At 45.7% G+C, this 262,290-nt stretch overlaps 2 protein-coding genes and 1 long non-coding RNA gene across 6 annotated transcripts; 1 reads left to right on the top strand and 2 right to left on the bottom strand.

Moving 5' to 3' along the window:
- Positions 1–30,083: 30,083 nt before the first annotated feature.
- Positions 30,084–36,972, bottom strand: LOC309529538 (serine protease 55-like). The gene is made up of 5 exons (XM_082217856.1): positions 36,771–36,972; positions 36,328–36,523; positions 33,893–34,134; positions 32,283–32,425; positions 30,084–30,512 (listed from the first exon to the last, which is right to left on the bottom strand). The coding sequence occupies exons 1-5, from the start codon at positions 36,823–36,825 to the stop codon at positions 30,105–30,107; spliced, it is 1,044 nt and encodes a 347-aa protein (XP_082073982.1). The 5' UTR covers positions 36,826–36,972; the 3' UTR covers positions 30,084–30,104.
- Positions 36,973–39,237: 2,265 nt separating this feature from the next.
- Positions 39,238–40,769, top strand: LOC309529660. The gene is made up of 2 exons (XR_014218262.1): positions 39,238–40,148; positions 40,281–40,769. It is a non-coding gene; the product is annotated as an uncharacterized lncRNA (long non-coding RNA).
- A 150-nt stretch (positions 40,770–40,919) lies between these two features.
- On the bottom strand, positions 40,920–257,631 carry MSRA (methionine sulfoxide reductase A). 4 transcript variants are annotated; one of them, XM_082217946.1, is made up of 6 exons: positions 257,401–257,626; positions 181,010–181,078; positions 163,223–163,342; positions 123,786–123,890; positions 112,539–112,645; positions 40,920–41,295 (listed from the first exon to the last, which is right to left on the bottom strand). In XM_082217946.1, exons 1-6 carry the CDS (start codon positions 257,603–257,605, stop codon positions 41,137–41,139), a joined length of 765 nt encoding a protein of 254 aa, XP_082074072.1. In that variant the 5' UTR covers positions 257,606–257,626; the 3' UTR covers positions 40,920–41,136. The 4 variants fall into 4 exon arrangements, with proteins under 4 accessions (XP_082074072.1, XP_082074075.1, XP_082074074.1 ...); XM_082217949.1 differs by lacking the exon at positions 257,401–257,626 and adding an exon at positions 246,727–246,935; XM_082217948.1 differs by lacking the exon at positions 123,786–123,890 and having other exon boundaries at positions 257,401–257,631.
- Between the last annotated feature and the right edge of the window lie 4,659 nt (positions 257,632–262,290).

The following is a 262,290-nucleotide window of genomic DNA, read 5'->3' as shown; positions in this document are numbered from 1 at the left end:
CACAAGGACACTGCAGACCCTACAGCCCCAAAAGTCTGGAGTAGGAAGGCAGGTGTTGTTGCTTTCAGGAGTCTGGGAGTCCTGGAAATGAGAATCTGCATCCAGGCGTCGCTGAGCCGAGGTAGGGATTTATTTCACGGGTCTGCCCCAGCACAGAGGGTGTGTCCATGCAGTGCCGGATTTATGTATAAGCTAAACAAGCTATAGCTTAGGGCCCCACTCTCTTGGGGGTCCCCAACAAAATTAAAGGGGGGGAACTGGATGCACATTTCCAATATATAAAATAAAAAAATAAAAAATAAAACCTACATAGAGCAACAGTGTTTTACAATGTGTAAGCTCCTATGATGTAAGGAATGGACCCCGCCTGCTAGCCTGCTCCCTAAAATATCACTGGTTTGCTCATTTCTATATATAGGGTGCCTACATTCTGCATAGGGACGCGGGTGGCGCAGTGGGTTAAACCACAGAGCCTAGGACTTGCCTATCAGAAGGTTGGCAGTTCGAATCTGCGTGATGGGGTGAGCTTCTGTTGCTCGGTCCCAGCTCCTGCCAACCTAGCAGTTCGAAAGCACGTCAAAGTGCAAGTAGATAAATAGGCACCTCTCCGGCGGGAAGGTAAACGCCGTTTCCGTGCGCTGCTCTGGTTCACCAGAAGCGGCTTAGTCATGCCGGCCACATGACCCGGAAGCTGTATGCCAGCTCCCTTAGCCAATAAAGCAAGATGAGCGCCGCAACCCCAGAGTCGGTCACGACTGGACCCAATGGTCTGGGGTCCCTTTACCTTTACATTCTGCATGGACTGGTTGCATGTGCAAATGGCTTTAGAGACCTATGAGGTCCACAAATGACCATATAGGATATATTCAACACAAAGAACAATGACAATTTGTTGTTGACAAAGGACAGCTGGACATATAAAGGGCCCCATTACCTTCAGTAGCTGAGGGCCTCATCAAACCTAAATCCGGCCCTGTGTCCATGCAAAAGGCAAGACCGTAGCACAATGCGCAGCTGAGAAGCCCGTTGTTAAACAGGCTCCTAAATAGCTTCTTGGAAGAGAAAATCACCACGGCCACAGCCGTCCCCGTCAATTCTGCAGTCGTGTTTGCAAAGCCAGCTTAAAGTCATTGCATCATGTTCCATCCCATAGGTGCAAAGAGCAGAGTGAAAGGGGGAGGTTAATCCACACCTCCTCTTAACGAACTTCCACGGCTGTGTTCTTATCACTGGCGGAATTAATTACATTGTCAGCCTCCTGTGGCAGCCGACCAACTGCAGAAGCAGTTTGTGGATCTAATCTGATCAGCCTCACCTTCGGATGACATTAACCACCTGGAGGAAAAGAGTGTGGATTCAGGCAGGTACCCAGAAGGTCTGTAGCCCAGGTATTGCGATGAATGGATAGAGCCCTTTCTCAGGACCAAACTAGAACAAGGGTGTTATTCCAAAAACAGAAGGAGGGCTGGGGCAGAAATTCAGTCCAGCTCATGCGTAAACGTGAACTTTCCTACCTTTGAATTTTGTAGTCCTCTGGATTTCGAAAGCACAGTTCTCCAGCCATGTAAGCTGCATGCATTTGGTTAAAAAAAAAAATTACAAAAATGCTTAATATTAGAGGAGATAGCTTTGCAAAAATGTGTCTATCAGGCAGTGCTGAGGCAGTGTTTTGTAGTGGTTAGAGGCAAGGTACAAATCCCCACTTGGCCATTTGGACAGTCCCTGCCTCTCAGCCTAACTTACCTCACAGGGTTGTTGCGCAGATAAAGTGGGGTGGGGGAGAACCATTGTATATCACTGAGAGCTCCATGGTGGGATATAAATGCAATCAATCAATCAATCAATGTACCTATGGAGTGCCGCCTTTGCGCTGATCCCTGACCTCTTTGAGGCTTTTCCCCGAGGGGAGGACAAGAGACTGACTGGCCGCGTCAGTCCCTTCTCCCTCCTTGTAGAAAAGCTCGCAGGAGCCGTGCGCTCCTTAAAGGGTGTGCAGCTCCTGTGGGCTTTTGCGGGAGGTGGGGGAATTCCGCAAAAGCAGGGAGAAGGTCTGGGAGAAGCACACAGGCTGTGCGCAGCCTGTCCTCTGCTCCCAGAGCTGGGGGGGTGTCATATTTTTTCCCTTGATTTCCCCCTCTGAAAACTAGGTGCGCCCTATGGTCAGGTGCACCCTATGGAGCGAAAAATACGGTATATCAGAAGAAATTTGCAATGCGATGCTGATGAATTTTCATGAGTAGGGTTTTTTTTGGGGGGGGGGGATCAGCATCCAAACTGATGTGGAAATGTGGACAAATGAACTTAAGGGTGGAAAAATGAAGAACCAAAACAGGCTGATTCGCCTCCTCCAACGACAACCGAATCTTTGCTCAAAGCTGACAGGGGAAGGAGTAGCCTCAGGAGAAATGGGGGCTGCCACTCTTGAGTCCCCTGCCTCACTCTGCCTAATGGTAGGGCCAGTCCTGCTTCATATGACCCAAAGGTGAAGCTGTTAGTTTTATAGATCCATAAAAGCAGAGACATCACCTTGCCAACAAAGGTCCGTATAGTTAAAGCCATGGTTTCCCCAGTCATGATGTATGGAAGTGAGAGCTGGACCATCAAGAAGGCTGATCTGAGAACCAAAGTACCACTGTATCGCCAATATGGTCAATGCACCCTTAAAGTCAACGGCATACTTCATGGAAAACAACATTCCCAAATGAGCGGGACCGGTTCCAGGGAGAGAAAAGTCTCTGCGCTCCTAATTTGAGGCCTTGCTAATTGAGTCCCAAGAGGGGACTGAGAGCAACCGCTGAACTGGAACTTTAGCTGTGGTTCCCCAGAGATGACAGTGGCTTCCTTCTGGGTTCATCACATTCAGCTTCAGGAAAAAAAGCACTCCTTTTTCCCCAGGTGAAATAGAAAGCGCTTTCTCTCTTACCTTTGCTTCATCTGGAAAGGTTCAGATAAGTTTTGGTTGGCATTCTCTTCTCTCCCTGTTTGGGTGAACTTACAGCCTACACCAGCCTACAAAATTGAAATGATGATGATGATGATATATTATTATTATTATTATTATTATTATTATTATTATTATTATTATTTCTACCCAGCCCAACTGGCTGGGTTTCCCCAGCCACTCTGCACGGCTTCCAGCAAAAGATTAGAAATACAGTAGTACCTCGGGTTAAGTACTTAATTAGTTCCAGAGGTCCGTTCTTAATCTGAAATTGTTCTTAACCTGAAGCACCACTTTAGCTAATGGGGCCTCACACTGCTGCCATGCCACTGCTGCGCGATTTCTGTACTCATCCTAAAGCAAAGTTCTTAACCCGAGGTACTATTTCTGGGTTAGCGGAGTCTGTAACCTGAAGCGTCTGTAACCCAAAGGTACCACTGTACATTAAAACATCAAAATAAATAAACATTCCATCCAGTAGCACCTTAGAGACTAACTAAGTTTGTTATTGGTATCAGCTTTCATGTGCATGCACACTTCTTCACCTGAAAGCTCATACCAATAACAAACTTAGTTGGTCTCTAAGGTGCTACGACAGACCAACACGGCTATCTACCTGTAATTAAAACATCAGTCATTAAAAACTACCCTAAACAGGGCTGCCTTCAGATGCCTTCTAAAAGTCAGATAGTTGTTTATTTCATTGACATCTAATGGGAGGGCGTTCCACAGGGAGGGTGCCACCATCAAGAAGGCCCTCTGCCTGGTTCCCTGTAACTTGGCTTCTCGCAGTGAGGGAACCGCCAGAAGGCCCTCAGTGCTGGACCTCAGTGTCTGGGTAGAACGATGGGGGTGGAGATGCTCCTTCAGTTGTACTGGACCGAGGCCATTTGGGGCTTTCAAGGTCAGCACCAACACTTTGAATTGTGCTTGGAAACTTACTGGGAGCCAATGTAGGTCTTTCAGTACCAGTGTTATGCGGTCTCAGCTTTGCAGGACCATTCCAGGGAATAGCTGAGATGCAGCCTGGGCAGTTGGCATCAAGTCCCAAGGCGACGGCGGTTCCCTGAGATGAGCAATACGGAGCGGTACTATTCACGGCAGCAGACGCAACGAAGGGAGGCAGCAGGAGGCGAGCAGAGAGAGACCAGGGATCAGCTCTAATGGGAAGGCTTCACTTTGATATATGGGGCCGGGATGGTTATTAATAGCATGCCGGGGTTTACCTTTAAAAACTTACGGTGGATTATTTATTATGTCACTGCTCTGAGTCTATGATCTATAGATGGGGCAGGAATATTTGCTCGGAATTTCTTCCGGAGACAGGGTGGTGGCGGTTCCTACGGGGAGAACGAGAGTCTTTAATTAAGGACTTAATCCATAATTGCTTGCGCCCAGGCCTTCACGAGTTGCAGCCTGCAAAGGATATACTTGTGAGTAGGGATGCAAGAGGAAACCAGTTCGGTTCAAGCTCAGACACACTTCCCAAAACAAAGCGCAGCGACTCGTACGGATTTTGCAGTGCATTAATCCAACCAAAGCACATGTCCCAAAAGTGCGCATTTTAAGGGGGGGTAGTTTGCACAGAAATGCATTCTGTTAAGGGAAATTGGTTGCAGAAATTAGGCAAAACTGTGTACAAAGATATGTATACAAAGGTGTTGTCCAGCACCTTCATAAGAAAGTTTTCAGTGAACACTGAAAACGCACCTCTTTAATCTAGTCCAACTTCCAATGCAGGAATCACACCTGAGATGTGTCTACCTGGATTTCAAAGGCCAAATTGACATCTGGGGGGATTTCTGAAAGGCGACGCTTTGTCTTGGATCAGGCATAGGCAAACTCAGCCCTCCAGATGTTTCGGGACTACAACTCCCATCATCCCTAGCTACCAGGACCAGTGGTCAGGGATGATGGGAGTTGTAGTCCCAAAACAACTGAAGGGCTGAGTTTGCCTATGCCTGTCCTGGAACTTAGAGAAGTCAATCAAAAAATCATGGTTTTTTTGGTGATTCAACAACTTTGGGGGTTTTACTTTTTGGAATATGGCAACCCTATGTGTGTTTTCAGAATCCCCCTATTCCTGTGACAGGAATCTCTTTCCACTGTTTTTAATTCTGAATTTTAAATTGTTGTACCTTGCCCTGGGACTCACTGAAGGAAGACAGGTAGTAATGCACGCTGATTTGCTTTTTTATGGTTTGGGAAAACCATAGCTTTAACTATACGGACCTTTGTTGGCAAGGTGATGTCTCTGCTTTTTAAGATGCTGTCTAGGTTTGTCATTGCTTTTCTCCCAAGAAGCAGGCGTCTTTTAATTTCGTGACTGCTGTCATACATTCCCAGTAGTGATGTATGGAAGCGAAAGCTGGACCATAAAGAAGGCTCATCGCCAAAGAATTGATGCTTTTGAATTATGGTGCTGGAGGAGACTCTTGAGAGTCCCATGGACTGCAAGACGATCAAACCTCTCCATTCTGAAGGAAATCAGCCCTGAGTGCTCACTGGAAGGACAGATCCTGAAGCTGAGGCTCCAATACCTTGGCCACTTCATGAGAAGAAAAAAATCCCTGGAAAAGACCCTGATGTTGGGAAAGATGGAGGGCACAAGGAGAAGGGGACGACAGAGGACGAGATGGTTAGACAGTGTTCTCGAAGCTACCAGCATGAGTTTGACCAAACTGCGGGAGGCAGTGGAAGACAGGAGGGCCTGGCGTGCTCTGGTCCAGGGGGTCACGAAGAGTCGGACACGACTAAACGACTAAACAACAACGATGGTCATCATGTTGCCTAGACATTGTTGAGCTCCTTTACCTGCAATCCCTGCATCGCAGGGGGTTGGACTACAGGACCCTTGGGTGTCCCTTACAACTCTTCTGCGATTCCAGTCCTAGAATCATAGAGTTGGAAGAGACCACAAGGGCCATCGAGTCCAACCCCCTGCCAAGCAGGAAACACCATCAGAGCACTCCTGACATATGGTTGTCAAGCCTCTGCTTAAAGACCTCCAAAGTAGGAGACTCCACCACACTCCTTGGCAGCAAATTCCACTGTCGAACAGCTCTTACTGTCAGAAAGTTCTTCCTAATGTTTAGGTGGAATCTTCTTTCTTGTAGTTTGGATCCATTGCTCCGTGTCCGCTTCTCCGGAGCAGCAGAAAACAACCTTTCTCCCTCCTCTATGTGACATCCTTTTCTATATTTGAACATGGCTATCATATCACCCCTTAACCTCCTCTTCTCCAGGCTAAACATGCCCAGCTCCCTTAGCCGTTCCTCATAAGGCATCGTTTCCAGGCCTTTGACCATTTTGGTTGCCCTCCTCTGGACACGTTCCAGAGCAGAATACAGTGGCACTATTACTTCCCTTGATCCAGATGCTATACTCCTGCTGCAGTCTCAGCGATGCCTGTGCAAGCTTAAAGCCAATAAGCTACATCTCAGCGCAGGCTTTTCCTGGTCAATAGCCCCAAGCGGAAACCACCCCGGCGTCATTTTTCACTCTCTGCAGCTGAAGGATCGGCTTGGGATGATATAATGTTCCCCATAACCTGTCCGTCCGGAGAGACTCCCGGCTCACTCAATACCCTGTCAGCGTGACAGGCCTTCTGCGGTGAAAGGGGCCTTGATGGATCATTCCCTGGCTAGATTTCATATATCTTTGGGCTTCCAAAGGGGGCTTGACAAACATAATTGGTGTCACTCGGCTCGGCTCAGCCCAGCACCAAATGCTGACAAAACAGTTTGTAACAAGGAGCTCAGCCAAGTCAGTCTCAATCACTCGAAGGAGAAGGATGAAATCTCGTGCCTCGGCTCCATGGTTTGTTCTCAGCCCATTGATTTGAAGGACATATGTGAGTCATTTTGGACTCACAGCTGTCCATGGAGGCACAGGTCAATTCTGTGTCCAGGGCAGCTGTCTACCAGCTCCATCTGGTACGCAGGCTGAAACCCTATCTGCCCGCAGACTGTCTGGCGAGAGTTGTGCATGCTCTAGTTAACTCTCGCTTGGACTACTGCAATGCACTCTACGTGGGGCTACCTTTGAAGGTGACCTGCAACTAATCCAGAATGCGGCAGCTAGACTGGTGACTGGGGGCAGCCGCCGAGACCACATAACGCCGGTCCTGAGAGATCTGCATTGGCTCCCAGTATGTTTCCGAGCACAATTCAAAGTGTTGGTGTTGACCTTGAAAGCCCTAAACGGCCTCGGCCCAGTATACCTGAAGGAGCGTCTCCACCCCCCATCATTCAGCCAGGACACTGAGGTCCAGCTCTGAGGGCCTTCTGGTGGTTTCCTCTCTGCGAGAAGCCAAGTTACAGGGAACCAGGCAGAGGGCCTTCTCGGTAGTGGCGCCTGCCCTGTGGAACGCCCTCCCATCAGATGTCAAAGAGAACAACAACTACCAGACTTTTAGAAGACATCTGAAGGCAGCCCTCTTTAGGCAAGCTTTTAATGTTTGATGTCTTATGGTATTTTAAGCCGTTGGAAGCCTCCCAGAGTGGCTGGGGAAGCCCAGCCAGATGGGCAGGGTATAAATAATATATTATTATTATTATTATTATTATTATTATTATTATTATTACATGCTGAACCCTGGGACAGGATGGCAAACAGCTAAATGGCACCTCCACATCTTCAAGAAGTCTACTTTATGTTTTAATGTATTATATATTTTGATCTTAGCTGCCCTGAGCCTGGCTCTGGCCGGGGAGGGTGGGATATAAATAAAATTTATTTTTATTATTATTGCTACTACTATTACCCATGAAACACCAAATATAATTTATGTGTTACATTTATATCCGCCCCCCTTTCCTCCAAGAAGCTGAAGGGGGTGTACATAGAATCATAGAATCATAGAGTTGGAAGAGACCACAAGGGCCATTGAGTCCAACCCCCTGCCAAGCAGGAAACACCATCAGAGCACTCCTGACATATGGTTGTCAAGCCTCTGCTTAAAGACCTCCAAAGTTGGAGACTCCACCACACTCCTTGGCAGCAAATTCCACTGTCAAACAGCTCTTACTGTCAGGAAGTTCTTCCTAATGTTTAGGTGGAATCTTCTTTCTTGTAGTTTGGATCCATTGCTCCGTGTCCGCTTCTCTGGAGCAGCAGAAAACAACCTTTCTCCCTCCTCTATGTGACATCCTTTTATATATTTGAACATGGCTATCATATCACCCCTTAACCTCCTCTTCTCCAGGCTAAACATGCCCAGCTCCCTTAGCCGTTTCTCATAAGGCATCGTTTCCAGGCCTTTGACCATTTTGGTTGCCCTCCTCTGGACATGTTCCAGTTTGTCAGTGTCCTTCTTGAACTGTGGTTTCTTCATGTTTCTTTCCCTTCCTAATTTAATCCTCACAACCACCCTCTGAGGTAGGCAAGGCTGAGAGACAGGGATTGGGCCAATGTCACCCAGGGAGTTTCACAAGCAAGTGAGGATTTGACCCCTGCTCTCCCAGGTCCTAGTATGACACTCTATGACATCACACTGGCAAGATGGAGAGAGAGAGAGAGAGAGAGAGAGAGAGAGAGAATAAATCTGTCTTATTTTCAAGGTTTGAGATTTTGCTTTGAAAAGCCTGCCTCAGAAAAACGCAATTTGACACCAACATTCAACTTTGCGCCGCTCCTCTCGAAGGCGGTGTTTCCTGGTAGGTTAAATGAATGAACGGACAAAGAACAGAATTTACTACACGCTTCTGCATGTCACCTGCCAGCAAACTGTCAAATGTCAATTGCTACTGCGTGCCAATCCACCTGACTGAGTCATACTACGAATTACCTTCCAGAAAGTGCGAAATATTGACTGTTACATGTCAAACGCTGCTTGCTTCTGCAAGTTAGTTGTCAGGTACTCTCTGTTATTGACTGTTTCATGGCAAACACTGCCAAATATTGCCAGGTATAGCGAGAGTGCTGTAGTGCAAAGTGTGTTAATGGCTACCAAGAAATTATCCAGGGTCAACGGCGATCCTGCCTTGCAGGGGGTTAGACTAGATGACCTTTGAGGTTCCCTCCAACTCTGGGATTCTATTCTCAAGCAACAATTACCATTTTTTTTTCTGTGTATAAGACACCCCCAGGTATAAGATGGCCCCTATTTTTTGAACCAAAAATTAAGAAATCAATTTCTTAATATTTCCATTTTTGACTAATTTTTTTCTTAGCAAAGAACATCCATCGTCTTATACACGGAAAACTATGGTACCCACAAATGCACTTTTTAAAATGAGAGTGTAATATTTTAAGGCTTTCTCAGGCGCTTTCCCAGCCTTGGAAGACCTGGTGTGAGGGATTTAGACAGAGTGCAATTCTTCATAACCTTAAATTTTAAATAATATAATCAGGGGTTTGTTTTGTTTTGTTTGTATATATATAAAATCAGTATATAATCTCAGTATATTATGGTGAGCATTTAAGGTCCCCAACCCTAATCTGTGGGTTGCCATCTATTTGAATTTTATTCTGATCCGGTTTTAGGATGTATTTTAATTGATTGCCTGATTTTATGTTAATGTGTTATACATTTGATGTTAGCTGCTCTGAGCCCGGTTTTGGCCGGGTATAAATTATTATTATTATTAGCAGAGGAGAAAGCTGGGAACAGCATTTTGAGGCGAAGTTTCTTTTTAAGCTCTCCTCAACACCCAACTTTCTAGTAAGTCTGTTGAAAAACTGGGGGGGGGGGCAGAGAGACGACGACACGGGTTCTGTCCCAGGAGCTTCCAGCATCTAATTGTTAACCCCCCTTCCCCCCCACTTTGTTGCATTGTTTGTGTTATCAGCAATTCACATGCACCACGCTGCCTCACAGGAAAATATTTCTGCACCTGGCATTCAGCATGTATCCTGTCTGAAAAGGCTCCCATTCAACAATTCACTCCCTACCTGGGGAGGAAATCTAGGGAGAGCACACAATTGATGGAAGATACGGCAGCCAGGCATTGAAATAACATAGGAAAAAAATGTGTTACCCTCAGGTTCCCTCAAGTCCCCTGGGAAAGAGGCAATGGTTCTGCGATAGAGGAGAAACTTCTTTGTCTGCAGAAATGTTCAGGTTCAGAGGATGTGTGGCTGAAGGAACTTTATTGGTAGGGCTAAGAGAGTGTCTCCATTGAGATCGCCCCCTTTTGGGGGGGTGTAATGCATAGACTGTAAGGGACACGGGTGGCGCTGTGGGTTAAACCACAGAGCCTAGGACTTGCCGATCAAAAGGTTGGCGGTTCAAATCCCCGTGACGGGGTGAGCTCCCATTGCTCGGTCCCTGCTCCTGCCAACCTAGCAGTTCGAAATCACGTCAAAGTGCAAGTAGATTAATAGGTACCACTCCGGTGGGAAGGTAAATGACGTTTCCATGTGCTGCTCTGGTTCGCCAGAAGCAGCTTAGTCATGCTGGCCACATGATCTGGAAGCTGTACGCCGGCTCCCTTGGCCAGTAAAGCGAGATGAGCGCCGCAACCCCAGAGTCATCCATTACTGGACCTAATGGTCAGGAGTCCCTTTACCTTTACCTAATGCATAGACTGGTGTACAGTATTTATACCAACAGAAATATCCTTTTTTTTAAGTCTTCAAGTTCAAGTCTGCTGTATACAAGTCACTTAAAAAGGCACAGTTTTGTTTACAATACTTATAAAAAAAACAGTTTAAGCAAAGTTATTGAATCACCATTCAGTACAGCACAAAGCCCCCACTTTTACTTGTTAATACATTTTTTAAAAAAAACTCCACACGCTATATAAAAAGTCATACCTACTCACAAAACACTCCAAGACTTCCAGACACGTTATAGAACTAGTAACATAAATATGCGAGACAATTAAGAGTCAAACATAATGATGTAATGCAGACATTCCTTTTATTTATATTTTAAGGACAGCCTTTTCCAAGCTGGTCCCCACCAGATCAAGAAAAGTTGCCAGTGTTTCGGATGTTTTAGTTCAGCGATTCTCAACCTGTGGGTCCCCAAATGTTGTTGGACTACAACTCCCATCACCCCTGACCACTGATCATGCTGGCTAAGAATGATGGGAGTTGTTGTCCAACAACATTTGGGGACGATGTCAGCATCGCCCTAGAGCCCAGTGCACCAACTGGACTCATGCACCTCAACTCCGACTGGGCTAGGCGAGCTGGGAAGCACCGCCAGAGACCTCCTTTCTCACAGGAACAGGTCACAGTGCTGTGGACTCACAGCTTAGAGCTGGGAGCACCGGATTCACTGTCTCAATAATTCAGTCGTTGCGCAGCAGAGTTTTGCAGAGTCTTGCAGAGTATAAACCACTCGGAGAGCAGCTCTGTAGAATATCCTCCTTTTATTCTGTAACTACAACTATGATACAAAACTATATACAGAGCTGAATATTCTAAGCATAAATCAATGCTACACTGAGAGTCTGCAGCTGCTCTTAGCAGCAATCTTATCTCTAGGATCTCCAACACTCTCACTCTCTCCGATACACTGACTGACTGTCTCTCTCTCTCACACACAGATATGTTGCTGGGCAGAATAAGTAGATAGGCAGGACACACCTCCTCCTCTCTGGAGAGTCAGCAGAGACCATCAGGAGATGATCAGGAGATTCTTGGGTATGGGAGGGGTGAAATCTCCTCAGACCCACAGGTTGAGAAACACTGTTTTGCTTTATTATCTAGAAGCCAGAGTTAGAGGAGATCACCATCTTCAACTATCTCAAGCGTTGTCCCGTGGAATAATAATAATAATAATTTATTATGTATACCCCGCTCATCTGGCTGAGTTTCCCCAGCCATTCTGGAAGATGGAGCAAGATGCCTTTTGCGGTCCTTTCCAACCCCACAATTCTATTATTATTCTATTATTATTATTATTATTATTATTATTATTATTATTTATTAAATTTGTATACCGTCCTATAACCACGGATCTCAGGGTGGTTTAGGAAACCGGTGACCCAGAGGCAACATGATAGAAGTTTCTTACATTGTGCATGTCTTGGAATCACAGAATCACAAAAATGTAGAGTTGGGAAGGGACCCATTTGCAATGCAGGAATCTCAGCTAGATCATACATGACCTGAAGCGGCGTCTCCACCTCCATCATTCAGCCCTGAGGTCCAGCTCCGAGGGCCTTCTGGTGGTTCCCTTCCAGTGAGGTTGCAAGGAACCAGGCAGAGGGCCTTCTCAGTAGTGGCTCCCACCCTGTGGAACGCCCTCCCATCAGATGTCAAGGAAATAAACAAACACCTGACATTTAGAAGACATCTGAAGGCAGCCTTGCACCAGGAAATTTTCAATGTGTAATATTTTACCATTTTTAATGTGCTGTAAGCCGCCCAGAGTGACTGAGGAAACCCGGCCAGATGGGCAGGGAATAAATAATAATATGTTGTTGTTGTTGTTGTTGTTGCTGCTGCTGCTGTTATGGCCATCCAACGTCAGCTTAAAGGTGGATAGAAAAAAGCTTTTCTCCCTTTTTCGTAACACTAGAACTGGTGGACATCCTGGAAGATTCAGGACAGATGAGAGGAAGTCCTTTAAAAGAGGACTGGGCTTTAAGAAAGACATCAGATCTAAGATAAATTAAGGACTAGTCAAATTAGGATAAAAGTGTGTATTGGCAACAAGCAATATGTAATTCACCTTGCCAACAAAGGTCCGTATATTAAAAGCTATGGTTTTCCCAGTAGTGATGTATGGAAGTGAAAGTTGGACCATAAAGAAGGCTGCTTGCCAAAGAATTGATGCTTTTGAATTCTGGTGCTGGAGGAGACTCTTGAGAGTCCCATGGACTGCAAGAAGATCCAAACTCTCCATTCTGAAGGAAATCAGCCCTGAGTGCTCACTGGAAGGACAGATCCTGAAGCTGAGGCTCCAAGACTTTGGCCACCTCATGAGAAGAGAAGACTCCCTGGAAAAAACCCTGATGTTGGGAAAGATTGATGGCACAAGGAGAAGGGGACGACAGAGGACGAGATGGTGGGACAGTGTTCTCGAAGCTACCAGCATGAGTTTGACCAAACTGCGGGAGGCAGTGGAAGCCAAGAGTGCCTGGCATGCTCTGGTCCATGGGGTCACGAAGAGTCAGACACAACTAAACAACAACAACAATAATATGTAATTGAAGTAAGGAATAGACAGGAGGTGGGGTCTATAGTTCAAAGACCAATATTGGCTTTATTGTTTTGTAAGTAATATTGTGTTCATTTTCATTTGTATTTCTTCTCGGTGTATCAACAAAAAACCAAATAATTTTTTTTAACGAGGATTGGGCAAATTCATGGCTACTGGCAACAATGGTTGGGCTCTCTCTTCACAGCCAGAGGCAGCGATACTACTGAATATCAGTTGTGCTCGAATCCTGCTTCTGGGTTTCCCAGGGTTGCCTGTGAAGAATTCGAGTTGAGATGGACGGCAGCAGGGAGAGAAACTGAAATCGATTCTCTCGCCCATAGTTGCAGTCCGTAACACCTGAAGAGTACCAGGTTTGCTGGGGGTGGAAGTGATACTTTTCTGGTTTCCTCCTTTGCTATTCATCCAGGTTGGTTGGTTTATTTTTTTAAAGGCAGTAGGGGCCTGATGCCCCCTGGCGGAAGTTCCCAATAAAGCAACACAACAAGGGCTGCTTCTAGATTGTAGTCTTCTGCTCTTCTGCGATAAGCTGAATGGCAGAACTGCAACGGACTTTGCAGAGTTTCGTGGATGTAGCGGTTCCTGGTGTGTACATGCCTCTTGGGCTCTATCCGGTTTAAAGGTCGGCACCAACACTTTGAATTGTGCTCAGAAACGTTGAAGAATGGAGGACGAAGTTAATGGACTATGCAGAATTAGATAAACTAACAGGAAGGATTCGAAACCGGTGAGACCAGAAATTCACGGAAGACTGGAGTAAATTTACGGACTATTTGAAAGGTAATTGCGACGTTTGTAGGGTTGCAAGAAGTTTTGTGAGGAGCATTATTAGAAGTATTGTAGAAATGGAGAAAGGGGAGGAAGATTTCTTAAGAGACGTAAAGGCAATATAAAGTTAAGAAATGCATAAGAAGTGGTTAAAACAGTGGATCATCAGAGGTGCTGATGGAAGTCTAAAAAGATTGTATAAGTGATAAGTTTTGTGGTGCATTTTATAATTTATATGCTAAATTCAATAAAAATTATTATATTTTTTTAAAAAAATAGAAAGGAAGAGACTGTGCAGATTCGCCTTAGTGGCATTTGATGGTGATTTGCCAGCCTTTGGGGTTCAGCAGGGATGCCGAGAGACCTGGCAGAATGTGTATAAGTAGCATCATCTCACCTACTCCGTTTCCGATTTCTGGTGTGGGACCCGTTGCGCACAATAGAGTTCCTTCGATTGGCAGGAGAGAGGAGGCCGTTTCCTGTTATGAAAACACAGCCAAGAGCCTGACACTCGGGGTGGCGGAATCTGGGAGTTGGTGCAATAAACAATGCCGATTGAGACCTGCAACAGAAAACACAATAGCACGTCCCCTATCAATGAGAAGCCAGGGGCGTGACCCCAAGCGCATGGACCCTCGGCCACAACTAATAAATAATAATACATTTTTATTTATACCCCGCCCTTCCCAGTTCAGGAAGCTGGGCTCAGGGCGGCTAACAACAAATTTAAAACACTTAATTGATGCTACAAAAAACCCCAGCATAAAATACGGTATAAAGCGTAAATAACAATAAAATAAAAAATCAATTTAGGGGGGAAATCCATCCAATAAACATTAGATGATCACCAGGGCTAGCTGCCTAAATTAGTCCCACTTGGGCCAGCGAGGAGACCAGGGGAGAATTAGCTGTGGGATCCCAGAGCGGGGAATCTTCATAAAAAGGGGAGAGGGAGGGAAGAGAGGGGAATAAAAGTTCAGGCTAAGTTCAGATTGAAAGCCAGGCAGAATAGTTCTGTTTTACAGGCCCTGCGGAAGGAGGTTAAATCCTGCAGGGCCCTGGTCTCATGGGACAGAGCATTCCACCAGGTCGGAGCCATCACTGAGAAGGCCCTGGCCCTTGTGGAGGATAGTCTGCCTGGGGCCTCTAAACTATGGTTATTCATGGACCTTAAGGTCCTCTGCGGGGGCAGACCAGGAGAGGCAGTCCTGTAAATACAAGGGCCCTAAGCTTAAACTGATTTATAGGTAGGAACCAAATGCGATTCAATGTACACAAATCCAAAATGATGCACCAAAGGGAAATAATAATAAGAATCTAAAATTCACATATACACTCAAAGGGGGCTGAGAGTCCTTGGGATCAAAGTGGGTGGCTCAGTAAAGAGTCACCCAGTGGGTGCCACCTGTGAAAAAGGTGAATCATAGAATCATAGAGTTGGAAGAGACCACAAGGGCCATCGAGTCCAACCCCCTGCCAAGCAGGAAACACCATCAGAGCACTCCTGACATATGGTTGTCAAGCCTCTGCTTAAAGACCTCCAAAGTAGGAGACTCCACCACACTCCTTGGCAGCAAATTCCACTGTCAAACAGCTCTTACTGTCAGGAAGTTCTTCCTAATGTTTAGGTGGAATCTTCTTTCTTGGAGTTTGGATCCATTGCTCCGTGTCCGCTTCTCTGGAGTAGCAGAAAACAACCTTTCTCCCTCCTCTATGTGACATCCTTTTATATATTTGAACATGGCTATCATATCACCCCTTAACCTCCTCTTCTCCAGGCTAAACATGCCCAGCTCCCTTAGCCGTTCCTCATAAGGCAACGTTTCCAGGCCTTTGACCATTTGTCATGCAATGTCATGCAATGAATCGTTAGGAAGGGGCAACAGAGCACATCCATGTTCTTTTGTTAAATTCCAGGCGGACCTATTGGGGAAATATTAGCCAGTCGTTTTAGAGGACCATTAGCAAGCAAGCAGTCTCAATAAGGATGGCAGGCCTGCAACTATAATCTTGATCCCAGGAGAGGCAGAGAAGTTCCCTGAGTTCTATGGGTATAGTAGGGCGGTATACAAATTTAAATAATAATAACTCTAATCCTAGGTTACTTATGGTAGATGTTGTCAGCATGCAGAGGGCTGGGAGGCCAGCTGGCAAGCCCCAGCTGTGCTGTCTCCATCCATTGGCCCATGCTCCGACATAAATCAGCGACCCGGACTTCAAAAGCCAGGGCACGCTATTAGCAGAGTGTACTGCGCACACAGAATAGGCCTGAGGCTTGTGAAGTCAATCTACAGCTACAGATTTATTAAACATAAATCAGAACTAGTTATCCCCTGCTTGGACTACTGCAATGCGCTCTACGTAGGGCTACCTTTGAAGGTGACCCGGAAACTGCAATTAATTCAGAATGCGGCACATAGACTGGTGACTGGGAGTGGCCACCGGGACCACATAACACCGGTCTTGAGAGATCTGAATTGGCTCCCAGTGTGTTTCCGAGCACAATTCAAAGTGTTGGTGTTGACCTTTAAAAGCCCTAAATGGCCTCGGTCCAGTATACCTGAAGGAGAGTCTCCACCCCCATCGTTCAGCCCGGACACTGAGATCCAGCTCCAAGGGCCTTCTGGTGGTTCCCTTATTGCGAGAAGTGAGGTTACAGGGAACCAGGCAGAGGGTCTTCTTGGTAGTGGCGCCCTCCCTGTGGAACGCCCTCCCTTCAGATGTGAAGGAAATAAGTAACTATCTTATCTTTAAAAGACATCTGAAGGTAGCCCTGTTTAGGGAAGTTTTTAATATTTAAATGCTGTATTGTTTTTAACACTTGATTGGGAGCCGCCCAGAGTGGCTGGGGAAACTCAGCCAGATGGGCGGGGTATAAATAAATTATTATTATTATTATTATTATTATTATTATTATTATTATTATTGAACAAACAAACATGTCGTCTCTCTCTCATGTCGTCTCACGGAAGTTCCCAGCAAGCTGTGCTGGAATGTAAACAGACATGTGACACACAACAATCTCATGCCTGTTCCTTAAGGTGGAATGGAAATGTCAACAGATACAACCCAGAATTGGGGTCACGCCTTCCGTGTGCAGCAACATCTGGCTAGCACTTGGGACCAGATGAGCATCTTGATACAAATAGTTCTAGCCACTTTGCTTACGTGCATCTTCCTTGCTAGATCTGGATTCGTTAACCCCTAAATGGCTCAGCCGGTAGAGCATGAGACGCTTCATCTCAAGGTCGCAAGTTCAAGCCCCGCACTGGGTGAAAGATTCCTGCATTGCAAGGAATGCAGGACGACGTGAACTTTGTGGTGCCTTCCAACTTGATGATTCAGTGAAAATGCGTCAAGGAAATATGAAGTCCTGCATTGCAGCAGTTTGGACTAGATGACGCTTTGTGTCCCTTCCAACTCTACAATTCTATGAAGTCCTATATAAAGTTTCATGGGGGAAGGCACTATCTTCCCCTCCCCCTGTATGTAGGTTTTATTCTATTTGTTTTTTTATCTTCTATTTTGAAAAAGTACATCCAGGTTTTTTTCCTTTAAATTTTTTTGGGGGGGCCTAAGAGAGTGGGGCCCTAAGCTAGAGCTTATTTATTCTTTTTCCCAAATACTTTTTATTCAGATTTAAGAATACCAACACCAACCAACAAAAACATCAAAACTTATTACATATATCCTACTTTATGCTCTATAGAGCCATTGACTTCCGTCCTTCCCTTCCGCAAGTTTTCTTATTCCAATCTTTAATTCACAGTTTCATTGGTTAGAAATTACACCGTGACATAAGATTTAATTCAATCCTGCCAACATTTTCATATTTCTACAGTTCTCACTTATATAAACCATAAATTTACTCCAGTATTTTGGTACTTCGTCTCCTCTTGGTTGCGAATTCTGTGTGTTAATTTTTACCATTTCAGCGTATTCAACCAGCTTTATCTGCCATTCCCTTATATACCTGTATGCAACAACAGCAGCTAGAGTTTTGATAGCCCAAAAGTGGAAGTTACAGGAGATTCCGACTGTAATTGGGGAAAGCACTATCAAAGGCCACTAGCTATGATGACTCCATGGCTGGAAGCAATGATGATTCTGAATATCGGTTTTTGGAAACCACAGGAGGGGAGGGGATTTTTTTGTAATCAGGTCTGGTTTGCAGGCTTCTCACTGTAAGAACAAGAATTTGGACGATTTGAGCCACTACTCTCATCCAGCAGGCTCGTCTTACGATCTTAAAAATACTTAGCACATGTGCCTGGGTGGTCACCGAAGAATTGATGCTTTTGAATTCTGGTGCGCTAGGAGACTCTTGAGAGTCCCATGGACTGCAAGAAGATCAAACCGATCCATTCTGAAGGAAATCAGCCCTGAGTGCTCACTGGAAGGACAGATCCTGAAGCTGAGGCTCCAAGACTTTGGCCACCTCATGAGAAGAGAAGACTCCCTGGAAAAGACCCTGATGTTGGGAAAGATGGAGGGCACAAGGAGAAGGGGACGACAGAGGACGAGATGGTGGGACAGTGTTCTCGAAGCTACCAGCATGAGTTGGACCCAACTGCGGGAGGCAGTGGAAGACAGGAGTGCCTGGCATGCTCTGGTCCAGGGGGTCACGAAGAGGCGGACACAACTAAACGACTAAACAACAACAACAACATCTTAATTGAGATCTTCCAATTTATTTAAATTTTAAGGACAGCCTTTCCCACCCTGGCACCCTGCAGATCAAGGGGATGGATCAACGTCCCTATGAAGAAAAGCTGCAGTGTTTGGGATGTTTTAGTATATTATCTAGAACAGGCATAGGCAAACTCAGCTCTCCAGATGTTTTGGGAAGACAACTCCCATCATCCCTGACCCACTGGTCCTCTTAGCTAGGGATCATGGGAGTTGTAGTCCCAAAACAGCTGGAGGGCCGAGTTTGCCTATGCCTGATCTAGAAGCCAAGCCTGATGAGGAATGGTCGAAGGAGCTGGGGATGTTTAGCCTGGGAAAGAGCAGAGTGAGAGGAGATAGCCATCTTCAACTATAGTGGTACCTTGGGTTATAGACGCTTCAGGTTACAGACTCCACTAGCCCAGAAATAGCACCTCAGGTTAAGAACTTTGCTTCAGGATGAGAACAGAAATTGTGCGGCGGCAGCGGGAGGCCCCATTAGCTAAAGTGGTACCTCAGATTAAGAACCGTTTCAGGTTAAGAATGGACCTCCAGAACGAATTAAGTTCTTAACCCGAGGTACCACTGTATCTCAAGGGCTGTCACGTGGAAGATGGAGCGAGCTTGTTTTCTCCTGCTCCAATAGGACCCGAACCAATGGCTTCAAGTTACAACAAAGGAGGTTCTGGCTAAACATAAGGAAGAACTTTCTGATGGTAAGAGCTGTTCGACTGTGGACTGGACTCTCCCAGAGGCTGGTGGACTCTCCTTCCTTGGAGGTTTTCAAACAGAGGTTGGAGGGCCAGCTTGTCAGGTATTCTCTAGCTGTGATTCCTGCACTGTAGGGAGGGATGGACTAGATGAACTTTGGGGGTACCCTTCCAACTCTGCAATTCTCCGATCCTATGACTCTGTGACCTAGTTCCCCACAACCATCTACAGTCCATGTTCAGGAGGAACATGTGTTCTTCTGCCACCATGCATGCCTTCAGCACGGGAAACACCGGTGGATCCCGGTTGTCACGTAAGGCGTGGAAGGGCATCCGCTGCGTTTTAATAAAACAGCGCTCGCTTCTTCAGAAGGGAAGCTGGGTTTGCCAAGCGCATTCAGAGAAAAAGAAAAGAGCAACCACAACAACAACTCGGGGAATCGTCCCACGCAACTGCAACATCACCCATTCAAGAATAATTGCCATGATAATGATTCACCGGGGAATCTGGCGGCCGTCAGAACAACAACCTTTGGTGGAAGGTCTGGAAGCCTGGGTGGCTTTCCCTGGCATCAGACTGACATGGAAGCAGCCTGCGTTTTTTCGCCATGAATGAGCGCAGAAGGACCCGTGAGGGGAAGAGGAAACCCCAATGTAGTTCTGAATAGACCTGTGAAGAGGGATAATAAAAGTTGTCCTGGATTTCCTCTCTCAGCAGGTGTTTCCTTCGGTCCTCCTATTCATTCATACTTTGGGTAGCCAGAGGCTGCCAAGATTATCATTATTATTATTCTTGTAGGAATGCCCCACCACATTTTACTGGCCTGCGTGAGAGAGAAAGCCAATTTACTCACTCAGTTCTCCAACTGTGGCTCTCCCACCAGTGCCAAATTAATAGCCACAGAACTTTACGTATTCCCTTTTCCCCCCAAAAAATCTTTTATTTGTTTTATGACACAAATAAAAAACACAAACAGAAAAGACAAACAATATGAACAAATTCTTGTCATATCCTTATTTTCTAAACATTAAGTTGACTTCCCCAAGTCCCACCTATCTGATTTTTATTTTACTTCATCTTTAGCAGTTTAGATATATCCTAATTTCAAACCATCTTTTTTTTAATCATACTGAAAAATACCTTCACATTTTATCACTTAAAAATAATACTATTTTAAAATACCCTATCTTCTGCTTCTAACCCTACAGCCTATATCCACTTCCAAAGCTATTCTAGGGTTTAAATATTAACATATTTTTTTTTCAAATATTCCTTAAACTTATTCCACAATCTCTTCTCTCTGGTCTCGGAGTCTCCCGGTCAGTTCGGCAAGTTCCATATAGTCCATCATCTTCATCTGCCATTCTTCGATAGTTGGTAAATCTTGTTTCTTCCAATTCTTTGCTAACAATATTCTCGCAGCTGTTGCGGCATACAGAAAAAAAGTAACATCCTTTTTGGGGATTTGACCCCGCGAACTGTATGTATTCCCGGGACACCTAACATTCAAACATTGGCACACACTCCACCAATGTATCAGCTCCCCCCAATGTACTCCCCCCCCCATGCACCAGTAGTAGAGGCAAAGCATCACAGTCATGGCTAGTAGCCTGTCGCAAATTCTTCACGGAGCTTTAGCAGAAATGCTCAGAGTTCCAGGTTCTTCGGTGCAGTATATTTATTGTGAGCTATATATATACAAGATAGAAACATAGAATCATAGAATAGAATCATAGAATCATAGAGTTGGAAGAGACCACAAGGGCCATCGAGTCCAACCCCCTGCCAAGCAGGAAACACCATCAGAGCACTCCTGGCATATGGTTGTCAAGCCTCTGCTTAAAGACCTCCAAAGTAGAAGACTCCACCACACTCCTTGGCAGCAAATTCCACTGTCAAACAGCTCTTACTGTCAGGAAGTTCTTCCTAATGTTTAGGTGGAATCTTCTTTCTTGTAGTTTGGATCCATTGCTCCGTGTCCGCTTCTCTGGAGCAGCAGAAAACAACCTTTCTCCCTCCTCTATGTGACATCCTTTTATATATTTGAACATGGCTATCATATCACCCCTTAACCTCCTCTTCTCCAGGCTAAACATGCCCAGCTCCCTTAGCCGTTCCTCATAAGGCATCGTTTCCAGGCCTTGGACCATTTTGGTTGCCCTCCTCTGGACACGTTCCAGTTTGTCAGTGTCCTTCTTGAACACGGGTGGCACTGTGGGTTAAACCACAGAGCCTAGGACTTGCCGATCAGAAGGTCGGCAGTTCGAATCCCCGCAACGGGGTGAGCTCCTGTTGCTCAGTCCCTGCTCCTGCCAACCTAGCAGTTCAAAAGCACATCAAAGTGCAAGTAGATAAATAGGTACTGCTCCGGCGGGAAGGTAAATGGCGTTTCCGTGCCCTGCTCTGGTTTGCCAGAAGCGGCTTAGTCATGCTGGCCACATGACCCAGAAGCTGTACGCCAGCTCCCTCGGCCAGTAAAGCGAGATGAGTGCCGCAACCCCAGAGTCGGTCACGACTGGACCTAATTGTCAGGGGTCCCTTTACCTTTACCTTTATATATATACAAATATCTACATGCTATAATACACGCGCAGTTCATACAGTTAAACAGAGTACCAGGCTGCACCTTAAGGCACATAGGAAGACCTCTAACTCTCTCTCTCTGACCACACTCCTCTACACCACCCACTTACTGCTGGTTTCCCCTTCAAACCGATGACAGCCAATCAACTGACAGCACATTACTGCTGAGTCTTTCTGACCCAGAAAGTATTGCAGGCTGATTGCAACAGCTAGCAACCTCAAGCCTGCAGACTTACTATCTCACACAGCAGTCTGTGAACCCAACATGGCCATCCATAGCCCTCTCCTCCATGGATTCCTCTTCTATAGCCATGCAAGTTAGGAGCCATCACTGTTTCCTGTGGCAGCGAGTTCCGTAGTTTAACTCTGCACAAAGGACTTCCTCTTGTCCTGGATATTCCAACATTCAGCTTCATTGGAGACAATCATTGTAGACTGCAATGAACCAGTGACCCAGCTCAGGGTTCTGCAACCAAAAGCAAAATGTCTTCTCCCTTGAAAAGCCAAAGTCCAAGTGGGAGAATCCCTGGCTCCTATCTCCGCTGCCCTCCCTAACCCCCAAATCCACCCCGATTCCCCATCCATGGGAGTAGCGGCCTAGAGAGAGGCTTCCCCACTTTCTTCTGACCCTGTGTTGACTTGGATATCTGCAGGGCAGATATGGGAGACCGTAGGAGCTCTGTGGGCTCCTTAAACTCCCAATAACCAAGGGTGTCTTTTCCTGCGACCCTCTAAATCAGCAGTTCTCAACCTGAGGGTCCCCAGATGTTGTTGGACTACAACTCCCATCATCCCTGAGGTCTGGCCTTGCTAGCTAGGGGTGATGGGAGTTGTAGTCCAACAACATCTGGGGACCCACAGGTTGAGAAAGGCTGCTCTAAATGCTGTTAAGACTACAGCTCCCATTATTCCTGTCCTTTGGCGTGCCGATGGGAGTTGGAGTCCAAGGACAACTCTTCTACTGTCTATCAATTGCATCTTTTGTTGTTGTTTAGTTGTTTAGTCGTGTCCGACTCTTCGTGACCCCATGGACCAGAGCACACCAGGCACTCCTGTCTTCCACTGCCTCCCGCAGTTTAGTCAAACTCATGCTGGTAGCTTCGAGAACACTGTCCAACCATCTCGTCCTCTGTCGTCCCCTTCTCCTTGTGCCCTCCATCTTTCCCAGCATCAGGGTCTTTTCCAGGGAGTCTACTCTTCTCATGAGGTGGCCAAAGTCTTGGAGCCTGAGCTTCAGGGCTGATTTCCTTCAGAATGGATCGGTTTGATCTTCTTGCAGTCCATGGGACTCTCAAGAGTCTCCTCCAGCACCAGAATTCAAAAGCATCAATTCTTCGGCGATCAGCCTTCTTTATGGTCCAGCTCTCACTTCCATACATCACTACTGGGACAACCATAGCTTTCACTATACGGGCCTTTGTTGGCAAGATGATGTCTCTGCTTTTTAAGATGCTGTCTAGGTTTGTCATTGCTTTTCTCCCAAGAAGCAGGCGTCTTTTAATTTCCTGGCTGCTGTCACCATCTGCAGTGATCATGGAGCCCAAGAAAGTAAAATCTCTCACTGTCTCCATTTCATCTATATCCCACTTTTTCTCAAAGAAGTGCTAGGCAGGACCCATGGTTTTCCTGCCCTCCTCATTTCACCCTCACACTGATCCAGCAAGGTAGGTTAGGTTGAGAGATGGCGCCTGGTCAGTAGTGAGCTTCGTGGCTGAGAGAGCATTTGAACCCTAGTCCTAGTCCAGCACCACTGAACGACATTGGCCATCGCCACATAATTATTAGTGTGGGGTTTTTTTATCTTAGTTTGCTTGGCAAGAGAGGGAAAGGACCTTAGCTTGGTGGTAGTACAGCTGATTTGCATGCAGAAGGTCCCAAGTTCCACTCCCAATGTCATCTCTAGGTAGGGCTGGAAAAGACTCTGCTTGAAAATCCTGGAAAAGCACTGTCAATCTGTGTTAAAAAAAGGTATAGGACCTCTGGACGGTTAAGTCCAGCCATAGGCAACTATGGGGTTGTGGCACTCATCTCGCTTTCAGGCCGAGGGAGCCGGTGTTTGTCCACAGGCAGCTTTCCAGGTCATGTGGCCAGCAGGACTATACCGCTTCTGGGTCAACGGGACATGGTGATGGCAGCCAGAGTGCATGGAAATGCCATTTACCTTCCTGCCACAGCAGTACAGTGGTACCTCGAGTTAAGAACTTAATTCGTTCTGGAGGTCTGTTCTTAACCTGAAATGGTTCTTAACCTGAAGCACCACTTTAGCTAATGGGGCCTCCCACTGATGCCGTGCCACCGGAGCACGATTTCTGTTCTCATCCTGAAGCAAAGTTCTTAACCCGAGGTACTATTTCTGGGTTAGCGGAGTCTGTAACTTGAAGCGCCTGTAACCTGAAGTGTCTGTAACCCGAGGTACCACTGCACCTATTTATCTACTTTCATTTTGACATGCTTTCGAACTGCTAGGTTGGCAGGAGTTGAGACAGAGCAACAGGAGCTCACCCCGTCGCGGGGATTCGAACCGCCAACCTTCCGATCGGCAAGGCTCAGTGGTTTAGACCACAGCTACAGAGCTAGGTGGACCAATGATGTTATTGAATATAAGGCAGCTTCTTAGGTTTGAGGGAGAACATGAACAAATATGAGAATGACCGGGGTGTCTATGCAGATGTTACCGAGGCAAGGTGCGATTCCCACACTGAAGAGGAAATGCTGAGCCTTTTCTGGAAGCCCTGAAATCCGTCTGAGGAAGTGGCAGCGAGTCGGATTCTCAGAGGCAGAGGGAGATGAAGGTAAAAGGGGGGTCTGGAAGGCATCTATTCTTAGAGAAAAGGCGTGGGGGGAGGCAGAACGGCAGCAGGGGTTGAGAAGGGGGGTTTATTATTGTGAGTCTTTGTTTACTCCCAGAACTGAATGAATCAAATGACCTTGTTGATTGTCAAAAAGTCTGAATGGAGAGCAAGGTGTGAAGGGGGGGGGAAGAGCATTCTGTTATTATTGTTCATTCACAACTTTTTCCCCTTTTATTTCCTCTCCTGCATATTATTGCCGAAAACAAAACAAGAAAAAAGGTGAGGAAGACTGAACTTCCCCCATCTTCTCAGATCCATTTATGTGAGTTTCCGAGTAGAGATGTGAAGGTCGGGGTGGGGTGGGGGAATAAATTCACTTTTGTTCGCACTCTAATGAGAAATGATCCAGTTCACTATGCAGAATTAGAAAAGCTAACAGGAAGGACCTGAGATCGGCGAGACCAGAAGTTTACCAAAGACTGGACTAAATTTACTGAGTATCTGAAAAGTATTTGCGATGATCAAATTACGTTTGTAGGACTACAAGAAGCTCTGTGAGGAGTAATTTAAGAAATATTGTAAAAATGGAAAGGAAGAAATGATTTGTTAGAAAATGTAAAGGCAATATTAAGTTAAGAATTGCAGGAGAAATAATTAAGACGGAAGGCTATCAGAGATGCTGAAGGAAGTCCAAATAAGGATATATGTAAAATAATTTGTGTGGTATGTCTAAAATTTTTGTATGTTAAAATTAATAAAAAATATTATATATATAAAAAAGAGAAATGATCCAGTTCAGTTTTTGAAGCAGTGGACAAACAGAAACGTGACTCTCCTTCAAAATTCGCACTTCCCTGAATTTTGTGGTGCCGTTCTCCAGCCCAAGGACGCACGTGAAAATTTGTAAATAAGGAGAAAGTGTGCATTAAGATGCCTAAATGAAACCAAAAGGTGTTGTATTAGGGGAAATTGCATCACAAAAACACGTGTATTGGCCTAAACTGCCTACAAAAATATTAGAATGAATTTGTTATCTGCTTGGGGAAATCCTTTGGACTCATTCACGCAAGCTCTTTATGTGGTTCCTGCCTCACCCCGCTGATTTGAGGCCATGGGGCAGTCTTCCAGTTGAGAGCCAGTGTGGTTTAGTGGTTAAGAGCGGTAGACTCGTAATCTGGTGAACCGGGTTCACGTCTCCGCTCCTCCACATGCTGGGTGACACTTCTTTGAAGTCTCTCAACCCCACTCACTTCACAGAGTGTTTGTTGTGGGGGAGGAAGGAAAAGGGGAATGTTATCCGCTTTGAGACTCCTTCGGGTAGTGATAAAGTGGGATATCAAATCCGAACTCCTCCCCTTCTTCTTCTTCTTCTTCCAGCAGAGGTTCAGCAGGCACCCTCACGTTTGACTTTCAGGGGTCCCTTAAACACTTTTCAATGCCAACAAACCTATGCAGTTCTTGAGCACACAGTTTTGATGATTGTTCTATATTGTCTGCTAAGGGTGGCACTGTGGTCTAAACCAATGAGCCCCTTTGGCTTACCAATTGGAAGGTTGGTGGTTCGAATCCCCGTGATGGGGTGAGCTCCCTTTTCTATGTCCCAGCTTCTGCCAACCTAGCAGTTCGAAAGCATGGCAGTGCAAGTAGATAACTAGGTGGCAGGAAGGTAAACGGCGTTCCTGTGTGCTCTGGTTTTTGTCATGGTGTCCAGTTGCGCCAGAAGCAGCTTAGTTATGTTGGCCACATGACCCGGAAAGCTGCCTGTGGACAAACACCAGCTTCCTCGGCCTGAAAGTGAGATGAGTGCTGCAACCCCCATAGTTGCCTTTGACTGGACTTAACCGCCCAGGGGTCCTTTACCTTACCTTTATACAGTGGGTGCTTGGGTTGCGAACGTGATCCATGCAGGATGCACATTCGCAACCTGCAGTGTTCGCAACCCGCAGCAGCGTGTCTGCACATGCGTGGGTTGCAATCTGGCGCTTCTGCACATGTGCAAAGCGCAATTTCGCGCTTCTGCGCATGCATGACCCCTGAAACCCGGAAGTAACCCATTCCAGTACTTCTGGGTTTCGGCGGGTCCCTACCCCAAAAAATGCAACCTGAAGCGTCTGTAACCCGAGGTATGACTGTATAAAGGTACAGCACCCTGGTTTTGCAAGAGGGCGGTCTAGAAATACTTTGATAACTCTAATCAATATGAACATAAAGTCTTCTCTTGCTTTGCAAAGAAAGGAACCTCGTCCCCTGGCATCTCCCACTGCCATACCAGGCGCTAGGAAGAACGGCAAACTCCCACGGGGCAGCACAGAAAGGCACTTATGCGCTTGCATGGGCTGGCATGACCAGCTAGGGAAAGACTCTCAGAAACCAAGTCTCGCCTCTCCACAAATGTTCCTTCCCCAAAAAGAGTTTGCCCAGAAAGCTCCTAAAAGACGGCATCAGTTCTGAAGCGAGCAGAGGAGTGTTTGCTCATTGCTAGGCAGAACACAAGATATTCCAGAGGAGGAGGAAACCTAGTGGGTGGGGAAGGCAATGCTGCCATCTAGGGGCTTTGCTAAGGAACTACTCCATTCTTTGAACGGACGGTGCGGTCTGCAGCTGGAGACTCGGCCCCTGGAGCTGAGTTGGGCCTCCTTCAGCCTCTTCCAAGGAACTATTTGCCTTGGCTAATTGCTTGGCTCCCCCTCTAACCCCCCTGCCCTCCCTCTCCCATGCTCCCCACTGATGTGCTGCTTGCCAAAAGGAATGTAGCATCCATTGAAAGATCCATGGGGATAAGTACTGTATTTTTCTGTGTATAACATGCCTCCATGTATAAGACACCCCCTATTTATATATAAAAGGATGTCATATAGAGGTGGGAGAAAGGTTGTTTTCTGCTGCTCCAGAGAAGCGGACACGGAGCAATGGATCCAAACTACAAGAAAGAAGATTCCACCTAAACATTAGGAAGAACTTCCTGACAGTAAGAGCTGTTCGACAGTGGAATTTGCTGCCAAGGAGTGTGGTGGAGTCTCCTGCTTTGGAGGTCTTTAAGCAGAGGCTTGACAACCATATGTCAGGAGTGCTCTGATGGTGTTTCCTGCTTGGCAGGGGGTTGGACTCGATGGCCCTTGTGGTCTCTTCCAACTCTATTATTCTATTCTATGATTCTATTTGGGAGGATTCCTAATTGAGAAAATGGGGGGAGATTGTATCTGTGTACAAGACGACCCACAATTCTGAACATAATTTTAAAATTAAAAAAACCTAGTCTTATACATGGAAAAGTACGGTAAAAGGTAAAGGTAAAGGTACCCCTGACCATTAGGTCCAGTCGTGGCTGACTCTGGCTGACTCATGTGGCTAACATGACTAAGCCGCTTCTGGCGAACCAGAGCAGCACACGGAAACGCCGTTTACCTTCCCTCCAGAGAGGTACCTATTTATCTACTTGCACTTTGACGTGCTTTTGAATTGCTAGGTGGGCTTAGTCATGCTGGCCACATGACCCGGAAGCTGTATGCCAGCTCCCTCGGCCAGTAAAGCAAGATGAGCGCCACAACCCCAGAGTCAGCCATGACTGGACCTAATGGTCAGGGGTCCCTTTACCTTTAAAACTGTGTGGAAGTGCATGCCTTTGCAAAGTGTTATTTTAAACAACAACTAGTATTTATTTTTTTTGTGTACTGATTTTTTAAATGTAATTGTTGTAGTTTTAAAATTACAAGGGAAGGCATAAAATTACAGAAGGGGGGAAAAGAAAGGGATGAGAAGGCCCTGGAAGCTTATGGACTGCAAGAATTTAAAATAAAGAAATATAATTGGGGCCTCCACATTGACTCTGACTTTGACCATGATTTGAAAGATCCATGCCTTGTGGAAATTCTTCAGCAGTTGTATGTAAGAGACTATGGATGGATTGTGATAGAACTCTTTCGAGATTCGTTGACCGACATAAAGGATTACCAACAAGACCGGCGGAGAGGGACTGTGAGAGATGGGAGAGCCTCGGACGTGAGGAACCCAGGCTAAGAACTGACATTTTGGACATACATTGGGAAGGGACGCAAATCGGGGATGGGAGGGAGGGAAGGATGTAATTTTAACAACACTCAAGATAATGGAAATTAATTAATATGACTGATATGAAAGACAAAATGGGAAATCGATGGAAGGGAACTGAGATCCAACTTAGAACAATCGTTTTCCTTTTTAAAAGGGCTATTGAGATGATTAAGATTTTGAGAAACAACAATTTGCTGATATAACTTTGGGAATAGGGATGCAAGGGAGGGGGTGGGGGGAAGTCAGGGACCAGGATTATGAAAATAAGTTGTTTTCTTGAAACTTTATATCTTTTTTGTTTTTGTGTCTTTTTTGTCTGTTTGTTTTTCTGTATGTTTGTTTGTTTGTATATAAAAAATGTGAAAACCCAATAAAAATTTTTTTAAAAAAAAAGAAAGAAAAGAAAGGGATGAGAGAAGATACCAAAAAAAAAGCAGTATCAGAGCAGACATGGAGAAAGATTACACTTGTTGAGGTTTAACGAATACTTCTACATATTTGGAAAAGAAAATATCACAGTAATTACCAATATGTGGAATGCAGAATGGGTTAAACAAAAACGTTAATCCTAATCTTTGGTGATGTTTTTATCTACCTCATTGTAATTTTGCATGCTGAATGCTGCCTTGGTGTATTTTGGGTAAGCATTTCTGTTTTATCTAAGAAATAAATGGTCGGTACTATTGATTTGAATGCCTAATACATGCCAGGAGCTGCACAGAGATAAAGAAAGTTTCTCTCCCCCACAGCCAGTAAACAGCCTTAAAAAAAGACACACACACAAACACAGAGGGTGAGGAAAGTGGCAGGAAGAGGGGGAAACTTTCCACAAGGCAGGGAATGAAAAGATAAAGGTGCAAAGGAATGATTCCCACCTTCCGCTGAGAACTTCTCAGCAGCCTCTTTGCAAACAGATTTGCGAGCATACAGAGAGGCAAAACCCATTAATAACAGCACTATCAGTGATGCAAACGATCCTTCTGCAACCGGCTTCCTTCCAGATGTTGTGGATGACCCCTCCCATCATGATGTCATGGAGACTGAGATTGACAGGTGAGTGATGCTGCCCATCTGTCAAAAGGGGACACCCACACACTCCTGTAGCATCCTGACCCGGAGTAGCATATCTGGTGGTGCAGGTCTGAGAGAGGAGGGCCAGAGGCAAATTCTGGATTGCCAGGGGTGGGCCAGAGGTGGTCTGTGGCCTACAGCAGCAGTTGATGTATGTACACAGCATCTTCTGTTGCAGCGCAGCCTCTCTCTGGCTGCAGTGCGCAGTGTAACCACAAGATGTCCCTCTGTACTGCAAAACGTGCAACTACTTGCAAGAAGTCAGCCCTGGGGGAACGTGCAGGAAGCATGCTCATTTGACGGCCCTCAGGTTTCGTTTTTCGGAGCTTTATTTATTTTACGCGTGAAGAAAGCGAGCGAGAACTCTTGCAACAGAGAGAGAGCGTTTGCAAAGCAGATTTTATTACAATAAACGGAAAAGTATCGACATCAGAACAGAAGCAACGGCACAGGGGGCGGAAAGGAAGGGAGAGTCAGCCAAACCGGGAACGGGGACTTCGGGATGAGTTATGACAACGTCCACCCCTTCGGGGATTGATGGATTTTCTTCCTCAGCCGTCACCTCTTCTATCTGAGCCAAACCGGGAGGAGGGATTTCAGAATCGGCCACAACAACGTCCACTCCTTCGGCGATAAATGGTTTCCCTTCCTCGGCCGTTACCTCTTCTATCCAGTTGAGGTAGCTGAAAACAACAGTGTAGACAGCGGGGCTGCCCTTTCCTTCGCAGGCCTCACCCTGACTGCCTAGTCCAACCGCAAACCATCTCCTGCCTTCTCCGGAAGTGCAAACCAAAGGAGCCCCGCTGTCATCCTGGGAGAGGTCAGAAGGACACAAGAGAAAGAGGTCAACATCCTCATAGAATTGTGGCGTCAGAAGAGACCCCATGGTTCATGTAGTCCAACCCCCGCAACGTAGGAATTGCAACGAATGAATCCTTTGCAGATGGCTACCCAAACTCTTGTTTACAAACCTTCAAGGTCGCCTATTGCACTGCTGAACAGATCCTACTGCCAGAAAGTTATTCCTAAGGTTTAGTTGGAATCTTCATTCCTGCAATTCGAAAGCACTGTTTTCGGGCCCTACTTTCTGGAGAAGCAGAAAGGAAGCTGCCATCTTTGCACTATTCTTTGCAGTGAGGGGTTGTTACACACCTGTTAGGTATCCCAAATCTCTCAAGGTCCAGAGGCAAACTTTCCTCTCCATAAGCCCCAAAATTCACACAAAAGCCACTTGATGGGCAGCCAAAACACCAGAAAACAGTGCGCAAATGTTGGGAGTTTTCCACAACCCTTCATCATCAGCCTAGGTGTTCAATGACTACACATCAAATGACTTTAAGCATCAAAAGCTTCTCCAAAGTTTAGTGACAATTGGGTTGGTCTAATCATGGAATGGTCCTAACGTGAATTGTGGATTTTCAGTTTTATCGGATAACTCAGACACTTTAGGGGTTTTTTTGTTACTAAAAACTTCAATGGAGACATTTTCTGAGCCCGTGTTTCAACCAAAACAAAGGCACATTCTTCTCCGTTTACCCCAATCTCCATTCATGCCTTTTCTTTCCTTATCTACACTGTGTTGAACATTGGGTGCCCCTCAAGGCAAGAGTCCTCTGCTCTTGAAGCTTCAAAGCCCCCGAGACGTCGAAGGCGCACCATAGATAATAAATAGCAATCATGTGGTTTATAAATACCCCACATTAATTCCTCACCCTCCCTTGTTCCCTTTCCCTTCTGCATTTTCCATACAGTTTCAACCAGTGCTATTTTTCTAGAAAAAGCGATGCTGGAACTCACAAAAAACACCTCCCTCGTTCTCTTACACAGTGGTACCTCGGGTTAAGTACTTAATTCATTCTGGAGGTCTGTTCTTAACCTGAAGCACCACTTTGGCTAATGGGGCCTCCTGCTGCCGCCACGCGATTTCTATTTCTGGGTTAGTGGAAGTACTATTTCTGGGTTAGCGGGTAACCTGAAGCATATGTAACCTGAAGCGTGTGTAACCCGAGGTACCACTGTAATGGCGATGGTGCCCACCTGAGAGGTGTTGGAACTAAGTTCCAGCGAGTTCCAGCTGGGGGGGGGGAGCCCTGGTTTCAACCTTCTGCAAAACCTCCTCTTGAGTAAAGAATATGCATCTCTTCCTAAAGAGTTTCCGCCTCCAGCCACAAGCTCACTCCTCTGAACACACAGTGTGTATCAGTGGAGGCAGAAAAGCTGGACAAGAAAATGAGGAGGGGGAAGGAGAGGGAATAATAAGAGAGGGAAGGAGAAAAGGGAAAAGGGAGGGCGAGGAACAAACATAATCAAAAGGAGGGATAAAGGAACATGAAGACATCTCTCTTCCCCTTTTTGGAACTCAGAACAAGACTGGAGGACGCGGCTTGTATATCCCTGTAGGTGACCAGGACTTCCCCTACTTGTAAGCTTGCTAAAATAAGTCTTCCCCATCTCTCCGGAGGCTGTGCAGAGAAACATTAGCAGCCCCCAGGAAGCCCGGGGAAGAGATCGAAGATCATTACCGCATCCATCCTGCCTCCCCAGCCTGCGGCACAGCAGTACAGGGCCAGCTTCATTATACCTTGCAGCTCTCCTTCCCTCCTTCGTCAGAGACGGCGCACAGCATGCCCTCCGTCAGCCCCTGTACGCTCTTGGAACAGGTCTCCCCGCTGACCAGAGACATTTCCGTTTTCTTTAGCACTCTGGTCGGTGTGTTATCGTCGCCTGCAGGCACAGAGGAAAGAGGGGGAGGCAGCGCCATTCAGAAATGACAGGAGGAAGAGAGAGGGGTGAATGGGACGGCGGGGGCTTCGCTTAGGCCTCGCCACTCTGTGCAGCGCAGAGACTTGTGCTGCTCTGGAATTGAGAACAGGAGAGCCTGCGTTTCTCAAAGCGCAAGAGGGGCCTCGGATGCTGGTGGCATGGCATCAGGGCAGAGGGGTTGCCCTGCTGGCCAGGGCAAGGGCAAGGGCAAAAGATCTGGGCAATTCAGAGGCCAAATCTATAGCCTGCCAGCTACAAAGGCTGGTGTTTCCACTTGCTCTAGATCATTTTGTGCTGGTTCCTCCCAGTGAGATCTCGTGGAGAGGTCTCTGTCACAAGCCACTGAGTTCCCAGTTCAATAATAACAATAATAATTTATTACTTATACCCCGCTCATCTGGCCGGGCCTCCCCAGCCACTCTGGGCAGCTTCCAACAAAATATTAAAATACAGTAATGCATCAAACACTAAAAGCTTCCCTAAACAGGACTGCCTTCAGGTGTCTTCTAAAAGTCTGGTAGTTGTTGTTCTCTTTGACATCTGATGGGAGGGCGTTCCACAGGGCAGGTGCCACTACCAAGAAGGCCCTCTGCCTGGTTCCCTGTAACTGCGCCACTACCAAGAAGGCCCTCTGCCTGGTTCCCTGTAACTTGGCTTCTCGCAGTGAGGGAACCGCCAGAAGGCCCTTGGAGCTGGACCTCAGTGTCCGGGCAGAACAATGGGGGTGGAGACGCTCCTTCAGATATACTGGACCGAGGGCTTTAAAGGTCAGCACCAACACTTTGAATTGTGCTTGGAAACATACTGGGAGCCAATGTAAGTTTTTCAAGACTGGTGTTATGTGGTCTCGGCAGCCATTCCCAGTCAGCAGTCTAGCTGCTGCAATCAAGCTCAGAGTCCAACAGTTTTGGTTTCTCTCCATTTTTCATTCCTAAAATCTCCCTAAACCTTAAGTTCAGTTATCTGTATCTTCCTATCAGTTTGGGGAGGAAAACCCTTTAAAGTTCTCACGAGAATTAATCAGCACCTTAGTACAAATTTCTTGTTTCTATGCAATTTTGTCACACGCACACATTTTTACAAAGCAACTCTCCCTAACATAATGTGTTTTTCTGTATTATTTTACACCAGTACTTGAGTTTTCATGTACACGTTACACGAGCCTATGAATTTTCTGCATGATACTTGGCTGGAGAACTGCACTGCAAAATTCAAATGCGAATTTCAAAGGGGACAGCTGTGTTTGGGTTCGCATGTGGTTTCGGAAACTGTGGATTTGATAGTTTCACCTTGAAGTGCAGACTGAGCCAATGGATACCTGCACATTCACACACCCCATCTGCTCCGACTTACAGCAGCGAGTGTATGTGTGTGTGGCAAACTCAGGGGAGTATTTTTGACTGAGCCCTGGACTAGAAAATGCAATACCCGGCATTGTGGATCTCCAAGTTGCAGCCCAACAGTCTTGCCACACTCCAAGGTCCTGCAGCAAGGGCAGGCAAATGGGAGTCCTCTCTTCACCGAACTCTACTGGAGAGGCCAGCAGAAGCAAAGCAACGTCGTTGTTCAGGTTTGTACAGTCAAAGTCCTCGTGGATGAGCACCCTGTCCAACTTCATTCTCTCCAATTCATGCCCATTCAAAGCAACCACCACATGGAGATCTGAAGGACTTGGGGACAAAGGAAACAGAGGCAGAGCATCAACAAAGATCAAACAATGAGCCCCAGGGCTGTGTCCCAATGAACCATTGACTTGAATTAGCATAAAACAGCTTAGAAAGGGTGGGGAAGGCTTGCGGGGCAACATTTGTGTGCTGGGATCCATGCGCTCTCCCCCCAACCCCCCACCATTCCCAAGACGAAGCAAAACAAATGAGAGGCAAAGCCTCAGGTACTCAGAAAGTTGAACATGCAGCAAAACATTGCCGTGGGAAACATTCTTGTACAGGTTTCCTGAAAGCCAGCTCTGCCCTTTTTTCAGTACACTCCATTCCATTCTCTCTTTGCCCAGTTTTCCATTCCACCCACCCAACAGTTGGGCAGCGCTGTCCAATGGGCATGCTTAGTAGTCATTAAGCATTAAGCCATTTGAACTGGGCAAAACTGGGCAAAAACAAACAAGATGAATTTTAACAGGGATAAATGTAAAGCATTGCACTTGGGCAAAAAAATGAGAGGCACAAATACAAGATGGGTGACACCTGGCTTGAGAGCAGTACATGTGAAAAGGATCTAGGAGTCTTGGTTGACCACAAACTTGACATGAGCCAACAGTGTGACGCGGCAGCTAAAAAAGCCAATGCAATTCTGGGCTGCATCAATAGGAGTATAGCATCTAGATCAAGGGAAGTAATAGTGCCACTGTATTCTGCTCTGGTCAGACCTCACCTGGAGTACTGTGTCCAGTTCTGGGCACCACAATTCAAGAAGGACACTGACAAACTGGAACGTGTCCAGAGGAAGGCAACCAAAATGGTCAAAGGCCTGGAAACGATGCCTTATGAGGAACGGCTAAGGGAGCTGGGCATGTTTAGCCTGGAGGAGGTTAAGGGGTGATATGATAGCCATGTTCAAATATATAAAAGGATGTCACATAGAGGAAGGAGAAAGGTTGTTTTCTGCTGCTCCAGAGAAGCGGACACGGAGCAATGGATCCAAACTACAAGAAAGAAGATTCCACCTAAACATTAGGAAGAACTTCCTGACAGTAAGAGCTGTTCGACGGTGGAATTTGCTGCCAAGGAGTGTGGTGGAGTCTCCTCCTTTGGAGGTCTTTAAGCAGAGGCTTGACAACCATATGTCAGGAGTGCTCTGATGGTGTTTCCTGCTTGGCAGGGGGTTGGACTTGATGGCCCTTGTGGTCTCTTCCAACTCTATCATTCTATGATTCTATGATTCTATGACCTCCCTCTCCTTAGGTATTCTTTTTTCTAGCACATTCATACCTTGGATATGGAACGCCTTGGCTCCCAAACAAATCAGCTCCCAAATGATTGAAACCCAGAAGTGAGTGTTCCGGTTTCCGAACGTTTTGGTGAGCAGCCAATCGGATGCCGCGCTTTGGTTTCCGAATGTTTTGGAAGTCGAACGGACTTCTGGAACCGATTCCGTTCAACTTCCAAGGTATGACTGTACACACACACACACACACACACACACACACACACACACGGCTGCTCCTCTTACTCCTTGCCAAAGCACCCCTGGGCCACCCACTCGCCTGTCTGGGATGCTCACCCGCTCACCTGGTCCATGTGCTGCCTTGACTTGTCTGTCTTCCATTCTCTCGTCTGCTTCCTTCCTCTTCGCCCTCCGAGTGTCTCTTTGCACCTTGTCAAAACCACCCCTTCCCCACAGGCCATGTCAAACGTCTACGGCTTGCCTGGAATGCTTGCTCACCTGGGTGGGCTGCCTTCCTGCCACCTTCCTGCCTCCTTCCCTGGTTCTCATCTCCAGTTCCCTCCTCCTTGCCTGTTGTAATGGCTTAACAGCTCTGAGACCCAAGCTTGCCATCAGAGTGTAGTTCATAGCACCACCTGTCTGCAGCCAGGTGAACTGCAGCATGACGACATTCTTACATTTTCATTATATATATGTGTGTGTATTTGAACGTGAGCCTGCTGATCCCTCCCTGTTGTGTATGGATGGTGCTTAGGATCCATACTCAAAGGAGGCGTTCGCGATTAATATATAGCATTATTATTTGAAGATTGCTCCAAAGAGTGTTTGGAGAGTGAGCTTCCTCAGGGACAAAGGTTATTTATGGATCATACTCTTAATTCATCCATTAAAATAACAGAGGGAATTTTGTTTTTTTTTTAAGACAACTTGCTATCTACTTAAAGGCAATCCTCAGTACTCACAGTTCCTCCGTGTAGCAGTGAGCAGCAGACAGGACCCACCAACTGCTCAGAATCACACCTCCACAGAAATGCAGCTCATTTGACTGGATGCTGGCCTGCCAGGGAAGTATCTCGGAGGCAGCCGTTGTTCCTGATCCTGAGATGGCTTTGAATTCAGGCCACAGGCCACAATGCACAGGGGGCAAGGCCTGTAGCTCTGTCAAGAGATAGCAGAATTATTTTATTCCCTGCAAGATTTGTGCCCATATGGCAGACTAGGGAAAGTGAGCCCGGGCTTGGCTGGAAGCGTGTTTCATGGCCATGGGCCTTGCAGTACGATGACTTGTGTTTCAAACCCGTTTTCTTTCCCCCCCTGGTTCCTGCGGACAGCACCAAGACTGGGGGCTTTTTGCCACCTAGGTACCAGGAATAAACGAAGTACCGCGGAAACAGAATCCGCCTACCTGTATGGGAGATTCTCGTGAAGGATGCTAGCAACAGGAGAAGGCGCTGTAGCATTTCAGCCTCGTTCTAAAGAGGCCCTCTGTCTTCATGTTCAGACCAGAAGCTACAAGCAGCAATCCCATCATTCCTCATTGTACGGGACATAAGCAATCTGTTTGCCTAGAAGTGACATCACTCACAGCTCCTCCCATGTTGCCAGTCCCCATGTGATGTCACCCACCAGCCTGTTCCCTTGCGGTGATGTCATAATGGAATGCTGGGTCCGGCAGTGAGTTGGAAGGCCGGCAGTCTGCGGATGTCTAGCCTCTGTTAAATTCCCCAGGGGGACATCTGAATACGGAAAGGAGGAAGCGTCACAAGGGAGCCAATGTCAAGATTTGGCAATCCCAAGGAAGAAAAGGGAAGTGGCTTTTCAAATGAGCTTTGTGTGTGTGTGTGTGTGTGTGTGTGTGTGTGTGTGTACACACACACACACATACACCACACACAAATAACCACCAGTCTCCGGGCATGTACTACCCAAAAACTTTACACCAGGTAGCATAATCCCCACCGCTGCTATTTTAGAAATTAAATTGTCGTATTTTTTGCTCTATAAGACTCACTTTTTCCCTCCTAAAAAGTAAGGGGAAATGTGTGTGCGTCTTACGGAGCGAAGGCAGGCTGCGCAGCTATCCCAGAAGCCAGAACAGCAAGAGGGATTGCTGCTTTCACTGCACAGCGATCCCTCTTGCTGTTCTGGCTTCTGAGATTCAGAATATTTTTCTTCTTGTTTTCCTCCTCCAAAAACTAGGTGCGTCTTGTGGTCTGGTGCGTCTTATAGAGCGAAAAATACGGTATATTAATGTAAAAAACCCCACCAGGAATCTAGTGACAAATGCATCTGCTCTGTGAGTTTTTTTGTATGCATTTTGGGTTGAAAATCTGCTTTCAATGTATAGGGCAGTTGGGGCCCAATATGGCAGCTCCTCTAGCTATGTCAGGTCGCAGTGTCGTAATCCAGGTTACAAATAACCAGGAACTTTTTATGTGGTGGGTTGCAGAAATGCCTTAAAAAACCATGGAGATAATGGGCAGGTGTGTCTTGCATCCACGCGCAGCACTTACGAACATAAGAGACCGAGCGAAACCTCTTTCCAAATGGCAGCAGCCCAGCATAGCGATACATATAGCCCCAAACAGCTGAAGGGGGGCATTTGTTTTCCGGAAGGAGGAAAACCGCTCCAGACACTTGCTGAGCTCAAGGCCCGTGGTATCCGATTTGCTAATAAATCCAATCTCTTTGTGCAAAAAGCACGGCGGCTTCAAGGTTGCAATTTCTTACTGCTCCTTGAAAATGGGCCTTCCTGTGCCAGAGGCCCTCACCCAGTAGCGGGAGAAAAAATAACACTCTCCCGCCGCCCGGCCAATACTAACCAAAGAGGTGAAGGCAGCCACGAGTAAAGAATCAGCTGCAGCACTATTATACTCTATTCCCCTTTTCACCCCTGCGCCTGGGAAATTAGATAGGGCCAGTTTCCTTGACAGTGAATAACAGAACAATTCGGAGGTATAACGCTTCCACACAATGTGCTCTGTTACTATAGGAACCATGCCTTCTAAGGATGAGGGGGGCAGCTGGGGAAGGAGGGCAGAATCACATGTTAGACCCTAACCAAGGGCAAACATTGAAAAGGATGGGTGGCGATGGGGAATGTTGCTCACCACCAAGGCAGTTTGGCCCCACGACTGTGGGTGCCATGCAGTGCATGGCCTTGGCACCGAAATTTGTGGGTGCCCGGCCCCTCCATGGGGAATTTCATGGGTGCCCCAGGGAGTTGGCGCCTACGCCACATGACCCATTCCCACCACCCAACTGCAGGGCGGAAGGAGAATGCCCTGAAGCAGTCGTGGGACAGTGGCTTTGAGCACGTGGCCATTGAAACGATCCAACCCACATTTGTTTGCCACGGCAGAGCAGATGGAAGGGGGCTGAACGGTGGTGCAAGGGTTGATTAGATGGTTGGTGTTCCAGCGGCGGGCAACTCTGCAGAAATCTCAGTTATGGAGGGACTTGATCTGTAGCTTTACAGAGGGGAGTGGTAAATGAAACTGAGTCTCCAAGCTCAGGTCGGCAGCCTCACTGTATACAGTGGTGCCCCGCAAGACGAATGCCTCGCAAGACGGAAAACTCGCTAGACGAAAGAGTTTTCCGTTTTGGAGGTGCTTCGCAAAACGAATTTCCTATGGGCTTGCTTCGCAAGACGACAATGTCTTGCGAGTTCCTGCTGGTTTTCCCCCTCCCCCCTTTTTCTAAGCCGCTAAGCCGCTTATCAGCTGATCCGATCAGCAGATAAGCCGCTAAAAGTGCTAATAGCGCTAATCCGCTAATCCGTCAATGGGCTTGCTTCGCAAGACGAAAAAACCGCTAGACGACGAGAATCACAGAACGGATTCTTTTCGTCTTGCGAGGCACCACTGTAGAGCCAAAAAGCAACTCCAAGGCTTGTGGACTCGAGATAACAGCACAAAACATCTTTTTTCCTTATCAACCTGAAGCTCTTTATTGCATTACATTTGATACAGTCTCCTTACCGATCCAGACCACCCCCTGGGTCAAGGGAAGCCAGGTTTCTTCAGCTTTCCCCACGTCGCAGCTGCTCTCGCAAATAAGAAACAACTGCATTCTTTACAACTGAGTGAAGGACTGGGGAGAGAATCACAGGAGTCCTTTTGGGGGGATAGGGGTGGGAATTGCATGCCATAGACATCTGGGGCAGTAACAGAAGGGTACCCATGGGCCGAGGATCTTATAAAACTGCACATCTGATGCTACGGAAATCAAACCTTGCGGCTCCTCCTTCAGTCAAGAGACTTCCCCACAGTCCAAGCTCTCCATTTTCACACTTATTTCCAGCAAATTCCCCGCCCCGAGAGGATAGCAGAAGCTTTAGATGCCACAGCTGCAAAAGCATCTCAGTTGTGCCCAGGTAGCTCGCCTCCCGAAATGCCTTCCGACAGAATTAACTTCTGCAAGAGCACACATAAAAGATCTGTGGCTGCCTGAACCCACAGAATTAAGGCATTAGCTGAACACAGATTGATATAAGCGAGCTCTGGCACCAGTTTCAAAACGAATTCACACCATTAGGATTCCATCGTGGGGGGAGAAGAAGGGCCATTCTTGTCATCCCCACCCTCTCTCGTCACATTCTCGCCCCTAAACTGCTGCATGAATCGGCGTTGGGAGATGTGAAGACTGCTTTCCTCACGCTGGGGTGTCATGCTGGTGATACAGAACTCTACAAGACTGGCTTCTAAATCCTGTGGGGGTGGGGGGAGTCTGCAGAGCTTGCTCGCTTCAAACCTTCAGCCCTGGTGCATGGAGGATGGTGGAGGTTAGAATCATAGAATCACAGAGTTGGAAGAGACCACTAGGGCCATTGAGTCCAACCCCCTGCCAAGCAGGAAACACCATCAGAGCACTCCTGACATATGGTTGTCAAGCCTCTGCTTAAAGACCTCCAAAGGTTGGGTGACAGGGAAACAACAGAAGGTGGGGGCAACCAGAATATCCCCGCCAACCCTGCAAAATATTCTAACCCCATGAACGGGGCTTGAACAACTGAACGGGGGCTTTGCAAGTATGAGCAAAGAAGCTAGAGGGGTGTGCAGATGTTTTGCTCTTTCTCTGTTGCCTGCTTCTCAAAAGATTTTCACACACACACACACACACACACCATCTTGTTTTTCTATCTCTTCTCTCTCCTGCATGGGAACACACAGCCTTGCCTTCCACACCCCCTTCAGATTCCAGGGCTAATGTTGGCCCACAGCGTGAAACACTCAGTCCATCCCTGGGTTCCATTGCAGAGACTACGCCCACCTAGGTGCTTGTGTTGGGATTCCGAGCCATGTAGATTCCGCAAAAATACACATTACAGGCCTTCCTGGACTGCACCACTTCAGAATGTAGATTGGGGGAGTGCGTTTTTGAACGCTCCCTTTTCTTTTTCTTTTTTTTAAAAACCCAAACGCTTTGTGCATAGAAAACTAATATTCCAGGCTATGGCAGTACATCAGTTGAGGCATCCGATGAGCTGATTTTTACTTACATGGAGGAGCATGAAACAAAAATGATTTTCCCCGTCTGCATCCTGAAGTGGTGGAGTCCAACAAGGACTCCAGGCGTGTGGCTCTGCTAAATGTATAGCTCAGCTCTCAGCCTTTCCTTGCAAGCAGGTGCCTTTGATTTCACGGCATTCACTCGTGGGGAGAGCACCCCGAAGACTGCAGCCCAACGGTAGAAAGGATTCAGAGCGTGTCCCTTTGCGCCCGACATCTTGCTTTAAGGTGCTGAGGTGGTTGCAGGAGGAAAGATTGCTTTTAGACGCCGATGGGGCAGGAAACCCCAGTGCCTCCAAGTCCGCAGTAGCCATTAGGGTGCTTGCTCAGGTATTGCTGGTGATATTCTTCCGCGTAATAGAACTCTGGAGCCTCGCGGATCTCAGTGGTGATCGTGCCAAAGCCATTCTCCGTCAACACCTGCAAGAGGGAGGAAAAGGAGGGAGAATCCCATTAGGAATTGTTTGCACTGAGGTAAGAAATTCATTTGCGTGATCCACCAGCCAACAATCAGAGGCTAGAGCGCGATTCTATAGCTTGGGGGTCTCCACACACACAGTTGCACATGTGAAAACTCCCCCGGGACTCTGCAAACCTGATAGTTCAGGGCTGCAAATTCCAGAGAAGTCTCTGCATGAACTATATCAGGGGTGGCCAACTCCCAAGAGACTGCGATCTACTCACAGACTTAAAAACTGGCAGTGATCTAGTCCCTTTTTGGGGGTTCAGGTCAAAGTTGTTGAGCTCTGTTTAGGAAGGAGGAAGGCCCATTTTGGGGGGGCGTTCGGGTCAAAGTTGTTGAGGAGGTAAAATGTTGAGCTCTTTTTAGGGGAGTCACAGTTGTTCAGCATCTTTGGGGAGAGAGCCAATGATCTACCAGTGATCTACCGCAGACGTCCAGTGATCTACCAGTAGATCACGATCTACCTGTTGGACATGCCTGAACTATATGCGTGGAGGCCCCCTCCTCTATATGTGGGCGTCAGGAGAGGAGTCCACAATGCCAGGGTGGGCTCTACCCAGGGAGGACATAAGAACATAAGCAGGATCAGGCCAGTGGTCCATGTATTCCAGCATCCTTTTCTCACGGTGGCCAACCGGATGCTCCAGTTCCACGAGAGTTCCTTCCTTATTGTTGACTTCCTTCCATTTCTGGGTGCGTGTTTAAAGAACCTCTTCTCTTAGTTGCATGGAGGAGGCGAAAGTGGGGTTTTTTTTTACCCCAGCTTTCAGAGAACAAATTGGAAGCAAATTGGTGTGTGTGAAATTACTTTCACTTGCTTTCCAGAATGGTAGCCATCTAGGTCTACTGTACTACAGAAAATGGGGGTGGGGGCATTCACTACATACCAGAGACTTGTTACAATCAGGTGATTGCAAAAAACGGATTGTTTTGATCCAATTCCTCCAGGCAACGACTGCCTATTTCCGCTGCTACGGGGGATCCCATCTAACCCCTTTATCTTGCCAAAGTTTTGGGTTGAAATAAATGGTTCTTACATAGTGCAATCTCAGCCAAGAAGGAAACGGAATGAGTGGGAGGATTTTTGTAGAGCCAATTTCTCAGAAATGGGGAGCAGCTAATTCTCCATTAGGTGATATCTGTAATATCTGATATTACCTGATATCTGTAATCACCTGGGAGAGACATATCCAGCCAGCCATATCCATCTTGGAACTGAGTCCATAAGCTGACCTCGTAGAAGACAGCACACAGCCCAATTTTGGGTCTTTCTGTTGTCGGGTTTCCCCCCAGTTTTCTTCTTGTTCCCCATCACCCCCTGCTATGCATAGCATTCCACCTGATTTCGAGTCCTGAGAACTCGAAAGCTTGCCACAATTTTGCAATGTTTTCAGCTGACCTTAATAATGGCATTGCCTAGCTGTGGATTTGAGGAGTTTCCCCTTCTCCATGGACCGACAGATCTACCTTTGCTTTTTACGTGCGGACAATTTGAATGTAGGAGAAAGCCTGTCGGTTTCCTTGAACTCTGTTTACTTATGCATCTCTTCAGTTTATATCCTGCCCTTCTTCCCAAAGGAGCCCGGGGGGGATGTGACCAAGAGAGCCAGTTTGCTTTAGTGGCTGGCGTGTCACACTAGGACAACCGGAGAGGACAGTTCAAATCCGCACTCAGGCACGGAGTTCAGTGGGTGACCTTGGGCCAGTCTCTGCCTCTCAGCCTAAGCTACCTCTCTGGGCTGTTGTGAAGATGAAACAAAGAGCAGGGTGAACTACAACACACAAATAAATAGTTAAATCCTGAGTCTTCGCAGTTAGGAAAGCAGGCATGTCTCCAGGGGGAGGAAAAGGAAGGGGGGGGAATGTATTTCCCTAACTGCGGAAAAGGTGTTTGGAAGAATCCAATTCCACAGAGTTGGACTGTTGTTGTTTTGGCTGCTGGCACCATACCGTGGGGAGTCTAAGATGCTGCGAAAAAGAGAAGAAAAGGAAGGCTTTCTTGTTTACATCCGAAGTCTGAAAGTGGTGTGCTGTGAATAAACAAAGGATGCTCCCCCAAAATGCTGTGTCAGCGAAAGGCCCTCCCAGCAAAACAGCTCTGCGGAACATGCCTCTGAGCCAAAGGCGTACAGCAGCAGCTCCACTTTGGCCTTTCTGTGCTCCCTTTCGTTTATCCAGAGTGCCCTGTTTCTGGATGCCTTTAAATGGCATCCTGATCCTCATACATACACCCATCCGTGCCCTTCTGAAGGCAGAGCGACTAAAGTGGAGTTTGCATGCAGCTGGAATTCTGAGCAAAGTCAAACCGTCATCCTGCGGGTTGGGGACAGCAGAAATCAGGTCACCTTTCTTCATTCCTGGGAACATAAGATCTGAGAACAGGACGCAACGGGAGGCGGCCCAGGCGCCAGTTCTGGCTGGCAGAGAAGCAACTTTCGACCTGTAACTCGCCCACGTTCTCCTAGCAGATAAAAGGAGCCTTCCAGACCCTGCCAGTCTCTTCGCGGCCCACGCACGCTTGCTGCAGGATCGGCGTCCGACCTTGCTTTTGCCACAAACCTGCTGGTGGCAGCTGATAAATCAGGGACAGGAGATCATACTCTGACCTCTGTGCCCTCCTTATATTGGCCTGCTGACGAAACCAGCTGCTAAAATCTCAGAAAGGGGTCTAGGGGTTAGGACAGGCTGTTCGGTCCTGCAGAGGAGACTTTTAAGTTATAAAAAAAGAGAATAATTTAAAGTGTCCTCTCTTTTTTCCAGCTCTGGGCACAACTCCTGCTCAGAGGCTCCCTTTCTGCCCTCCAAACAGGAACCGTGCTTTGCTTTTAACCCCTGCAGATCTGAATGTGAAATATTCACCCGTGAGGCTGACTGCTTTGATATCTGCCCATCGCAATGGACACCTAAGCTTCTGGCTGCACCCCTCTCCCCCAAATAGCCACTGGACTATGGAGGCCAACCAGTCTGTGAGCAAGACGCATTCACCACGATAAATTTATTGGGGCAAGATTGGAACGGCCCCGTTTCCCATCTCTGGTGGAAGTTGCGGAAGCTCCAATATGAAGGAGAAAGTTAATCTGTGTATGTGACTGAAGGTTTATCCACCTTCTGCCCTGCATACTTTCTAGGCAAAGATATGAACTTTCCCGATCCGTATCCAAGTGTTTGTTTGGTGGTTGTTTTTTGCCCTGCTGCTTTCCTTGAGGAAACCTGATCAATACCACTGAAATGGAGTAGGTTTTCTGTGAATTGCCTTTTGCTCCTAATCAGTGGCCAATAGTGGGTTGGGGGGGGGAGCAGCAAGGTAATCCCCCCCAATGCACTTGAACAAGAACCTGGAAAGACCAGACCTCTGCCTAGAAATGTGGAGCAAAGTTTAAGTGTGGATGAGCCCTGCGCTTTCCCTTAGGCATTATAGCAGCATGTACTTCACCCGATCCCATTTTCCTGAAACAGCCCCAATTGACTAATCCACTAGGAAGCCACTCACCCACTATCTTGCCCATAATTTGTCTGCTGAAAGAAATCAGGGAAGGCTTCTTTGAAATGGCATAAAAGCACATATGCTTAGGAATATTAAGTGTTAGGAAGGCAGGAAACTGCCTTGTCTATGTCAGACCAAAGGCCCAGCTGACTCTGTATTGCCTTCAGCAGCCTTCTTCAACCTAGTTGTTTGGGGACTACAGCTTCCCTAACTGGCACAGCCAATAGTCAGGGAGGGAGGGAGCTAGAGACCAAACTATCTGGAGGCCACCTGTTTGGTTAAGACGGGTCTACACTGACTGACTGGGACTCTCCCAGGTATTACGCCTGGGCAAGAGCGGTCCTATTTTTGTCCGCAAAACGCTGGAGATTTTGCAGGGGATGTTGTGTTCCAAGGAAGGCATAGTTCCAGGATCGGACACCTCTTGAAAACCTTCTTCTGTTTTACTGTGTGTTAGTCCTTGCAGCTATTGCTCTTCTCACCTTGGTAGCCGTATCTCTTCTGCAGGGCTAGCACCTCCCACGCCACATTCCCACCGTACCACTTTAACAGGCACGGCGTCCCCCGGCAAATCCCAGGACCTATAATTTGATAAAGGGTGCTGAGAGGTTTAGAGGAGACCTCTCACAAAGCTACAGCTCCCAGCACCCTTAACAAACCACGTTTCCCAGGATTTCTTTGGGGGCGGGGAGCTGTTAAAGTGTATGGGAGTGCTTTAAATGTATGGCAGAACCTCTCTCTCTGCCTTTTAAACAGGGTGTGGGCTTATAAATTACAGGCTCTGTCCCCCTGTTAGCGTTGATCTCCTCCCCGACTTCCATCCTATTGCTCTCTTTCCAGCCACGGCAGAAGTACCAGATGCGAGAGAGGGAAGAGGCAGGCGAGGGAGATGGAGGGAGGGAGAGTAACAAGGAATGCACCATGCCTTTCCAAGAGAACTTGGCGTTTGCAGCCCCTCTCCTTCCCTGCCAGCCATGGAACAGCAGTGACTTGGCAAGAGTTAAAGAGACAGATGTCAGTCTCATCTGGTTGCTTTGGCTCCAGTTGTTTGTTCAAAATGAACAGCGAAGCCAAGCAAGTGTGGGGGTCTTTTGTGCCCAGAGAGAAAGGAAGTGAGCAAGGCCCTTCTGGTCAGCGCCTGTGACTCTTGAAGCCCATGTTGGTTTACATGGCTTGAATGAACGTGACGAGGCTTGCGAGGCACAATTGGGAGAGAGGGAACCATCAGGCCAAAACTTCAACAACAGAGAGAAGGGTGTGCTTGACAGCCTCTGCGTTTTGTGGAATGTGCAGAGAGGAGCAACTGATCCTTTTAGCATATTCCAGAGCCATGGCATTGACTCATCTTGAGTGACCAGAAGACCAAAATAAGGCCTTCCATCATGGTCTGTGATGCAAGTACTGATGTCCCATTGGCTTCGCTCGAGCAAGTTCATGACTTTATTACATCATGAGGTTTGGTAGACAAAAGCCTGCTTCTGACGCATGAAATGGACAGAAAGGGGACTGGTTTATACAGACAGGTAAGTTACCGAGCAGGGACGCGGGTGGCGCTGTGGGCTAAAGCCTCAGCGCCTAGGGCTTGCCGATCGAAAGGTCGGCGGTTCGAATCCCCGCGGCGGGGTGCGCTCCCGCTGCTCGGTCCCAGCGCCTGCCCACCTAGCAGTTCGAAAGCACCCCCGGGGGCAAGTAGATAAATAGGTACCGCTTACCAGCGGGAAGGTAAACGGCGTTCCGTGTGCGGCTCTGGCTCGCCAGAGCAGCGTTGTCACGCTGGCCACGTGACCCGGAAGTGTCTGCGGACAGCGCTGGCCCCCAGCCAATAGATGTGAGATGGGCGCACAAACCCCAGAGTCTGTCAAGACTGGCCCGTTCGGGCAGGGGTACCTTTACCTTTACCTAAGTTACCGAGCAATAGACCAGGGTGGGGGGGGAAATTGGGAAAGCAAAACACAAAGAAAGAATGCTTAGGAACATGGCCTTATCTCCTACTGATTCCTTTAGCCTTCAAACAAGCCTTCAAACAAGCATGATCATAGGTCGGTGCCACCCAGCAGCAAGTGGATTTTTCAATCACTGAATCGTATGTATTTTGCATGTGCCTTTCATGTAAAAGACATACATTTTACATGAAATATGCACTTTTTGATGCATTTCAGTGCATTCACCTGTAAAGCACCTATTATGAGCACGTCCTCTGCGTACTTTGTGCACACTGAAAATGCACTGCAAAATCAGTGTAATTTGTGTAGTTCTGAGAGTTCAGGAGTGTTGGATTGGGCTGGACCACTGTGAAAAGCGGATGAAACGCATTCCTCCCCGATCCCTAATTGCTACAGAACCACCATCATGTAGACCTTACTGGCTGCCATTAAGTGCACTGTGCTTTATTTTGGGCACTAGTCTGTTATAAAAGAATTGCAACTGCATCATAGGGGCCTTGGCACAACCTCCTTGCTCCACAGTAATGAGGTTAGCATACGCCACTCTCTGTGCCACTGCAATGAGGCACATCTACAGAACCAGGAAGTTCGGATATACAAAGTTGTAACTGCACTTCATGGGTCCCTGTCATATTTGGTCAATTGTGCGACTCCTTCTCAGTGCGGAGCTTGACAAACAGAAATTTTGTACACTGGCTGACCAGGTGGAAAATGCATATTAGGCAGCATGGACATTTCAAAAAATGAATATTCTGTGCAGGCAGCTGATATGGTACAGTGGCTAGAGTGTTTAAGGCTAAGGCCAGTGAGACTTGGATTCAAATCCCCACTGGGTGGGTGAGTCTCTATACCTCATAGGGTTGTTGTGGGGACAAAACAGAAGTTGCCTTCAGCTCCTTGGAGGACAGGCAGCATATAAATGTAGTAAGCAAGTACAAGTGCCCTGTTTCGAAAAGCAGTTCAAAGTACAGGGGTACTTCGGGTTACAGATGCTTCAGGTTACAGACGCTTCAGATTACAGACTCCGCTAACCCAGAAATAGTACCTCGGGTTAAGAACTTTGCTTCAGGATGAGAACAGAAATCGCGCAGCAGCGGCGCGGTGGCAGCGGGAGGCCCCATTAGCTAAAGTGGTGCTTCAGGTTAAGAAAGTTTCAGGTTAAGAACGGACCTCCAGAACGAATTAGGTTCTTTACCCAAGGTACCACTGTATTAACCATTCAGTTGAAATTTGAGGGGAATCCAGACCCTAGCTAAATGCTCACAGATGCATGGCTCTTTAAACAGAGGTCTCACAGAACCCAGATGATTTCGGAACGGTTCCCTACTTAGCAATTGCCACTCGATCCCGAAAGTAACTGTTGAGAGCGGAAGGATCCGTTAGTCGCTGACCTTCTACGGCAAGTGAAGCTACATCAACAACAACAACAACAACAACAAAAAGGGGGAGCGCCGACTGTATGTGCCTCTTTGCATACGCACATCAATGCATGCGAGAAGAAGGGCCGCTTTGTAGAGAAACTTGCCAGCAAGCCTACTTTTGGTGCCATCTGCTCCGAAGAGAGTGAGCACCTGTTCGGAGCAGCTGCTGAACGCGGAAGGTAGGTAAGGGAGAAATCAGTTTCATTCTCGACTTGGCCTGCTGCAGGTAGCACATGGGCCTCACCAACGGGAATGCCAACTGTTCCCTTTTAAGCTTGTCCTAATTAGGAAGCGGGGAGCGTTCTGAAATCTCAAAACTGTTTGGTTAGATTATTACAGGAAGTTCCAAGAGAAGAGAGGGTGGCGAGCCTCCTCCCTCTCCCGAACGTCAGTTTCGGTTGCTCTTTTTATCAAGGACGCCAGCTTACTGCTGGGCAAGGGGTGGGGAAGAGTGGAAAGAGCATCCCAAACTCCCTTTCGCACCTTAACCCAGCCTTCATTGGCAAGGTCCCTATCAGTAGAGCATAAACAGCCCTCCAGCTTTCATCTGCAAGTGACTCTTTTGCATGTGATGCTTCTAGCAGACACTAAAAATACGGCCTCCCCATTTTAAACAGAACATTTCAGAACAAGGATTTAGACTGCAACGAGACCCGCGTAGGGGGGCCTGGGAAAGCGCCAAAGTTTCCGAGAAGAGAGAAAGTGTTCCCTCACCCCAAAATGTAACATGAGAAGAGCCCGGGTGCTGGATCAGGCCAAATGGGGGCACATCTAATCCAGCGTCTTGTTTCCTACCGTAACCAAAGAGATGTCCCAAATGGGAAGCCCACAAGCTGGGCATGAGGGCAACAGCCGCCTCAAGCTCTTCTCCCTCAGTGTTTAGAAGTGTGTTGTCTCTGATCCCGGAGAAGGCATATAGTCATTGGTGGCCTTATTCTCAATGAATTGGTCTAATCCAGGCATGCCCAAAGTCCATTCCGGCGGCCTAATGTGGCCCGCCAGTCAGTTTAATCCAGCCCCTGTGGCAGTTTATTTCCTGGGGTAAAATCCCAAAAAAACCTCATCAACCTCAATCCTAAAGAAAGGTCAACAACTTTGGTTGGCCCTCACAGCCCTTCACTTCATCAAATCTGGCTCTCTTTGAAAAAAGTTTGGACACCACTGTAATCGGTCCTTAAAAGACGATTAAGTTGGTGACCATCGCTACACCTTGTGGGAGTGAATTCTATAGTTCGACTTTGCTTTGTATGAAGAAGCACGTCCCTTTTCTCTGCCTTGAATCTCCCGACATCCAGTTGCTTCGGGGTTCTAGTAATACAAGAGGTTGAGAAATAACTGCCTCCCATCCACATCTTCACGCCACGCATGCATTCATGTAGCTCTATCATGGTCTGTCTTTCTCTCTATTTTATTAAACAAAAAACCTTTCCACATAAGGAAGCCTCCTGGCCATGCTTGCTACACTTCCCTGTACCTTCTCCTGTCTTGCAGTAGTCTTCTTAGTCTTTTTGAAATCACAGAACTGACCACTAGCCCCACCCTTCCCCCTCCGGCCGCTCACTCTGGATCCCTCCCAAGCAGATGAATGCGGCACCAAGGGGGTGAGCTCCTCTTCTGGGCCTGTCTGGCCTGTCACTCAGCAATGTGCAGGACTCTCCTCGATCGGGATGTCCGAGGGGGGGGGAGGGCCTGCAGGACTGGGACTGTCCTGCTGTTGGGTGGAGAGGACAACCTCTGACCCATCTCTCTCTCTGCGTCTGCACTCACACTGTGACTCTCAGCCTCTAGCCCTGTCCTGGAAGGTCCTCCTCCTGATCTCCTCCCGCCCCCGATCGCTCAGCCTATCTGCTTCTAACACCTCCTAGTTCATCACTTCCCCGGACTGCTTTTCAGTGTCCCAGCGCCACAGTCTAGGGTCCATGTTATCGTCTTCTGTGTCCTCCCTGGGAGGCTTTCGGGTGGGTGGCTCCCACACTCTTCCTCACCCAGCCAGTTCTTGACAGATGGACTGTGGGTTTGATTTGGCATAATCTTAAAAAGCAGAGACATCACCTTGCCAACAAAGGTCCGTATAGTTAAAGCTATGGTTTTCCCAGAAGTGATGTATGGAAGTAAGAGCTGGACCATCAAGAAGGCTGATGGCCGAAGAATTGGTGCTTTTGAATTCTGGTGCTGGAGGAGACTCTTGAGAGTCCCATGGACTGCAAGAAGATCAAACCTCTCCATTCTTAAGGAAATCAGCCCTGAGTGCTCACTGGAAGGACAGATCCTGAAGCTGAGGCTCCAATACTTTGGCCACCTCATGAGAAGAGAAGACTCATTGGAAAAGACCCTGATGTTGGGAAAGATGGAGGGCACAAGGAGAAGGGGACGACAGAGGACGAGATGGTGGGACAGTGTTCTCGAAGCTACCAGCATGAGTTTGACCAAACTGCGGGAGGCAGTGGAAGACAGGAGTGCCTGGCGTGCTCTGGTCCAGGGGGTCACGAAGAGTCGGACATGACTTAACAACAACAAAGCTTCCTGTGCTCCTAGCACTTAGCCTTGGGTCGATGGTGGGAATTTAAAGTAACAGTTCTTCTTATAAAAGGGGGGAAGTCAACATGGAGGTAATTCTGCCGCCCAGCAGGGGTCCCTTCAGTTTGCGTCATTAACCGAGCCTGCAAGTGCCATGGTTTGATCTACAAGGGCTTGGCTCTCTCTTCGCTGCTAATCTCGGTACCATGTAGAGCTCCCAAATGAATAATGTAGTGTTTGTGTTTTCCAAGCCAACTCCATTATCTCGCAAGGTACACCTGGCATATACGAGGCAGATTTCCCTTCATCGAAGTACGCAGGCAATGGCTTGAGCTTTTGAGATGGAGAGAGTTTTAAATCAGAGTTTAGATACTGACAGTCGTGCAAGCGTTTCCCATGGTCACCTTCACAACAAAGCCTGAGCCCAACATAACGCCAGGCCCGGGGTGTGTGTGTGTGGAGAACGGCTTGGAAATAAAAAGGAACCTTCTTTTTTGCTTTGCAGCAAGAACTAGAAAGATGACAGCATCTGGCAAGATGTCTGGAGCAGCCCATTGTGTCATCCTACTCAAGAGACGATGGCACAACCTACAAATTTGGCACTTCATTCATGGATTCCTTCCACTTTTCCATGACACGGCAGTAGGAGGAGGAGACGGCTACGGAAGCTGTGCTTGGTTCATCACTCGGTCTCCTCTGCCCCCTGATGGTAGGGAACATTGGGGAGCTGCCCCCCAAAAAAAATATTGGAGGGGGCCAAAAACACTCGGCCCCCTGGAGTTGGCGCCCCTGCAGCCATGTATAAAATTCTGCATAGCATGGAGGAAACGGATGTGGTGGCGTTTTTCTCCCTGTCTTGTAATACTCGAAGCACCCAATGGTGACCAGCCAATGAGGTGGAATGTTGGGAGATTCAGGAAAGGGAAGGAAAATACTTATCCATACAGCTCATAGGAATTTGTTCCCGCAAATGTAGTGGTGGCCAACAGCTTGGACAGCTTTAAAAGAGGATTAGACAAATTTATGGGGAGGGATTTATGGGGATGCGGGTGGCGCTGTGGGTTAAACCACAGAGCCTCGGGCTTGCCGATCAGAAGGTCGGCGGTTCAAATCCCCGTAACGGGGTGAGCACCCATTGCTCAGTCTCTGCTCCTGCCCACCTAGCAGTTCGAAAGCATGTCAAAGTGCAAATAGATACCACTCCGGCGGGAAGGTAAACGGCGTTTCCGTGCGCTGCTCTGGTTCGCCAGAAGCTGCTTAGTCATGCAGGGCACATGATCCGGAAGTTGTACGCTGGCTCCGTCAGCCTATAAAGCGAGATGAGCGCCGCAACCCCAGAGTCGGTCATGACTGGACCTAATGGTCAGGGGGTCTCTTTACCTTTACCTTAAGACTATTGATGGGGGAATAAGACTAACCACAATGGCTATGTTCTGCCACCGCTGTTGAGAGACAGCATACTTCTGAAAGCAGTTGTTGGGTATCAGAAGTGGAGATACCCAGGACTTGCTTCTGGGTTTCCCACAGGCGTCTGCTTGGCCACTGTGAAAACAGGATGCTGAACTAAACAGGTCTCCCTTGGCCTGATCCAGCAGGCTCTTATGCCTTTACGCTTATTTCTGGCGCAATGACAGATAAGCATCATTACACACACCCAATAACTGCAGTGATCAGGTGACTATTGCAACAGAAGAACAGTGAAATCCTACGTCTTTGTGTAGCAAACGAGTAGAGGAGCAAAGGCAGCTTTTTTCGTGTTTTTACAGCAAGGAAAAACCTCTGGTTTTGGATTTTTTTTCAAAGGGGGACACAATTCTTTTCAATTTTAGGTCTCCTCTTCATTGCTAAAGCTCCAGCTGAAGCAAACCGCAAGATCCTTCCCCCATCATGCTGTTAAGAGTTTAGGTTCTGCTGGCATCTCTTATCTCCGAGAGGAAGACAAGCAGGAAGGCGAATGCGCCGCAGCTGAGAACACGCAGATTTAGAAGCAGCAGGCCGGAGCAGATGGGAGAGCGATTACTGATGCCGAAAGTTATTGTCTTTTAAAAATCTTGGCATTTCAAACAACGGGGGCGGGGAGGGGGCAAGAATGACAAAGAGAATGGCATGGAAGTGGGTTTGGGTTTTTTGTTTTACTCATCCCACTACTTTTCAAACAGCCAGAAGCTGGGAAAGGGTTAACCTCCCCCTACATAAAAGGCCGCGGGTGGCGCTGTGGGTTAAACCACAGAGCCTTGGGCTTGCCGATCAGAAGGTCGGAGGTTCGAATCCCCACAACGGGGTGAGCTCCTGTTGCTCAGTCTCTGCTCCTGCCAACCTAGCAGTTCGAAAGCACGTCAAAGTGCAAGTAGATAAATAGGTACCGCTCCGGCGGGAAGGTAAACGGCATTTCCGTGCGCTGCTCTGGTTCACCAGAAGCGGCTTAGTCATGCTGGCCACATGACCTGGAAGCTGTACGCTGGCTCCCTCAGCCAGTAAAGCGAGATGAGCGCCGCAACCCCAGAGTCGTCCACGGCTGGACCCAATGGTTAGGGGTCCCTTTACCTTTACCTAAAAGGCAGTTCGCTGCCATATGACACCAGCCATGGCAGACTAAAGTTGAGGTGGTCTAACCTTCCTTCTCTGTGTTCATACATATCGTTTTGAAACCGATTCTCAGTTCACTGTACTGTTTCCAAAACTCTTTTACGAAATATATGCGGATTACCTTGAGACATGTATGTGAAATGTGATTAATAAATGTACAAATAATAATAAACAAGCAAAACAATAAAAAAGTGAGGCCAGTTTCCGAGGCTTTGATTAAGGTTTCGCAAAGAACAAGCTTGATACCCTATACTTCATATTCCTAAACTTATTGTGATAGATCAGGAAGTGAGTTACCTTGAAGGTTTTCTATAAAGCTTTATTCAGACATGAAGCCTCGAGACAAAACCTTGATAGGATTAAAAATAAATAAATAAAGGGGTTTCAGTGTCTCTCGCAGTAAACCCTAGTCTTTTGTCATGGTATCACTACTGACAAAGATCTTTCTGAGAAGGAAGAGTATAAAATTGCTGCAATTGCCACTTAACACACAACATACACAGAGCTAAGGCTCTGTAGTGTGTCAGTGCCTTTGGATGACATGAATAGCCCTATTGCAGAGATGCAACACTTGTCCCAAGGACAAACGGAATCAATGGTGGCAAAGGAGAGATAATTCCCACCCCCCAGTGCAATTTAACAAGATTCAGAATAGGGCATCTGAAAATGATAATTGCAGAAATGCCACCTGTCTGATGCAAGTCCTCGTGGACAGGAGTGACTAATCGTGGAGGCTGAAGTGTGTTTCGCTGTGTAATGGTGAATAGCGCTGCTAAGGCATTGTGCCGATGAATGGATGTCTCTATTAAGGCTGTGGAGACGGGGAAGTTCTCGCCGGGAGCTCAAGAAGAAAGCAAGAGGCAGAGGAAGAGGAAGGGGAAATTAGGCCAGGTGCAGAAACACTTCTGCTGGAAACGTCTGCAAGGTAAAGAGAAGTGCGGTTTATTTTTACAGCGGATCTCGAGTTCAATGAATCAGTGGAAGAAAATGTTATGAAGCTTCGGGACAATGGAGGCCTGCGCCTTTATGGAATGCGCCCCGAGGACAACGGCTACAAGTCATTAATGTCCCAAAGTTAATATGACCGCTGACTGTACTGGTCGTTGTATCCGACTCCTGTGAATATTGTAAGGTCAGCACAGGGGCCTACTTGCTCAACTTTCATGTCTTCCAACAGCCTGGAAATGATGAAAAGGGTTTCACCTGAGGTCCTCTCCTTAGGGCGTTTGTTTTCAACACGCAGGGAGTTTTTGTAACGGGGGCATTCAAATCCAAAACCCCGCAGTCTGAAGAGGGACAGTGCAGGAAGAATTCCAGCAAGTCATGTTGGTGGAAGAGGAGATGAGACCTCAGCCACTGGTTTGTGCCTCCCCTCAGAAATGGAAAAAGCAATGTGTCAAGCATCAAAGTGTTTTGTTACAATACCCAATGGTCAAAAACGCCTTAAGTTTAAAGGATGTGATGTGCAGAAGTAAGGTTGGTGTGAGAGGGGTGCCATTTCCCCACTGAGGGCATCAACGGGTCAAGAATGGCTGCTAACTCTCATATTTGTAGACTTGAATCTGCCGTTGGTCCAGCTAGCTCAGTGTTGTCTACACAAAATTGGAGTCGCTCTCCGAAGTCTCTGATTTGGCTCTTTCTCAGTCCTCCTTGGAGATGCCTGAGACTGAACCCAGGACCTCTTGCATGCAAACCACGTTTTCCACCGCCGAGCTACAAAGCCATCCTCCTCGGGACATAGAGCTTTATATATGAGACAGGTTGCCAACAAAGGTCCGTATAGTGAAAGCTATGGTTTTCCTAGTAGTGATGTATGGAAGTGAGAGCTGGACCATAAAGAAGGCTGATCGCCGAAGAACTGATGCTTTTGAATTATGGTGCTGGAGGAGACTCTTGAGAGTCCCATGGACTGCAAGATGATCAAACCTCTCCATTCTGAAGGAAATCAGCCCTGAGTGCTCACTGGAAGGACAGATCCTGAAGCTGAGGCTCCAAGACTTTGGCCACCTCATGAGAAGAGAAGACTCCCTGGAAAAGACCCTGATGCTGGGAAAGATGGAGGCACAAGGAGAAGGGGACGACAGAGGACGAGATGATGGGATAGTGTTCTCGAAGCTACCAGCATGAGTTTGACCAAACTGTGGGAGGCAGTGGAAGACAGGAGTGTCTGGCGTGCTTTGGTCCATGGGGCCACGAAGAGTCGGACAGGACTAAACAACTAAACAACAACAACATATGAGACAGGTCCCCTTAACAGTCCTTCATGGTACAAACTTAGGCCTGCTGGCTGATTTCAAGGCTGTTTACTCCAGTGGTTCTGGTTGCCCCTGAGCTCTCTCTCCTGCCCACTATAGGGAGAAAGCAACCATCAATCCTTCCACCCACCCTCCAGCTTCCACATCACACTTCCTCCTTGAAAGCCCAACCTGTGCGGCCACAAGAAGCGGCCACCATGCCTCCTGCAACTGCCAGTGTTGGTGCCCATTGGAGGCAACTCCGAGTGGCATTATCTTGGGATTTCCGGGTGATGTTGCCTGTCAGCCCCTGCCCACCCCCCTCCAGAATATGATTATAGTTCTGCCATATGCCAGCATGCAGAACACACAGAGGACATTTGAAAAAGGGGGGGTGGGAAATATACCCAAAGCCTTATGGCTACATGGGGGCTCTTTGGTGATGACAGGAAGGATGGCGAGGCAGGCTGAGAAGGAAGCAGAAAACCTGCCACAAAGACACGAGAAGACAAAGCAGTGGGTTACGGGGGGGCGGGGGCGGAGAGAAAGAGATGCACGAAGCACAACAGTGTGAACATTAGAAAAATACAGTGTATTTTCCCTCTGGGGAGGCAAACCGCACAAATCGGAACAAAACCAATGTGCTGTCATTTGAAACCTTTCCCCCGAGTTGTTCAAACACAAATACCGACAGTAATAATAATAATAATAATAATAATAATAATAATAATAATAATACAAAAAACCACCTCTGCACCAGCCTTTCCAACCTTGCACTGAACTTGGGGGTGTCGTGAAGCATTATTTACACTCCATCTATTTATCACTTCCTCCTCTTAAGCACCTGACCTTGTCAAAAAGCTTAAAGGTTATTTTTGTAAATTATAAATGAACAAGACTGCTCTACTTATCTGTCAGCACCTGGAAGGCCAGGTGAGGTCAATCCCGGTTCAGAATTTTGAATATGGTTCAGAGAAGAGAGAGGGGGGGGGGAGAAAGGCCTTGAGTATGCATTGCAATTCTCTGCTCCCTTCAGCCTGGCCTTAGTGTTGCTACATACTAAGTGATTTGTCATGTAGTCAGGTTTAAACAAGTTCCAATATGCCCAGAGCTAGTTGCATTTTTGATGTCTTTGCTGTGGAGTTTAGGTCAACCGTCTGGGCAGCAGAGTTTGCTTCAACATATGGATGTGCCGGACTTGCTTCGGTAATGGACTGGATGCGAGCCAATAAACTGAAGATCAATCCAGGTAAGAGTGAGGCACTGTTAGTGGGTAGCTCCCTCGACTGGATGGATGGGAGATGGCCTACTCTTGAGGAGGCTACACTCCTTCTGAAAGAGCAGGCACACACATGGCGAGTGGCTTCCGGATCCACTGCTGTTGCTTGAGGCTCAGGTGGCATCGGTTGGCGGCCCAGCTGTGCCCCTATCTGGATAGGGATAACCGAACTTCCGTCATCAGTGCTCCAGCAGTAACCTCAAGGTTAGATTACTGGAGCGGGCTATGCGTAGGGCTGCCTCTGAAGACGGTTTGGAAGATACAGCTGGCACAGAATTCAGCAGCCAGGTTGCTCACCAGGGCAAGATGGTTTGAGCATATGACGCCAATCTTGGCCTGACTGCACTGGCTGCCGTTTCGTTTCTGGGCCCGATTGAAAGTGCTGGCTTTGTATGGCTTTGGCTGAGATGACTGGCAGAATCCGAGACCAGGGGAAAGAGACGGCGGAAGAAGATTGGAAGAAATTTAAAATTTATCTTAAGAAATATTGTAAAATTAATGAGTGCTAAAATGTTGTGGTTGTAGAAAGTAAGTGGATTACAGCTGTAAAGATTAAGTAGAGGAAAAGAAAAGGAAACAATTAGATAAAATTAAGGGGGAGGATTTGCTGAAATAAATTTTGAAATTGGAATGCAGAAAGGGGAGGTATGAGGTTGGTGAAATAAGTTTTAAGAAAAAAAGGATTTGAAATTATACATGTTTGTTTTTGTGTTTGTATGTTTGTATTGTGTATTGTGTGTGTTTATATAAATTGTGAAAATCCAATAAAAATTTTATATATATAAAAAAAGAAAGTGCTGGCTTTGACTTATAAAGCCTTAAATGGCCCAGGACCACCATATTTCAAGGAATGCCTCTCCCCACATGAACCAACTCGGACCCTGCAATCATCTTCTGAGCCTCTCCCCATGAAGGCTTGCCCAGCACAACTGCTATATATCTTTAGCCACCAGATGAAAACATTCCTCTTCTCCCAAGCTAATTAAACAACCTATGACCTTTTAAGGATGAAGGTGGCGCTGTGGGTTAAACCACAGAGCCTAGGACTTCCCAATCAGAAGGTCGGCGGTTCGAATCCCCGCGGCGAGGTGAGCTCCCGTTGCTCTGTCCCTGCTCCTGCCAACCTAGCAGTTCGAAAGCACGTCAAAGTGCAAGTAGATAAATAGGTACCACTCCGGCGGGAAGGTAAACGGCATTTCCATGCGCTGCTCTGGTTCGCCAGAAGCGGTTTAGTCATGCTGGCCACATGACCCGGAAGCTGTACGCCGGCTCCCTTGGCCAGTAAAGCGAGATGAGCGCTGCAACCCCAGAGTCGGCCACCACTGGACCTAATGGTCAGGGTCCTTTACCTTTATAACCTTTTAAACTGGGGAGGGGGGTGAGTATTGGAAGTTGGGAAAAGTTTAAGTTGTTTGCCCTACAGCAGAGGCGGATTTAGGGCTATACGAGTGGTGCAGCCACACTGGGCACACAGTCAAGGAGGGCACCTTCTCAAAGTCCAAAAGGCACTTGCCCATCTTCCGGGAAAGAGAAAGGAGGGCTTTAGGACCCTGCCACAGCCTTGTGCCTCCTTCCTAGAGACCTGTTTAAGATTGGGGGCGGTCCCAGCAGAGTGACATATTACCAAGATCTGCCCCTGCCCTCAGCGCTGTCTGCCCTGCACCCCATTCACGAACACAGCGTCTTGGACGCACAACTTCCTTCCCCGCTTTTCAAACTCAGTTCCTTCTGTGTTGGGCGAAATCAAGAGCAGAAGATCAGGAATTCCCTTTTGTACCCCCCAACCTGAAGCTTGTAAATAAGTTTGGGGTAGCAATGCTTCAGACACATTTCCCCAACTGGCTCTGTAAATAATACTTTGCCAAGGTGGCATGTTAAATTGCATGGATGAATCTATAGATACGATAGATAGATAGATAGATAGATAGATAGATAGATAGATAGATGATAGATAGATGATAGACAGACAGATAGACAAACAGATGAATCTTATTCTTGTAAGAAGCACAGGAGATGCTACTTTTTAAAAAACCACAGTTAACAGAAATATGGGTTTCTATATTTGCTTGTTTTCTCATTGTTAGGGTGGTGGGGGCGGAACAGTATTTCTTTAAAGTCAGCAACATTGCCCTCATTTTTATCCTTATTATCGGCCAATGTTTCAATGGGCCTTTAGGATATGTGCAGCCTGCACAATGTTTTAAAAGGGAGTCTGCTGCACTGCACTTTGTGCATTTTACTGCACTGCAGCTGAAGTAAGAAGAAAAAAACAGGGTGAGTCAAAAATGGAAATTTGTCTTGCTGTGAATTTCTGTTTACTGGGGATGACGGATGATGTGCCTCATGAGGATGATGGAAGGAAGGAACAGGCAGGGTCTGTTAAAGAAGAAGAAGAGTTTGGATTTGATATCCCGCCTTTCACTCCCCTTCAGGAGTCTCAAAGCGGCTAACATTCTCCTTTCCCTTCCTCCCCCACAACAAACACTCTGTGAGGTGAGTGGGGCTGAGAGACTTCACAGAAGTGTGACTGGCCCAAGGTCACCCAGCAGCTGCATGTGGAGGAGCGGAGACGCGAACCCGGTTACCCAGATTACGAGACTACCGCTCTTAACCACTACACCACACTGGCTCTTAAAGCATTTTGCTGCCTCTCCATGGGAGAAACCATCCCTCTCACCAGGCCAACCAAGAGAGCAGGCAGCTCTTTGAGCCATTTCTCCTCGCTCTGCTGGTGAGCTGGGGTGTGTGGCTTATGGCTTGTGCTGCCAGTGGTGGTGGTGGTAGGGTTCCCTGTTTTTTCAACATGGGTGTGCTCTGTTGGTCAAGGGGCTGCCTGTTGTACCCTGGTGTGGTACTTTCTACCGTGCTCCTCTGTTCTGTATCTGTCTCTCCCCCCCCCCCCAATCTAATTCAGTCTCTCAACCATTAGGTTTTAGTCACTGATGGAGCTGAAGTTTCAAAGTAAGCGCAGGATCAAAGATTTGTCCGTTTTGCTGGTCGGTGTGGGAAGGGGGCAGAAAGCTGCCTGTTCCTTCCAGTCGGAGGCATCAGGCCTATGAGCAATGTCACCAATCACCCACATGTAAAGTAGTAGTAGTAGTAGTAATAATAATAATAATAGTAATAATAATAATAATTATTTAACCTTATCTTACCAAAAAATACTTTAGAGCTTAATGCTTAATGCTTAATACTCGATTATACATAACTCCTGATATCTTTTCTACTAGAGTCATATAGTTTCATTCCAACATTTTCCCTAATGTTCATTAATTTTAGACTAATTCCCTAGGGGGAAAAATTTTCTTTATAAATTTTCTTCCAATCTTCATCCAACGTCTCTTCTTCCTGGCCTTGGGTTGTGTCAGTCCTTACTGTCCATTCCATCTAGTCCATCAACCTGGTAATCTAATGTCCGAGGCCCTTAAGTCTCTTCCATGTCCCTTCTGCAGATCTTCTTCTTGTTGTTTATACTTGCACTTTTCCTTGTCTTTTGTTGGTCTCTTTCTTAGTTTCTTTCCTTTCTCGTTGGGGAGTAGGTCTCTGGGGGATTCCAACCCAAAATTATCTTCGTCTCCCTTCATCCAACCAGCCCATTCCCCAGAGTCCCACTCCCCACAGTCATCAATGTAGTCCAAAAAATATTTAAAAACATATTTTGAGGTCTTTCCAAAGTTAAGAACCTCCTCAGCTCCAGACTCCCCCTGGCCGACTCCAACTTCAATCTTCAAAGACAGCGGCTTATGCTCCTGTAGGGCCTCAGGTCTCTCCATTTGTATTATTTGAGGTGCAACCGCAACCTCCTCCATTATCTTCTGCACTTGCCCAATCAGTACAGGTTCCTGAGTTGGTCCCTGAATAGTTTCTGTATCAATATTCCCTGTTTGTCCACAGTTATTAACCACAACAGTTATCCAATCCATTTTCTCATTCATCAAATCCATCTTCTCATGCATCTGTTCCAGCAAGGCACTTGTCTTGCATAAAGCAAGCACCAAAACTTCCTCCCAGCTCATATTTAGTCAAGGTCAAAAAGGACTGGTCCCACGATCTTAATCTGACAGCTGTAGAGTCCTCAAGTAGACTGCAGCAACAGTTTAGCAAGCTCCCTCTAGAGGAGACAATTTTTATTTGTATCCATTTTTTTAAAGGCAAGTCCAACAAAGGAAAATTACTTTCATTTTTCAGATATTTTATTTCTTTAGAATGCAGAAGGCAACGTTGGAATCAATTTATTTCTCTTCTTTAGCTATCTGTCAAAGTATTCCATTCACAGTCAATGAACCACTCCAAGAATTTCTGGTAATTATAAATTAATTATAATTATAATTACCAGAAATTATAAAAGAAGGAAATTTAAACTTTTTAAACGACTTTCCAGGCTTTCGCTTACAAGGTTTTTGCGGAAGGCGGACTTCCTGTTTTGAACCTTCCCGCTTCGGTGCCAAATTAAGATATTTCTTGATCCAATTTTCCGTTTCTACTCACGGGTACTTGTTTTAAATCCAATTGTCCACAGGAAAAAGTCAGCGCTCTCCGGCAATGGCTGTGCGGCTTCACTCCGTGAAAGTAGCAATCAGTTCGCAGCACCGCGCCGCTCACCCCACTTCACTCCGGAGCCCCAAAATGGGGTTCCCGGTGCGTAGGGGGCGCTCCTGGTGCCCTGCCGAACCCCACGTTCCCAGGCTTCCTCCGCCTGGGATTTCTAGCGGGTCCCCACCTTCGCCACAGCAGGAAGACCCAGTTTCCACGGAGCCAGTTTCTCCGGTCGGAGGAACTCCGCCATTCGTCGATGGCGCTAACCCGGAAGTCCCCCGAGTGTGAATATGTAAATAAAATGTAGCCTGGCCTCTTGCCCCACAGTGGTGGCAATTCTCATTAGTGCAACCTTCTTCAACCTCAGCAGGCATAGCTAGGAGTTGGGGTTGGTGGGAGTGATGTCTGGGGACCCAAGGTTGAAGAACATGGCTGAAGAACTCTAATGTCAGCTGGCATTAGTGGAAAATGTAATGCTGGTGGTCAACAAAAGAGGTTCAAAGACTCTCTCAAGGCAAATCTAAACACTGACAACTGGGAAACACTGGCCTGCGAGAGCTCCAGTTGGAGAACAGCCTTTACCAAAGGTGTCATGGGCTTTGAAGACACTGGAACTCAGGACGCAAGGGAGAAATGTGCTAAGAGGAAGGCACGCTTGGCAAATCCACACCGTGATCAACTCATGCCCGGAAACCAATGTCCCCACTGTGGAAGGACATGTAGATTCAGAATTGGCCTCCACAGTCACTTAGAGACTCATTGTTAAAACTGTGTTTATGGAAGACAATCTTACTCGGCTACGAGCGATCGCCAAAGAAGAAGAAAGATGTAAATAAACGTAGTTTAGCCAAATGCTGCGCTACTGAGTCTGAACGCTGACTGCCTATACTCTGCTGATCCCTCTTAGGTATCAGTTGCTGTGATGTTCAGGCTGCAGAAAGAGTTTGAATTTCTCAAACAAATGACCAGGAGAGAGGGAACATGCCAGTCAGGTACGTGTCTCTGCCGGACCCCTACTCATGTGTAGGACCTCCTGACACCAACGGTCACCTGCTCCCCAAGGTTTCAGAGTTCAGACAGGAGCCATTGCCCGTTCTAACTGGACATGTTGGGGATTGAAGCTGGGGCCTTTCGTTATGGAAAGCAGATGAACTAACACTGAGCTCTGGTTCTTCCTCAGTGTTGATTTAAAAAAAATAATAATCAATGTGTCACAATCAATTAGTTTTACACCTTGAATATTTTCCTAATATTCAGAATTGGGGATATTGAGGGGGTTTAGTGGAAACGATTTTTGGTTGTATGCATATTAAAATTATGGGGGGATTCGCACCCCCCCAATGATCCTCTACTTGCAGCAGAATATCAGTTTGAGAATACAAAAAGTCAATTTTCCAACACAAGATGAGATGGATTCTGCTTTTCAAGGAAATGCAGTTTGGAAGCTTTTTTTTTTTTTAAACAAACTGAGCACATGCAAGACTCTACACAAATCATGACCAAATGAGTACAAAAAACTGAAGAGCTAGGTAATATCTGACCCAACAGACGAATGAGTCCATTCACCCTTCATCTCGAATGTTGACCTGACAGCCTGCCCCATCTTCCTCCCACAGATCAAGCTCAAGAGCACAGAACAGCCTTGACATGACATGACCCATCCTGATGGATGGATGGATGGATGGATGGATGGATGGATGGATGGATGAAGACTCGGTTTGCCTTCCTCAAATGCATGAACGACAGCAACGGCTCCACACACAGAAGGCTTTTAGAATTGCAAGGGCACTGGAGAGGTGAGGGTCTCCAGAGGCATCCCTTTCTCTTCTTCTCAGACGGATCAGCAGGAGAAGAGGAAACACAGCACCCCTCTGTTGTGTGTGCCAGCAGTGGGTACATGTGAGAAGAAGCTCAACCTCTCGCTTCTGAGAGCCACAAAGATGTGTGCTAAGAAAGGGGTGGAAATGAGACTTTTAACACCCATTTCATTCTCGGCTAGACAAGCCAAACACTGTTGCAATAGGATCTCAATGGCACATATGTTTGCCTTCTCCTTCTCCTTATGGACCGAACTTAAAGCAAAAGGAGTATTAATTGAATTACTGCAACCCTTACTTGGCCTCTGTTTATGGCCTTGCTACACAGAAATTACATTTAAAAGATAGGAAGCCTGTCAGTGTTGGAAAACAGACATTGCATGTAGATCCTACGATTTATATAATTTTTTTTCTGGCTGATATTGTTGTTTTTGATGGATTGATCAATGCTTGATCCATTCTATCAATTTTTGATTGTGTTGGATCCAGACTTAGTCGTGTTTAGAGTAAACCTGCTGTGGCTAACTCAGGTCTCAATGATTTCATTGGGTTTACTCAAAGGACAAATAAGTCTGGATCTGACTCACTGTATTTAAATGTTCAGTTTATTGCTTTGGGGGCATTTTGGCTGAAAAGTAGAATACGAAAACTACTGCTACTATTATTACAACTACAGTTATAATAATTGCAGGCTGGAGTGATATCCTTACACAGAGCCAGGAAGCAGAAACATCCATTTTAGGAGCTCTCCTGAAAGCAGACTAATCCCACAATGTGGAAATATGGTGCATGTACTGCTGTGCCAGTTATTCTGTGAAAAGACAATGGGGGAAGAATTGGTTCTGAATGTCCTTTCTCTTGCTGCAACAGAACTCCAAGGATCAGTCTGGGTGTCAGGACTTGGACTCAAATATGAACTTAGAGGTGAGATCAGCTTAGAGATGAGATCCAGATTTTATCTTTCTGCAGAAGGGCCTGTTTCTCCGCCCATTCATGTCAGAGTGGCTAAATGTGGTTAGTGATGAAGAGCTCCTATTCAGACACCCATGGAGTGCTGTGATTGCTGCTGTATGGTTGGGGCTTATTGCGTCTGGAGAAATACTTTGATCCACTTCCGCTGTGGGCCAACAAAAGGACCACAACTCAATGGCATTCAACTAAGTTTCGCTTGGAACACAGCCACTGAAATCAATGGACCTGACTTAGCCATGCTCATTAATTCCAGTGGGCCAACTCTGTGCAAAGCTTAGTTGAATATCACCCTTTGTGTCCACAAGGACCCCAGTTCAGTTCTCAGCATCACCAGTTTAAAGGATCAAGTCTTCCTTCTTCTTTGGTGATCACTCGAAGCCGAGGAAGATTGTCGTCCATAAACAGTTTTAACAATGAGTCCAGAAGAAGACGACGACGACGACTGTGGGGGCCAATTCTGGATCTACACGTCCTTCCTCAGTGGGGACATTGGTTCAGTTAGGGGGGAAAGGGAGACAGACTATGTTTAGGGCACCTTTTTAGGCCTCTCCCCGTTTTTGGGGTGAGCAGAGTCCTAAAAAGGGCTGCTCAGTCGTGGATACAGCTGCTGAGCTGCTCAACTGCCTCGTTCCTTGAGTCAGAACGACTGAATCTATATCCACTGCCGGTTCATGACCAGGGGCTTCCAGATTTCACGATCCTGCCACCGTTACCATTTGCCAATCGCCTTGGGGCTTTTGGGGTTTGGGTTTGGGATAGGTTTTTGGAAGATGCCTGTGCGTGAATTTGTTTTATGTGTGTAGATCAGTGCATGCTGGCCAACGCACAGTCTTCGCAGTAGGGCTCTGTTCCAACGGCATGACCAGTCACAACAACCAGTAGATTCTTATCTGCTGCAGCCTTCATCCACCTTCACAGCCATTGCAACATATCGCTTGTTATCACCTGCCTGTTCTGCCATTGAGGACTTCTTGGATCATTCTTTGTCTGGCTCCTTCCCTTTGACCTTACTGCCTTGGGTGACTCTGCTGGGAGTACGAGATTCCTGACGGCTTTGCTCGCAAGGGTCATAGGAACGTGCAAGCCCACTCACCATGACAAGGTGATGATCCAGTGAGTGAGAGAGGATCAGGTAGCAAGGAACAACGCCTGGAACATTGGAGAGCTGCTGCCAGAGAGTGGACAATACTGGGCTAGGTGAACAAATAGCCTGACCTGCTGTAAGGCAGAATCCCGTGTTCAGTGGCCCCTTTGAAACAACCCACCTCAGAATCATACTCCTTGAGAGCCAGTGTGGTGTAGTGGTTAAGAGCAGTGGACTCGTAATCTGGTGAACCGGGTTCGCATCCCCGCTCCTCCACATGCAGCTGCTGGGTGACCTTGGGCTAGTCACACTTCTCTGAAGTCTCTCAGCCTCACTCACCTCACAGAGTGTTTGTTGTGGCGCAGGAAGGGAAAGGAGATTGTCAGCTGCTTTGAGACTCCTTAGGGTAGTGATAAAGCGGGATATCAAATCCAAACTCTTCTTCTTCTTCTTCTTCTTCTGAGGGCCAGCAGCACTGGGGCGGCTACTTAACAACTTATCTGGAAGACTCAACCAAGGAGCAGGTTCAAGCAACTTGAACTTGCAGAATCAGTTTTTTGTAACAGCAATAAGTCTGCTTGATGAGCACTGGAATCAACCAGAGGATGTAACTAAACAGAGGGCACCAGGGGCGGGCGGAAACCTTACTTCAAGGCCCTGGAAGGTGCGACCATGCATAAGGAGAATGAAAGTGCTTACTCCTTCTTCCTCTTTATCTCATTCGGGTCCTCGTCTTATTTTCGTTTAATGTTACCGACCAAGCCACCAAAGACGATCCCAATCAGAGAATATGTGCCCAAACAAAACTGGCAGGATAAAAAAGGAAAAGAGAGATGCATTGGAGGCGAGCCAGAGGAAATCACATTCCCTTGTCAGAGAGAATATTAATAATGTAACAAATTCTCACCCAGCGCTCTCCAGCCTCATGATTTTTTGATGGAAAGATGCTACTAGGATGGTGTGAAGGGATTATGCGCTTCATGCGCCAGGCAGCATTGTGCGTCTCGGTCTGGGCAGTGGGGTGAGCGAAGGAGCTGAAAGCCAAGGCAACTTGACCTTCCCATCTGAGAGAACGGCTCTGGATGGCAGCCGAATGTGCCCACCCCCCTGCATTCAGCCAGCCGTGCATCTCCATGACACCCAAAGCAGCTCCAATAAATGTGCTTTCGGTGTGGGCATGTTGTTCTCTGAGTCACAGTTAGAGAAGTCAGACTCCGTTCTCTCACTGTGCTGTCAAGTAGGTTTGCTCTGTATCTAGGCCCCTGTCCTGAAAACATTTGGTTCTCGTTTTGCTTTAAAAACACTGCGGTTCTCAGCAGGTGCTAAATAGATGTGTTTTATATAGCAGTGCTATGCTGAATTATTAGCAGTGACAATTCTTTTGTTGCAGAAAGCCCAGGCGATTTGTGCATGATCTTCCTTCATACACTCCTTTGCAGAACCTAACTTCATTTGGATATTTTTTTTCTCTTTTTATTTTTCTTGCACCCCACCCTGCCAATGATTATTTCATTTTTATCCTACCCTTCCTCTAAGAACCTCAGGGTGGTTCCATGTTCCCTTCCCCTTCATCTTCACAACAAACCCATGGACACTGAACAGGCTGACAGACACAGTGACTGCCCCAAGGTCACGCAGTGAACTTCACTGAAGGATCGGGGTTTGACCCCAGGTCTCTGTCTGACACTCTAACCACTACACTCTTGGTTCTTTAGATCAGGTGTTCCCTCACCACAGATGGTCTCAAAGATCTGATGTTGAAGGCAAGGAGTAGATGAACATTAAGAGCTTGGCTTCCACGCAGGGGCTTAAACAGTTGTGACTTGGCCAGATGGAATGATCCCCCATCTCCTCACCCCACAAGCTTTTCAGGGGGCTCTTCCAGAGCCAATTTCAGGGGGCACAAGAGGACATGAGAGGGAAAAGTTCCACTGCAAAAGTGAAAGTCCTTGCACTGGGCTTCCACCGGTGAGGTTGGTTAGGTGAATCCCACCCTTAGAATCCAGCAGCTGAGTTGAGTTCCTTCAGCATAACCCTTGGATTCAGTTGTTTGTGTCTGTGGTCACAGCCTGAACACAGGAAGGAAGGAACATGGAAAGGTGCCTCACTCTGAGTCACGGCTTTGCTCCCTCCAGCTCAGAATGGTCTATGAAGAAGGGAAGAATGGAAAGCTGGAAAGGAAGGCTGGAGAAAGTTGAGGCAATTGTGTCCTAACATGCGGGGCGAAGGCAAAATGTCCATGTCTAAGTCTGACACGGGCGGCAAGAGCTTCTATCAGGCTCCCAGCTAATCAAAGCCAAGCTAGGAGGGAACCAAGGAGAGCAAGAGAAAACCTGCAGCACACCAGTGAAAGAGCACAGGATCTGCTTCTGAAGTGGTCCACACGCAATAGCAACTACCTTGCCACTGAGAGTTGGGATGGCTGTGATATAAAATGGAAATACAGGAGCGTCAAATGGGTGGTGCCTTTTTAATACGCTGTATTGGGTTGGCTACACTGTCAGAAGCTCTCTTGTAGAGCTGGAAGAAGGGTGGAAGATAGGCTACACAGGCTCAAGAGACACAGAGGCATTTTCAGTGCATAATACTACGATCAGCCTTCTAATTTAGGATAAGACATGACATAAATCTGAGTAAACTAATTAAGCAAGTAAAAAGGATGCTGTCTGGAGCCCTCCTGCGTGTTCTGAACTCCCAAGAACTTCACCAAGGCTCACAATACTGTGATCCAGTGGGTGCCTGGATTAAGTTCAGAGCGTAACCCATTCAAGCCCAAGCACATAAAAGCTCTACTGTTCTTAATCTTTTCACTGATATGCCAACATGTAACAGAAGCACAGACACCACACAAGGGGAACTTCAGTGGCTACATAGCTACGAGTTCTAATGCCGTCTGACACTGGAAGACCGCCCAAGGTCCCGGTGAAAAGCCAAAAGGATACTTGGCAAACCGACAAGGATTACAGGTGTCAAGAAGCACATTTAATGTCAAGTGACAGGATGTTTCTCAATGTACATGTAGCTTATTACTTCCCATGACCCGTGTCATAAAAAGAAATGTAAATTAACTCTGGAAAACTTTAATCAGCTGTGGCACCCACTATATACAGCAACAGTTGCAGACCATGGAATTTACCAGCTTTGAGCATACTTTTGCACACAGATGACAAATTTGAGCTTGGTTCCCTTCCTTCCTTCCTTCCTTCCTTCCTTCCTTCCTTCCTTCCTTCCTTCCAATTGGCCCATTCCAAGGGTTGTGTTTGGGGAAGGGTGGGTGAGGGGTAACAGTTTAGAAACACAATGCTGACAAAAAAACAACCAACCACATATATGCAAAATCTTACCCCTTTCGTAAGTGGCAAAAACATAGTTGAGCAATATGTTTCTTAGGACCAACCAAAATGCCACAAAATAGAGAACAGACATTCCCTCCATTTCCTAGATAATGCTACCCAACTTGGCTTTTAATGTTTTTTTTTAAAAAAAACTAAAACTGATCTCCAGCATTGCTAATATAAGAAAGCTGCCATGTTTCTCTCTATTTCTGTTTTTCCTGCCTAACAATGAACCTACACTAGCTTCACTTAAAGATGGGGACAGATCCAGGTAACTGCTGGAATGCATAGTTTTAAAAATAGGGGGTCAGCCATTCTTGAGTTTCTCCCAGCATTCCTACGTACAAGTGTTAGGTTCAAATTCCTGCTTGGTTGTGGACAACCTGAGAAGGCTTAGCAAGCCAACCACTCTCAGCTTCTGCTCTCCAGTTGTAAAATGGGAATCATGCCAACCCATCTCTCAGGTTGTAGTGAGGACAACCAGAGGGAACCTGGAAAGCACATTGTGCCTGTAAAAAGATATAAATTACAATACCAAAATTTATTACAAATATATTAAAAAATTGTCCTGTAGCACCTTACAGACCAACTAAGTTTGTTCTTGGTATGAGCTTTCGTGTGCATGCACACTTCTTCAGATACAGATATAATTCAGATACATTACATTTCTACAGCCCACCTTTGCTCAAAGGAAATCAGAGAACTGTAGGCCTGGAAAGGTCTCCAAGGGTCTCCAAGTCCAGCTCCCTGTGATGCATATATATGGTTTTTATTAGTAGTATGCCACCTTTGCATTACAAAAACATAAGAAAAAAATGAGTTGCCATAAGCAACAAATGAAAACATATCCATCAGCATACAAAAATCAAACAATTCCCACATGATTCATAATAAGGTGCGGCAACAGAAATACAAAAACGAAGCACCAATAACAGCAAAAATTAAGCATCTCCAAAACTAAATTAAATCCTGACCCCCCAATAAAAACTCCTAAATGATGCCCCACCCCAACTGTCTATAGGCATTGTGAGTGGCAGGTTTTGTAGTAGGAGTCCGTCAGGACCCCACCTTCCCAGGCCAGGTAGAAATCAGCTGGCAAAATAGGGAACGGGTCTTTTAGGAGTCACAGCAAAGATGGTTCTCCTACCCATTTTATCCACACAACGACCCTGAAAGGTAGGTTAAGAGACAAGAGACTGGACCAAGGTCAGTCAGTGAGCTTCACAGGTGGCTGGGGAGTTGAACCCTGATCTCCCAGGTCCTGGACCAACACAACCCTGGCTCAATAACCTCTGACTCCTTCTGCGCTTCTCTCACCTGATGTGGCTTGCCATTGCATGAAGATCACCTGGAAACTGTCGTGGGACAGGGTGGGCTTCGTATTTAATGGGATTTAGGAGCTGTGTGTGTGTGTGATCCCGTGTCCCTGAATCCAACGGCTTTCCACTGTCTTTCCCCACCCCACCCCATTCTATGATTCTATAAATACACGATCAGAGAGCAGAGAGGGGGAAATCAAACAAAGCAAAACCTTTTGGGTGCTCCAGAGTTCTCCCCCAGTGTTCCTCTGTGAGGCACATTTGGTATTCCCCCCCCTCCCCCTGCCCCCTTTAAATTCTGGCCGGCTTTCAATTCCGAAAACCTGATACAGAGAGTTACTTGGTATTCTGAAGGCGTTATTTTAAGAAGAAACAATGTAAATTGTGATTTGGATGGCAGATGGCTGGCAGTTCACTGCTTGGCAATGCAACATGTATGGTATGTTAGAAAGTCAGAGCAGCAGGTAGCGCAGCTCCATTTGAAACAACCACAGATGCTAGGAAAGGAGCGGGGGAGGGGCACAAGCTGGTCAGGAAATTAAGAACAGGAGTGAGACTCACAGGGGGAAAGGAAGACCATAATTAGCTGAAAGTTTCTTCCGCCAATCAGCACTTTCCCCCCTCCAAAGTGCACCATCAGAGAAGCAAAAGGGTCTGGATGAATCCAACTTGCTTTCACAGCGTTGGAGGGACCAAGCGTGCCATCTAGTCCAACCCCTTGCAATGCTGGAGTCACAGCTCAAGAACATCTGGCAGACGGACATCCAAGACCTGATTAAAAGACTCCAATGAAGGGGCATCCTATTCTACCCTACCCTACCCTATTCTCTTGAGAGTCCCATGGACTGCAAGAAGACCAAACATATCCATTCTGAAGGAAATCAGCCCTGAGTGCTCACTGGAAGGACAGATCCTGAAGCTGAGGCTCCAAGACTTTGGCCACCTCATGAGAAGAGACGACTCCCTGGAAAAGACCCTGATGTTGGGAAAGATGGCGGGTACAAGGAGAAGGGGACAACAGAGGACGAGATGGTGGGACAGTGTTCTTGAAGCTACCAACACGAGTTTGACCCAACTGCGGGAGGCAGTGGAAGACAGGAGTTCCTGGCGTGCTCTGGTCCATGGGGTCACAAAGAGACGGACATGACTGAACGACTAAACAACAACAACCCTATTCTAGAGTGTTGTCTACATTTCCGGTTTGGTACTAAAAGTCACAATAAATAGAAGAGGCGCCTACCACCTGGATGGTCCTTTCATTAAGGCACTGTGCAGCCAGGAGTCAGGCTCCTCCTGATGCTGTTAAAAGGCCTCTCAGCACTGCAAAATACTCTCCAACGCAATATAATGGTTGCCTCCCCACCTCCCTGAGGCTACATTGTGAAATCTAACCTCCAACATCATACTTTCACAAAAAGGAGGGTAAGAATGAAATCTGGCCTGCCTTTCTAAAGCAGGCAATCTCGAGCCTCTTTCACTGTTCCAGTCCGGAGAGTGAGGGACAATTTCTCGGCAAGGAAGCCTGAGCGAATGCCTGGGCAAGGTTTTCAGTGATGGGGGAAGTGGAAGCTTCAGCACCCTGGACAGTTCCTCAGTCAACTTCTGCCAAAAATTCTCTCTGCCAAATTAGACTCTGCAAAGTGGCAGAGAGAAAGACTACTTCGGAAACTTTTCTGCTCAAATTTGCCCCTCCTTAAAACTCTTATTCCAGCCATGGAAGAAACTAAGGCAGGTACATGACACAGAGCTGCTGATGCAAGCAATTTTGAGAGGAATTGCAGGAAGGGAAGCATGAATATAAGAAGGTATTAGACATTCCATTACCACCTAGCCCCAAAGCACTTCCACTCCCAATGGCCATTTTTATGTTTTAAAAATCAGGAAACTGTTACATAGGTCTGCTGCGAAATACAGTGGTACCTTGGTTCTCAAACTTAATCCGTTCTGGAAGTCTGTTCCAAAACCAAAGCGTTCCAAAACCAAGGCATGCTTTCCCATAGAAAGTAATGCAAAACGGATTAATCCGTTCCAGACTTTTAAAAACAACCCCTAAAACAGCAATTTAACATGAGTTTTACTATCAACGAGACCATTGATCCATAAAATGAAAGCAATAAACAATGTACTGCAGTCACACAATCAATCAAGGAATCAGTAGCTGAACTGGGTTCCACACAGCCGCAAAAACAAAACAAAAAGAGCCACAGAAACAAAAAACGCAAAATAATAGCAAAACTAGATAGACCTCAGCGTAACACTCAAACTGTCAGTGTAACACTCAAATCAGAAGCGTGGCACTCAAATCGTCAGCATAACACTCAAAATGGAGCATGTTCGGCTTCCAAAAAAGTTTGCAAACCGGAACACTTACTTCTGGGTTTGCAGTGTTTGGGTTCCAAGTTGTTTGAGTACCAAGGAGTTTGAGAACCAAGGTACCACTGTATCTAGTTCAATCCTGAGTCTCCTTGCTGGTCTTCTTCCAGTTCCTGTGGCTTTCCTTTTTCTGCCATTCTACTCTTCCCCAGTCCTCTGCCACACCCAACCCTGCCCAGAAACGTCTTCGTAGCATGAATACCTGTGCACCCAAGATGCCAGGGGCTTTCCCAGAGTCTCAGAGCCATTGGCCTGATGGAATCATCAAATCACAGATGACGAAGTCCCACACCTCCTCTGAATTTGTGGCCCCCTGACACTACTGTGCCCTTGTCCAAATGCCAGTCCCATGAACTCCTTATGAGTTTCGATATGAATGGATGAATAATGCTATCGTGACGATGTAAGTGATGAACATTCGAAGTGTGCTACACATAAATGCTTCCTTCTGCTGCTCTTGTTACTGCACTGCAAAAGCCCATGATCAAACTCTTGCAACGGATATAACTTTCTGATAAGCATCAAGGACAGATTTTGTTCCTTCAACATCAGCAGCACCAGCAGGAAGCCACTTATGCAGCTGACATATTTTAATAGCAATATTATATATATATCCATCCCATCTGCTGTTCCACATGAAAGCCACTCTATTACAAGTAAGTTTCATTGTAAGCAGGTATGGGTCACTCAGGTGTTCCTGAAATACAAGAATTTTGAGGACAGCCCATAGGCATGAACTTTATGAAGGTTAGATCACCTAGAAACAGACTCATAGGGATGCTATTAAGATACTGTTTCCCCTTCTAATCGAATCTGTTTGGATCTTTTAAAGAATGTGCCCGCAGGAATAGAAACCTATGTGGTATGGCGGGCAGTGTGCACTCAGACCCAGCCTAATGTGACAACAGCAAGTTAGTTCCCCAACTGTCTTTTGAACTTAACCCAGTGTTCCAACATAGTTCTTGCCTCAAATGCAGCAAAATGCATTTTAAAATATGCATTTTGAGAGCAAATACATTTAGAAACACACATTTAATGTGAATTTTCTTGAAGACTTAAAAACAAACAAACGTGGAAATAGGAGGGAACAGGCTAATGGGCAAACACATGTGAAAGCGAAATGGACTGGAAAGAGGTTCCTTTGTTCATCCATACTTGTGAAGTGTTAGAGGGGTACAATGGCTTGTTTTATGGCTCACTGCAAAACTACAATTCCCAGGATGTTCTGCATTTTCCCAGGAGGTTTCAGTACAGTATCTTGGGGCTGTGTTTCATTTGCTTCATGGCTGCTCTCCACAGTTACTGTAATGTTCTGCCGTTTTATCACAAGACTTAACAGCTAGATTTCACATCTGCTGCGAAGTGAGCAAAGGGGCAGGGGAGCCAGTTCACAATAGCAAACGAAAATGCAATTAAGAGAAATGGAGCAGAATCAAAAGCATTGTTGTGAAGAAAAACAAAATTGAAAGACCAGTATTAGCTTATCCGTGCTACAGATTAATTTTCAATAACGGAAGAATGAGTCAAAAACAATAGCCAAATTCAAACAGGAAGACTGGAGACCAGCAGAGAACATGCTGAGCTCCTATCAATAAGAATCAACCCCACCTCAGCTGTAATTCTCCTTTGTGGCCTTGGACAAGTCGCAAGCTCATGCCCTCATCTCTAAAACGGCAAAATATTAACAGCTCAAAGGGATGCCATTTTGCAAGACCGTTACAGAAAGCATTGTAATGCTACAAACTCCTCAAGAAGACAGGCAGATCAGCAGCTTGTGCTCATATCAGGGTTGTCCATCAAGTGTCCTGCTTCCACTAAGGCCTCCTGGTGCTTACAGGCATGGGTCTGGCCTCTGGCCTCACAGTGGTGGCAATTCCCACTAGTGGAACCTTCTTCAACCTCAGCAGGCATAGCTAAGAGTTGGGGTTGATGGGGGGACTTCCGGGGTTGGCGCGATCTGGAAATGGCGGATCCCCTCCGAGCTCCAGAGGGAATCGGCTCAGCGGAGGATGGGTCTTTGCCGTGCCGGCGATGCGGGGACCCTTAAAAACCGCAGGCGCGGAAGCCTGCGGACTGAAGACTCGGTGGGTGCCTTAAACGCCCCCCCTGATTCACGAAGAGCCTTTTTAAAGGCTGCGGAGAGGATACGGGGGGCGGCGTGGCGCTGAGAGTCGATCGCTACCTCCGCCGAGTGAAGCCGCGAGCCATGACTGGAGAGCGCTGACTTCCTTCCTTGAAATTCGGACTGAAAAATAACCCGTGAGTAAAACGGAATTGGACTTTTAGAAACTTTTCCTGTGAATTTGAGACGACCGGGGTGTGTGCTAAAAGGAAGTCCGCACCCCCCCTTTGCAGACGATTTAGAGCAACGACATAAGAACTAAGCTGGAGAGCCCACCCTATAAGGGGTGAGTTAAAAAAGAAAGTAACTTCCAAGATTTCGTAAAAAAGAAATTTTGAGCAGGAGAGTGGAGTTTTGGAAGTCTCCTTTTTTGTTGTTGTAAACAACCCCCCCCTCCCGGGCCCGGGAGCGTCCTGTTTCGGAGCTTGTGTAAGAGGAGCAGAGTTTGACAGCTGTCAAACGGGCAATTTAGAGTGGAAAAACCCTTATTAAAGATCCCTCTGGATCAAAATGAGTTACAATTGAATAAAATTGTTGGAAACAAAGTAATAACAATAAGTTTGAGGATTGTTGGAGAAAAGAACACTAAGTAACCAGATTCCCTCTAGGGGGAATTCTGTGAAACTACAATGGCTGTGGATGGAAAAATACTAGTGGAAATCGAAAGAATGTTTCAGCTGGTGGGAATCCTACAAGAGCAGACTTCAGCTATAAGTAAACAACTTATGACCTTGACTTCTGGAACAAGCAGTTCTGCTGAATGTAGTGAGGACCTGAATGAGAAAGAATCCACAGCTGAATCCGAAATGATATCTAAGGAAGTGGAAGAGACTAAACAAGAAAAAGAGAAAGTAAAGTTGGAAAGTACCAACCAGGAACTGACATCTGTGGAATATAAGCAAGGAGACTCTTGGATTAAGCTTACTACAAATCAGCGAAAGATGCAAAAGACGAAAGTGGAGGCCCCGGGAATTTATGAAGTGCAGGATTTTAAAATAAAGAAATATAATTGGGGCCTCCACACTGACTTTGACTTTGACCTTGACTATGATTTTGAAGATCCAGGCCTTGTGGAAATTCTTCAGCAGCTGTTTCTAAAAATACGTATGGGAAGAGATTATGGGTTGATTCTGACAGAACTTTTTCGAGACTTGATGACCGACATAAAAGACTACCAACAAGACCGGCGGAGAGGGACTGAAAGAGACTTGAGAGCCTCGGACGTGTGGGACCCAGGCTAAGAACTGACATTTTGGACATGTATTGGGAAGGGGCGCAAATCGGGGATGGGAGGGAGGGAAGGATGTAATTAACAACACTCAAGACTATGGGGTTTAGCTAATATGACTTTTATCTAAGACAAATTGGGAAATCGATGGAAGGGAACTGGGGTCCAACTTAGAAAAATTTATTTTGCTTTCTTTTTACAAAAGGACTAAAATTATGATGCATAAGAGGAGAAATGCCAATTTGCTGACATAATTTTGGGAATAGGGATGCAAGGGAGGGGGTGGGGGGAAGTCAGGGAGTAAGGTTAGGAAAATAAGATTTTCTGAAATTATACATGTTTTCTGTCTTTTTGGTCTGTCTTTGTGTTTGTATTTGTCTGTATAAAATGTGAAAAACCAATAAAAATTCTTATTAAAAAAAAAAGAGTTGGGGTTGATGGGAGTGAGGTCTGGGGACCCAAGGTTGAAGTACAAGGCTGAAGAACTCTAATGTCAGCTGGCACTAGTGGAAAATGTAATGTTGGTGGTCAACAAAAGAGGTTCAAAGACTCTCTCAAGGCAAATGTAAACACTGACAACTGGGAAACACTGGCCTGTGAGTGTTCCAGTTGGAGAACAACCTTTACCAAAGGTGTCATGGGCTTTGAAGACACTCAAACTCAAGATGAAAGGAAGAAACATGCTAAGAGGAAGGCACACTTGGCAAATCCACACCGTGATCAACTCCCGCCCGGAAACCAATGTCCCCACTGTGGAAGGATGTGTGGATCCAGAATTGGCCTCCAAAGTCACTTATGGACTCACTGTTAAATCTGTGTTTATGGAAGACAATCTTACTCGACTACGAGTGATCGCCAAAGAAAGTGGACGCCTTCACTGGCTAATACTGCTGGTCTCTATAGCTAAAGGTAAAGGTACCCCTGACCATTAGGTCCAGTTGTGGCCGACTCTGGGGTTACGGCGCTCATCTTGTTTATTGGCCGAGGGAGCTGGTGTACAGCTTCCGAGTCATGTGGCCAGCATGACTAAGCCGCTTCTGGCGAACCAGAGCAGTGCACGGAAACACTGTTTACCTTCCCGCCGGAGCGGTACCTGTTTATCTACTTGCACTTTGACGTGCTTTCGAACTGCTAGGTTGGCAGGAGAAGGGACTGAGCAACAGGAGCTCACCCCATCACAGGGACTTGAACCGCTGACCTTCTGATCGGCAAGTCACAGGCTCTGTGGTTTAACCCGCAGCGCCACCCGCGTCCCTATACCTATCATAAAATTCCCTTTGTTCGCTCAATATTTAGGGGTAATGGTTGGGAAAGGCTGATTATGCCTTGTTGACTAGTCAAAATACTTAATACTTCCAATCTATATCTGCTCAATATGTACGTACATCCAGAATTCAGGCAGTTGGATCCAGAGATTCCTTTCTCTGATTGAAGGAGACTCCTCTCCAATGGAGAAAATGAATCTTTAGATCCAACCCTAATAAAATTAAATGTTTGTGTGTGTTACAGGCAGTGTATGAGTGTTTTCTTGAGGTAAAAGTAATGTATTTGGGCAAAGCTACGCTCCCCTTTTTGCAGATGTTTAGATGCAGCCTATAAAAATAGCACCTGCATTACACAGGAAAAGAAGCTTATATTGACAAATCAATATGTTGTGTAAATATTTTTAAAAGATGAAGAAAGAGAAGATTGGCAGGCCCATGGTTTACCACAGGACATATGCCTTCAAGGGAAGTAATAAGATTAGAAAGTGAGGGCAAAAACAGATGGCTCAAACAGGCAAAGAATAGCTCATACCACCTAGGCAGAAAGTCTCATCTCAACATCAATCATGCTGAAAGAGGGCTTGCTCCTGAGAAAGTAGCTTATGGAATTCAGGGCATCTAAATGGATTTTTAAGGAATAAAGGCTTAATTGTTGTGCCTTCAGAACCTGAGTTGCAGGTGTAATATATCTTTGCAACGGCCATCACACCCTGGAGCTCACATCAGCGGCCTCTAGAATTATAAATACAAGCAACTGACACAGTGAGATATATGGTTAGGCTATAGGAGGACTGAAGTCACACATATTGCCCATTCCTTTTGCTTGGCAAATAGAAGGGGAAGAAATGGAGGCACTGAGAGATTCTACTTTCTTGGGCTCCATGATCACTGCGGATGGTGACAGCAGTCCCGAAATTAAAAGATGGCTGCTTCTTGGGAGAAAAGCAATGACAAACCTAGACAGCATCTTAAAAAGCAGAGACATCACCTTGCTGACAAAGGTCCGTATTGTTAAAGCTATGGTTTTCCCGGTAGTGATGTATGGAAGTGAGAACTGGGCCATAAAGACGGATGATCACCAAAGAATTGATGCTTTTGAATTCTGGTGCTGGAGGAGACTCTTGAGAGTCCCATGGACTGCAAGAAGATCAAACGTCTCCATTCTGAAGGAAATGAGCCCTGAGTGCTCACTGGAAGGACAGATCCTGAAGCTGAGGCTCCAATACTTGGGCCACCTCATGAGAAGAGAAGACTCCCTGGAAAAGACCCTGATGTTGGGACAGATGGAGGGCACAAGGAGAAGGGGACGACAGAGGACGAGGTGGTTGGACAGTGTTCTTGAAGCTACCAGCATGAGTTTGACCAAACTGCGGGAGGCAGTGGAAGACAGGAATGCCTGGCGTGCTCTGGTCCAGGGGGTCACAAAGAGTTGGAACATGACTAAACAACAACCTTCCCAGGGACTTTAAACAGGACTGGTTAAAGTCCAGGTAATTTCATAGACTAATTTCATAGTTGGAAGAGACCCCAAGGGTCATCTAGTCCAACCCCCCTACTCTGAACATGTATGCTGGGTCTTAGGAATGTGTTGCAGGTTTACTCAGAAGTCCTTTCAGCTAATGTGAAAATGTGATGTTTGTCCAAAGTGCACAGTGTTATTTGTATGCTGCAATTCTGCACAGGTGAAGAATGTGGTACAGAATTTAAACTTCTTGGGAACTTCAGCCACAAAATATTAAAAACACAATAAAACATCAGACATTAAAAACTTCCCTATTCAGGACTGCCTTCTGAAAGTTGTCTAGCAATTTATCTCCTTGACAACTTATGGGATGCCATTTCACAGGGTAGGCACCAGTACCGAGAAGGCCCTCCGCCTGGTTCCCTGTAACCTCACTTCTCGCATTCGAAGCTGGACCTCAATGTCTAGGCTGGACATCGGCGGTGGAGATGCTCCTTTAGGTACACAGGGTTGATGCCACCTAGGGGTTAAAGGTCAGCACAAACACTTTGAATTGTGTTCAAAAACGTACCAGGAGCCAATGTAGATCCTTTAGGACCAGTGATATAGTTCTGGCAGCCACTCCCAGTCACCAGTCTAGCTGCCACATTCTGGATTAGTTGTAGTTTCCAGGTCACTTTCAAAGGTAGCCCTATGTAGAGCACATTGCATTCTTGGCTTCTGTTGTGCCACCTGTCCTTCAGTGCTTCTCTTGTCTTTCTAAACTGCAAACCTGGAGGTTACAGTCTATGTTAGCAGCACAACGGAAGAGGAGAAGCACCACCACAATGGTGATGCTCAGATTAGCACAAGGTTACCATGCCTGTCATCATCATCATGCCCTGTTTATGATCACAGGTACAACATTGGACCACTGTTTGACCCAGGGTGGTCATTAACCCTTTTACATGCACTGCCTCCTTTGAACAGTTCCTGTTAATCTGAGGAGTTATTTCAAAGAGCTGCTGAACTGTTGGGATTTGCTTTCCCTTCACATAGTTTTGTTGACACAGTTTTGCCTGACTATCGTTTCGTTGCTAATGCCCTTCCCACACACACCTAGGAAACCAGCACTGTCGAAATGACTCTGCTCAGTGTGTTCTATATATGGATATTGGCATGGAAACAGCATTTTTGCTCCACGGAGCTGATCCACTTTTGCTTCTTATTCCCCACACCTATTAATTACAGTCTTCTGCTCATGACATCATGATTAGCTGCCATGGGAACAATGGTGGGGCTGTTTCTCCTAACGCCCGTTCCAAGGCAGGTACTCCTGACAGCTGCCAATGCCACCAGAGCTAACTGTAAGAGCAACGACAGTCCAGAATGAAAGACCTTTGGGTGACCACTTTACAAAGTTGAGTATTAGTCAAAACAAGCTGGAGCCTGAAGTATTCCAGCCAACCATGCCCTTGCTCACAATACTCCATTGCATTCTCCTTCCTTCCTGGTATACCACTGCCCACCCCACAAGTATGTCACTATTTTAATCATAGAATCATAGAGTTGGAAGAGACCACAAGGGCCAGCGAGTCCAACCCCCCGCCAAGCAGGAAACACCATCAGAGCACTCCTGACATATGGTTGTCAAGCCTCTGCTTAAAGACCTCCAAAGTAGGAGACTCCACCACACTCCTTGGCAGCAAATTCCACTGTCAAACAGCTCTTACTGTCAGGAACTTCTTCCTAATGTTTAGGTGGAATCTTCTTTCTTGTAGGTTGGATCCATTGCTCCGTGTCCGCTTCTCTGGAGCAGCAGAAAACAACCTTTCTCCCTCCTCTATGTGACATCCTTTTATATATTTGAACATGGCTATCATATCACCCCTTAACCTCCTCTTCTCCAGGCTAAACATGCCCAGCTCCCTTAGCCGTTCCTCATAAGGCATCGTTTCCCCCACACCTTAGGCCTTTTTTGTGCTTCTGCAAACTTTGAGGTTCTGCCCAAGTCTGATGATCCCTCCCTCTTGCGTACTGAAGGTGCTGCTTTGTCTAGAAGAGCACCAGCATTCACAGCTTGAACATCAGAAACATGAGGAACAACACCCGGAGAAACCAAAGCTGCAATCCTATTGTCCCTGGAGGATGTAAACAGATGACTGTGCCCTTACATGGAAGCAAGACCAATTGAAAGCAGTGGAGTGACTTCTGCAACAAACTCCAACTTGCATCGGCCACAGTCTGCATGGCCAATGGCCAGGGATGATGGGACTTGTAGTCCAATGACATCAAATTGGCTGGCCTTGATTTATAGAGCAAAGAACTATCTCTTCAAGCAATGGCTGGTTTCTAAAGTGCCCACACAGCATGCCAGGGCCTTTCCATGTCCCCCACATAATCACCCTGTTTCTCCCTGAAGCCCCCCTAAAGCTGCTCCTGAAGACCAAGATCCCTCTGGAAAAATATTCAATACCAGGAACTCATTAACCTTTCACATGGCTGCAGATTTTTTGCTTGCACACAGGGATCTTTATATGCACGCCAAGATGTATTTATTTTTTGGTGGATACTGTCAATTAAGTGTGTGTATGCAAAATAATAATAATAAAGGTTTTTAAAATAAACCAAGAAACAAATAATGCTCTTGTAGCTGAGGAGGAACAGCAGAACAAAGGCTGGGTGGATGGATCGCCTTTGATAATGGAAAGCACAAGAATCTTTTAAGTGTTATGGTAAATGGAAGAGGAAAAACAGACCAGTCAACTATCGCTTCTCGGCCTTTTGGCTAAGATCAAGTGTGTAGACCAGTCAACTGCTGACAAAACATTAAGGTCTGAAAAGACTTGGTAACAATCCAGGAGAGGTCTATTATTAGGCCCTCCTGCTCTTTCTGTTGCTGTCTTTGTACTAGTATATTTAAAAACCAAGAGGAATGTCGACAGAAGAGGCTTTAGTGGCTGCATTATATAAGATAAATGACTCATTGGATCAGCTTCACAGGGAAATGGACATGATAAATGCGAAAGTGGATGTTTCAATTACTAAAACTAACTTAAACACAGAAAGTATAAATAATAACAAAACAGAAACCACCCAGAAATTGATACAAGAACCTATTTTGATATGGCAAACTGTGGAGGAAGTCAGGGGAAAAGCTGTTGCTGCTGAAGGTAAAGTAAAGAGAAAGAGAGCCCCAGCCCTACAGAGGCAATTGGATGAACATAAGTTGACGCTTGCTAAGACTGAACTTAAAGAAAAACAGACGAATTTGAGGATTAGAGTTCACCTTTGGTGGACATGCCCAAGGATTAAGACACTCTGGGAGATGATTCATAACGAAATGAAAAAGGTATTTTAAATATACCCTTTTGAAGAAACCAGAGGCCTTTCTCCTAGGCATGGTCGGCCAATTGGTGTTAAAGAAGGATAGGATTTGTTTCATGTATGCAACAATAGCAGCAAGAATACTCATTGTGTACTGGAAGACACAAGATTTATCCATTCGGGAAGAATGGCAGGTGAAGTTGATGGACTATATGGAATTGGCGGAAACGACTGGCAGAAATCCGAGACCAGGGAGAAGAGTTGGTGGAAGAAGACTGGAAAAAGTTTAAGACTATTTATAGAAATACTGTAAAAATAATGAATGTTAGAAAAATGTTGGAATGAAGTTATATGGCTTTAGTAGAAATGCTATAAGGAATCAAGTATAAATAGATTAACAGTGTATTAAAGGGAAAATAAGGCTAGAATATGTTAAGATAATTATAGGATAGAAAACAGAGGAAGATGGAAAGGAATTGCTGAAATAATTAATAGAAGTGGAAAACGAAAAGGGAGGTGTGAGGAGGTCGTGGAAATAAGGGAATGAAAGATAAGACATTGAAATTGTTTTGTGTTTGAAATGGTTGGTGTTTTGCTTTGTTAGTTTTATGTTTTTCTTTTTTTCTTCTTTCTTTTTTGTCTTTCTGTTTTGTTGTGTTTAAACGGTTGAAAATTAATAAATATTATTTTTTTTAAAAAAAGAAAGCACAAGAGGAAAGCACTAAATCAGGGCACTGGACTGGCTGAGATGTTCTGCGATGGTGGTTTGGCCTTTGGCCGTGCTTCTCACAAAACATACTCTAAGCATCTAAGACAGCTTTCCCCAATGTGGTGCCCTCCAAATGCTTTGGGATACAACTCCCATTGGCACCAGCCAGTACAGCTACACTGCCTGTGGCTGACGGGGAATTGCTTTAGCTGCGATTCCTGCACTGCAGCGGATTGAGCTAGATGATCCTTTGGGTCCCTCCCAACTCCACAATTCTATGATCTGGAGGCCCCCACACTGGGGAGGGCTTTTCTAAGACAAGCAGAGCTTGTGCACAGAGTCTTTTCCTTCCACCAGCCTTCAATCCGAGACCATTTGAGATTTCTATATAGGCCCATAACAAGACATTTGAAAAACACAGCTCTTCTTCCTCCATTAGTTCACATTTTGGCTGGCCAGAGGCCTTTCTCCCTTTTCTGGTGCTTCCCTGGTTGCTTGCTCTGGATCCAGTTCTCTTGACAAACTTTTAAGTTACAGGAACCCTTTCTGGGTGCACAGGGAAGGAAAACACCAGTGTTTCCAGGCAGTTCCCACTCACCCCACAGGAGACGGTCCCAATACTTTCACGTGTCAAACAGTCAGGGAAAGGGACAGGTGAAATACCATATTTTTCGCTCTATAGGACGCACCTCGTTTTGTTTTATATATATAATTTTTATTAATTTCAACATATCAATTATTATACATTCCACAGAACTTCACATCTTATACAATCTTTTTGGACTTCCATCAGCACCTCTGATGATCCACCATTTTTATCATTTCTTCTGCATTTCTTAAATTACTATTGCCTTTAATTATCTTAACTCACAATCCACCTCTTTAACTATTTTTGCAATAATTCAAATAATTTACCACACAAAACTTCTTGCAAACCTACAAACGTAATCTGGTCATCACAATTACTTTTCAAATAGTCTGTACATTTACACCAGTCTTCTGTTAATCTCTGGTCCCGCAGGTTTTGAATTCTTCCGGTTAGTTTATAGGACACACCTTGTTTTAGAGGGGAAGAACAAGAAAAAAAATTCTCCCCCTCTCTGCTCAGCGCCCCTTCAGCGAAACGGCAGGAGAAACGGAGCCCCTTTCCATTTCTCCTCCCGCTTGGCTGAAGGGGCGCTGCGCGGCTCTCCCTCTCTGGTGAAGCCAGTAGAGTCTTGCTCTCCTGGCTTCAGCAAAAGGAACCTGAAGCCTGCGGAGCGCAGCAGAAACTCGCGCTGCGCTCCGAAGGGCTTCAGGCGGCTATCCCTGAAGCCTGGAGAGAGAGAGGGGTCGGTGCGCACCAACCCCTCTTGCTCTCCAGGCTTCAGCAAAAGCAACACGTAGCCTCCGGAGCGTGGAGGGAGCGCTCCCTCTGCCCTTCAGAGGCTTCGTGTTGCTATTGCTGAAGCCAAGGAGCCTGCATTCGCTCCAAAGGATGCACACACATTTCCCCTTAATTTTTGGAGGGGAAAACGTGCGTCCTATGGAGCGAAAAATACGGTACTTCAGGAGCGAAGCACCTCTCTAAAAATATCCAGGCTCTCAACAGAGAGGTGGCAGCAGCAGCAGCAGCAGCTCAGACATGTTACTAAGGAAAGTTAATTAAAAGAGGGAGGGAGATCTATGCATTCAACTGCTGCCCACCCCCACCTCCACGTCCCAAGCCCCAAACACAGGGCCTGGCACTTATTCTGATCCCTGGAGTTCGGCGCGTGTTTTGATTCACAGACTGCATCATGTTTGCACCAGATGGCCCAGAGTTAATGAACACAAACTCATCACTTTTGCTCACCAGGGAAATGTGCAACACAACCTGATTTGTACACGGTGGCTAAAAATATTTGCGTATTTTTAGGGAGTGTTTTACTGTTAGAGAACGCCACTTGAGGGAAGTGTTAAAAAGAACACGGCCTCCTTGACAAATATGCCTGCGCACGTTACAGACCCTGCTGGAGGAGAGCTGGGTTCCGATTCTTTCTCTCTTTTTTGAGGGTTTTTTTTTGGGGGGGACTCAGCATCTGACACAAGCAACGCTAGCACACTCACAAACCTCAAGGCCTATAAGCTAGCAGAGTGTGTTTGATTGCACATGCTTCTGTAGGAGAGATGACAGCAAGGTCTGCGTGGATTTCTCTAGAAGTAAACCTCTTAGAAGAGGAAATCTGCAGTGAAATTGTGGCATAGGGAGCCTCCACCGCACCCTCCTTTGCGCGCGCACACACACAGAGGGGAAGATTCAATTGATGCTGCTTTTGTGCAAGAGTCTGATGGCATGTCCACAGCGGGGTTTGCTGAGGCTCAGGTGTGCCAATTCAGCCCAATGGATTTCCTGCAAGCTACAGAGCAGACGCAATGAATCTTGCACGAATCCCCAGTAGCTCAGAAGACAAACTGGAGTCTCTCTCGCTCTGTGTGTGTGTGTGTGTGCGCTTCTCACTAAAGTGATGGACTGCCACAGCATGGAAAAAAGTTTTCTGTTGGCATTCATAATGACCGTGCAGACAATAAAGTTCCACTCAAGAGTTCACCACTTGATAGCCTGAAGACGCGGATCTCGAACCACATGCAGATGAATTTAATTGTGCAATTAGACTGGCATTGCAAGTCCAGGTTATCAAGTCTCAGGGAAGCTGGGCAGGGTGAATGGAGGCTTTGCTGAGATAACGGGAGCGTGGCAAGCTCCCTCCTGCAGGTAAGTCGGGGAGAGGCTCTCATCTCATCAGGGCAAATTCTTTGTAAAACTCCTCTAGATTCAATAGATTGCAAAAGCAGCCTTGCCGTTTCCTGCTATTCCCCCAAAATCCTGTAGTTCAGGTTTTGCATTATTGGCAGGAGTACGTGATAGAGGCTGCTATCAATGAAAATGCAGCAGAACTTGGGGGCTGAGAAGGAAAGTGGAAGCAGAGTTGTAGGCTATGCACGTTGTCCAGAGAAGCCACAGAACCATCAGTCGGCTGCTCTTACCTTTAAAATACAGGCACTGAGGAACAATGCAGCAAGGGCAGTGATTAAGAGAGTGAGGTGGGAGCCTCGGGTTCAATTCTCCCCTCAGCCATGAACTCATTGTGTGGCCTTGAGTAAGCCACTTGGCAGATGATCTACCTTTCCTCAGCCGACCTTACAGGATTGGTGCAAAAATCACAAAGATAGCATGCATTGGTCATTTTAGGAATTCTCTTCCCAGGGAAGAATTCAGCGCTGCACTATGCTGAAGTCCCTTAGCAGCGTACCAGATGCACTAGCAAAATGGCCTGCCCAAGAGAATGACAGGAAGCTGGCAACCCACGGCCATGTTGTTGTTGTTGTTGTTGTTGTTGTTGTTTAGTCGTTTAGTCGTGTCCGCCTCTTCGTGACCCCCTGGACCAGAGCACGCCAGGCCCTCCTGTCTTCCACTTCCTCCCGGAGTTTGGTCAAACTCATGCTGGTCGCTTCGAGAACACTGTCCCACCATCTCGTCCTCTGTCATCCCCTTCTTCTTGTGCCCTCCATCTTTCCCAACATCAGGGTCTTTTCCAGGGAGTCTATTCTTCTCATGAGGTGGCCAAAGGATTGGAGCCTCAGCTTCAGGATCTATCCTTCCAGTGAGCACTCAGGGCTGATTTCCTTCAGAATGGAGAGGTTTGATCTTCTTGCAGTCCATGGGACTCTCAAGAGTCTCCTCCAGCACCATCATTCAAAAGCATCAATTCTTCGGTGATCAGCCTTCTTTATGGTCCAGCTCTCACTTCCATACATCTCTACTGGGCCCTTATAATTGATAACGCTGTGTGCCACAGGCAGATTGCGGCAGTCCTAATACTTTCTGTTGCCCAACCAGTCGCGCAACCAGCTTCCGCTATTACAGCTGTTGTGTTAGGTTTCATATTGCACAATCATTATTCTTATTGTTGGCACAACAGCCCTTGTGCTGGTGGTCAGAGGATGCTGAAGCCGGGCCCTAGAATTTGGAATTTTAATGCCACCTGTTTTATAACTGGATTTATTAAGGGGAAACTTATGTGTACACCCTTGTGTTACCTGAATTGCATATGGGCTACCTGAACCACACACCTGCAGTGGAAAAAATATCATGCCACTCTTCCTGAATTTCAAAACATACACTTTCGCCACACTTAAGAGTTCACTCTTTTGCCACAAAGATCCCACTGAGCATAAAATCTGAAGTCTAGAAGGAATTCCCCCTGCCCTGCTCAGACTTTTCTGCTGCCTGTGTCACACAAAGTGGTTGATTATAGGACCAACAAGGTGGTGAGATGGTTTTGCCTTGGGGTAGGCAGCTGGGACTAGAACCTACCAGAGGAAACTGCTCAAAGGCTGGAACCCCCTGCAAACTTAAAGGTAAAGGGACCCCTGACCATTAGGTCCAGTCATGACCGACTCTGGGGTTGTGGCGCTCATCTCGCTTTATTGGCCGAGGGAGCCGGCATACAGCTTCCGGGTCATGTGGCCAGCATGACTAAGCCGCTTCTGGAGAACCAGAGCAGCGCACGGAAATGCCGTTTACCTTCCCGCCAGAGCGGTACTTATTTATCTACTTGCACTTTGACGTGCTTTCGAACTGCTAGGTTGGCAGGAGCTGGGACCGAGCAACGGGAGCTCACCCCATCGCGGGGATTCAAACCGCCAACTTTCTGATCGGCAAGTCCTAGGCTCTGTGGTTTAACCCGCAGCGCCACCTGCATCCTGCAAACTTACGAGGGGGGGAATCCCCCCTGAATAAAGTTGGAGGCTTACTTCTGTGTAGCAACTGCCCTGAACGTTATCCCCCAGCCAGGCGTGACCTTCGATTTGACTCTTGGCAAACGCAGCAGGAGAAGGCACTCTGTTCATATTCTGAGAGAAGAGATTAGTTGGAACTGGGCAGCTGGGCCCCGCAGCTGCCAAAATCGCACCAGCGAGTGGCCCGTGCCAAGCCAATATACTATAGGAAGAGCACATTCTTCCATTACCTCCATCAGGAGGGAAGCTTGCCAGGCGCGTATTGCTACGAAATGGCTTACTCCACGTACAATGCTGAATGCAAACACACAGCTTGGAATGCAGGGTTGCCATTCCAAGCTGCATTCCCAAGTGTGGCCTGAGCAGGGAAGGGGAGGGAGAAGGGGGGGGAGAGAGCGAAGGGCTCTGGTTATTACTGTAAGAGCCTGTGTGTGTGTGTGTGTGTGTGTGTGTGTGTGTCTGGCGAGGGAGACCCTGCCAGCTACTTCCACGTACGTTGCGAAATTACGATAGAGATATCAAGGGAATGCTGATAATAATAATAATTTAAAAAAAAAAAACTGCACAAAACCTCCAGCTAGAAACTCATTGTGCAGATTGGACCATTTCGGTTTACAATATTGGTATTAAAAGATGAAGCAAAGCTGTTCAAGCCAGATATGCCAGAGTTGTCCTCTAGAGGATGGAAGAGGGAAATTAACCCATATGTGAAGCGGGCTGGAGTCAAGAGGCATTCTTCCTGAAATAATGTTAACACTTTCTACTCCATTTCCCATTTTTTCAGCTGTGTAGCTGTTTTCAGAGGTGTCGTGAGACATTTTTGTTAGATTCACCTTGAATGGTGTGTGTGTGTGTGTGTGTGTGTGTGTGTGTGTGTAATGTTTGATGTGTCAGACAGGCCATTTTTATACATGTTCCCATGCATTTTTACTTCTCTGGGGCCTCACATCCACTCCCATTCTACCAAGATGAATTTGCTAACTGTGCGATAATACACTCTTAAAGTTGCACTGTATGCCACACACTTAGTTGGTTAACAAATTCTATCTGGCTTAGGAATGCTGAATGTATGGAAATGGGACTTGCACAAATGTAGGGTACCTAAATGTGAAAAGGGGTGCTTTCTGAAATGGGCAGAAACGTATACGACGATAAGAAGAGAGGAGAGCACAAAGAGGCACTGAAAATGCATTTCAAGTTTTGTGACTCTTCTTCCGGGTAAAGAAGGACTGATCAGTCTATTTCCATTTTAGATCAGTTCAACATCCACTCAACCACAGGTCCACACTGTCCACACACACCCCGCACCAGATTTTTTTAAAAATGAAAAATTTAAATTAAATTATATGCCTTTTGTATGCATTTTGTAAGCATTAATCCCATAAAATATGCCATTTTTGTAAGCCTTTCAAAGCATTTATCCTAAGATATAGATTTTTGCATGCTTTCCCCGGCAAAATATGTATGTTTGTGCAAATTTGTTTCCACCAAAAATACATCAGCAAACACACAGAGATGTGCATAATCTGAGTGACAGCTGTGTTCTGCAAATTAGGTCAGTTTGCCATAAAACCTGGTCTGAACAAATTTCTCCTCCATTCTACTTCGGAGCAACAGCAAAAATGAAGCAAATCCAAGCTGAGACAGTTGTCATGAAGGCTCTGTTATTTGATACTTATTATTTTTGTAGTCGAAATAATGTGATCTGTTTATACAGTGAAGATATTCTTCTCCCACAATCTGAACCAGGATTTCTCCCCCCCCCCTTTTTTTTGTGAACCAGGATTTCTAATTTAAAATTAGTACGTTTCATCTGTGGAAAGAGCTCACATTTGCCAAGTGCCAAATAATGTTTTTTGCAGTTCTTAGAGGCAGGTGTGTGAAGATACCATGCAACCTGCACATGTATGTAGTTTGGCTTCAGCTTAGGGTCAGCAAGGATAAAGAGAGAACTTAACAACAAGTCCCTGTTCGGGCAACATGCTAAGTCAAACCTTGCCTTAGCTCAGGGTGGAAGTAAGGAGGACCAGGGATGAGGCAAGAGGCTGTGAGCTCCTCTCCATTCACAGGGCCTCACTAACCCACAGAGTGGTTAACCAAGTTGTGTGAATCAGCCTATATGGCCGCTAATAACCTAAAACTAGCATTAGAAAATGGTATGATGGGGAAAACTAAACCTAGGCACACAACCAGCTGACCTGGCCTTGGTAACTGTGCCATTTGAACTATGAAGTTTTAATGAGTTGCTTTTCATTGATTTATACTTCATTCTGTGTCACACCACATTTGTCATATTGTACAGTGGTACCTCTGGTTGTGGACACGATCTGTTCCGGGGTGCCGTTCACACCCCGAAAAGTCCGCAACTAGAGCAGTGCTTCTGCACAAGCGCTTCTGCACATGTGTGAAGCGCGTAGAATGCTTCTGCGTGCCTACACGTGGTGAAACCCGTAAATATACACTTCCGGGTTTGCCAAGTTAGCAAGCCGAAAAGACGTAGCACAAACCGAACTCAGCATGAGATATGACTGTATCTGTCTCCGTTTTAGTTTTGTGATGCCCTCTGGTTTTTGCTGCATTGTGCATATCCCTCCATTATATTGTTCTATACTGTGATGGCCTATTGAACAGGTTGGTTTTTTAAAAAAGAGTTCACAATTGTCTTGACATCGATGTGCTGAGCGGGTCATGGATGAGTTCGACTTAATATGAGTGTCTCTGTAGCAGAGCCTCTAGACTTGACAAACAGATTGGGGCAATAAATTGTTGTCAGTGCACCTATGAGGCTTTCTCCCTACACGTTTTTGAGCTGATGCTCCTTTCGTTCCCCGAATATACGTAACAGCCAGACCAGTGGTAGCTGATGAACAGAACCTGCTCTCAGATCCCCCTCTCCAGGCCGTGAAACTTCCAAGTTGGCCTTGAGGGTATCACTCTCTCTTGCCCAAAGTTGCCCCTCAAAGCTGCGAGAACAAAACTGGATAGCCCTGGATGAGCCCCTTGGCAGAAGTAGGTATGGCTGTTCTCTTCCATTACATGCTACAAGGCATGCAGATAATTATAGGGACACATAAAGGTAAAGGGACCCCTGACCATTAGGTCCAGTCGTGGCCGACTCTGGGGTTGTGGCACTCATCTCGCTTTATTGGCCGAGGGAGCCGGCGTACAGCTTCCGGGTCATGTGGCCAGCAGGACTAAGCCGCTTCTGGCAAACCAGAGCGGCACACGGAAACACCGTTTACCTTCCCGCCAGAGCGGTACCTATTTATCTACTTGTACTTCGATGTGCTTTCGAACTGCTAGGTTGGCAGGAGCCAGGGACCGAGCAATGGGAGCTCACCCCGTCGCGGGGATTTGAACCGCTGACCTTCCCTTCTAGATCAAGGGAAGTAATAGTGCCACTGTATTCTGCTCTGGTCAGACCTCACCTGGAGTACTGTGTCCAGTTCTGGGCACCACAGTTCAAGAAGGACACTGACAAACTAGAACGTGTCCAGAGGAGGGCAACCAAAATGGTCAAAGGCCTGGAAACGATGCCTTATGAGGAACGGCTAAGGGAGCTGGGCATGTTTAGCCTGGAGAAGAGGAGGTTAAGGGGTGATATGATAGCCATGCTCAAATATATAAAAGGATGTCACATAGAGGAGGGAGAAAGGTTGTTTTCTGCTGCTCCAGAGAAGCGGATACGGAGCAATGGATCCAAACTACAAGAAAGAAGATTCCACCTAAACATTAGGAAGAACTTCCTGACAGTAAGAGCTGTTCGACAGTGGAATTTGCTGCCAAGGAGTGTGGTGGAGTCTCCTACTTTGGAGGTCTTTAAGCAGAGGCTTGACAACCATATGTCAGGAGTGCTCTGATGGTGTTTCCTGCTTGGCAGGGGGTTGGACTCGATGGCCCTTGTGGTCTCTTCCAACTCTATGATTCTATGAAGTCCTAGGCTCTGTGGTTTAACCCACAGCGCCACCTGTGTCCCATCTATCAACGATAGTCCATTTTAATCAGTTTCGTTTTCCATCAGTGCAAAGAGAGGACTGTCAGCGGCTACTAACCATGATGGCTGCCCTCTGTCTCCACAGTTGGGGGAAGCAATGCTTAACCACAGGAGGGGAGAGGACACTTCTGCTGGGGTCCTGGCTTGTGGGTTTCTGACGGACATCTGATTCGCCACTGTGAGAACAGGATGCTGGAGTAGATGGGCCCTTGGCCTGACCCAGCAGGCCCTTTTTATGCTCTTATCTAGGTTCCCTTTCAGGTCCTTTGCACCTCTCCCTGTACGGCTGGGCTCTCCAAAGATGTCTCTGCACTGCCCATTGCCGCCGCTGCACATACAGACCTCGGCTCTCCCTCCATCCCGCTTACCCTCCCAGCTCCTCGTTCACTGGGTCTTATTCTCTAGTCTCAATTTCCCCGTCTCCCTAATTTAGCTCTCTAGTTTAAAGTCTTATTAGTGTTGCATTAGAAGCACGAAGACTCACGCTGTCATAACAAAGAGACAGAGAGCTTGTAGGCCCACTTTGCAAAGGGATTAAGTGGGAAGCGAGGCACCTTGCCGCATACTAATGATGCTTAAATAATGCTACTCTAGCACCCTCGTGGCTGGGTTAACAGTATGCAGGCTTCACAATAACCAAGGAATGCAATTTGTGGGCTCGTTATGAGTTAAGATAATGGGAAAATGTACCATCCAGCCAAACAAGTTTGCCATAAACAATAGTGTGCTGGAGACGATAGCCCTTCTCTCCCTTTGTTTCGTTCCTATTTGTCTCCCCCTTCCCTCTCCCAATACCTTTATTTCTGTGATGGCATTAAGCGACCCCCATTTCATGTGCCTCTCTGATTCCAGTTAAAGAAACAATGCGGTAAGGATGTTTCACACCAATATTTTGAGAGCTTCTTTTCATTCTCCTGCAGATACAATGCCACATGTGGATTAATTATGATGTGTCAAGGTTAGCTGGTTTAAAATCTACACACACACACACACACACACACACACACACACCTTTTCTAAATCTGTGTTTGCAAAGAGAACCAGTAATTTCCTCTGCATTTCCTATTTGGAGTGTTTGTGTCTGTGATACTGTGTGGATGTGGTACCAGCAGTAATGTTCAAAATAAGGTAAGCACGCCAGTTTGGGGGAGAACCCGGCTTCTAGAACCAAGGCTACAGAATTTCCCCCTCTATGCCATTTTCTACCATCTACAAATCAAAATCAGTCACTTTAATCACAAGTGTGATGGTGAAATAAACACAACAGTGCTGAAAGCAAATTGGCAGATCCAGATTCAAAATTCCACCTCAGCCCTGGTCATGTCAATGAGCATGAACCACCTCGGAGGGTTGTTCTGTGGACCAAAACAATAAGGATGGAAAATAATGACTCCTGTGAAACCCTGGAAGGTTCCTGCCAGTCAGTGCAGACAGTACTGGCCTAGATGGACCAATTGTTGGACTCAGTATAAGGCAGCTTCCTATATTCCTAAGGTCCAGGTAGGTAGCCGTGTTGGTCTGACACAGTCAAAATAAATAAATAAATTGTTCAGTAGCACCTTAGAGACCAACGAAGTTTGTTCTAGGTATAAGCCAGGCCTGGCCAAACTTGGCCCTCCAGCTGTTTTGGGACTACAATTCCCATCATCCCTGACCACTGGTCCTGTTAACTAGGGATGGTGGGAGTCGTAGTCCCAAAACAGCTGGAGGGCCAAGTTTGGCCATGCCTGGTATAAACTTTCGTGTGCATGCATACTGAAGTATCTGAAGAAGGTATCTGAAGGTATTGTGCATGCACACAAAAGCTTATAGCCAGAACAAACTTAGTTGGTCTCTAAGATGCTACTGGACAAGTTTTTAATTTATATTCCTAAGGGTTGAGCAATGATTGACAGATGACACAGATGGAAGCATGGAACACACAGAAAAGTATCCCTTTTCACCATGAACCACACTCTGCATGTACTCATTCTGTGTGGAGCTCTTGGAGGAGCAGCGGGGCTGAGAATATATGCAGAGGCACCTGCCTACGGATCTTTGACACACTTCTTGCCTTCCTCTCCTGAAGGATAAACAAGAGAAGGAATAACAGATCTCGAGTTCGCCGTACACAGGCCTCCCAGCTCAGCATCACTTCAGAGCGCCTCAGAGGACTGAATGGTCCTCCACAAACAAAACAAAACAAAAATCCCTGCATATGAAACATACATGGACCCACAAAACCTGGAATGCTACAAAAATGGTGGGCAGGAAACCTTCTTCTTGACAGGCTGGATTTCTACAGGCAGGGAGTTTGGGACATGGCATCTCACTTCATTACGTGAACCCTCGTCAGCAGCCTGAAGAGGGGAAGCCCAGACACAGATCTGACATTTCTGCAAAAACTAGACCTTTGTGACACCAGCTTTCTCAGTGTTTAGGGGGGGGTGGAAGTCTCTGTTGGGGGCAAGGAAGCAAAAGCTGACAAAGTAGGTGCTGAGGACGATTACTTGGGTGTACAGGGCAAACAACTTTGTTGTTGTTAATTGTTCAGTCGTGTCCGACTCTTCGTGGCCCCCTGGACCAGAGCACGCCAGGCACTCCTGTCTTCCCCTGCCTCCAGAAGTTTGGTCAAACTCATGCTGGTAGCTTCGAGAACACTGTCCAACCATCTCGGCCTCTGTCATCCCCTTCTCCCTGTGCCCTCCATCTTTCCCAACATCAGGGTCTGTTCCAGGGAGTCTTCTCTTCTCATGAGGTGGCCAAAGTCTTGGAGCCTCAGCTTCAGGATCTGTCCTTCCAGTGAGCACTCAGGGCTGGTTTCCTTCAGAATGGAGAGGTTTGATCTTCTTGCAGTCCATGGGACTCTCAAGAGTCTCCTCCAGCACCAGAATTCAAAAGCATCCATTCTTCGGCGATCAGCCTTCTTTATGGTCCAGCTCTCAGGGCAAACAACTACCGCAAAGTAAAGAGTCGCTGCTGTTACAGTGGTGCCTCGCAAGACGAAAAGAATCCATTCTGTGATTCTCTTCGTCTAGCGGTTTTTTCGTCTTGCAAAGCAAGCCCATTGATGGATTAGCGGATTAGCGCTATTAGCGCTATTAGCGGCTTGTCTGCTGATCGGATCAGCTGATAAGCGGCTTAGCGGCTTAGAAAAAGGGGGGGGGGAAACCAGCAGGAACTCGCAAGACATTGTCGTCTTGCGAAGCAAGCCCATAGGAAATTTGTTTTGCGAAGCAACTCCAAAACGGAAAACTCTTTCGTCTAGTGAATTTTCCGTCTTGCGAGGCATTTGTCTTGCGGGGCACCACTGTACTAGAAACTGCACCTCTGCAATGGTCAAGCAGAGAGTGCAAACACTGAACAGTCCGAAAGACACACTGACTTTTTTTCAACTCCCAGTTCGATGATGGCAACAATCCGCTGGGCTGTTCTTCACGGGCTGAGCTCCACATGAGCTTCTGCTGCAGCAAGGCACTGTGGTCCACCTCCTGACTAGGGCCGATATTTGATAGTGACTGAAGGAGGAATTGCTTTCCTTGGTAAACACAGATGCAGTTCTTTGGCCCCCTTTAATTTTGCCGGTGATCAAACTGGCTAGGCGTCTTCAACCCTCTGATAAGAACCATCTGTCCCCTTAGGGATGACTAGGGGTGCTGAAGGACCATAAAGAAGGCTGGCTGCCGAAGAATTGATGCTTTTGAATTCTGGTGCTGGAGGAGGCTCTTGAGAGTGGACTGCAAGAAGATGAAACCTCTCCATTCTGAAGGAAATCAGCCCTGAGTGCTCACTGGAAGGACAGATCCTGAAGCTGAGGCTCCAAGACTTTGGCCACCTCATGAGAAGAGAAGACTCCCTGGAAAAGACCCTGATGTTGGGACAGATGGAGGGCACAAGGAGAAGGGGACAACAGAGGATGAGATGGTTGGACAGTGTTGTTGAAGCTACCGGCATGAGTTTGACCAAACTGCGGGAGGCAGTGGAAGACAGGAGGGCCTGGTGTGCTCTGGTCCAGGGGGTCACGAAGAGTCGGACACGACTAAACGACTAAACGACTAAACAACAACAAGGGGTGCTGAAAGCACGGGCTCATCTGTAAATCCAAGAGCTCCCTTGCATCTTCCATAAAGAAAATCTGTCAGTTTTTTTTTTTTTGTCCTTTAAGGACCTCAAAAAGACTTGATCCAAAAATGGCCAGGCCAAAATCATTAATGCCAACCGTACATGCGCTCTTGAGTTTAACCACTAGGAACACAGGGAGCACAGAAAGATTGCAAAGGTAGAACTCCATTTCCAGGAGTTTCCACCCCTTTGGCCCAAGACTATGCATTTTTAGGAATATTCTGAAGCCTCTTCCTATCAACAGGCAGGTCATAAACACTCCTAAATCATTTACAGGGCTGGGCTTCAAGTATCTGCATTGTATTTTTAATTGAACTGAGACTGCACATTTTATCAACCAAAAAAGCTATAGTTGAATTAAAGTGATGTACAGTAATATCACCAGCAGATGGCTGCAGCTACAGCTTTACTATATGTCTCTAGCAGTGGTGCAACACTATTATAGGGTACCGGAAGCAAATGTTCAAGGAATAACAGGAGCTGGATTTTTGCATAGGCCACAAGTTCTCCTTTTAAGTGACACAAGAAAGTATGTTAAAAACAACAACAACAACCCCAAAGCCAATCACACAAAAAGAGAGATTGTTTGGAATTTGTTAACTGCTGCCCAAATGATTATTGCAAAGAACTGGGAAAATAACAACAATCAATCTGCTGAGGAATGGTGTAAGAATTTGGAACACTTTACTAACAAGAAAGCTTACTGCTCTTACTCAGAGACATTTAAGCAGGCAATGGCCCACAAATGCATTCTGAGGTGCAGGGAATGGCAAGCATTCATAGCTTTTTGCAATGAATAAGATCCTGGAAAAAAGAATCTGATCATGTACATCATTTATACTCTATTATTTACATATTCAGAGAGAAATTGGGTGTTTTGCTATATACCTGTGAGAATGTAATAATAATAATAATAATAATAATAATAATAATAATAATAATAATAATAATAACAACAATAATTTATTATTTGTACCCCGCCCATCTGGCTGGGTTTCCCCAGCCACTCTGGGCGGCTTCCAACAAAGATGAAAAATGCACTAAAATGTCACATATTAAAAACTTCCCTCAACAGGGCTGCCTTCAGATGTCTTCTGAATGTCAGGTAGTTGTTTATCGCTTTGACATCTGAAGGGAGGGCGTTCCACAGGGCGGGCGCCACTACCGAGAAGGCCCTCTGCCTGGTTCCCTGTAACTTGGCCTCTCGCAGTGAGGGAACCGCCAGAAGGCCCTCGGAGCTGGACCTCAGTGTCCGGGCAGAATGATGGGGGTGGAGACGCTCCTTCACATATACTGGACCGAGGCCATTTAGGGCTTTAAAGGTCAGCACCAACACTTTGAATTGTGCTCAGAAACATACTGGGAGCCAATGTAGGTCTTTCAAGACCGGTGTTATATGGTCTCGGTGGCCGCTCCCAGTCACCAGTCTAGCTGCCGCATTCTGGATTAGTGGTAGTTTCTGGGTCACCTTCAAAGGTAGCCCCACGTAGAGTGCATTGCAATAGTCCAAGCGGGAGATAACCAGAGCATGCACCACTCTGGCGAGACAGTCTGCAGGCAGATAGGGTCTCAGCCTGCGTACCAGATGGAGCTGATAAATAGCTGCCCTGGATACAGATTTGACCTGTGCCTCCATGGACAGCTGTGAGTCCAAAATGACTCCCAGGCTGCGCACCTGGTCCTTCAGGGGCACAATTACCCCATTCAGGACCAGGGAATCCTCCACACCTACCCGCCTCCTGTCCCCCAAAAACAGTACTTCTGTCTTGTCAGGATTCAACCTCAATTGAACCTCTTTGTTATTAATTGCAATACTCAGCATATATCATTACAATTAAGAAACCAAGGTGATATTGCATGAAAGGAAAAACCAGAGATTTGTTTTCCGAAACAGCCATTTTTCATTAACCACTAAAAGGCTAGAATTTTAGGGAAATGTCGCAGAAGTTATGGAGTGGGAGCATGTGGGCAAATGGCTTTGATTTCAGTACACAGTTGTTCACTTTGGTAAATCTACAGAAAGCGGGAGCTGGGCATTGATTTTTCTAGCACTGACGAGGATTTAGCTGAAAAACCCAGTTACTGGGCAACTCTGGTTTATTCATAGCTGCCGCAGAAGAATAAAGGAGCCGCTTCTTATTTCATTTAAACAACAGTGACCAAGTATGTCTCTCGCTTACCCTGCTCATCAATCCGTTCTTGGAGACTTGCATCTTATGCTCTTCTTTTTATCCTTGAGTGTGAACATCATGGGGGTGTGGGAGGATAACATAAAAGCAAAGACACTGGCAGTGATCTGGGTGTTTGGGTGATGTGGGTGTCCAGCTGACTTCAAGCAAAAGTCGCTCCATTTACAATGATGTTCCAAGGCACCGTTAATGCTTTGATGGATCACACCAAAGAGAACTAAAATAATTCCTAGGCATCGGGCAGAGACTTTAACATGCAGGAGGGCAAGCGCTAGAAAGCCCAGGAAAGAGGACGAGGCAGACAATGGAGACATATAGCTTTAAAGAAACAAAAATTAAGATTTCTTTTTCAGCCTTGCTGGTGGAGAGATGTGGGGCAGGCTGTGCTTTTTCCTACGGACCATGTTTCAAATGCCTCCAAAGAGCTCCTTCGGAAATTTTCTCCACATGTGGTGGTTGTGTGACAAGGTGAAGACTTTTTGGGATAGTGTGTATAATGAGTTTAAAAAGATATTTAGGTACACCTTTTATAAAAAAGACTGGAGGCATTTTTGCTAGGTAGGAATGGTTGGAGAGGACATTAAAAAGGAAGATCAGAAATTCTTCCTGTATGCCACAACAGCAGGAAGACTACTCCTCACGCAGAGATGGAAACAACAGGGTATTCCAACAGTTGAAGAACGGCAACAGAAAGTATTGGAATATGTGGAAATAGGAATGCTAACTGGAAGAATCAGACAGCAGGACGACGAGAAATTCCAAAAAGAATGGTCCAAATTTATGGTATACTTAGAGAAAACTGTACATAAATAAAGACACCCACAGGACTGAGATAAAACTCATAACGTTTCTTGTTAATTCAGATAAGATATAGATTTAAAGGAGAATAATACTGTTAAGCTTTCTTGTGTTTAAGACATTTGAAAAAAATAATAAAAATGATTGGGGAAAACCAAAGCAAAGAGTTCCCTCGATCTGCCAGTGTTAGATGTGATTCTTCTCATTCCATTGCTGAGTACGTGGTTGGTCCTTGCAGCTCTGGGATTCCCTGAGCAACAAGGCCACGTCTGTAATGAGCAGAGAGCCTGTGGTTCGCGTTACGCTTGAACGTTGCAAATGAGAAGTTTCACGAGACGTTAAGGCACCTCTCGCAGCGGCCATTCGTGGGCACCCTACTCATGTCAACCGCCTCCCTGTCATTCCATGGGGGGGGGCAGCTAGCTACCAAACGCATCATCCGATTTGCCAGCACAAAATTCGCCAAAAACACTCTCCCCTCACGTTGTGTGGTGGCATTCAGAAAGGTTGGTTCTGCTCCTGGCAAGCAAGCAAGATGCCCTCATTTAACCAACAGCTGGAAGAAGCCATGAGCTTTTGGCGGGGCGGGGAGAAGCAGGTTTTGTTTAGTTGTGTCCAACTCTTCGTGGCCCCATAGGCCAGAGCACGCCAGGCACCTCTGTCATCCACTGCCTCCCGCAGTTTGGTCAAACTCATGCTGGTATCTTCGAGAACACTGTCCCACCATCTTGTCCTCTGTCGTCCCCTTCTCCTTGTGCCCTCCATCTTTCCCAATATCAGGGTCTTTTCCAGGGAGTCTTCTCTTCTCATGAGGTGGCCAAAGTACTGGAGCCTCAGCTTCAGGATCTGTCCTTCCAGTGAGCACTCAGGGCTGATTTCCTTCAGAATGGAGAGGTTTGATCTTCTTGCAGTCCATGGGACTCTCAAGAGTCTTCTCCAGCACTAGAATTCAAAAGCATCAATTCTTCGGCGATCAGCCTTCTTTATGGTCCAGCTCTCGCTTCCATACATCGGAGAAGCAGGTACCGTGATCATAAAGCAAAGTAGGCCCCGTCCACGTACAGAGGTCCTCTAAGGTAATTATGCTACAGCTGGGGCTCCATTTCCCTGGTGCACCTGGTCTGCAGCATACTTAGACTAATGCTTAATGCAGCTCTTATCATTTGTTGTGTGCTCAAGGGAAATGGGAGCTGAACTCCCAATCATTCATCATTCGAGAGAGTGCCTCATTAAACTAAACAATCCAATAAAAAACAAAGTCAGATAAGATATAGCTGAAGTTCTTCAGAATCAGTTTATCTCTTAGTAGATTTTATTGTGGAAAGGAGGATTGAGGACGGATTTGCTAGTCTCCCGGGGCCTGAATTTGGAAGGTGAGGAAAAATACACTGCAGAGAGAATCAAATGTATTATTTCAAGCTAGAAAAGTTGAATGCTTCGAGGGCTGTTTAAGATTGGCCTGGATATCATGGACCCAGGATTCTTCCAACTGACTTGATCAGAAGTAACTATGCGCATCTGCAGTGACAGGGAAGGGGTGCAGAATCTGACCCCTGAGCAAGGTATGCCAGTGACTAAAATGGCTAAGGTCTGATGTTTTCAAAAATGGTCTCTCCCCAGAAATTTTGGAAATACTTAACCAATTTAAAATGGCATTGACTTCTGATGAAGAAAGGGTTTCTGCCTGAGAGTGATCCCTGCTTGCACTCTCAGAAGAGGCCTTTTAAAAAAAATCCATCTAGAGGTTTGATATGGGGAGAGGTGGGGATGAACACATAGATGGGACAATGGTTTGGAAAGGAAGAAAGGAAGAAAGGAAGGAAGGAAGGAATCTTTGTAATGAGGTAATGTTTTTCAAAATTACGGGATATTTGTTTTCCTAGGGTCCTTGGTATGGAAAAATCTGTACATGAAAAATTACCCACACAAAAACCTAAACCATTAGGCATGTGATAATGTTCCTACTGCAGCAAAGCTCTTTGCAGTGCTTCATATTAGGATCATAAGACGAGCCCTGCTGGACCAGAATAAAAGGGCCAAACAGATCCCTATATTGAGATGTGCGTCAGCTCACACCTGCAGCAATTGGTGTTGTGGTCGTGGGACCAGGGCTGAGCTGGAGAGAAATAAGCCTCAGGTTTTCATAACGCTATTGCAAATATTAGCGTTGTCACGGGCATACGCACTGTTGCTCGACTAGAGCAGTTCCAAACTCACAGGCTGAATAAGTCAAATGTCCTGAAACAAGCCATCTAATTTTTTTTAAAAAAAGTCACATTAGCTAGGTGCTATATTTCTTGGAACTGCTAATACAGCTATGAATTGATAACATGACTCTGGGCATGCGCAAAGTGCTTTCCCCCTCCCTGCTTAGCAGAGCTGGAAAAAGCTGAAGCAGTTGCGCTCCTGCATGCTGGAAAACTAAGGCTGGTGCTTAGGAGTTCTAAACATTTATTTTTAAACAGAATGTGTGAGAGACGGAGGGAGGCAGAGAGAGAGAGGGGGGGGCATGGATCAAAGGAGAACCGAGTTTAAAATTAAATCTGGTCCAGGTGCAGAATAGCCCTCTCGGTCCCTCAATTGTCATAGCAATTCTGATGACAGCTGTGCTGTAAATGGAAGTTAATTATAATATCTGAGGCCTGTCATCTGCATTTCCGCCGTTTGAACTGGCAGGAGGAAAGGCCCCCACGTGCAACTGCGTCTGAATCCCATGCAGTTCAAAAGGAAACGCAGCGAGATGTTAAACAAAAGGAGCCCAGCGCTCTCGCACTTCCCAGCTTGACGACTGTCCTTTGGAGACACCCGCACTCGAGGGTCAAGATAATGGCCTTGACCGGCAGGGGACCAGGGCGGGCGGGGAGGGGAGGGGACTCTCGACAGGGCGAGCCGGGCAGGGTGCGCAGCTGGCCGTTCAAGTGACCTCTCGGGTGATGCCCTTCTTTGACATTGCTTGTTAATGCGTCCCGGGCGAAGGGTTGATGGGAAACAATGGCAGGCAGGCACCCTGCGCAGGCAACCCTTGACACGGCGGGCCTTTTCTTCCTCCTTTTGAGGATGCAGCCAATGGGCACGCTCCCCAGGCTGGCTGCCATGGCAACCACACTGCAGCTCGGTAGCACATTCGAGGCGTCACGTGAAAGAAGATGAATGTGCTGCACGGAAAGGGGGGGGGGCAGCAAGGAGGCGAGGAAGGAGGCCGAGAGGCAGATGATCGCGCTCAGAATTATACATTCCCACCCGGGGGAGCGAGTCCTTTTTAAAGTGCAAAGATGGGCCATTTCCATTGTTTAAAGGGTCCCAGGCCATCATCACTGTACACAAACACACCATATATATATATATATACACACACAAAAAAAAAACATATAACATATATACAGTGGTACCTAGGGTTACATACGCTTCAGGCTACAGACTCCGCTAACCCAGAAATAGTATCTCGGGTTAAGAACTTTGCTTCAGGATGGGAACAGAAATTGTGCAGTGGTGGCGCAGCGGCAGCAGGAGGCCCCATTATCTAAAGTGGTGCTTCAGGTTAAGAACAGTTTCAGGTTAAGAACAGACCTCCGGAACGAATTAAGTACGTAACCAGAGGTACCACTGTAACACACTATATATATATATATATATATTTGCTTTCGTAGATTTTCACGGGTACAGGAATGCAGGTTTTGGTGTCTTCGGGTGTCTTCCCGTGTAAGAGTCGGGGTGTCTGAGCTCTGTTCCAGTAACAAGAAGCCGAAAGCACCAGCCTGAAGATGACGAGTGAGACCTCATCGAAACGTCGCACAGACACCCCGACTCTTACACGGGAAGACACCCGAAGACACCAAAACCTGCATTCCTGTACCCGTGAAAATCTACGAAAGCAAATATATATATATATATATATATGTGTGTGTGTGTGTGTGTGTGTGTGTGTGTGTGTGTGTTAGGGTTGCCATATTTCAAAAAGGGGAAATCAGGACACAAAAGTTGAGGTTTTGGCCAAGTTTTTGTGGCCAAAGTTGTTGATCCCAGACGCTGTATATGTGTGTACACATGTACACACACACACATACTGCATTCTTCTCCATTACAGACCTGAAGCAATGAGTGTTGTTTTAAAACCAAATGCAACTCTGACCCAATGTTTTGGGAAGATGGGGAAGAAAGCCTTCCTGCATAGAGAATCTCTTTTCTCTCTCTAGCGATTTGCACAGGAAATTAATGATACATGAACCCCAAATTCATTGCACTGGAATCCCAAAGAATAGACCCCCTGAAATGCCAGAACAATTGAACAAATCTACTTTAACTACCCATCCAACAAAGTTATCACTCATTTATGAAGTGGTGATACTGGAGTTGTACCAGTCATCGCTGCTCAAATAAGAACAGCTGCTGTCTGCACACCGCAAATGTTAATCACTGCTGCCAGACCTCAGGCAGAGTGTCTATTTGCCCCAGGCCTGACTAGTGCTTAGTTCTGGGACCTGCAGTCTGGACAGGGCTCACACCTGGAACATGTAATATACTAATGAAGAAACAGGTCTCTTGACCATGTGTGTAGTCAGCCCAGTGGGCAAGGAGATGGGCCTTTCAGGGTGGAGTGTGTGGGTTTCAGGTAAGCTTCCATACTTTATACTTGTAAAACTAGGGCGCACCTAGTTTTTTTTTGGGGGGGGAATAAAGGGGAAAAAATTATTTTCCCCCCAGGCGCCCAAGCTTCCCCCGACCCCAGCCCCCAGAACAGGCTGCCATCCGCAAGCCTAGGGAGCCCGGCGTGACGTCGCGCTGGTCTCCCCAGGCTTGCAGAGAGCTGCCTGAAGCCCGGGGTGTACTCCGCTACACGCCCCAGGCTTCGGGATGCAGGCAGCTCTCCGCAAGCCTAGGGAGCCATGTGGGAACTCCCGCGGGCTCCCCAGGCTTGCAGATAGCTTCCTGAAGCCTGGAGAGTGAGAGGGGTCGGTGCGCACTGACCCCTCTCGCTCTCCAGGCTTCAGCGAAAGCCTGCATTCATCCCATAGGACGCACACACATTTCCCCTTCATTTTTGGAGGGGGGAAAATGCGTCCTATGGGGCGAAAAATACGGTACTTACATTCCATTCTTCAACTAAACCTATCTAGAGAAATGAGTAATCAGCTCATCACAATTAAGCCACTCTACCTGTCTTGAACAAACCAATAAATTGAAGAAACTAAGAAACAAACCTATATTTGCAAACCAGGTGTTAGATCCCACTAACACCGCAGAACACATTCCACATTTTTACATGCAGTACCATGAACATTTATATTCTGCTTTGCCCTCTGCATTACAAGCTTTGTATAATGCCAGTAATCCTTTCAACTCTGTAAGGGAAGTCAATATTATTGTGTCAGAACTCGGGTGGATAAAGGCTGAGGGTGAGCATTAATGGCTGGGTTCCAGCTGCCCAGGTGAGCTATGCTATCTGACATCTTTCGCTGTATCTTTAGCTGCAGACCCAACAATCACCATTCACGAAAGGCTAGTTAATTTGAGTTTCGAGGGAAATCCCTGAAGCTGAAGATCTGAGAGATTTTTGAAAAGCCTGTAAGTATTTTCCCAGTAGCCGTCTACAGAATATACTTATTTTTCACTACCAATCAGTCCCTGAGGTTTTAGTCAACTAAGTCAGTGGTTCCCAATCAGGGGTCCATGGACCCCTGGAGGTCCGTGGAATGCACCCAGAAGGTCCACAGCTCCATCCCTGCAGCTATACTTTTGTCATTTTCACATTGTAATATCACAAATGTTATGGTCTGTTCTAGTGCTGTGCGATTTTTCAATATACAGTCATGCCTTGGTTCTCAAATGGAATCTGTTCTGGAAGTCCATTCGACTTCCGAAAACGTTCGAAAACCAAGGCGTGGCTTCCGATTGGCTGCAGGAGCTTCCCGCACTCAATTGGAAGCCGCAGAAGCCATGTCGGACGTTCGGCTTCTAAAAAAAACTTTGCAAACCGGAAAACTTACTTCCAGGTTTGCAGCGTTCGGGAGCCAAAACGTTCGTGTCGCAAAGCGTTCGAGAACCAAAGTATGACTGTAGTGGTGATAACACTGCGAGAACTGTTTGCAGTTACATATGCTGCAATGTATCGCTCCCCGCGCGAGGGAAAACAGGGCAGTCGATTTCCAGGCACTGCCGATATTGCACAATGATCTCGGCCGATAACACTGTTTATCTGAGACCAGGGCAGCTGATCGCTCTGACTTCAAGGCATCGTGGCACTACTCTCCACAGGCACCGAAGCAGAGCAGGAAAGAAGAAGCCATAGTGGACATGCATTTTCGCTGGCTGTCCCGCTGACAGCAGCTCATGCGTTCCCCACCCCCACCCCTTCCCACTCAAGCCATGCGGCGGGAGTGACTCCACTTCCTCTCCTCCCCCCACCCATCCAATCTCTGTGACTGGTCCTTCCCTCACCCCCACGCCTGATCTCCAATTTCAGACATTGTGATATATCAGAATATTTCGGTGTTTAGCTGCTGATATATCACGATGTTGAAAACCAGACTATCATTCAGTCCTAGTCTATTTTTTTTTAGTAGAGTGGTACCTCAGGTTACATACGCTTCAGGTTACAGACGCTTCAGGTTACATACTCAGCTAACCCAGAAATAGTGCTTCAGGTTAAGAACTTTGTTTCAGGATGAGAACAGAAATCGTGCTCTGGCGGCGCGGCGGCAGCAGGAGGTCCCATTAGCTAAAGTGGTGCTTCAGGTTAAGAACAGTTTCAAAGTTAAGTACGGACCTCTGGAACAAATTAACTACTTAACCTGAGGTACCACTGTATGCCTAAAATCCTTTGCTTATTAGGGGCTACACCACATTTTGTTCAAGAATTTGCTTTGCAGAGATAACTACCACAGAGCTATCAAAATTTTCAGAAGACGAAAAACTATCTCCATATGCGACGGCGACGGCCAGAGCTTTGATAGCTCAAGGATGGAAACATCAAGATCTGCTGACTATCGAGGAATGGCAAACAAAGATGGTAGAGTATGCAGAATTAGCCAGGCTGACGGGACGAAATCGTGAGCAGGACGACCAGACGTTCCAAAAAGACTGGAAGAAATTTATAACTTACCTTGAGAAACACTGTTTATGTGTAAGAACACTGGCAGGTCTGAGATAAACCTTACAACGTATAATTGATGGAGCATTCTATATGAGATTATAGAAAGAACCATGTATCGATATGAACAGTATGCTGATATAAATCAATGTGTAAATATTATAGTGTGGAAACAAGAAAACCGGAAGAGGGGTAGAGGGAAGTGGTAATCCTGAGAGTTTTAGGTTACTAATATTTAAGAATGTATAAATATATAATATGAAAATCAATTTAAAAATTGCAAAACAAAAATTCAAAAGTAAAGGGGTCCATGGCTTGGCTATTGATAAGTACGAGGTCCTCGGTAATTAGCTAATTGGGAACCACTGAACTAACTGATTGATGGAAATAAATTCACAAAAACCTCCAGGCAACTGCTTTCTCCTCTTGAAAATAGAGAAGGAAGAGTGACTTGACCTCAATAGCCAAATAAACATCACTACTCATTGTTCAATTTATGCTTCTGCATTATAGTTAATACACCATGGCCAAAATGTTTTCAAACATTTATACATATGCCCTTCAGTCTCAGCCACTATTAATGTGACAAACGCAGTGCACAGGCCTCATCACCAACCCCTCTACAAGTTTAGTTCCCTGTGCTGGATTTGTGAGTAAAACTAATGGGCAGCTGAGCTTTTGTAAAAAGCGTACAGGTGTTTTCTACTCGGTTCCAGGGACCTTCCTGCTTTCCAATAGACAACAAATGGGGATACATTATAGGCCGTAAAATGGAAGCTGGGAGCATCAGACATGTGCATCAGATGGCAGGAGGGGTATGTGCTAGCCTGCAAAAATTGTGATAAAAGGTTTGGGAGGAGGCGTTGAAACATATGAAAGATTCCCACAGAAACTGAGGTACAGCAGTGGATCCATGTGGGCAACAGACAGAAACTGAGCATCCTAGACCCAAGCACACATCCAGTTTTTAACTAGGCTCCGTTTGGGGTAATTCCCAGTGCTGAGCTGCTTTTTGCAGAGCAAGGTTTAAAAAGCAATTTGTTGTTTTCTGCTGGGAATGGCCCTTGAAAAAGTATGGCGTGCCTGTGCTCTTCCTCTGCTGGTTCCTGTGGATCAAGGAGTATTGTCAGGATTCATTCTTGATCTTGCTTGAGTGTGCCAGTTTTGGTGGTGTTTGACTTTGGTACTCAGAACCAGCCCTACCCTACAGGACTCACAGCTTTCCAGCGGCCCTACATTTTTAAAGCATATCTGCTGGCAAGTTGATCTCCAGCTGTAATAAGGAACTCTGTGTTCCTGCCTTTTCTTGCTCTGGACTGTTTCCCTGGATTTGAGACCTGGCTGGACTTTGGATTTTTACTGGGATCCACTGGCCTGCCGCTCTGAACTGACTTCCTTTCTCAATTTTTGCTGCTTTGACCACGTTCTGCACTCCGTGGGGCCTTGATCCTGTAAGGAGCATTGGCTCTCACCAATACACAATAGCATGGATGTATGGAAGTGATATCTGGACCATAAAGAAGGCTGATCGCTGAAGAATTGATGCTTTTGAATTCTGGTGCTGGAGGAGACTCTTGAGAGTCCCATGGGCTGCAAGAAGATCAGACCTATTCATCCTTAAGGAACTCAGCCCTGAGTGCTCACTGGAAGGACAGATCCTGAAGCTGAGGCTCCAATACTTTGGCCACCTCATGAGAAGAGAAGACTCCCTGGAAAAGACCCTGATGTTGGGAAAGATGGAGGGCACAAGGAGAAGGGGACGACAGAGGATGAGATGGTTGGATAGTGTTCTCGAAGCTACCAGCATGAGTTTGACCAAACTGCGGGAGGCAGTGGAAGACAGGAGTGCCTGGCGTGCTCTGGTCCCGGGGGTCACAAAGAGTCGGACACGACTAAATGACTAAACAACAACAATACACAATAGCCTATGTAGGGGAAGGGAGCACATACCGATGTGGCTACTGAGAAAAAGGCAACTTCAGCCAGTATAGGAAGGCACAAATGTGAGCTGCTTCATTTGACTGCGCTGCAGTCATGTCTCAAGGCCACCAGAGGGCAATGAAATAAACCAGGTTCTCCCGTGGTCATAATTCTGAATTTCAACATCTTACAGCAGGCAAGTCAATTACAGCAGCTTTCCCCTTTGCTGCAATAAAATGCCATTGAATAATGTGGATGTTTATTTGCTGTGGCAGTTGATACTTAACACCAATTTGCACATTTGGAAGAGATAATGACAAGTTTGGAGGGGCGCGGGAGGGGGGAGAGATGATCACACAAGATATAATTAAACAATTGCAATAGTAAGAAATGATTACACCAATACAGAAACAGGGCAGGTGATGCCCGACAGTTGCACAGAGAGATAAATGGGCTGTTTAGCATGAGCAACAACTGCAGAGTCAAATATATTAATGCCATTAATGCAGATTTGAGGCAAATATGTTTTGGAGCACACCGTGCAAGTGTCCAGGGCCATGAAGTGCAACCCACAGATATTCCTGGCATACCACCACACATGCCAGAACCAGCTAAGGACCTAGCCTATCCGTGGCATCCTTTGGGCTAAGAGATTGTAGGGATCTGCACCCAATTGACATGTGCCTTCTGTGACTGGTCAGAGTAGAGGCAACAGAGCCTTGCTGAGAAACAGCCTGGACGGGGTCTGCTGCAATGGATCTTACAATTCTGTTGGTGGATGGAGCAGATCAGAAGGCTTTCTAGGGGTCAGAGATTACTTGAACTACCCTGGCCTACCAAAGGGACGGAGGAGAATTTTGTTTGATCTGCATGTTCAAGCAAACTAACCTAATTCACACCTTCCAGACTAACACACAGACTGGAATGTAATTGTCTTTGGATTTTGCTCTTCTCCAAATGTTATGATACAGATTTTAGCTCTAAAATGTACCCAAATGAATTAAAAGAAATACGCGCTTTATGATAAACTATGTTTAGAAATGAATGCATTGAACTAAAGTAGTCCTTAATCAAAATGTTGTGATAACATATATATTCAAGTAACGTCTAAATAAAAACTTGCATACGTAAAAAGAAAAGGAAAAAGCAGAATGAAAAAGCATGTGTGAAATCAACCGAGACCAGAAACAGACTGGTCCTTAGCCAATTTATGGATGCCTTTACTGCTTTCATTCTATTTTGCATGTCGTAAAGTTTATGATGAGGGACGCGGGTGGCGCTGTGGGTTAAACCACAGAGCCTCAGACTTGCCGATCAGAGGGTCAGCGGTTCGAATCCCCGCAACCGGGTGAGCTCCCGTTGGTCAGTCCCTGCTCCTGCCAACCTAGCAGTTCGAAAGCACGTCAAAGTGCAAGTAGATCAATAGGTACCGCTCCGGCGGGAAGGTAAACGGTGTTTCCGTGCGCTGCTCTGGTTCACCAGAAGCGGCTTAGTCATGCTGGCCACATGACCCGGAAGCTGTATACCGACTCCCTCGGCCAAGAAAGCGAGATGAGTGCCGCAGCCCCAGAGTCGGTCACAACTGGACCTAATGGTCAGGGGTCCCTTTACCTTTACCTTTAAAGTTTATGATATACTTTATGGAAGTGTGGCTTATGTACAGTATATTTCAATAAATAAAATTAAATAAGTTTCTTTAGAGGCTTCCTTGATGGTATGGCTCTGCAATTCTCTTCTTCAGCCAGAGCTGGACAGTGTCACAAAGTCTGAATTGCTGCCTGACACCCTTTGTGTCCCATGTTCAGAACCAGCTGCGGGTTTGAATCCAGGCATTGGCCTCTGCGGGAATATTTACGAGCTCCTCTAGCCCACCTTCCCAGCCAAAAACATCTAATACTGAGGAAAGCAGGTATAACATGCTGATCGGCAATTTACTTATCCCCACTGACTCAGTCCACAAGTCAGATAAGGAACACACAAAAGCAACTGCCCCAGATTTTCCAGGGCGCGCTTGTTGCACCACAGAAGGACAGTGAGAGAAATCCCCACCCCGGCACTCCTTATGACGTAAGCCCTAAGCAGCTGCTTAACACCCACATCTGCTAAAGCGGTCTCTAGTTCACAAAAGCTTATGCTATAATAATACTGGTTATCCTTTAATGTGTCACAAGCCTCTTGGTTCTTTTTCTGCTGCAACTGACTCTCTTTGCCTGGAAGTTGCTCGCTGAAAATTACAGCTAAACGACACTAAATTGCACCCTTCATTCACTGAGATTGCAGAAAGATTATTTAACATACTGTATATTAAATATCTAAGGCTGCAATTCCATATGTACTGAAGCCCCGATAGGGCTCATTTTTTCCAGAAGACACTGCACATTACCTAAATTAAGGACAATATTGTCCCAAGAACAGATAAACATGTTTCATTTAAACTTCCTATGAATAATTCCACTGACTTGATCTTTCAAGAAACATCTGTGCTGATAAGCAGGAAAAATGGTAAAGAAAGGGGAACCGCAGAATTAAAATGCAAGAATATTAGCATGGGAGGAAGCAACGGAACAGTCTGGAGTAAGGCGAAAAAGAGAACAACGAGGTATACATGGAGTAAGTAGTAAAATGAACCACTCCAGAAATAAAGAGACACTGAGAAAGAGTCTGGTGAGTATGTTTGGAACAGCATCACCTCTTTCAATTCATCGAAAACCTCTTCAGTCTCCTCCTTTAAGGAAGCCAAATATGCATGGGGTACAGTCTCTCTTGAGACTGTGTCATCTTGGGCTGAAAGTAGGGAGCGACTGTGTTGAATGTACCCGTATGCACAACCCCCACCTAAAACCTTTGCCTGTGGAAAGGTATCCTATCGGTAAGGAGGAAAGGGAAGCAAAGGGCTGGCTGGAGGCACAGAGACCCTCACAAATCAGGCTGCCATCCCTGATTAGAGGGCCAACGCTTGCGTGGTCGCGCGGTCACGTCCGACCTCCTATCAGTCAGACACAGGCCAGTACTTATCCATCCAAGTTGGCAGCCCAAAACAGACAGACAATGACAGGACTGCCAGCTCCAGGGTGAGCACACCAGGAGGGGAGCTGTGGACACTGAACCTCAGCTTGTGGGAGCAGTGAAGAGAGTCAAACCTGCCAGCTTAAAATCTGCTTAACCCTTCACAGGACACAGCTGACAATCTGTGCCAAGCAATCCTAAATCTATAGGTCTGGTACTGCACTGTCCTGTCCCCCTCGACCCATCCTCGCCCTCTCCGTTTGGCATTCACCATGGCAAATTTCTGGAGGTGAGGAAGGAAAGAGTTGTTCTTTCAACTTTCTCCAGGATTTAAATAAAATGACAGCACTTAGAGCAAGAAGGCCAGCGACATAGCTAGAACTACCCACAGCCCTCTGGGGAGGAAAGCTACACTGTAAACCCAAGTTTCGAAGGTTGCCAGCTGACAAAGAGAGCAAATCCAATATGTTTGGGGGTGAGAAGTCAGAGGTAAAGCATATGGTTGCAGGAGAAGGTCTCAGGTGTGCAAGGATGATGCTATTGCATGCTTTAGTATGTAAAGAAGTGGCCAACTTACCAATTGCCAGTCATTCTTAAGGGCTTTACACCTTAAGAAGAGCCCGCGGGATCAGGAAGGTCCGTATAGTTAAAGCCATGGTTTTCCCAGTGGTGATGTATGCAAGTGAGAGCTGGACCATAAAGAAGGCTGATCGCCGAAGAATGGATGCTTTTGAATTATGGTGCTGGAGGAGACTCTTGAGAGTCCCATGGACTGCAAGAAGATCAAACCTCTCCATTCTGAAGGAAATCAGCCCTGAGTGCTCACTGGAAGGACAGATCCTGAAGCTGAGGCTCCAAGACTTTGGCCACCTCAGGAGAAGAGAAGACTCCCTGGAAAAGACCCTGATGTTGGGAAAGATGGGGGGCACAAGGAGAAGGGGACGACAGAGGACGAGAAGGTTGGGCAGTGTTCTCGAAGCTACCAGCATGAGTTTGACCAAACTGCGGGAGGCAGTGGAGGACAGAAGTGCCTGGCGTGCTCTGGTCCATGGGGTCACGAAGAGTCGGACACGACTAAACGACTAAACAACAACAAGCGGAATCAGGCCAATGGCCTGATGTCACATAGAGGAGGGAGAAAGATTGTTTTCTGCTGCTCCAGAGAAGCGGACACGGAGCAATGGATCCAAACTACAAGAAAGAAGATTCCACCTAAACATTAGGAAGAACCTCCTGACAGTAAGAGCTGTTCGACAGTGGAATTTGCTGCCAAGGAGTGTGGTGGAGTCTCCTACTTTGGAGGTCTTTAAGCAGAGGCTTGACAACCATATGTCAGGAGTGCTCTGATGGTGTTTCCTGCTTGGCAGGGGGTTGGACTCGATGGCCCTTGTGGTCTCTTCCAACTCTATGATTCTATTATTCTATGGTTCTGCATCCTATTCTCGCAACAGCTAACCAGATGCCTATGGGACCGCCGAAAGCTGGATCTGAGCACAACAGCACAACCTTCCAAGATACCCCCAGACAAAAACTATGAAGACAACCTCCTGGTAATCAAGAGCTCCTTGATGTAAGTCCATGTCTGACTACAGAGCTGGGAACTGACATCCTGTTGAAGTATCTCTCTCTAGTGCATTGTTCAAACTCTTTCTAGGCTTCCTTAGAAGCTTATCAGGATTCCTCCGGGAAATGATCATTAATGAAGGCTTGGGTTGACATGGACCAATGGTAAAGCCCAAGAGGTTTGGCCAGTGCCCTGTGTAAACAGCAAGGGCACTGCTGAATGGGACTCTGAATCTGACATACGTTCCTTGAGAAATGCATAGACTCAGTGGCAAGCAAACAGATAAGGAAAGGGCTCCCTCAGGGGAGGAATATGAAAAGCATTGCTCTGGTGCTGAGTTCTTTTTGACTATGACTGCCAAAAGCATTAAGAAAAAAAAGGATAATGCCGGCAGATTTAAATGCAGAAGAAGAAGAAGCTGCAACAGTATAAACCAATGTCATGCAAACCCCAGATGTTCCAACAGGGAGAGATGGCAACATCAGCAAGGAGTTCACGGTTCGGAGTGATGAATTCTCTCTTCTGCTAGGTGCGACACCATGAAACAAGTATAGCGAAGCCAAAATGATCTCTCATGTGAGTGCAGTAATAGCCAGGCAGGAAACCCAACAGGGAGCTAGTCTCCAGGAAGGCTGGAAAACTCACGCTGGTACTTAGAACTCTGTGAAACTTTGCAGCAAAGCACAGCCTGATGGCTAAAAAGTTGATTATGGATTTCCGCCCCAAAGGCTGGGTGCTTGTGGGGGAGCTGAAGGTCCCCCTCACTGTTAAGTTTTTCTCAGCCTTACCTTTTGGTAATCTTCTTTGGATCTCAAAGCAGCCTCCATCTGTTCTGGGGAAAACGTGTAGATGGCAGACCGATACTGTGTGCCGAAATCATTCCCCTGCCTCATCCCTAAGATTAAAGGAGAAAAAGAAGACGAAGGTGTGGGTGGCTCAGTTCTATACCCCAGAGGGTGAAAATATAACCAATCAATCTAATGTTAATGTTGTCCTGCCATCGGTTTAGAAAAACAAGCCCTTTCCGTGTTGTACGCCCACAGTTGACATTTTTATCAAGTATTTCCCTCTTGCTTAACCAGAAGTGAATGCATATTATGGCTTGCTGACATCACTGGCAGCCAAGGACAGCTGTAAGGCATTAAGAGAAATCAAGAGAGTGATTGCAATATGTGCTGTCATTTAATTCACTGAAATCAAGAGGCTGCTTAAAAAAAACAAAATGGGAAGGGGGTATCATAAAATCACTCAAAGAACCCAACTGTAAAGAGGCCTTTAGAAACTCTCTAATGAGTGGGGAGTGCTTATCGGAGGAGGCGGTTCTGTACCCTTATAGGAGCTGGAAAGTTTCCCCTATAATCCTGCTCCACTTTAAATAGAAGGAGGTCCCTGTGCTGGCTCTGCGGCAATAGACGCCTAAGGCTCATTTGTCACTGGAGGGAAATGGGTTGAAGATTAAGAGAGGGCTGCATGCCACTGTGAGATGCTTGAGTGAAAGTGTGGATGCACACACCAAATTGATGGCATTATGCTGTGAGTTGGCGCACAGTCAGACAAGGTGGAGTGGCCACTGATAAAGGCAGTTCAGGGGTGGCAAGAGCCAAGCCGAAGTTGGCCCAGACCAACTTTCTGGCACTTCTGAAGCAGCCAGGTAGAGGCAGTGAGCATGAGACCATACTTTAAGGTGGCATAACAGGACAGACCACCTTTGCCTCTCGTACACAAGCCACCCCATGCGTGTTGCACCCATGGTTATCTAAATGACTCTGGGACTGCGCCACTGCTGCGCTGCGTTGTCAAACAGTTTGGACTTGCTTGTGAAATGGAATAGTTTGCCCACTGGACTGCAAAAAAGGCAGGCAATGCACGTTTCATGTAAGTACCCCATTTATTGCTGCTGTTTCGTATAAGTGCACCATTTATTTTCAAGAGAAAATAATAATAATAATAATAATAATAATAATAATAATAATAATAATAATAATAAAATAAAAATAATAATAATAATACCTTTATTGTCATTGTACAACCTGTGTACTGTACAATTAAATTAAACGAGCCTCACTTCCCCAACACTCAATCTCTTATCAAACACTCCACCTTGCAAGTCAAATTTGCTATGTTATTTTTCGTTCAACAGCCTAACAGCCCACGGATAGAAGCTATTTTTTAGCCTGTTGGTATGGCTGATTATACTTCTATATCTCCTGCCTGAGGGTAGAAGATTAAAGAGGTGCTGGCCGGGGTGTGAGTCATCCCTGAGAATTTTTCTCGCTCTCCTAAGGCATCGATCCCTTGCGATGTCATCCAGTGGACACAAGGGACAGCCCATGATATCATGTGCTGTATTCACCACCCTTCGTAGAGACTATCTGCCTGTGGCTGTCAGGCCAGCATACCACACTGTGATACAATATGAAAGGACACTTTCTATTGTGGACCGGTAAAAGGAGTTCCTCAGTTGTTGTTTAACATTATTCTTTCGCAAAACCCTGAGGAAATGTAGTCACTGTTGGGCCTTTCTGACCACCTGAGTTATGTTGATTTTTCTAAGGTAAACTCCTAGGAATTTAAAGGAGGAGACTCTCTCCACACAGCCCCCCCCCCGACATACAACAGGACGGTTCCCCTCTCTTCCTCCAGAAGTCCAACACCATCTCCTTTGTCTTACTAATATTTAGGTGCAAGTTATTCTCTAAGCACCATGCAGATACTTTTTGAACCTCCCCCCTGTACACTGTTTCATCTCTGCCTGCAATCAATGTGGCCTTTAAAAAAAACTTTTCTTCTTCTTCAAAGCAGCACTGGTGCTTACTATCAACTCCCCCTGGCAACTATTGCTTGTGGAAATCTCAATAAGCAACAAATGAGGCAAGAAATTCAATTTAGGAAACAATAGTGTAGAATGACCGATCCTGATAATCCTTTCTTTGTCAAGAAGAATGTCTACCCAGGCAAGCACTACGCTGCCTGTGTGAGATGTGTCACCTTAAAATTCCACCTGGAAGCCTTAACTCCCCCCAGTGATGCCTTAATCAGCAAATCTGGAGCAACCTTAGATTTGTATCACAGTCGCCAAAACGGAAGGTCTATTTACCATTTTTGGCCAGGCAGTCTGAAAGTCACATTTTTCAATAAACTTTTGGGTTCCTGAAATTCGTTCCGATTGTGCAGATAAAATATCACGGCTAGAATTCTGCAGGTTGTGTTGCTGGTGTGTGAAAACAGTCCAGATCCAAGGATCCCCAGGCAGGCACTTCCAGGTGGTGGAGACGTCAGGCACCATCCTGGCACCTGGGCATCTTCACTTGGTCGCAAGTGACTGATGGCCTGTTGCAAAATGCACTAGGCGCATTTCAAATGCTGCATATCACTACTGAAACTTCAGAACCAAATCCTCACCTACATAGAAAAGTTGTATCTGCTTCTAATATAAATCAAAAGTCAGGTGTCGCTTAACCATTCCCACATACCATATTTTTCGCTCCATAAGACACACCTTTTTCTTCCTAAAAAGTAAGGGGAAATGGCTGTGCGTCTTATGTAGCAAATGCGTGGTCCCTGGAGCTGAATTGCTCAGGGGCGAAAAGCAGATCATGCTCTTTTTTTGAAAGAGGGAAGTGGTTGTTGAAACAAAGCCACTGATCAGCAAGCGATCGGGAGCAAGATAAGGGACGCTAGAGATAAAGGAGGCCGCCTGGGAGGGGGGAGGTAAAGAACGAACTTGCAAGGAGAGGAGACAGGAAGACTAAAGCAATAAGGAGAAAAATTAGAAGAAAAGGAGCAAAAAACTGCTCCAGCTAAGGAAAAGACACTAATGCAAACGAGGGAAAGGAGTGTTGAAAGGAAGCAGCTGATCGGTAAGCAATCGGGGAGGGAGATAAGGGACACTAGTGATAAAGGAGGCTGCCCGGGAGTGGGGAGGTAAAAGCCCATGGATCCTCAGGATTTTTACATTGGGTCACTCCAAATTCACCAACAGATCACATAGCATGTCCATGGCTACAGCCTGCACCAAAAACATCATGCACCCACTGTTGCGTGGGGCCACAATGATGCAAAAACGTGGTTACAAAGCACGGATCCACATGGATTCTCAGGATTTTTGCATGGGCTACCCCAAACTCACCGTCAAATCACATGTCTGTGGCCACAGCATGAACCACAAAAATCATACATACGCTGTTTCGTTCAGAATTTCCCCCCCTTGTTTTCCTCCTCTAAAAACTAGGTGCGTCTTATGGTCGGGTGCGTCTTATGGAATGAAAAATACGGTATGTCTGAGCCCAGAAGGGTGGTGCATCTGATGGAAAAGCCCTGCTCCACTTCCCCACTGACCTCATTCTACATACGAAAGAAATGACAAGCTGGACCCACTGTGTTGATCTTGAGGGGTGGCTGGGTCTGTTAAGACTCGCTCCCGAAACTGCATGCAAAAACCTGGCAATTTAAAGCTTTTCTAGTAAGTACTAGCACAGGCATAGGCAAACTTGGCCCTTCAGATGTTTTGGGACTACAACTCCCATCATCCCTAGCTAACAGGACCAGTGGTCAGCAATGATGGGAGTTGTAGTCCCAAAACATCTAGAGGGCCAAGTTTGCCTATGCCTGTACTAGCACTTTAGAGTTGCGGACAGTCTATGAGAAGCCACCATGACGCTGCTCTACAATTGGCTGAATATGAATTAATGGTACAGTGGTACCTCGGGTTAAGTATTTAATTCATTCCGGAGGTCCGTACTTAACCTGAAACTGTTCTTAACCTGAAGCACCACTTTAGCTAATGGGGCCTCCCGCCGCCGCTGCACCGCCGGGGCACGATTTCTGTTCTCATCCTGAAGCAAAGTTCTTAACCTGAAGCACTATTTCTGGGTTAGCGGAGTATGTAACCTGAAGCGTATGTAACCTGAAGCGTATGTAACCCGAGGTACCACTGTATATATACTCGGCCAATAAAGTGAGATGAGCACCGCAACCCCAGAGTCGGCCACGACTGGACCTAATGGTCAGGGGTCCCTTTACCTTTATACTAATAGAGCCTAGTCTGCTATGGAAACTTGTTGCCATGCTGACCCTCAAGAAATGCAAAATAGTTTGAACCATGGGCATCTCTGAAACAAGGACCACCTCACCCAGCCAACACTAAGGATTTACTTGTTCTACTGATTTTAAGCATGGGTTTAATTCTCTCACCAGAACCAACAGAATTTAGAACTGATTGACTTAGACCCGGGTCATGCCAGTTACACAGAAAAAGGCCACTGCTCGGGGCTGGTGCATTTGCTTAAGCTGCAGAATATCTCAGGTTCAGTCCTCATCATCTCCAGGTAGGACTAAGTAGGTCCCTTCTGAAACCTTGGAGAGCCACTGCCATCAATAATCCAGAAAAGACAGAGTTAGATGGATCAAATGGTGTGACTCAGTGTGCTTCCTGTATTTCCGAGTTGCTGTGAGCTCTCCGTTAGGTAAGTTCTAAAGATTTTTTAAAAAGCAAACCATACCTTAAGCCAGAGGTAACAAGGGTCATGAGAAAAATGATGTCTGTCAGCTTTTCCACCCGAAGGCTAGGCAGGGTGGCAGGGAAAGGCACACACAGACATAACCACACTTGCCTCTGTGCAAGAGTTAGGATGGAAGAGCCACAGAGTAAAGCAAGGTTTTTGCTTACATACATTTTGCTCTGGTGAAGATTATAGTGGTCTTCAATGTGCATATGCATGTTAGTTGCCAAACCTGATGCACTAATTCTCAGCTGTGCATCGTGCAGGTAAAATTAACTGAAAGTGAAAGAAAAACTGTTCAGCTAAAACTGTCGGAAGTTGTGATCAGCTGAAAGAGAAGCTATGATGTGGAAAAGGCATCCAACAGGAAAGGTGAGCAGTATGTTATAGAAATGCTCCAGAGTAGCTGAAATATGGCACTGGAATTGAGATTATGTCGTGCTTCAAACTGGATGAAGAGCACACCAGAATGCAGACCATAATATGTTGCACAGCTGCCTAAGCCTCCTGTTCCAATGTAATGCAACAGTGTCATTGGGCCAGGAAGCAAAGGCGGCCTTGAATGCATCGAACAATGCCTACCATATCTAAGAAGCATTTTGTAGTCACAAAAAAACTCACCAGGTGTTGATAAGCTACAGATCAAGTAGAAGCCAAAATTAATCCTTGCAGCGGGATTAGCAACTAGATGAATAATCCAGGTTTTTGACCATGCTACTTTTCAAAGTGGAATCACCAGGTTTAATTCAGTTCTAGTGTAAACTTGGATTGCAATGGCATTTTGAGAGTCACACACATGGCACTCCTAATCTCCCTCTCATGAAAGGCAAGAACCTAATGGAACCATTTTCCGTTCCCCTCCATTCTCAAAGGATCCAAGTGGTAATGGAGACAAATTGCTACGCTCTGAAACGCTCTCTGGCATGGTGCAGTGAAACTGTAAAGGGCAGCTCATAGCTCTTACTTTGGTTGTAAAAATGTATCTTTGATTTACAGAGTTTTCTGCAGCTGTCACTTGTCTTCTGATATATCGATCCGCGATTTTCCTCTCCCCACAATCAATACCTGCTGAGTTAAGACTAATAAAACTCCCTTCCTGCAGCTCATCATATGATTATTTAGCAGAAGTCATTTGTACCGTGTCGCCCTGGCTTCATCTCATCACTCACTGTAACGATTCCTGCAAAAAGAGCTTGAGAGTCGCCAATGGGAAAGGGGAATTTTTGAAGAGAAGGTCACGGCATGTTAATGAGCTGGCATGGAGGCCGTCCCACTTGTTTGGCAAGGGGAGAAGCTCGACACCCGGAGGAGGAACTCGGCAGCTAAGTTCCCGGCTGCAACTGTCCTTGGTGAAGCTGTAGGCCACAAGGAAATCAGGGCCTCTGCTTTACCAAACTTAACTGCCCGTTTCAGGTTTCACAAAGGCATCAGCTGGAGGTGGAGCAGAGGTGAAGAGGCAATAACAGCCCCGTATGTTTAGTACCATGGGTAGGCAGACTAAGGCCCGGGGGGCCGGATCCGGCCCAATCGCCTCTCAATCCGGCCTGCAGGCAGTCCAGGAATCAGCGCGTTTTTACATGAGTGGAATGTGTGCTTTTATTTAAAATGCATCTCTGGGTTATTTGTGGGGCATAAGAATTCATTCATGGGACGAGGGTGGCGCTATGGGTTAAACCACAGAGCATAGGACTTGCAAACCAAAGGTCGGCGGTTCGAATCCCCACGACGGGATGAGCTCCCATTGCTCGGTCCCTGCTCCTGCCAATCTAGCAGTTCGAAATCTCATCAAAGTGCAAGTAGATAAATAGGTATCACTCCGGCGGGAAGGTAAACGGTGTTTCCGTGCGCTGCTCTGGTTCGCCAGAAGCAGCTTAGTCCTGCTGGCCACATGACCCGGAAGCCGTACGCCGGCTCCCTTGGCCAATAAAGCGAGATGAGCACCGCAACCCCAGAGTCGGACACAACTGGACTTAATGGTCAGGGGTCCCTTTACCTTTTAAGAATTTGATCATTTCCCCCCCCCTAAATATATATATATAGTCTAGCCCCCCACAAGGTCTGAGGGACAGCGGACTGGCCCCCTACTGAAAAAGTTTGCTGACCCCTGCTTGTACTATGGAGTCACTTGCCAGTTCAGGACCCCGAAGTGTGGCATATTCAAAGGGCAGTCAAACCAATGGTTCAATGTTTACTAAGATAGGCTCGTGACGGGAGTTGAAGCTCAAATAGTTTTCCTGTAAGTTTGCTTGAGAGAATTCTGTGAGATACTCTCAATGTGCTCTGCCAGGGGTGCTGCCATATATAGTTTCACCTGCCTGGGCACACTCTACTTTGCCTCTCTTCATCTCATCACCAAACCAGAAATCTGAGGACAATGTGCATCTCTGCTCCATTGCTCAGACACCACCTTAAGCTAGACTCCAGCATATCTTTGTAATGGAATCACCATTTTAAGCCTGCCTGAACAAAGCTCCCATAATATTCTAGTGGGAGAAGCTGGTAAAATGTGGGTTAGACAGTGTTTATGTGGATTTGTAGCTGGTTGACTCCCTCCTCATTTTTAACATGTCAAAATGAAATAGCAGGCTCATAGCATAATGCATAATGGTGGCCTAGGCCTCCTTTCACATTCTATATGGGTACAGCTGTTCTTCCACTCCTCTAAGAAGACACATCTGTTCATTAGAAAAAAACAATGTAATTTCTAGTGACTAATTTTAATTATTTGCAGATGATAGATTCCTTGTGCATCTATAAAAGGCTCAGGCTTCCCCGCTCTGTGACAAACGAACAGGCCCTTTAGGCGAAATGGGATGCAGTAATGAAAATCTGATACAAACTGAAAAAATGAGTGAATGGAGCAGGTTGGTTTCTTGAGAAAAAGAAAAGGGGATTCCTCATCAGGTGACTCAGAGATAGCCACCAGAGCAATACACTGGTTTTTTACAAGCTTGGCTTGCTGTGCAGCATGGTTTAATATTCAGTTGCTGCTGAGGTCTGATTACAGGATTCATAAGGTCCTTTTGAACGCTGTCAATGAGCTGTGAGTCACATATTCCACCACTGCCTCTCCCGCCATGCCACATCCATGGTGGAGGAGGACATGAAACCCCATGGAGACAGCATAGCTAACAGGAGTCAGAGTTGCATCCCATGCTGGAAGAAAAACATGCTGGGAGGCTCACCAAATGGAATACTCATTGAAGCTGAGCTACTCCACTAGCCAACCAGAGGGAAGGGAAAGGGCTGGGCAAGCTTGAAAAGTAGCAACAGACGGGGCAAACGGAGGAAAGTGGGGAATCTTGGATCATCCTCCTGAAAAGACTCAACTGGGTCTTGCTGAAGGGAGGAGGCACCCTCTAACTTTTCCCCCAACCTGCTACCTTCCAAATGTTTTCGACTGCATCTTCCAACAGTCCCAGCCAGCAAGGTACTTCAGTCTTTAACATCAGCAGTAACATCTAGACCATGGGAGCGTTTCAGCCCTGTTCTTGAGTTTGTTCAAAATCTAAAATAGCTTTATCTTGTACTCCTTTCTTTGAATTTGTGCCATTTAGGTTTTTAAACCTTTTTGTAAAAGCAGCGCTAGAATTTTCACAGTTGAGTCTTCAACCCCTTATTATTGTGCTATGTCGTCTTCAAGTTTGGCTTTGTTTAAAACTTGCTATTTAGGTTTTCAAACCTATTTTGTAAATTCAGTATTAGAAACTGTACTTTTGAGTCTTCAATCCTTTATTACTGCGCTTTGCTTTACCTAGATCGAGCTAGCATTATAATACATCAGAATTTTTGAGGTTCTACCCTTGTTTGAATTTTGGTCATTTAAGTTTATGATTTTTCTATTTCCTTCTGAGGAAACTGAATAGTCCAGTGAAACAAGGTTTGTAGCCGGCATCCCGTTAAGGCTTTGTTTTATTTTAGATTTTTCTAATTTTTTTCCCTTAAGCTTTTTGATTATTATTATTTACCTAGTTTTAGAGGAGGAGAACAAGAAAAAAAATATTCTCTCCCTCTCTGCGCAGCGCCTCTCCAGCAAACCGGGAGAAGAAACAGAAGGGACTCCGTTTCTCCTGCTGCTTTCATGAAGGGGCACTGCGCAACTTTCCCTCTCTTATGGAGTGAATGCAGGCTGCGCAGCTATCGCTGAAGCCAGGAGAGCGAGAGGGATTGGTGCGCACTGATCCCTCTCGCTCTCCTGGCTTCAGCGATAGCTGCGCAGCCTGCATTCACTCCATAAGACGCATACACATTTCCCCTTACTTTTTAGGAGGGGAAAAGTCCGTCTTACAGAGCGAAAAATACGGTACAGTGGTACCTCGGGTTACATACACTTCAGGTTACAGACTCTGCTAACCCAGAAATAGTGCTTCAGGTTAAGAACTTTGCTTTAGGATAAGAACAGAAATCGTGCTATGGCGGCGCGGCAGCAGCAGGAGGCCCCATTAGCTAAAGTGGTGCTTCAGGTTAAGAACAGTTTCAGGTTAGGAACTGACTTCCGGAACAAATTAAGTACTTAACCCAAGGTACCACTGTAGTTGATTTCCACAAGATAATATTTCTAGTCGATTACTTCTCGGATTTTCACGGTATTTCATTGTTTTGAGCAAGGTGTAGAAGGCTGCTCCAACCTACATATCACACCTTCCCTGCTGCTGTATTCTGAATGCTTTGGGGCGGGAGGAACGGCAAGAAGGAGCTGCTCTCAGCAGCGGTGGAGCGTATGCCCACTCTGCCCAGGGCGGGCGCACAGGCTGCGTCCCTGAGGGGGGTGGGGCACGGAGGGCACCCTTCCATGCACCACAGTTCAGAGTAGGAGAGGGGCGGGGAGGCTGCTGCCCATTCTTCTCCTGCTTTCCGCGGCCCAACCCGCCAGCGAAGGCGGGAGGAGTTGCTGCAGCCTGGCACACCTTGCGGCAGCCAAGGAGGGCTGCCCTCCGCTGCCGGGTCATAAGAGCTCCTGCCACCGGGTGCGAGGTGTGCCATGGCCAAGGAGGGTGGGTGGCAGGGCTGCCGCCCACTTACCTGACCTGGGGGCGAAGCTTCGCCAGGCACAAGCGCCGCAGCCAAGGTGCAGCTCCTTCTGGCACAAAGCCGGGCTCCGATGAAGGAGCCTGCTGTGGGGGTTCCTGCTTGTGCCCCCTCTCAAAATTGCACTCAGGGCCACGGCACCCCCACACTATGCCTCTGGCTCTCAGGCCCCTCTGCTCTCAGCGAGGAGCAAACTGGAGGATAACATCTGCCTCCTCTGAATGCCAGAAAGTGGTGAAAAGCAGGGTGAAGACAGTCGGAAACAGGACACCAATCCAGGTGAAACTTTGGTCTAATCCGGCAAGAGTCTGTATAAAAAGCGGGTGTCACTGAGCTCTTATGGGGGGGGTGAATGGGTGGAAGACGCCAAGGATCCACCCACCTCTCCCTTTGCTTTTGTGAGGTACCATCACCTCCAAGGTCACAAATCTGGAATGGAGGGACTCATGTTGGGAGCAGCATTTTAGAGCAAGTTATCAGTCAGCAATCCCTGGGCAGAAACTGCCCCCTTTCCTTATTTCTCTTCCTCCAGGAATGTACAGTGGTACCTCTGGATGCGAACAGGATCTGTTCCGGAACCCCGTTCGCATCCAGAAGCAAACGCAACCCGCGTCCGTGCGTCTGCGCATGTCGTGATTTGCCGCTTCCGCGCCTGCGTGTGACGTCATTTTGACCGTCTGCGCATGCACAAGCGGCGAAACCGGGAAGTAACGTGCTCTGTTACTTCCGGGTCGCCACAGCGCACAACCTGAAAATACTTATCCCAAAGCTACTTCAACCAGAGGTATGACTATACAGTCATACCTCATGTTACGTTTGCTTTAGGTTGTGCATTTCCAAGTTGCATCCTGCAGCAACCCGGAAGTAACGGAACAGGTTACTTCTGGGTTTCAGCTCCGGAACAGATCCCGTTTGCAACCAGAGGTACCACTGTACTGCTTTCAGCCTGTAAAAAACTTCCCAGGGAGGAGCTATCAAGCCAGAGTACCTGGCTAAGACAATTGTCTAACGCACTGCTGCTAATGGTCTACGATCAGCAAGCCCCGCAACCTCTCGCTCGTTTTTCTCTAATCGTAAGAGATACCTGTAATTCTGGAAAGATGAAAAAACCGCACCAAATTCACAGAGGATAAAGCTCTGTGCCTGAGTGAAATCATCAACTGCGAAGAGGCCTTTAATTTGAAAGACAAAAGATCGCATTAAGGAAGAAACTGTAATAATCAAAGGTGAAAGGAATGTCTATTGTCTTGTTCTCTGTTCTGTTCTCTCCTCTCTCTCTCTGTGGGAATTTTCGCAGGCAGGCATCTGTGGGGGGTTTGGGGGGGGGAAGGCTGCCTTGCGCGCTTCCTGCTCCTCATTCTTCCCCACCCCATCAATAAATGCCGGCAATCATACTCTCAAGCTGCGGTGTGATTTCAAGGTTCATCTCTTCCTAGCAGCTCGAACACTAATTATCCCAGCTGTAATTAGTAAGATAATTAAATACTGGCTCGCTCATCACTCTACCTTGTGTCGGGTCATGATTCTCCCAGAAGACCTTGAGCAGTTTCTCAAAGCTGATGGTTTCTGGCTGAAATACCACGCGCACAGCCTCGGTATGGCCAGTCCTCCCTTCAACGAAACGAAAAAGAAGAAGAAGCCAAAGTATTAATCACAAAAGGCCACCGCAAAAGAATGGGCATCTGCCTCGCCAACAAATTAAAATGGCAATATAAATATGTGGATAGGATAGGGGTTTCTAATTTGCTCGCAATTTTACCACATCACTTTTTCAGGTGGTTTGAGAGGAGCATTTGCAGTGCATTGCGATGGATTCCTTAAGCAGAGGCCTTGCAAGGCGATCCCAGAAAGGCCAGCTGGCACACGTTTCGCTGTAGCAGCCATGATGTTGGACCACAAAGAAAACTAAGCCAGAACCTCTGTTTTGTTCCACAGTTCATGGCGTGAGGAAGGCTAGGCTTATGTAGTGAGGCGTTCGCAAAGTAAAGGATTGAACTCTGATTAATAAGAATACACCCAAAGGCTTGAATCAGCAAGACTCTGGGAAGGGTGCCTATAATAATCTCTCTCTCCAGCCCCTGGCCCAGGTCGTTTTATTCACAAAAGAGCTTTTTACAAAGTGTTCGGAAGAACTAATCAGATTTCTTCTGAGCATTTCAACAAACCCCACGTGGGGACAAAGTTAAACTACAAACACTAGTTAAGCATGCATACTTTTGGGGTAAATGAATGAAAACTACAAAAGATTGCATTCAAGAACCCTGGAGGTCATAAACAATACACATGATAAGAAGGATGGCCAGGAGGACAGCGATCATTATCACCTTTATGTGAAACCTGTTTCCTGGCCCTAAGATTAACATCCTAAGATTAACATATCAGGAAAGCTACAGCAAAGAAACTGCCCACTGTCTTTGAGGACCCAGGACGCCTGCCTGTCTAAGTGGGTACGTGACTTGTGAAGAAAGAGAAATGGAACAGGGATGCAGAGGTGTGGATTGATCAAGAATCATATCAAAATAGTTTAAACCCAGTCAACACAATGCTTTCATTGCTGATACAGGTGGCTTACTCTATATTTGTTATAATTCATAGAATCATAGAATAGAATCATAGAATCATAGAATCATAGAGTTGGAATAGACCACAAGGGCCATCGAGTCCAACCCCCTGCCAAGCAGGAAACACCATCAGAGCACTCCTGACATATGGTTGTCAAGCCTCTGCTTAAAGACCTCCAAAGTAGGAGACTCCACCACACTCCTTGGCAGCAAATTCCACTGTCCAACAGCTTTGTCAGGAAGTTCTTCCTAATGTTTAGGTGGAATCTTCTTTCTTGTAGTTTGGATCCATTGCTCCGTGTCCGCTTTTCTGGAGCAGCAGAAAACAACCTTTCTCCCTCCTCTATGTGACATCCTTTTATATATTTGAACATGGCTATCATATCACCCCTTAACCTCCTCTTCTCCAGGCTAAACATGCCCAGCTCCCTTAGCCGTTCCTCATAAGGCATCGTTTCCAGGCCTTTGACCATTTTGGTTGCCCTCCTCTGGACACGTTCCAGTTTATCAGTGTCCTTCTTGAACTGTGGTGCCCAGAACTGGACACAGTACTCCAGGTGAGGTCTGACCAGAGCAGAATACAGTGGCACTATTACTTCCCTTGATCTAGATGCTATACTCCTATTGATGCAGCCCAGAATTGCATTGGCTTTTTTAGCTGCCGCGTCACACTGTTGGCTCATGTCAAGTTTGTGGTCAACCAAGACTCCTAGATCCTTTTCACATGTACTGCTCTCAAGCCAGGTGTCCCCCATCTTGTATTTGTGCCTCTCATTTTTTTTGCCCAAGTGCAATACTCATAGCAATCCCACCTGATCACTACAAGTAGCTTATCAAGTTTCATGCTCTCTTTCATTTGTGTGAAAAGTCACCTCCCATTTTCAGGAGGTGGGTTTGATATCCGTTGCAAACAAAAGTTGTGCTGCTTTGACACTTTTTTCTCCATGGCTGTTGCCAATTTCCATTTTCTTACTTGCTCTCACCATCCTCAAGTTCTTTGCTCTCACTGCTGTTAACCAGAAGTTGGCTCTGGCAACGCATGCAATTTTATTCATGGCATTGCATTGCTCTGATGTAGTGATACCCTACAGTGTGTGCCGTTAAATTATGGCACCAATGGTGCCTGCAAACGAATTCACAGCCAGAGGGCAAATGGGGGAAAATGAGGGCAGCAACAGGCAAAGAAGTGCTGAGAGGAAGCCACAGTCAGATAACCAAAGAGTACTGAATCAGCGGAAGGGCTTGGCAAGGTAAGTACCGTATTTTTCTGTCTATAAGACGCCCTCATGTATAAGACGCCCCCTATTTTTGGGAACTCTCATTTAAGAAAATGGGGGGAGATGTATCCATGTATAGGATACTCCTAATATTTTGACATTTTTTTGGGGGGGGGAACTAGTCTTATACACGGAAAAATACGGTAATTCTTTGGCAATTTGCTTGCCTACGCCAAACTTGACAATTTTAACGTGAATGTCAAAATTCAGGAATATTCAATGCAGCCTGACTAGCACCCAAGTGGTAATAAATTCATAAAGGCTGCAGCAGACAAAGAGCTCAGTTGTAGGGCCCAGGATTCGAAACTCCCATTGTTCCAGGCGTGTTTTGCGACAGGGAATTTCAATAATGCAAGCAGTTTCTGAGCTCTGGGTGCTGTACTGAGCCTAAGGTTTCAGATTAAAACTGCTACTGCTGGAAGAAAAGGAGGACCTTTTCCTGCCTCCCCACTTCCAGCCACTCTCTGAAGACTGGAGAAAAATATTATCATATTATCATAAGAATATGGGGAGGAGGACTAGATCATGTGAAAAACGAGCATAATATTTTAGCTGCACTTCATTCATTTTCAGCTTTGTATTCTTGTTATTTAAAAAGTGTGCCTAGACCTAGGTTTAAGGTGCCATTTAATTCCTAGCTTTCATATCTCAATTTCTAACACTGGTAGGGCCGTTATATTAGCTGTGCTGGAAGACCAGATCCATAGGGGTTCTCACTCTCTAAACTATCACCTGACATCAGCTACTATATTGGGCTGCAGAAAAGACTGAGAAGGGAAACAGGGATGCAAAGAGAGATAAAAATGGCAGTGGCTCGGGCTTTTGGGACCCCAGATCTAAACAACTGTGCCAATACAATGCATAGAGGAACTGCAATATTATTTCATGCACACACTTGCATAAACGCTTGGGTTCTGGTATGTAAGTTCTAACCCTGGGCTGCTAGTCGTTTCCATGTGAACCAAGCAGTTGCCATTTTACGCCTGGTAATAGCAGTTCTCAATTAAAACTATGTACAGTGCAAGGGGGGAAAGGCATGATTAATTACAAATTATTCCTGTAATGGAATTACTGCATAATCTACCCAGTGGATTTGGTTATCTCAATAACTCTCAAATTATTAATTGGGGATTATATCTGTTTTATGGTTAAGTTCAAACCCAGGATATGAACCGCTCTTCTGCTGCCAAGAACGCTGATACTCAGTATTCTGTGAATGAAATTTCAAATAACTTCCGTCCAGAAGACCAGAGAATCAGAGAATCGTAGAGTTGGAAGGGATCCCAACGGTCATCTAGTCCAACCCCCTGCAGTGCAGGAATCTCAACAAAAGCATCTAAACCTTAGAACAGGAGTTTGCTTATTTATTTTATATATTTTCAATAAATTTATACCCTTTATACATGAGATAATTTCTCATAAGGCAGAAAACAATAATATACAGTGAGGCAAACAAATAACAGTACAGTCATACCTCATGTTACGTTTGCTTCAGGTTGAGTGTTTTCAGGTTGCGTCCACGGCGACCCGGAAGTACTGGAAAGGGTTACTTCTGGGTTTCGCCACTTGCGCATGCGCAGACGCACAAAATAACATCACGCGCATGCGCAGAAGCGGTGAATCATGACCTGCACACGCGCAGACGCGGGTGGCATTCCTTTCAGGTTGTGAAAGGATCCGGAACAGATACCGTTCACAACCAGAGGTACCACTGTATTCTACAAAGCATTCCAATAAAACATAGCACAATACTCATAGGTAACATATCAGAAACCAACATTATCCCTACACAAAATGAAACATTGACTACTTGGTTTACCACAACCAGAAGCAAGTTCACCCTTAGCCTATGGTAGGTAAAGGTAATGGGATCGCTGACTGTTAGGTCCAGTCGTGGCCGACTCTGGGGTTGTGGTGCTCATCTTGCTTTATTGGCCAAGGGAGCCGGCGTATAGCTTCCGGGTCATGTGGCCAGCATGACTAAGCTGCTTCTGGTGAACCAGAGCAGCACACGGAAACGCCGTTTACCTTTCCGCCGGAGTGGTACCTATTTATCTACTTGCACTTTGATGTGCTTTCGAAATGCTAGGTTGGCAGGAGCTGGGACCAAGGAACGGGAGCTTACCCCGTCGCGGGGATTCAAACCGCTGACCTTCTAATCGGCAAGTCCTAGGCTCTGTGCTTTAACCCACGGCACCACCCGCGTCCCTTACTTATGCTAGTTTCACATTAAAACTACCTGTGGAAAACACAGCAGTAGTTTGGATTTGAAGAGTTTGGATTTGATATCCCGCTTTATCACTACCCAAAGGAGTCTCAAAGCGGCTAACAATCTCTTTTCCCTTCCTGCCCCACAACAAACACTCTGTGAGGTGAGTGGGGCTGAGAGACTTCAAAGAAGTGTGACTGGCCCAAGGTCACCCAGCAGCTGCAGGTGGAGGAGTGGGGAAGCGAACCCAGTTCACCAGATTACGAGTCCACCGCTCCTGACCACTACACCACACTGGCTTCAAGCATACCAGTTTCAAGCATACCAGAGGAAACAGAGGTAGAGATACTATTCCTAGATAAAAACAAAGGGGTAAAGGATCCTTTCCAGAGGCAGCATCCTTTAGATTTCAATAATAATAATAATAATAATAATAATAATAATAATAATAATAATAATATCCTGCCCATCTGGCTGGGTTTCCCCAGTGAAATAAAGCAGACCTGGACTTCTAAAGCAATCACAGAGCGTACTGTTAGAAACAGTAGATTACAGACAAATCCTAGAAGTCCAGATAAATGAGAGAATGCTTCTTACAGAACAACCAAAAGGGTTTTTTATTAAATGCTGCCTACAGAAGCTCAACCAATAAATAAAGATGGCCAAGGTTTATGAACACAATTAAACGATGATTTGCATCCCCTCTAATATTTTTGGGACGTAGGCATGACTTCCAGGAGTACTGTATGGCAAGAAGCGGGGAAAGGGCTCCTGCAAAACCTAATAACGATAAACTATGCTAGCACTAAGGCCACAATATTTTCAAAATCACCCTAGGAGGAGCCATGACAGTAACTTCCCTTCCCATGATAAGAGCAGCAATAAAATTGCAGATATTGTTGTGTACTCAAATACATACTAATGGACAATGCTAGACCTTCAAAATTTCTAAACTTTTAGGGCAGACCTAACCTGTCCGGATCAAATTGGGACATCCATCAATACAGGAAACAGCTGCTGATGTTGTTGTTGTTTAGTCGTTTAGTCGTGTCCGCCTCTTCATGACCCCCTGGACCAGAGCACGCCAGGCACTCCTGTCTTCCACTGCCTCCCGCAGTTTGGTCAAACTCATGCTGGTAGCTTCAAGATCACTGTCCCACCATCTCGTCCTCCGTCGTCCTCCTTCCCAACATCAGGGTCTTTTCCAGGGAGTCTTCTCTTCTCATGAGGTGGCCAAAGTATTGGAGCCTCAGCTTCAGGATCTGTCCTTCCAGTGAGCACTCAGGGCTGATTTCCCTAAGAGTGGATAGGTTTGATCTTCTTGCAGTCCATGGGACTCTCAAGAGTCTCCTCCAGCACCAGAATTCAGGAAGCAGCTGTAAACCATATTATTTGCCCATCCAACCCTGTACTGACTGACAGTAGCGCTGCACTGTCTTGGCAGGTCACGTCACCTGACCCTTTTAACTGGAGCTATGGGGGCAGAAAGTTCTGCATGCGAACTAGGTCCTTTACCATAGAGCTATGGTCTCCACCAGTGGATCTTCTTGCAGTCCATGGGACTCTCAAGAGTCTCCTCAATTCTTTGGCGATCAGCCTTCTTTATGGTCCAGCTCTCACTTCCATACATCACTACTGGGAGTACCATAGCTTTTACAATGCGGATCTTTGTTGGCAAGGTGATGTTCTTATCCTGAAGCAAAGTTCTTAACCTGAAGCACTAATACTAGGTTAGCGGAGGGTGTAACCTGAAGCGTATGTAACCTGAAGTGTATGTAACCCAAGGTACCACTGTATTCCAGCAGAAAAAAAGCCCTGGTCTCTCCTGCAAAATAGGTTTCTACACACACAACACAACAATACAATACAATACAATACAACACATAAACATAAACATCTAGACACTAGCACCATGATGTTCTGCTGTTCATTACAGTCCACATTATGCATGAGAAATTTGCTGGTGTGGATTTTTTTTACTATATGTTAGTCAATGTTTGTATCTTACTTATACGTGAATGTAAATCTGGATAATTACTACTCCGACTTCGGGGAAATTGCTCTGCGAAACAGAGATGAAGGTCTACTGAGGACCTATAGGGGCTATTAGAATGACACAACAAAAATAAATCTTGGGAGTCTTTGGGGGGAAAGCACAGTGGAAACATCTGTTCATCGCACAACAGGAAAAATGGGGAGGGAGAAGTAGGAAGGACATGGAGATATATTAAAACCATTGGAGAATGACAGGGGGAAAGGCACAGGAGCTTTTAATGGTGCCTTCAAATCTCAAACCTCCAAATTCAGCACTCATTTCTGTCCTTTTATTGCTAATTGCAATTGGGGAAGGGGAGAGATGAAAGAACCAAAGTGGAATGATGGGGAGGAAGACTGCTTCCTATTAAGAAAGATATAAGAAATTATATCTAGGGAAGGGTTTGTACCAACACCTAACCAATGAGGAGTTTGTCAGCAAATGGCAGAAAACCATGCCTAGAAAAGCCATCTCTACTGGTCTGTCACCCCCCAACTTCATTACCTGGGTTATGAAGGCACCCTAAAGACGTTAAAGCAAAGATTATGGGATAACACACATAGTGACTTGCGGTCTCGATCACACGCAGTCTGTAGTCCACTGGCAGTAGGAGTACAATATGGGCATGTCTTTAAGTTAACACCTTACATTAAAAACCTGACAGTACCAAATTATCGAAGGTTATTCTCCAAAGCCAGACCAAACATCTTTTCTTTTGCAGTGTTGGATGGCAGGTTGAGAAGAATTCCCTACCAGGACAGACTTTTGCTCGTGTGCTCAAGACATCGATTCTATAAAACATATTTTGCAGCACTGTGTGAAATATGAGCAAGCCAGGACTGAACTGATATTACCCTTGTTGGTATCTTTCCCGGGAAAATCAGAGGCTCACTATGTCAGGTTCCTATTGGAAGACCGGACAAACGCTAGAACATTAGCAGTGGCAAAGTTTTTATTGGTGGTTGCAAGAACCAATGATCCCTATCTTGAAGTCTGAACGAAATGCTTGTTTAACCTGGAGGTAGGCTGTCTGAATTGTGCATTGCTTTGTAATTATTTGTTGGGTCTCTGGGCCGTAACAAAGATTGATTGATTGATTGATTGATATAAGAAATTAAGATTAAATGTAGTAGGACACAGTAGTAAAAATGTGTACAACATACTTTGATTTGTGGGACAGTGCAAATATTTTTGTACATTGTACAAATTTTTGCACATTGTGCATTTTGTATTTTTGTACGTTGCATGTGTGCATTTTCTTTTACTAATTAAGTACTTTCTTCTGTTAGTCACACTAAATTTGCAGTGTATGTAAGAGCTGTTTGACAGGGTTTGCATATTTGTGTCAATAAAAGGAGGCTCCACAGAGCTGGCCGGCAGCTTGCTTGCAGATCACCTGTGCGCAGCTCACCTGCATTATCAACTCCTGCCTCATGTCCTTCACTTCAGAGCGATCCCTGCAGAGGCTTAGGATGGAAGCTGCGCCCCACCAACTATATGGCTGGCGGACGTGCAGCTTCCTCCCCAAGCCCCCGCGGGAGGAGAGTGATCCCCGCAGAGGCTTGGGGGAAAGTCGACAACTCTGGGAAACGAGGGGTGGGGCGCGCTGGAGGGATCTTTGCACCATGGCACCATGGTTAAGATGGCCCTGTGTGTGTGGATGCCTTCCCCCAGTTCTTCTCCTACCCCATCTTCATGATGGCCCTGAACTTTTGAGCCTTGCCTTACACCTTGCACGCCTCCTTCTGGCAACTCCTGCAGCCAAGCTGCTGCCCAACGTCTTGCTTTCCTTTCCTTTGGACCACGTCAGCAAGGCCAATAAGGGGGTTTTATTATCTGGGCATTCCAGGACCTCCATACACACTGCCTTCAGTACTGCTAATGCCACCCCCGGAGGCGCTTTTCTCTCGAGACAGACGGATGCCAACAACAACAACAGTGGTGGCAGATGAGAGAAACAAATAGTTTCCAGAGTGGTGCATGCTCTAGTTATCTCCCGATTGGACTACTGTAATGTGCTCTACGTGGGGCTACCTTTGAAGGTGACCCGGAAACTGCAATTAATCCAGAATGCGGCAGCAAGACCAGTGACTGGGAGTGGCCGCCGGGACCACGTAACACTAGTCCTGAGAGATCTGCATTGGCTCCCAGTACATTTCCGAGCACAATTCAAAGTGTTGGCGCTGACCTTTAAAGCCCTAAACAGCCTCGGTCCAGTATACCTGAAGGAGCGTCTCCACCCCCATCGTTCAGCCCGGACACTGAGGTCCAGCGCCGAGGGCCTTCTGGCGGTTTCCTCGCTGCGAGACACCAAGTTACAGGGAGCCAGACAGAGGGCCTTCTCGGTAGTGGCGGCCACCCTGTGGAACGCCCTCCCTTCAGATGTGAAGGAAATAAGCAGCTATCCTATCTTTAAAAGACATCTGAAGACAGCCCTGTTTAGGGAATTTTTTAATATTTAATGCTGTACTGTTTTAAATACTTGATTGGGAGCCACCCAGAGTGACTGGGGAAACTCAGCCAGATGGGCAGGGTATAAATAATAAATTGTTGTTGTTGTTGTTGTTGTTGTTGTTGTTGTTGTTGTTGTTGTGACCAGGTTGGAGCACCCTTTCTGCTGGCAGGGTCTATGCCGTTGCTGGGATGCTGGCATGGGGCCTGTGGGTGGACATGGACTGGGGCCCATTGCCAGGCCTGCAAGTCTGTGATTCCACATTTGGAAGCAACGTGAGCCTAAAACTCTATAGAGAATTCTTGGAGACATCAATCGCAAGGTGGGGAAAGACACTCCAAGTCTATTTCAAAGTGCCTTTCTAACGAATGTGCATCTTCCACCCCTCTAAATACACAGCAGAAACAAAATCAGCAGGAGTAAGGTCATAAATCTGAATAAAACTCAGATATTTTTCCCCTGAGATAAGGCTTCCAGTAGGGAACATTTCTGCTTTTCAACATGACAGAAGAAAGAGAGGTCGTTCATGTTATAATAGTTTTGTTGTGCAACTTAATAAAGAAAGGGTCACTGCTGAAGATGAAAACTTCCAGATTCCGGAATGTATTTTCCCATTTTGCTCTTAAAGCATGTTCATTTCACTCTGATTTATCTCACGTTAAAAACAGAAAGTTCTCCTCAGTCAGTCGAGCAGCCCCGCAGTCTGAGGCAGCAAAATTTCAGGACCCTTCTGTGCTGAAGCTTAAACTCTGAAACAGAGCCGCAGAACCTTGATGGATTGATCTCAGGTCAGAAAATCTCAAGCGTCAAACAGCTTTCTGCTTGTGCTCGCCATGTTCAGCTCAACCATATGAGGCCAGCTTTTCAACAATAAATGTTCTTAAGAAGGAAGCTTGCAGCTAGAACCGACATGCTGTTCCAGGGGCCTATTATCCTTGTTTCTATGTAACGAGGCCTTTGTGCAATCAAGCTCTACGGAAAGCGGCTGAGGGTTGCCATGTGTCTCAAGGCTGCTCGATATTAAGTGTAGATGTGGGTTAAAGCCCAAGTACGCTGAAGCTCCGTTGATTTAAAACAGCACCGACAATTTCTGCAGAAGCGGCACCTCGCTCCGGTCCACCTGACCCACATTAGTTCAAGATAGTGCTTCCCCCCCCCCAAAAAAAAATATATATATATGTTTAGGGGTACTCCCATTTTGACTCAAGAAAATCACCATTTTATAGTTCAAATCAGGAAAAATAAATACAGTAAATGGACAAAAGTACAAAGATTCACAAAATGTTTAGGGGTATGCGTACCCCCAGAAAAAAGCACTGGTCTTTCTCTTAGCAAAGGTCATGCCGTGGAGTAAGGATGAAAGTTTCCGTTTCAAAACCAGGCCTGAAATCCCACTTAAATGAATCCAAATAGCTAGTTTAATCCAAGTGTGAGTGGAATTGGCCAGCAACCACCTGCTTGAACACTTTACCCATGAAACCTATGTTCCCACTGTGAAAGGACGTGTGGATCCAGAATTGGCCTCCACAGTCACTTATGGGCTCAGTGTTAAAACCGTGTTTATGGAAGACAATCTTACTCGGCTGTGAGGGATCGACAAAGAAGAGGAAGATATCCAGAGCTGCAGAAGTAACTGTGTTATCTTTGACAACAAAGAGTTAACTACCATATTTTTTGCTCTATCAGACTCACTTTTTCCCTCCTAAAAAGTAAGGGGAAATGTGTGTGCGTCTTACGGAGCGAATGCAGGCTGTGCAGCTATCCCAGAAGCCAGAACAGCAAGAGGGATTGCTGCTTTCACTGCGCAGCGATCCCTCTTGCTGTTCTGGCTTCTGAGATTCAGAATATTTTTTTTCTTGTTTTCCTCCTTCAAAAACTAGGTGCGTCTTGTGGTCTGGTGCGTCTTATAGAGCGAAAAATACGGTATCTGCTATGTGCATTCCTTTGGCTGGGAAGCACCCCTGACACTGGGAAAGAACTCTGCTTTCATTTTCGAGCGTCAGTCACTTCCTATAGGTTACTGAAAGAGTGACACCACCCAGGCAAGCAACTGACCCGTCCGATCTGAAGTGGAGAGGGGCTAGACCATGCCTGATCAGTGCAGGATATGGTCTACAGGCTGACGGCTGTCTGCCCCTGCAGCGATGTGTCCACTACCTGACTCTACTGTTTTCCCCCCACTACACCACCCAGCTTGCTCCCAGGGAGCCGTGGACCAGTGGAGGATAAAAGTTTATCATGCTGTTGTTGAAAAGCTGTTTTCCGGAAGCTAATTGCCTGATCAGCCTACATTCATTTCACACTTGGAAAGCATAGCCACTCTTAGAAGATTACATGAAATAAGCTCTTGCAGTGGATATTCCAAACAAGGGAGATCGGAAACACGCAGTCTTGGAAAAGAGCTATTTGTATGCCACCTAACCACTGTTTGTAAATTTCCCATCAGATTGTCAGTTTAAAATCACTGAAAATAGCTCTCTGATTCGGCTTAATGGAGGCTGCAATCACAGCCTGTGGCAGCTGCGTCAAGGGGAGAGAATCTGTCACCTCACCTTATTTCCCTGTGTTGCAGTCGTGCTTCTTGGTGAAGGATTAAATATGCAAAAGAAAGCCTGTGTGTTTACAGAGATCTATCAAGACCTTGTCCTGCCCCACAATCATCTCTCCCCCCCCCTTAAATTGCTTGAACAAGGTACCACTGGGTATCTTCTAACACGATACACCTCACTGCGTAACCACCTGATTTGGCTGTACAGCTGTTCAAGGCACACATTTTTGTTAAACAATCTCCACAGAGTTAAAGTTATCATAGGGTAGGTACTGTTCCACAGGGGACCTTTTCAAAAGCTCTGACATTCTGCTCTGCCACAAGCAGGGATGTACGAATTTGTCAAATTCGCTTCTCTCTGTTTCTCATATTTCCAATCTTAAATTCAGTTCTCCATATTTCCAAAGCAATTTGCAAACAAACAAACAAACAAACAAACGCCACCTTTTAGGGGGGGAAAGTCCTCATGAATATTTGTCAACATTTTAGTGCAAATTCCTACTAATAAACATACTTTTGGTAAGCAGTTTTGACTAATATACACGTTTCCCCTAATACAATGCATTTTTGGTATTTTCTATTCACTCATGAGGGACGTGGGTGGCGCTGTGGGTTAAACCACAGAGCCTAGGACTTGCCAATCAGAAGGTCAACTGTTCGAATCCCCGCGACGGAGTGAGCTCCCGTTGCTTGGTCCCTGCTCCTGCCAACCTAGCAGTTTGAAAGCTCATCAAAGTGCAGGTAGATAAATAGGTACCGCTCCAGCGGGAAGGTAAACAGCGTTTCCGTGTGCTGCTCTGGTTCGCCAGAAGCGGCTTAGTCCTGCTGGCCACATGACCCGGAAGCTGTACGCTGGCTCCCTCGGCCAATAAAGCGAGATGAGCGCCGCAACCCCAGAGTCGGTCACGACTGGACCTAATGGTCAGAGGTCCCTTAGGCTTATTTCACTCATATATGCATTTCTATGCACACTTTCCCCTGGCATACAAATTTTGGTACACACTCCTGGCTAAAGACCTACATTGCAAACTTCAAAGAAATGTAAAAAGCTATCTGTGTTTTGGTTCACATACTGGCTCCAGAAGGGTGACTTTGGTAAGAACGCAAGAACATAAGAAGAGGTCTGCTGGATCAAGTCAGGGAACCACCTAGTATAGCACCCTGTTCTCACAGTAGACAACCAGGTGCACCTGGGAAGCCCACGAGCAGAGCCTAAGCAGAACCAGCACTCTCCCCTTCTGTGGTTTTCAGCAGCTGGTTTACAGAAGCATGCAGTCTACAGTCATGGAAGCAGAGCACAGCCTCCATAATGGCTAGCGGCCATTGAGAGCTTTATCCTCCATGAATTGGTCCAATTCTTTGAAACCATCCAAGTTGGTGGTCATTGCTGCCCTTTGTGGGAGCAAATTCCATACTTTAGCACCATACTGTGTGAAGAAGCACTTTATTTTGTCTGTCCCCAATCTTCCAACCTTCAGCTTCATTGGCTGTCTATAAGTTCAAGTGCTATGAGACGGGGAGCAAAACTTTCTTCCATCCACTTTCTTCATGCTATGCATGATTTTATATACTTCTGTCATGTTGCCTCTTACTCACCTGTTCTCTTAACTAAGGTAAAGGAACCCCTGACCATCAGGTCCAGTCGCAGATGACTCTGGGGTTGCGGCGCTCATCTCACTTTACTAGCCGAGGGAGCCGGCATTTATGCGCAGACAGCTACCAGGTCATGTGCCCAGCATGATTAAGTCACTTCTGGCGAACCAGGGCGGCGCACGGAAACCCCGCTTACCTTCCCGCTGGAGCGGTACCTATTAATCTACTTGCACTTTGACATGCTTTCGAACTGCTAGGTTGACAGGAGCTGGGACCGAGCAACGGGAGCTCACCCCGTCACAGGGATTCGAACCGCTGAACTTCTGATCGGCAAGCCCTAGGCTCTGTGGTTTAGACCACAGCACCACCCACATCCCTGTTCTCTAAACTAAAAAGCTCCAAATATGTTTGTAACTTTTCCTTCTTGGGGAGTTTCTCCATTGCCTTGGTCATTTCACTTGACCTTTTATGAACCTCTTCTACCTCAACAATATCCTTTTTAAGGTGAGGCGATTTGGTATTCCAAATAAAGCTGCGCCATAGATTTGTATAATTCCATTCTGCTATCGGCAGTTTTATTTCCAATTCCATTCCTAATTATCATTGATCCCCAGCATGGAATTAGCCTTTTTCACAGCTGCCACACACTGGGTTGACATCTTCATCAAGCTAACCACTACGATCCCAAGGTCTTGCTCCTGGTCAATCACTGCCACTTCAGCCCCTGTGAGTGTATACGTGAAATTAGTATTTTTTTGCCCCAGCATGCATCACGTTATACTTGTCTGCACTGAATTGCACAGTCCCTATTTGTTTTAATGACCCAAACAATTTAGCATCAACTGCAAACGCGGCCACCTCACTGCTCACCTTGAACACTAGATCACGTATGGACAATTTTAAGAGTGCCGGTCCAAAAGCAATCCTTGGAGGACTCCATTTTCTACATCCTCTACCCATGAGAACCATCCATTTATTCTTACTCTCTGCTTCCCATTACTTAACCAGTTCCTGCTCCACAAGGCTATATCACCAGATATTCCATGACCGCTAGGAGTCTTTGGTGAGGTACTTTAACCTTAACCTCATTTCTGATCTATCAGCATTCCTTGCAGTCTAATCACACTACAGAAATGTTTAAAGGCCGCCATGCTTAGCAGGTGTAGCAGGAAAGGGTCAGGTGTGACTAAAGAAACACAGAAGTGAGGAACAACCAGCACTGTTATTATCTGTGAACCTAACTGAGTAACCTCCTGGCAAATAGAAGGGGAAGAAATGGAGGCAGTGAGAGATTTTACTTTCTTGGGCTCCATGATCACTGCAGATGGTGACAGCAGCCACGAAATTAAAAGACGCCTGCTTCTTCGGAGAAAAGCTATGACAAACCTAGACAGCATCTTAAAAAGCAGAGACATCACCTTGCCAACAAAGGTCCGTATAGTTAAAGCTATGGTTTTCCCAGTAGTGATGTATGGAAGTGAGAGCTGGACCATAAAGAAGGCTGATCGCCGAAGAATTGATGCTTTTGAATTATGGTGCTGGAGGAGACTCTTGAGAGTCCCATGGACTGCAAGAAGATCAAACCTCTCCATTCTGAAGGAAATCAGCCCTGAGTGCTCACTTGAAGGACAGATCCTGAAGCTGAGGCTCCAAGACTTTGGCCACCTCATGAGAAGAGAAGACACCCTGGCAAAGACCCTGATGTTGGGGAAGATGGAGGGCAGAAGGAATCATAGAATCATAGAATCATAGAGTTGGAAGAGACCACAAGGGCCATCGAGTCCAACCCCCTGCCAAGCAGGAAACACCATCAGAGCACTCCTGACATATGGTTGTCAAGCCTCTGCTTAAAGACCTCCAAAGTAGGAGACTCCACCACACTCCTTGGCAGCAAATTCCACTGTCGAACAGCTCTTACTGTCAGGAAGTTCTTCCTAATGTTTAGGTGGAATCTTCTTTCTTGTAGTTTGGATCCATTGCTCCGTGTCCGCTTCTCTGGAGCAGTAGAAAACAACCTTTCTCCCTCCTCTATGTGACATCCTTTTATATATTTGAACATGGCTATCATATCACCCCTTAACCTCCTCTTCTCCAGGCTAAACATGCCCAGCTCCCTTAGCCGTTCCTCATAAGGCATCGTTTCCAGGCCTTTGACCATTTTGGTTGCCCTCTTCTGGACACGTTCCAGTTTGTCAGTGTCCTTCTTGAATTGTGGTGCCCAGAACTGGACACAGTACTCCAGGTGTGGTCTGACCAGAGCAGAATACAGTGGCACTATTACTTCCCTTGATCTAGATGCTATACTCCTATTGATGCAGCCCAGAATTGCATTGGCTTTTTTAGCTGCCGCGTCACACTGTTGGCTCATGTCAAGTTTGTGGTCAACCAAGACTCCTAGATCCTTTTCACATGTACTGCTCTCAAGCCAGGTGTCACCCATCTTGTATTTGTGCCTCTCATTTTTTTTGCCCAAGTGCAATACTTTACATTTCTCCCTGTTAAAATTCATCTTGTTTGTTTTTGCCCAGTTCTCTAATCTGTCAAGGTCGTTTTGAAGTGTGATCCTGTCCTCTGGGGTGTTAGCCACCCCTCCCAGTTTGGTGTCATCTGCAAATTTGATCAGGATGCCCTTGAGTCCATCATCCAAGTCATTGATAAAGATGTTGAATAAGACCGGGCCCAAGACAGAACCCTGTGGCACCCCACTAGTCACTCTTCTCCAGGATGAAGAGGAACCATTGATGAGCACCCTTTGGGTTCGGTCAGTCAGCCAGTTACAAATCCACTGAGTGGTAGCATAGTCAAGACCGCATTTTACCAGCTTCTTTACAAGAATATCATGGGGCACCTTGTCAAATGCCTTGCTGAAATCAAGGTAGGCTACATCCACTGCATTCCCTTCATCTACCAGGCTTGTAATTCTGTCAAAAAACGAGATCAGGTTAGTCTGACATGACTTATTTTTCAGAAATCCATGCTGACTATTGGTGATCACAGCATTCCTTTCTAGGTGCTCACAGACTGTTTGCTTAATGATCTGCTCCAGAATCTTCCCTGCTATTGATGTCAGACTGACTGGGCAGTAATTATTTGGGTCCTCTCTTTTCCCCTTTTTGAAAATAGGGACAACATTTGCCCTCCTCCAGTCTGCCGGGACTTCGCCTGTTCTCCAGGAATTCTCAAAGATGACTGCCAGTGGTTCTGAGATCACATCTGCCAGTTCTTTCAATACTCTTGGATGCAGTTCATCTGGCCCTGGAGACTTGAATACATCTAATCTAGCCAAATATTCTTGTACTATCTCCTTAGTTATTCTGGGCTGTGTTTCCTTTGCTGAATCATTTGCTTCAAATTCTTCAGGTCGGGCATTGTCTTCTTTATCGGAGAAGACTGAGGCAAAGAAGGCATTGAGGAGTTCAGCCCTTTCTGTGTCCCCTGTTTGCATTTCACCATCTTCTCCTCTGAGGAGAAGGGGACCACAGAGGACGAGATGGTTGGATAGTGTTCTCGAAGCTACCAGCATGAGTTTGAGCAAACTGCGGGAGGCAGTGGAAGACAGGATTGCCTGGCATGCTCTGGTCCATGGGATCACGAAGAGTCGGACATGACTAAACAACAAAATAACAACAAAACTGAGTGACAGTGCAGAGGTAGCAGGGCAGCAGTTGAAGAAGGAGCAAGAAGGGTTTTCTTGTGTGTGTGTGTTTCTTTGTGGCTGATTAGCTGTTCTCCCTGTGCAAAGGTCAGAGGGGGCACGGTTTCTGTTGAGGAAGGTGATTAGCTGTGGGAGGAGCTTATCAGAGGTAGCAGGGCGCGCACAGTTTGATCCATCTTTTAGATTTAGGGGAGCTAGTCTCAAACGTTTGTTGGGGGAGACCTAGGTTTTTTGTGGTTGGAGTTATTTGTTCTGTCTTCACGCTTTTTATGATGGAGGACTGCTGTAGCCACCCCAACGACGTTCTCAAGATGGAGGGGGAGGGAACAGCTGCAGTCGCCTGCGGTTCCTGCGCAATGTTTGCCATCTTGCCAAAGGTTGCAGGCAGCTTTACCTGCAGCAATTGCATGTTGATTGCCCTCTTAAAAGACAAAGTCCAGCAACTGGAGGAACGTGTAGCTACGCTCCAAAGAATTAGAGATCTGGAGCTCTTCTTGGAAGCAACAGAGCACACCGTCTCCACCAAGGAGGAGACAGGGGACTCCCCTGAGAAGGAGGCTAGTTCATCAACACAGGAGCCAGATATATGGAGAAACGTGACTCAAAGAAGTAGGAGGCCCAGGATTCGTTCTGATTGTTTAGAAATACACAATCGCTTTGAGGTCCTCTCCCCTAGCATGGAAGACGAAGAGCAGACTCCATTTGAGGATCTCTCCCTCATTTCAGTCGATCAGATATATGAAGACGAGCAGCAAAGTCAGTCCTCAGGGAATGTGCAGGCGACCTTGGAACGGACAGCTCATGGAAGAACCCCGACCAAACCTAAGAGGAGGCGTGTAGTGGTGATAGGGGATTCCCTACTGAGGGGAACAGAAGCAGTGATCTGTGGGCCTGACAAGATGTCTCGGGAAGTGTGCTGTCTCCCCGGGGCTAAGATCCAAGATGTAACTGAACGACTGCAAGGAATCATAAAACCCACTGACAAATACCCCTTCCTCTTGGTTCATGTGGGAACCAATGACACTGCAAGCAATAGCCTCCAGAAGATCAAAAGAGACTACGAGGCTCTGGGCAGGAAATTGAAGCAATTAAATGCACAAATTGTCATCTCATCTGTCCTCCCAGTTGAACGACGTGGCCCAGGGAGAGAGGGAAAAATAGTGGAAGTGAACAGCTGGCTTCGCAAATGGTGTAAACAGGAACGGTTTGGATTCTTAGATCACGGACTGCAGTTTCTTGAAGATGGACTTCTGGCAAGCGATGGGCTGCACCTCACAACAGTTGGGAGAAATGTTTTTGCCAAAAATCTCAGAAACCTCATCAGGAGGGCTTTAAACTGACTAATGTGGGGGAGGGAGACAGTGCTCCTGAAGGTAGGAGTCTATCAATTGATGAAGATGATCATCCAAATGTCATAGACCAAATGGAGCAAACAGCACGCAGACCTAGTGGTGGGAGGAAAAAATCCTTAAATAAGAGACATGGGGGAATGATTAATGGACTTCAATGTCTGTACACTAATGCGCAAAGCATGGGAAATAAACAAGATGAGCTTGAGCTCTTGATACAGCAAACTAAATATGACATAATAGGCATCACTGAAACCTGGTGGGATAAGTCCCACGATTGGAATGTAATAATGGAGGGATACAATCTATTTCGGAGAAACAGACCAGACAAGAAAGGAGGAGGAGTGGCATTATATGTCAGGGATGTGTATACCTGTGAAGAGATCCAAGATTTAGAACCTCAAAGCCAAAGTGAGAGCATTTGGGTCAAAATTAAGGGAGAGAAGAATAACAGAGACCTCATTGTGGGAGTTTACTATAGATCCCCAAGCCAAACGGAGGACATAGATGATGCCTTCCAGGAACAGATGGCCAAGCATGCAAAAGGAAGGGAGATAGTAGTAATGGGGGACTTCAATTACCCGGATATTTGTTGGATGTCAAACTCAGCCAAGAGCATAAGGTCAAACAGATTCCTCACTGGCCTTGCAGACAACTTCATTGTCCAGAAAGTGGGAGAAGCAACAAGAGGAACAGCCATTTTAGATCTGGTCCTAACCAATGTTGATGAGCTGGTTAGTGGGGTAGAAGTGGAAGGATCATTAGGCGCGAGTGATCATGCTCTTCTGAAGTTTACTATACAGCAGAAAGGAGCAGCCAAGCATACTAGGACTCAATTTCTTGACTTTAAGAAAGCCGACTTCATAAAACTTAGGGAAGTGCTGGGTGAGATCCCATGGACAGTAATACTAAAAGGAAAGAGAGTTTGTTAAGAGAGAGATAGTAAAAGCACAACGTCAGGCAATACCAATGAGACGGAAACATGGAAGGTGCCTAAAGAAGCCAGGGTGGCTATCTAAAGAACTTTTAACTGAGTTAAGATTAAAAAAGGATGTGTACAAAAATTGGAAAAGGGGGGAAACCACCAAAGAGGAATTCAAACAAATAGCCAGCACGTGTAGACACAAAGTCAGAAAAGCTAAAGCACAGAATGAACTCAGGCTTGCTAGAGAGGTTAAAAGCAACAAAAAAGGCTTTTATGGGTATGTTCGTAGCAAAAGGAAGAACAAAGAAACAGTGGGGTCACTCAGAGGAGAAGATGGTGAAATGCAAACAGGGGACACAGAAAGGGCTGAACTCCTCAATGCCTTCTTTGCCTCAGTCTTCTCCGATAAAGAAAACAATGCCCGACCTGAAGAATTTGGAGCAAATGATTCAGCAAAGGAAACACAGCCCAGAATAACTAAGGAGATAGTACAAGAATACTTGGCTAGTTTAGATGTATTCAAGTCTCCAGGGCCAGATGAACTGCATCCAAGAGTATTAAAAGAACTGGCAGATGTGATCTCAGAACCACTGGCAGTCATCTTTGAGAATTCCTGGAGAACAGGCGAAGTCCCAGCAGACTGGAGGAGGGCAAATGTTGTCCCTATTTTCAAAAAGGGGAAAAGAGAGGACCCAAATAATTACCGCCCAGTCAGTCTGACATCAATACCAGGGAAGATTCTGGAGCAGATCATTAAGAAAACAGTCTGTGAGCACCTAGAAAAGAATGCTGTGATTACCAATAGTCAGCATGGATTTCTGAAAAATAAGTCATGTCAGACTAACCTGATCTCGTTTTTTGACAGAATTACAAGCCTGGTAGATGAAGGGAACGCAGTGGATGTAGCCTACCTTGATTTCAGCAAGGCATTTGACAAGGTGCCCCATGATATTCTTGTAAAGAAGCTGGTAAAATGCGGTCTTGACTATGCTACCACTCAGTGGATTTGTAACTGGCTGACTGACCGAACCCAAAGGGTGCTCATCAATGGTTCCTCTTCATCCTGGAGAAGAGTGACTAGTGGGGTGCCACAGGGTTCTGTCTTGGGCCCGGTCTTATTCAACATCTTTACCAACGACTTGGATGATGGACTCAAGGGCATCCTGATCAAATTTGCAGATGACACCAAACTGGGAGGGGTGGCTAACACCCCAGAGGACAGGATCACACTTCAAAACGACCTTGATAGATTAGAAAACTGGGCCAAAACAAACAAGATGAATTTTAACAGGGAGAAATGTAAAGTATTGCACTTGGGCAAAAAAAATGAGAGGCACAAATACAAGATGGGGGACACCTGGCTTGAGAGCAGTACATGTGAAAAGGATCTAGGAGTCTTGGTTGACCACAAACTTGACATGAGCCAACAGTGTGACGCGGCAGCTAAAAAAGCCAATGCAATTCTGGGCTGCATCAATAGGAGTATAGCATCTAGATCAAGGGAAGTAATAGTGCCACTGTATTCTGCTCTGGTCAGACCTCACCTGGAGTACTGTGTCCAGTTCTGGGCACCACAATTCAAGAAGGACACTGACAAACTGGAACGTGTCCAGAGGAGGGCAACCAAAATGGTCAAAGGCCTGGAAACGATGCCTTATGAGGAACGGCTAAGGGAGCTGGGCATGTTTAGCCTGGAGAAGAGGAGGTTAAGGGGTGATATGATAGCCATGTTCAAATATATAAAAGGATGTCACATAGAGGAGGGAGAAAGGTTGTTTTCTGCTGCTCCAGAGAAGCGGACACGGAGCAATGGATCCAAACTACAAGAAAGAAGATTCCACCTAAACATTAGGAAGAACTTCCTGACAGTAAGAGCTGTTTGACAGTGGGATTTGCTGCCAAGGAGTGTGGTGGAGTCTCCTACTTTGGAGGTCTTTAAGCAGAGGCTTGACAACCATATGTCAGGAGTGCTCTGATGGTGTTTCCTGCTTGGCAGGGGGTTGGACTCGATGGCCCTTGTGGTCTCTTCCAACTCTAGGATTCTATGATTCTAAGTAAACTGAAAGGGTGACACAGAGAAAAAGAGGCAGGGCAAAGCAAGGTGGGATACAGTGCTCAAATTATGGTTGGGGGAGGGTATGGACCCCCACTTCCTGACTCCCCCATTGACCTTCCCCATAGCCTTCAGTTGCTGAGGGAGTCATCATAAGTGGTAAGGGACGCTGGGCCCTCTCTGCCCTCTGTAATTCAAGTACTGCTACCAAGGGAAATCTTCTGCACGCCGCGCCCCCTTATTTTTATGGCCCCATTTCCATACACATTCACTCCACTTTTGGTGGTCTTATTCCCAGGGGTGCATAAAATCCTTGCACTCATCTCGCTTGTGCTCATCTCTGGCGAGCCGAGAATTCATGCCTCGTCATTCTGCAACCTGGCCTTCTGCCATAGCATTAATTGAAGCTTTTGTTTATTCCCTTGCTCCACATTCAGAACACCACTCCTTTGCAGATAGCATTGATTTCTGCTCTCCTGCTATTAAGGACCAGTTGTACCTTTAAAACAAAACAAAACAAAAGATTGCCTATCTGAAAACAGAACGCTCCGAAGCAGCACTTTAAGATCTGGCTTTATCCTGCCATCAGGTGTTGTAAGAAACATGCTCAGATCTTGCTTAGGACTACCAGGCATGGCCAAACTCGGCCCTCCAGATGTTTTGGGACTACAACTCCCATCATCCCTAGCTAACAGCACCAGTGGTCAGGGATGGTGGAAACTGTAGTCCCAAAACATCTGGAGGGCCAGGTTTGGCCATGCCTGGACTAAACCAAACCAAGGTGGCTCCCTGTTTGTGGAATGCTCTCCCCAAGGAGGCTTACCTGGTGACGTCATTACATTCCTTTAGGCGTCAGGCAAAAACATCCCTCTTCTCCCAGGCCTTTGGCTAATTATGGCCTTTTAAACTGTGTGGTGGGGGTTATTGTTTTGTTTGTTATTGTTATACATTTTTGTGTTTTTATACTGTAAACCACCCTGTGATCTTTGGATGGAGGGTGGTAAATGAATTTAATAAATAAGATAAAGAACAAACCTTGGTTACAGCTAGTGGCTCAACCCAAGAGCCTGGGTTTGGACAAAACGTGTAAGGTGAACCATGGTTTAGGTCACAGCATCAGGATCAGAGGAAGAGCAAAGTGACTGTGATCTCCTCTCCTGGGAATCTGCATGATTTCATGTTCAGACTCAAACCATTGTGTGTGTGCGCACGCATGTCTGTGTCTGTGTGTGTGTGAGTGTGTGTGTGTGTGTGTGTATATATATATATATACACACACAGAGAGAGAGAGAGAAGGAAGAGGGCCTTTTCAGTTGTGGCTCCCTGCTTGTGGAATGCTCTCCCACCCAGGTCTACCAAACACCAGTATTAACATTCTTTTGACACTGTTTAGTGATTATATGTTTTTGCAGCTGTTTTATTGGCGCTATTCTTTAGGTTATTGTACGGCTTTTATTGGGAGTAATCTGGTTACTTGGGAACAGCTAGAGGAAACTAGAGGAACTCAATGGCTTTCATTGTAACATGTTATTTTCTGCCTTTATGTTATGCATTATGCTCTTAAAAGTTTGCAAGCCACACTCGAGAATCTTCTTATGGAGCAAGGGATTATGTAGCAAGTTTGAATTTTAGCTGGATGAAGATGTATACATTTATTTTTTTTACAAACTGAACCAATTCAGCCAGAACATCTGAACACTTACTTCCGGGTTTCCGTTGTTCGGGAGCCAAAACATACGAGTACCAAGGCGTTTGAGAACCAAGGTACGACTGTACTTCTGTCTTGTCAGGATTCAACCTCAATCTGTTAGCCACCATCCATCCTCCAACTTCATGTCTTTCATGTACAGCAGAGGAAAAGACATTCCAAAGTGCAGGGGCAAGCGTGCAAGACCCCTGCTTCCAGGCCATCACCCTGTGATATTCTGTAGGGTGCAGTGTGATGAGTAAAATATCCACAGATGATGCTTTTGTACTTAATTATTGCATACAATGTGGCCCTGCAGGGTGAAGGTACTGAACAATTCTGGAAAGTGTTCTACTAGGTATTTTTGCATAATTTGCCATAGAGGCATTACAGAGATTCCTGGTCTTATCTCACCTCTCCTATGGCTACCCTTTTGCCAGCCTAAGGAAAGAGAAAGTGGGGTTTCTACGACACTGCATAGTATTTCAGGTTGGTCCATGACAGAAAAGGTTGCCCACTTCTGTCATAAAGCAGTAACTAAAAATGTACATCACAATAAGATTAAGATATACACAATTTATGCTCTCATATGTATATCATTTGGGATGCGGGTGGCGCTGTGGTCTAAACCACTGAGCCTAGGGCTTGCCAATCGGAAGGTTGGTGCTTCAAATCCCTGCGATGGGGTGAGCTCCCGTTGCGCGGTCCCAGCTCCTGCCAACCTAGCAGTTCAAAAGCACATCAAGTGCAAGTAGATAAATAGGTACCACTCCGGCAGGAAGGTAAACGGCGTTTATGTGCACTGCTCTGGTTTCGTCAGTCATGCTGGCCACATGACCCAGAAAAACTGTCTACTGACAAACATCACCTCCCTCGGCCAGTAAAGCGAGATGAGCGCCACAACCCCAGAGTAGTTCACGACTGGACTTAACTGTCAGGTATCCTTTACCCTTTTTATGTATATAATTTAATTTTGTAGCCATGGTCTCACAATTTCACACTTACTGATGACTAGCACCTTGCCAAGAATATAAATGAAAAGTGAAACATTGTGCTTTTTCACTAAGAAAAAGTTAGCCACTGGGAAATGATCAAGCACCAGCCAACGTATTTCTGTTGGGACTCGACCCAGATTTAAGCTCTCAAGTTTAGCAGATAAAACGCTGAACACATCAATCATTAGCCTTTAATAAATCTTTCCAGATATTTCACTTTTTCTGTGGCAAACCTTTTAGATGTTATTAATTCCCATCCCTTTTTTAATGAATTGCTGTGCCCATGTTTAACCTTCAGAATCCACATAAAATAAATTATTACTGATGATTAATTATGCTGCGAGGGACCAATAAGAGCAACTTAGTTTTGAACCATACAGGGAATTAATTAAAACTGGCTTCAGTAAACAGTTTGCTATTTACGCTGCCACTTCTCCAGAATAAAAGGCCTCTTCTCTCCCCTCTACTCCAGTGATCTTGAATTCTCATCAAAAACAATGCAGTGGGACAAAATCCTTGTCTGTTTGCAAAAGCGAAACTGTGAATTGCAATTTTAATCAAGAAGTCATCTTTTTTTTAAAAAAAACCCTCAGAGCTGATAAGATTTCTAAGAATGAATTTAGTACACATGAACCCCACCCTAACCCACATTAATTTTCTCTTATCAAGCCTACCAGTGAGGAGAACAGATAATAAAACAAGCTCCTCCTGGTCATTCTATTAATATCCAAAACCTGGATCCACCTTAAGGCCAACCTGCTTGGCCACTCAGATCATCTGGAGGAACGCTTTTAGTTGTCTCCCATGTTTCAGACGTCCGACTGGCGTTGACTAGAAGTTGGGCAGTTAGTGGCACCTGCCTCATGGCGTGCAATACTCTGCCAGCAGAGATTTGGCAGGCATCCTTGTTGCTAACTTTCAGGACTCTCCTGAACACTTTTTTGTGCCAACAGGTCTATTCAGTTGCCAGTTATTTTCATATTGTTTCATGGTACCTTATGTTTTGTTGTGTTTGCATATATATTGCATACATATACATAAAGGTAAAGGGACCCCTTACCATTAGGTCCAGTCGTGGCCGACTCCGGGGTTGTGGCGCTCATCTCGCTTTATTGGCCGAGGGAGCCGGCATACAGCTTCCAGGTCATGTGGCCAGCATGACTAAGCCGCTTCTGGCAAACCAGAGCAGCGCATGGAAACGCCGTTTACCTTCCCGCCGGAGTTGTACCTATTTATCTACTTGCACTTTGACATGCTTTCGAACTGCTAGGTTGGCAGGAGCAGGGACCGAGCAACGGGAGCTCATCCCGTTGCAGGGATTCGAGCCGCCGACCTTCTGATCGGCAAGCCCTAGGCTCTGTGGTTTGGTCTTGAACCCTTGCCCCAGGAGGACCAATTGTGCTCTGCAGCTGCCCTGCCGAGAAAGCCATGCGGGTGCTGCTGCAGAAATGCTTCTCCCCCTTCCCTTTTGTGTGTGCTGTTACTCCAAAGCAGGTGCTCTTTTTTCCAAGCATTTATATAGCACTTAGGAATTCTGTGTATTAGATGATGGTTGTTTGGGGTGTCACGGGATTTGCACCCCTGCCCAAAGGAACATCTGCAGGCTGGATATAGAAGGGTCCTTGCTGGCTGTGCCACTGTGGCTGGAAGTCCCCTGGCATTGCCTGGCATTTTGTGCATGCCATGATAACACAGGGAGGTGGGGGGGCGCTTCCCCATCTTCATGAGTTCACTGGCTGCCTCCGTGGATGGGTAGAAGCACAGATGTGGTTGGCGGTCACTGGCAAATTTTTCAGAGATGCTGGGAGTTTTAGGATCGCCCAACTCGCGTGTAGGACCCTGGCAGAGACACATGCCTGACTGGCATGTTCTCTCCCTCCTGGTCGATCGTTCGGGAGCTTCAAAAGCTTTCTCCAGCCCGAACATCACAGCGACTGATATCAAAAGACATTAGCACGCTTAGGGATCCTGCAGGGTATTTGCGGTTTGCATAACAGAACTCAGTAGCACAGCATTTTGGCTAATCTACTTTATTTACATATAATACACTCAGAGCATTCTGCTTTAGCTCCTTCCTCTTTCTCATCAGACAGCAAAGAGGGGAAAAACAAAGTCCCACTTTCCGGAACACAGTAACACAAAACATCCTGTCTCCGTCACTTCCCACACTGTGGAATGATAGATAACAATCTCATGACTGCAAGCACGGAGCAAGAATCCTAACATGGAGTGCCTCTTCTGTTTTTATGTCACATTTTCATTTCTCGGTTGCTTATTTTTCCAGGCCGAGCATACAGTGAACACTACAATACAGCAGGATACCCAGTTCTTGAATACATATCACTAGAGCATCCACAAAATTTGGTATGATTAACAAACCGTATCAATGCTTGATTATTATTTAATTTCACAGGCAACCTTTGCTAAGAAATAGTTTCAAAATGTAACGCAAACAAAGGGCCTCAGTAGAAAAGGGATTCAGATATTATAATGGTGGTGTATCTGTGCATGTGCTAATCTGTTTACATATACATTCCAATTTACATATTCATCAATGTAGATACTGCAGAGTAGTATCACACCTAAATATTTTGCTCCACAGGGAAAATAGTAGATTTGGAGGAAAGGGTTGTAACTGGGAAAATTGAATGGATGGGAAATGGTTTTAAATATGCCATGATCCTCATTCCAAATGGGCCTTTCCCTGCCGTGCTGCTTTGAGCATATATATCTCATTTCACATCTTTTCTGGTTGTAAGTCCTATGCGGTGAACAGGGTAAGATATTTACCTAGGTGTTCAGCCATACATAGTGAAATGCAAGACATACAGAAAAATGCAAAAAAAATGATTAATAATTATGCCATGAAGAGTGCAACCGGAGTAATATTAGCAAACAGCCTGATTTACATATTCTCCTCCCACAATGACAATTAGACATTCTGGAGTTCTCCTAATGCCTATATTTCAATTCCCTGATTTTAGCATGGAGGCAATAGTCATCTTCTTAAGCTCCTTCTCAAGTGAATACAGGAATGGAATAAAAATATTTCATGCCATTATGTTTAAAAGATACATTTCACCATTAAATCACACTTTCAAACAGTGTGGAGGAGAAAGACTGCTACTAAGTATGACCACTATTCAGCACTTAATTGTTTTTATAAATTGGCTGTTACGAATTGGATGGATACATCATATGAGCACAGATTCCATTTTCTGGAAATTATGGAGGCGGCTCCATTTTAAAAGGAATGGCATTACAGGCAATAAGATGAATGGCTAAAATAATCTGGCCTTCGTTAAGCTTAACTTCCAAATCTCATGTCATTTCCTGCATTCCACTTTCCCCATTTCAGTTGCCCATATGTTCCCATATGAGCGGCCACCGAGACCATATAACAATGGGCTTGAAAGACCCACATTGGCTCCCAGTACGTTTCCGAGCACAAATGAAAGTGTTGGTGCTGACCTTTAAAGCCCTAAACGGCTTCGGTCCAATATACCTGAAGGAGCGTCTCCATCCCCATCATTCTGCCTGGACACTGAGGTCCAGCTCCAAGGGCCTTCTGGCGGTTCCCTCACTGCGAGAGGCCAAGTTACAGGGAACCAGGCAGAGGGCCTTCTCGGTAGTGGCGCCCGCCCTGTGGAACGCCCTCCCATCAGATGTCAAAGCAATAAACAACTACCTGACATTCAGAAGACATCTGAAGACAGCCCTGTTCAGGGAAGCTTTTAATATGTGACATTTTAGTGTATTTTTCATCTTTGTTGGAAGCCGCCCAGAGTGGCTGGGGAAACCCAGCCAGATGGGCAGGGTACAAATAATAAATTATTACCATTATTATTATTGTTATTGTTATTATTATTGCTAACATTGATCAGACTGAAAGCAGTAGGGTGAAAGAATCTTTTTAAAAGACAAGAGCAGTCCTAATGTCAATAGGGCCAAGACTCCTTCCTTGGAGCTTTTTAAGCAGAGCTTGGATGGCCATCTGTCATGGATGCTTTAGCTGAGATTCCTGCATTGCAGGGGGTTGGACTTGATGACCCTCTTGACCCCTTCCAACCCTTCAATTCTATGATTCTAAGAGATAAGGCCAAACACTACCATACCCCATGTATGCATTCTTCGACTATGGTTATTAAACTTAGCATGTAGCTGACCACATGGACCACAATGGCTGTGCAACTGCTTGTGGTTTATTTCATCCTTTATTTAATTCTTAACGGCACTTTTAGCAATCCTGACCCTGCCTATACTCAGCATCCTTACCAGAGACCAAGCCATTCTCTGCAACACGGTCCATACCATCCCCTTCTCTGCCACCCAGTTGTTGACGTAGGTAACAAATATGCCGACCTAGGCAAGCATGAAGCCAAAAGATGGCTCTCCACTCGCTTGTTGTCGTTTTATTCAGAAATGGGAGATTAGACACACTCATGTCAGGCTGCTACAGCACATTCAGCAGAAAGTTCAGCTGCATACACTTTATGGAAATGTGACATTAGAACTGAATAACTGGAAGACATTTCAGCCACAATTAACATTTGATACTGTTTGGAAAGAAAACACAATTAATTTCTAATTTTGCCACTTCGGTGAGCAAACACTGGCTTAAGCCAACTGGGAAATCAGAACACAAACTAGCAAAAGTTGCAGAAGGTGGCTACTCAGAGTGTCTTCACTGAAGTTCTGATTTGGACTACCTCTTCAAATTGTTGGCTATCTGCAGTATGGTAGCGCTGCAGAGAGCTTGCTGGGGAGACCATGCATTAAAAAGGGACTCAAAAATAACTTAAACAAGGTTTTAATAACAAAAACTCCATTTACACTAAATACATCAACAACCATGACCCAACCACCAACCCATCCCCCAGGGAAATGGGAGAGCTAGGTGCTGCTCCTTATATACTACACCCAATTGCTGACACAGCTTAATCAATACAACTCAGCAGCACCTGCTATGTTTCACAGCTGTAAAGCTGGGTCTTGTTATTTTGCTCTGGCCCTTGCTCTGGCCCCTTAAAGACATACACATCGAGTGGAACAATGATGAACCTTTACATTTAAAGAAACCATTCAACACAAATCTCACAGATGTGGCATTAAAGAATTGAAGCATCTCACTCTAGTGTACAAGCTTGAGATAAAGATGTGTGATCACACTGAGGCCAAGCACAACCCTACAAAATTATCCAGGTAGGTAGGTTTCTCCACATCCAGACAGCCTCCTACACCTCCCAGTATCTGATGACTGTCCTTGCAGCCCTCAGTTGTCCTTTGGTCTTCCTCTTGCTTCTTCTGTGAGAAAGTTCCTGGGAGGAGACAGGGTGCCAAAGGACGTTGCAGGCTGCCAGATGAAGCATGGCCAGAGTGGGTAGCTGCCAATTTCTCTGCTTGGCCTGGGAAGACAAAACTGGGTGGACCTTGCCTCCTCCCCTCACCAGCTCTTCTCCCTCCCCTCTGTCCCCTTCTCTCTTCTTTTGTGGCAAGAATCAAAAAGGAACAATGAGACGAGGAATAGAGCATGAGACTCAGGGTTTCACCCACGCTGGGTGAAAGATTTCTGCATTGCAGTAGGCTGAACTAGCAGTCCCTCCCAACTCTACAATTCTATGAGTCTCATGGCATCTTAAAGGCTAATAAATATATTATTATATTATTATGGCATATATTTCCACAGAGTATATATTTCCACGGAGTACATCTGATGAACTGGACTCTCTAGTCTACAAGAGCTGATGTCGTAATACAATTCTTACTCTCTAATATGCAACAAGGTTCTGCTGCTCCCCACCCACCACAAACTAACATGGCTATCTCTGTGGAAGTTAATATCAAAAGAGACAACTGCCTCACTCAAAACACATAAGCCCAAAGAAGAACTCGGATAAATAGGAAATAATACAATAATAGCAAGTTATTTACAGGACTCTGTTCAAAAGCAATAAAGACTTCAGCACACCAATACTCATGTGCTTCAAGAGTCTTCCCAAAATAAGAGACACAAAATAATTAGATCATAAATCAGTCCACCAACTGATTGTATTTTTACCATGGGCCTTCCTCAGCCACTTCCAAGTCCCAGCATGGAGCACCCTTGGGAATCCCAAACTCCAGGCACATTCAGCCTGCACCCAGAGAAGCTTTGATGCAGCTCTTCCACAGTGAACTTCTCTGGAGATTTCTGAAAAAGGTCCCTGCATGTGCCTTTCCTGCTTCCTGAGTGCTCCCCAGCCCAGCTCCCTATCTTCACACCAAAGCTCCTTGGCACCACTGCAAGTTGTTTCTGTTTTCAACCTCACTCCATTTGGCTAGTTGCCACTTTGAGTGGAGGCAGGATGCCAAGGAAGAGCAGCTGTTGTCGTTGAGACCCATAGGTCTCAGGGCGGTTTACCCAAAGCAAACCTCCCATCAGCCTGCAAAATGATTATTTCTTAGTTAGATTTATAGCCCTTACTCCTAAGGGTGAGATGTAGTGATTTGCCCAAGTCTGGTGATGGTCACCTCCAAACTTGATTACTGTAACTCACTCTACGTGGGGCTGCCCTTGAGACTGACTCAGAAACTCCAACGGGTGCAGAATGCCACGGTGAGACTCCTTATGGGGTCCTTGCTGTGGGATCACATTCACCCGGTGCTATACCAGCTGCCCTGGCCCCCTGTGGAGTACAGGATCAGGTTTAAGGCGCTGGTTTTAACCTTTAAAGCCCTATGTGGCCTAGGACCCTGTACCTACGGGACCGCCTCTCCTGGTATGTCCCACGGAGGACCTTACAGTCTTCAAACAAAAACACCTTGGAGATCCCGGACCACAGGGAGGTTAGGCTGGCCTCAACTAGAGCCAGGGCTTTTTCGGCTGTGGCCCCGATCTAGTGGAACACTCTGTCCCAAGAGACTAGGGCCCTGCGGGACTTGACATCTTTCCGCAGGGCCTGCAAGACAGAGCTGTTCCGCCAGGCCTTTGGCCAAAGCACAGCCTGACCCCCTCCTTTGGCAATCCTCACAGAACTCTAGCCCAATGGTTGCCATGAATTTGATTCTGAATTGATTTTAGAATGAATTGATTTTAGAATGCTGTGTTACTTTTATTATTGTTAGCCGCTCTGAGCCCGGCTTCAGCTGGGGAGGGCAGGATATAATATATATATATATATATTTATTTTCATTTTTATTATTATTATCAAATTGAGCTTCACAGCTGAGCAGACCCTTGGAAGATAGATGGGCATCCCACTCTGACGCATATGCATTGAAGAGAGTCAACAAATTTTATCAAATGAGCTCCTTGGGAGACAAACAGAAGAAGACCCTTGAAGCCTGGAGAATTCACAGGTAGAATTTATCCTCCTCATTTAGTTAATGTTTGTGAAACCAATATAGCTTTATTAACAACATCTTCACGAGGGCAGAGCACTACTTTTCTCAGTGAAACACAAAATAAGCCAAGAAGACCCCCTCCCACCCCACCCACATTTTAAAAGTGCTCAGAATCATTACCCTAATGTGAAAGAGAATGCACACGACATATGGAGGCTGCTCCTCCTTGGGAACAGCAGTGTATAAATGGCGGCTATAATATTACACACAGTAATTACAGAAATATCACCATTTCAAGGAAATAGGATGTGCCCTGTAAACGTCATCATCATTATCACTGCAGCTCCTTAGCGTTGGATCGTTAAGAGAACAAGAGCTTTGATATTGAACTGAAATAAGAATATTAATTTTTAACAAAACAAAACGCGGCAGTGAACGAGAAAGAGGCGAACAGGCAGCCGACACCATCTGCTGCCCTTTGGAAATCTGCACTGATAGCAGCTGTAGTCCATTCCTGTTGTTCGTGGCCATGTCATAGAGTCACAGAATGGTAGAGATGGAAGGGACCTCAAGGATCATCTAGTTCAAGCCCCTGCCACGCAGGGTTCCCAACTAGATCATACATGGCAGGTGGTCATCCAACCTCTGCTTAAAAACCTCCAAGGCGAGTCCACCACCTCACGTGGGAGTCTGCTCCACTTTCGAATACAGTGGTACCTCGGGTTAAGTACTTAATTCCTTCCAGAGGTCTGTTCTTAACCTGAAACTGTTCTTAACCTGAAGCACCACTTTAGCTAATGGGGCCTCCTGCTGCTGCCGTGCCGCCAGAGCATGATTTCTGTTCTCATCCTGAAGCAAAGTTCTTAACCTGAAGCACTATTTCTGGGTTAGCAGAGTCTGTAACCTGAAGCGTATGTAACCCGAGGTACCACTGTAATTCTTACTGTCAGATAGTTCTTCCTGATGTTTAATCAGAATCTTCTTCCTTGTAACTCGAATCCATTGGTTCAGAAGCCAGCCTCCAGAGAAGGTGAAAACATGCTTGCTCCATCCTCCATGTGACCGTCTTTTGGATATCTGAAGATGGCTATATCTCTTCTCAGCCCGCTCTTTACCAGGTTAAACATGGGACGCAGGTGGTGCTGTGGTCTAAACCACTGAACCTCTTTTGGCTTGCAGATCAGAAGGTCGGCAGTTCGAATCCCGCGATGGGGTGGGCTCCCATTGCTCTGTCTCAGCTTCTGCCAACCTAGCAGTTCGAAAGCACGCCAGTGCAAGTAAATAAATAGGTACTGCCGCTGCGGGAAGAATAGATATTTCCATGTGCTCTGGTTTCCGTCACGGTGTTCCGTTGCGCCAGAAGTGCTTTAGTCCTGCTGCCACATGACCCAGAAAGTTGTCTGTGGACAAACGCTGGCTCCCTCAGCCTGAAAGCGAGATGAGCGCCACAACCCCATAGTCGCCTTTGACTGGACTTAACCATCCAGGGGTCCTTTACCTTATTACTTTACCAGGCTAAATATGCACAATTACCTCAACCATTATACATAACGCTTGGGTTCCAGATCCTTGATCCTTTGCATACGTTCCAACTTGTGACACACACCCCTTCTAGCTCTGGGGGCAAACCAATGCACTCGGTCTCCCCCCCCCCCAAAAAAAAACATAAACAACACACTTCCCCGTTATTTCCTTTTCCTCAATAACAAATGTGTGTATTTCTCAGAAGTATATTTCTCGCCACAGACACTCATCAGTTATTTAAGTCCAGATTTAGCCATCTGAAGGGCAGATATGCAAATGCACTTAATACCTACCATTAGCTCAGTGTGCAACATCAGCAGTTGAGCACTGGGATCGTTTTTCACATCAGTCTGACTTCTGAGGAACCTGCCAAGCTGCAGAAAATTCCAGGCCGTGTTCTAGGGGGCACACGAAGTCAACGTCGCACTTGCCAGGGCTTTTGTGATCACTGATGCCACCATGTGAACTGGACCCAAAGATGCGCCCATCACTCTTTTGTGACTTCACATTACAGGGCAGAAATTTGTAGTCTTTCATGGGAGCTCAGCTCTGATCTTCCTGATCGTCTCATCAAGGAACACCTTGTGAGCTTCTAGGAAACCCCAGAGTTCCCCAAGAACATAGTTTTAAACTTCTTTCGTCCAGCAAAATTTCTTATTTTCTAGAATGAAATAATGGGCAGCAGTTAGGTGCCAACACCTACCCTTCCTTCAGATCATTGCTTTGATAGCTTAGACCTGTCCACCCTCCAGCCCAGGTGAATAAGGCTAACCAGAGAAAGTGACAGACTGGTACAGTAAAACAAGCAGAAGAATGTAGAATAATCAAGGGTGCACAGCATACTGATACTGTAGTCTCCACTGAATCTGTAAACTAGTCATTTAAATCCTTACACCCTTTCCTTACAAGAGAGGCTATAAGGAGCACAGACAAAAGCTCAACAGGAATCCATTCTCTTGACAATGGCTCGAACAATAAAAGGAAATGTTCTGAACCACACTCATTGCTGTCTGAAGACTTTAATCTTGTGATCTCCTTCAGAGTCTGTTCTCAAAAACCTTCAGGTATCCCTAGAAGCCATAGAAAATGAGGATAATGTTTGTAGTTTAATTATGCAACGAAACCATCACAGAAAGCTAGGTGATCTGGCAAGGTATAATGACGTCTCAGTTATATTGCCAGGACAGTGATGTCTTTTTCTCTAAGTTACCGTCTTTTTCTCTAAGTTACCGTATTTTTCGCACCATAGGACGCACCGGACAATAGGACGCACCTTGTTTTAGAGGGGGGAGAACAAGAAAAAAAAAACTCTCCCTCTCTGCCCAACGCCCCTTCAGAATTTCCCCCCTCCTGTTTTCCCCCTCTAAAACAAGGTGCCGTTTAAGGTGCGTTCAGACACCTTCAGGCAGCTACCTTTCTTCACCACCTCTACTGCATCTGCAGAAAACAGCAGCAGGAGACTCTTTCAGGTGGTTCACAATTTAGCGGAACCACCTGCTCCATCAGGGCCCAGTAGGGACAAAGGTGAGAGCTGTTTCCTAGTTCTGCTGGATCTCTCAGCGGCGTTTGATACCATCAACCATAACATCCTTCTGGACCTTCTTGAGGGGCTGGGAGCTGGGGGCACTGTTATACAGTGGTTCCGCTCCTTCCTCCTGGGCCGTGTTCAGAAAGTGGTGGGGGGGATGAGTGTTCAGACCCCTGGGCCCTCACTTGTGGGGTGCCTCAGGGTTCTGTCCTCTCTCCCATGCTTTTCAGCATCTACATGAAGCCGCTGGGAGAGATCATCAGGGGATTTGGGCTGGGTGTTCATCAGTATGCGGATGATACCCAGCTCTACCTCTCTTTCAAATCAGAACCAGTGAAGGCAGTGAAGGTCCTGTGTGAGTGCCTGGAGGCGGTTGGAGGTTGGATGGCGGCTAACAGATTGAGGTTGAATCCTGACAAGACAGAAGTAGTGTTTTTGGGGGACAGGAGGCGGGCAGGTGTGGAGGATTCCCTGGTCCTGACTGGGGTAACTGTGCCCCTGAAGGACCAGGTGCGCAGCCTGGGAGTCATTTTGGACTCACAGCTGTCCATGGAGGCACAGGTCAAATCTGTGTCCAGGGCAGCTGTTTACCAGCTCCATCTGGTACGCAGGCTGAGACCCTACCTGCCCGCGGACTGCCTCGCCAGAGTGGTTCATGCTCTGGTTATCTCCCGCTTGGACTACTGCAATGCACTCTACGTGGGGCTACCTTTGAAGGTGACCCAGAAACTACAACTAATCCAGAACGCGGCAGCTAGACTGGTGACTGGGAGTGGCCGCAGAGACCACATAACACCGGTCTTGAAAGACCTACATTGGCTCCCAGTACGTTTCCGAGCACAAATCAAAGTGTTGGTGCTGACCTTTAAAGCCCTAAATGGCCTCGGCCCAGTATACCTGAAGGAGCGTCTCCACCTCCATCGTTCTACCCGGACACTGAGGTCCAGCACCGAGGGCCTTCTGGAGGTTCCCTCACTGTGAGAAGCCAAGTTACAGGGAACCAGGCAGAGGGGGCTCTCGGTAGTGGCGCCTTCCCTGTGGAACACCCTCCCACCAGATGTCAAAGAGAACAACAACTACCAGGCTTTTAGAAGACATCTGAAGGCAGCCCTGTTTCAGGAAGCTTTTAATGTTTGATGTATTATAGTATTTTAATATTCTTTTGGAAGCCGCCCAGAGTGGCTGGGGAAGCCCAGCCAGATTGGCGGGGAATAAATAAATTATTATTAATATTATTATTATTATTATTATTATTAAAGGTTGGCGGTTCAAATCCCCACGACGGGGTGAGCTCCCGTTGATCGGTCCCTGCTCCTGCCAACCTAGCACTTCAAAAGAACATCGAAGTGCAAGTAGATAAATAGGTACCACTCCGGCGGGAAGGTAAACAGCATTTCCGTGCGCTGCTCTGGTTCGCCAGAAGTGGCTTAGTCATGCTGGCCACATGACCCGGAAGCTGTACGCCGGCTCCCTCGGCCAATAAAGCGAGATGAGCGCCGCAACCCCAGAGTCGGTCACGACTGGACCTAATGGTCAGGGGTCCATTTACCTTTATATAGCAGTGCTATGCTGAATTATTAGCAGTGACAATTCTTTTGTTGCAGAAAGCCCAGGCGATTACATTATTGTAACCTGCCCTGGGAATTTTTGCTGAAGGGCTGCATATTTTTTTTATACAAATAAATAGTTTTCCACCTGCTCAAGGTGGGATCCCAAGGTGGGATTCCAAAGCAGTGTACAAATAGTAAAACTGCACAATAAATGATGACAAAAATATAAAACAACACAATATAAAACTTATACTGAGTTGGACAAGGTTGGAAAGTGGAAAATTCATCTTCAACAGGTGCTCTTAACTCAATGGAATCGGAGGCCATGGTTCCAGTCTGCCTTGGCACTATCACCCTCTGAGCCTTCCCTACTTTTTCCGGAAAGGTATGCTATGTATCCAGTGCACTCTTCTCCAAATGAAGCTGAACCTGCAGAAGAGGCCTTGAGTTTCTTCCCATCAATAAGGGAAGGTAGAACAGAGAAAAGCATTGTTCAAGATAGTGTTTGTGTCGCCTCCACAAATCCTTAAAAATTCTTAGAAACATTAACCAAGGACACTGGGTTACTTGAGTGGCAATCTCATTTCTCCTTCTCTTCATGCACTCCACAGTAATATCTAAAGTAGCTTTTAGACTAGGATTATAAAAGGAAAAGCCAACCACAAAGAACACGATCAGGTGGGTCGCCCCCAAAAAGCTAATTGTGTGACCAGCATAATTTGTCACACAATGTCGTAGGTATCATGGCAACAAAGCTAATGGCAGGATGCATATATTTAAATTGCTATTAATTTTCAAAGATCACTCACGCATATTAAAAGATAAACTGACAGCTGTTAAGAAAAATCATCAGAGGGTGACAAGATTTAAAACAGGCCAACCAAATGACTTTCGGGGTAACACGATGATAAATAATATTTAAAGCACATGTTTCCCCATATAATTACTTTTTTTTAAAGCTACCCTAAATTCCGGGAAATTACATGGTTGCATACCCCAAGTATGAATCAGAAATATAATGTAAAAACATTCTGATTTCAAGAAGTGCGGGCGGAGGTAATTGCAGTGAAGCAACTGATAAACCACCAAGTACTTTCTGCCTCCATCAGATTTCAGTTCCACTTGAGATGTGCAGATTTCAAGTAGCTTATGAATACATTGATAAACAAAGAATTGTTCTGAACATCTGTAAGCAAACTATGAAGAGATGTTTCCTACTGAATGAACATCATGAGTTTCACATAATGCTTGCCAAAAAATGTGTATTTGTGTATTGAGTAAAATGCACTGGAAATAGCCCAAACACTTATCCATTGCAAATGCCTTTTCAAATTTGCATCTGTAGGACAATTTACTGTGATGTAAAAATAATTCCCTATCAGAGTACTTATCAGCTTCAGAAATCTAAGAAGGCCAATTGCTCCTTCAGTTCAATGCAACGTGGCATCCATCTTGCCACCAGAAAAGGTGCTGTTCACTAACTATTCTTAAAATCATATATATATATATAATAACACATGTTTGCTCCTAGTTTCTGCTAATAGCGCATGGCAATCAAAATGGGGTCAATTAATCTTAGAAGGTTTTCAAATGTGTTGTAGATAAAAAAAATTGAGCACGGATTATTTTCCTTTCAGGCAGAGTTTGTGTAAGATGATCACTTTTGTAGTTTCTGATACCAAAACATTGTATTTTTAGAGATATTCTGCACAAGCCCAAGGCACTCTGTTACTCCTGACCATGGGTAGGCAAACTAAGGCACGGGGGCCAGATCCGGCCCAATTGCCTTCTAAATCCAGCCCGCCGACGGTCTGTGAAGCAGCATGTTTTTACATGAGTAGAATGTGTCCTTTTATTTAAAATGCATCTCTGGGTTATTTGTGGGGCCTGCCTGGTGTTTTTATATGAGTAGAACGTGCCCTTTTATTTTAAAATGCATCTCTGGGTTATTTGTGGGGCATAGGAATTCGTTCATTTCCCCCCCCCCCAATATATATATATATATAGAGAGAGAGAGAGAGAGAGTCCAGCCCTCCACAAGGTCTGAGGGACAGTGGACCCCTGCTCCTGATGGCTGAATTACATCACAGCTGTTATGGCACAGAGGCTAGGCCACAACCATTGCATCCTTTATGTCCAAGAAAAATACAAGTGCACCCAGTCTCTAATGCCATATTTTACAAGCTCCTAGCGCACAACCCTTGGATTGCATAAGAAGTCAAGTTATGCTGAGTCTGCCTATTGGTCCATCTAACTCAGCATTATCTGACTGGCAGGGACTCTCCATGGTTTTTGACATGAGCTTCTTTTCCAGCTCTACCGGGAGACGTCTATGATTGAACCCGGGAACTCCTGCATGCAAAGCAGATACTCTATGGCTTTTCCCCATTTTGCAGTCGTAACAACACTCCAGTCATTCCAATGACTTCTTGGATTTCCAGGGCAGCTGGGTTGGCCCCCTTGCACCCACAGGAAACCAAGGACGACGTAGCACCTTGAGATTCTGGTCTTCTACTAGCAGATCAAGACCCACAAATGATCGTGCTGTGACTTAAGGTCAATGACAAATCTAGAAAGCATCTTAAAAAGCAGAGACATCACCTTGCCAAAAAAGGTCCATATAGTTAAAGCCATGGTTTTCCCAGTAGTGATGTATGGAAGTGAGAGCTGGACCATAAAGAAGGCTGATCGCCGAAGAATGGATGCTTTTGAATTCTGGTGCTGGAGGAGACTCTTGAGAGTCCCATGGACTGCAAGAAGATCCAACCTCTCCATTCTGAAGGAAATCAGCCCTGAGTTCTCACTGGAAGGACAGATCCTGAAGCTGAGTCTCCAAGACTTAGGCCACCTCATGAGAAGAGAAGACTCCCTGGAAAAGACCCTGACGTTGGGAAAGATGGAGGGCACAAGGAGAAGGGGACAACAGAGGATGAGAAGGTTGGGCAGTGTTCTCGAAGCTACCAGCATGAGTTTGACCAAACTGCGGGAGGCAGTGGAAGACAGGAGTGCCTGGCGTGCTCTGGTCCATGGGGTCACGAAGAGGCGGACACGACTAAACGACTAAACAACAACAACAAGTGACTTATTGCAAAAGGAAGTTTCCTACCCTTGCAGATTGTATGCAATCCCCAATGCAAAACACTACCAGGGAATGGGGGTATTTGCTGGGCACATTGCCACAATTCCCACAATCCCATGTAAGCAGAGCACTAGGCAAAACAAATAAATTTGCGCTTCACTGTCAAAATGGATATGGGTTATGGAATTCTCCCTTTTCTTGGCACAAAATCTGGGTTCCTTTGATGGAACACTTGTTTTATTTATGCTTTTCAGTGCGGAGCGCACACAGAGCCCAGCCACTGCTCAGCATTTGAACACTTGGTTTCCATACTGAAGGTCACGGATTCAATCCCTGGCCTGCACCTCCAGCTAAATGGACCTCTTGATAGCTGAGCTGCCAAAGGCTTTCCTGCCTAAGTCCTTGGCAGGCCAGAGTAGGAAGCCCTGGTCTATGTAGAAAGATCAATGTTCTGGGTTGGCGTGAGGCAAGTCTGCATGCTTATATGCCACTAATCTTACTTCTATAGATTAGTCTTAGCAACCTGTTTGTTTGGGGGAGGGGACTTAGATCACAGTGCTTCAGAAAAAGGCTTATAATCCATGGAAGAGTCAGCCCTACCTGAACAGACCTCTTCATAGGTGGGATTTGGGGTGTGTCCTCCAGCATAGCCCACTTGAGTTGAGTAGACTCCTTTCTGTCGCCAAAATTTCCTCTCCGCTCCCCAGAAGCAGCCCATCCCTGTATGGAACAAAACAGAAAGCATTCTTGTTACGAAAGACTTACGAGGTTTTTGCTTAAAAGTGCATATTCAATGTGCCATACAACACAGCTAAGAATAAAAAACATAAACTATTTAAGAAAAACAAAACAAAACCAAGAACAATAAATTCAAGAAAAGGGAACCCTGTCTTCCAAACTGCTATCAAAAACTCTGTAAAAAATAATAACTAAAAGAGGAAGGGAAAGAAAAAGAAAGAATTACGATACATTTAAGAACATTAAAAATAAAAAAGCTCTGTCAAAACTGGTGCCACTATGACAGGGCTCAGATACTCACTGGTGTGCCTGGGCAGGTTCCCCAGAGTCCGAGTTTCCATTTAAAAAGAAAATTTCCCTATGGCAGCCATTTTGAATTATGCTATGCCCCATGGCAGCTATTTTGTGACTGGCACCAATTGCATTCTCCCCCTGCTATAAGATATAACCCAAGGGAAAGACCAGTTGTTGCATGGAGTCATTGTCTGGTATCAGTCCGTCAATTAATATCCTCAATAGGATATTACTTCAGGAGGACCAGAAGGATTTGGAGGGCAGCTGCATCAAAAGTTTATCAGTAGTACCAATAGGATCACACTTCCCCTATGTAACAAGGAAGAATCTGAGCAGACCCTTTGATTCAATGGGAGGGAAAGGAACTCTTCAATGGCAACCTAGTAAGATGCTCTGGCAGTTGTCATGAACACATGCTTATCTTGAAATAAAATAAAAACCTAATTCTTTCACACTTTAGATGGCCCATTTCCTATATATATATATATATATATATATATATATATATATATATGGGAATGATTAGCTGCTTGTGCTTAAAATTGTGCTCCCTCAGAGTTTGTGCGGCTCCACAAACCTCTGTGTGTGACAGAGCTCCTCAGACATGTCTGCTCTAGTCACTAGTAGAGTCTGACAGTGGCTGCCTGCGGAAGCGCTTCCAGCAAAGAAGCTCCTTAACGGAAACGCGTCTCCTGGACTCACGACGTGGCAGCTTCCGGCGAAGCATGGGTCTCCCTACGTTTGCTTCTGACACCTCCCCGCTGTTTTCGCTGGACGTGTCTCTCACCCCTTCCTCTCCCCTGCTGGTTCCTGCCTTGGCTGCTGCGTCTCTCTCAGCATTACTGAGATCCTCCTCCAGAGACCCCTCGCTCCCCCTGCTGGTCCCTGCTTTAGCTGCTGACTCTCTCCCAGCCTCTGGGAGCCCTACCACCTCCCTTTCCTCTGATGTCAGTTCCCTGACATCCACCTCCCCTCCAGGGCCCCCTTCCCCCCCGCCCCTACTCTCTCCTCTGGGCGGTGAGGAGCTAAAACCCCGAAAGGAATCCTCTTCATCTTCAGACGTCTCGAACATTTCCCTCCATCGGTCTTCGTTCTGGCTCGCTGAATCCTCCTCCGCCTCGGAATCAGAGAACCCCTCCAACTCTTCTTCTTCGTCGGTGGTGGCAAAGTATTCCCTCCGGAACCTCGCCACCGGCTGAGGTTTACGAGGGAATCTCTGATGAAAAGTTTCTATCAAAACCCCGTCATCTACATCCTCTGCCATGACCCAGGTGTTTTCCGACTCCGGCTCCCCTTCCCACATTACCAAATACTCTACTTGATCTCCCTTCCACCTGGAATCGAGAATCTCCGCTACATGGTAGCTGTGTTCCTTTTCCTCCATTGCTGGTCCCCTATTGACCCTCCCTTCTCTGTCCCCTTTATACGGTGACAGCAACGACCTGTGGAACACTGGGTGCAGCTTCATGTGGTTCGGTAACCGGAGTCTGAAAGCCACTGGGTTGACCTGCTGCGTGACTTCAAATGGGCCCAGCCTTTTGGGTCTTAACTTCTTACAACCCCCTTTGAATGGTAACCCTTGGGTGGACAGCCACACCTGGTCCCCCACCCTAATGCTTTCCCCTTCCCTTCTGTTTTTGTCTGCCTGCCTCTTATATTCCTCCTTAGCCCTGTTTAAGTTAAGTTGGAGCTGGCGATGGATCGCTTCCATTTCTTCAACGAACTGTTCTGCAGCTGGAACGCTCCAGTTCTCCCCTTCCCCCCCGGGAAGGCTCGGGGATGACACCCGTGATTAGCCAAAAAGGGGCTCATCCCCGTGGACACGTTCTCTGCATTGTTGTAGGCAAATTCTGCCAACGCCAGCTTCTCCACCCAATCATTCTCTCTGTCATTCACATAACACCTCAAATATTGCTGGAGGACACCATTAGCTCTTTCCGCCTGCCCGTTGGTTTCTGGATGATGGGCAGTTGAGAAATTCACCTCTACATGCAATAAGCTCATGAGCTTCCTCCAGAACCTGGAAGTAAATTGTTTCCCTCGGTCAGAAACCACCCTCAAGGGGGCGCCAGGCAGCCTAAACACATTTTCCACAAACAATTTAGCGGTTTCTTCCGCTGTGACCGCATGTGAGCAGGCTATAAAGTGGGCCATCTTGATTAACAGGTCTACCACAACCATGACGGCTGTTTTCCCTCTGGACCTTGGCAGATCAGTCATGAAATCTATTGCCACTGCTTCCCATGGTCTTTCAGGCGTGGGTAGTGGTTCTAATAAACCTGCCGGTGCCCGCCTCTCCCCCTTGGCTCGTTGGCATTGGTCACACCCTCTCACATACTCCCGCACATCTTCCCTGACCTTGGGCCACCAGAATTCCCTGGTAACCAGCCACATGGTTTTGTGTTGCCCAAAATGCCCTGCTGTGGGGCTATCGTGCAGTTGCTTGAGTACCTTTTCCCTCAATTCCCCTTCAGGTATATATAACGCTCCCTTGTAGTACAACGCCCCGTTTCTCTCCTCAAAACCCCCGGGTTTGTCTCCCTCCCTCCTGAGACCCCTGAGTTTGTCCTGGGCGTATTCATCCTGCACCGTACCCTCTACCAGTTCCCTTTGCCCCACCAATGCCGCCCCACACACCCAGCGGTCCTCTGGAATGACATGGGTCTCTTCGGGTGCTCCCTCCCCTTCCAAATATTCAGGTTTGCGTGAGAGAGCGTCCGCCCTAACGTTCTCTGGGCCTGGCACGTAACAAATCTCAAAGTTAAATTTGGAGAACTCCTGGGCCCATCTCAACTGCCGTTGGTTGAGCACTCGCGCAGTTCTCCAATACTCTAGATTCTTATGGTCCGTGCACACTTGCACCTTATGTTGTGCACCAATTAGCAGGTGCCTCCATCTCCGGAAAGCCTCATGAATAGCAAGAAGTTCCCGGTCGTACACCGTGTAGTTCCTCTCGGATTTGTTCAGCTTTCGCGAAAAGAAGGCACACGGTCGCCACTCCGACTCCTCCTTCCCCGGCTGCAGAAGAAGCACCGCCCCTATGGCTCTGTCAGATGCGTCTGTTTCAACCCTCAGCTTTTTTTGTAAATCCACATGCAGAAGTTGTTCTTCAGAGGCGAAGGCCCTTTTCAGTTCCTCAAACGCTCGCTCCGCCTCCGCCGTCCAAACAAACTTCTTTTTACTGCTGAGACAGTCCGTGATGGGCGCCGTCAGGTGGGCGAAGTTTCGGATGAACTTACGATAAAAGTTTCCAAACCCTAGGAACCTTTGCACATCCTTCTTGGTTTTGGGTGTTTTCCATTCCAGCACTGCTTGAACCTTGCCGGGGTCCATGGCCAACCCCTTGTCTGACAAGCGGTACCCCAGGAATTCCACCTCCTTGGTATGAAACTGACACTTCTCCAGTTTCACCCACAGCCTGTTGGCTTGCAGCCTGCTCAACACTTCTCTGACGTCTCTCACATGTTGCTCCTCATTCTCCGAATACACCAACACATCATCTAGGAAGGCCACGCAATTCTTGTAGAGCAAAGGCCCCAGTACGTGGTTCATGAACGATTGAAAACACGCGGAGCCTGTTTGTAATCCAAAAGGCATCACGAGGTATTCAAATGCCCCCAAAGGGGTGAACATGGTGGTTTTCCATTCATCCCCTTTCCTTATACGTATCAGGTTGTACGCCCCCCTTAGGTCCAGCTTTGTAAAAATCTTTCCCTTCCGCACCCTGGTCAAAATATCATCAATCCTGGGCATAGGAAAAGCCGCCGGCTCTGTCACTGCATTTAACCGCCTGAAATCACATACAAGTCTCGGCTTGTCCGTGTGCTTTTTATCCACAAAAAACACTGGGCTACCCCCCGCTGCCTTGGACTCTCTGATGAAGCCTCTCTTCAGGTTCTTGTCAATGAACTCTCGCAACTCCTGCATTTCCCTGTCTGACATGGCATACAACTTGCCTACATGAAGCTGTGCTCCAGGGAGTAAATTGATCTGGCAATCAAAGGGCCTATGCGGGGGTAGTTGGTCAGCTTCCTTCTCGCTGAACACGTCGCTGAGATCTGCATACTGTGGTGGCACCTTCACCTTCTCCATTACTTCAGTCCCTGCCAGGGTGGCTTGGGCCCCTGCTGAACCCTTTTCCCCCCTGCAGTGTTCTAAGCAATGTGCTGAACCGAAGGAAACCACTCTTTGATGCCAGCCCACCAGCGGATCATGTAGGGCTAGCCAGCTCATTCCCAAAATAATGGGAGCGCCTCCCAAGGTGGCCACATTAAACGCTATCAGTTCTGTGTGCCTTGCCACCCTCATTATCATTGGGACGGTCTGCAAGCTGACTCCTCCTCCCAACAGTTCCCTGCCATCGATCGTGGTCACCTGAAGGGGGTTGCTTAAAGGGATCGTCTGTATCTGGTGTTCAGCAGCAAACTCCTTGCTCATAAAATTGCAGGAGCTGCCTGAGTCCAACAGCGCCTTTATTTTTAGGGGGTGTCCATTTTGCAGCTCTAGCGACACTTCAATCACTAGAGCAGGTCGAGGAGCTTCTGGCACGGGCACTTTCACTGCTCTTTGGCCTGGCTGCAGTGCCCTGACTGTGGCAACCAGGCGTTGGCTTTTACCTGCTCCGTTTCTCCCTGCTCTCCCCCCTCAACAGCTCCCACCATCCCTTGCCATTCCTTCCTCTGGGGGCAGACTCTGGCAAAGTGGCCTGGCTGTTGGCAGAGATAGCATTTCCGGGCTCCTTTTCCCTCCTTCTTAGCCCCCTCACTGGGCTTTGAAACTGCGCGCACGCGCGCTGTTCCGATTTCCATCGGCTCTGCCGGCGGGAAAGCTGGCTCAGGAATGTCTGGAATGCGGAACTCCTTCCAACGTTCCCCTCTCCCTTCCCGCCTCTCCAAGGCTCTTGCCTCCTGGCGCGCTCCAATGGTCAGCGCAGATTTGGTCAGCTGATCCATAGACACCGCCCTGGGGCTCCGGGACAGCTCGTCTTTCACAGCCGAAGAAAGACCTTCTTCAAATAGCATCTGAATGGGTGCCGCCGATAAATCCCACCCCAATCTGTGAATCAGCATGGTAAATTACGTCCAGTACTCACGGACAGATCGGCTTCCCTGCTTGCAAGCCATTAGCTGTCTGCGCACCACCCCTTCCTCAATATCGCTGGAAAACATGATATCCATTGCACGAAAGAACTTCATAGTGTCCTTTAGGATTTCATTGTGCGTTGCCATCAGGGGTCGAACCCAGTCCCGCACCCCCTTCTCAAGATGCCCAATTACGAAAGCAACTCGCGATTCCTCATCAGGGAACTCATCAAACTGCACATTAAGGGCATATTGCATCTCTGTCCTAAAGGCATGGTAATCCTTGGGGTCCCCCCCAAACTTCTGCACCAATCCTGGTACCTTTCTGGGGCACTGCGTGGTTCTCCCCTTCTTGTCTGCATCCTGAGCCCTTCTTTCCTCGAGCCTCGCCGTCTGCAGCGCAAGTTGGACCTCCAATGCTTGGTATCTTTCTTCCAAGCTTGGACCAGCTCCACCCCCTGCTCCTCCGGCTCCTGCTCCGGCTGGGTCGCTCATGATGCTTTCTCCTGCACAGGCAGCGTACAGAGACTGTCAGACTGCTATGAGGGAATGATTAGCTGCTTGTGCTTAAAATTGTGCTCCCTCAGAGTTTGTGCGGCTCCACAAACCTCTGTGTGTGACAGAGCTCCTCAGACATGTCTGCTCTAGTCACTCGTAGAGTCTGACAGTGGCTGCCTGCGGAAGCGCTTCCAGCAAAGAAGCTCCTTAACGGAAACGCGTCTCCTGGACTCACGACGTGGCAGCTTCCGGCGAAGCATGGGTCTCCCTACGTTTGCTTCTGACACCTCCCCGCTGTTTTCGCTGGACGTGTCTCTCACCCCTTTCTCTCCCCTGCTGGTTCCTGCCTTGGCTGCTGCGTCTCTCTCAGCATTACTGAGATCCTCCTCCAGAGACCCCTCGCTCCCCCTGCTGGTCCCTGCTTTAGCTGCTGACTCTCTCCCAGCCTCTGGGAGCCCTACCACCTCCCTTTCCTCTGATGTCAGTTCCCTGACTATATATATATATATATATATATATATATATATATATATATATGCTTTCGTAGATTTTCACGGGTACAGGAATGCAGGTTTTGGTGTCTTCGGGTGTCTTCCCGTGTAAGAGTCGGGGTGTCTGTGCGACGTTTCGACGAGGTCTCACTCGTCATCTTCAGGCTGGTGCTTTCGGCTTCTTGTTACTGGAACAGAGCAGAATCTGGTGTTTGAGTTCCTATAAATACTGTTGAGGGGTGTGGTGTATAGCCTCCAACGTTCTGGGCAGAGAGGAAGTTCCTAGATTAGTGTGCCTTTTCTTCTTTTGTTCCTTAATTACTTGAGGGATATCTTGAGTGATTTCATGAGTGATATTCTGAATACCACTGGGTGGGTCATTAAGTGTAGATTAGTTGCTAAAGCTTTCGTGTCTTGACCTCTTGAGCTTGTGAAGAGTTTTTCTGAGAAGATGGCTGTGCTGCATTTAGTTGTGCTCTGGCTTGGCTTCGTGTATAGGGGCGAGCTGTAATTTTGTGCCTTGTGCCAGCCAGATCTGTGTAGGGATTGCAGGGGGGTGCAGCATCCGGAGGTGCCACTATAGTTTGGCTACTGGATGGAGTCTGTAATATGTCTGTGGAGAGGGTCTGGGTTTGGGTCTGGTGTGGTTGATTGGTGACGGCGTTCTGTGTGCCTCTGGTTCTGGTGTCGGTTTTTGTGGGGAGGGCTAATTTCCAGATGTCAGGCAGGCGGGACGTGTCGTCACGCTTGTTCATGTTGTGAGGGTGTTTCTCTATCTCGATGGCTTCCATGATTATTCTCTTGTGGTGATGTTCCATGTTAAAGAGCAATTTGGAATCTGCAAAATTAATTTCGTGTCCTGTTTCTTTCATGTGTTGGAAAAGAGAGGAAGTTTTTTCTTCTTTTTTGACGGCATTCTTGTGTTCTGCGATACGTGCATTTATTCGTCTGTTTGTTTGTCCAATGTACGTGGCTGGGCGGACTTTGCAGGGTATTTCATAGACCCCTTGGTTTTCGAGCTGGATTTTGTCTTTTGGGTTTCTGAGGATATTGGCTCAGAAACCCAAAAGACAAAATCCAGCTGGAAAACCAAGGGGTCTATGAAATACCCTGCAAAGTCTGCCCAGCCACGTACATTGGACAAACAAACAGACGAATAAATGCACGTATCGCAGAACACAAGAATGCCGTCAAAAAAGAAGAAAAAACTTCCTCTCTTTTCCAACACATGAAAGAAACAGGACACGAAATTAATTTTGCAGATTCCAAATTGCTCTTTAACATGGAACATCACCACAAGAGAATAATCATGGAAGCCATCGAGATAGAGAAACACCCTCACAACATGAACAAGCGTGACGACACGTCCCGCCTGCCAGACATCTGGAAATTAGCCCTCCCCACAAAAACCGACACCAGAACCAGAGGCACACAGAACGCCGTCACCAATCAACCACACCAGACCCAAACCCAGACCCTCTCCACAGACATATTACAGACTCCATCCAGTAGCCAAACTATAGTGGCACCTCCGGATGCTGCACCCCCCTGCAATCCCTACACAGATCTGGCTGGCACAAGGCACAAAACCACAGCTCGCCCCTATACACGAAGCCAAGCCAGAGCACAACTAAATGCAGCACAGCCATCTTCTCAGAAAAACTCTTCACAAGCTCAAGAGGTCAAGACACGAAAGCTTTAGCAACTAATCTACACTTAATGACCCACCCAGTGGTATTCAGAATATCACTCATGAAATCACTCAAGATATCCCTCAAGTAATTAAGGAACAAAAGAAGAAAAGGCACACTAATCTAGGAACTTCCTCTCTGCCCAGAACGTTGGAGGCTATACACCACACCCCTCAACAGTATTTATAGGAACTCAAACACCAGATTCTGCTCTGTTCCAGTAACAAGAAGCCGAAAGCACCAGCCTGAAGATGACGAGTGAGACCTCGTCGAAACGTCGCCCAGACACCCCGACTCTTACACGGGAAGACACCCGAAGACACCAAAACCTGCATATATATATATATATATATTTCAAAATGCACAACGTTTAGGGACGAGAATCCCCATCCATGTAAAAGCCTTAGGGTTGGTTAAATGGCAATTGTACATATTTTTACAGCATAATTTTCTTTTAGCTGATTAACAAACTGTCAAAACACAATAATTTGTATTAATGGCAAACATTCATTTAATGTTCTGCTTCCTGGCATCTGCAATCTTTAAAGGTGGCAGAGCAATAATTAACTAAATTAGAGATCATACAGGAATTTGGGGGGGGCTCTCTAGGCTAGTCAATTTATGCATGAAAATAATATTCAAAGTGCACACAAAAATGAAATATTTATTCACTGACATGGCCAGCTAGCCATTAAGTCAGAGCTTCAACTCAACAGAATTCCACTAATTTTAACAAGAGCTTCACCAATTCAAATTATCTGCAATTACAAGTTAGCAAATATCTAAATATAAACAGGGCCTGGCCTGAAAATTCTCCCTTTGAAGCTGAATGCTCCAAACAACAAATTAAACAGCAGACAGAACGGACCTTGGTACAACAGGCACCATCTTGAATTCATTCACCCTGCAGTCTCTTGCCCTGTGAGTCACTACCTTAAAAAAAAAAAACAACAACTAGGGGAAAGGTTTCAAGTGGAAGCAAGGGAAAGTGTCTTTGTGTGTCCTTCCTTGAATCAGAAGTCCTACATATCGAAAGTGGGCTTCATGTGCTCTATGGTGGTATCTACTTCTTAGCACAGACCTGAGAAAGTGGGGTTTGCTGTTCTTTGTGATCCTTGTGACAGGGAAGGGGTGCCACTTCCCTATGAAATTCATCTGGTCGGGGACAGAGGGTGGCGCTTGGGGGGGAATTGTCATCATGCCACTCCTTGGTGTGTGGAGTAACTCAGGGTGCGATACTCTCCCCGATGCTTTTCAACATCTTTATGCGCCCCCTCGCCCAGCTTGTCCGGAGTTTTGGGCTGGGTTGCCATCAGTATGCCGATGACACCCAACTCTATCTGTTGATGGATGGCCATCCTGACTCGGCCCCACTGACACACTGACCAGATGTCTGGAGGCTGTGGCTGGATGGTTACGTGGGAGCCAGTTGAAGTTAAATTCTTCGAAGACAGAGGTCCTGTGGCTGGGACGGGACGATATGGGATTGGGGGGGCAACTCCCATCTCTTGCGGGGGCGCAATTAGTGCCAGCACCATCCATTAAGAGTTTGGGTGTAATCTTCGACGCCTCCCTTTCCATGGAGGCGCAGATTGCAGCTATAACAAAGGCGGCATTTTTCCATCTCCGCCAAGCTAAGCAGTTGGCTCCTTACCTCTCTCGCCCTGACCTAGCCACTGTGATCCACGCGACGGTCACCTCCAGACTGGATTATTGTAACTCGCTCTACGTGGGGCTGCCCTTGAGACTGACCCAGAAACTCCAGCGGGTGCAGAATGCTGCATCGAGACTCCTTTATGGGGTCTTCGCTGTGAGATCACATTCACCCGGTGCTATACCAGCTGCACTGGCTCCCGGTGGAGTACAGGATTAGGTTTAAGGTGCTGGTTTTAACCTTTAAAGCCCTATACGGCCTAGGACCCTCGTACCTACGGGACCGCCTCTCCTGGTATGTCCCATAGAGAAACTTACGGTCTTCAAATAAAAACATCTTGAAGGTCCCAGGCCACAGAGAGGTTAGGCTGGCCTCAACTAGAGCCAGGGCTTTTTTGGCCGTGGCCACGATCCGGTGGAACGCTCTGTCACAAGACACTAGGGCCCTGTGGGGCTTGACATCTTTCCGCAGGGCCTGCAAGACAGAGCTGTTCCACCAGGCCTTTGGCCACGGCACAGCCTGACTCTCTCCCTCGGCAATCTTTGCGGAGCCCTGGCCCAATGGTTGCCAGTGGCTTGATTTGAATTAATTTTATAATGAATGATTTTAGAGTGTTGTTTGTGTTGTACTTTTGTACTGTTTTATTGTTGTTAGCCACCCTGAGCCCGGCTTCAGCTGGGGAGGGCGGGATATAAATAAAATTTATTATTATTATTATTATTATTATTATTATTATTATTATCCCTTCAGATGTCTAGAAGAAACCCAAAAGTTCAACTGCTTTTGGATGGTAGCCAGTAGGTGCTAGCTTCATTAACGATGTTAGAATAAAGACGAGTCATAACATGCTAGAATAAAGACGAGCTATATCCTGAAGCTGAGGCTGCAATACTTTGGCCACCTCATGAGAAGAGAAGACTCCCTGGAAAAGACCCTGATGTTGGGAAAGATGGAGGGCACAAGGAGAAGGCGCCACACTACCCAGAAAAGCTCTGCTGGACGGCACAATGAGGGTGCAATGGAGGCAGGAAAGTATGCCTTCTTTGCTGCCTTCACGGCCACTAGGAAGGCTCAGTGGTGTAGCAGCTCTCATAAGGAGCAATGACATCTTTGCCCACACCACTGCTGCTGCCTGCCAGCCACTTAATTGAAAAGAATGGTACCCCTGCATGCTCAGGGTGCTGTTGCTGCCAGCTGGGCAGAAGAGGCAGCTGCTTCCTCTATCCAGTCTCATTTCCTTCTCTTTTAAACGTGCCAGCCATTTTGTGTGATGCCACAATCCAAGGCAACAACTATGCAACTGGCAACCCAGAGCAGTTTCTCCGAATTCAAAACGGCCCCACTGGCCCCAAAAGTTAAACTACGACTCCAAATGGGTTTAGGATTTATTTTTTGCTTTCCATCTTTTATTTTTAGGGCTGGGTTCTACTGGACATCCTGTGGTGCATTCTTTTCTTTCTCTTTTTGCTTTTCCTGTTTCAAAAGTGTTTCAGGCCAGGTCCTCTCTAGGAGTGAATCAGAAGAGCTCTGCTGCCTTCTGCCAATTTCAAAGATTCTTTGAAAGCTCAGTTAACAGAACAAAGCCGTACCCGCCATCAAACGGATTACAAAGGTATGGCCTTCCTTTGATACTTCAGAAACCAACTTCAAACTAAGTCATGTACTCTGGCCGGCTCCTACCTTTGTTGCTGGCTGAAATGTACTAAAAACAAAGAGACAATATAATGACAATCTAAGAATAATTCTGTATCCAGCATTGTATAAAAAGAACTGAACAGAGACAGTGCGGAATTGTATTCTGGGTCACAAAACCATTTGCTTCCCAAACTGTACCAGTCAGAGTACCAGTCAGAACAAGGAAGACGACACATTGCCTCCTTCCCCCCACTGTATAGGCTTTTGTAAAATAAAATAAAAACCCATTTAAGCATTAGCTCCACACCCACACCCCCAATTGATATCCGGCCAGATCCAGGTCAGGTGTTTCCTGGGTCACCCCAGAGGGTAGGGGCAAGCATAGCCCTAGAAACTAACCAATTATATTAGCCATTTATGATTCTCCGTATTCTTTGGTTTCTTGGAATTCCCAAGCAATGTCAGGTACTTTCAGCTGCTGAGACAAGATTAGGACCCTCAAACAGGGCTAAAAACAACATGTCAGAATGCCTGGGAAAATAAGAATGTTTAGTTAGCCTTCCCTGAGGAGTTATCACTACCTCTGCAACTGATTAATAGACAGCTGACCACTGTGGCCATGTCCACAGCCCAGAGAATAGCTTGAAGGTATTTGACAGCTGAAGCTCAGGAGAACTGGCCCAAAGCAGTGCCTGGATTCGAAACCACCTAGGAATCATTTGTACACTTTTGCCAGTTCTAGGCAGCATTGGGGACATTGAAAAGTTCTCCAGACACAACAATATGATGAACATGGAATCCCAGCATCAAAACTGATCATCTACTTCTGGACAACATGCATCCCACTTGAGTCAATTAACAGACAAAGTGAGGGTTGTGGTTTTTCCCCCCAGATTGTGTGATACTGGAGAGTGCATGCCAAAGAGATGCCAGACTTCCCCTGGCGCATAAAATATAGTAATGAAGGCAACAGGAATGCATGCTTCGGGGAAGGGAAGCCCCATAGTCGGGGTACTACCACTGAAAAAACTCTGGAACGGATTCAACTAAGTAGTATCCCTAGCAGAAGCCAGCAGTAGGGCTTTCCCCACTCCTCCCCTCACACCATCCCCAAAATTGGCTTGGGAGAGTCAGGGGAACCTCCAGAAAAATACACAGGAGGAGGAGGTCATTCAGTTGGCCAAGCAGATATGCTTGTACTGACAGAATGTATTTTTAGTGTGATGTTGAATTCCTCCCTCTAACCCCATCATTCTGCCTGGACACTGAGGTCCAGCCTTGAGGGTCTTCTTGGCGGTACCCTCACTGCGAGAAGCCAAGTTACAGGGAACCAGGCAGAGGGCCTTCTCGGTAGTGGCACCCACCCTGTGGAACGCCCTCCCACCAGATTTGTCAAAGAGAAGAACAACTACCAGACTTTTAGAAGACATCTGAAGGCAGCCCTGTTTAGGGAAGCTTTTAATGTTTGATGTACTACGGTATTTTAATATTTTGTTGGAAGCTGCCCAGAGTTGCTGGGGAATAATATACAGTGGTGCCCCGTAAGACGAATGCCTCGCAAGACGAAAAACTCGCTAGACGAAAGGGTTTTTCGGTTTTGCGTTGCTTCGCTAGACGAATTTCCCTATGGGCTTGCTTCGCAAGACGAAAACGTCTTGCGCTTTTTTCTTAAAGCCGCTTGAAGAGGCGCAGTTGCGACGGGCCGTGCTTCGCAAGACGAAAAACATCGCAAGACGAAAAGACTCGCGGAACGAATTATTTTCGTCTTGCGAGGCACCACTGTATTATTATTATTATTATTATTATTATTACTATTACTATCTCCAGTCACCACCCTTCCTAACTTCAAACAGCAAGAACACCTAGAGAAGGGTGCCCAATAAAGATCTTATTTGCCATGCAGGTTCAAAATCAAAGGCAGGGGGGAACAGATACTCTGAAGTGCCTGGTATGGGGTGAGGGAGAGAGAAACACCATTCTACTGTTCTGTAGTTGGTGCTGGAGGAGACTCTTGAGAGTCCCATGGACTGCAAGAAGATCAAACGTATCCATTCTTAAGGAAATTAGCCCTGAGTGCTCACTGGAAGGACAGATCCTGAAGCTGAGGCTCCAAGACTTTGGCCACCTCATGAGAAGAGAAGACTCCCTGGAAAAGACCCTGATGTTGGGAAAGATGGAGGGCACAAGGAGAAGGGGACGACAGAGGACGAGATGGTGGGACAGTGTTCTCGAAGCTACCAGCATGAGTTTGACCAAAATGCGGGAGGCAGTGGAAGACAGGAGTGCCTGGCGTGCTCTGGTCCAGGGGGCCACAAAGAGTCAGACACGACTAAACAACAACAAAACTGTTCTGTGGAATGGAATAAAGGAAAGGCTGCTCTAGAACTCAGCAGCAGGCAAAAGATCCCAGCAGTGTCAAAGAGAGTGAGCCATGAGCCCACAGGGATGGAGTTTGAGTTCTACCGGATCTTACAGTTCTTTATACAATTGTCAAGTTGGAAAGGGCCAAGAGGCCAGCTAATCCAACCCAATACCAAATCTATAAGCATCCACTCAACAGACTCCTCACAAGTCACCATAAAGCATGCATGAACAAGCAAGTTCACCCAACCAGCCGCATCCTGTGGGCAACAAGGAACTTTGCTCCCTGCCTCAGGCTGCAAAAGCATGAGGGGAGGAAATAAGAAGGCACCAAAGGCTAGAAAAGAAGCATGGAGACCTCCAGGTATGCAAATACATGTTTTATTCAGCCCATCAAAGCTTGGAGTTCAATGAAACATACTTCTGTGCATCTGGAGCTCTCTTCCTTTTTCTTCCCAAACACCTGGAAAGTAATCAGCTGGTGAACTGCAGCAAAGCCCAGTGTGCCAGGGGCCAGGTATCCTCAGGCAACAAGTACCTTGAAATGACATGAAGGCTGTGCATTTCAGAGAAATGTTCCACATACACTGTATGTACCTAAAGGTAAAGGGACCCCTGACCATTAGGTCCAGTCATGGCCGACTCTGGGGTTGCGGCGCTCATCTCGCTTTATTGGCCGAGGGAGCCGGCGTACAGCTTCCGGGTCATGTGGCCAGCATGACGAAGCCGCTTCTGGTGAACCAGAGCAGCGCACGGAAATGCCATTTACCTTCCCGCCGGAGCAGTACCTACTTGCACTTTGACATGCTTTCGAACTGCTAGGTTGGCAGGGGCAGGGACCAAGCAACAGGAACTCACTCCGTCGCAGGGATTCAAACCACCAACCTTCTGATCGGCAAGCCCTAGGCTCTGTGGTTTAACCCACAGCGCCACCCGCGTCCCATGAACGAATTCTTATGCCCCACAAATAACCCAGAGATGCATTGTAAATAAAAGCACGCATTCTACTCATGTAAAAACACGCTGATTCCCGGACCGTCCGCAGGCTGGATTGAGAAGGTGATTGGGCCAAATCCGACCCCCAGGCCTTAGTTTGCCTACCCATGGTACAAAGCATACGGAGCTGTTATTGCCTCTTCACCTCTGCTCTACCTTTGTCTGATGCCTTTGTGAAACCTGAAATGGGCAGTTAAGTTTGGTAAGGCAGAGGACCTAGAAGTCCTAGGCTCTGTGGTTTAACCCACAGTGCCACCCGCATCCCCTGCATGTACATACATTCACACATATAGACATAGAAAGATATGGCCCACTGTCTCAGACTGTGATCTGATAAGCCAATCATTTCCAAAGGCAATATTATTGGGGCACACCAATACCACACAGCATACCTCATCCCTGAGTTATGGAAGTCCCTTCTGCAGCAGAGGAACAGAAGTGACAAGATATACAACATATATGTTTATCTAACTCTGTATTGAACCCAAGCAGGTGGTCTGTTCCTACAACTACTCCAGCGAGAATATTTTAAGAATTTTACACTTCTAGAAAGAATGCTATGCTTCTGAAAAGAGTATTCTTCAGATCAAAAAGTCTCTTTTGAAAAGCAATTTGCACTGACATCAAACTCAACGCGCATTGAGACGGATAAAGAAGATACAAGCTGAGCAGATGAAAAATAAAACATAAACTGCAAAATGTCAGAATGAAGAATACAAATTATGGTACCTTGGGGAAAAGACCATGAAAGAGAGCATAAACAGGACCTACACATACACTCAAGAGTTTACAGTTGCATTGCCTTTTTCTCCAAGAACAAAAATCAGAGAGAAAGCATAAAAAGATAAATATGTGATCCTTTGAAATAAGAGAATGTTAATGCAACCTCAATCAAGGACAGTTTCCCGTATTATTCCCGTATTACAGTGTACTTCAAAAATGTCCTTGATAATGTCACAGTAACTGCAGATGTTTTGAAGGAACCTAGAGCCCGATTCCGTTTCTTCTCCATGCCTCGTGTAACAATTTGCCTAGTTTAAAAGGTGAACACATCAGACCAAAAATGGAACATTTTCAATCCAAAAAATTTACTCTCAATTGGCTTTCCAGCGCAAATGATTATAAGTATAATAAACTGAAAAAGAATTAAGTTTGAAGTATTTAGAAGATGCAACTGATCTAAAAAACGAGAAAGCATTGTTTGGTTAGGGAGGTGTGCATGAGCATCAGTGAGCATATATATTGAATCATAGAATCCTAGAGTTGGAAGAGACCACAAGGGCCATCGAGTCCAACCCCCTGCCAAGCAGGAAACACCATCAGAGCACTCCTGACATATGGTTGTCAAGCCTCTGCTTAAAGACCTCCAAAGTAGGAGACTCCACCACACTCCTTGGCAGCAAATTCCACTGTCGAACAGCTCTTACTGTCAGGAAGTTCTTCCTAATGTTTAGGTGGAATCTTCTTTCTTGTAGTTTGGATCCATTGCTCCGTGTCTGCTTCTCTGGAGCAGCAGAAAACAACCTTTCTCCCTCCTCTATGTGACATCCTTTTATATATTTGAACATGGCTATCATATCACCCCTTAACCTCCTCTTCTCCAGGCTAAACATGCCCAGCTCCCTTAGCCGTTCCTCATAAGGCATCGTTTCCAGGCCTTTGACCATTTTGGTTGCCCTCCTCTGGACACGTTCCAGTTTGTCAGTGTCCTTCTTGAATTGTGGTGCCCAGAACTGGACACAGTACTCCAGGTGAGGTCTGACCAGAGCAGAATACAGTGGCACTATTACTTCCCTTGATCTAGATGCTATACTCCTATTGATGAGGCCCAGAATTGCATTGGCTTTTTTAGCTGCCGCGTCACACTGTTGGCTCATGTCAAGTTTGTGGTCAACCAAGACTCCTAGATCCTTTTCACATGTACTGCTCTCAAGCCAGGTGTCACCCATCTTGTATTTGTGCCTCTCTTTTTTTTTTCTTTTTTTTTGCCCAAGTACAATACTTTACATTTCTCCCTGTTAAAATTCATCTTGTTTGTTTTGGCCCAGTTCTCTAATCTGTCAAGGTCATTTTGAAGTGTGATCCTGCCCTCTGGGGTGTTAGCCACCCCTCCCAGTTTGGTGTCATCTGCAAATTTGATCAGGATGCCCTTGAGTCCATCATCCAAGTCGTTGATAAAGACGTTGAATAAGACTGGGCCCAAGACAGGACCCTGTGGCACCCCACTAGTCACTCTTCTCCAGGATGAAGAGGAACCATTGATGAGCACCCTTTGGGTTCGGTCAGTCAGCCAGTTGCAAATCCACTGAGTGGTAGCATAGTCAAGACCGCATTTTACCAGCTTCTTTACAAGAATATCATGGGGCACCTTGTCAAGTGCCTTGCTGAAATGTCTCCTGAACTTTTAATCCTTTTATCTATACCAGTGATTACTTCTTTTTTTAATCAATGATTCTCAACTGAATGCTCAGAGAGGTCCTGGTTGATCCCAAATCCCAAACCAAAATATATTGACTCGTAACACTCAAAAGCAGAAGGAAGGACTTGTAACCGAGCAATTTATAAGAAGTAAAATCAATAAAAATGTGTGGCTGCATTCACATGTCACATTTAAACCATTGTGTGCTCATTGCCCCAAAGTCCTCCTCCTCCACACTAGGAGCAACAACTCACAAGCCTTGGCTTGTTGCGTCATCTAAACATGAGTTCATGGTTTGTTTCTCTCAAAAACCAACCAACCGTGAATCATAGCCAAGGTTACACGGTTTGCCACATTTGGATTCAAGTCCCTGCTCAGCCATGAAGCTCACTCAGTGATCTTGAATGAGCCACCAAGGAGTTGGGAATTCTAACAACAACCAAGTGGAATAATAATTGTAAATAATTTTATAGAGCACACACAAAGAGCTGTACTGATAGTCAATATTATTAATAATAGAAAAACTTACCAAATATTGCCATTTGTGTTCCCTCTGGAAAAGGTTCGACCATGCTGTTTCCATTCACATGGTGTTTATCTAAGAAAGAAGGAAATAGCTACCTGTCAGGTAAGGAAATGTACCATGGGAACAAGCCCCTAAAACATATTTATATCTTCGATACCTCAACTAGCATGGGTTAATGCTAAATCCTTTATTCATAGCAATGATGATAAAGGCAATTGTCAAACGGCACTTCTTGTAGAGAAAACTTTTAAAAATTGCATGAAACTAAAAGATTCTGCTTTTCAGGTTTGTTTTTTTGGGTTTTTTATGTATCATGTATATGTGGGACGCGGGTGGTGCTGTGGTCTAAACCACTGAGCCTCGGGCTTGCCGATCAGAAGGTTGGTGGTTCGAATCCCTGTGATGGGGTGAGCTCCCGTTGCTCGGTCCCTGCTCCTGCCAACCTAGGAGTTCGAAAGCACGTCAAAGTGCAAGTAGATAAATAGGTACCGCTCCGGTGGGAAGGTAAACGGCGTTTCCGTGCGCTGCTCTGGTTCGCCAGAAGCAGCTTAGTCATGCTGGCCACATGACCTGGAAGCTGTAGGCCGGCTCCCTCAGCCAGTAAAGCAAGATAAGCGCCGCAACCCCAGAATCATTCACAACTGGACCTATCAGTCAGGGGTCCCTTTACCTTCACCTTTATCATGGTATAGTTTGCCAGGCAACAGCATCCCTGAACACACTTGCTCCATAGCCAGGAAGCCCATCTGCCACCTGGATCACTAATGGGAGCTAAACTCCTGAAAACAGATTAGACTGGGGTCTGGGTTTGCTCCCCTCAGTATCCTATCCCTAGGTGTGATAGTATTGGAGGGCCTGTTATATTCTTTATGTAGCTTACTTGGTCACCTTGCCTCTGTAACACCCATAACATTTGAATTGGGGTCCTTAAATCGAGAAAACCTGCTGTAAATAAAAATTGTTGTGTGAATGTGAAGAAACATTAAAAAAACCCTCTTGCTTACTGCAAATGGCAATTCCTTATGTCATTTTTTTTTAATGTGCTTCCAGAAGGAAGGGGTGGGGACACCAATGACAGTAGTGGGGTGGGAGAGCTGAAAATAATGTCAATATGTGTATTTCACGTCTGGCAACCAGTGAGCCCCTTTGGTTTCCACATGGGTAGACAAGTCTATAAAGCCTGGGACACAAATTTTCATGGCCCTTTAGCGACTAAGATGGCTTGCTTACCGGAAGTACTGCATTTAGTGTTAACTCTGTAAGTGTAGACTTGATTCTGACCAAATTAAGCCTCCTGGTGTATATTTTGCTCTAGGAGGCATAGTTTGGTCAGAATCAAGTCTATACTTCCAAAGTTAATGCCCGGCAGGCATTTGGCACAGAGAATTTTATCCCTGCCTATTCTCTTATGAAGGCATTCTGTGGTGGGCATCACCTTCATACCTTCAAGGCCACAGGAAGGTAACACCTTGGGGTTGGTTGTCATGGCCTAGAAGTCCACCCCCCGCTCTTTATTTTCATGAGAGCTCAATCATTTTAGCTTGAACTGTTAATGTCTCCACCACATATAATCAATAATGGTTACTTTGTTAGATACTTGTTATTTATAGCTAATAGGCTTTTAAAATACTTGCTTTCAATTATGCTTGTGTGAAAAGAAATTCACTTCTGTATTTTATTTCAATACCAATTTATTGTGCTGTTGTTACACAGGGGTCTAAAGGAAATATAAAGCTCCATTAATTTTCTTAAACAACCTCCCATTTTGTCAGAGATCTAAAAAACCTTTACAGCAATATCCACAACAGTGCCCAGATATTTTAACGTCAAGTTCCATTGGCTTTGATGAGACCACACCAACGCAATTAGCATGTAATCCTGCAGGAACTTTTGCAAAAACCAAAATAAACTGACCAGCAATGGTCATGAGGCAAAGCCAAGCAGGTTCCAATAAAACGAGCATTTTAGGGAAACAGTACATATAAAATTGAAGTACATAATGTAATTTTCATGTGTCAGAACAGGATGCTGTACTAATGGACCCTGGTCTGATCCAGCAGAGCTTTTCTTCCGTTCTTAAAGCCTGAAAAATGAAATGGAACAGGCTTAAGCTGCTCCATCTGTACACTTGGAAGAAGCGAAATATCACCCTCCCGAAGGAAGAGCAGGAGAAGTATCTGGGAAGTAGGAAGAAGAAAGAATGAGGGAAAGGCCATACCTCAATGATAGAGCATCTGCTTTTCCCACAGAAGGTCCCAGGAAGAGCTGGGAACATCCCCTCTTTTAAACTGTAGAGAAGCCACAGCAAGTCCATGCAGGCAATACAGTGTTACCTTGGTTCTCAAATGCCTTGGTATTTAAACAACTTGGAACCCAAACACTGCAAACCCAGAAGTAAGTGTTCTTGTGTGCAAGCATTTTTGGAAGCCAAACGTTCTCCGTTTTGAGTGCCACACTTCCGTTTTGAGTGTTACACTTCCAATTTGAGTGCCACACTTCCGTTTTGAGTGTTACGCTTCCATTTTGAGTGTTACCGCTTCCGATTTGAGTGCCACACTTCCGTTTTGAGTGTTACGCTTCCATTTTGAGTGTTACGTTTCCAATTTGATTGCCACACTTCCATTTTGAGTGTTACGTTTCCAATTTGATTGCCACACTTCCGTTTTGAGTGTTACGCTTCCATTTTGAGTGTTACGTTTCCAATTTGATTGCCACACTTCCATTTTGAGTGTTACGCTTCCATTTTGAGTGTTACCGCTTCCGATTTGAGTGCCACACTTCCGTTTTGAGTGTTACGCTTCCATTTTGAGTGTTACCGCTTCCGATTTGAGTGCCACACTTCCGTTTTGAGAGTTACGCTTCCATTTTGAGTGTTACGTTGAGGTCTGTCTGTTTTTGCTATTTATTTTGCGGTTTTGTTTTTGCAGCTCTTTTTTTGTTTGTTTTGTGACTGTGTGGAACCCAGTTCAGCTACTGATTGATTGATTGATTGACTGACTGACTGACTGACTGACTGATTGTGTGACTGCAGTACAATGTTTGCTGCTCTCATTTTATGGATCAATGGTCTTTTAGAGAGTAAAATTCACGTTAAATTGCTGTTTTAGGGGTTGTTATTAAAAGTCTGGAACAGATTAATCCATTTTGCATTACTTTCTATGGGAAAGCGCACCTTGGTTTGGGAACGCTTTAGTTTTGGAACGGATTAAGTTTGAGAACCAAGGTACTGTGATAGATGGACCAATGGTCTATCTCTCTATAAAGCATCTTACCCAGGATATGGACTGTCTGTTCCATTTATTCCTTGCAAGTTAAAATGCCCCAAATGTTTCTTTTAAGCTCTAAACTAAAAAGAAAAACGCTACAGCAGGAAACGAATAAATTCCTTGTTTCTGAGAGTTGCATGGCTTAAGGGGGCAGGAAAAAGCCCTGGCAATCTGAGATGCAGCAATAAATCACAAGAGCCAGGAAAGACAATAGGATTGCAATGGGATTACGATGGCAGAAGTTTCTTTCACCTGATTTCCGGCCCATTCCCAGACTTACCCCTTAACTCCCACTCTTCATGACAACCCTTCACTGCTGTGAATAAGCATCAGGAAATATCTGGAAGCCAGTGGTTTGCATATCACACTTGCATACAAGACACTAACCAGAAAGAGATGGAAATAACGTATTTAAGAGCGGGTATTTGTCACTGTGATTTTCTCTTTCAGTATCTTATAAGTGAAACGTCTAATAATGTCAGCAGGTGGGGGCGGAGAGACAGACAGAGAGAAAGAGAGAGATTGTGTCCATTTGCTAATGCTGCTTTCCACTCAAATGTTCCTCTTCAACAGTAGAAGAGTTCGCTCTCATTGTCACGATTGAAAGAACTTGCTCAACTAGCTTCGCTGGGGGTTTGCATCTTTGATTCTCAAGCATCAGCTCCTCCTGCTCCACAGCAAACAAAGCTTGGTACTCATGGGAATTTGAGAAGATTGCAAGAGGGTGGGTGTGGGTGGCTGTTTTCAGTGCTGTTTACTTATTTTCTTTCATAAACTGAGCCTAAATTAGTTGTTTGTCTCCTGACCCACTTTAAACTTTCTGCAATGTCAGGCCAGCATATCAGACAAACACGGTGTTTGCCTCAATGCTACAAGACCTTCCCCGATGACTGCCTTTTAAATCCCCAATTGCACCCTTTGCTATACACAGTTGTGCAGGATACGGATAGTTCTCATGTTCCAAATGGCAAGCTATTTAATCTTGTTGTTTAGTCGTTTAGTCGTGTCCGACTTTCGTGACTCCATGGACCAGAGCACGCCAGGCCCTCCTGTCTTCCACTGCCTCCCACAGTTTGGTCAGACTCATGTTTGTAGCTTCGAGAACACTGTCAAGCCATCTCGTCCTCTGTCTTCCCCTTCTCCTTCTGCCCTCCATCTTTCCCAACATCAGGGTCCAAGGAGTCTTCTCTTCTCATGAGGTGGCCAAAGTCTTGGAGCCTCAGCTTCAGGGTCTGTCCTTCCAATGAGCACTCAGGGCTGATTTCCTTAAGAATGGATGTGTTTGATCTTCTTGCAGTCCATGGGACTTTCAAGAGTCTCCTCCAGCACCAGAATTCAAAAGCATCAGATCTTCGGCGATCAGTCTCCTTTATGGTCCAGCTCTCACTTCCATACATCACTACTGGGAAAACCATGGCTTTAACTATACAGACCTTTGTTGGCAAGGTGATGTCTCTGCTTTTTAAGATGCTGTCTAGGTTTGCCATCGCCTTTCTCCCAAGTAGCAGGCGTCTTTTACTTTCGTGGCTGCTGTCACCATCTGCAGTGATCATGGAGCCCAAGAAAGTAAAATCTCTCACTGCCTCCATTTCTTCCCCTTCTATTTGACAGGAGGTGATGGGCCCATTATTTAATCTTAACTCCTAGCAAAGGCGCTTTAGGCTCCTGCTTCTTAATCTCCTGTTCCGAACACCACTGCCACTGAATGGTGTGATGGGAATTTTGAGGTCTTAGATATATGGAAATGTTCATAAGTGTACCAACCAAGAACGTACATAGATCAGCACAGGAAGACCGACCTGGAACCATCCTAAACTGAGCCAATGTTTTCTCTGCAAGGTGAAAGTGGGAAACCTCCCCATTGTCTCTTTCCTCACAAATCCTGTCTAAAGGGCACACTTAAGATATGAATAGGGTGTGAGCCTGTGACCTGGCCCAGGAACTAAGTATTCCTGGCCAGGATCCCCAGGCAATCCAATCAAGTAACCTGCCAGACAGGAGATAAACAATGACAGGAGAAAAACAACATTCAAATTTCTGTTTTAGACCGCCTTTTCTGTGATGTAGGTATGATGTATCTGAGGGGTGGTCTTAGGTTACACCCACCCCTTCTGTGATGTATGTATGACATTTCTGGGGGTGGTCTTGATCTACAGGGTGGCAATTTCAAAAGTCTTTATAAGGCCTTGCGTGTCATTGTTCTGGCTTCCTCCTCCTTTCCTGCAGGTGAGGGGAGCACCCTATTGCAACAGATCAATAAAGATCAGGCTTACTAGCTGCTTTGCATCTCAATATTCTCTGGTTGGCCTCTGTTATTTTCTCCTACCAATAGGGAACCTATATGGATACCCCATAAGGGAAAAAGGGCAATTTTTGTTTACAACAATGGCACTTGCCAGGAGACTAGCAAAAGAAAAGCCCCTATCCTTAAAGAGTAGCCCCCACCAAACACCCTCAAATACTGCTTTTCATCTGGCTGGATGTGAGCTTTGTGAAAAACAATATGGCTCCAAGTTATACTGGGAACAAATTATTTTCACTTATTAAAATTGACACTGACAAAGGGCACAGTGGTGGCTTAAAATAGTTCCAGCAATGTTTTCATGCAGTTGATGTATCGCGATGTGACACCCCACATTCAACTGCATCCATTATATCAAGCGGCATTACTGTCTACACACTGATTGATGCTACAAAATATGATGTCTTTCAGTACAATATTCAGTACAATATGTCAGCAAATAATGATTTTAAACTGGGCCAAAATTCCTTTAGGTAGGATTTGGGAATTATTATTTTTCTCTTTAAAAATAAAAAGACTGGTGAGGCATTCATAAGAAAAAGATATTCAGGTAGGTAGCCATGATGGTCTGATGCAGTTGAAATAAAAATAAATAAAATTAAAAAATTGTCCAGTAGCACCTTACTTTGGCCACCACATGAGAAGAGAAGACTCCTTGGAAAAGACCCTGATGTTAGGAAAGATGGAGGGCACAAGGAGAAGGGGACGACAGAGGACGAGATGGTTGGATAGTGTTCTCGAAGCTACCAGCATGAGTTTGACCAAACTGCGGGAGGCAATGGAAGACAGGAGTGCCTGGCGTGCTCTGGTCCATGGGGTCACGAAGAGTCGGACACGACTAAACAACAACAGCGCCTTATAGACCAACTAAGTTTGTTCTGGTATAAGCTGAGTATAAGTATCTGAAGTAGTGTGCATGCACACAGAAGCTTATACCAGAACAAACTGAGTTGGTCTATAAGGTGCTACTGGACAATTTCTTTTTATTTTATTTTTTTTATAAGCAAAACAGCTTATAAAACAGCTTGCACCATTACTGCCAGGAAAAGGAAAGGCAGAATAAAAACATATAGTCTTTTAAACGATTTACACATTTCTCTGAAATTAAGAATATTTACATAGGATTGTGGTTCATGGGTTTAGACCACAGATGGTAAGCAAATCAGTCTCCATACTCCACTGACACCCACACCCACAAGAACCTAGCTCACTATACATTCGTCAGTACTCGTTCCCCTTCTCCATTCCCATTCTCTTGTTCCCTCTGCTTTACCCTGAGATTTGCAAGCTGTTCCCTGAATTCAATTATTCTCAGGACAGTGGATAGAACAGACAACTGGAGACAGTGAATACGAGCAGACACATGAGAACTGCACTGTGCATGCAACTGCGCTGAGTGTTAGTAGCTCATCACCCAAACAATAGCCCAAGGCCCCAAGCACATTATCACTTGCTTCCAGCCAGACCCTCAAAAACCAGATGGGCCTCTGGTTTTCTCCAGTAGGAGTGCTGTTATGGTGAACCGGGACCCACTACCACAGCCTGACCTACAGCGGGGTGTTATGTACTGAAATTCTCACCCTGGGCCAGCAGGGGGATACTGGAAGGACAGATCCTGAAGCTGAGGCTCCAAGACTTTGGCCACCTCATGAGAAGAGAAGACTCCCTGGAAAAGACCCTGATGGTGGGAAAGATGGAGAGCAGAAGGAGAAGGGGACGACAGAGGACGAGATGGTTGGACCGTGTTCTTGAAGCTATCAACATGAGTTTGACCAAACTGCGAGAGGCAGTGGAAGACAGGAGTGCCTGGTGTGCTCTGGTCCATGGGGTCACAAAGAGTCAGACATGACTAAACAACTAAACAACAACAATAAGGGCATCTGGTCCCAGAATCCCTGGTTTAAGTGCTGCCACTATACAGGTATACCTGTAAAACAGCATGATGAGAAGGCTGGGAGCTACTGACTGGATCTGGAGACAAAGCCACAGAAAGGGGCCTGTGCACACTCCTGACCCTTGGAGGCTGAAAACTGGGGAGCATCAGAGCTACAATTACTGCTTTCTACTTACATGGAAACAGCAAAATATTATTCATTAAGGAAGGAGTTTGAAATCATTAAACTAGCAATGGTAAAATGTAGAATACTAGTTTGCTGTACTCCCTCTTGCTTGCTTGCTTGCTTGCCATGTTGCTTAATGGGTCATAAAGGAAAAGTTGAAATTTCCAAAGCCACAATCCATGAATGCTACATTAACATTGTTCCAAGAGTCTGAAATTTCACTTTCTAAAATACTTATTGCAGTAGCTTATAACAATTGCTGTCAATAGTGTTTTAACTGACACCACTTTCAAGCAAACTTCCATAAAATCTGCCTAAGCTAAAGCATGTGATATGAAATGAATCTCAATATACAAATGGGAGGATTTAAAGAATTTGGATGTTAGGATGACAGAAGACTCCTTTCGGTTGCAGCACATGAGTAAAACAGAGGCCATTCACCAAAACAGCACGCCAAATCCACCAAGCCACAGAGACAATGTATTTTAACCACAAATAACAACAAATAAAACAGGGGGGAGCAGGATTCTGGGGGGGGGGCGACAACAAAAAGTGAAGAACAACATTGCAAAAAGAAACAAATGTACTGGCCAATTAAATTCAGTACAGGGTGAACTTAATACCGTATTTTTCGCTCTATAGGACGCACCGTCCCATAAGGTGCACCTAGTTTTTTTGGGGGGGAAATAAAGGGGGGGAATTATTTTTTCCCCAGGCGCGGGGCTGGGGCGGGGGAGGTCCGAGCTTCCCCCGACCCCAGCCCCCAAACAGGCAGCTCTCTGCAAGCCGTGGGAGCCCAGCACTGGTTCCCGCTGCTTGCTGGGAGGTCCGCGAAGCCTGGACGCGCTGATCTCAGCGCGCGCAGGCTTTGGCATGCCAGCAACTCTCCGCAAGCAGCGGGAGCACTCCCGCTGCTTGCGGAGAGGTCCGCGAAGCCTGGAGAGCGAGAGGGGTCGGTGCGCACCAACCCCTCTCGCTCTCCAAGCTTCAGCGAAAGCCTGCATTCGCCCCATAGGACGCACACACATTTCCCCTTCATTTTTGGAGGGGGAAAGGTGCGTCCTATAGGGCGAAAAATACGGTATTTGTTTATCCCCATATTCCAGGCTGGCGGCAGCGGCTGAGGTTGAGAGAATCGTGGCTTGCCTGAGGCTACTGGGTGAGTTCATGGCTGTGGCCAAATCAGAAATGAGGAATCTTCCAACTCGCACTATTCTACAGCATCAGCAGGCTTACGCTGGGTCCCTTGGACACTGACATTTGTCAGGAGTCGACTCCCTCTGTACAAACGCAGAACAAAAACACTGACATCTTCTCATCTGGCTCACAATGTAGTGGTATTATCATTTTGGAGATTGAGAGCACGTCTCCAGTATGCTGCTAATACAGCACAAACGGGGGGGAAGGAAAAAAAACCCACCGCAACAGCCCTCGTGAAGATGTCAGTAGCTGTAAGCAATATGCAGGCTGTGATAGAGTATCTTCCTTGTACACACTCCCCTCCACCTCCCCTTGATGGCAGATTATCTGCCTGGAGGTTGCATTAAAGCTGTGGTGTAGTGTGTAGCTCAGTGTGGTGTAGTGGTTAAGAGCGGTAGTCACGTAATCTGGGAAACCGGGTTCGTGTCTCCGCTCCTCCACATGCAGCTGCTGGGTGACCTTGGGCCAGTCACACTTCTGTGAAGTCTCTCAGCCCCACTCACCTCACAGAGTGTTTGTTGTGGGGGAGGAAGGGCAAGGAGAATGTTAGCCGCTTTGAGACTCCTGAAGGGGAGTGAAAGGCGGGATATCAAATCCAAACTCTTCTTCTTCTTCTTCATTCAGCTGTCAGTCAACAGATGAGCAGGAATGGTTCAGTGCCTCTTCCCCACCCCCGCCCACTCCCATCTGACAGTGATAAATGATCAGGAGTAATGCTCAGATAAGCTGGAGAGTTCCAGGCCTCCCTTTCAGAATCTTGTTTCAGACTGGCCCCCCCCCCCCAGTTTTTCCTCCCCGGGATGAGGGATGGGCTACCAATGGAAACAACAAGCAAATAATAATAATAAATAAAGCCCCATCCACAGCACCTCGACAGCGAATTCCGCGTGGAGTTGGGGTTTAGTGGAAAAGGGAAATTCTGGAAAGGGGATTTCTGCTCCCCCAAAGCGGCCTCGGTTGGGTGCTGAATTTGGAGTGCTCTTGGATGGTTCCTGTTCGTTTCAGTGAGCACTGGGCAGAAGGACCACCTGCTGGATTGTGCCCCTTGTTGGTTAGTGGAGAGTGTGTGTATGTTGGGGACAGGACCACCTCGGGAACCGAAGTATCCTGGGTCAGCACCAGTTCTTGCCAGGGAAAACAAAGGAAGGCCACAAGTTCTGTGAAGAGCCTCGACAACAGTGGTTCTCAACCTGTGGGTCCCCAGATGCTGTTGGACTACAACTCCCACCATCCCCGAGCTCTGGCCTTGCTAGCAAGGGATGATGGGAGTTGTAGTCCCAAAACATCTGGGGACTCCACAGGTTGAGAATGGCTGCTCTACAACCAGGTTTCTGTTTACACCTCCTCTTTAAATGGATACAGGTTTTGGAAATAAGCAGCAGTGCTTTAGCTGCCCTGTCCAACAAACTCTCCGTGTTTAAAAAGGAGATATCCAAAAGAGAGAGAGTCTGCACATCCTGCTTTTCCCTCTTGGAAATAATCTGGATAAAGAAGTTCCCAGGCCAAGGGAGATTCCATGATTAAAACATGAGATAATGGGTCTCCGGAAGGAATCACAAGGCAAACAGTTGTCAGGGGACACCCAATCTTCTTCCTTCCCTCTCCAAATGAGTCATAAGGCTGGACAAACAAGGAGAAGCTCAATGTGCTCATGTAATAGTCCCCTCTTTTCTTGTACTGATTAGGAATGTAGGGAATATTTGCATCATTTCAAATTTTGGGTGTGAAAATTCAACCAACAGGAAATGGTCGGCTCTACAGTTCTGACCAGAACTGACCAGAATATGAATACTCAACCAGTATTTTAAGCTACTGGATGTGCAAGCAATTACCGTATTTTTCGCCCTATAGGACGCACTTTTTCCCCTCCAAAAATGAAGGGGAAATCTGGGTGCGTCCTATGGGTAGCAGCCTGCTTCCCGGAGCGTCGGGCGCCCTGAAAGCAGAGCGCCCGGCGCTTCGGGAACACATCCACAGCCTAGGCAGCCCTGCGAGAGTTCCCACAGGGCTCCCTACGCTGCGGATAGCAGCCTGCCGCCCGGCGCAAAGGGCGCCCTGAAGCAGAGCGCCCCTCGTGCCGGGCAGACATCCGCAGCGTGTTGGAGCCCTGCAGGAGTTCCCCACAGGGCTCCCCACGCTGCGGATAGCAGCCTGCCGCCTGGCGTGAGGGGCGCCCTGAAGCAGAGCACCCCGCCCGCCAGACAGACATCGGCCAGCCCTACAAGCTCGGGGGACAGCAAGGAGGCGCAGCGCCGCCATCCCGCTGTTCCTTGACCTAGTTCGGTTTCCCCAACCTGGTTTTGGGGGGGAAATAAAGGGGGGGAAATTTCCTTTATTTTCCCCCAAAAAAACTAGGTGCGTCCTATGGGACGGAGCGTCCTATGGGACGAAAAATACGGTAGTTATCATGATCATTATTTATATTTTTTACAGTTGCAATCAAAATTACTCAACCCACATTGCAATTCAAGTTTTTTATCAAAATTTACAGACTTTCAGCTACTTGCAATGAGTTTTAAAGCACAGTTAGCACAACGCCAAGTGTACCCCCCCACACACACAAACTTCATGGGTGCACACTACGTATCACACTGCATCCAAATGCATTTATCTGGATGCAAATGCCATTGATCTTATTGGAGCTTGCCTCCAAGTCAACAAGCCCAGGATGACAGCCAAAGTATTCTCTCTCTCCAATTCTATGATTCATATTATTAATTTCAAAAGTTTTCTAACACTTTTAACTTTCTGGATAGAGGTGGGGGGAATCAATAGATCTGGGCTCTTTTGTTTCAAACTGGTTACAAATTTCTATATTAAATGCAGATTTCCATTATTACTGATCTAATAAGCCTTATTCTCATCTGGGCTATCAGCGACTCAATAAGTAATTATCATTCACCTTAGGCTGTTCCAGTCCATTAGACCAATACTGATGACTCAGGAGAGACAATAAATGAAGAGCAGAACACTGATAAAAGAGTAGAGAAGCAACATAAGCGGGGAAATGCTGTGGATGTAACTCTCTTAGTCTTGGCTACGCTTGCTGAATGCGTGCAATGCATATAAAGATTGGGGCGATCGAACAAGAAAGTTGATTCTAGGTAAGGCAAGTGGGGCACCCTACTGTTGCACTCTCATAGGGTGTGTCCTATAAGACCCTACACCAGCAAATAAGCACGCAAGAATGGTGCAAGTCAGCTCAGCATAGCAACCCATGGCGTTCTCCAAGCCAACACTCAGTAGGTGTCAATGGCCCAATGGAAACTGGTCCATTAGGGTGAATGGGGCACTGCCACACCAAGCTCAGCCAGCCCTCAGCTGCCTACCTCCTTGCTCACAACCAGTCCAGGGGGTGGCAAAGCTGCCAACTTTCTAACCTTTGGTCTCAGCGCTCCCTTTGTAGAACTCAGCAGGGAAGAGTGTGAGAACAGTATCAGAATTAACTGGCTCTGCCGAATATTTGCTCTGCCTCCGCCAGTCACTTTTCTGGAATCCATCGACTGTTGGCCTCCCTGCCTTCTGACCTACAAGTCCCAATGGGTATGGGCCTCCACTACTCAATACTATCACACTAATAACCGACCCTCCCATCCCACGCTGCACAGTGGTAATCTACAAGTGCTCCTACATTTATGAGATGCTGCTGATAGGAAGTACAGTGAAGATGGGCCAGAAACAATCCTGAAAATGGCCTTCTCCTGTGGATCCTAATAGCAACACTGTGCTTGAAATATGAAAGTGACTACCTGTAATGGGATTTTTTTTTGGGGGGGGGAGGTGTTGGCAGGCAGTGTTACAATATGGCCTTCCCCTATCCAAGATGGAAGGGTAGCTGTCAGAACAAGTCACAACTTGTTTTAAAATGAATCCCACTGGCTTTGGTAGAACTTAGTTCCCAACAGGGTTGTTGTGATATATTTGGTCATTTTACCCACTCCCATTTTTCTGGAGATTCATGTTTGCATACACATGCTATAAATTTTAGTTAAAGGGGGAAGATAAACTAATTCCAAAGCATGTTTAAACTTCTAAATACAGTGGTACCTCGGGTTACATACGCTTCAGGTTACAGACTCCGCTAACCCAGAAATAGTACCTCAGGTTAAGAACTTTCCTTCAGGATGAGAACAGAAATTCTGCTCCGGCAGCACGGTGGCAGCGGGAGGCCCCATTAGCTAAAGTGGTGCTTCAGGGTAAGAACAGTTTCAGATTAAGAACGGACCTCCAGAACGAATTAAGTACTTAACCCGAGGTACCACTGTATTAAACCTGTCTCAAATTGGATTGATACAACATATTTCCTTTAATAGGCTTTTTATTTGTTTGATTTAAATTAAGTCATAGATTTGGGTGGATCACCTATAAAATAAATGAAGCTGAAATAGATTATGTAAAAGATATAATGAGAAATTTTGCAATTCCAAAATATTCCAATGAAATGAAAGAATAGCTTAGTGAAGTATATCCTCAACTACTCCCGTTAAATAAGTTGTCCAGATTCAGATACAGTATTAAGAATTAATTAATAAAATTACTTAAAATTAGAATGCAATGATAATTTCTCACGGCTAAGTAGTACTGCATTGCTTGAACATGTTCTCTCTAAAAGCTTTTTAGAAAATTAAAGCTCTTCCAATACATATGCCATTGTATTTTCTGTAGCTGACAAAAACTGACAATTATAATTGAAATAAGAAAATTAAATATACTTTAGAAGAAATTCTGCCAAATACACCACTTTTATTATGAACTGTGATAATATGAATATAATCAAGAAAGTGGGAGATGGGAGCAAAACAGCTAGTATAAGATGGAAAAAAACCTCTGAGTACTCATTGATTTTCCTGTTATGGAAACCAAGGTTAAAAGAGAAAAACACACATTTTTTAAAAAAATACTATAGTCAGCATAGTATTCATTTCTATACTGAAGATTTGCAGTAAGCTAGAACAAAAACACGTGGAAGGCTCTGTACCCTGAAAGGTGATATTATAAATAACTGTAATAAACAATAAAACCAAATGGAATTGCATCAACAGTTGTTATAGCATGATAACGAAAATGTATAAATTAAACAGTTACAGATAGGTAGCCGTGTTGGTCTGCCATAGTCAAAATAAAAAAATTCCTTCCAGTAGCACCTTAAAGACCAACTAAGTTAGTTCTTGGTATGAGCTTTCGTGTGCATGCACACTTCTTCAGATACACTGAAACAGAAGTTGCCAGATCCTTCTATATAGTGAGAAGGTGGGGAGGGGTATTACTCAGAAGGGTGGTGGGAATGGGAGATTGGCAGATAGCTGAGATGAGCCTGTTGACGACTCTTAACGACTGTAATAGTTCTTACAGGAAAAGGCAAGGGGTGAGAAGGTGAGAATTAAATTAAAACATTAAATTAAATTAAATTAAAATTAAATTAAATTAAACAGCTTTACGTACTTTTGATCTGGATCTGCTTTTTCCATTTTTACAAAGTTGGCCCAGTCCGTAAATTCCAGAAACCATGCAGGCGGCCATTGGAAATGCAACCATATTTATGAACCTCCACAGAGCTCACTTTTCATATGGCACAGGGGCCCAAGCAGGTCGGGAAATTTCTTCTCTACCAACACAAGCCAGGAGACACTGTGTACTTGCACTTTCGAAAACTTCGTAATGAAGTCAGGATGAGTTCCTTTAATAATCTTGCCTGATATGTGGACCAATTCTTGTAGGGTCTCAACCCCAGATGCCAACGCTGTACCTAAACCTACTAAACCAAACTAGTACTGGACAAAACAAGGGAAGACCCAATAGTTCATTTACTAGGTCATCTTCCACTGGGATACAATAGCATCCATCTCTCAGCAGTGCCTTTCTACATTCCAGGTAGGATAAACAAGCCTGTTCCTGTAAATGTCATTGGCATCTGTCTGTCCTGAGAGACAATGGAGTATCTTTCCAGAGGTGAAGTCAAACTGCTGCGTTAGCAGCGCCAAAGTGACTTCCCCAGTGTGCAAGCCTGGGTAGTGTGTATGGAGGTCCTGGGCTGCCCAGACAAGAAGTCCCTGCTCTTGGCCTCACTGATGTGGTCTAAAGAAAAGCAGAGAAGAAGAAGAAGAAGAAGAAGAAGAAGAAGAAGAAGAAGAAGAAGAAGAAGAAGAAGAGGAGGAGGAGGAGTTTGGATTTGATATCCCGCTTTATCACTACCCAAAGGAGTCTCAAAGCAGCTAACATTCTCCTTTCCCTTCCTCCCCACAACAAACACTCTGTGAGGTGAGTGGGGCTGAGAGACTTCAGAGAAGTGTGACTGGCCCAAGGTCACCCAGCAGCTGCATGTGGAGGAGCGGGGAAGCGAACCCGGTTCCCCAGATTACGAGTCCACTGCTCCTACCCACTGCACCACACTGGCTCTCAATATGTTTGACTCTAGTTTAGCCGCAGGAGTTGCCAGAAGGAGGCATACAAGGTGCCAATCACTCATCTCAAGGTCTCCACCCCAGTCTTTCATAAGGTTTACTTATTAAGTTTTTCTTCTCTCAAAGATATCCAGAAAGGCTCAGGGTCAGTGTTCTCCTCCTAGATGGGCTGCCTTTCCAGGTTGAAGAACCCCATCTGTCCCTCACTTCCCTCTCCAGGATGCACAGAAACCACCTTCTTGACCGTTGGACCCTCTCTTGGTCTCATCCATTCAATCCACTAGAGCCCGTCTTCGCATGCGTGTAAAGTCCCTAACTCACTGAGGCTCTGAGACCCATCAGCTACCCTCATCTGGTTTAGCCAGCCAGTGGAAGCCGTTTCCTGGGGTGTGGCTGCTGTTGCCTGCTGACAGCTTCTAGGAGCCACAGGTGAGAGCTGAGTGCAGTTGGGGACCAAAGGTGGACAAACTAGCCCAGAAGGAGCATGACGTGTCCCACCAGAGGTACTATCCCACCCCATAAACCCATGGGTGCCAACTTGAATAAAATATTGGGGGTGAGTCACATCACATGATGCGGCACATGCACACTATTTGAATGGCAATGCCCATTAGCTTGAGGGGCTCCTCAAAAAATTTATATATATATATAAATGTAACATTATATATATATATATAAATGTAACATTTTATAAATCCCTAGGAGTTGGCTCCTATACCAGCTCCTGTAAATATATAGGCACAAATCTGACATCAGAATATTCAGAAACAAGACAGGATTACAACCTACAAGGAATTTAAGGAATCTATGTTGGGCTACTTTTGAACGTGACTCAGAAACTACAACTAATCCAGAATGCAGCAGCTAGACTGGTGACTAGGAGAGGCCACTGGGACCATATAGCACAGGTCCTAAAGAATCTTCATTGGCTCCTAGTGCATTTCCAAGCACAATTAAAAGTGTTGGTACTGACCTTTAAGGCCCTAAACAGCCTCGGTCCATTATACCTGAATACCCCATCATTCACCCCAGAATTATTATTATTATACAAAACAACTTTAAAGGGAAACTCCAGTATTAAACTGCTGAATTACAACTTAGCAAGACATAAATTCTATTCATCTATATCTGAGCAAGGATTACGGTTTCCTGTTCTTCCTCAGATGCTAATTTACTAAGCAATGGTAAGATTATGCTTATCACCAATTATTGCTGTTGTGAAGGGTCACTGTGCTTATTTGGCCTACACTGAAGCTTTAATTAATTTCAGAGAGTGTACTTTCTGTATTTTATTGCCGTTTAACTTTCACAGTTTTCAATCCTCTTCAACCATGTGAACCTGGCAACTGAGGAATACACTTTATGCATCTGACATCGTGGGCTCTGGTCCGCGAAACCTGTGCCTAACCCCTGCCTGTGAGGTACACATGGCCCCACTCAATATTTTTTGTACCCCACAGCCTCCCCATTTGACATTTTCTAATATATCTTTTGCATTGTGGTGCTGGAGGAGACTCTTGAGAGTCCCATGGACTGCAAGAAGATCAAACCTCTCCATTCTGAAGGAAATCAGCCCTGAGTGCTCACTGGAAGGACAGATCCTGAAGCTGAGGCTCCAAGACTTTGGCCACCTCATGAAAAGAGAAGACTTCCTGGAAAAGACCCTGATGTTGGGAAAGATGGAGGGCGCAAGGAGAAAGGAACAACAGAGGGCGAGATGGTGGGACAGTGTTCTCAAAGCTACCAGCATGAGTTTGACCAAACTGCAGGAGGCAGTGAAAGACAGGAGTGCCTGGCGTGCTCTGGTCCAGGGGGTCACAAAGAGGCACACACGACTAAACGACTAAACAACAACAACAATATATCTTACTATATAATCTTTTAGTAAGAAAAAAATCATCGCACTGTATGTTGCATAGCAGCTGGTAGGGGAAGATGCTAACAGGCAAGACCTCCCTGCCGGACGTATTCAGTGGGTAGTTTATTTTATGCTTCTGCTCCTTGAAGGCAGCTGTAGGGGAGCTGGTGTCACTGAAAATCCTGCTGCTACTGTAGTAATTGCAGCACATGATGGTGTTTAGGAACATCTGCATCGTGTGAGTTGTAAGAGTTCAGCTGTTAGGATAATCCTGACATAGTTTTCTGCAGTGAAGATTATCCTACTAAAACACTGGTGGCCTTTTCTGTCAAAGCGTTTCATCTCTAAAAAGTCTGTGATCCAAACCCAATGGCTGCTTTGTTATTTTTAAACTGTACCCATGCAGTTTGTCCTCAGCGCCAAAATGAGCTGAACTTGTAAGTTTCAATAAAACTTGCTCTACTGTGCATGTTTCCCACCTCCCCTTCAGGGGGGAACAAGTTTAGACCCTTTGCATCTTGTGCATCAAATTAAGTCCGGCATGGGGACTCATTATCACAACCATCTAATTAAGAAAATACATCAAGACTCCTAAACGTTTATTGGACAACTTCAGCAGGAAGAAAAGGCAAAACTGGCCAGAGGAGAACTAGGAATTAATGGAGATACTTAATTAAATCAATATCCGCAACAGCATTCACTGGAATCAAATTGTTTTCTATGCTGGATGGAATGACACTGCTGGGAGAATTTTACATTGGCATTGGTGGGGTTTTTTTATTCTCATTCTTATGATTCGTGCGCATGTACATGTGATACTTAGAAATTAGGTGAATGCAGAGCCATTCGGAATATTTCAGGGCAAGGGCTGCATTAGCTCTTATTACCCTGTTTAGTTATTATTGTTTGTAGTAATTACATCACAAGAATTAGCCGTGTTAATTATTGGCACAGTAATTCAGTCCTAATTGCTGCCACTGAAAATAGCATCCAAGCAGTATTCAGTAGCGGCAACTTTCAGCGGAAAAACTTCTGCTTGTAAATGGAATTTGTCTGGAGACATAGAAACTGGATACCAACCCAAACAGTTGGACTAGTACTGGCATAGGCAAACTCGGCCCTCCAGACGTTTTGGGACTACAACTCCCATCATCCCTAGCTAACAGGACCAGTGGTCAGGGATGATGGGAGCTGTAGTCCCAAAACATCTGGAGGGCTGAGTTTGCTTATGCCTGGACTAGCATGACCCCCTGAAACAACTTTGCAGGATGACTCACTGAACTCTGTAAACTAAACAATCGTTCAGCCACCTTTAGAGCATTTTCTGCCACCTACACCCAATCAACTCCCAGCCTGCTTCATTGCTCACAGCTCTTTGGTAAAACCAAGGTGCAGAGCAGAACCTGAGGCAGCGGAGAAGAACCGTGGGAGCGACTTTTTGACAGCTCTCCTCATCTCACCAACTCACAGAAAAATCAAGGCATCAAGATGATCTGAATTCCCCCCATTTGTGCCATTTATACCGGCCACAGATTTCAGCTTTGTTTATACAGAACTTAGATGCCCAGGTACGTAATTCTAACTTGCTTTAAAAACACAGAGGGCTTGCACACACATAATGCTAAACCAGGGGTCTGCAACCTTTAAGACAAAAAGAGCCACTTGGACCCGTTTCCGAAGAAAGAAAAAACCGGGAGCCGCAAAACTCGTCATTATAAAAATAACTTTTTTGTCACTTTTTTATTATTTCTTTGTTTGACCCCTCAGAATTACTCCTCCTCATAGAAATAAACGTTAAATTAACAAGTTACCTTTTTGTGTGTGTGTGTTCTTCACTCCCCTTCAAAACAGGGACCAGCGTACATGCCCCCTTTCAATGCAGTGACCAGCGTACATGCCCCTTACAATGTAGTGGGCGGGCAGGTGGGAAGGTGACATTGGGACGGTGCGCGACTAACGCACGCACCGCCCCCATGCGACGTCACAGCCAGTACAGCGCCCGCCGCAGTGGGGAGTGTCAGGGCGCACAATGTGCCTCCTCCCCTCGCTAGTATCTGTCCCGGAGCCGTGGCAAAGGTGTAAAAGAGCCACATGCGGCTCCGGAGCCGCGGGTTGCAGACCCCTGTGCTAAACCAAGGTTCAGTGTTATGCGGATGATCCTCAGAAAGCCAGAGCAAAGAAGGGACAAAGTCATACACACTCTTCCCTCCCTTATTCCAAGCAGCCAGGACAATGACTGCTACGAGCTTTACTTTCATTTTCAAAGAATCTCAGCTTAGCATTAGGTTGCAAATCAGAAATCCTGTTTTAAAACAAATACAGTGGTACCTCGGTTTAAGAACAGTCCGGTTTAAGAACAATTTGGTTTACAAACGGCGTAAAAAAAGAGTGCCTTGGTTTGAGAACTTTACCTCGGTCTAAGAACGGAAACTGAACGGTGGAAGGACACCGGTGGCGGGAGGCCTCATTAGGGAAAGCGCATCTTAGTTTAAGAATGGTTTTGGTTTAAGAACGGAGTTCTGGAACGGATTAAGTGCTTAGTAGTGCTTAGTAAAATAAATCACAGTTTGAAGCTTTCTCGATTAGCAAGAAATAAGCACTGCTTCTTTGAAACCAGGACTCCTTGTTCACACGTACAATGGTACTTCGGGTTAAGTACTTAATTCGTTCCGGAGGTCCGTACTTAACCTGAAACTGTTCTTAACCTGAAACGCCACTTTAGCTAATGGGGCCTCCCGCTGCCGCCGCACGATTTCTGTTCTCATCCTGAAGCAAAGTTCTTAATCTGAAGCACTGTTTCTGGGTTAGCGGAGTCTGTAACCTGAAGCGGATGTAACCTGAAGCGTATGTAACCCGAGGTACCACTGTACACTCGAAACGGACATTCATGCAGGCAGGAGAGGGAAGCATACAAACTCAATGCTCTACTTCAGCTTGCTGAACCTTATCCGCATAGCACTGATCACAGCTTAGTGTGCCATGTAGACTAGCCCAAAAAATACACAGTCTTTTGCAACCCTTTCAGAATCTCATTTGCTTAGTCTTTGGAGATATAAGAACCAGAGAATGGTTCCTTATCCCATTAAAATGTGGTGGAAATGAAAATCCCTGCACAAAGATCAGAAGACATGTGTGTGTGCAAATGCATGGAACATTTTACGAACCAGAATCCAAATATTGCGAAATAACAACGACAATCAGCTAAAACTGCCCTAGCTTTATTAAACGTAATACTGAAATTGGCCATATGTATGTAGTTGGTTGTTTGCTTTGGGTTTTCTAAAAAGATGTTGCTAAATTTCTCTGCATTAAGCTTCTGCAAACCTCCATTAAAAAGCTTTCACGAGTAACAGTTGCTGTTTCCATAGAAACAGAAGATCATAATTTCTGTGAAAATATAAAATCTTTTCAATGTGTTTGATGGCAATTTTCTCCAAATGACCTCCAGATAATTAACACAATGGTTTAACCCAAGCTTTAACATAACTTTCTATGAGCCAAGCTAATTTTCCCCTTTAAAAAAAAAGGAATGTATTGTTCATCCAAGGCAAAAAGAAAGTCCTTGAAACTCTGTGATCTTTTCTGAAGAGCTTTTGTGAATGTGGCCTGTTAATGTTTCTTCTCCTATTAACACATTTGATCTAACCTTGTGGAAAATTACACATATTTATGACCTCTGTGTCTTTGCTGAATTAGCAATCAGAAAACCTGCAGTGCTAAACCAAATAAATGGAGAAAAGTCCAATCAATTTGCATCCCATTGTGACAGCCTGGACTGCATTCTTTCTGAAATCATGAGACTGCATTTGCTCAATCAAAACCTAAATAAAAGCTGTTGTTAAAGGGATACGAACTATGGGTTCTACTTTTTGATATAATTCTATACCCCCTATTAGTGTGGGTAGAGATCATAGACTGCAATACTTCAGTAAAAGGACAAAAGCAAACAACAGATTTTTATTACTAAACGATGCTCACTCTTCTATTGATGCTCTTCCTACAAGCAGTACTTCCTACCTGGAGCACAGTGTCCAGTTCTGGGCACCACAGTTCAAGAAGGACACTGACAAATTGGAACGTGTCCAGAGGAGGGCAACCAAAATGGTCAAAGGCCTGGAAACGATGCCTTATGAGGAACGGCTAAGGGAGCTGGGCATGTTTAGCCTGGAGAAGAAGAGGTTAAGGGGTGATATGATAGCCATGTTCAAATATATAAAAGGATGTCACATAGAGGAGGGAGAAAGGTTGTTTTCTGCTGCTCCAGAGAAGCGGACACGGAGCAATGGATCCAACCTACAAGAAAGAAGATTCCACCTAAACATTAGGAAGAACTTCCTGACAGTAAGAGCTGTTCGACAGTGGAATTTGCTGCCAAGGAGTGTGGTGGAGTCTCCTACTTTGGAGGTCTTTAAGCAGAGGCTTGACAACCATATGTCAGGAGTGCTCTGATGGTGTTTCCTGCTTGGCAGGGGGTTGGACTCGATGGCCCTTGTGGTCTCTTCCAACTCTATGATTCTTTGATTCTAAGCAGTAGGGCCTCTGGGGAACACAGAAGTGGATGGTACTAGCAAATGTGCTATGGAAAAGGGAGAGAGAACCAGGGCTGTAGCTGAGCTGTAGAATACTTGTTTTGCATACAAAAGGTTCTAGCCTCCATCTCCAGCACTTCCTGACAGGGCTACAAAAGACTCCTACTTGAAATCCTGGAACGCTTGTTGTTGTTGTTTAGTCATTTAGTCATGTCCGACTCTTCGTGACTCCATGGACCAGAGCACGCCAGGCCCTCCTGTCTTCCACTGCCTCCCACAGTTTGGTCAAACTCATGCTGGTAGCTTCGAGAACACTGTCCCACCATCTCGTCCTCTGTCGTCCCCTTCTCCTTGTGCCCTCCATCTTTCCCAACATCAGGGTCTTTTCCAGGGAGTCTTCGCTTCTCATGTGGTGGCCAAAGTATTGGAGCCTCAGCTTCAGGATCTGTCGTTCCAGTGAGCACTCAGGGCTGATTTCCTTCAGAATGGAGAGGTTTGATCTTCTTGCAGTCCATGGGACTCTCAAGAGACTCCTCCAGCACTATAATTCAAAAGCATCAATTCTTGGGCGATCAGCCTTCTTTATGGTCCAGCTCTCACTCCCATACATCTGGGAAAACCATAGCTTTTACTATACGGACCTTTGTTGGCAAAGTGATGTCTCTACTTTTTAAGAACGCTACGAGTGGTCAATACAGACAATGCTGAACTAGACGAACCAGCTTCCTATGTTCTTCCTAAAACACAAAGTGAGGAAGAAAGAAGGCAAGGTACAGGTAGAAAACTAGGAGGAAGGAATGGGAGAGGAGTAACCCAGCAAAATGGGGTACAAAGAGACTGAGAGGTGCATGGTTCAAGATGGGCAAAGTTTGGGATCACAGAACTGTGGTCCACATACAGGCGCGCCAGCCACTCTGGCAGCATGGATGCCCAGCAAGCAAAAGTCTTCTGCCACCTTTCCTGTTGGGTCAAGCCCTGATGGGCTCAGAGAATACTCTGACAACACATAGGTAAAACTGTCTGTCAACATGTATGGGAGTCCACTGAGGTGTCTTAAGTAAGCCACTCTTAAGCAATTACAGTGGTACCTCGGGTTACATACGCTTCAGGTTACATACACTTCAGGTTACAGACTCTGCTAACCCAGAAATAGTACCTCGGGTTAAGAACTTTGCTTCAGGATGAGAACAGAAATCATGCAGCCGCAGCACAGCCGCAGCAGGAGGTCCCATTAGCTAAAGTGGTCTTCAGGTTAAGAACAGTTTCAGGTTAAGAACAGACCTCCAGAATGAATTAAGTTCTTAACCCAAGGTACCACTGTACCTTTAAAGCCCTAAACGGCCTTGGCCCTGTATACCTGCATTGTTCAGCCAACAGATGTTGAGGTCAAGCTTTGAGGGCCTTCTCAATAGTGGCGGCTACCCTGCGGAGCGCCCTCCCGTCAGGTGTCAAACAATTACACAACCTTACACAATCTGAAGGCAGTTTTGTTTTGGTCACCAACTTGAGTGCTTGCTACAAGAGAAGCCGAGAACTAATACTTTCATGAGATACTTTTAAACAAAAATAGTGAGGCGCCCAGAAAACCAAAGAGCTCTCCCCCCTACAGGCTGTGGGATGGAGCTGCTTAAGAAAGCGCAATGAACTGATACTGGAGGCCACCAGGCCTGTAAGGCATATGCTCAAGATGTGGAATCAAGTCTGGACAGGAAAGGAATGTATTCGGTCACTCGCTTATTTTCTGGTAAGCCAGTCTGCACATTCCCTCAGGCATATTCCACTGCTGCTGAGTTGCTGCAGATGAGATTTGTGAGTGGCGATCGAAAATTGCTGCATTGCCCACACAACTAGATGACTCTCATGAAAACAGCAATTCCGACATAATCCATGAACAGGCTTTGTGTGCAAAGTACAAGGGAGAAACACTCCTGTTTCTAGGTCCTGCTTTCAGAAGAAGAAGATATAAACCTTCTCTAAATTCCAAAATATGTGGTTCAAGGGCTGCACTGGTAAATTGCATATCTATATCTATGTTGTTGTTGTTTAATCGTTTAGTTGTGTCTAACTCTTCGTGACCCCATGGACCAGAGCACACCAGGCACTCCTGTCTTCCACTGCCTCCCGCAGTTTGGTCAAACTCATGTTTGAAGCTTCAAGAACACTGTCCAACCATCTTGTCCTCCGTCATCCCCTTCTCCTTGTGCCCTCAATCTTTCCCAACATCAGGGTCTTTCCCAGGGAGTCTTCTCTTCTCATGAGGTGACCAAAGGATTGGAGTCTCAGCTTCAGGATCTGTCCTTCCAGTGAGCACTCAGGGCTGATTTCCTTCAGAATGGAGAGGTTGGATCTTCTTGCAGTCCATGGGACTCTCAAGAGTCTCCTCCAGCACCAGAATTCAAAAGCAATCTATATCTATATCTAAACTTCCAAGGGAAGAAACTTTGATGGAAACTAGCATTCATGTTCACAGATGCATCTATCGATATAGATATAGATATTGATATCGATATTGATATAGATATAGATAGATGCATCTGTGAACATGAATGCTAGTTTCCATCAAAGTTTCTTCCCTTGGAAGTTTCTTTCCCTTGCCTACGACCTCAGAAAAAGAGATTCTTGAATAAAAACTGCCACCTTCTCAAGCACAGTTGCTAAAAACATGTAAAAGGCAATATATTACCATAATATAAAACTGAGGATACTCAAACAAACCAAAACAGGCAGCATCTTCACATCCTACGAGATTGTAAACAAATAAAGGAAAAAACCCAACAATAGGCCCTTGCCCTGCAGATGGGATGGAAATAAGCAGGCATCATCAGAGGACACATGAGCAGAGATTCTGACAGGTTGAAATGAATTATGCATACAGCAAAGAAATACAAAAAATGAAGCTTGGATATTTTCAGCTACGAGACACAAATTCAATAAGCCAACCAGAAGCAGCATTACAATGGATTAAATACATGGCATGTTTCTTTTTCAGATGCATTCCGCCATTCTGCAGAATGACAACTTGCCTGAATGTTTTGTTCTGGAATCTACTTACTTGTTTTCAGCTCCTAGCTAATCAAATATCGGAGTATCAGATGGTTATTTGCATCCTTTATTTGCCTTAAAGTATCTCAGACAACAATTGAGCGCTTAGGTTACTGCAGGGCCAGGGTCAGTACTTTCCCACCCTAGCAAAGACCACTGCCTCAGGCACTCCAATGAGCCTTAAGCACTCCAATGAGCATCAGGCAGTCGCCATTTAAACTTCCAATGATGTCCTAGAACAGGGTTAACCAGTGTGCTGCTCTCCAGATTTTGCAGGACTCAAATTCCCATTGGCTCCAACTAGCATGTCACAGGAGATGGGACTTGCATAGAATTATAGAATTGTAGAGTTGGAAGGTACCCTGAGAGTCATCTAGTCCACCCCGTGCAATGCTTGAATCTGACAGGTGGCCATCCAACCTCTGCTTAAAAACTTCCAAGGAAGGAAGGGTCCACTGTCGAACAGCTCTTAACGTAGGAAAGTTATTCCTGATGTTTAGTTGGAATCTCTTGTTAGGACATAGTTCCATTCCACCTTTAGAACAGGCATGTGGAGTTGTTGTATGTCACATGTCTGTTTTACTTCCAGCACAGTCTGCTGGGAACTTCCGTTGTATATAGCTTTTGCCTACGCTGTTTGCTTTGACACGAAGGGGAGCAGACATGTTTTTCCTCTGTTCTAATGCTGAATAAACACTTGTAAATATGCTTACATATGCCTCTGTCCGCTACTTCTGTTGCGAAGAGTACTTAACTCTGCTGGCTTGCGTGTTCAGTCTCTAAAGGTCTCTGAGGCTGGAGTCGCAGTTTTGATGCTGTTCCGAGAACCGGAGTTCGCCCGGCTGCCGGCCAGTGGGCTGGAGGCAGCTGGGGGCCTGACAATTGCCCCCGTCTCCCCAGACACATCCTAACATCTCTTTCCTTGTAACTTGGAGCCATTGGTATGGGTCCTACCCTCCAGAGCAGGAGAAACCAACTTGCTCCATCCATGTGACAGCCCTTAATACATTTGAAGATGGCTATCATATCTCTTCACAGTCTCCTCTTTTTCCAGGCTAAACATACCCAATTCCTTCACCCGTTCCTCGTAAGGCTTGGTTTCCAGACCCCTGATCATGTTGGTCACTCTTCTCTGCACACATACTAGCCTGTCAATATCCTTCTTAAATTGTGGTGCCAAGAACTGGATACCTTATTCCAAGTGTGGCCAGACCAAGGCAAAATCTGTTGTAGTTGTTTAGTTGTGTCCGACTCTTCATGACCCCATGGACCAGAGCACGCCAGGCACTCCTTACTTCTCTTGACCTGGACACTATACTTCTAGACACTATATTTTGCAATCCAACAACTTATGGAGGGCATCACATGGTATACCTTCACCTTTCAGTGCCCCTGCTAGATGCTCTAATTCCATCATCTCTTCAAGCTTAAAGCCAGTTCTGGGTTGTTGCTTTGAGGAAATACTACCCCACCCTCAGTGTGCCAAAGTTACTTTGTCAAGACTGACAGAAAGCCAGTCTGCCAAATCTGAGGAGCACTCAAGGGACCAGAAATGAGCCTGGTTGATGGAGAAACAGCCTGGGAAGAGGGTTGCCGCCTCTCCACTTGAAATTGCCCCTGCCACACCTCACATCCTGCCACAGGCGTGCCACCATAGCATCCAGTTTGAGCTGAAAAATGAGAAACTGCCTCAGTGTCCTAATAGCGATCTGTTCAAAACAATGCCATCAACACCACATTCACCTATCATTTCATTCTTACAGTAAGCCTGGCAACACTTCCTCATCAGCTGGAGTTTGGAGAAGAGGCTCAATTCTAGTCATTTCTCCTCTCAAACAACCCAGCTATGCAGGGGAAGAGGCGCATTTGTGAAACATACAAAATGACAGTAATCATGGAGTTTGCGTGTATCGTCTTAAGCAATCAAGGCAGAGATTTAAGCATAGTCAGATGTGCCTATTCCCAAACTGGCCACCTCTGACGAGCCAGCTGTGAGCTACAATTGCCACATTCTAATATAGGCAAAGGTTGGGGGGAGGAGGAGGCATCTGATTCTACACAGGATTAACATAATTATTCACAGCAGGATACTGCGGAATTAATTTAGCCAATCAGAATTACAGTTGGGGGCTGGGCATGTGCAAGGCTGAATATGAGGGGGGAAAGATAAGCAAACACAGAAAAGGAGGCAGCAAAAATGCTACTTGCGCCTTGCTAATGTTTTGATTATTCATCACTCAGAAGAACTGGAAGACAACCAAGTGAAAATGTAACTGTTACACGAAGGTCCTTGGCTCCCATAAGCAGACTTGAAATTAGAGAAACTGTGAATGTGTGTCAATAAGAAATGAAACAGCATGAATGTTATTACTGAGACACCGTGTAAGCTGCAAACTGGACAAATGTATATTTCTCGGCGGCGCTGCTCTGGGATTTCTGAAGCGGATACTGTATATTAATGATTTCCAGAGACGCAGGGTGAATCTAGCCTGGAAGTCCCTTGACCCATGCAGAATGGAATGGGGGAAAGGGTCTTCATTCAGTAGCAGAGCCCATGCTTTGCAGGCACACAGGTCAATAGATATCACTGGGCTGGGTGGATAAACAAGTAGCTTCCATTCCTAAGAAAATGACATGCATAACTCTTGGATGGCTTCTTACATTTGAGTATAGAAAGCTGCCTTATATGGAGTCAGACTAGTGAATAATTTAACCCAATACTGTGTACTTGTTGTGACCCGGGAATTGGATTCCCTACAACCTGGAGAAAGTTCTGAGGACGCCATAAAGCACAAGACTGAGTGTGAGTATCATCCCTAGAACGAACATCGGAGGACTTCACATAAGAACCTTAAGAGATCCGCAGTGCCACAAGCTCCACAATATGAGGTCATACTACTCTTCTCCATTGCGAAGAACACCAACTTCAAACCTTCACCTGTGAAGGAAGCCAATCAGCCTTGCTAGAGCCAACAGCGTCATACTCTGCTGCCTGTATCTAGCCTGAACTTTTTCCAGCTCCACTTGGAGCTGTTCCAGGTATTGCCTCCTTGCTTGAACTCTGTAATTCTCCATGCAATATCTGCCCTAGACCATAATTCAAGCAGCAACAGATCTAAGGTCTCAGGCCCTGTTTTCTTTGCCACATGGGCAGCAATCCTTTTCACTGGATATGCAGAGGACTGGCCCTGGGGGTTTCTATATACCAAGCCTGTACACTGCCACTGCACTCAAGACCCTCCCCTTGAGCACCTTTGAGAAATGTGGATAGATTTCACCTAGTCTCCGTGCTTACACTGGCCTGCTTAGAGTGAAAATCCTGTGTAATATATTGTCATCCATGGAAGAACCAGAGTTAAGAGGCTGGATCCAGAGGGAATGTGGCTAAAGAATGCACACTAGGATCAGAGTTTCCTTTATTCTTCCCTGCAAGATATTTGGATATTAGCATTTTTGGAGCATCTTGGAGTAGCCAGCAACTAGAGATCCAGACAAGCGTGGTTTTGGACACCTCTGCACTATATGAACACTGAGACAAATGCTGAAGTTGCATTACCCTAACACAACTGAATAACTCCCCCCCCCAAAAAAAAAGCTTAACTCTTCTCTCCCCAGCTGTGAACTCCCAAAATCACTTCTTCCCCACTAAAATTAAGCTTGAAATGGGGGTTTCTATTTGCTTCAATATAAGGTTTTCTTCAAGCCTATTTGTGGAGTGGGATGATCTTCCTGGAGAGTACAGCTGTGAAGGTGAGATTAACTCTTGCCTCTCCATCTGCACTCTCTAGGAAGACCACTCCCTACCTCCATTAGGCTTCCCAAAAAAGAGTCTAATTTCTAGTGCTGGTATAAAACAGAGTGCGTGCGTGCGTGCGTGCGTGCTTGCGTGTTATGCTCATAACAGTTTCTGCAGTTTGCAAGATCCTATTTGTTGTGCAATACACTATAACAGTAAGATGTTAACTGACCAAGTAAATTTTATGGGAAAATAGTTTTGGAAAACTGTTACAATTATTCATATGGAAACTCAGCCAGGGGGATTGGAGGAAGTCACCTAACAATGTTAACAAAAGTGGAATTATTATAATCAGGATAAATGTTTGTTGGTTTATTTGTCTGGGGGTTTTTTAATTTTCTTTTTCTTATTTGTTTGTTATAAATTTGGAAAATTAATGAAATCTTTTTTTGGGGGGGAAATACACCATAACAACATCCATGTTTTTCCACAGCAGTTGTCAACATAGAAATAAGGCTAAAGGAAGAACAGTAACTCTTACGAACACAAGTAAAAAGAAAGTAACTACACAAGGAATAATTCTGTAATAGGGTAATACTGTGGTACCTCTAACTGCGTTCAAGTTCAGTTGCGTATCCTTTGGGTTTTGCCCCACACGCATGCACAGAAGCGCTAAACCGTGCCGTGTGCATGCGCAGAAGTGGCACCTCCGGATATGCACAATTTGGGATCCAACCAGAGCTCCGGAACGGATCCCATGCACAACCACTGTACAGTGGTACCTCAGGTTACATACGCTTCAGGTCACATACACTTCAGGTTGCAGACTTCGCTAACCCAGAAATATTACCTCGGGTTAAGAACTTTGCTTCAGGATGAGAACAGAAATGGTGCAGCGGTGGCGCAGTGGCAGTGGGAGGCCCCATTAGCTAAAGTGGTACCTTAAGAACAGTTTCAGGTTAAGAACAGACCTCCGGAACGAATTAAGTACTTAACCCGAGGTACCACTGTACTTCTATAAAGGTTTTCCTCGAGGATCAGTACAATGGAACCTTGTACGGCTCTACTTACGTACGATTCCAGTTACGACCTTCAGTAGGTGCTTCGACTTATGAACTTTCTTCTAGATATGAACAGAGGCCTTGCCACAGCCTGGAGCTCACCCAACTGGCTGCAGGGCAGCGCTGGGGCCTCTGCCACCAGGAAGAGGCCTCCGGTTTGCTGGTGGTCACCCCACCAGCTGTGGAGCAGTGCTGAGGCCTCTGCTGCTGGGGAGAGAGCCCCCACCCCACTCCCGAAGCTGTGGAAGAGGTCCGCCTGCAAGAGGAACAGCAGGGCGCACTGCAGCCCCAAACCCCGCTGAGGAACTAACCTGAGGAAGTCCAGAGAAGAACCTGGCCTGGCAAGAAAAAAAAGTGGCCCTGGCCAAAGTGAATCAGCTCTTTACTGACCCTTGCCCCACCCCCAGCTTGTAGCTAAGTAAGCCCACCCACCCTTGGTACACGTAAGGGGGGGGAATGTTAATTTTTTTCCAGCTACAATACTGTCTTATTTATTCTATAGTACAGTACATTGATTATTGCCTTCTTTTTATGGATCAATGGTCTCGTTAGACAGTAAAATCAGTGTTAAATTGCTGTTTTAGGGGGTGCTTTTCATCGTCTAGAAGAGATCAATTCACTTTCCCCTTACTTTCTATGGAAAAGTGCACTTCTACTTATGTACATTTCTAGTTATGACCAGACCTCCGGAACGGATTATGTTGTAAGTAGAGGATCCACTGTATATTGGGACTGGTGCTTTTTTCCTTGATTATAAATGTTCTACAGCAGCGGCGTAGCGTGAGTTGTCAGCACCCGGGGCAACGCAAGTAATTTGCGCCCCCTAACCCGGGGCAAGGCAAGTAATTTGCGCCCCCCAACTCCTAACCTGCGAGTTGCCGCTGGCGCTGCCGTGCAAACAACGCTGCTTGCACGGAGGAGGATGGAGGCAGAAGCAGCCGCCGCCTGTGGCTGGGCCGAGGGGATGGCGGCGGCGGCAGGGTGCAGAGGCTGCCCGTGCCCGGCCAGGCGTCAGTGGCGGCGTCGGCGCTGCTGCAGCGGCTGCTCCTCCTGCGAGCAGTGAGCGGAGCGCAGCCACAGCGGCGGCGGGGGGCGCGCGCGCGCTAGGGCGCAAGGCTGGCGGTGGCGGCGGGGAGCCCGGCGGAGGAAGGAACTTGTCCCTTCCCTCTGGACTCGCGCCCCCCCAGATGTTGCGCCCGGTGCGGTCGGCACCCCTGGCACCCCCCACGCTACGCCACTGTTCTACAGTTAGGGGTAACCAGGAAGGTAGCCAGGTTTGCTGATGATATCAACTTGTTCAGTGTGGCCAAAACAAAGGAGGATTTTGAAGAGGTTCAAAAGGACCTGTCTAAACTGGCTGAATGAGCAGTATGATGGCAAATGCAATGCAATGTGAAATAAGTGCAAAATGATGCACATTGGGATAAAAAAAAATGAACATTTCACATATGTGCTCATCGGTTCTAAGCTGGTGATGACTGACCAGAAAAGGGATCTTGGGAGTCATAGTGGATTGCTCTATGAAGATGGCAACCCAGTATGTAGGATCTAATGCCATGCTGGAAACCATGAGGCAAGGAATTGAAAATATAACTGCCATTAACAATGGTGTTACAGAAATCTTTGGTGTGACCACCCTTGGAATACTATGGTAAGTTCTGGTCATCTCACCTCAAAAAGGATATTGTAGAATTCAAAAAGGTTCAGGAAAAAGGCAACCAAAATGACCAAGGGGATAAAGCAACTCCCCTATGGGATGTTTTGATATGGAAAAAAGACAAGTAAGAAGTGACATGACGACATTATAAAGTGATGCACGGCATGGAGAAAGTAGATAAAGTTTTTTCTCCCCTCTCATAACACTAGTATAGAATGCAATCCACTGGAGCAGTCAAGAACAAAATTACCTGTTTTGCTAGAGTGGTCATGCAGGGGCTGTTGGCCCAGCCAGTTGTACTTCCTGTTACACCTGGCTAGAGCATCCTTCTTTTGCATGTGACTAGTAGGTGGGCAGGGGATGCGGGTGGCGCTGTGGATTAAACCACAGAGCCTAGGGCTTGCCGATCAGAAGGTCGGCGGTTCGAATCCCCACGATGGGCTGAGCTCCTGTTGCTCAGTCCCTGGTCCTGCCAACCTAGCAGTTAAAAAGCACAAAGTGCAAGTAGATAAATAGGTACCACTCCGGCGGGAAGGTAAACGGCGTTTCCGTGTGCTGCTCTGGTTCGCCAGAAGCGGCTTAGTCATGCTGGCCACATGACCCGGAAACTGGACGCCGGCTCCCTCAGCCAGTAAAGCGAGATGAGCACCGCAACCCCAGAGTAGTCCACAACTGGACCTAACAGTCAGGGGTCCCTTTACCTAGTAGGTGGGCATGACCTTTCCAGACCTGGTAAAAGACCAAGTCACATAACCACCTCCCTTCTTTTTCATCCTGCCTGCTTCCTACTTCACCTGGACTGGACTACTGGCTGTCAGCCAGCAGTCCCTAGGTTATCTCCCATATGGGGTAAGCCTGTTTGTACATATTTGTAACTTTAAGCCTAAAGTCTGCCTTCAGGAAATCACACTGTGCTCTGCCTGATCATAAGTAAAACTACTTTTTGTTACTTATGTTACTGTTGTGTCTTTATTCTTTTAGGAGGGATAAAAGGGATCTTACTAAGAATAATAGAATATCTCTCAATCAGGGCAAGCCAGATTGAATTGTTTATTATCTTAAGAGACTCACACGAGTCTGCAACCAGCTTTCTGCTGTGTAAAAGAGGGAATGCACTCTGCTGTGTAAAGAAACTTGCTAGTGCGAGTTAGGAAGGATAATATTATCAATATATCCTCTCCTGTTACCCACAACATTCCCACAACCAGAACTCTTGGAAATCCATTGAAGTTGAATGTTAGAAGATTCATGACAGACAGGAGGCGGCAATGTGCCAAACAGTGCATAGCTGAACTATGGAAACTCAGACCCGCAGTACGCAGTGATGATCACTAACATAGATGGCTTTAAAGGAAGACCGCACAAATTCATTAGGGATAGCAATATAATGATGGCTATTTTCTCCCTCCAGTAGTGATGTATGGAACTGAGAGCTGGACCATAAAGATTGCTGAAGAATTGATGCTTTTGAATTCTGGTGCTGGAGGAGACTCTTGAGAGTCCCATGGACTGCAAGAAGATCAAACCTCTCCATTCTGAAGGAAATCAGCCCTGAGTGCTCACTGGAAGGACAGATCCTGAAGCTGAGGCTCCAAGACTTTGGCCACCTCATGAGAAGAGAAGACTCCCTGGAAAAGACCCTGATGTTGGGAAAGATGGAGGGCACAAGGAGAAGGGGACGACAGAGGACCAAATGGCTGGACAGTGTTCTCGAAGCTACCAGCATGAGTTTGACCAAACTGCGGGAGGCAGTGAAAGACAGGAGTGCCTGGCGTGCTCTGGTCTATGGGGTCACGAAGAGTTGGACACGACTGAACAACTAAACAACAACAATTTTCTCCCTCTGGTGTCAAGAGTGGGAACATCAGCTGCTGGAAATCCCAATTAGGGAGAGTGCTGTACCCGGCTTGCAGGCTTCCCACTGGGGCATCTTGTTGCCACTGTGATGGTGGGCTAGATGGGCCTCTGGACTGATCCAGCAGGCCTTCTTATGTTCTTCCCACATTGACCCAGAGAACGGCTTGAACTTGCCGGCCTTTACACATTAGACTCAACTGCATGTGCCGTTTGCAGGATCATAGCCAGTGACACTGACTTGATGCTTCTACTAGGTTGATACAAGCTTTAAAACCTGCACGTTCAACTGGCCAACTGCCCTTGGATGAAAGGCCTTGGAGCTTCTCAACTTCAGGTTTCCTATACAATGCAAGGGTGATGGTCTTGGGGATTGTAAAATAGGAAGCCAAACAGCACGTCAGCTAGACACCTGGGCTAGGCACCTTGCCTCCTCCTGAATTTCTTCCTCTTTATAAAAGGCAGAATGTGCTGACCATTCCACAAATGACCTCAAGCTGGTGGCAAAGTCACCATGCCTTATTTCCTCTCGTGAATACTCTGGCTGAGGATGCTCTTTGCACACAAGAGTGCCTCCTGTCCCTTTAAATCACTCTCTTCCGGAGTGATGGTATGGTGCACCAGAAGCCTGTTCTTTGTGCCGGAATTCTGCGGGGATCAAAGGCATTAAGTGGGGGCAAGCAGCACTCTTTGAGTTTCCTGGAAAAGCTAAACTTGTGTCTTTGCTTCTGGTAATAATGAGAAAAATGACAGGAAGGCTGATGCCATTTTATATCTTGCAATAATGGTTGATCTATGCCACTGTCAATGAGAACCATGATTCAATCTATAAGGATATAGGGCCCCGCGATGAAAATGGTATAACTGCAAATCCTGATTAACAATCACTGCAACACTAAAATGGGTTCCCATAGCAACAGGGCAGAAATTATACAACAAACGGCTTTGCCATATCAAATAAATTATTCCGTGAAATGTTCCTTTTTCGGAAATCATTTGGCTTTCTGCTGCGTTGACGCTTAAAAGTCTGGCAAGTGCTACTTCAGATGCTTGTGCCATACCTCTCAAAAAAGATGCTAAACTCCATCATCATTTGCAATTCAAATATCTGAGAGCTGCTTTTCTAAAATACATGAAGAACCACAAGGCGCAAACTGACTGAAGGTAGAATTGGCCCAATTTAAACAGACACATTGTTCCTGACTCCAGGCTGTTGCTTGTTCTGCCCAAAACACGGGGTGAAGTTTCAGACTCACTTATGAATTGCTTAACTTAGGAAAAATGCACACTCTATTTTTCACACTTGGAAGATATATTGGTGCATCTGTGTATTGCTAGACCAGACAATTCCAAAGGACTCTGGCCAAGTAACAATGCATAGAGCATCCATAAAAGTCAGTTATAAGCTAATAAGACAGAAAAAAATATTATTAACAGAAACGCATGCTGTTTCAACTCATCTGTCAGTATGTATTTATCATTTTAATGCTTCTCCAAATCAGCTTACAAAACATTAAATCACACTCCAACAGGTAAGATGAAGGTAAAAAAGGTACCGTATTTTTTGCTTTATAAGACTCACTTTTTCCCTCCTAAAAAGTAAGGGGAAATGTATGTGTGTCTTATGGAGTGAATGCAGGTGGCGCAGCTATCCCAGAAGCCAGAAGAGCAAGAGGGATTGTTGCTTTCGCTGCGCAGCGATCCCTCTTGCTGTTCTGGCTTCTGGGATTCAGAATATTTTTTTTCTTGTTTTCCTCCTCCAAAAACTAGGTGTGTCTTATGGTCTGGTGAGTCTTATGGAGTGAAAAATACGGTAAATGACCCCTGACAGTTAAGTCCAGTCCAAGGCAATTATGGGGTGCAGCGCTCATCTAGCTTCAGGCCGAGGGAGCCGACGTTTGTCCACAAATAGCTTTCTGGGTCATGTGGCCAGCATGACTAAACCACTTCTGGCACAATGGGACACCATGACGGAAGCCAGAGCAAACGGAAACGCCATTTACCTTCCTGCCACAATGGTACCTATTTATCTACTTGCACTGGTATGCTTTCAAACTGCTAGGTTGGCAGAAGCTGGGACAGAGGAACGGGAGCTCAAAATGCCAACAGGTAGCATGAAACAGAGCATAAAATAAAAGTCAGCCATAGATAAAGCCACCAGCCACCCCCCATAGAGAAATTTGAAACAGAAGAGACTCACAAGCCTTCCTTACAGTCCACAAACTGAGGCAAAAGCATCCACTACCAGGAAGGCTGTTCCATAGAAAGGGGACAACTACAGGAACGCAGAATTGGAGGAAAAGAGAACAAACTAAATAACTTTAGAGACTCTTCAAGGAGCTCCATATTTGTGGGACGGGAATTGAAAATACCTCTTTCATTGTGCCCAACTTGGTGCAGTGTTATAAGTTAATTGCAGGTGTTATGCTAGGATGACAGGAGGTCATTATACTGGGTCTCAGCAATGCAAGGCTTTCCATGTCAAAATGTCTCCATGTTTTAATGGCAGAAATTTCATCAGGCAGTAGAGAAGAGGATAGCACAGAAGCAAGACTATTCTATCACTTTTGCTGAGAAACCAGCTGCCTTTGGCCTTCCCTCAACAGTCACTTAGCAACAGTCATTTCATCAAGCTCCCTCAGCAGCTCAATCTTAGCTGGCCATTACAAGTTGTAAGAACTGGAGCATACATTATTTTTTTTCGCCCTTCCCATCCCTTTTCCTTTTGTAATGTCATGCCTTTTAGAGTATAAACCTTGAGAAGGTCGGGGCGGTTTTACTACTGACTTCTGATTTTTGAAAGCCACCCTGGGAAAGATATGGGGGAGAAATTCGTTGGATTCACCTTCCAATTTGCACTTCCCAACTGAATAAGCAAACCAAAACACCACTACCCTCCAAAAATTGTACTTAAAAAACAAAAACAAAGAAAGAATAAGCACCATAGAAATAGAAAACCACCTTAAAATGTTTGCTGTAAAAGGAAAGTCTTTGTTAAGTGCCTGTTAAGTCAGGATGGTATGTGTCTAATCTCAGTCAGGATGGGAAGGAGTCCCACAGGACTAGACCTGAAATATTGAATGTACATCTGGACCTCAAATATTGAGTGTACATCTGGACCTCAAATATTGAGTGTACATCTGGACCTCAAATATTGAATGTACATCTGGTAATTAGACCAAATGCAAGGTGGCCTCAGATTCAGCACACTGCTATAATCAAGCCTTGAGGTTACCAATGAATGATTCACCATGGCAAAGGTATCCCTGTCCAAGAATGATCGTAGTTGAAGTACCAGCTGCAGCTGGTAAAAGCCACTCAGGCTAGCTGAGCCCCAAGTATCAGAGTTGGATCCAGGAGCAGCCGCAAAGTACAAATCTGTTCTTTCAGAGGGAGAACAATCCTCTCTAGGACTTGCAGGTAGCCAGTCTCCCAGACACAGGAACCATTCACAATTCCTCCGTCTTGCTGGGGTTCAAACTCAGTTTCTGGGCCATCCATACCAAAACTACATCCATACAACGTTCTAGACCAGGGTTTCCCAAACTTGGGTCTCCATCTGTTTTTGGACTACAATTCCCATCATCCCTGACCACTGTCCCTGCTAGCTAGGGATGATGGGAGTAGTAGTCCAAAAACAGCTGGAGACCCAAGTTTGGGAACCCCTGGTCTAGATCATGCTCAGCCTCTCCTGACTCAGATATTGTAGCGAAATACTGGTGTGTATCAACAGCATACTGATTACCCATTGACCCCAATGACTAGGGAGGAAAGGAACAACTGTAAAACAATGTCCATTCTACAGAACTGATCCAGGAGGTTGCCATGGTCAATGGTGTTAAAAGCTACATAAAGATTGAGAAACAGATGAAAAACTGCATTCCCATGTATCACTCTCAATACAGGTCATCCATCAGGCCAAACAAGGCTGATTCAGTCCAAAAACCATGCCTGAACCCAGACATAATCTGTATCCTTCAGTTATCCTACAGTTGTAACTGCTCCATCACCACTCGCTCCCTCGCCTTGCCCATGAAGTGGCGTTTGCGACCAGGCTTTTAAGTGTTGCAAACCATGGTGGGCTTCTTCAGTAGTGGATGCATGGCAGCTAAAGCAACACTCCCTACTAAAATAATTCCTTTAACAAGACATTTCTGGAGATTTCCTATATTGATGCTTCTTTTCAATGATACTTTCTTTTTAGAAGAAGAAAGTCTAAAGTAGAAAAAAGTGCGTCATCAGGTGAGGCATCTCCTTTGGAAGAATAACAAAACTGATTCAATTTATCCAGAAATGTCAGCCAGTTTACTTTATTATGCTGACTACAATATTTCATTTTCAAAAATCATTTTCAAGAACCATTTTTTACTCTCCAGCTTGGAAATGTAAAAGAACTGCAAACAGACAGTGCTGCAGTTATGGAAGCAAATGAGAATATTCTTCATTGATTTTTGTTGTGAAAAGTTTCCAAGTCACAAACAAATAAAAATTACAAGCACAATTCAAGAGCAGTAATCAATATCAAGTTACTTTCTCTCATTCTTTCTCATCATACCCCTTGCAAAACAAATTTATTCTTACTTGTATAAACTTATCCAAAGGCACAATTACTATGCTGGCTACTAGTGACAGAACTGAAAACTTATTTAAGTATTTTTATGTATATTCCCAGGGTGGTTTACACACACAAAAACCTATAAAAAATACAAAAGTATAATAAGTTAAAAGCCAAATATATCAAGATGACTTTAATTTTATAAAGAGCCTTTGGAAAATTCACTAAACATTGCTGCTAAGCTTATCATCAATAAATTTATTTAATAGAGGGTTATCCAGTACAGAATTTGGCATTGCTTTCCCTCAAGTCAAGAGCAGTAAGTTCCTGGAACTAAAGAGAAGAGGGTGGCATGCCGGCTTGGCAGGGGGTTGGACTCGATGGCCCTTAATGGTCTCTTCCAACTCTATGATTCTATGATTCTTAAGCAGCAGCTATGAGCCTTTACAGATGCAGAACCCACCATTAAGCTCCAACCTTCTATATAATACTTCATTTTTTCCTGTATTAATTCTACCTCCACATCTTACATCTATTGATCAAATTCCATCGTTTCTTCTCTTTCTCCTTTTCTGATCACTCTCCCTTTTCCCACTCTCACCAGTGTCACAAATCCCTCTTAGGTCAGTTCACAAACCACTTGTGAGTTGTGACCAGTGCTGTTCTAGAAAAAGTGGTGCTGGAATTCACCATGAACACCTCCCTTGTTTTCTTAGAATGGCAATGGAGCCCATCTGAGAGGTGCCAGAACTAGAACTGAGTTCTGCTGAGTTCCAGCTGGGAAAAAAGCCGTGGTTGTGACCAATCTATTGAAATCTACAGTGGTACCTCTGGTTAAGTACTTAATTCGTTCCGGAGGTCCGTTCTTAACCTGAAACTGTTCTTAACCTGAAGCACCACTTTATTTTTATTTTTTTAAAATAATATTTATTACTTTTTCAACAATTTAAACACTACACACAAAAAAAGAACAAGAAACCAAAGAACAATACAATACAATACAATACACAAACACTACATAACACTAACACATTAAACTGACAAAACAAAACAAAAACAATTTTAAAACACATCAAACAATTTCAATATCTTATCTTTCATTCACTTATTTCAACAACCTCCTCACACCTCCCTTTTCGTATTCCACTTCTGTTAATTGTTTCAGCAATTCATTTCCATCTTCTTCTGTTTTCTATTCTATAATTATCTTAACACATTCTAACCTTATTTTTTCCTTTAATATTCTATTAATCTATTTATACTTAATTCCTTATAACATTTCTACTAAAGCCATATAACTTCATTCCAACATTCTTCTAACATTCATTAATTTTGCAGTATTTCTATAAATAGTCTTTTAACTTTTTCCAGTCTTCTTCCACCGACTCTTCTCCCTGGTCTCGGATTTCTGCCAGTCATTTCCACCAGTTCCATATAGTCCATCAACTTCATCTGCCATTCTTCCTGGGTGGGTAAATCTTGTGTCTTCCAATACTTCGCGATGAGTATTCTTGCTGCTGTTGTTACATACGTAAAAAAAGTTCTATCCTTCTTTAACACCAATTGGCCGACCATGCCCAGGAGAAAGGCCTCTGGTTTCTTCAAAAGGGTATATTTAAATACCTTTTTCATTTCGTTATAAATCATCTCCCAGAGTGTCTTAATCCTTGGGCATGTCCACCAAAGGTGAACTCTGATCCTCAGATTCGTCTGTTTTTCTTTAAGTTCAATCATAGCAAGCATCAACTTATGTTCATCAAATTGCCTCTGTAGGGCTGGGACTCTCTTTCTTTCCAGTTGTATTGCTTTACATTCAGCAGCAACGGCTTTCTCTGAAACTCTGTCAAGCTTTCCTTTTCCAATTCAGGTAGGGCTCTGGTCCTCAAATTCATCTGTTTTTCTTTAAGTTCAATCATAACAAATGTCAGCTTATGTTCATCAAGTTGCCTTTGAATGGATGGGACTCTCTCTCTCTCCAGTTGTATTGCTTTACATTCAGCAGCAACGGCTTTCTCCCTGGCTTCCTCCGCAGTTTGCCATATCAAAGTAGATTCCTGTATCAATTTCTGGGTGGTTTCTGTATTGGTATTATTTATACTTTCTGTATTTAAGTTGATTTTAGTAGTTGAAACATCTACTTTCGCATTTATCGCATCTATTTTCTTGTTAAGCTGTTCCAGTGAATCATTTATCTTATATAATGCAGCCACTAAGGCCTCTTCTGTCGACATTCCTCTTGGTTTTGAGTGTACTGGTGCAAAGGCAGCAGCAGAAGAAGCAGGGGGGGGGGGCCTGATGTTGAACCACTCCTGGGTTGTTGCCAAGTCCTCCCAGACCTTAATGTTTTGTCAGCAGTTGACTGGTCTGTTTTTCCCTTTCCATTTGCCATAGCACTTAAAAGATTCAAGGTCAGTCCCAGAGTCTCAGTTTTTTATCTTGCAGCTGGAAATTCCCCTAGCCCAGCTCTTGTAAAGCAACCGGTTTCAAAGGCTTCCACTAGGGGGAAACAGTTTCTATTTGTAATAGTCAATAGTATCCTCTTTTAAACAATCCAAAATTAGTTTCAAATTGGTTTCAGTTTTCAGTTACTTTTACTCCTTTTTAAAAGCAGCCGGAGACAGTAGAAACAATGCATTTCTCTTATTTAGCTAGCTGTCAATGAACGTTCTAAACACTGTCAATGAACATTCCAAAAGACGTCAGTCCTGCTAGCAGCCCGTTTCCAGGGTCAGAGCGGCGGTATTTTAGCTCTCTTCGCTCTCTCCCACAGGCATACTCAGTCCGCAACTTTCCCCCCTCTTCTCCTGCCTCCAAGGGGGGGTTAATGTTCTTTGCCGATGGAAATTTAGTCTTTTACAAAAGGCTTTCCAAGACTCCAACTTGCAGCCTCATTGCCTCAGTCTATTTACAAAAGGGGAAGGCGGACTTCCTGTATTGAACCTCCCCGTTACGATACCACATTAAACGATTAAAAATCCAATTCTCCTGCTTCAGCTCTACTCACGGGTAATTACTTTAAAGTCAAATTGTCCACAGGAAAAGGTCAGCGCTCTCTGGCAACAGCTATGCAGCTTCACTCCGTGGAAGAAGCAGGCGATTCGAAGCACCGCGCTGCTCACCCCACGTCACTCCGGACCCCCGAAACCGGGTTTCCCCGTGAGTAGGGGAGGCGCAAAAGGTGCCCGCCGAATCCCATGCTCACAGGCTTCTCCCGCCTGTGATTTTTTGCAGGTCTCCGCCTTCGCCATGGGGGCCAGACCCAGATTCCCACGGGGCAAATTCCTCCCGATCAGAGGAATTCCGCCATTACCGGAGGCACCTCCCCGGAAGTCCCTGAAGCACCACTTTAGCTAGTGGGGCCTCCTGCTGCTGGCGCGCTGCCGGAACACGATTTCTGTTCTCATCCTGAAGCAAAGTTCTTAACCCGAGGTACTATTTCTGGGTTAGCGGAGTCTGTTACCTGAAGCGTATGTAACCTGAAACGTATGTAACCCAATGTACCACTGTACTGTTCTAATTTGTGGGGATGGGTAAAGGAGAAAAGCAGGTCTATGCTGCTGCAAAAATGCAACTAAGATTTTAGATGCAAGAATCCTGAATTTCAACCTGAACTCCATTCAGTAGCCTCCTACTGGTCACCACCATTATTGAACTATATAAGCAAGAGCACAGAGGCACTGATCAAAGCAGAATTATGTTATCCCGACTCTTGGGAACTATGCCCCTGTATCTATAATTTTTAAAAGGAGCTGGCCATTACTACCAGTGTATCACATTGTTCATGGCTCAGGTTTTTCTGCTGCTTTCTGCTTTTTAGCTCACACTGACTATTAGTGACTTCTCTGGACCTCTTTGTACATCCCAGAGAAACTGCAGCACAAAGCCTCGCTGCGAGTACCCACAACTGCAAGAGCTACAAAGCACAGCTGAAAATATGATAAGCAAAAGGCACTTGCCTGGTTGTGGCAAGTAAGGAATGCCTCAGAAGACCAGGCTGGGAAGGATTACAAAGGCTGGTCTCCATTTTCTTGTAGTCCACACAAGGGGGGGGGCTTATGTTTGTGGGCTAGTCAAATTAACAGGCTTGTTTGCAAGGTTGGTTGGATCTCAATTGACTAGGATGGGAAGTAAATTAACTGGCAGCTGTACACACTACGCACTCGGTACCACTTGATGCATTTATTCTGAACCCTAGAAAAACAATGTTCTATAAACACGTTTTAAAAATCTAACCTATCCCAAGAAGGAAGGCAAATGCTAACAAACACTGGGCAATTTTTTGCCTCCAAGTTCCTTGCGGGAAACCGAGCACTGCTGAAATAGGGAACAGCAAAAGGTTAAGTACGATGCAAGAAGGCTAATTCAGCCCCCTCCCTCCAAAACAAAAAGTGGTGGGGGGAGGGTGTTCAGACCTTGAGTACAGATGTCTGTGTTGAAACAATAGGGTTGTGTTTTTTCCCCTAAAACATACAGAGCTTGTCCATCTTGCTCCCTGTAATTATAAGAGAACACAAACAAAAGCACACTAGGAACAGAACAGCAACACACAGTCACATCTCATCAGGGAGGAAACGTAATTGCACTAGGTCACTTCAAGGGGAGCCACAACTAGGCTCTCCTTTTGTACAGCTATACAGAAGAACACTGTACTTCCAATGTGATTTCCCCCTGCAACCTTGGGGGCTAAAACAAGAGGGGGAAAGCAGCTAAAGACAACTTATATTATTAGACGGACACTAAGGCTGACAGCCAGAGAGACAGGCTAAAAGGTCTTGATTTGTAAAAAGCACTGGAGGAAAAATTGTTTCTTAACAGGGTAGTGAACGTGAAGAAATTGGGATAATTTTCTCATTTCATTAAAGGGAGAGATAGGAAATGTTCTGCTTCTTTGTTGTTGTTGTGGTTCCTTCGTGCTGCCCTCCCTTGATTAAAAGAAGACTTTTACTCTCTCTTTTTTGCAAAAAGCAAGTGAAAGACAGCAAGCACAATCACCGAGCTATTTAGGGCCTCCTCCACAAAGCAGTTAAGCTGAAAAACTTGGGTTAAGAGCAACTAAGATAACTCAGTCCAAATATTTTGTTGTTTAGTCGTGTCCGACTCTTTGTGGCCCTCTGGACCAGAGCATGCCAGGCACTCCTGTCTTCCACTGCCTCCCCCAGTTTGGTCAAACTCATGCTGGTAGCTTCGAGAACACTGTCCCACCATCTCGTCCTCTGTCGTCCCCTTCTCCTTGTGCCCTCCATCTTCCCCAACATCAGGGTCTTTTCCAGGGAGTCTTCTCTTCTCATGAGGAGGCCAAAGTCTTGGAGCCTCAGCTTCATGATCTGTCCTTCCAGTGAGCACTCAGGGCTGATTTCCTTCAGAATGGATAGGTTTGATCTTCTTGGAAGTAAACTTGCTTCCAAAGAAGAGTGCTTAAGATTGCAGCATGGATGCTTGCGTGTTAGTACATAGTAATACCAGTAGGTATATTTAGGATTGTAACTGGGCTGTGTGGCTATGATCCTCAACATACGTTCCCTAGAAAAACACTGAAGTGACATCAACAAGACTTAGGGCTCCTGCACACCCTCATTTACTCTGCTGCTTTCCCCTGGGGAAACTCAATCTTCAGCGCTGAATGGGAACAAAGGGCAATCAGGTTTTTCGGCAGATTGCTGTTTGTTCCCATTTAACACCAAAGAGTGGGCTTTCCAGGGGAATGTGGCTGGGGAAAGACAAAACCACCTCCAAAACGCAGGGGGGAGTGGAAAACTGCTCAGACCTGTGCTTTCTAGGACAAGCGGAAGTGTACATGAGCTCTCGCTATCAAGTACAGTGGTACCTTGGGTTAAGTACTTATATCATTCCAGAGGTCAGTTCTTAACCTGAAACTGTTCTTAACCTGAAGCACCACTTTAGCTAATGGGGCCTCCTGCTGCCGCAGCGCCACTGGAGCACAATTTCTGTTCTCATCCTGAGGCAAAGTTCTTAACCCGAGGTACTATTTCTGGGTTAGCGGAATCTGTAACCTGAAGCGTGCGTAACCTGAAGCATATGTAACCCGTACAAGATTTCGTACAAGTAAAGGAGTTCAGACTTTCTCCCAAAAAGATACAGCTCTTATCCAAGGATTTCAATTAAAGTACTGCACAGCAAGGAAATTGACTACAGTTTTAATAACTCCAGTTCCAGGTTTGCAATGAGGCCATAGCAAGAGCAAAGGGACAAGCAGTTTGGGGAAAATGCGTAGCTTCTTCCCAGATCTACTATTCCTTGGGTTTTGGTCCTACTAAGGTGAAAGGCTGAAATCAAGACTGCTATAGTATATTACAGTACTGACCCTGTCATTGACTTGGATCATTTCAATATCTGCTGAGGATGCCTTCCTGCTCTATGACTAACAAATCCAGACCTAAGAAATATACAAACTGGGCTGGTTATGTCTTCTCTTCCAGAATATGAATGGCATCCTCCTTTAAAAGGTGTTAACTAAAAGGGAGTGATAGGAGAGACAACAAACAGACCCCACAGCAGGAGGAAGAAGCACAAGTCAGGGATTCTGCACAAATACAAAGGGCTACAAACTGACACAGAGGATCACGGGATGTTTCTTTTGTTATTGCCAAGAGAAACTGGCAGTGCTGATAGATAGGGATGCAAGCATATACCTTGCAGAGCCTTTGAATCCACAGAGGGAAATGTCTAAGAGCAGCGAAGAAAATTCTCCACCAGCTTTAAGTGCTTCCTTCAGAAGCTGACAAGACTTACAAATATTCAGCAAAATAACCAGGAAGCTTCTGAAGGCGAAGGAGAACATTTAACAGCGACGACAAAGAGAAAAAAGTTTTCCGCACTTCTTAGATATCACACACCGAACACAGCAGTGCAGAAGTCAACATGTTCCAATTTCTTACAGCAAAGCTTTAGGGGGGATACATTTGCACCATACAGGTTTGCATATATAAGCTTTGATGGAAGAGGTATGCATCTTCCTGCCAAGAGGCAAAAGGCGTCAAACGAAGAGCGTTCTGACAGCACCTTTGATGGGACATGGGAGGGGAGGGGTCATGGGGGAATTGTCAACTTCCTTTTTTCTCCTGTTTACGTTATGGAACAGTGGGGGCAATGGGAATGGTTCATGTTCTACAAAGGAAAGGGAAAAATCCCACCCCTTGATCTGGAGTCATCAAAACTCCAGCACAGCTTAGCTGGATGTTCAGTCTCTTCTGAGCAGAATCGGCACCAGTTCTGCACGGAACCAAATAAATGTTGGAATTAGCAGCATGGTAGCAGATGAACGAGTGGAAGAATGAGTGTCAGCAAGGGATTGTGATGAATCTGTAGGTGGAGTCTGGTTGAGTGACAAGTGGAGAGTCAACTGAGAAAGACGGGGAGGTGGGACAGTTGAGACAAAGTGTGAGAGGACTGAGCAATTTTAGAGAGCGGCAGCTTGGTTTAGAAAATGGAATAGCTATTAAAGGGGGAAATAAAGTATGCTTGGTTAGGATAGTAAATGGCTACTTTTTCAGACTGCTGTTTTCCATAAATAAATATATGTACATATTTTTTAATTTATGAATGTGTTCTGGTCTGGGGGCTTCCAGGTTAGTAGATCTCACCCCACGACCGACCGTGTATTTCAAAGCCAGCACAAGTAAATAAAAGGAGAATCCCTGGGGAATGCTAAGGGAAGTCTCGACTCCAGGTACCAGCTGCGGAGTTGACCTACTTTCTACTCTTGAATCGGCAAAAATAATCATGTTAGAGTTTGCATTGAATGAAGTGTTTGGAAATTCTTTTCTCGCAAATCTTCACAAGGGACAATAGATGCTAGCACCCAATGTCCATATCGGGCTCCCCACAGCTTCTTGGTACCACTGGGTGCCACTGTCCTCAACAGCATGACAGTACTGATGTTAAACGCCAGGTCAGTATGTAATGAGACCATGGTTGTACATGATTTAATAGCAGAGGAGGGTACTGACCCAGTGTGCATTACTGTGACTTAGGGGTGGGGAGAGATGGCTGGTCCAGATTTTACCCAGCTCTGCTTCACTGGATACTCAGCACAGGACCAGCACAGGCTAAAGGGGCAGGAGGGTGAGGGGGACATATTACACTGGAGTTTGTTCTGTCTAACCAGGAACCCTCTCTGCCCTGGAGCAGGAGGGCCTGCATCTGGCACCGGGTCTTGGAGGCAAATTAAGGATGCTATTATTGTATCAGTCACACAGCTGTCCAACAACCTCCCTGAGCCAGCTGGGAAAGGTAGTCCCAAGCACAGTGCTGAAGGGATCCTGGGTGATAATTCTGGGTGACTTCAACATTTATGCTGAGGCTACATTGGACCGGCTCCAAATTTCATGGCCTCCACAGCAACCATGAGACTGTATCAATCTGCCTCTCTCAACTGAGAGAGTTGACTGGTTGCCAATCTGCTACCAGGACAGGTCCAAGGTACTTGTGTTAATATGTCTTAAGCATATCCGGCGCCGTGGTGCAAAGATCCCTCCGGCGCCCTCCCCTTTCCCAGAAATGTTGACCTTTTCCCAAGCCTCTGTAGGGATTGCTCTCCTCCCACGGAGGCTTGGGAAGGAAGCTGCACGCCCGCCAGCCATATGGTTGATGGGGCACAGCTGACGGGCATGCAGGAGGCCGCCGGCAAAGCTGCGTAGCTCCCCCAATCGCTGGGGTGCCCCTGAGAAGCCAGCGCCCTGGCGCAACACACCAGTAAGCCCAATAGGAAAGACGTATCTAGTGTTAATCCACAAAGCCCTAAACAACTAGGGCTCAACGTACCTTAAGGGCTGCCTGATTCCTTATGTTCCACCTTAGTAACTGAGATCCCCTTTCAGATGTGTTGTGAAAATGCTTTTCTTTAGACAGGCCTTAACAGCATTATTTTTTTCTTTTACCCAATCAGTATTTATTTATACTTATTTATTATGTTTTTATATGTGCTGGAAGCTGCCCATAGTGGCTGGGGAAACCCAGTCAGATGGGTAAGGTAAAAATAATAAAATTATTATTGTTGTTGTTTTATTGGTGTTTTTACGGATTTTAAATTTTATTCTTCTTCTTATATACTTGCTATATTTTTTATGAAAGAAAGGACTATAAATTTGCAAATAAATAAACCTGCTTCCTTGAGCAGAGATGTCAAAATATCAGGTATGGCAGGCGGTTTATTTTCCCTGGTACTGTTACGTCAGCTGTGTCTGCCCAAAGCTCTTCTTTATCTGCCCTTTCCTTGTTGCTGTTCATTACAAATCACTGCCTTTTTAGGAGTAAATTATATAGTAATACTAATATGTACCAGAGATAATATATAGGATAACAGTGTTAATAAAAAGCTGTAATTCTCTGGAGTACACTTCTAGGAGTACAAAATGGACTACACATGTAAATCTCAATATGAATGTTAGCAGACCTTTCTGAATGATTTAGAGTTTTATACTCACTTCTTAAGCAGCACATTTTAAAGAGAACTGCCACTTGTCTAAGAAGCGGTTGAAACTGAAGCACTATCAGCATTGTTATAGATCTAGATATACAGCTTTTCAATTGTTTTCATATAAGCAAGTAGTTTACTGTTTTTATATGTGCAATTGTTTCATATACATTTTTATTGTATGGTGAAATCACTTTGTGATGTTTCATAGGAAGATTTTTAAATGAAAGAAATCAATAATTAATTTTTTTCATGCAAAGAGAAGCACTAAATTCATGCATCTCATCTATGATGAGGTGTCTTCATCCCTTGTGCACAGCTGAGATGCACAAGTCCTCTTTTGCAAGTTACAGAAAAATCAAAGAAAACACAGCAGGAAACAGGTGTGCAACTCCTGTCACTGCTCTTGTTGAAACTATGAAGGGAAACAACAGACTGGAGCTGAAAACAGAAGGAACAGCAATTTTTTTGCATATATGGGATTCAATGCCCAACTCACTCCCAATATTCACTAACAAGACTGTTAGTAACGGTTGGAAGTTAATGCATCTTGCAGGTTTTAACAGGGACAATCCCAGTTCAGCTCCAGAGAAGGGGCAGGTATTACTGTTCTCAGAATACAAAAATGCCAGATATTTGCACTGTTATATTCCCACTGCAGAATTTATTTTGCATTGGCTGATAGGTATTCAGCAAGTATTTATAACATAAATCTTCTCAATTTTGTTGTTGTTGTTTAGTTGTTTAGTCGTGTCTGACTCTTCGTGACCCCATGGACCAGAGCACACCAGGCCCTCCTGTCTTCCACTGCCTCCCGCAGTTTGGTCAAACTCATGCTGGTAGCTCCGAGAACACTGTCCCACCATCTCGTCCTCTGTCATCCCCTTCTCCTTGTGCCCTCCACCTTTCCCAACATCAGGGTCTTTTCCTTTTCTAGAGGTCAGATTCAAACTAGGTAAACTTCAGCTAGTGCACATTATCTGTTTTACTCATCTAGAACCTCAGCTTGAAAAGTTTGCTTTCTAGTACTACAAAAAATACTTGGGCCAACTATCAAAAGTGCAATTCTATACACTGTCACATATATATCCAAATATTTATAAATACAGAAAATGCTGTCCAAAAGCAAAGTAACACGTATCTTAAGCTTGGTGTCATCATCAGCCTGTCTGGCTGAATTAATTTGCCTCTGGCTGGAAACAACTGTTTCCTTTGGTGCTAGGAATAAGCCTCCTGGCAGAAATGCCTGTTTGCTTGGTAGACACACAGTATGCATGCCTGCAGCCCGCTGCAAACATGACGTCTTCTGCAATGACTCAGCAAAGTGTGCCGTCTAAGCCATGATGGATCATCTGAAACCGGCCACTTGCTTTCACAATGCCTGAACCAAAACGTGATGGCAGTACTCTGGTCCCAAAGAACTCAAGAGGAGGAGGAGGTTGCACACACCTGATCGAGTAGCCTCTACATCAGGCCTAGGTAAACTCGGCTCTCCAGATGTTTTGGGACCTCAACTCCCATCATCCCTGACCACTGGTCCTGTTAACTAGGGATCATGGGAGTTGTAGCCCCAAAAACATCTGGAGTGCCGAGTTTGCCAATGCCTGCTCTACATTAAAGCACAGCACCTATCTAGATGCTGGTTCGTGTCATTGCCAATGGCAAACAAGGAGGGAGAACAATTACTATTGTATTTTAATATTTTGTTGGAAGCCGCCCAGAGTGGCTGGGGAAACCCAGCCAGATGGGCGGGGTATAAATAATAAATTGTGGTGGTTGGTAAGGTCCCTTAGCTTTCTCACCCTGATCTGACCACAGTGATCCATACGACGGTCACCTCCAGGCCATTATTGTAACTCGCTCTACGCGGGGCCGCCCTTGAAGCTGACCCAGAAACTCCAGTGGGTGCAGAATGCCACAGCGAGGCTCCTTACGGGGTCCTTGCCGCGGGATCACATTCATCCAGTGCTTTACCAGTGCACTGGCTCCCAGTGGAGTACAGGATCAGGTTTAAGGTGCTGGTTTTGACCTTCAAAGCCCTATGCAGCCTAGGACCCTTGTACCTACGGGACTGCCTCTCCTGGTATGCCACTCGGAGGACCTTAAGGTCCACAAATGACAACATTTTGGAGGTCCCAAGTCACAAGGTCGTTAGATCAGTCTCAACTAGGGCCAAGGCCTTTTCAGTACTGGCCCCAACTTGGTGGAACGCTCTGTCACAAGAGACTAGGGCCCTGCTGGACTTGACATCTTTCCGCAGGGCCTGCAAGACAGAGCTGTTCCGCCTGGCCTTTGGTTTGGACTCAGTCTGACCCTTATGTTTCCCTCCCCTTATGGTTTTGATCTATGGGCTACTATTAAAATGAGGCTGCATTTTAAATTGTATTTTAACCTGTATTTCAAATTGGTTTGTTGTTGTCGTTGTCGTTGTCGTTGTCGTTGTTGTAATTTTACTGGTGTTAGCCGCCCTGAGCCTGGCTCTGGCCGGGCAGGGCAGGGTATAAATCAAATTTATTATTTATTATTATTATTACTCAGTGGCAGCCACTGGGAATGCTGGAACAGCAGCAATTAGGTGCTGCTGACCAGGGCACCCCTTCCCCACTACACAGGCTCCATGAATGCCATCAGTAAAATAGCGGACAGAGCTGGCTTGGAGGACCAATCCCCTCTCAGCCCCTTGGGAACAGACAAGGAGCCAAACCACAGGCTGGGGAGGGAGAAGGTGGAATGCAGCCATCATAGTCTCTGAACAGCTGCCCCCACGGTGCCAAGGCATCCTATCCAATTGCACGGAAGAGCTGTTTCATATATAGATAAGTCCAAGCAGCCAGAATATATTTATAGCACAGAAATGTTATGCTTCACATATTTCCCCTCCATATTAGATGTTGATCATCTTTTCATTTTGCGCACATTATGTCAACTCCCCCAAAAGATAGCTGTGCCTCTTTTGTGGGTTTTAACAGTGTGTAAGCTGATTTTAAAAAGAAAACACTCTGCAAAGGAGCCCCCTGGGATTTGGAATTCATTAGCATGCTAAGGGAACATGTGCCAACAGGAGAGGTTTAAAACAAGCCCCCCAGGGAATAGGGAAGATTCTTAGAGACTGCCGCATACAACTCCAAAAGACAGCATTTGATGTCAAGGAAAAGCTTTTGCTATAACCAGCTTTCCAGGGGAATCTAGGAGCCTTGCGTTATTTATTCAAATAGAGTTTTGTGCTCAGTGAAGTTAGTAAATAATCTGGACATCTTTGAGTACTAATGATTTTATATGTGTGAAGCCTTTGGTAAGAACAACACAGTCTGTCAACAGGAGTTAAATGCAATTAGGGCACTGTTGGGGCAGCTATCTCCTTTTTAAAACATCACTGTGAAGCACCTCCGGTGCCAACAACAGCTACCCTCAGCCACCAAAGGTCAGAATTGGTCGTCCTCCACAATGTGAGCACCGCGGGTTCCCTTTATCTGCCATTATTGTCCACTGACAAAGGACAGGTAATCTGTGTCTGTTTGGCAGAGATCCCAATTAGGCTTGGAGATTCTTTGATTCTATGTTCCACTTACATTCTCAGCTCATTATGACAAGGATTAAGAATTCATGTTTTTTAATCCACGTAAAAAAAGAAAAAACAGTTTAATTCAAGGTTTTTCTCCCATCACCTCCATAGCAACCATGGGCTCATCATCTAGAAGCACAGTGCTCACAAACAGTGGCGCACTGGTTCTCATGTTCAGAGTTGAGGAAACTGGATGAGGGAAATGTTCCCCTTGGCCACTATCCCCACAAGCCTAATCTTGGTGGATGTGGGAGGGAAATTCTCTTTTGATGTTTCATTCCAAAAGACAGATGAAGTCAACTAGATCTAAAACAGACCTGAAATACTGCATCACTGGGCAGAAAGACCACTCTATTCATGCTTAAGGTAAAGGGACCCCTGACCATTAGGTCCAGTCGTGACCGACTCTGGGGTTGTGGCGCTCATCTCGCTTTATTGGCCGAGGGAGCCAGCGTACAGCTTCCGGGTCATGTGGCCAGCATGACTAAGCCGCTTCTGGCGAACCAGAGCAGCGCATGGAAATGCCATTTACCTTCCCGCCGGAGCAGTACCTATTTATCTACTTGCACTTTGACGTGCTTATGAACTACTAAGTTGGCAGGAGCAGGGACCGAGCAACAGAAGCTCACCCCATCACGGGGATTCGAACCGCCGACCTTCTGATCGGCAACTCCTAGGCTCTGTGGTTTAACCTGCAGTGCCACCCGCGTCCCATTCATACTTAGTTCTGAGCATTTAAAGTTACTTCTTCATCAAACCACTACCGTAGCTTCAGACCTCTACCTTCACCCACCCCTCGCAATCCCATTCTCGGTACATGTATGTTCATGCTTCCAACTTTTTCCCACCCTGTACCGTTATTTGTCTGCCTGGTGTAGACCAGGCATAGGCAAACTCGGCCCTCCAGATGTTTTTGGCCTACAACTCCCACAATCCATAGCTAACAGGACCAGTGGTCAGGGATGATGGGAATTGTAGTCTCAAAACATCTGGAGGGCCAAGTTTCCCTATGCCTGGTGTAGACTGTAAGCCCTCTGGACAGGGACTGCTCCAACCTCTTATCTCCTGTGCTATGTGCAGTGCCCAGTAAAGGGACCCCTGACTGTTAGGTCCAGTCGCGGACAACTCTGGGGTTGCAGTGCTCATCTCGCTTTACTGGCCGCGGGAGCCAGCATACAGCTTCCGGGTCATGTGGCCAGCATGACTAAGCCGCTTCTGGCGAACCAGAGCAGCGCACGGAAACGCCGTTTATCTTCCTGCTGGAGCGGTACCTATTTATCTACTTGCACTTTGTGCTTTCGAACTGCTAGGCTGGCAGGAGCAGGGACCGAGCAACGGGAGCTCACCCCGACACAGGGATTCGAACCGCCGACCTTCTGATCGGCAAGTCCTAGGCTCTGTGGTTTAACCCACAGCACCACCCATGTCCCAGGCGTCTAATGCTAAGAATAATGTAGCATTTTAAGTATTGCATGTAAAACAATGCAAAACTAAAATGAACCACATCTCCTATACAATGGGTTTTATATAATAATATTCTACACAAACATGACCATTGGTTCCTTAAGTGTCTTTCATTTTCTACAATGAAAGGAAACATGGCCATGGGTTCATGAAAAACACCCTTTCATTTCCTAAAAGTTAGGCTTTGATGAGTGACAACTATTGTTCTATCCTTCTTCCAGCTAGAAAAAATATTACAGTGGTACCTCGGGTTACATACGCTTCAGGTTACAGACTCTGCTAACTCAGAAATAGTGCTTCAGGTTAAGAACTTTGCTTGGTAAGAAAGTGGATTAAAAATCTAAAGACCTCTGAAAGTCAGCCCAGCCTTTAGTACAGCTGTAGCTTGCTTCTTAGCAGAAACTATAAGCTTCCCTCCAACTCATTAAAACACATACGGAGTTGTGAGGTCATTAAATATCATTAAGAAAAATAGAATCATTACGAAATGTAATTTTAATTTAATTTCCCAAGTGAAATGTAGATAATAAAGGCGAGGTTAATAAAAGGTGTGAAAATGCAGCCAGAGGAAAAAGGCGCTCTGTTCTATAAAATTTAATTAACTCTTTCAGGATTCAATTGAATTGCAAAGTTATGTGATATTTTATTTTTTTAATTTTTTTGCCCAACTCCTTTCTCTCACCTTAACTTTTAGGGCAATAAGCTGAGCTATATACCACCCCAAGTTCCATGACCACAGAAGAGACTCCTGCTGAAAGTTGGTGCCAGCTTTACTTTTTAAGAATAAGCACCTAGTCCTCATGACGGACAATGTGATACTATGCATATTCGTCCAGAAATAAGTCACAATGTATTAACCATTGCTTACTTTAATGTAAGCGAGCACTGGATTTCAGCCAGAAAAAATAATTTTAGTATGTGTGACAATTCTGTTTAAGGATCAGGAATTAAAAGTCCCATGTGGTCATCTCTTTTTGTCCTAGGCTTTGGACAGTGACAGCAGGGGATTGCAAAGAGGAGGCCCACATGCAAAAACCATGAGACCTAAGCCTTGGGGGTTCAAGGAAAATTCAGTTGTACGCATTTGTTTCTATCCTCTCATTGCCTCAAAGTCCAAATCAAAACTGTTTATTTTTGCTATTACAGCAACAGGAGATATTAAGACAGCCTCAACGTCATAATTAGCAAAGCAAACAGTTTAAAACAATCAACCAGTAAGACTTGAACATACAGTACCTTCAGAATTATAATGTTGTCAATTCACAGTATTAGCGCTAATATGATTTGCCATGCACACAAATATTACAACATATTATTGTCTAATAGATGTAGGGCTCAAATTATGAGGAGCAAAGTAGGGGGCACTTAATAACATCCCCAAGTCCCACTCTGACTCCCTGCCCCTGCTATTTTAGCCAAATCCAAGGTCTTCTGAAATCCATCGTCAAAAAGGAACCACCCCCACCATGGCTCAGCCCAACCCCCAGTATTTTGAGGAATGAAAAGATCAGTTAATTATATCAATGCAAAGGAAATGTGTATATAAACAAGATTTCCAGTTCAGTTTTGGACTGGCAAACACTGCCATAATTATGAATTTTAAAGTAAAATGCATTGGTTGCACAGCCAGTAGCAATAATTTCCCTCTCAAAAGGTGCACTTTCTGATACTTTGCCATGGCTACTGAAGAAGGAATTGCTTCGTTCATAATATACTTTTTGGTGACTTCCATCAGGAAATTTCACATTTGGGCAGACGAGCTTCATTAACAGCAATAAGAAAAGTTCTGTATTGGAGACCTCTGAATTGCATCAACCATATTTCAGCATTTGTGGAAAATTACAGAGATTAATTCTAAATCTTCTTCTAGTCCGGGACATCAATTTTTAGCTGTCTCATGAAGATGCCACTGAAATTATGCACATTAAATGTACATTATGTAGGCACTATCATGGTATAAAGCACAGCTATTGTTATTAATCTCAGAGGCATGGAATCGAGCCCCACATTGGGCAAAAGATTCCTGCACTGCAGGGGGTTGGACTAGATGATCTCCGGGGTCCCTTCCAACTCTACAATTCTGTGATTTATATCCTACCTTTCTACAGAGGAGCTCAGAGTTCCCCTTTCCCATTTAGCCTCACAACAACTTTGTGAATAGGTTGGGACAAGAAACAGTAACAGGCTCAAGTTCACAGAGCGAGAGCTTCATGGCCGAGAAGGGATTTGAACCTGATGTTGTTGTTGCTGTTGTTGAGTCGTTTAGTCGTGTCCAACTCTTCGTGACCCCCTGGACCAGAGCACACCAGGCACTCCTGTCTTCCACTGCCCCCCAAAGTTTGGTCAAACTCATGCTGGTAGCTTCGAGAACACTGTCCCACCATCTCGTCCTCTGTTGTCCCCTTCTCCTTGTGCCCTCCATCTTTCCCAACATCAGGGTCTTTTCCAGGGGGTCTTCTCTTCTCCTGAGGTGGCCAAAGTACTGGAGCCTCAGCTTCAGGATCTGTCCTTCCAGTGAGCACTCAGGGCTGATTTCTTTCAGAATGGATTGGTTTGATCTTCTTGCAGTCCATGGGACTCTCAAGAGTCTCCTCCAGCACCAGAATTCAAAAGCATCAATTCTTCAGCGATGAGCCTTCTTTATGGTCCAGCTCTCACTTCCATACATCACTACTGGGAAAACCATAGCTTTAACTATAAGGACCTTTGTTGGCAAGGTGATGTCTCTGCTTTTTAAGATGCTGTCTAGGTTTGTCATTGCTTTTCGCAAAAACTGGGGAGTATCAGGTTTTTGAACCTGATACTCCCCAGTTTTTGTTTTAAACACAAACCACAGAGAAGGCGTTAACTGTCTCACCAGATATGAAACTTTATTTGAAAACGGCAGTGATGGTTATGGAGACTCAAGCTGCTATCCTGTTCTTCTGTGGTCCTCCTGAAGTTCATCCTCATATCACTTCTACGACAAATCCTGTATTACCAATGGGCTGGACTAGTTGACGTTTTGAGGTATCTTCCAACTATGTAATTCTAAGTTAAGTTTTCATTTTGTATGTTCTTGACTTAAGAATACATAAAATATAGGAGCTGCTTGCTGGACCCAACTGAAAACTGTTTTTAATTTTTATTCCATACGCCCATCCTATCCTCAAGGAACTCGGCTTGCTTTTTTTAAAAAAGAGCCCAGTAAAAGCTATCAAATTTCTCCTTTCTGGATGTAACTTCAGTGGGTAGTTTTAGCAGAGCAGCTCTAAGATCATTTCCCCTGCAGCAGCTATAAAACGTTTATAGTCTTCAAAAAGCTACACTAAGAACCTGCTGTTGGAATTCTTCCTCATTAATTGAGCTAAACAAGCCCCTGAAAAGGCTTTGGTAAGAGACACTATATTGCATTAATTAATCATTTAATTTTCTTCTGAAAAAATATTTCTTCCATTCCCACAGGCAATCCCAGTTCTTCAAAGGCTATGACTGCAGTTCACTGGGGCAGCTACAAAACAAGATGTAGGGTTGCACACAGGGGCAGCTGAAGCCTATTTATTAGAATCATATATTCTAGCAAAATCACTTTTGCCTATATACTGTATATAAAAAAATAAAATGCACCCCAATTTGGGTCCATGTTGGAGAATGCACCTTCAAAAAATGGGGAAACAAATGCTTTATTTACTTTAGATTTCCATTCTATTGCAAGGGCTTGGTGTAAATTATGAACAGAACTGTCAAATGATTAAAGAAATCTGAACTGATTAATCACATGTGTTTAGTTTATCAATCAGTTAATTAGTTGATTAACATTGCAGCTCATGCACACTTTCCTGAGATAAAGGCCCACTGAATATACCGGCAAGTATTTTCCATGTAAATATAGAACTGAACTGTGGTCTCCTATCATTTACCTGTAATATTAACAGGTTGTTTTCAAAAGGAAGCTTTCGTTTTTGAATGATATGTGCATGTGTCACAGCAAACATCGCCTTAAAAGAGAGAGGCATCCCCTCCTATCCTTGCACAGAAGAGAATGCCTCTTCCAGCAACAGTCCAATACGTTTTGCTGCCTGAAGCAGAGCTAATACAGAATGTATTAATGCTCAAACGCTCACACAATCTTGCTTGTTCAACCTACCAAACAACCAGAAGGCAGGACTTTATGATGATTATGAATCTGTGAATGAATGCATGGAAGGAGTCTGTAAAATGTATGAAGAGCGTCTGAAGAGAATGAATCTGAAATATACTCAGAGTCGAGAGTAGATTTCATGCTCTTTATTCAGCTCATAGTGGTGAGGAGAAATGGAAGTTCCCCCAGAATGTCTGCTTTATATACATTATTTACCCAATGGGCCCCACGTGATTGGCTAATTCTGGGATTCACCTGTAGGCCAATCAGACTGCGGATTCACTTCCACCTGGAGCTGGATTGGGTGGCTCCTGTGGACCAATCAGACTGCTGCCTTTTGGATCCTATTCAACTCAGCACATAACACAATCCTAACAGCCCTTCAATTACATATATTAGCCAGTTATTTGATTTCACTGATGACTTGGCTGACCTCAGCCGCCTTGTTTATTGTGCTGATACTCAGACATACCAGCCATACAATAAAGACTGGATAAGGGAGAAGACCTATGTCCTTCTCCACAGACAAGCTCAGCAAGCAAGCAAATAGACACAGTGGTTAAGGGGGTTTTGAGGGAAGGGTTTTGACAACAGGTGTGTACAGCATTCTGTAGTGAAAGTTTTATATTGTAGTCCTCCTGTTCATTCTTGTTAGCCTGTACCTGAGACAAAATCTGTTAGAATTCCAAGGGACTTTCTCAGTTTAACACTCAAAGAAGAAAGGATATGCCTTCCGCAGGTCTTTTAGTTTAATTGTCTTTGCTTAGACAGTTCTACTTTTGTTCCTCACTCCCGGGATCGTTCAATTCTGCTTTACCAAAGTCGCTGTATGTACCCCTCTTTGGGGTTTCCCCCAATGTTATTTCTTGGAGGCAGTCAGGGTGAGGAATAAAATAAATACTCTTTAGATAATAATAAAAAATGCTCACTGGGGCAGAATAACATCATCTTATTATGCTATTATGTATGTCCTATTATGGAAGGACAGATCCTGAAGTTGAGGCTCTAAGACTTTGGCCACCTCATGAGAAGAGAAGACTCCCTGGAAAAAACACTGATGATGGGAAAGATGGAGGGCACAAGGAGAAGGGGATGGCAGAGGACGAGATGGTTTAATAGTGTTCTCGAAGCTACCAGCATGAGCTTGACCAAACTGCGGGAGGCAGTGGAAGACAGGAGTGCCTGGCGTGCTCTGGTCCATGGGGTCACGAAGAGTTGGACACGACTAAACGAGTAAACAACAACAATTATGCTACCAGCTGCCGATTAGCTACTGGGCTAGGTTCATGATGATATTATTGGTGTACAGAGCCCTAAATAGCTTGGTACCAGGATACCTGAAGGATATCCCTACATACCGAACCAATCACTATGCTCTGCAGTAGAGGGAACCAGCAGATGCTATCATATCAGAAGACCCTTCTGCAAGGTGTCAGTATCAGGCCTTTAGTGTGGTGCCACCTACACTCTGGAACTCCCTCCCATTAGGTCTCCAACAAGCTAATTCATAGGAAATGATTCGTTAATGAATGAATGAATATTTGCAATTGGAATCAATTCATTGTTTCAAATAAACTAACAAAACAGATCCCCCCCCCCCCACATAGCACTGGAAAATTTTCTGCTGCTGACCTCAATCAGCTCAACTAATACCCCAATCAATTCAAACTATTTTTTTATTTGTTTGTTTTGTTAATCTGCTGTTGCTAGTTGTTTTTACAGATTATTGCTGTTATTTTATTTCAAAAAATGTTGTTGTTAGCTGCCTTGTGACACTGATGAGAAGGGGGGGTTACATTTTTGAAATGTTTTATTAAAAAAACGGAAGATCATAAATGGAAAGCCTTTTGATTTGCACTCATTTTTTGTTCTTAGACAACAAAATTCCTTTGGGAGTACAACACTGGTAGAAAACTGAACAGCATTTAATCTCCCACTCTTGTCCACTGCTTCGAAGTCATCAAGTGGTTCCCCCATTATTTCCTAACACTTGAACATAAAGGTCAAGTCCTTCTGAGAAAGTCAGTTTTAATTTTGCATTCCTATTTACTTTGAAGCAAGTTGTGTTGATTCCAAACACACTCCCTTTCAAGCGCTTAGGATTGCTTCCATTTCAAGAATTGGCCAGGTCACTAGCAGCAAACTTTCAAATTATAATGAGAATTATCATAAGAATATAATGATAGGATCACCGTCAAGAGACTTTTCCAATATCAATATTTGACTACAGGTTTGCCAAAATATAAATGCTTTGAAAATCAGGAGCAGGGCAAGCGATAAGTAATTGGCAAAGGCTTATAATAAATCATAACAAGAACACATCTCTCTTGTACAAAGCAATAATCCAATCTAGTTTTTTCAAGTGAAGACTAGGAGCCCAAAGGCCAGGCAGTTTATTCAAATAAAGGAACTGGTTTATTACCTCATAAAACAGCACAGCACACTGATGAGTACCTTTCTGCTACAAGCCTTGTCAAAATAATATCACCCGTAAATGCTAAAAACATAAGCAGCAGCAGAGAATAAGACAGTGCTGATGCAGGGAAGAGGGAAGGAGACACAGGGGTTGTTGTTGTAAAATGAAAACTAAGCCCATCACTTTTGTGGAAATAAATTCCATTAAATCTAATGAGACTTCCTTCCAGGCAAACATTATTTGGAGGGAACACTTAGTATCAGGCTCAAGAACCAGATACAGGCTTCATAGAATCATAGAATCATAGAGTTGGAATAGACCACAAGGGCCATCGAGTCCAACCCCCTGCCAAGCAGGAAACACCATCAGAGCACTCCTGACATATGGTTGTCAAGCCTCTGCTTAAAGACCTCCAAAGTAGGAGACTCCACCACACTCCTTGGCAGCAAATTCCACTGTCAAACAGCTCTTACTGTCAGGAAGTTCTTCCTAATGTTTAGGTGGAATCTTCTTTCTTGTAGTTTGGATCCATTGCTCCATGTCCGCTTCTCCAGAGCAGCAGAAAACAACCTTTCTCCCTCCTCTATGTGACACCCTTTTATATATTTGAACATGGCTATCATATCACCCCTTAACCTCCTCTTCTCCAGGCTAAACATGCCCAGTTCCCTTAGCCGTTCCTCATAAGGCATCGTTTCCAGGCCTTTGACCATTTTGACCATTTTTGACTTGTAGATCTCCTCTTTGGAGGAAAATTCCTATTGCAGAAAATAAGTCGCTGAACAGCACATTTCCATGGGTTCTTCCACTGAAGAAGAGAAAGAATCTTTGGACTTGCATCGTCCATCCTCAAATCTTGTGACTACCTAATCTCTGGAACCCTTGAATGTGTGCCAGGGCTTGCCCAAAAGCCCTCAGCATCCTGCCTCACCACAATCTCAAGGCAACAACAGGCTTAACAGTATAGCCAGTATGTGTACAAGGCAAGAGCAATGCTGCTTTAAATGTAGGCAGACCCCCTCAAAAAGAAGCTGACCTGGGCAGCATTGTATGTAGAACTCCTGTGCACAGATACTAAGGGCACTGATGGACTCTGCCTTTATTGCTCCAGTGCTCTGTCCAAGGTACTGAAATATTGCCTGAATTTCCAGCTTTCCTGAATCAACCATCTACTTTATGTCTACTTAAGATACCTCGTCAGCGTGTAACACCTGTGCTCAGAGATGTGCACTGCTTGCCAAACTGCTACTGGACCAAGTTCAAAGTGATACTATTAGCATATAAAGTCCTTAACAACTTGGTTCCAGTTTAGCTACAAAATCTGCTTACTCCACATGTGCCCACTCAACCACTTCGATTGGCAGAACTGGCACTATTACAGGTACCACATAAAACCCATTCTGCATCTGTAAGAACTTGATTGTGTGGTGTGGTGCCACCGACACATCGGAACTCCCTGCCTATTGAGAGCAAGCAGGCACCTTCACTGTACTCTTCGACGCCTGCTAAAAGCATTCTTGTTTAGAAAAACCTACACAGATGCTTAGAAAGCTGAGGTATTTTTAATAACAATAATAATAATAATTTTTATTTATACCCCGCCCTCCCCAGCCAAGGCCAGGCTCAGGGCGGCTAACAAGCAATAATAAAAACAAGTTGAACGATTACAACTTAAAAACAAAAAGTAAAATACAATATTAAAATATTGAAACATTAAAATATTAAAATGTAGCCTCATCGCAGGAGGAGAAAGGAAAAGAAAAAAGAGAGGGAGGGAATCAAATTGGCTCCAAGCCAAAGGCCAGGTGGAACAACTCTGTCTTACAGGCCCTGCGGAAAGAAATCAGATCCTGCAGGGCCCTGGTCTCATGAGACAGAGCGTTCCACCAAGTTGGGGCCAGTGCTGAAAAGGCCCTGGCTCTGGTTGAAGCCAATCTAACTTCCTTAAGGCCCGGGACCACTAGGGTGTTGCTATTTATGGACCTTGAGGCTCTCCATGGGGCATACTGGGAGAGGTGGTCCCATAGGTACTAGGGTCCTAGGCGGTGAAGGGCTTTAAAGGTCAAAACCAGCACCTTAAATCTGACCCTGTACTCCACTGGGAGCCAGTGCAACTGGTAAAGCACTGGGTGAATATGCTCCCATGGCAGAGACCCCGTGAGGAGCCTCGCTGCAGCATTCTGCACCCGCTGGAGTTTCTGGGACAGTTTCAAGGGCAGCCCCGCGTAGAGCGAATTACAGTAGTCAAGCCTGGAGGTGACAGTCGCATGGATCACTGCGGCCAGGTCGGGGGTTGTTTTAGTATTTAATCTGTTTTAATTTTAATCTGTTTTAGTATTTTAATTTTTGTACGTTTTAAAGGACTGTTGTAAACATTTTCTTGATTGTATTGTTTTATCTCTTTGTAAACCACTTTAAGGCATGGTTGTTGTTTTTCCAGTCAAGCGGTATGTAAAATTTATTAAGCAAATTAAGCAAAATAAATAAACTCCCTTCATTCTTCACCATTACCCACACTGGCTGGGGCTGATGGGAGTTGAAGTCCGACAGTATCTGGAGGACCACAAGTTAGATACCCTTGACCTAGACAGAAGGTGCTCCCCACAGACCAAGTACACAGTGGTTCCTCTGTGGAATGTGGCCCAGACATTTATTATAATGTTTGATATACAAAGGAAGAAGAAGAAGAGTTTGGATTTGATATCACGCCTTTCACTCCCTTTAAGGAGTCTCAAAGCGGCTAACATTCTCCTTTCCCTTCCTCCCCCACAACAAACACTCTGTGAGGTGAGTGGGGCTGAGAGACTTCAGAGAAGTGTGACTGGCCCAAGGTCACCCAGCAGCTGCAAGTGGAGGAGCGGAGATGCGAACCTGGTTCACCAGATTACGAGACTACCACTCTTAACCACTACGCCACACTGGCTCTTTCTGTTCTTCTGTATTCCTTGATACTTCCCACAAAGCTGACCTTTATGGGGGCCTTCTGGTGGTTCCCTCATTGTAAGATGTGAAGTTATAGGGAACCAGGAAGAGGGCCTTCTCAGTAGTCATGCCCAGCCTGTGGAATGCCCTCTCGTCAGATGTCAAGGAGAGAAACAATTTTCTGACTTTTAGAATACATCTGAAGATTGACCTGTATAGCAATTTTTAAAAAACAATTGATGTTTTACTGTGTTTTAATTTATTGGAAACTGCTCAGCATGGCTTCGGTAACCCAGTTAGATGGGTGGAATAATAATAATAATAATAATAATAATAATAATAATATCACCTTGCTTTGCAAACCCAGTCATCTTATTCGCTATACACAGGACGTTCAATGACAGTTCAAACTCAAGTTTATGATATCACCTTTTCCCAAACAAATACCTAATTGTGCCCACTTGGGTTTATTTATTTCTGGGGTGGGGGGAACCTACTTTATTCCTTCATCAAGTTTCATTTCAGAATGAGGAAACAGACATATAACTCTAACTGCTGAACTAATCCAGAATGCAGCAGCTAGACTGGTGACTGGGAGTGGCTGCCAGGACCACATAACACCAGTCCTGATAGATCTGCATTGGCTCCCAGTACGTTTCCAAGCACAATTCAAAGTGTTGGTGCTGACCTTTAAAGCCCTCAACTGCCTTGGTCCAGTAGGCCTGAAGGAACGTCTCCACCCCCATCGTTCAGCCTGAGATCCAGTGCCGAGGGCCTTCTGGCGGTTCCCTCATTGCGAGAAGTGAGGTTACAGGGAACCAGACAGAGGGCCTTCTCGGTGGTGGCGCCCGCCCTGTGGAACACCCTCCCTTCAGATGTGAAGGAAATAAGCAGCTATCTTATCTTTAAAAGACATATGAAGGCAGCCCTGTTTAGGGAAGTTTTTAATAGTTAATGCTAAATTGTTTTTAACACTTGATTGGAAGCCGCCCAGAGTGCCTGGAGAAACTCAGCCAAATGGGCGGGGTATAAATAATAAATTATTATCATTATCATTATCATTATCATTATCATTATCATTATCATTATTACTGCTCTCATGGGTAGTAAGTTCTTCCTAATGGTTTTACCTGCACTCCCAATTTTGAAGAAATGCTTTTCATCCTGTTCTGGATGGGGAAGGTGTTCTACTGATCCCCCTCTTTCTTCTTCTCTTATTGTTGTTGCTGTGAATTGCCAACAAATCACAGCAACAACAACTGAGGTCCTATACTTAACTTTTCATGGTGTTTGATTGTCTTTGGATATTGTTTTATGCATTGTTGTTTAATGATGTGTTGTGCTTCCTCTGAGAAGGAAAGCGAGATACGAATAAGCACTGAAACAAACAAATGTTTAGGGAGTCTGGCTAAGACAGGCATAGGCAAACTCAGCCCTCCAGATGTTTTGGGACTACAACTCCCATGATCCCTAGTGGTCAGGGATGATGGGAATTGTAGTCCCAAAACATCTAGAGGGCTGAGTTTGCCTATGCCTGGGCTAAGACATGCCTGCTACCTTGAAAGCAGAGCAACTGGAGAACTGAGGAAACAGCCTTAACCAGGGTTTCACATCCCGGTATTCTTACAGACTTATTGCTTAGTTTATTCAAGACTAGATTGCTCAGATTTAACTAACTGTGGGAAAGGAAACAAACTGTAGCTAAACATTTTGTCTGCCTAAGGCCTAATACATTATTAACACGTTGCTGGTTTTGGCATTTTCTTTAAAAAAAAAAATCTAACACATGTCGTACATGCTGCAGCAAAAAGTGCAATCCCCAGGAACTACTCCAATGCAAACCCCATCAAATCAATGGAGATTGAGCCAGAGCATTGTAATATTTTAATACTCCATTGTGAATCCTAACAATTTCAATGAAAGTTGTGCAGGAGCTACTGTGACTGGATTGCATTCAAATTAGCACCTCTAAAGAAATACAGCATTTCAGAATAAATTGGCAGTTTGTATTTTTGAATACTCCCCTATGTTACATGTTCTGTATGGGACAATGACAAATCGTATCGGAATCTATTTTAAAGAACATTTCAAAATTCAGTTATTTTTCCAGCTGGCTCACTGCACTTTGGGAGAGAATTTCATTCCAAATGTTTGGAATTTTGGGTCCTTAACACACAAACAATGCACATTTGTGACATCTCAGTTTGGGGATTCAGAATAATTCCTTGGCAATCATTTGGCTAAAAAGTTTTTTAAAAAACCTTTGAAAAAGGTAAACAGAATACTAACACATCTTTAATGAATACGTAAAAGTATATTTAAAGCAGGTTACTTGGTATATCCTCCTTTAAAATTCTGCATACTTTCCCATATATTTGTTTAGGAATTGCAAGCAAAAATTAGAATAGGTTTTCAAGACCAAAGGGCACAATCCACCAAAGTAATCCTGCTAACTGTGTGATCCTACACATCCGCTGTGTTCCCCTGAGTTCAATAGTTTATTCCTATATAACTGGGCATACCACTGCAGAATCCTAAGCACACCTAGTAGGGAGTAAATCCCATTGGACACAGTGGAGCTAACTTTCATGGAATCATGCACCGGATTGGACATTCAATCCCATTCAATCCAATGGAAGAATTCAATGTGTTTAAATATCTCTCTTTCAAATCAAACCGATTTTAAAGTGCTTACCTTTGGCTGAATACTGCTCATCTTATGTTATGTTATGAAGAATTATACAAAAGATAAACACAGAAAAATTACATTAATAATAATGGTAACTCCAACCTTATAAAATGCAATCAAATCTACATGAATATTAGCATGAATGTTAGAAAATAAAATAAGCTACATGCAGACCTTTCGTTTCCAAAAAATTAAATGGCATCTTACAAAGGCAGTCCTATTTATCTTTCCAAGCAAGCCATTACAACAAACACTGCAATAAGACACAAAAAGAAGTTCTGTGGCAGCATTTGCTTTACTGTAATGACTCTGGAATCTGTTCAGCTAGGCAAGAACTTTGTTATTAAAAATATATCAACTTCTATTCTATATACACTAAAAACTGCAACTATTTTTGGCTCTTTAAAATTCCAGTCCTAAACTTGCTATTCATAAAGTTCTTTGAATTTCAAGGGAATTAATTTCTTCATAAGTGTGCTTGGCATCACAAACGTAACAATTTTCTATGTACATTCAGGATCTACATAAAGATTTTTAAACACAGTTACGGGTTTGTTTTGTAAAAAAAATATGATGAAACTTGTTGTTCTAACAGCTGGTGGCACAACTGAACAATCTCATATTTCAAAAAAAGTTCATCAACTATTTGTGCTAAGTGAAAAGGACCCACACTAGCCTATCATAACTCTCTGAACCAGTAATGAAGGAAAGAAATGGAGTAATTCAAGGCCTAGTTGACAAGATACTTGTGTATTTGTTGGTTCAAAATTAGGAATAAACTATTCCTCTCCTGTTTTAAGAGAAAATACTCTGTATCTAATTGCATAACTAAAAGCACACTGAATCTGATCTTCAGTCATTTTTAAACTACTTAACCCAATAAATTCAAACTCAAGCAAATAAATTGTGGGGCTTTTTCTACCAGTTATCTCAATCAACAGAACAGAACCTACTTAACTCAGAACTTTCCTTATCCTGAGTAATCAGCTCATATTCCATTTCCTGCCACCATCAAACCATTTTACAGAATCCACTACAATTTGCTCCTGAAGTATACAATTCGCTAATTTCACAAGCATCTTTTTAAAGTTATACTGTATGCCCCAAACTGTTTCCAGGCACTAAAACAAATTGCCATCTTTCTAGCTGCATGTCTTCAAGCAAAGACTGGTGCCTTCAAGCTGAACATTGTGGGTTTTCCCTGTTGTCACCAATTGAAGGGAAACGTGCTAGGTAAAGGAGGAATTGCTGAAAACAAATGCTGTTGCTTTAAGAAAACGCAAAACACTATTTTGCATCATTATTTAAACTATATTATTTCACAGCGGATATAGGAACATATATCAGAGGTGATCCCTTTTAAAAGTTATCATTTGCAATGTATTATAAAGGTGAAAGAAAGGAAAGCTTATACCCTCAAACCAGTTTTTTTGAATAAAAACAACTGTCTAGCTTGATCCTAAAAGCATAAAGTCAATGAGAACTTTTATTCTGCAAATGTATGCCATTTTTTAAAAACTTAGAATTTCCCCCCCCGCCCCCGCCCCCTCATCCCCATCTTCCAACCTTACTATACATACAAAATTCAAATACCGTATTATCCTATATGTATAAAGACACAACACTGTGGTGGCTTCTTTAAGAAAGGCTGCTATTTCCCAAACCAGTGATGGATGAATTTTAATATACCGCCGCTTTAAAACAAAACAAAACAAAACAAAAAAGCCCAAGCGACTTTTAATAATCTTCTAAGTTTGAACACCGAAAACTTCTGAGGTTTTTTTCTGTATCCCAAGATGGTTTTCTTTCCTGAAGCTCAAGCCGAGAAAGCAGACAAAAGAAGCCGATTTGATTGAACAGTGCCAAGTCTTGCCTTTTTCCCCCTTTCTTCAGCTTGCTTGCTTGCTTGCAGCATGGCAACCTTCCCAAGCAGTCTTGGCAGAGCTCCAGCCTGTGCCAGGCTGTTGGAAGTCCTTGTTTCCAATAGATGCCCTTTGCAAGTCAATTCATAAACATATATATATATATATACACACACACACACACACATAAACGTGTGTGTGTATAGATGTATATGTATATGCATACATATATGTATACGTATATGTATATATTCTTAGCCAAAATTGTTGATTAGAAACCAAATCCTGGCACCAGCATCACTTCATTCTGCCAAATCGCCTTACAGCCTTCATGGTTTAGTACACTGTGCACAATGGTAACAAAAACATTTTACTCAGTAGTCCTGGAGAACTGGATGCAATGCGCACCATTCAGCGATAAGATATGTGCTCTCTATAAACGTCTGCAGGCAATACATAAAGATGCCAAGCTTCTTTCGAAGGAGGTTCTACCCATAACATTAAGAAGCATGGAATACTGCATTAATATCAGGCTGACTGGTGATAATGGGGAAAGATCCACTACAGAAACAGACCTAATTCATGGCTGAAACTGAAATTATAATCATTTTGTTCTCAGAGAAAATACAAGATATGTTAATTTCGCCTCCCCTCCTTCTGTCTCATCTTGTCAGATATCTTGTCAGGTGGAACCACAGGCAATGGGTGGTCAGACCGTAAGATACAGTAAAGGTAAAAGGTAAAGGGGTCCCTGACCATTAGGTCCAGTCGTGACCGACTCTGGGGTTGCGGCGCTCATCTCATTTTATTCGCCAAGGGAGCTGGCGTACAGCTTCCGGGTCATGTGGCCAGCATGACTAAGCCGCTTCTGGCAAACCAGAGCAGCGCACGGAAACGCTGTTTACCTTCCCGCCGGAGCAGTACCTATTTATCTAATTGCACTTTGATGGTCTTTTGAACTGCTAGGTGGGCAGGAGCAGGGACTGAGCAATGGGAGCTCACTCCGTCGCGGGGATTTGAACCGCCAACCTTCTGATTGGCAAGTCCTAGGCTCTGTGGTTTAACCCACAGGGCCACCCACGTCCCTTCCGTAAGATACAAAAGGCATTGAATTGGGACCAGTTCATAAAAAGTGCTTCCCTCTCCTACAAATGCCTGGTGACACTATGCTGGCATTGAAAAGGAACTCTTAAAGGGATCTTGCTGTCCATTTGCAAACATTTGTTCTTCTTTTACAATAAAATCAGTATCAGGCGCACCTAATTATTATCCACCCCAAACCACAGTTAAAACCGATGTTACAGTTAAAACACACTCCTACAGAAGGCAGTGATGGCCACTAACTTGGATAGCTTTAAAAGGGGATTTGACAATTTCATGGAGGAGAGGGCTATCAATGCCCACTAATCATCACTGGCTATGCCCTGCCTCCATAGTTTGAGGCCGTAATGCTTTTGAATACCAGTTGCTGAAAACTGCAGAAGGGGAGAGTTGCTCTTGTGCTCAAATCCTGCTTGAGGGGTTCCCACAATCATCTGTTTGGCCACTGCCATGTCATGTCATGTCATGTCACTGCCCTTACAGAAGGCATGCTGGCTGTGCTTCAGCGAAGCTTCTCCTTCTACAGTGGTACCTCGGGTTACATACGCTTCAGGTTACAGACGCTTCAGGTTACAGACTGCTAACCCAGAAATAGTGCTTCAGGTTAAGAACTTTGCTTCAGGATGAGAACAGAAATCGTGTTCCGGCGGCGTGGCGGCAGCAGGAGGCCCCACTAGCTAAAGTGGTGCTTCAGGTTAAGAACAGTTTCAGGTTAAGTACGGACCTCCGGAACGAAATAAGTACTTAACCCGTGGTACCACTGTATATGCTTGGTTATTTTATCTTCAGCAATACCTCCCACCAGTTTTCCTGGAACAGACATTAAGTTAGGTAAAGGTAAAGGTACCCCTGACCATTAGGTCCAGTCGTGACCGACTCTGGGGTTGTGGCACTCATCTCGCTTTATTGGCCGAGGGAGCTAGTGTACAGCTTCCGGGTCATGTGGCCAGCAGGACAAAGCCACTTCTGGCGAACCAGAGCAGCGCACGGAAACGCCGTTTACCTTCCCGCCAGAGCGGTACCTATTTATCTACTTGCACTTTGACGTGCTTTCGAACTGCTAGGTTGGCAAGAGCCAGGGACCGAGCAACGGGAGCTCACCCCATCATGGGGATTCAAACCGCCGACCTTCTGATCGGCAAGTCCTAGGCTCTGTGGTTTAACCCAAAGCGCCACCCGCATCCCTTTAAGGGAGACATTAAGTTAACCAGTCCGTAATTTCCTGGATCCACCCCCACCAGCCAATTCCAACAGTTACTTTAACGTTTGCACATAACACTGTACAGTTTCACAATCTGAAGGGTTCATGTTCTGGCTTCAGAAAAGTATCAATGCTTCCATGAAAGATTGCATTAATTGCAGGAAACAGTATGCTGCAATAGGGAAGACTTCAGTCTTAGACACGGACACCCAAATGGAAAAACGGGTTTCAAACCCCTGCTCAGCCACAATATTTTACTGGCTTGCTCTAGATTGCATTCCAGCCCCCAGACAACTTCACACAGCACTTCAAGGAGCTGTAAGACAGCATGAGAGACGATATTTAACCCCGGGGAAGCGCAACGGACAATTCCCAAGGGGAGAAGAAGCCATGCCACTAAAATGCATATCTCCAATTCCCAACACACAAGGGTAGTTGAGAAGGACACCGTGGCTGATGGCGTCAGAGGCCACCAAAAAGACAAGACGCATCAGCAGGGTCATCTTCTTCTCTCCTTCTCTCAGTACAGATAATCAGGTACAGTGGTACCTCAGGTTACAGACGCTTCAGGTTCCTGACTCCGCTAACCAAGAAATAGTACCTCAGGTTAAGAACTTTGCTTCAGGATGAGAACAGAAATTGTGCTCTGGCGGCGCGGTGGCAGCAGGAGGCCCCATTAGCTAAAGTGGTACCTCAAGTTAAGAACAGTTTCAGGTTAAGAATGGACCTCCAGAACAAATTAAGTTCTTAATCAGAGGTGCCACTGTATTGACTTGTATGTGGCTAATTGTATGTACCGTACTTTTCCGTGTATAAGACAAGGGTGGTTTTTTTACTGAAAAATGATGTTAAAAATTGGGGCTCATTTTATACACGGATAGTGCACAGGGGGGACGTGGTTTTGGTTGCTGCCACGATGCGGAGACTGCCAGCGTCTATTTGGTGTGTTATTGGTGGCTGCGGCAAGGGCTGGTGTTGACTGGCTGTCACTGCGGCATTAGGGCGGGTGAATGGTGGCTTGTGCCAGCACGGGGACATATTTTAGGTGGCTTCTACGATGCGTGCGGGTGAGTGATTTCCTACAACCCCCTCCCCCTAAAAAAGCTCAACAACTCAGGGCAATCTCCTCCATTTTCTTAATTTTGCGTCCCCCAAAATAGGGGGCATCTTACATACGGGGGCGTGTTATAGACGGAAAAATATGGTAAGCCACTCTGGGAGCCTTTTCAGCTGAAGAGCAGGGTACAAATGCTAATAATAATAGTAGTAGTAATAGTAACAAATTGTCCAGAAACGCAAAGTAAGTTTCCATCCTCAAACCATGCATAGAAGTAGCCTTTTACAGTCATACCTCGGGTTGAAATACCTTCGGGATGAGTATTTTCGGGTTGCGTTCCGCGGCAACCCTTAAGTAACGGAACATGTTACTTCCGGGTTTTGCCGCTCACGCATGCGCAGACGGTCAAAATGACGTCACGCACATGCACGGAAGCGGCGAATCGCGACCCGCAGGCGCGGGTTGCGTTCGCTTCAGGGCTCCGGAATGGATTCCGTTCGCATCCAGAGGTACCACTGTACCAGGATCCCTGGGGAAGGATAGGCTGCTAGCTGCCATAGGAGAGCCACAGTTGAAACTGAACAGTGTGGCCAAGTCATAGCACCCTCAGAAGGGTGGCAAGCAGCTCATTGAGCAGTGAAAGAAACTGATGCAGCAGGGCTAAGTTATTTGAGGTCCCTGCAGGAGCCACTCAACAACCAGCTCTGTGTGAATACAAAGTTTGTTTGTTTGTTTGTTTGACTGATTTACTGTATTTCTATACCACCCTTCATCTGAAGAAAAAGAAGAAGAGAAGAATACCCCACCTATCTGAATGGGGATGAGCTCCCGTTGCTCAGTCCCTGCTCCTGCCAACCTAGCAGTTCGAAAGCACCTCAAAGTGCAAGTAGATAAATAGGTACCGCTCTGGTGGGAAGGTAAACGGCGTTTCCGTGCGCTGCTCTGGTTCACCAGAAGCGGCTTAGTCATGCTGGCCACATGACCCGGAAGCTGTACGCCGGCTCCCTCGGCCAATAAAGCGAGATGAGCGCCGCAACCTCAGAGTCAGTCACGACTGGACCTAATGGTCAGGGGTCCCCTTTACTTTTACCTTTTAATCATAGCCCCACTGTCTTACCTATCGGGAAACAGGAAGCTGTGTTATACCAAGTCAGACTAGCAGTACCCCTAGTTCAGTAGTGTACACTGATTTGACAGTGGCTCTCCAGGGTTTCAGATAGGGAGTCTTTCACACTCCTAGCTGGTGATGCTGCAACTGAGCTATAGACGTTGCCCAATAAAAGCAGGTATTAAAAACCAGGGTTTGTTGTTAGCCTCCTTCTAACAAATTAATGCTTGTATAAATTCCAAATGTTTGTATTCCAAAACATGCACAGAAGGCAAAAACCATTAAAGATTGCCAAACTATGCCTGAAGGGTAGGTAAGAATGTACACTTTAGCCTAAAGTGGTGGTAAAGCTAATTTTAAAATCTGCTCAACCTCAGCAGGCTTAGAAATTATTAGCAGACTTTGAAATGTCAAAACCGTACATGCGCACATGGCAGGGTAGTAGTCCCCTTGAATTCAGCGGGACTTTCACCAAGTAAAGATGCTTAGGGTGTCACTGGGACAATGTACATTTGGCTACCTATCAGCACAAACTTACGTCAGTGTTCTTCATTTGTGTGCAAACTAGCTGCAGACCTTGCACAACTCGCAGGTAAGCTGAGCTTGTTTTTGTTTTGACGAACTCAAGCCAGCTCAGCCCTTGGGAAACTTCTGATACCACAGCCTGGGAAACCGCAAAGAAGGAGGAACCGAGCAGATCAACCGCAAAGAGGAAATATCACTTTCAAAGCAGGAAAAAGAGAAATGAGGCTGGAAATGAGCTGCCTAAATAGCTAGAGCTGGTTGATCCACAGTACTAGGCTCAGTTAATATAAGTATCTTTTATTATTATTCATTAGCAGCTCTGCATACCAAAGAAGTGACTCAGATCTGTGAAGTGGCAGCACTTTCTATTCACAGCAGCAGACATCAGGTCCATACTGATAACCGCAAGTGAACAGAGTTTCTTCATCCCTGGGGTACGGGAGAAGCGGAGAATCTCGAGGGAGAATTTGAATAAAAAGAAGGAAGCAAACCCAGTAACCGCTGTGGACAAGGCATATTATAATGTTATCTCTGGCACAGCTATTTTGTTATTGATAACCTCAGAAAAGCTTTTAGTATGGTTTGTTAAGCCATATCAGAAATTCATCCCTCAATTGCAGTACATGAAACACTGTCCTTTAAAAAATGTAAACACAACCTTTGGGAAATTGGAGATAACAGATCCTTTTAAGAGATTCTCCCTCTTTGGCGTACATAACCATTTTATTCATGGATAAACATTTTCCACAGGTTTCTGAAAGGCTGGTCTTGCTGCCACTGTTAATAAACTACAGAAGCTATAGGACTGCACCTTCGTCCCCAGTACAGGACCAGATTTTCAGCAATAAGAGAATTTACACCAGTGTTGCTGCATAGGCTTCCTTGCTCAGCAAGGAAGCAGCACACTTTGATAAACCAGTTTCTCAGCTTAATCTGCCTCACAGGGAAGTTGTGAGAAAAATGAAGTAATACCCTGCAAACAATCTTGACATAGAGTGCAGGAAAGATTTCAAAATTATTAATCTCTGCTCCATAGACCCCAGGATGTTTTGATAAAGTGTCCAGAAGCAGAAGAGGCTAGGGCCAGGTCTTCTGTATCTTTAACTGGCCCACAGAAGAGGGAATTCCGGGAGGTGCAGTTTTCCTAACCCTTCCAAAACTCCCTCTTCTAAACGCAATCCTCCATCTTCCTCTAATCCCAGCTACTATTTGAAGAACCGATCAGCTTCTGTATTTTATTCGAGGGCCTTCCCAAGCCTTGACAGCCAGGCACTGAAGAACGCCCTTGTGTCAAGTTATTTTGTTCCATAATCTGGAATACAGTGGTGCCTCGCAAGACGAAAAGAATCCGTTCTGTGATTCTCTTCGTCTAGCGGTTTTTTCGTCTTGCGAAGCAAGCCCATTGACGGATTAGCGGATTAGCGCTATTAGCGGCTTATCTGCTGATCGGATCAGCTGATAAGCGGCTTAGCAGCTTAGAAAAAGGGGGGGGAAGGGGAAAAAACTAGCAGGAACTCGCAAGACATTGTCGTCTTGCGAAGCAAGCCCATAGGAAATTCATTTTGCGAAGCACCTCCAAAACGGAAAACTCTTTTGTCTAGCGAGTTTTCCGTCTTGCGAGGCATTCGTCTTGCGGGGCACCACTGTAAATTCTCAGAGTAACACACCAGCATCATTCTCAGAATAAAGATCTTCTCCATTTTCTTGTGGTCAGGTTCATGAATATGCAATCTGCTGAATACGTCTCTTTTACGCCTTCTTTGCAATCAAGGGATTGCCAGTTGGGCAAACGTGTCCACCCCTCAAGTGAGGCTGTTCCCCAGCAACCTGGCTTTTATTGCTGGGGGGGGGGGACCCTTCTGGTGAGATACTTCGGCTTACAAGCCCATCTGAATCCTTCTGGGGTGGGGATCCAGTTTTGCACAATAAAGCTTCGGGCCCATGCACACCGCAGTGTGAGAGGAATGTTAAGCAGCTTTTGAAGAACTCCAGGGATTGGGGGGGGCGGCTTTCAGGTGAAAGTGCTGGCTAATGAATATTGTGTGTGGTACTTAGGAGGTGATAAGACAGTGTTGGGTTTTGAGGACTCCCAGGAGCTGTGTTTCTCTGACAGCCAATCAGGCCATCTGAAATGCATACATATTGGATACCGTTCATCTACCAAAGATTATTTGCACGCTTTTGACATATTGCTTCTTTTCCAGAAGTCACATGAAGAATTTCCACCCAAGTATCAGTTGCATTATCCCTGCATCATTTCACCCGAAGTATAAACAGACAAAAAACTAACACATCTCTGATTCTGGTTGTTGTTGCTATAAATTTCAGTGGAGAATACACTGTAGGGTACAGGCACATTGCACGAGAGAACAGTTCTTTTTTTTAAAAAAAGGGGGAGGGAACACTTCTATAAACTTCTATCATGCCATCTCATACTTGCCTTTCCTGGGGGGATGCAGGTGGCACTGTGGTCTAAACCACCAAACCTCTTGGGCTTGCCGATTATAAAGTCGGCAGTTCGAATCCACATGACAGGGTGAGCTCCCATTGCTCTGTCCCAGCTCCTGCCAACCTAGCAGTTCGAAACCATACCAGTGCAAGTAAATAAATAGGTACCGCTGCGGCATGAAAGCAAACGCTGTTTCTGTGCGCTCTGACACTTGTCATGGTGTTCCATGCTCCAGAGGTGGTTTAGTCATGCTGGCCACATGACCCAGAAAGCTGTCTGGAGACAAACGCCAGCTCCTTCAGTCTGTAAGCAGATATAAGCACTGCACCCATAGCCAAATTCAACTGGACTAAACCATCCAGGGTCCTGTACTTTTACCTCACTTTGCTCACCTTTTCTCTAAACTAAAAAGTTGCACACGCTGCAACCTTTCCGCATAGCAGAGTCGCTCCATCCACTTGATCATTTGGGTGGTCCTTTTCTGAACCTTTTTCAACTATACAATATCCTTTTTGAGGTGAGGTGGCCAGAACTGTACTTGTTGTTGTCCGACTCTTCGTGACCCCATGGACCAGAGCACACCAGGCACTCCTGTCTTCCACCAGGGGGGTCCCTGACTGGATCCAGCAGAGCTATTCTTACCCTTCTGGAGCCAATATGTGAACTGAAACACAGATAGCTTTTGAAATTTACATGTCTTTGCATTTTGTAATGCAGTTCTTTAGCCATGACCCCCTGGACCAGAGCACTCCAGGCACTTCTGTCTTCCACTGCCTCCCGCAGTTTGGTCAAACTCATGCTGGTAGCTTCAAGAACACTGTCCCACCATCTCGTCCTCTGTCGTCCCCTTCTCCTTGTGCCCTCCATCTTTCCCAACATCAGGGTCTTTTCCAGGGAGTTTTCTCTTCTCATGAGGTGGCCAAAGTCTTGGAGCCTCAGCTTCAGGATCTGTCCTTCCAGTGAGCACTCAGGGCTGATTTCCTTCAGAATGGAGAGGTTTGATCTTCTTGCAGTCCATGGGACTCTCCAGCACCATAATTCAAAAGCATCCATTCTTCGGCGATCAGCCTTCTTTATGGTCCAGCTCTCACTTCCATACATCCCTACTGGGAAAACCATAGCTTTAACTATACGGACCTTTGTTGGCAAGGTGATGTCTCTGCTTTTTAAGATAATACGCCAAATGCAGTCGCACCATAAATTTCTACAACAGCATTATGATATCATTTTATTTTCAATTCCTCTCCCAATTCATAGCATGGAATTTGCCTTTCTCACAGCCACCGCACACTGGGGTTAACACCTTCAGTAGAGCTATCTACTATGATCCCAAGGTCATGCTCCTAGTCTGTCACCTCTGGTTCAGTCCCCATGAGCCTGCGCAGTAAGCCTGCAACTTATAAGGGTGGCTATGTTCAGCCGCTTGCTCCTAAAGCCAAAATCATGTATAGTCAAAACCCTCTGGGTTCAGTGGTGCGTGGGATTGCCAATGTTATTTTCCTGAGAACCCTGCCCCTTAAAAAAAAATAGCTATTTTTTGCCCTGTGCGTAAATCTGAATGCACACAAATTAAATGTATGTAAATGGTGGGCTAGGGACGTGGGTGGCGCTGTGGGTTAAACCACAGGGCCTAGGACTTGCCGATCAGAAGGTTGGCGCTTTGAATCCCCACGACGGGGTGAGCTCCCCTTGCTTGGTCCCTGCTCCTGCCAACCTTGTAGTTCAAAAGCACCTCAAAGTGCAAGTAGATAAATAGGTACCGCTCCAGCGGGAAGGTAAACAGTGTTTCCGTGCACTGCTCTGGTTCGCCAGAAGCGGCTTAGTCATGCTGGCCACATGACCCGGAAGCTGTATGCCGGCTCCCTCGGCCAATAAAGCAAGATGAACGCCGCAATCCCAGAGTTGGCCACGACTGAACCTAATGGTCAGGGGTCGCTTTACCTTTACCTAAATGGTGGGCTTACTCTATGTCAAATTAAGATTTTTTTTCACCCTGCACTTATTTACAAAGAACTGCATATGCCATTTTACCACCCATTCACTGACCCCGAACAACTTAACACCCCTCTGCAAACTTGGGCCACCCCTCCGCTGCCTTCCCAACTCCAAGAGAACATTTCATGCAATGTGTCTTTTTAGGTACTTTTCATTAGAGCACGTCTTCTTTTTGCAAATAAAGGGGGAGGAAAGCAGGTATTTTATTGTAATGACATGTTTATTTTATGTACAATGGCATTATGGTAACGTATTGCTTTTAGATGTTTCTATTTTAGCTGTAAGCCACCTCAAGTTCTTCAGGGGAAAAGGCAGGGTATGTATGTATAAATATTTTCCCCCAACAGTCAGTTGCAACCCTTAACTTTCCAAAGCCAGAGGTGTGCAAGGAAGTATAACTGGAAAACCGCCTTATGCAAGCTGTGAGTGAGATGGAATGCCCTTTATTGGAGCAAAGCCTGGGGATAGCTCAGTCACTAGAGCAGGAGACTCTCAGTCTCGTGGGTTCGAGCCCCAAAGTGGGGAAAACGGATCCCTACATTGTAAAGGGGTTGGACTAGATGACCCCCGTGGTCCATTCCAACTCTACGTGAAAATCATTGCTCCAGCTGCGAAACAGCCAACCTAAAGCGACCTATGCACCGCCTAAGATTGCAGAGACCCACGCGGAGCATGCGCACTGGGGCTTGGCTTCTCCCTGGGAGAGGCGGGCCAAGAGGCGCGCATGCTCCCTCCGAACACCACCGCGCGAGGTCCCCGACCCACCTCCTTAGGGCGCAGGCGCCGAGCGCAGCCGGGGAGAGCTCGCGCATGCGCCACAGTCTTGAGAATAACGTCTCCCTCACGAGCTGCGCTCTCTCTCACCAGCGACTCGAGGCGCATGCGCGGCCTTCTCCTTCGCTCTCACTCGAGGCGCCCGGCTCCCCTCAGGAGGCCGCTTTTTAGTCTTATCTCTCTCCGCTCACTTACCCAGGAGGCGCACAAGGCTCCGGCTCCGGCCGGGCAGGACCTCTCGTTCACCGGCTGCCTTGAAGGCAGAAGAGGCGGCTTCTCCCATGGCTGCGAAAGCGAGGAAGAGTCTGCGGAGGCCGACGGAACTCATCGCCCCTCCCCCCACCCCATAAACTGGGGCAAAAGGGACGGAGAGGCGGCGGCCATCAGGCGGCGCGCGCATGCGCCGGGACGGAACCCCTGTCGCGAGGCTCGGGTGGGGGGGGGAGGGCACGTGGTCAGCGGCTGGGCGCGAGCGATGGGGAGTCACGTGCCCCTGGAGAGGAAAGGTGCAGTTGCGCACGCGCGGGCGGGAACTTACCTTGCATAATATTGGGGGTGTTTTTTAACGCCTATGGGGGGGAGGAGGAGGGGCGGGCAATGGATCGAATTACGTTGCAAACCTCCCCGCGGTGGTCGGTACAGAAATGCAATTGATGATCATAAAATTAATTATCAATAATAATGCTTGTTGTTTAATGCTAATTCGATATTAATTTATTATGTCTGCTGCATCAGAGGCTAAGGCCCGAATTAATGGATTCAAGTTGCAAGGAGGGAGATTCTGACCAAACCTTGCCCAAGCAGGTGTGATGGCAAGGGGCAGAACTGAGTTATCTGTGACACAATTGGTTAGTTAAGTATTTTTATTTATTTACCTGATTTGGGAGGCAGCTCCCCGCTACACCCATGTGTGATGGTAGTAAACGGTTAAAAAGATAAAGGATCCCTGGACGGTTAAGTCCAGTCAGAGGTGACTACAGTCATACCTTGGGTTGAGTGCGTTTGAGTTGCGCTCCGCAGCAACCCGGAAGTAACAGAGCACGCTACTTCCGGGTTTCGCCGCAGACACTCAAAATGACATCATGCGCAGAAGCAGCAAAACGCAACCCGCAGGCGTGCCATCGCAGCTTACGTTGCGTTCAGGATGCGAACGGGGCTCTGGAACGGATCCCATTCGCATCCCAAGGTACCACTGTATGAGGTTGCGGCGCTTGTCTCCCTTTCAGGCTGAGGGAGCCGGCGTTTGTCCACAGACATCTTGCTGGGTCACGTGGCCAGCAGGACTAAACCTGCTTCTGGTGCAACCAAACACCGTGATAGAAGCCAGGGTGCACAGAAACGCCATTTACCTTCCCGCTGCAACGGTACCTATTTATCTGGCTCACCCCATTGTGCAGGTTCGAACTGTCAACCTTTTGATCAGCAAGCCCAAAGGCTCTGTGGTTTAGACCACAGTGCCACCCACATAGTAGATGATGCGCTAAATGGGTGCCTGACTCTTGGGAATGGACTGCCTGAGAACATTTTTGTCAGGGGTCGACTTTTCCCCCAAAGAAGGTTTTGTACCTCAGTGACATGAGAGGCAGAAACGCAAAGGGCACAGCTCACCCTAGCATGGCAATGAAGTGATGGGAAGTGCTGTGGTATTTCTGCTTATTGTGCAGCTGATAAAAAAGGCAGTGAAAATCGGGAAAGATAAGACATCAGGAAGAACTTTTTGATGGTATGAGCTCTTCAACAGTGGAATGAATCCCATAAGAGGAGGTGGACTCCTGTTCCATGGAGGTTTTCAAGTAGAGGTTGGATGGCCATTGTCATGTATCATATCTTTGAGCTTCCTACATTGCAAGGGGTTGGACTAGATGGCCATGGGGTCCCTTCCAGCTCTACAGTTCTATTATTCTATTGACTTACAGCATTTATACCCTACCCTTTTCGGCCAAAAACACCATTCAAGTCGGCTTACAGAAAACATGTCCATAGAGGGCTAACAATAATAATACAGTGGTGCCTCACAAGACGAAATTAATCCGTTCCGCGAGTCTCTTCGTCTTGCGGTTTTTTCGTCTTGCGAAGCATGGCTATTAGCAGCTTAGCGGCTATTAACGGCTTAGCGGCTTTAAGAAAAAGGAAACGAACTCGCAAGACGTTTCGTCTTGCGAAGCAAGCCCATAGGGAAATTCGTCTTGCGGAACGACTCAAAAAACAGAAAACTCTTTCGTCTAGCGAGTTTTTCGTCTTGCGAGGCATTCGTCTTGCGGGGCACCACTGTAATAATAAAAATACATGGCACATGAGGAAAAAAAGGAATGGAAGGGAGGAGGAAGGGAAACTACATAAGGCACACAGGTTCCTGAAGTTATAGGCAGTTTCAGTGATGGTTCTGGCTGTCTTCCCCTTGAAAAATAAGCCCCTGTCCTGAAGTACTCTTCGGCTTCCAAACGCCGAAAACCCGGAAATAAATGCTCCGGTTTTCAAACATTTTTCGGAAGCTGAACATCTGACGCAGCTTCCACTTGAGTGCAGGAAGCTCCTGCAACCAATCGAAGCTGCGCCTTGGTTGTCAAACATTTCGGAAGGCGAATGGGCTTCTGGAACAGATTACATGCCACAACCGAGGTTGGACTACACATGCTCAGGCCGCCGTGCCCCAGCGAGCAACGTGGCCGCCAAATCCTGCACCAGCTGAAGTTCCTAAACCGTCTTGGGGGGCAGCACCATGAATAATGCATCACAGTGCTCTATAACATAAGTTACCAGAGCATGGACATCAGTTAAGCTGTCCCCGTCCAGATAGGGGCGCAGCTGAGCCATCAGCAGAAGCTGATGGAAGGCACTCTGCACCACTGGTGCCCCGAGCAAGACTGGAGAATCTATGCCCCCTCAAATAGTTGCTGACTCTCAGCTCCCATCACCCCTAACTGGGCCATGCTGGCTGGGACTGATGCTTATTTATTGATGCTTATTAATGTGATAAAATGTAAGCCACTGTGTGTCTGTCTTCGCTAGAAGAGTGGTACACAGGCACCCTAAACAAACCTTGGGGATCTCCTCTTAACTACAATAACAGCTGGTTTTATTTATTAATAAATAAATAAAGGATCTTAAAGACACAACAAAGTCTTCTGGTACCAGAAAGCATGGGTAGGCAAACGTAAGGCCTTCTAAATCCGGCCTGCGGATAGTCTGGGAATCAGCGTGTTTTTACATGAGTAGAATGTTTGCTTTTATTTAAAATGCATCTCTGGGTTATTTGTGGGGCATAGGAATTTGTTCATTTATATTTTTTTTTTCAAAATATAGTCTGGCCCACCACATGGTCTGAAGGACAGTGGACAGGCCCACAGCTGAAAAAAGTTGCTGACCCCTGCCTTAAAGACTTAACATTTATTATGACATAAGCTGTTATGGAGCAGGGCCCACATCATCGGATGCAACTCCGTTAGATTTTCAGCGTCTTAAAATTATAAGTTGAAGGTTTCCATTCAGTTTATTTATATGCCTAAAGCGGCTTGCGATAAACATATAGCTTGCCATCAATATACATAACATTTGGGGAAGCATGATTTGTTACGAAACATAAACTCAAAACGAAATAAAATCAGCAGCTTAATAAACCTAGGGTAACACTTAGGCACCGTACAATTAGGCGGAGCTGTCTGACATTTGTTCACAAAATGCGTCCCAGCTTTACGGTTGCTGCTGCTGCAACCGCACGTGAGCGAGCAGGCACTGCGTGTCATGTGAACTGGGCCCCCAACTTTTTGCAAATGCTGACGTCTCAATCTTTTCCGCAGCACCAGTGTTACACGGGCTGAAGAGGGGCTCCGTGAGAGTTAGCTGCAGGTGTGCATTTGTTTCACACAGTATGGATTGCTTAATGTGGCCTAAGGATGCTCACAGGCAGATTATGAAGAAAGGTGTAGGCATAACGACATGCATCGTGTAGGTTGTTAGTGTGCGTGACACCGTACTTTCAGAGTTCTGAACGTTACCAAATAGATCATCTCCTTGGGTGGGGTGGGGTGGGGGTCTTCTCCTTCGTCAGGAATTTTTGGTTTTTGCAACAGATTCCCTCAAGCCACCTGGTGGATTTCCAGCATAACTACAGCATCAGGGAGCTATGCCGGCAGCTGAACGCTCCTAGTGACTCTTGTTAATGCCAGTGTTGGTCCCAAAGATTGAGAACAACAGGGCACGTCCCAAGAAAAGAATAAAAATGCCAGAGGGCAGAACTAGCTCCATCCAGGAGGAATCATCCACTGGCTAGTGCCCTGAACCACAGGGTACCTGGCGGCGAGTCCCACAGGTGTACATGATTCCATGGCAGATGCTGTCACAGAGTCCAGCAGTCCAACAAGTCCAAAGTCCAGTCAGGCCAGGTTCCTGCCTCTGTATCCGATCCGATCAGGACACCTATAGGTCAGTCCCACACATGAACAGTCCCAAAGAGCATCTCGTGGTATGTCCCACAGAGGACCTTAGAGTCTTCAAACAAAAACATCTTGGAGGTCCCCGGCCACAGGGAGGTTAGGCTGGCCTCAACCAGAGCCAGGGCTTATTCAGCTTTGGCCCCAATCTGGTGGAACACTCTGTCACAAGAGACTAGGGCCCTACGGGACTTGACATCTTTCCGCAAGGCCTGCAAGACAGAGCTGTTGCACCAGGCCTTTGGCCAGGGCACAGTCTGACCCCCTCCTTTGATAAACTTCACAGAACTCTGGCCCAATGGTCACCATTAATTTGATTTTGAACTGATTTTAGATTGAATTGATTTTAGACTGCTGTATCACTTTACTGTTGTTACCCGCCCTGAGCCCGGCTTTGGCTGGGGAGGGCGGCATATAAATATTATTATTATTATTATTATTATTATTATTATTATTATTATTATTATTATCCAAGCCATGATCCAACCATTGTGGGGAGTTGAGCAGACACAGCACCTCCGCTCTGCTTCCCTTTTATACCTTGCATACTGGTTGCAGCATATGGGCTTGACAAGGAATGCGACTCTCACCTGTCCTGAGCCTACTCCACCGGGGGAATCAGACACCTCCCAGAGCTAGCAAGCCTCACCTGGCC

This window comes from Podarcis vaucheri, assembly GCF_965113315.1.
Source record: "Podarcis vaucheri genome assembly, chromosome: 3".
Classification (NCBI taxonomy): domain Eukaryota; kingdom Metazoa; phylum Chordata; class Lepidosauria; order Squamata; family Lacertidae; genus Podarcis; species Podarcis vaucheri.
The sequence above is the reverse complement of the archived record's forward strand: the minus strand, read 5'-3'. Positions and strand labels throughout refer to the sequence as shown.

What these genes read in the sequence shown, in the direction of transcription:
- LOC309529538 (XM_082217856.1), bottom strand. Translation starts at nt 36,825, where the DNA reads ATGCTACAGCGCCTTCTCCTGTTGCTAGCATCCTTCACGAGAATCTCC. An exon ending in CACTGCTACACGGAGGAACT is followed by an intron (nt 34,135 to 36,327) that starts GTGAGTACTGAG and finishes TTTGTCCCCAAG; the next exon opens with TCCTTCAGATCTCCATGTGG. An exon ending in GAGGGAAGGAGAGCTGCAAG is followed by an intron (nt 30,513 to 32,282) that starts GTATAATGAAGC and finishes GACCTCTCCCAG; the next exon opens with GATGACAGCGGGGCTCCTTT.
- MSRA (XM_082217946.1), bottom strand. Translation starts at nt 257,605, where the DNA reads ATGCGCGCGCCGCCTGATGGCCGCCGCCTCTCCGTCCCTTTTGCCCCA. An exon ending in CTATGAAGAGGTCTGTTCAG is followed by an intron (nt 123,891 to 163,222) that starts GTAGGGCTGACT and finishes GTTTCGTTGAAG; the next exon opens with GGAGGACTGGCCATACCGAG. An exon ending in GAATCATGACCCGACACAAG is followed by an intron (nt 112,646 to 123,785) that starts GTAGAGTGATGA and finishes CTTTAATCTTAG; the next exon opens with GGATGAGGCAGGGGAATGAT.